We start from the raw sequence: 288,358 nt of genomic DNA, 5'->3' as shown, positions 1-288,358 counted from the left end.
AAACAAAACCATATTTCCAAAAATTTGCTCTCTTTATTAAAAGGACTGTGCTTGCAGTTTGAATCCACTTTCCTGTTAAAGTTTATTTTCAACCTTGTAACGTGTAGCCTCGTTACTTCCCAACAATTAATGTTGTAGAACAGCAATAGCATGTACTAATGCTACGGCACATACCAAATTTCATTGATATATCTACATTAAAGCATTTTTGAGATATTAATTAAAAACTTGGAAAATATTTTGAATATTTTAACCACAAAATTTCATAAGAAAAACTAACTTGCAATTTATAAATAAAAAATTATATTAATTATGTATATCAAAAATACTTCTTACTTCATTAAAACTGCAAGAATCATGTTAAATATTAAAATATACTTTAATAATAATCTTGTGTAAAAAGAAAATACGATCATTTTTGTCCAGAAAATCCAAAATAAATTCGAAGTACCTTAAGTGGTTAAGACATCACAAGCAGGTACATTATAAAAAAATGTAATGCTTTTGTTCATTGCTTTTTGGAGATCATAACAAGAAACATTTGGATGCAGTAGCAGCACAAGAAGATATGGCCATGGCTTCAACAAAAAAAATCAAATCTGCCCCCCATTGACAGCCAATTTACGGAAAAAGATCTCAACGGTGTCTTTACTTTTGAATTTGAAAAGCAAAGAAGAAATCGGCAACGTGCATGGTGGAAAAGGAAGTGAATGGCGAGCTCAAACCATGTATCTTCAAGACAAGTGAAGCAAGTGCCGTGAAATGTTTCAACCTTTGGCGGCATGTAAAACGTAACCATCCTGAAAACTATGCGGCTCTGGCTACAAAAAAGGACCAGGAAGATGAGGCAAAACAGAAAGCTGATGCGGCTAAATGATGTTCATCTGGCTCTTTGAAAACTCCCGAAGAAAAGATTTTTTGTGGAGCTTCATCTGAAAAGAAACCCAAAATTGAGCAAACAAAACTTGACTCATATTTGAAGTCCTCAAAGGTTACAGTCACCATGGATGCCAATACTTCCTGTGAAGGGCTGATGGAAATGGTTTGCTTGAGTTCAACACTGCTCACTACCTTCAGGCTAAAGAACAAAGGATTTCAAAAAATTGCAGGTGAAATGGGTCGGCAGCTTGGCGTTTCGACAGGGCATGATGCGGTTCGTCATTTAGTTGTCAGGACAGTTGAGTCTGGTTGCGAAGAGCTCAAGAAAGCTTTGGAGCAAAAATTGTGCTACCTGAAAATGGATGCGGCAACCCGTGGAAACAGGAATTTCCTTGCAATCAGTGCTCAGTACTACGAAGAAGGAAAAGATAAAGCTGTGGTAAAAACCTTGGACATAATCGACACTGAAGGGTGTCACAATTCTTCGTATGTGAAAAGTCAAGTAAAAGCTATTTTAGAAAAATTTGGGATCAGCGAAATGTAAGTGCTGAGCATTTGCATTGACAATCCAGCAAACATGACATGTGCTGTCAAAAATTTCAGCGAGGACAATGAAACCATTTCTACCTCTGAGAACGGGGATGTGGACAGAACTGAAGCTATTTTGCCTGATGAAGGAACTAAAGGAATGGATGAAATTGAACTCAACATGGATGCCACTGCTCAATGGGTTAATGACCCTAGCCTCATACTTCCAACATGGCTTCATGAGGACGACTCAAAAGTCCAGCTGATGAGGTGTGGTATTCACACCCTTCAGTTGGCAATCTGGGATGGACTCAACAAGAACATGCGAAGAAATTTCTGGCAAAAATTTGACAAGTCATTGTAAAACTACGAACCCCAAGTATTCGAAGTGTTCTGCTTGATCTACATGGGGTAACTCAATCATTGGATACTGTGACTCGCTGGGGTTCAACATTTGCTATGATTGATTGGCTTCTCATTTTTCAATCTTACTGTGAACAAGTGGCTGCTGCTGGAACAAGAGAACTCAAGTTAACAAAAGCTGAATGGGACGAAATGAAGAACCTGTGAGACCTCTTGGCAAAGGCAAAGCAAACAACCATGAATCTTCAAGCTGTCGATGTAACCCCAGGAGTTTTAATGAAGGAATGGTGAAAACTGTCAAAATTCTTGCAAGAAAATGGTGGACAAATTGCAGAAGGAATTCTATCCTCCATGCAGAAACACGAAGAGAAGCTTTTTGACAATATTCATTTCCTTGCTGGAGTTTACGTTGACCCATGGTATCGGGTTCTTCTTACCTCAAAGGAAATACCAATGGCAAAGGAAGGGCTCCTTGATATTGCTCGACGACTCGAAAAACAAAATCTATTGCTACATTTGAACTCAGCAAAACAGGTTGAAGAAAACAAACACAACAAAAGAAGTCATCAACAATCGAATTTGCGGTTTTGGAAAGTTCACATCCTTCAGAAATAGCAGGCTGTTCTCAAACTTCCATCTCCACTCTGAACTTGTTCGAGCCTCCATCCCCGAGACATCGTCAACCATCACAGGGAAATGGAGATAATTCAAGCACCAATTATTCAGAAGATGATGCCTTTGAAAAGGAATTGGAAAAACAAGAAAGACGTCTGCGAGCTTCTGTGATTCATAATTGTAATGAAGCATTATTCGAGAGAAACTTTCGGGAAGATTGTGAGGTGATGGAGTCTATTGGTAGGCTAAAAGTTAAGTCTGTTTTTGAGGCCATTCACACCTACCCACACCACATTCAGGCTGCCTGTAGAATTGCTTTGAGCATGCCAACAACTCAAAGTAGCGTAGAGCAACTGTTTTCTGCTTTAAAGTTCATTTTAAATGATTTTCGGCAGGCTATGAAAGATGACTTGATTGCTGCAATAATTTTTTACAGAATGAATTATGAATGATTCTAGTTTGTATCATTGTTGATGACATTTAAATTGTCTTAAAAGTCTGAATAAAAATAATGTTTTTTCAAAATTACAGTATGTACTTTTTTATTTAGTTAAAAATTCATTTGAGTTGGAGCGCAGAGTGGAGTCGGAGCAGAGCTGGAGCAGTCACTATTGGTGCCGGAGCGGAGCTGGAGTGGAGCAATTCAAAAATTTGATTGCTCCAAATCCCTGGAGGTAGGTCACACATCCAGTATCCAATATAACAGCAACAGTATCCCTGCTAGCATGGTCATCATAGTGACTACAAAAATTGATAGTCTGATGGATTTCTTTATTTCAAGTATTGGAACATAGAATGCTTTCTCTTCTTTAGACCCATCCATAAATATTTAGATATGGTAGCCTCTTTATCACATATATATCAATTTTCAGTGTTTAATACATTTACCTCTCCTTTCCCCCTTTTAATTTCATTATGTAGTTCCACTTTTATATGGGGGAGGAGGTGATTTTCCACCTATAATGCATTTTCCCCAAGGCTCATTTCTTTTAGGTATTTCTTTTCTCTTAGTTTCTTTGTCCACACTTTAAGCCTATTAACATGAAGCATTTTTGGTTTCCCTGCCCCATATTGTTCACTGAATTACCAGCATTCTTCATATATTTATTAATGTTTCCAGCTTCCCTGTTTCCTATGACTTTTGCCAAAAAAGTTAAGTCCAATCATTTCATTTTAACAGTCTCCAGCCACTTCACCAGCAGCTATCTGCATTACACACAAAGAGGTCATGATGAAGGCACCACAAGCAATGCATAATGCCTCGGCTTGGGTGGAGTCTAGCTTCTTTAGGTTTGTTTTTCATGCTGAACCAAATGCTTGGCATCCATCCTCAATGATTGGTCTTATTAATTCATTATAAAGTATTAGCATTGCTTTCTTATCAACACCCAAGGTGATTCCAGAAATCCTTGTAAGTAGATTGATTTATCAGGGTCCCAACAAGGGCAAAAAGCACCAAGGGTCAAAGCAGGGGCAAGCCTAAGGCTAGGAGTAGCAGAGACATTCATAGGTTCAGGTAGGGGTGCCAGGCGTCAGGTTTTCGACCGGAATGTCTGGTTGAAAAGGGCTAAGGCAGGCAGGCTCCCTGCGTGCCCTGGCTCTGCGTGGCTCCCAGAAGTGGCCGGCATGTTCCTGCGGCCCCTAGATGCAGGGGTGGCCAGGGAGGCTCCATGCACTGTCCCCGCCCTGAGCGCCGGCTCCACAGCTCCAATTGGCTGGGAACTGCGGCCAATAGGAGCTGTGGGGTTGGGGCCTGCAAGTGCGGGCAGCGTGTAGAGCTGCCTGGCCATACCTGTGCCTAGGGGCTGCAGGGACATGCCGGCTGCTTCCAGGAGCCGCCTAAGGTATGTGCTGCCTGGAGCCCGCATCCCCAACTCCCTCCTGCACCCCAATCTCCTGCTCCAGCGCTGACCCCCTCTCCTGTACCCTAACTCCCTCCCAGAGCCCACACCCCACACCCCCTCCTGTATTCCAAGCCCCTCATCCCCATCCCCCAGCCCGGAGCCCCCTCCTACACCCCAAACCCCGCATCCCTGGATCCACCGTATATCCCATACCCCCATCCAGAGCCCTTACCCCCTCCTGCACCCAATCCATGTCCCAGCCCTGAGTCCCCTCCTGCACCCAAATTCCCTCCTAGAGCCTGCGCCCCACACCACCTCCCATATCCCAACCCCCTACCCCAGTCCAGAACCCTTTCCTGCACCCCAAACCCGTCATCTCTGGCCCCATCCCAGAACCCATACCCCCAGCTGGAGCCTTCACCACCACCATCTGCACCCCAGCCCCCTGCCTCAGCCCCCTCCCATACTGAAACTCCCTCCCAGAGCCTGCACCCACCCCTGCACCCTAACCCCCATCCCAGCCCACAGCCCCCTCCTGCACTCCATAACTCTCACCCCCAGCCCCATCCCAGAGCCCACACCCTCTTCCACACTCCAACCCCCTTGCCCCAGCCTGGTTAAAATGAGAGACTGGGGGGAGAGCAAGGGAGGAAGGGGGGAATGGAGTGAGCAGGGGCAAGGCCTTGGAGAAGGGGCGGGGCCTCAGGACAGGGCAAGGGTGCTCCATTTTCTGCAATCAGAGCGTTGGTAACCCTAGGTTCAGGCCAGGGTCAATTCCACGGATCACAGTCCAACTGAGGTTCCAGGGTCTGAGTCGGAAGGCAAAGTCCAAATCAAGCCAAGAATTCAAGAGCAAGAAGCAGCAATGATCATGGCAGCTACAGAAGATCCGCACTATTACCTGGACACTTCCTAGAATGCCTATTGGGTTTATATAGTGTGGGGAGCCAACCAGGTGCCATAAGTCTGCCATCTGTCAAACTTTTGAGGTAGAATGTCCCATGGTCTGTGTCTAGAGTGGATCATGGGAAATGGAAGAGACTGTACTTACAGCTGCTGAATGGCAGCCTGGTGCTGTCAGGTGCCAAGTAGCTGTACAGATCTGGGTTTTAGACCTGTCTGATTTTACCTGCACATTTATCAACAATATTTCCATGTTAGCTTGCTATCAAATGGCACATCCAGACATTCATAGTTTTAACTACACCTATTTGCTGTCCTTATAGAGACAGCTTACAATCTTTTTTAATATTCCTTTTTAGTGAATATAATTCCTTTAGTTTTGAGACTTGAACATTAAAAGCCCCACATTGCTCTGTTCCACACTTTTCCCAAGTATTTCATTGATTTGCTTCTCAACTATTTCTGTTTTTACCCATATGGTGCAGAAATCTACAAACAAGGGAATGCTAATTCCTGCACTCATCCAGTTGGGGAGATTGTTTATCATTATGTTGAATAGGGTAGGGATGATGACACTCCCTTGTGGATTGCCATTTGTGATTGTATATTTGCCAGAGAAGCTTGCTTCACTCTAACCTGCATAGTTCTTTTACTTAAGAAATCCTTTATCCACTTACATATTCTTTTGTTTATGCCCAAGAGTGCTATTGATGCAATAAGCCCTCTCCATAATGTATTATATGCTGCTTTCATATCCAGGAAAGCTACCATCTTGTATTCTTTATTTCTCAAACATTTTTGTGCTTCTGTTTCTAATCTTACTATATGATCAACTGTACTCATTCCCCTCCTGAACCCACTTTGCACATTGCCTATAAATCCATTTCTCTCTAGATATGTTGTTAATCTTTCAGACACCATTTTCTCCATGGCTTTATCCATACATGATGTAAGGGCAATTGGCCTTATGCATCAGGTCTTGTTCGCAGTTTACCTGGTTTCCACACTGCAACTACAAACAAGTTTCCACTCCATTGGTAGCTCACCCTTTCCCCCATATACTGTTGTAGAGTTTTAGCAGTATTTTCAAATTCACTTCATCCAGATGTTTTAGCATTTCTTTGAATATGCCATCCTTGCCTGGTACAGAATTTTTGCTTTTAGTTATAGCTCTTTGAAGTTCCCTCATTTAATATTGTGTCCTCATCTTCCTGACACCTCCTCGAGTGCTCATGAGTCTCTTTAACGATTTTTTTTCCTCTCACATGGATTTGTATAACATGATTTTCACCACAACTATTGTTGTGGAATATTTCTGCCTAGGACTTCTGCTTTTTCTTCATCAGAGCTTTTTATCCCTTAGCCTTCTATAATGAGGCCTGTTATAGAATTGCTCTTACTTGGTATTCCATTCATTGTCTTAATCGGCCTATATACCTTTGAAGTTGTAGAATTGTTTTTTATTGATGTGAACACAGTGGCAAAATGATGACAGACACATGCATAGAATTAAGCGGCAGGCTGCAGCTTTTGTTAAACTTTAACACAGGGGAGAGGCACTACCTGACCATACTCTCCTATAGCATTTCATTTGTTCAAATGCAGGGGTTACAGGACTCATAGAATATCAGGCTTTGAAGGGATCTCAGGAGATCACCTAGTCCAACCACCTGCTCAAAGCAGGACCAATCCCGAATTTTTGGCCCAGATCCCTAAGTGGCCCCCTCAAGGATTGAGCACACAACCCTAGGCTTAGTAGGCCAATGCTCAAACCACTGAGCTATCCCTCCCCAATTCCTTACCATATAATCCATAACTCGGGGATAGGCTTTCCCCAGCCTACCCCCTCAGAACTCAGCTTTCTGTGAATCCTAGCACCCTCCCCCTCCCCTTTTACCTCTGGGAACATTCATTGTATTCTTTTAACCACACAGGAAACTGGCTACAAGTTGCGATGAATAAACAGCTCAACCCCAGTACCTCAATTAGGTACTAAGCACATTCCTACTTAACTTACTGTGGGGTAAGGTGCTATAAGGAAAGAAAAAACTCCCTGGTCTTCTGCCAATAGGCCCATGGGAGAAAAAAATGCTTCCTGACCCCCAAAACAGGTGATTGGCTAGACCTGCAGCATCTTTCTGGCTGGATTCCCATTCCTAGATCAGGTGGGGCTGCTGGAATGGAGCTGAAAGAGGCTTCACATGGCCCCTGCACAAGATTAAATCCTCAGAGCTGGGGAATGCTGGCCAATCAGCACCCTTCTCCCTCAGCTAGCCAATAGGTCCCAGAGACTCCTGGGGGGAGGAGTTACCTATTGTCTTTTGTGACTGTCTCCCTTTCACCACTGGCCCCATCAAGTTCCCCCAACTGTTGAGGCAGGTGAGTGGCATTTTTCTCACAGAACTCTTTCCAGCTTTCTTCCCCCCCCTCCTTTTTAATAACCCTTTGTGCACTTGCCTTGTTTCTTTTATATTTCATTAAGTCCACACAATTCCTTGTATGTTTCACTTTCTTATATGCCTTGTTCCTTTCTTTAGTTGCTTTTTACACTCCTCATTATCTTTGAAAAACCATATTCCAATATGTGGCTGCCTGCCAGCAATAGTTACTTTTGGTGATTGCTGTGTAACTGCAGAGTTCTACATTGTCCACAAAGGCACTCCTATCTTTGGCAGAGATTTATGGGCTGCTTTACATCTCAGGGTAGTTAATGGACGAATTTATCTTCCTCAGCAAAGTACTTTTGCGGTACGCACACTATTTCAGCTGGGACCCAACATCAGGTTGAGGAGAAACTCGGCTGTGCTTTTGGGTTTCTGCATGAAGTTAAAATGTGGAATAATGTGATGCCTGTATGACAGAAGTTACGGCGCTTACCATATTCAGTCAGGGAAGCTGTTTCAGAGGAACTTAGAAAACTTGTTCAAAAGGACATTATTGAAGAGATTGACTCCTCGGAATGGGTTTCACCTATAGTAGTGATGCAGAAGAAGGGTGGAGCCATTCGCCTTTGTGTGGACTGAAGGGAGCCAAATAAAGCTATTGTGATTGACAGCCATCCTCTTCCTCACATAGAAGTATTAGCAGAACTCCGTGGAGCAAAGATATTTTCTACTCTTGATTTGCAGACCGCATACTACCAGGTTATGTTGCATGAAGATAGCAGAGACCTCACAGCATTTATTACACATGAGGGACTATTTCGTTTTAACCGTGTTCCATACAGTCTCGCATCTGCCCCAAGTGCCTTCCAAAAAATGATGTCATTAATTCTGAAGAATCAACATGGAGTTCAGTGCTATCTGGATGATATTATCATGGTTGGAAATACTTCTGAGGAGCATGACAATAACCTGCAGTCTGTACTAAACTGCATCAGCACAGCAGGCCTCCAGCTCAATAGGTCCAAATGCAAATTTAGACAAACTAAACTCTCCTTTCTGGGGCATACAGTTTCACAGGCTGGACTAAAACCTGATCCAGATCATATCCTGGCAATTTCAAATGCTCCGCCTCCAACAGATATGCAAACCTTATGTTCTGTCTTGGGTCTTACCTCCTGGTATGCAAAATTCATTCCCAATTATGCTTCTGTCATTGAACCGTTATGCGGATTACTACAGAGAAGTTCAACCTTAGTGTGGACAACAGATGCACAAGCTAGTTTCGAAACGGTGAAAGACTTGATTGTACATAGTCCAGTACTTGCACTATTCACTCCTGCATTGCTCACAATTGTAACTACTGGTGCTTCTGATTATGGACTTGGGGCTGTCCTCACACAACTTCATGAGGACAACACAGAGAGGACTGTTGCATTTGCTTCAAGGACACTAAGTAATGCTGAAAGGAAATATTCTACAGTAGAAAAAGAAGCATTTGCTTGCGTCTGGGCTACTGAAAAATGGAGAACTTACCTGTGGGGCCGCACGTTCAAGTTGCACACAGACCACAGCTCTTTGATGACATTGCTCACCATGAAAGGACTGGGAAGAGCAGGATATTGTATTGCTAGATGGTCTGCAAGACTACTCTTTCAATTATGAACTGGAATATGAGCCTGGAAACCAAAATGTGGTAGCTGATTGCCTTTCTCTCCTGCCTTTGCCTTCACCAGATGGTCCACTAGAGGATGAGGATGTAGTAGTTGCGCTTATTACAAGCACTCTAACTGCAGTTACAAATGAACAATTTCAAGCTGCTTGTTTCGAGTGTCCAATTCAACAAAAACTATGGGAATTTCTGACATAGATGGCCCAGTAACCCTAAAAGCCTTGACCCAGTTTTGCTGCCTTATTTTAGAGTTCGGGATTAACTTACTTTGCTTGATGGCTGTGTGCTATGAGGTACACACTGGCTACTTGTGCCAGAAGAATTACAGTCAAAACTCATACACCTGGCACACGATACTCATCAAGGAATTGTCAGAACCAAACAACGACTACGGGATCTGTATTGGTGGCCAGGGATGGACTCTCAAACTGAAGCACTCATAAAATCCCGTGTCACTTGCCAAATGCATGATAAGACAGCAGTGACATGTACCCCTCCATTACAGCCAGTTCCTCTTCCTGAATCTGCATGGGAAAAAGTGGCAATTGACATTGTAAGACCCTTTGATACTGCTCCAATTGACTGCTGTTATACCATCACTTTAATAGACTATTTCAGTAAATGGCCTGAGGTGGCATTTACATCGCAAATCTCTTCTGCTACAGTAATTAAGTTCCTCTCCAGTTTTTAGCAGGGAAGGTAACCCCAAAGAACTGGTTTCAGATAATGGTAGTCAATTTACTTCCCTGGAGTTTGAAACTTTTCAAGCAGAGAGGAACATTTTACACAGAAGGTCATCCCTATATTACCCTCAAGCCAATGCGGAAATCGAACGACTTAACAGACGTTTGAAAGAGAGCTTGCAAACGGCTAAACTGGAAGGGCGATTGTGGATAACCTTTACTACCGATTTCTTGCAAGCATACCGGGCTACATGACATGCCACAACGCAAAGATCACCCGCAGAGTTACTGCATGGGAAACAGATGAATACTAAACTGAACATTGCTGGATTGTTAAAGGTACGACCTGATGCCCCAACTGAGGATGATATGAGAATAACAGTTGAACAGAACCAAGCAAAGTATAAGGCTTTCACAGACAAGCGGCAGGGTGCTAAGGAACCAAAGTTTGATTGTGGTTCCTTCGTTAGAATACGAAAACCTGGAATTTTACGCAAAGGAGACCATAAATTCACAGCTCCTCCTAAAATCATAGAGAAGAAGGGACCTTACACCTATCTTGGAGCATAGGCAGGTGCAAGATAAGAAGTGGGTATGGAATGCTTCTTATCTTCCACCTGCCTATGCACCAAGAGGAGATTATGCCAACACCCAGTCTGCACTGGATGACTTCACCGTAGTATCAACACAACAAGACATTACACTGGAACCAGGGCTTGAGAGACGGCCTGTCAGACCCAGACGACCACCTGTCTGGACTAGAGACTATGTTATGTAGTATCTACAGTGTTTTCAGTGTAATATTTTTGCCAACAGTATAGCGTCTTGTTTCATATTTGTTCCTGTGGTTAGAACAAAAATGTTTATTTTAATTGGGAGAGTTTCTTAAGAGAGGAGGGAATGTGGTGTTTAGATGCTGCTTGTAATTATCAGAACTGGGAGCACTGGCTGTTGGGAGTCTGAAAGGACAGGAAACAGGAAGGGGGGGGAAGTTGAGGAGGCGGAGTGAGAGCTACCGAGGGTGCAGCAGCTGCTTGGTAAAGAGGTTTCCACTTTAAAAATAAAGTCCTGTTTAAGTTTGTTAGTACCTTGTCTGGTTGCTACAACAAGTTGTTAAGCTTTAATTCTGACTTTTCCACACAATTGTTGTAGGAGTGCACCCCTCCACATTTACTGCATCTAATTTTCCCTTTACAAACATTTGCCATATGTCCAAACCTTTGGCATCTGTAGCATCTGACTGGGAGTGGGATATATGGATTTGTCCAAAAAATCTGATATCCTATCCAGGAGGGTTTCTCCTTTAAATGCAACTAGCACAGCTGTGGATGGCTTTCTTTCCCCTCCTAGCCCCTCAACTCATAGTATCTTATCATCCCCTATGCTTTGTTTTACTTCCTCTTCAGTCATTTTGATAGATATACAACTTCTCTTGTCTCTGTCAGATACTTAGGCAGTTGGCAGCTCACTTTCAGTTTCCCTAGCATTTTAATCTTTCCCACTTGTTCCTTGTTTTTGCATTTGATTAATAGGCCTCCTCTTGGCAGTTTTCTAGCTCTGTCTATGTCTCCAGCACTTTTTAAATCCACTCTGCCACTTTCAGAGGGTTTATATCCCCTATCTTCACATCCTTGACTAGTGATTTAATTATTGTAACAGATTTTTCTCTTTTTTCTTTTCTGTCTTTCTGCCTGCTGTTGCTTCTTCTAGCTCTGGCATGTCCACCCTTTTCTTTTTCCTAACCTGTGACCTGTCTTCCTCTCCACGATTTCCTGCATAATTTTCTAGGCTGGTTTCAGTATTCTCCATTATATCTTCCATCTCCCCTCGAAGTATAGCTCAGCTAGCACAGCCTCGCCATCCAGCCCCAGCCCAGCCCAGCCAATCCCCTAGCCCTACCCTATTCTGAGGCAGGAGGCAGCCTTTATGCTGCTCCTCTTCCCACAGTTATACCCAATTAGTTGGGGGAAGAGGTGAGCCTACCTTCACCTGCCCTGCCAGGCTCCTGGTCGCTGTATTTCTTCTAACTTCTTCTACTCCTTCCTAGGACCTCTTCCTCTCTATGTGTATCCCTCTTTAGGTCTTCATATATTTCTATTGGACATTTCAAATTCTTAAAAGGCCATACCAAGTGTCAGGGTGGGCTAACCACTAGGAACTACTGCCTTTAAGGTTAGACTACCCCCTCACAATAATCCACTCAACTATATCATTCTCAGGCCTTAACACGCTATCCCTCCAGATCAACAGACAATCCCACTTGAAACAGAGCGATGGCAAAATAATTAGCTCAAAAACTTAAAAAAAACCCCCAAATGTGCTAATCTCTGGGAAGAACAAATCAAAAATAAAAAGACAAATGGCTACAGATCTCTATACAGAGCCATCACGTTAGCAGTCTCTCTTCAAATACAAAGTGGGTGATTATAAACTGTTAGAAATTGAGAGACACAGAGTACAGTGCAAACTCAGAGAGTAACCAATGTGCAACCAATGTGGCAGAAAAGAGATTGAGATGGAGAGACACTTTCTACTCCAATGTCCCAAAGTGTGAGACAAGTATTTTGTCAAATTTCCAGAAATGATAAAAGATTTTCCATTAAAAAGTGATGAGGAGACAGTGCATAACCCTTCAAGGAGATATGACAGAGATATATGAGGCATTTTGTTCCCTGTTACACTTTGACAACACTCATGATACAAATAAAGCATGGGTTCTCAAACATTTTCATAGTGCAGACTACTAATCTTGATAGAGAGATTATATCATGATCATTTCCCCTCGCGTTCATGACTGGGTGGGTGGACTACCTCTCCTCCCATTTGCAATCTAATAACATCCCTGTGGCTTCTAATGGAAAAAAATATTAAGAATGTACTTAATGTAACTTCAGCTTCTTTAAATGTGATACAAAAGTTGGAAACAAGGAAGAGAGCCATCACTATGACCCAGATCCTCAAAGCTTGATTTAATTAGGAGTTAGGTGCCTAAATACTTTGGAGGATCTGGTCCTATGTGTCAAAACTGCTTTCTGTGGACCACCATTGACCACAGTTTCGGAACTACAGAAATATTTTGGATAGAAATCTCAGGTCTCTGCCAGAGGTAGATAAACTATATTAAGCATGTGCTTTGAATAGTGCTTCAGAATGCATTTGGGATTCATCCCCTATTTGTTATTGCTGTTTATTCCTGATCTGGGAGCAGGTTGCTATAGGCTGAAGCCTGTTATTTCTACCACTCTTTCCTCGCCCACAGGGTTATGCACAAGTTTTCTTTTTAATCAACATATACAAATGATTTTGCTTCTTCACTCTTTAATGGAAAGCCTTTCAGCATTTCTAACAATTTAAAGAAATATATTTCTTGGATTACTTCATATTTTCATCACTGGCATAGAATGAGTCTCTCCATGTCAATCTCTCCTCTGCCACATTGGGTTCACAACTGTTCTTTGCTGGGAACTGTAAAAGTTGCTTTCCCCAAGTTTTAATATTCTAAAACTGTATTAATGTAATCTAACTGGTTGTAGGGATGTTTTTATTTGTGTAGATAACACCTTGGCACTACAGAGGTGGGCACATGAGCAATGCAGATAGATACATATACAGACAAAGCTCATGATGCTATTAGGATAAGAAAGAGAAGTATATTTGGTTTGATATGTTCTTTACCTTTTATTTTTTCAGTGGAAGGTTTAAAGAAGTTACTGATTTGTGTGGACTCTCTCTTTTTACTTAACAATTTGAATGTTTATTTAACACAATAGTAAAAATTAAAAATTGTGGGCCAAATCATACCATCTATTTTAAGCTACATTCCCCACAAACTGTTTTCAAGGTTCCCTTCCAAAGAGCTTTTTTTATCTCCATGCAAGTAAATGGCAGAATTCTCCTTTAAATGGATGGCATGATGTAATCCCTGGGTAGGGGTATCTGGGCCATTATTTAATGCTGTGTCCACATGCACAATGAAGGAAGCTCAGCCAGTTTCATTGCTATAACGTATTACTTGTGACTGTTAATGTGTGGGAAGTGAAGCAACCCAGCAGCAGAAATAACAGCTATGTCAACAGAGTTATTTTTTCAGGGAGGAAAATCTTCTCAGGCAACCTGAGTAAATATAATAAACTACTGCTGACTTTATTTACCAAATTATCATCTTGATGTAAAAGCCAACATTGTGGGTTCTGTGAAAGAGCAGAAATAGCTACAACCTCTGCTTAATTTATCATTTGTTCAAGAATTTCAGTTTCCATTTAAGGATCAAACAGTCATGTGTTCGACAATTAGCTGAAACTGTGCACGTGTAAACTCCCAAGCCAGTACAGCCAGTGGGTAAAAGAGAAAAATCCATATTGAAAAATAAAATTAATCAGTAAAACTAAGAAGAAAATTGAGTTTGACAGCCTCTAACCTGATTTTTTTCCCCCCTCCCTGACCAGAAACCCTCTGTAAAAGGCAAATTGCTGTTCCTGTGAATAAGGTCCCATTGGCCAGGTGCACAAAGTTTCCAGAATGTATATATACAAATCCCAAGGGATTTCCTTCTGGTTTGAAGATTATAATAGTGCCTTCTGACACCACATTTTAAATTAATTTATATATGACAATAAGCAGTGTGTGTAGAGCCCCAGTAGCATAAAAGTACAGTGACACTGAAAGACAAAAAGTTCAATGAAATGTTATCATGAAGTTGTAGGAAAAGATGTCTCTGTTAGGGTCAAATACCTTGTCAGTCTCCTTCCATGGCTAGCATCTTTCTGTGTAATTGAGAGATCCATGATTTATAGTCATTTGAAGAAGTCATCATAAGGCAATAATATATCTTTATTAGCACGTTCAGACTTATCTCTCTGGTTCTCAAAGCATGGTCTGTGGACTAGGGGTGGACTGTGATGTGTAGCTAGGCACCTGGTGCTGACTGTCCTTATTGCTTCTAGCTGCTTATACAGCTGGTAGAAACTGGAGCCCTGTATAAGCAACTTTAAACAAGCTAACAAGAGGCATAGGAGAGAAGTGTCCAGAAAAAAAGAAAATCAGCTAGCCAGGCCAGGGCAGGGGGAGAAGAGGACTAGATGGCTGGCAGATCATGTTTGGGGCAGAGGAGGTCCAGACAAAAAAGCAATGTTCAGAGGAGAGAGGAATGGAACAGAAGGGAGGAGGAGATGAATTTAAAAGCAAAATCAGACAGTGTGATTAAACTTGTTTGACATTAAAGACAATTAAGAATACATAAATGCTGTTGCAGCAGTTGGCACTGTTTTACATAGTCACAAGTTTTTCTTCTCATGTCAGCAAATGTTCGGTCTTGGGAAGATGTGCTGCATTAGTTTTTGTTATGCAGGTTTTGTTGGAAGCAGTGGCTGCTGGAGAGGGTTCTGGGCAAGCAGCTGGGGTGTTTGTTTTCTGCCTTGGTCACAGGTTAGAGTCAATTCTTGAGGTAGCAGTGCTCTCTGGGAACCAGACATTGGTGTTGGGCTGAGATTCTGGGAAGAAGGGATTGACTGCATGGTGTTTGGCCACCTTTGTTTCAGGTATGATGTGAAAATAAAAAAGTCACACTTAGACTCTACCCTGACTTTATGTCGCTGATTTCTCCTCCACTGGAAAGCTGACCTGCAAAGCCTTGGATATCTACTAGTGCTCAGCAGAAAGGAGATGCTAGTGTCAGACTACACCACCACTGTTGGAAAAATGGGCAACAATACTTTCTTAATATTCCTTTTCCTTGTAATGCTGTAGTTGACACAGCGTTATTTGACCATGAATGGGAGTGGAGGAACCCACAAGACTTTCTCTTTGTTAACATGTAGTCCACATTATAAAAAAAGTTTGGGAACTTCTGACTTTCGCCTGCCTTCATCTTTAGTTCAGACCTTGGCAGCAACTACCATTGCATTGCTGAGTTAGCTATCTTTTTACTAACGGGTTGAATGTCATTATTTGCAAGATTTACCTATTGAAAAGAACTCTTGTTCATTACAATTAATTATTTTGAACCTGTGTGCGGTTTTGTTGAAAACATAGCTTAGATATAAAGAATTCATAATACCTCTGTCTCTTTTCAAAAGGTCTCCACTCTCTTCCCTTCCCTCAGATGTAGCTGAGTAAACATCCTCCATTAGGAGAGTTTCTTAAGTTGTTAATGATTTATCCCACTCCTCCAAAAGTCTCTGCTCTCTTGTCTGAATCTTCTGATAACACAGAAGTTCAAACACCAAATTAAATTGACTCAAACGTACATAGCAAACAGTTTATTCTGCACAGTCAAGGGCTGGATAGTGCTACTGTCAGTAACCTGCTAGTTCTATTTCCACTTGAAAGATCCGGAGAAAATATTATCAAGATCAGAGAATTTTCTACAAGCCCGCAGACATCAACAGGGACTGGAAAAGGCAGTGCTGAAGACAACTCTGGGCCAACATATATTTTCTGTGTCCTTCTGGTCAAGCTGGTTTCAGACATAGATACCACATAATAAATACTACACTGAGATCCATGGTAATGAAATCATTATAGAGATGGACAAAATTATGGAATCCATATTTTTTCTAATTCTGTATAAAGTATTTCTAAGGCACATCTCATCCTGGTATATAAGAGCTGAGTACAGTAATTCAGGTATACGAGTAATGTCCAAAAGTTTCTCTGGATATTAATACTGGTATAAAAAAAGGTAAATAACACATACTATATTATTACAAAGTCTGTCTCTCAAAAATACTTTAATCTTTTCATATGCAGGATATTTAATTGGGTATTTCTAAAGAATCTCTGGCCCTCCAAGTCTTGTCTCTTTTTACATTATTACAAATTTTCTACCCCACTTAAGTTTAAATGGTGGCATTGCTAGAAATAGGGGTGCAGAAAGCCATTACAATCTTTCCATCTCTATACACTTGTTTAATTAATCTGCTTGGAACAAAAATGTGTTTCAGATACAGTTTTGTTCCCATTCACGTCCTCTTGCTGCATCCTGTGACCACAAGATGATACAACACTACATATCTAGACAAGTGATGACAGCCACCAAAATGAGTGAGTTCCTCTTTTGTTTTGTTCCATGTTAAACACTACTGTCAACAGCCTTTCACATAATTGATTATGAGTCATTGACTTACAAGTGGGAGTTACAGTATGGACGCAACATGGTAGTTCCACTCTTTCCTCTGGAAGATGCCAAGGAGTGGTGTTGTAGCTACTTATCCTTGCAGCGAGCTCCCTACGGTATCCCATTTGTCACAATTAAGGCCAATAAGGGACATTGAGATGTTTTGGCCTATCACCAATATGCTGAGATAATACTCTACTTTATATCTTTTCCCACAGTTGTTCTGTTCCCCCATCCTTTGCCTCAGACTTAAAAATAGATGAGAGTTAACTGGCTGAGAAACAATCCAGACAAAACTTAAGACCTGTTGGCTGACAATGGGAAGCATCCAGGAAGGGGAAGTGATCAGTATTTACTTTCTGCAGTATTGGGCTAGTTCCCTCTTTAGAGTGTAAATCCTCACAGTCTTTAGAGCTTGCTGGATCTTTCTGTGCTCCAGGATCCTGAAGGGCAAATTTTGGGTCTTGACTCCCAATTCAGCAAAGCACTTAGTGTATATTTAAGTTCTTTGCTGAACAGGGATGGACTTAAGTACATGCTTAAACTTAAGCTCACATTTAAGTGTTTACCGAGTTGGGGCTTTTTAGCCATTTATCCAAGTACAGGATAGTGCAGATGTGTAGTTGAATACTCAGTGCAGAAGGCAGAACATGAATGTTGCATCATAGGATGGATCCCTGCAGTGCAGCTGGTCTACAGACCTGCCTCATCTCCTCACCCCAGTTGGAATACTATGCATCCCCAGACATGCATGCAGTGAACAGTCTCTGAACTCCTTTGAGCACATGGATTGCAATTGGTTAGCTCTTGCCCAGGCCTTACAAGGTAGTGAAAGAAGCTAGTGGCATTCTCCAGCTCCTGCATTCCAACTGGCTGGTCCACACATTGTTCAGAGCACCTTTTCCCAAGCCAGCCAGGAAACTGCAACCCTGCATCTAGCTTCAACATGTAAATGAGGAAGTCACTGCTGAAGCAGAGGTGACTTCCACAATTGTTTGATAAATGTTTCTGTGTACTGTAGCCTATAAGGAAGATAAAAGTGTAAGCCTCAAAGTAATTACTGGTTTCAGAGTAGCAGCTGTGTTAGTCTGTATCCGCAAAAAGAAAAGGAGGACTTATGGCACCTTAGAGACTAACAAATTTATTTGAGCATAAGCTTTCGTGAGCTACAGTTCACTTCATCCGACGCATTCAGTCTGTATTTTCCACTGAATGCATCCGATGAAGTGAGCTGTAGCTCACGAAAGCTTATGCTCAAATAAATTTGTTAGTCTCTAAGGTGCCACAAGTCCTCCTTTTCTTTTTAAAGTAATTACTGTACTCTACATTCCAGCATATCAGTGAATAGTGAATTTGGATGTTCTTGAGAAATACCCAGTGTTCCTAGGGGTTTTTCCCTTGCTCTAAATAAAATCACAGTGCTTTGTTTTGTATTCTAGTTTTCTTTAAAGACCAGAGGGGGGAAAAGTTGCAAAGTAACGTACACAAAGTGTTCAGTTACAAATAATGTCACCTTTAGGAAAAAAAAATCTCTGATTCGTTCAGCAAAATGACCCTAAATCACTTATGAATATATAACAGATAATAATTTCCAAATGGATTTTTCACTCAAGATAGCTCTATGTGCAAGCCTGTCAGCTCTTATACTTTAGTTTGACCTGCTTTGTAAAAGGATATTCTGAACTGCAAAATGTAATGTCAACTTGCATTAAATCTTTGACAAATGTAGGTGCTCATTATTCAAACAGTGTTTCCACTGGCATATTCTATTTATCCTCTGCTTCTTTGCTGAAGGTTTAGAATGTTCCAATTCCTTTGGAAGGCTATGCACTTTTGGGCCCTTTTTCTGTGTCAATGATCTTTGAAAAGGACTATCAACAGACTAATGTTGAGTGCTATCTGAACAAATATTCTAGCCTTTAAAAAGGTTTTTTAGGATGGCGTTATTATGGTCGTGTTGTGTCTCAGTAGATGCTGAATATTTTATGGAATTAACAAGTTTATTATAATAATTTAATACATTTCCAATGTTTATATTCTCCTACAGTATCCAAAATCTTGCTTATTGGGATGATCAAAAACAACACTGAATGAAATACTGCAGTTTAAATACATATGTTCACTTATTATTTGTATATGACAACACATTGTCACCATCGCTTATTTTTTAATCGAGAAAAGAAGAACTAAACAAAAAATGGTGCAAGAGTTTGTACGTTTTGATTGTGTCCAGAAATTGAGCAGTAATATTGTGTATGTTGAATAATGTTGAATATGGTCTACTAGCTGATCCATGGCAAAATACTCAATCAATAGGAAGAGTGTCCTTTCTAGAATTTCTTGATTAGGAAGGACTGTATTTCTATCTTCCATCAAAAGTTCTTCCAGAATAACACAGCTGGAGAAAAAATATTATCTACTCAGTTTGAATTTTAAAAAAATAATTTCTAAAGCCAATGTTCAAGAGCAACTTCAGTTTTGTTCAGAATGTGTCCATGTGGAACTAAGTAACTATTCCTTTGGGGACAAGGCTGTGACTTTGCCAAGACTACAGGGAAAGGGCAATGTGTAGCTGCACTGCCCCAGGAGCATACCAGGGAAAGAAAAGTGACCCTGAAAGAAGGGAAATAATTTGCTGTTGGCTCATACTAACAGCAGACTACTTCCCCCTTGCACCAGCTCAGTTCTGCTTGCGAGAGTGTGGAGAAGCTGAGTAATGACCGTTGATTCTTTACCCGCTTCCTGTCCACAAGCATTGGGAGGATGGGGGAGCATGTGTCCACAGGAGCCTGCTCTCCTCCCCCTGTGCTCAGAGCAGTGATGTGGGCAGTCCACTCAATGAATCAAGGGGCCATCTTAAATCCCCTTAATCCCCTGCATGGATGTATAGGGCAAATGAGAATCTCACCCTTAATGATTGGGAACCAGAGTAGTTTGACTCCTTTGTATTTCATGGTTGTAAGTCAAACCAATTGATATTGAGAATTTACTGTAACTGCCCTCTGGGTTTACATCTTGACACTCCCACCCTTTTTCTGAAGACGTGTTCTTGTTTGTTCGGTCAGAACCAGTGGTTCCTCTACAATAGTTGCTGAATAATTTTTTCCTAGCAGTTCAACTTCCAGCTTCTGTCCAACTTTGCTGAGTTCTGTGGGGACATATGCAAAAGCCAGACTCTGCTGGGTACTGTAGCTGTAATTTCCAGATGTGGTGTTGCCAACAACCTAGAAAAAAAATTATCCTTATTTCCAACACTCAGTGGGTTTTGTACCATACTAACTTCTACTTTTAAAAATACACCTTACACTATTTTGAATACTTTAAATATTTTTGTGTCCCTAACATCAACAGTCAAATATACACGGTCTCATTTGTGTCATACAGTTCATAGCATTCTCCATTTTTGGTTCTGTCAGGTAAGTTAGGAATTTCTTACTCCCAAAGAACCACTGGAAAAATTACCAGCAGGATGCTAAATTCCTATTATATTTGATTAAGATCTCACCTGAAACAAATGCTATTTACATTTTATATTCATGCTGAGTATTTTTATTAACTGTTAATGGCTGTTTCATCATCTACTCTGTACTTAGATGGCCTGGTGGCCTAAACTTTGGTTTGTGGTTTTGTTCTTTTCTTTTATGCAAATCATTTTGAAATATACTGTAAGTAGAATCCTGTACTTGCAAGAGGACAGAATAGGTGACCTAATACTGGAGGTTTTTCCATTTCTAATTTAGAGATTCTATATTTCAAAATCTTGTGTACAATTAGAACCTGCCATGGTACATGGAAATTCAAAAATTATATTATTGTACCAAACTGTCCTGTTCCAGTAAAAGTAACCTGAAACATAAAGTGGGATTCCAATGCTAGAGAATGAATTTTAGTTTCTTGTAAAGTGATGTATAGTACTTACTCTGCCATTATGCCACACACTTTCATTTCCCTCTGGATCAACGTCAGCTGTTTCCAAGGTGAGATACACCAGTCGCCGTTTAAGCCCCTTTTCTTTAATCTGCTTCAGTGCTTGCTTTCCTATGAAGTCTGCTGGCTGAAAAAGTGAAAGATAATGATGATGAATGATTATACAAGATCTGCGACAAGGTTATAGATGCAAGTATTTAAATGTGTCTTCACTTGTTTTCTTGTCAATTAAACATTATATAAAAATACAGATTAAATCAAACCTTTTGGCAAATATTATTTCTTGTCCACAAACATGAAACAATCAGATATTTTTTCCTCTTTTTTTGTCTAGATCTGAGACCTATAAGACCCAGTATTCCAATGACAGGAGAATTACATGTGCAATAAAATCCAGTATACTGCAGAAGTGGCTGTTTAAACTGGCCCCATCAGTAGTCTGAGCCAGAATGCCATTATTTCTCTCAGGATGCAATGAAATAATCTAGACCATTGGCACATCATTATACAGACCTCTGTGGCCCTGCCTCTCACTGGGATCCTGTATCCTGCTTGGACACAAAAGCCATCTGCAAGAGTGACAGTAGTTCACCACATTCCTCTTTGGTCCCTCTGCTCCAAGATGTGGAGGTGGCATTTTCCTCCCTACCCACTAAGGTGTTCTGTGTCAGGGTGTGTTCTCCTCCCCACAGGATCTAATACTTCATGGGATACCATAGCACCTCCACTGCCACATCCTACCCAGTATCATCTGAAGCCCTCTTCCTCAGCCTTGCTAAAGCGGAACAGCAGCTCCCCTGATTCTCACAAGTAGATCAGGGAAAATATCCTGTGGGAATGGAGGAGCCCTTCTGGCAGCTTCCTGGAGGAGGCAGTCTTCTGCTTGAGTGACAGACCAGCAGTACCACTCTGGCAATATATGTGTGAATGAAGCTAGGAAGAGAATGGAAGGGTCAATGTGAGAAAGAGAAGGTGCAGGTAAGCTGGTGCACAGACACACAACTGAGCCTTGAATATGACTGGGGGGACTTTCCCATGTTACTGGGTAAATTGGAGCAGTTAGAGATGATAACAAAAGAGATTCAGATTGAATCCCAGTTTCGAAGACCTCTGTAGAGAGGAGAGTCCTGCCCAGGGAAATAAGGAAACAAGAGGACAAATCAGGGTAAATGACTGTTTCAGTAGTATTGCAATAATTTCTGCGTAACTCCTCAAACAAGTGCCTGTATATTCAACCTACCCCTCCTTTCCATTCAGACTGCAACATATTTCATTTACATGTTCACAATGTTTTTATAATGAAAGAGGTTGGATAATATGGTGGGGTTTGTGTTTTATATAAGTTATTGTAGATAAAAGATGTCATGCTATATGGAATCACAGTCCCAATTACATGGGACACAGTTATTAAAGAAAATGGCTACAGCTCCGTAGCTAACACAAACCAACTAGTTTCAGTGCCAACTTTGTCTCCCTTGTTACCTGGGGCCACACTCTGACCAAAATCCTATATACCACACAGAAATATGTAGTGGCTGAATAAATAAACATAACTTTACAGAATCAAGCCTTTCCTGCCCATGCTGATGTATTATTGGATGTTCAGACTGAAAACTGACAAAGAAAAGTTCCACCTGTTCTATTAAAATAGATCAAAAATTCATATCTTTAGATCTCCATGTTATAAAATAATGACACAAAGATGGGAATCTGCCAGCACTAAACTATGTGAACACCAAATCACCCCCACTGCGACCATCTTCTTTGCTGAATCACCTTTAAATTTCCCATGAGAGAACTGTGACCCACAGTTTGGGGGAATACAGTATCTTTGGCTATCCCTCAATGTGGGGATGATGTCTGTTAAGGGGGCTCATTGGTGGGTTTTTAAGTGGCTGAGGAGCCCAATTCGTGTCCTGCAGATTTTCCCACAGAAGTGACAGGTGTAATCTTGGAGGAGACATAGCTGTTGGCTGGACTGTTGTTCCCTTTCTTTCCTCCTTTGTCACTTCTGTCTCATGAGCACAACTGTTCTCCTCAAAGTGAGCTGTATGGTGTGGTCCCACTGTGTTCTGTTCTGTGCTGCGTCCTCCCAGTTTGTTGGGTTAATGCCTCCCTTTTTAACATGTACTTTCCGTACGTGTGTGAAGCTCTTCCACTGCCCTCCGAGAGCCCTTCTTCCCTGACTTAACAGAGAGACGAATACTTCTTCAGGAGGCAAGTATCAGGTATATGTACACAGTGGCCAGACCAGTGGAATTAGTGTTTCATGACTTGTGCTTCTATACTGCTGATGTTGGCTGCAGAGAGAAGGCTGATGTTAGTGCGTCAGTCTTCACAGATGATCCTGAGAATCCTCCTGAGGTAGCTTGTTGAAACCACTCCAGCTGCTTGAGATGTCATCTATAGGTTATCCAGGTCTCACACCCATATAGAAGGGTGGGGATGACAACTGCCTTGTAAACCAAGATCTTGGTGCCTGTTTGCAGGTCCCTATCATGGAAGACCTCTTTGAGTAGTCTTCCAAAGGATGCGCTGGCACAGTGGATTCTGTATTCAATTTCTGTGTCAATGCTGGGTGTTCGGTAGAGGTAGATGTTGAGGTATGGCAAATGGTCCACATTTTCCAGGGGTTCCCCGCTGATGGCGATTTGTGGAGTATGAAGAGTAATTTGTGCATGTGAGGGCTGATAGAGTACCTTGGTTTTCCCAATGTTGAGAGAGAGACCCAGGCTGTGATAGGCATCAGCAAAAAGATTTAGGGTACTTTCCAGGTTGGCATCTGTGTGTGCAAGAATGACACAGTCATCTTCATACTGAAGGATCAGTGATGCCAATTCTCATGATCTTAGATTTTGTTTGGAAACATCGGAGATTCAGGAGTTGACCATCCATATGATACTCAGTCCCAATTCCATCAGAAAGGTAGTCACAGATGAGAATCAGGATCAGGGCAAGGTAAATGTAGAAGAGTGTTGGAGCAATGAAACAGCCCTTCTTGACACCAGTGCGAATGATGAATGGTTTGGTCTCTGAGCCGGTGCACAGAATGGTGGCAGTCATCCCATCATGGAGTAGTCTGATGATGGAAATGAATTTCTGTGGACAGCCAAACCTACACAGCACCTTCCATAGGGCATCATGATTGATAGAGTCAAAGGCCTTGGTTAGATCAATGAATGCCATGAACAGTTCCTAGTGTTGCTCTCCTACTCCTGGGGGAATTCTGCGCATATACAGAATTTATGTCCCCCCGCAGATTTCTTTGCTTTCCTACAGAAAAATGACTTTCTGACAGGGAAGCAAAGGGAAGCCACAAGAGTGGTCATGCAACCTTCCCCAGCAGTATGTTTCGGGTGCCCAGGGCAGCTGGCAGAGAGGTAAATCACCGTGGGGAAGGGAGTGGGACTGGGGAAGACCTGAATGGTGGTTCCTACCCTGCGCTGGGCTCAGCTGCTAGTCCTGGTTGGGCTGGGGAGGACGGGGCTTCCTCTTCCTCTGCATGGCATGACCACTGAGTCCGTGTCCCGGAGCGGGGAGCTGGACAGTGATCTCCCACCTCTGCGCAGCCAGTGGCCTGTGCTCCCCAGTGCCATGCTGGAGCCTCCACATTTATTTGATAAAAAAATTTGCAGAATTTTAAAATGTGCACAGAATTTTTAATTTTTTGGTGCAGAATGCCCTCAGGAGTACTCTCTGCACTTCTGAATCTGTCATGCCACAAAGATCATGTCAGTTGTGTCTTGGGATGGCCTGAAGCCACACTGTGATTTGGGGAGGAGTTCCTCGGCAAGGGGCAGAAGGTGGTTTCCTCCAACGGAAAGAAGGGCAATGCCTTTGTAGTTCCCGCACAAAGATTTGTCCCCTTTCTTGAATATTGTAACAATGTGGGTGTTCTTAAAGTCAGGTGGAATTTCTTCGCAGGTTCAGATTTTGTCAAGGAGTTGGCAAAGTTTGTAGTGGATCATTGTTCCACCAGCTTTAAAACCCTCAGCTGGGATGCCGTCTGGGCCTGGAGCCTTGTGATTTTTTGTCTAGGTGATGGCATACCGGACTTCCTCAGAAGATGGGGGATCAGCAAAGCATTCCATCGCTGAGCGTTGTGAAATAGACTGAATGGTATCTTCAGAGGCTCTCAAAGTGCTCCTTCCAGTGTTGCTTAATGGCCTCGCTGTCTTTGAGGTGGGTGGAACCATCCTGGGAACATAAGAGGGTTGGACCTTTGGAGCTTCGCCCATATATAGCTTTTGTTGCTCGGAAGAAGCTTCTCATGTCATCCTGGTCTATGAAACCCTGGATCTCAGAGACCTTCTCTTGCCACCACTTATTTTTGATGTCACATAGCCTCCTTTGGACTTCAGCTTTGAGCAGATGATAAGCCTCATGTTTTCATTGGTTAAAGGAATCATTTTGCCAGTTACAGAATGTAGTTCTTTTCTGTTGAATTAATGCTAGGATTTCCTTGTTGTTTTCGTACGAGTCTTGGTGCTAATGAGTGGAATATCCTATAGTTTAAGCACATACACTGTGAATGGTATTTTTAAGTTGATCCCAGTGTTCTTGAATGTCAATGATGTTATCAGGCAAGTCAGAGAGTTTCTCTGATAGATGTTGCTGTAACATCTCGCAGCTGGCTTGGTCTTGAAGTGCTTTCATGTTGTATTGCTTTCGCTTAGTCTTTGGGTGTTTGTGGTGTGGTGGAGCAAGCTGCAGATACAAGAGTGACCTTATTAATTGATGGCCTGTCCAACAGTGATCTGTACCTCTCATGGCTTATGTTATACAGACATCAGCGTAATCTCAGGCACTGACTATAACATAGTCAAGAAGGTGCCAGTGTTTGGACTGAAGATGTTTCCAGGTGGTGTCAAATTTGTTACTCTGCCTAAAGATGGTATTTATGATGAGCAGATCATGCTCCACACATTTGCTGATGAGGAGAATGCCATTGGGGTTTACATTTCCCACCCCTTCTTTGCCTAATGTGCTGCTCCAAAGTTGGAAGTCCGGTCCGACTCTGGCATTGAAATCTCCCAGGAGGATGGGTTTGTCTGCGAGGATTGCATCAAGAGTGCTATAAAACTGCTCCTTGTCGTTGTCGTCTTCCTCATCATCAAGTGTTGGGTGTATGCACTGATGACTGTGGCAGATTGGTTGTTGCTGAGCTTGAGTCAAAGAGTCATGAGATACTCACTGATCACCATGGGAAGCTCCAAAATCTGACTGACAATCTTATTTTTTATGGCAAAGCCAATCCCGTGAATCTGCATGTCTCTTCAGGTGACTTTCCTTTCCAAAAGAAGGTGTAGCCACCTCCATCCTCTTTTAATTGGCCCAGAGGGTCTCAATAACAGCTGCAATGTCAATGTTGAGTCTTGCCAGTTCTCTGGCAATTATGGCAGTTCTTCTTTCTGGGCATTCACTGTGCTGAGAGTCCATAAGGGTGTGGATATTCCAGGTGGCGAAATTCATTGCCTTATATCTCTTGTTTTGGCCACGGAATTGAGTGATCCCACTGGATGCGGCCATCCAGTCAGAAGAGTGTGGACAGCCTGTGTCAGGCACCTTTTCTAGCCCCCTCCCCATTAGGGGTGAGCAGAGGGGATCCTAAAAAGGCCTGCTCAGTCACAGACTAAAGATTCCCAGAAATCACTGCTCCTGTCTTCACTGCACTCATCCGTCGCCATAGGACTTTGTGTGGGCAGGTGCAAGCCCTTTGGCAGAGACCTGCGCGTGAAATCTTTTAACGTAGGGAAACTGGTGTGCAGGCAGTTGACAGGAGGAAAACCCTGACCCAGTAGTAAGGAGATCCAAGACAACCAGGGGCCTGCCTCCTGCTGAAGCCCTCATCCGCCTTCACAGCCACAGAGTACTAAAAGGTCCTCTGTATGCGCCTCATCCACTGTTCGGGTCTTGTGAAGTTTGGACTGCGGTTAGTCAGGAGCCCCGCCACAGATCTGCTTGCCAAGGGGGACCCTACCAGGAGTATGAAAGCTCCAGATGATGTAGCTCTGAGGGTCTTTAGCCCACGCAAGCCTCTCCACCATGACAAGGTTGCGGTCCATCAGAGAGGAATACAGTATCACATAGCACTGAAATGGTACCTATTGTGATGAACTCAACTCACATCATTTCACTCTTCTCTTTTCTGGAGTATTTATCATGGTGCTCCTATTACTCCCCTTCAGTTACTTGTAGGTAGAATAGGGATGAAGAAAGAAGAAACCCACTCATTTAAATATTTCTCATTTCCACAGTGCTTTCTACTCAAAATTACAGAGGAATCTACACTCCCAAAAATTAATCATTTATAAATGGAAAAACAGTTTGCATGAAGGTTAATGCAGTAAGCATAATCAGAGCCTTGAGTATGACCTGATAACAGATGTGCATTGTTTTAACGGGTCACTTCCAGATTAACTGTATAGATGACAGTTAACTCTACTGAGTATACAAATCACTGGCACACTAAGGATGACTGCTAAATTTTTTTGACTTCCACCTTTTAATTAATCAGTTTGAGAAATGTACGAAAACAATTAGAGCAGGCAGTTTGCAAGATATAAATTCTAGATGTTTCTAGCACATTCACTGTTATTTTCATTACACATATAAGGCTAAATCCTTCTCCCATTAATTTTAATGAGGTCAAGCTTAGACCTGCTTAAAAAAGGTACACTTCCAATTCTAAGTACCAAGGAGGACCTGGTTTTGGCATTTTCATATAATAGCGACATTCTGCACTGACATATCCTATGCAACTCCTCTGGAAATAACAGTCTGATGATCCCTGCTTCTTGCTATACTGTATGTTCTTGACTGGAAGAGTGGACAAGGAATGATCCACTCTAGGATTCCTGTACTCTGCTGAAAGAATACACTGTGATGCTTTTTAAAAACAAACAAACAACAAACTATATCTTAAGAAATTCTCACCAAAATGAATCCAGACTTGTGATTTCTAAAATAATTGGGTATGCAAATCACTTGTATCAGGGGTGGGCAAACTTTTTGGCTTGAGGGCCACACCTGGGTATAGAAATTGTATGGCGGGCCACAAATGCTTACGAAATTGGGGTTGGGGTATGAACACTGGCAGGGGGTGTGGGCTCGGGGATGGGGCCAGAAATGAGGAGTTCAGGATGTGGGTGTTCCAGGCTGGGGCGGGGTGGGGTGAAGGCTCCGGGGTGGGGCTGGGGATGAGGGGTTTGGGGTGTAGGAGGGGGCTCTGGGCTGGGACCAAGGGGTTCAGAGGGTGGGAGGGGGATCAGGGCTGGGGCAGGGGGTTGGGGCATGGGGGACTGGCTCAGGGGTGCAGGCTCTGGGCGGCGCTTACTTCAAGTGGCTCCTGGAAGCAGCAGCATGTTCCCCCGCTCCAGCTCCTACCCGGAGGTTCAGCTAGGCGGCTCTGCTGCGCTGACCCTGCAGCTCCCATTGGCCAATGGGAACTGCAGGGCTGGATTAAAATGGCCCCTGATATGTATGGTAAAAAACTTCCAGCATTTATGCACCTTTGGTTTGGTTTTAGATTTTGTCCACTAAAATAAAATTAAGATTTAGGAAACTGATTCAGTCTAACCATGTCTGGCTATACTTGGTAACTGCTTCCTATTCTTATTAGGAAAATTAGTCAGTATATTGCAACTATTCCATTTAGTTTGTCACTCTAAATGTATAATGTAACATAAAATTCCACTTAAAAGGTACATTATAACTCAATATAAGTGAATAAGAACAAAAACAGGAAAAATGGAATAAAGTTGAATTATATGTGGGGGAATGGTGATAAACAATTCTAAGGTCATGGTAAATTTAAACCTGGTTCTATCTTTTCTCAGTTTTAAAAGAATATTCACTCTAAGCTTTTCAGGTAATTGGCGTTGGAATTGGAAAAGATTATTTTCTAGGGAGCTTAATTATTTAGCCAGCATGAAGGTTTTAGCTGTGCAGAGTAAAGTGTGACCTGGTAAGCTTAGCTGAGGACACAGGAGCTGTTTAGCTCCGATGCTTATTCCCTCTGTGACCTTGAGCAAATACGTAACCTCTCTTTCTCAATGTCTCCATTAGTAAGATGGGATAATGACAGTCTGTACCTATAATCACAGGAGTATTGTAGTTTGGTTAGATCTAAAGTAGAAGATATGCTGCCCCAGCAGGAGCTTCCATAGACATTGCATGTGAGGTAGGCATAATGCTAACCAAACATCCTGACTTTAAGCTAACGACCAATCTAAAATCCTTTTAAAGAGCAAGATAAGCACAGTATTCACCTCATATTTATCGACTTATCCACTGACTTGACTATGGGTGCATCTTCATTAAAAGGTGTGCTCTTACCTAGTGTTAGCTAATACATGGCAACTAACACAAGGCAAAATCCTAGTGAAGACAAGGCAGTTGGAGTTTTCACATGTTCACAGGAAGGAACTTAGAGTTTAGACTGACCTGCTAACACAGATTGAAACTACAAACTGCCTTGTCTTCATAGGATTTTACCTTGTGTTAGTACCACATGTTAGATGACACAAGGTAAGAACACATCTTTTTTCCTAGTGAAGACAAGCCCTAAGAGTCAGGTGAGATTAATTCATTAAGTCATTTTAAACACAATAAAGATTATTGCAAATGTTGGTGAAAAAAGGCAGTAAAACTGCACCAAGGAATATCCTTAGTAGCATAGGCTTCTCTAATAGGCTCAGAGCCAGCTCTGTGCCATCCTTCTAGGAGCCTCCTCTGCAAAGGCAAGCCATTTACCTGCTCTTTGCCTCAGTTTCCTAAACTGTAAAATAGGAACATAAAGCTTCTGAGGAGAAATGTGGCTAAATTAACTTAAGTTTGTAAAGCATATTGGCCATGTCTGCACTGGGCAAAGCATCATGTCAGAAAGCTTGTTAAATAGCAACTTTTAAATAAGACAATATTAAACACATGTACACAAAGAGTCATACTTAATTATGTGTTAGCAGGTTGTAATTAACCCTAGATTACCCCTGAGGGTTAACCACAACCAGCTAACACATTGTTCAGTACAACTGTCCTTATCACACTAGGGGTAAATTTAACTTAAAACAACCAAGTTGTGATTTTGACGAATAGAAAAACCCCAGGGTTAAACATAATAGCTATCTTGTTAAACATGACTGTCCTTATTAACAATAAGGGCAAAATCATGATTAACACCATACTAGTTAAAACGTCTTAACAGGTTTTTCAATATGGTGCTTTTTTCTAGTATAGACAAGGTATAGAACCTTTAGGGATGGAAAGCAGTACATATAGTGTAAGCACAAAGTTTATTATTATTATTAATTTTTATTATCATCATTATCTATTAATACAAACTGCTGCTGCTGTTTTTTCAGGTTTTAGAATACTTGGGTGAGCAATTTGAAGAAACCAAAGGATTTGCATGAGATATCACCATTCTAAGTAATGTGTCCAAATGTTCTGCCAACTGAGCTACTATTCAATGAGCTTAAGATTCTAAGAGAGTTTATAATGGGCTGAATTTTTTAGTAACTGAAAGATGCACAAACTTTTTTTTTAATCATTCTTCTATGTAATTACTATGAATATTCATGGACCATTGTCATGGTATAGCATGGACGGGTGCCTTGCAGAGTCTAATTCACAGTGTATCTGCCAAGAATATGTTTGGTTTTTGTGGACAGTGCCATTTGTTTCTTACACTTTCTTTGGGCAGTTCCTAATCCCAACCTTTTCTAAGTATGCTTTCTTCTTTAAAGGAAGGAAAAAGGGAACAAATCATAAACTGAACTTTTCAAAGTTCGTATGTCTTCTTACAGTTCTGTAGTAAGAAGAAGAATCAGTAACTTAGTCTAATGAGAAAGTTTGGACTTCTAAAAACCAAAAATGGTATACCTCATTCAGCAAAGATAAATAGTTGGTAGCAGAAATATGCAAATACCTTTTAATAATGAAATGCTGTAATTGATTTGGTAGACTACTTAGGAATTTGGCACAAGGCCAAATTTTGTATACATAGCTGCCCAACTGAGCAAGGCAGCACCAACATCTGCTGCAATCTGCTATAACCATTGCATTACAGCACACTGGAGACAGAGTCCATGCAATATTTTGACATTAATTATTCTTAGTTGGATACTCTTGAATAATTTCAGGGCTACCCTCCAAATTATATCCCTCTTGCCAACAGGATGACTGAAGATCATATCTCCCTCTAGGCAGAATATTTGACAGATTTCCTTTCCTGCACCAAACTGAAGTTATAGTTACACTGGATAAGACAGTTATCTAAAGAGGACACAGTCAAGGCCAGTCAGTGTAAAACAAGACCTACTTAGCTGTGATTTGGACAGACTGCCCTGCTCCTTTGTTCTGCCTGCCAACTCCACTCCTAGGAACAAGCAGTCAGACTAACGATATGCATATGATAAAAACTGTCGTGACCAGTTACCCCACTGAAGCTCAGAATGCCCAGCCAAATGGGTAGTTTTAGTTCAGCCTAATGTGAATGTGACTCATGCATAAATTCTAGGCAGACAATAGTGTTTTGGAGTTATCCTGGGTTTTCTCAGGTGATTTGCAAGCAGTCTGTATCTAGAGACAAATTTTCTGCCACCACAACTCAATTGCCTTTAATAGTTACATCAATGGAGAATTTGGCCCCTAGATTTTAAGCTGGCCTGAAGCACGGGTGAATTATGGGAAAAGACCCAGTGGGCAAATAAATGGTAGGGGTGCCAATGGTAGTGCCAACTTTGGGAGCAGGGTGCGAAGGGGTGTAAGACCCAGAGGTTAATTTGAATACCAACAAAACAAAAAGGGACACCCCCACCAATTCAGAATCACTCTCACAGTCCTCTGACCCAAGACTCAATCTCTTCCCAACACCCTCGGCTTTCTTCCCCGCCCAATCTCACTCACCTGCACACCACACAACTACATCAGCTCTTCTCTAGTGCTGCCTCATGCCCTCCCTCCAGATTTTCATTCTATCGCTCTTGCTAGGAGAGAGGTGTCACAAGGAATCTGTCCACCCTACTCTAGGTCGGGGGCAGGTAGGGTGAGCACTGCCATCTTCCTTCTGAAGGGGCCAGCAAGGTGAAGAAGGGGAAAAGGAGCTACTGGAACTGCTCAGGGGGCCTGGGGACCTGATTAGTAAATGCCAACGATGCCACCCTTTAGGTCTGCCCCCTGTGTTGACATTGGTGGTAGGAAGGTGGACATTAATCATTTGCTATTGTTAAGCAAACACCTCCTCTACTATGAGGTCATGTTTCGTCTCACTAAACTAAGTCATCTAAGTACTAAAAAATGTAAACAAAGGGCCACAGCTACTTTTGCAGACAGGTTGTTCTGCAGCTTCTTCTCACCCCACCCTGACCCCATGTCTGTGAAACTGTTGAGCCTTTCCCAGTAAAAAAGGCTCTCTCAATGTGTCTTTGGTTCAAGGAGCAGCATGCTGTGAAGCTACTGCTCAACCCTGTTCCCTCTAAGCTGTGCGTGTGTGCGCGCGCACACAGATCTTAAACCCTGCACACACGGCGAAACACCGCGTGCACTCCGACTTCGGCAGCAGCTTTCTTTCTTTTTTTGCTTCAGCAGCGGCACAGAAGACTTTTTTTGAGCACACGGCCTGTTAAAAATTAGAGGGAACATTGCTGCTCAACCACTCTATGGGCTTGACTCTTCACTGCTGTAGCGCTTGTGTAGCCACTTATACCTGTCAAAAGTAAATGCAGAGTGAGTGTAAAATATACCACATCAGAACAGGAGAATTTTACACCCACTTTGCACAGCTGTAAATGACTACATATGATGTAAGGCACTAGAGAATCAGATCCTATGTTTGTTTTCTTTCCTGCCACATTTCATTACCTTCGGCACCTTGCAATGAGTAGTGTGTGTAGCCTTCTACGCTACGAAATTAGGTTGATTTTATAGAAGTCGATTTTTAGAAACTGATTTTATACAGTCGATTCTGTACGTCCACACTAAGCGCATTAAGTCGGCAGACTGCATCCTCACCACCGTGGCTAGCATCGACTTACAAAGTGGTGCACTGTGGGTAGCTATCCCACAGTTCCCACTGCCCACTGGAATTCTGGGTTAAGCTCCCAATGCCTGATGGGGCAAAAACATTGTCGCGGGTGGTTTTGGGTACATGTCATCAGGCAACGGCAGACAATCGTTTTGTGCCTTTTTTCCTGGGTTACCCATGCAAACGCCATACCACGGCAAGCATGGAGGCCGCTCAGCTCACCATCACTGTACGTCTCCTGGATGCTGCTGGCAGACGTGGTAATGCATTGCTACACATCAGCAGCTCCTTGCCTTTGCAGCAGATGGTGCAGTAGGACTCCCTCCATTGCTTGCTCTCCCACACCCTTGCTCAGTTGCTCATTTTCACCGGGCTGGGGCCAAGGGATTCAGAGTGCAGGAGGGGGTGCAGGCTCTGAGAGGGAGTTTAGGTGCAGAAGGAGGCTCAGGAATGGGGCAGGGGTTTGGGATGCGGGAGGGGGTTCAGGGTGTGGGCTCCGGGAAGGAATTTGGGTGCAGGAGGGGGCTCCGGCTGGGGGCTCGGACTAGAACTAGAGTCAAGAATGTGAAATCCTTATGTTTAGATTGGAAAATATTTGCAACCAATTGGATATAGCAGTTGTCTATGCAATAAATACATATCCTTGGCTTTCTCATCTAAAGAGTATCCAGGGTTACAAGAAATACAATATTTTTAACAATAGTGTGTTAGGGCGGGCCTTCATGGCTCTCTGCTTTCAAGCCACACTGTCAGCCTATCTGGATGGGAGTTATGCTGGCACAGACAGCAAATTGTTTTTGTCCATACTGGTCTGGCCAGGTTGAATTATTTACTTTCTTGCAGCTTAAATTGTTACCTGAGAAACAAATGGTTAACCCCATTCTTGGCTCAAATGCCTGTTATTGCATGGGATTGACAACTAGAATACTTACTATGTAATGAAAAAGTTTAATTAATACGGTGGTTGCCCTATTTGCCTGGTCAGCTGCAAAACCAAGAAAAAAGTATGTGAAAGAAAGGCTCTTCGTGACGTACATGAAATAATGTATTTCTAACCTTTATTATTTTATTTTTGCATATTGTTTTTATGGGGAGTGATTTTAAAAGTTTACTTGAACTTAGGAGAAGGGTTGATTTTGTGTTTTTAGTTTTTGTATTTTAAACATGCGTGTTTTACTGTAACGTGTTAATTTTTAAATATGTATTTATTTTTGTACACTATGGCCTAAGGCTAAGATGCTATATTAATAAACAATAATATTTATTCATAAATAATACTATGTCTGTGTTTATGTTCAGGGAACATATACATTCTTTGTAAATAAACAGGATTGCATCAAAGAAATACCTAACACCTTCATCAATTTCTCCTACTAACAGAAATAACCTGCAACACTTCAAATATTGGCTAACACGGGTCAAAAAGGTTGACAGTAGAAGCACAAAGTGTCTCATTATCTAGAATTATCTTCCCACAAACTAAACTACCCAGTTATCTGATGAAGTGAGCTGTAGCTCACGAAAGCTTATGCTCAAATAAATTGGTTAGTCTCTAAGGTGCCACAAGTCCTCCTTTTCTTTTTACCCAGTTATTGCAACTGGTGTCCAGATGATGGCACTGTTGTGTGTAGCTTAAAAGAAAAACTGAAAATTCAGTTCTGTAAGTAATTTTGTATCGTTGTATTCTTTTGACTAGTGGCAATATTGCATTCATCTTGCCATTGGGAAACATGGAAAATCTTTCTGAAGAAAGTTCATTTCTGAAAGCTATTTGAAGTAATGTGGAAGTTTTTCACTATAATTTGAGGCTGGTTGAGTGTTCCTAATGGTAAAAATGACCTGTGATTTTGCTTAGTGTTTCACAGATATAGTATCATTTTAATCTTTGAGTGTTTAACTGAAAACACTTTGCAAAGCTTCTCAATAATTATCCCATTAGAAAGACGTCTCTGTGATTTATATACAGGGGAAGAAGCAGCAGCCAGAGAAAGTTTCCCTTTCAAAATGATCTTTCCCCCGATTCTAAAAGTCCAATAACTTCCCAGCCAGGGAATGAATTTTTCATTCTTCTATTTTTTTTGTACACCGCATTTTTGCTAATTACAACACACTATGTACTTTGCTCTTTGCCCTTGAGACCTTTTGTGGGGCCTCATCCCTTTTAGAAATTTTACCAATAAGCACTGGTCCTCCTGCCACCTCCTCCCAATGTATCTTCTCTTAATCATGGCAAATGTAATGTCCATAAATGCTCAAAAATGGTTACTGAATATCGGCTCATTACAACCATAAATTATCGTTGAGAATGTTGTATTATTTTGTCATAATCAACCATTTTATATGAATGAGTGCTTTACAGTCCTGTATAATGCCTTCACATTTATAATATACAAGTACAATATTCAACAGGAATATAGAAATTTTATGTCTCTGCATACATAAGGCCCAATGTATTCTGTGATTCTAAGTCCTGAAATTTGCCTTGGAATTCCCCCCCTTGCCAAAGAATTATGCTTCACAATCTTAGCTTTTGTTTAAAAAAAATGTTTCTAGCCCTTACTGTTCCAAAGATAACCATGAAAATGTGAACCAAGTATAAACTGAAGTAGTGGTGTCTTCCTGGGCCTACAGACTGCCTTAAACAATACCTTTGAGAGATGGTAGTTGCCCAATTCATGGGAATGGGTTGTTAATTCTAAAATCTAAAGATGACAATACAAATAACAACATTGTTAACTATTTCACAACAGATCAGTTTAGGAGAAACACCCAGCTAATGTGCTTACTGTAAAATCTCAAAAAATCCAGTGGTCCTCACCCAGCTGCCAAAACCTCCAGCTTCCTTCTCTTCTTCAACGCTTAGCCAGACAGTTGGCCGTAGTGATCATTCGCCATTTGGTCTGTTCCTGCACAACCGCAAAGGTTTGATGGCCTGAGAGTCCAACATCGGAACAGACTTGATGAACCCACATAATAGGGGGTCTGCCTCTGGACGGCCTCCATCCTTCGGTTGGTGGAATTTTATCCTGGATGTTACAAGCCACCTGGAGAATGACGCTCGGTGGAACGTCTTGTGGCATCCTTGTGACATGTCTGAAAAGCGTAAGGCGCTGCCTGTGGACAATAGATCCAGTAGCCTGTAGACCCGACCGACCATAAACATCTGCATTACAGATTAAGTCATTCCACTTTATGCCCAGTATACGACGTTGACCTTTTGTGCGGAAAGCCTCCAGCTTTGTCCAGTCTCGCAGTGTAGTGTCCATGTTTTGCAGCCGTACAACAGTATGGGAAGGATACAGCTTGAATAAATCCTGAACTTGGTTGTCATACAACATAAGATGATGTTGATTCCATATCCCTTGTAAACGGCCCATGGCAGATGCTGCAGTGCCAATCTGATGGAGAACCTCCGTGTGAGAATTGGAGGAGCTCGTCAGTATAGAACCTAGATAGCAAAAGCTGGAAACTGATTCAACAGTTTCGCTGTTCAAAGAGATTGGAGTCGCAGGTGGACGTGGTCCTAGATTTTGCAGTTTCATCTTTGACCATGAAATGTGGAGACCAATCTTAGCTGACTCCTCTTCCATATGCTGGAGTGCCTCATGAAACTTGTCAGGGCTCTGTACTAAAAGAACAGCGTAGTCAAGGTCTGTGAGTGAGAGATCACCAATCTCAAAGCCTATGGACCTGACGGAATGCTGCATTATTAAATCCATTGCCTGACAAAAGTGTGCAGGGCCAGAACGCAACCCTGCCTAACACCAGATATTGATTTAAAAGGCACTGACATCCAGCTCCCCTGATGAACACGGGCAGTGGTTCCATTATGCAGCTCTCTAATCAAGTTCAGCAGAGTGGTAGGGACACCTACACCCTTTAAGGCCATCCATAACACAACATGGTCTACTGAATCAAATGCAGCCTTAAGATTAACCTACGCTTCATGCAGGGGCTTCCTGAACTCGCGCTGTATCTCCGACAACAAGCGAAGGGCCAAAATTGCATCTATTGTAGACATGTTCCTTGTAAAGCCTGACTGTTGGGGACAGTGCTTCCAGTGTAGCAAAGGCTCCAGGCGTGCCAGCAAAACATGCGCAAACACCTTCCCTGGAATGGAGAGCAAGGTGATGGGCCTGTAGCTCTTACTGTGACTGCCACATCATCCAGCTCTGAACATGCCGTTTGTAGTAACTACCTCTTGACCGCTGAGGTTGCGAATGGTGTGGAATGCTGGCTTCAAGTTGCCCCTGGCTAAGCCAAATTTGACATCATCCGCAACTTTGTTATAATATGCCTTGTGATATCGGAGTGTCAGGGTGTTACATTTTTGCTTCAGCTGATTATGAGTGCGCTTATCACCATGCGGCTTTCAATTTAATGATCTGGAAGGCCTCCTCCGATAGCCATGGTTGGCATGCTGAATGCCTGTAGCCAATCATCTGCTCAGCAGATTAGTTGAGGGTAGAAGTGAACAGGGACCAGGCAACCTCCACATCATCTGGCAGATTAGCTAGACCTGAGAATCTGTTGCTGACATCAATACAAAACCTGTTGGCTAAACCTGGCACACACAGTGTGTCGATGTCAAACTTCTTCATCATCGCAGAGGGCTTACCTGCTCGTTGGAGCATCAACACCATACAAGTGACCACTAGATGGTGATCTGTGTTCGCCGCGAATTCTGCACCAAGATATACTCTACAGGAGGCGAAGAGACACCTATCGCATGTAATGATGTGGTCCAATTCCTTCTGAGTGACGCCATCATGAGAGATCCATGACATCTGGTGTATGCGTCACTGCTTGAACTATGACCCAAGAATGGAAAAATTCTGGGAGGCACAGAATGTAAGCAAGTGACGAGAGTTATCATTGGGTGTGCCTGAATCATAATGACCTGTTCAAACCCAGTTCGCAGGGAGCCTGTAACTACATTTATGTTACCCAGGATCATGAGATTATCATGTGGAGCGACTGTGCATACTAGATGTTCCAATTGATCATAGAAATGATCTTTAACTGAGTCAACAGATTCCTCTGTCGGCGTGTAGACTGCTATGACAGTGAGGTAACCGTGCCAATGTTTAAGACATGCAGTAAGTAAACGAGGAGACATGGGTATCCAGGTTGTCAGGGAGGACTTGGCCTCACTTTGCAGTAGAAGTGCTACCCCATATAAATGTTGGGGCCACCAGAATACAGAAGTAAAGAATCTTCCACCTCATGATGTCCGTGATCTATCGGCCTTGCTTCTGTTAGTCCTGCGATTGATGTACCAAGACAGTCGCGTGAGATAGCAACATGATGACCACGCCTGTGAAGAGTTGCAACAATCCAAGTTGCAATTCATAGAATCATAGAATATCAGGGTTGGAAGGGACCTCAGGAGGTCATCTAGTCCAACCCCCTGCTCAAAAGCAGGACCAATCCCCAATTAAATCATCCCAGCCAGGGCTTTGTCAAGCCTGACCTTAAAAACTTCTAAGGAAGGAGATTCCACCACCTCCCTAGGTAACGCATTCCAGTGTTTCACCACCCTCCTAGTGAAAAAGTTTTTCCTAATATCCAACCTAATTTTGGTGGACTGTCAGAGATCACAGATACAATTGGATGCATTGTCACAAAGTACAGCAGACATGCCTGCCGACATCAGAGGATGCGCGTCCCCAGGGGGGCTTTGACACGAACCCATCATGTTTGCACCGAGGGGAGACAGCACCGACAAGACATTTACAGCTGAAAGTAAGGCAGGGGCTTTAACCCTGGTGCTGAGTATTAGGTTATTCTTGATACCATCTGTGAACTTGAATATTACACCCTGTGAAACTTGAGATATACTTTGTCATAAAATGGCTTTAAAACTCTGGATACAACTGGAACCTTCAGATGTCACTGTCATGCCCATTATATGCACTGCTAAATAAAGACAATGTTCTGTCACATTTATTTTTCTGTACAAACTGGACTTTATAATTTTATGGCTATCACTGAACCTTTCCTTTGGATAGCAACATTTGACCGTGGTGCTCTTTTAATGCACTGCCAATTCTGTGTTACTGCTTAAAAGAAAATTAACTATTACTTCAGAAATAGACTCTAATAATTATTAAACATCTTTGCATATATATTTCAGGCTCTTGGATGATCATTTGCATCAGTGTACATCTGGAGAAATTCTGTAGACTTCAATCAGATTGCAAAGGGTAACCCCAAGAAAAAAATTGATCTATTATCTATATAACTAGGGTAGATACAATGGGCAAGTTGTGCCAAATTCTGATTTCATTTGCACCAATTTAAAGCTGGAGTGACTCACATGATATAATTCAAAGCAGAGTCTAACCTATACTATTTTAATTGTTAGATAGTTTGAAAGGCCCATTAAAAGCAATAACTACATCTATTATTTTGAACATAAAGTTTGATGCAGTATAAAATTTGCCAATGAATTATCCCCAAACAATTATGTCAGTAAAGAGAAGTATAACTTGTGTTAATTCCTGTAGTTTATATTTAAATACAACCAATATTATGCCCTGAGCCCAGTCCCACTCCCTACGTTTCGAATTATGCAGCAATCCATTTTGCTGATGCCATCTCTTCAGTGGCTTTATAACTAAGTTTTACGCTAACACTGATTTAGCTTATTGTGTCTAATTCATCAAATTCGCATTGAGCAATTCTTTTGAAATATTTATTGCTCAGGCCAATATTTACTATACCAGAATAAATATCACATGAGATCAGAGAAAATACTGCTGCATTGAATAACTCATAAAATAATAGAAGGCAGATTGAAACATTTCCGGTTCGCTATAAAACAAATGTAGCAGTGCAATTAGTACATTAGTACATTAGTCTGCTTTAAAAATGATACTTGCCTTGAGGGTCTTTAAATATCCAATCTACTGAAAATGCTATTATTTTAATATGTTAAAAAGACGTACATACTCGTATTTGTACATATGTACATAGATGGTACATTTAAAACTGTCTGATCTAATATATAATTTTGGCAAAAACAAACGTGGAGAAAAATGTTAAACCTTTTTTGCAAAAAAGCTACTTATAATAAAGGCATTACTTTAGTGTAACACTAAGACTTTGCTTCACCCATTTACAAATATCTGTATTTGCATGCATAGAAAATTGCTTTTTCTTTTAAAACACTTATGGAAAGAACCTTCCAGATAACATAACTTTTAAAATAATACAGACATACCTTGTTTAACTTGATAAAATAGTCCAGTCCAGCTTCCAGAGGATTAGTGTCACAGTTCATCTGTTAGAAAAATAAATATTTAATCCATAAGTGATGGCCCCGCAGGTTCCCCCATTGTTTTCACTTCTTTTGTTTCTAGTTTTCCATTTAATCCTTTTTATTTTTTATGTATAGTGGGTTAAATTCTTCTGTTAGCCAGGTGCAATTCACCGAGAGCTGCATGTGTGTAATTTTAAGCAGAGTACCTAATGCTATCCAAATGAAGCATGTTTTAACATACACAATAAAACTATAACTCAATAAGAAATGAGACATCTTGTCAAAATAAAATGAAATCAACACAACCATGAACAACTGAGGTGCATCCAAAATAGATATTTCTCTGCCAGAAATTTAATGAGTATAGTAGTTATTTTTACGTGGGAAAGGCACAGTTCATCATAATAGTAGTTTCCCCTGACTAAAATAAAATCCGTCTGATTTCTCTCCATTGCAGATTGAGAAACCCAGAACAAAATGTAGCTCTTTCTATCTAGTTGTGACTAAAACCCATATTTAAAAAAAATTGAATTGTAAAAATAACTGTGTTTTCAAACCTCTGCCCCCCAGGCCCGGAAAGCTTTTTCCAGCCTTAAGGCATTCAGAGCATAAGTTCCAAAGTCATCGATTCCTTCTTCCTGGCCTGCTTCCATGATGGCATTGTATAGAGCTGCAGAATCTTCTTTTCTATGGTAGAGTTCCCAACCCAGTTCACCTGTTATAAAACAAAAGTTAACAGACTAATCAAATCTAGAATTAAATAATCCCAATATATTTAGTGCTAGCATTATTACTGCAGAGATAAATGTTATGAAAATTAGGGCCAAATTTCCCTATTACACAGAACTCATTAGTAAGGGAGTGCAGAAATTTCCCTTCCCCACAGGAAGCTCCTGAAAGAATTGTGCCTCAGTACATAAATAATGGCACTATAAGTGAGCTGTAGCTCACGAAAGCTCATGCTCAAATAAATTGGTTAGTCTCTAAGGTGCCACAAGTACTCCTTTTCTTTTTGCGAATACAGACTAACATGGCTGTTACTCTGAAACCTATAATTTAAACTGATGACCCAAACCTGGGAAATAAACGATTCAGTAAGAAGAGGACAGGAAAGAAGGCCAAAGTCAGAGATGATGTTTAAGGGACATATAAATTATCAATTGGTAAATTACTCAAGTCTAAGTCTACACTGGTATAATATATATACTGGAAGATGCCAGTTACACCAACATGGACTGCCTCAGACTGAGCTCTGAATTTGGCTCAGTATGGTAGAGATGGACATAGAGACAAATGAAAATAAAAAGTGACTGGCACAGAAAAAAGGGGAAATAATAAAAATTTAGCACTTATGCTTTCTGTTTTCAAGGCACTTTACAGATACTAATTTAGTAGTAATCCAAAATCATTCCTTAACACTGATTTCCCACCAAAGATTACAGTTTTCAAAACTGACCTTTAGTTCTGTAAAAAAAAAATTATATATATATACACTTTGGTGTATTTTTTTCTTTGAAAGATCTTGGAAATCCTTCTTAGTTCCTAACCAGAAAATGTTTGACAACCAATGTACCGTTTCTCTCTCATTTATGTCTATTTATAATTTGATTAATCTAATGCTTTCGAACACATCATCAGTTTCATTTCTCAACATAATTTTAGTCATACCAGTTATTTTCCTCGCTGCCCAATTATTTTGATAGTCTGTTTTCCCTACCTCTTACCTGTATAGGATATCCTAATAGCAGTAGCAGCAATATCAGAAAGTTTAATATGTCTGGACTGAAGAAATTTAAATGCAGAATCACTAAGATCCTCAGTGGTCAGTTTCTGGAGAACCTTTCGGGCAAATGGACCTGCTATGCCAAGTACTCCCATCTCATCTGTAATATTTTTAATCTCAACATTGTATCCACCCTTCAGTGCCTCCTCTTCTATCCATCTGCATGTGAAAGACAAGAGTTTTATTAACATTCTCAGTCAAGGTAACAATTTTAGCATTTGTTCCTGGGGCCATAGACCATAGATTTATTGTAACATTCAAAGTAAGTGTTCTGTACGATGATGATAATTAAAACTTGTGCACTTGTGGTAGAGCCTAGAGGCCCCAACCAAAGATCAGAGCTCTACTGTGCTTGGCGATGTACACACACACAAATAATGAAGAGCCCAAACAGATTGCCATATAAGTATTCAGCAGTGCTTGAAAAGACAAAACAATATGGAAATCATGGGTATGAGGCAGCCGCCAGACATATTGACCAAACTACCTGCTTTAACCCATTAATCTGGCAATTACTAATATTTATTTATTATTAATCATGATGGGCCAAATCCTAAGGCCTATTCCCAGGGAGGGGAGCTCCACACCAACCTGACTGAGCCTGAGGATAGTCAGGGCAGTGTGAAAGAGGGCATAGTGATCAGCCACACCACCATCATGACCTGTGGAGGCCCGAAAAAGAATAAAGTGTTCATGCAAATGAGGAGCTTCTGAAACTGCTACTGCCGCTGCTGTTGATTTGCAGACAAGAGCCTTCTGCTCTTGCTCCTGTTGCTTCCACTGCTATGATAATAGCTGGAGCAGTAAGGCTTGCAAGTGCTGCTATTACTCCCCAGCTTCAACAACTAAAAGGGGATTCTGGATCCTACTTCTTGTACCACATTTCACCAGATTCTCTCTTCCAGACCCAGTTCTTCTCTTCTGGGGCACAAACAGTCCCAAAATAATCAGAAAGCCTATTTGCTTTGAACAGCACAACCCACATTCTACTGTTTTTAGGGCAGTCTCTTCCCCAGTGTACTTCCCCCTTCTTCCCTTCCTTCCTTGGTATATGAAGCAGCTGGACCTGGCAGGCCCTCTACCCTTTCCTCCCTGATCCCCGAGTCTGCAGAAGAGCATGGGAAAGGGAGGGATTTATGAGTATGTTTCTTTCCAGGACCCCTGAACCCTCTTGAGACCCAACTGCAGTGTATACTTCATCACAAAGGCAGGTTAATAACTGGTGTAAAATAAGTTTTTTTAGATGTAGGATAAGTGCAATAGATAAGTGCAATAATTGAGGCAGTTTAGTACAGAGTTAGAGGAGAGGTTTTAAAAGGGGAAACAGCAGACCTAGAGTAGAGGGTCGAAAGGATCATAGGACTTAAAATGGATATGCCTTTAGATCCAAAATATGTATAACCACAAAGGCAACAAAGAAGAGCAAGCAGTAAACACAGTGAGCATAAGAAATCTCTTAAAACAGATACACATTCCTGACATAATCATACACTGTAGATTCCTCAGACTATTTAAATTGTTAGTGAAAAGTTCAGCTTTAACTCTTAACAACCAAGTCTCTCATAAAGTTCACAAAATAAATAAAGAAGGTAGTATTCAAAATCTTATAGTATATAGTCTGATAAGTTTTCTTAAGAAATCCGAAGGCATAGTTGGGGGACCAAACAAAACTGTTGAAGTTCTTTACAAATAAATACATTGAGCCAGTTCTGCCACTCTTATTCAAGTTTAGTACTTAAATATGCAAGTATTCCCATTGATTCCAATGGAACAAATCACAGAATAAGGCATCACTCACAGATGTATGTATCTGTATCTATCTGTGTACTGTATTTACCTATATACACGCTTACCTCAGATCATGGAGCTCTGACCCAGAACCAGTCACCAGCAAAAACTCCCCTGGAGACAGGTGAGACACGGTTAGCTCAGCATAGACTTGGCCTCTCGGTGTTAACATGTGACTTATATTTGTAGCACCCATCTACATAGTAGAACATATAATAATTTCATTTGCAAAATAAATCCTTTGAGCTCTTGCAGGTCCTTGGTGCAAAATGTGAAAACAAAATGCTTGTGTACATTAGTTATACAAAAATCTTTAACCATATCACTTATATTAGAAAGTATGACTCTCTCTCTCTTTCTTCTGTTTTTAACCTCATTAGTAGAAGATTAATGTCCTATTGCTCAGGATTATGATTTATAATGGAAATTTCACATTTTTCATATGAAAGAAATTAACAATCCGTTGCTTGAAATAAAGGTTTGGTCAAGGTCTTTATAAATATTTGTTATGTGTATGTTACAGAAGACTTTCTCAAGCCAAAACTGATTGAAGAATAGATTTCCAATGCAAATTCAGTCATAGATTCATAGATATTAAGGTCAGAAGGGACCATTATGATCATCTAGTCTGACCTCCTGCACAACGCAGGCCACAGAATCTCACCCACCCACTCCTGAGATAAACCTCTCACCTATGTCTGAGCTATTGAAGTCCTCAGATCATGGTTTAGAGACTTCAAGGTGCAGAGAATCCTCCAGCAAGTGACCCAAGCTACAGAGGAAGGCGAAAAACCTCCAGGGCCTCTTCCAATCTGCCCTGGAGGAAAATTCCTTCCCGATGCCAAATATGGCGATCAGCTGAACCCTGAGCATATGGGCAAGATTCACCAGCCAGATACCCAGGAAAGAATTCTCTGTAGTAACTCAGATCCCACCCCATCTAACATCCCAATTTTTTTTCTTAAGTTTGCTGTTCATCAAAGCCAAAAATTGTGCTTGCCTTATTCACACAATTGTTCCCCTTGAGTCATGTGAATAAGGCATGCAGGAATTGGTACCAAAAGGATGAGCATGCCACAAGCCTGCCAAAGGTGTCTAAGAGGTGTTTACAACTCTGAGTTAATCCAATACAATCTCTGCTGTGTATAGTCTTGATCTAGCAAAAAGTCTCATTTGACACAAAAGGATTTCCAGAGGATTCCTCTTTAGTGTTTTTTCTGTGAGATGAAATATAAAGATGATCACATTATTATGCCTCTGCTTCCCTGTCTCCCATTTCTGGAACTCTTCCAGCGTGACCTAAATTAGTTACATTATCATAGTTCTGTTTACCTTTGGAATGACATTTGCAAACAGGTGATCCAACAGTTTAACCGAATCATTCCCTTTGACAATAAACTTGCCAAATGGTGTCAGGTCAATCACACCAACTTTTTCCATAACCTGCTTATATTCACGACCCACAGGTTCAAACCAGTTCGTGCGCCAAAAACTGGGTCTGAAACAGAGTATTTACGCACATAAAAAACAGAATACACATCTGGTTATTACAGTCTAGCCATTTTGTGATCTATTCAGCAAAATATATTCCCAAAATTCTTCGTTTTGCAAGTCATTCAAAAGCATTAGAACCTAGTCTCTCTTATTTTAGGTAGTTTATCCATTATTTTCCTCAGTGTAACAATGGGTTAAATATTAATTCATTTAACATGAGAGTCAAAAACAAAATTGGCAACAATAAACTATGTAACAGTTTGAATTGTTAAAGTGTAAGAAAAAATTTCTACTTCTTCATTAATTAACTCTGGGTAAATTTACTGCTGAATTTGCTGAGTCCTTTATTATGGGTTAGATTGTTGAAGGCTTCACCCACCTAGCTGCACAGGGAAGAGTAGGGCTCTCCTTACTCCCCTGCTGAGCCTTGCACAAATTGTGACTACAGCTGAGGATGGGAAAACAGAGCTTCTTGCCTGATACCTCCCACTGGAAGCAAACAGGCAGGGAGCGGAGAGCAGAAAAAGGTGGGGAGGATCCTGGGCCCCGCCACCTTTACTCACCGGTTGCACAGAGGGAGTAAGTTAGTTCCATGAAAAGAGGTGAAATAATTTACTCCCTGCAGAACAAGTGGGAAGTAAGGGAGGAAATGTGACTTTATAGTTACAGTTTGCTCTCTAGTCTGCTCCCGGCCAGTGCAGCTGCATGCTGCGGTTAGTAAGGTTACAGTGTAATTCTATATCTGTGCTTTAGAATTTATGTATCTTGAGAATTAAATAGATTTTAAAATATAGATAACAAAATCAGACCAACCAAAAAAATAACAGAAGAGTTGCTTCTGAGACCTTCTTTGGCTAAACTGACTGAAAATCCTAATTCAATCCTAATTCAATCAACTCTTGCCTTCAGGACAATAGACCAATACAAAATTGGTAATCGTTCATTTACTTGTATCCAATCTCATCTCCAGGCTTGTAGAACCAATGAGGTTGCTCCCATCCTGCATGGAAACCCATTGAGCATTTAGATTTAAGCACTTCATAAAGCCCACTGACTCTCTCTGTAGGTCTCCCAGCAAACCTTTCTTCTTTAGGATAACCAACTAGAACGGAAAAAAGAAAAGAGGGACACTAGATATCGTACACCAAGAAAGCAAAACATGGTAAAAAAAAGTCAGCAACTGCATACCTAAAATAAATATTTCTAATATAGCTACAAAGCAAATTTCTAGAGCAGTGGTTCTCAAACTTTTTTTTCGCGGACCACTTGAAAATTGCTGAAGGTCTCGGCAGACCACTTAATGACCTTTCCAAATGTTGTGTGTACCATTAGCTAACTACTGTAAAGCGCTTTGGATAAAACCACTATATACAAAAAATCTTAATAATAGTTAACATTTTTTGTTCTACAAATAAAAGCACACAACTCATATTTTAATATCAGTAGTCTTACCTTTCTAATGTGATGGATATGCCCTCTCTCCCCTGCCGCAGCAGCCCCCAAGCTGGGGCTGGGAAGGAGGGCCATCTCTCCCTGGCAGCCGCAGCCCTGGAGCTGGGGAAAGTCACCTCTTTCTCTGGCCGCCACAGCCCTGCACATCCCAAATTCCCCCCACCCCCTCTTCTCACCCCACTGCCCCCTCGCACCTACCCTATATTCCCCCCAAGGCCACCACCTCACCTTACATGTGCGTCTTCTCCAGGGTCCAGGCACCTAATTAGTGGAGCCATGCCTGCGCAGCTCCAGTAATTAGGTGGGTGCCCCTTCATTCTCTTGTGTGTGGCTGTCCAGGTGTGCACCTTAGAGAGAACTATCTGTGGACCACCTGAATGGAGCTCGTGGACTGCTGGTGGTCCCTGGACCACAGTTTGAGAACCTCTGTAGAGGTATTTGGTATCATGCTACCAAATCAGAAGGGTAATGTTTTCTATTAATTTTCCATTCACTTTGCACAACTGCAAAGTCTGCATGAACAAAGGGAGTCAGGTGTTGCAATGCTGAATGTTACAGTGCCTAACTTTTAGGCACCTGAGTTAGGTGCCTAGCCTCCCTGTACAATGAATGGGGAGAGAGAGACAGCTTAGGGTATGTCTACACTGCAATTAAAAACCCACAGCTGTCCTATGCCAGCTGACTCAGGCTCACAGGACATGAGCTAAGGGGCTGTTTCATTGTGATGTAAACGTTCTGGCTTGGGCTGGAGCCTAGGCTATATGACCTGTAAAATGGGAGGGTTCGGTAGATGTGCTCACAGGGCTCCTACTGGATTGGGTCCCAGATATGACTTAGCCAGCCAAATGCCTATCTTCCCCTGCTTTGTGATGCATTCTGAGGCCCAGGCAGGAGAGATGCCTGGAGTGAGGCAGCAGTGAGCATGCCCAGAGGTAGACACTTAGGCACCCAGGAAACTTTTACCTGGAAAATTTAGGCGCCTACCGGGTTTGGCTGCAGTTTTGTGCATTGGAGTGGTTCCCATAGGACTTAGGCACTTAATTCCTTTTGCGCATCTAGGCCTAAGTGACTACACTAGTTGCAAGGCAGTGGGGCATCAGGCTTCATCTTTCTGTTAATCCACAACAAAAGAAAGGAGATGTTTTACACAAGTGCAAAGTCCTATATTTTAGGATATGAAAAATGCTTTATAAATTATCTTCTTACCAATGTTGTTAAATCCATAAGACTCTCTTGCTTTTGTTGCTGTATATTGGGTGGTGATCCATTTTCCATAGCGATTGGGATCTAATTCTATTAGGTCAAAAGGAGGCTCCCCACCTAGGATCCAATCACTGAGATACTTTCCTACACCTCCAGCATGGATAATGCCATATCTTTAAAACAGAAACAAATCCTCCAATATTGAGTCATTTGAAATAATTTTTCAACAAGGCATCAATTATTACAAATTCTCTTTGCACTGTTTGATAATGTTTTCTCTAGGAATTACTCAAAGCCACTGTTATTTCCATTTTCAGCAACCAAGTTAGCTGCCTCTAATAGATGGCACTCTGAGGTTACAGGAAGCAGATCTATTCTGATAGTTTTATTGCCCTCCCCAGAGACAGAGAAAAACCATCACCCTGTCCCCTTATCCCAGTGTTTTTGCACGGCCAGTGTCAGTTCTCCCCTGAAATCTCTGCTCCTTATCAGAGGTGTTTCCTCTCCACTCCCCTTCTCCCACCCCACTGGTTTCCAATCTTAGTCTGCTTCCCCAACCAGCTCCAGTCTCCTCTGTCTAGTGGTTCCCAGTCTCAGTCTCCTTGCCCAGCTTGTCCCATTTCTTCCCTCAACTCCCAGTTCCAATTTCCCTCTTCCCTCCCAGCCTCCAGTCTCAGTCCACATACCCCTAACCTCTCTTCCACAGACTCTTGTCTCAACCCACTCCCCCATCCAGCTCTTGTCACCTTTGAACTTGAATCAGGCAGTTTCCTCATCACACTGACTGGATAACAGTTGAAAACACAGGAGAGACAAGCTCCCTGCTCTCACTTCCAGCGCCTGGACTCAACCCTGCCCGCAGCCTCCCAAAACTGCAATTGCAGAGAGAGTCCACCTCAGCCTAAGGCTGGAGCATGCCTATATGGATGGAGTCTTCAGAGATTTCTGTAATGAAGGTCCGACAATTCTCTACTAAGCATATGCGATCAGTGATTTTTCTCAGGCTAATAACTTGGACAAGTTTAGATGGATTTTCATAGAGATGACAAAAGGCCGATCCCTGTCACAAAGGCCACCCCTCTGCCATATTTCAAGTCCCTATTTCAAAGCATGGAGACTCTAGATCTTTTCAAACAAAAGAGCATCAGAAGTTTTTTAACATGGGCCAAACAATATATTTTTCCTGAGCCTTATTCTCAGAAACAGATGAAATGTTTTAGCTGAAACTTATTCGGCCTAAGGCAGACACCCATCACAGAAAATTTCAAGGCTATCTGGTTAAAGTTTGGCAAAGTTATAAACAACTGAAAACTAGGTCTTATAATGGGAAGTGTCTGGCAACCTTAATAATATGTAGCAATACCAGTCCCACCCATAATAATTATTAACCTGTCTACACACTAAAGTGCGCAGCAAGCTGTTGGCGTCACACAAATAATAAATTATTACAAAAAAACCACACACACTCACTTAGACTTCAAACACAACGTTCTGACTGGGAACTCTAAGATAAAGACTACCAGTGTACACACAAAATTACAACATACATGGAAACATCTGCTTCTATAGCGTTCTGAGTGTAAATGACCCCTGAAATACAGATACCGCTGTCTCACCAATATCCCCATTAAACCTTGGGTCCCAACATTCAGAAGCTAAACAAATGTATACTTGTTTAAAAAAATTAAGTTTATAATAGGAATAAAACCCTCTATGCTGTCTTCAGTCAGTTCGATATGGACCTTAATCCTATTCCCACTGAAGTCACTTCAGTGGAAGGAGAAAAGGGCCCACAGGCAGTGCAATTAATGTAATAAAGCAGTCTTTTCTGGAACCCAGTGCTTTAGATAAGAATATTAAGTGTGTAGTTAAAAGGTGAAATTTTTAAAACCTCTTGAATTCAAATAGCAAGTGTACTTAATCATTCAATTCAAAATGATCAAACTATTTTATTTTGGGAGCCTGGGAAAGCATCTTAATCTTTTATATAATTTTATATATGAGGGTTTGTAAAGTGAAGAAAAAGTGGATAAGGCCTTACTGGATTCTGATCTGATGATTAGGCAATTATCCATTCATCTTGGAGCAATGATCAGCTGAGGTAACGGAATGTGGCAAGGAATTTAGGGTGAATACGTTGTAGACCATGATTAACGAAAATGTTAATATAAGAATATCACAATGAGACAGAATGAGCAGCACCTGATCTCCTCAAACAGTACCTTCCCCAGTATCTACCACCTACCTCTAACATCCAACAACACTCACCTACAGTATCCATCTTCTCAACCTCTGGCACCCCCAGTACTCTCATCTGGCACACCCCTTCCACAACAGCCAATACTCTCAATACCCTTTTAGTACCCTCTGCTTTGTACTTCTTCACCCCCCTCCACAAAACATACAACATTCCATTTAGCACCTCAAATGTTAAGCTTCCTTTGTTCTACTCATCCTTGCCACAACTGGAATTGCACAATCCTTTGCAGCTGCAAAATAGCCCATGGAGAAGACAATGGATACATCTACACTGGAATAAAAGAGCTGTGGCATGGCTGCAGCTGGCTTGGGTCAGCTGATTTGGGCTTATGGGGCTTGGGCTGCAGGGCTAAAAATTGCTGTGTAGATGTTTGGGATCAGGCTAGAGCTGGCTCTGGGACACTCCCCCCTCATGGGATCCCAGAGCTCAGGCTCCAGCCCAAGCCTGAATGTCTACATGACAATTTTACAGCCCCACAGCACAAGCCCCAGGAGGCCGAATCAGTTGACCCGAGTCGGCTGTGGGTGTTTAACTGTGTGGCCCAATATGGCCCAAAGTTATTTGCACAAATAAACTGAAAGATGTACTCTAAGAAACAGTGCTGACAAGATTCTATCTTGGTACACACAAAATTTTAAATACTACTGATTTCATGACACTGGCCTTGAGGTTAACTGTTCCATGCTGCCGAAGAAGAGGAGCAAGAACAGAAAAAGAGCTGGTGAGAAAGAGCCACAGGATGGGTGGGAGTAGTGACAAATATATGGCTGAATATAAGGAGATGCATATGATCAGATGGTTGAGGCCACTTGCAGGCTCAGGGTAGTGTGCAGTATACTTTAAAAAAACAAGGTCAGTGATGCTGAAATTGAATGCAATTGTAATTAGCTTTACTTTAATACATGACGGACAAAAGTTAATGGTGTGATGAATTTACTCACCCAAAGCCAATTGCTACCCAGTAATTCCTGACACCTTGATGCGGTCCCACCATAGGAAGAATGTCTGGAGAATATGTGATTGGACCAGCAACTGTGTTAATGATGTCTGCTTGTTTCAGGACTGGGACCATTGTCATTGCAGCCTCAATATGATCCATTATTCTGTCTAAATCAGACTCAAAAAGTTCCTTTCCAAAACCTGCACAAATATTTGATACATATTATATATTTGTAATAAACTGTAAATATTTGTTTTAAATATATGCATACTATATATTTAAATAAGCAATAGCAGTATGTAATTCATCAGTCTGTATATCCACACCTTTTCTATCTTTACCTCACAAAACCCCATTTCCCTATAAGAAGAGCACAAACTGAGGGCAACTGGATTTGAGTCAGCTTTCATTTTATTTCTCTTAATCTAAGGGGAAGCAGTGCGGCCTAGCAGCTCAGGCACTGCACTAGGACTCAGGAGACTTGGGGCTTGTCTTCAAGTACAGTGCTATAGCAGGGCAGCTTGCAGTTGTGCTGCTGTAGCAAAGACACTACTATGCTGACAGGAGAGCTTCTCCTGTTGGCGTAGTTAATCTACCTCTGTCAGAGCTTCTCCTGTTGACATAGCTCTGTCTGCCCCAGGGGTTAGGTCGGTATAACTATGTCTCTCAAGGGTGTGGATTTTTCATACCCCTGAGCGATGCAGACATACCAATATAGGTCTGTAGTGTAGACTTGGCCTTGGACTCTATTCTTGGCTCTGTCACTGACCATTTGGATGACCTTGGGCAAGTCATTTACTTATCTGAGTTTCAGTTTCCCCATCTGTGAAATGGGGATAATGATATTACCTGCAGTGGTAAAGCATTTTGAGATCTACTGATGAGAAGCACTATGTAAGAGCTAGGTATGATTATTATCATTAACGACACAAAGTCTCAACACTAAAGCAGGAAAGAGATTGACAGGCACAGGAGACTTCTCTAATGCTGGTCAAAGCCCTTTGTTTTTATGGATCTATTTCATTCATATATACAATAGTCTGCCTTCGTGTTCAGAGTGTTATTTCTGTTCAGTCTCTCACAGAGGCTGTAGTCATATTTTGAAAGATACGCAAAAAAAGTATATGTTGCAACTAAATTTTCAATAGCTTCCACTTCTCATCATACAAGGAAGTGTTATAAAGGGAAATATGCTGCTGTGCTTTATATTATTAAACTATTTTCTATAGTTTATCAAGCTTTGAAGATATATGTAATTTTTTTAAATTACCTGGTGGAACTCCATTTGTTACCCAGGACTCCTGTAGTTTCATTTTCTCCTGACTTTCATATGGACCAAATAAAAGCCCGTCCCTTTCCTGTCTTAGATAATATGATCCTTCTAAGTCACGGAGCACAGGCAATTCCGTTTTCAGGACTTTCACTTCAGGAATAGTTGATGTGACAACATACTGATGGTGAACAGGTATGAGGGGATGGTGCAGTCCAATCATTCTGCCTATTTCACGAGCCCAGAAGCCTAAGAAACACAATAAACAACTATGCTTATATGCAAACAATTTCAGTGAATGGATTTTGTCACTCGGGTAACCTTTATTTGCCATATAGCAATGCTATGCTGAGCTGATCAGACTCAAAATAAAGGTTAACCCTGCATATGCCCTGAAAGCCATTTTGAATTGACAGATTACTACAACTCTGTCACTCTTGGGATTTAGATCTGTGTGGATGTGTTTGCTTACTTTAATCTATAAATAACTCTCATTTCTTTTTCCTTGTTAATAAACCTTTAGATATTTTATTACAGGGATTGGCTACAGGCATTGTCTATGGTGTAAGATCTAGGGTACCAACTGATGTGGAGTAAGTGACTGGTCTCTTGGGATTGGAAGCAACCTGAATATTTTGTGGTTTTTGGTGTAGGTGACCATTTATCACTAAATCCAGCTTGCCTGGGTGGCAAGATAGACTGAAGAGTCTAAGGGGACTGTCTGTGACTCCATGGTAAGGCTGATATTAGGGATCCATTTCACATTTGTTACTGGCTTGGTGAAATCTAATTATAGAACATACCACTAGTTTGGGGTGTCTGCCCTGTTTTTGACAGTCCACCCTGAGATGGGCCCTCACAGTCATGAGCCACTCCGGACAGCATGACAGTAGACATGAGATAAAGAATAGGTCGAACATGGACAATGCATGGACAGAGCATGCTGTGCTGGGATTAGTTCCTGCAAAGGAACCATGCTGTGCTGGGATTTGGTTCCTGCAATCCAAAAATGTGTGATGTAATGTACAGTAAATTCAATGAGATGTGTAAATGTATGTAAAGAGAGAGGGTTTCTGTGTAACTTTGGAGCTGTGATGTACCCTTCATCCATCCCCTGCATTTGAGTCTGATCAACTCAGCATTACATTGCTGTATGCCAAATAAAGGAACCTGAGTGACAAAATGGGGAGTCGAACTGAGTGCTTTGGATCCTAGAGGGCTGGATGAAGTGTTCTCCCAGAACTGGACAAGATGTTCTGGATAAGCCTAGTGGAAAAGGTCTTGGAGGGAATCCCAACAATGTGCACCCCAAAATACTGCAAATATGCCTACAACCCAAGGGATTCATCAAAAGGTGGCTATGCCATCTTTATACTCCCTTGATTCTTAGGGTTTCTAGGGCCCTTGGTACAACTTAAAGCAGCCACAAGACTCCTTTCCCTTCTGATGGTTAGGGATCATTGGAGTTCAACATTTTTTATGTTTGTTAATACAGAAGACCATGCAGATCTTCCCAGTGGGCTGGAGAAGCTACATGGTATGTGGATGAGCAGCAGATTGACAGATGTAATTCATTGCTGACAAATGCAAGATAATGCACATTGGAAAGAATAATCTGTACTATTCATACAGTGTTCTAAATTAACTGTAACCACTTCAGAAAAAGGCCTGGGCACTTGTGAGGACAGCGCAATGAAAATCTTTGAACAGTGCACACAGAAAGTCAAAAGAGAAAGTAATGTTAGTATGCACAAGGATGTGATAGAAATTAATAAAGAGGATATTATACTGCCTTTATATAGACCAGTGGTACATCCTCACTTGGAATAATTTGTTCAATTCCACTCACCCTCTCTTTTTTAAAAATGTAAAGGGGGAAGAAAAGGCATCCAAAGACAAGTAGCAAAAGTGGTTAGAGGCATAGAATACTTTTGTGGAGAAAAGCTCGAAAAGACTACCACTGTTTAGAGAAGTCATAAATAAGAGAGGAAACAAAAAAGATATTCAGAATAAGGAATGGTACAAGAGATAAATCAGTTGTGCCTACTTATATCCTCTTTATAATACAAGAACAAGGCAACAAATTTACAATTCATGAATGGAAATATTTTCTTTACAGAATACATAAATAGACCTCTGCAACTCATTGCCACAAGATATAATTGAGCCCCGACCTTAATAGGAACCAAAAGAGGGTTAGACATTTATATGGGTAATGAAAACATACACAGTTATATGAGATATAACTGTCCTGATTTTTCACACTTGCTGTCTGGTCACCCTACACTACTGTGATAATCTTTGTACAAAATATGCCTTATGATGTATCATTTAAAAACTAATAATGTGCTGGTCAATAATACCATGGTGATATGTACGTAGCAGCATTACATATAAAGTTATGAAATCCTCCTGTATGATGTTATCACATATACAAAACCACACAACCCAGCCTAGGAAAAGGTTGTTAAATATATCTATCCTAAATAAAGAAATGTGTTTTACCTCAATTTAAATATAAGTAGTAAACAGGGTACTCAAGACAGCAGAGGGAGGAGACGGCAGGAGACCAAGCAAATTTGCATTTTAGCAAACACAGGTGGTAAGAAAGAGCATGGAGCCCCATTTACCACCAGACTCCATGTCACTTTCTTTACTGATTGAATAAACTTTGCTTTGAGGGATAATCTTCAGAAGAATCTATTTCAAGGGTACACTGGACTATAAATCGAAGGGGCAGAAAACTCCATGCTTTCTCTCTCTTTCACCTAAGAGGACAAAGGCACCAGCATCTTTGGGACTCTGGGAGTGATCCTGATGAAGGAAAAAGTCAGTCGTCATCTTCCTGGAAGACTGTAGGTCAGAAAGACTGTCTTAAACAAAGCCTTGAACCAACACTTGCTAAATTAAGTTTTAGACTTTTAGATGCGTTTTCACTTTTATTTGCTTGTAACCATTTCTAACTTTATCTCCTATACTTGAATTCACTTAAAATACTATCTCCTTTTGTTAATAAACTTTTTTTATTTTTTAATCTAAACCAACCCAGTGCTGCGTTTAAACTGAACTGTTTGGTAACTCCATGTAAGGTAGCAAACTGTTGAATATTGACTCTGTACAGGAGCAACAAACCTTAATATCGGAACTGTCCAGGAGAGGGTTGGTAAGTGCAGAACATGTTTTGGGAAAATTCAGGCCTGAGAGTGTTTTAGGGCATCCTGCACACAGTAACCAAGGCTGGTGGAAGCCAGAGTGTGGCTGGTGTGTTGCTGGAAGGCTGCTGGGGATCAGAGCTGCTGAACCAGGGCTGCTGCTATACAAAGACACTCAGGGTGTGATCTGCCTGCTGTCAGCTGTTTGTGAGCAGCCTAGTTTGGGAGCTACAATAGCATAGCATTGTGAAACACCCAAGCTTATGGGGAAAGTGGTGACATAGCCTCTCATTGGTCTGGCCTCACCCTGGAATAAGACATACTGATGTTCCAAGAACAGGACTATAATAATTTTTATTATTTTACTTGCTCACAAAAAAACAGAATAAGAAGGGCGAATGGATGGCACAACATGTATATCCTCCTCTGCAAACAAACAAAACTGGTAGATTTAATTTTAGGTTTACTAGTCTTAACTGTGTTCCTTTCAAAATGTGCACTATAAGATGCCATAAACAGCTTCTTAAAATTGAAGATATTTCCTAAAAATATATTACTATAGTGCAGCTGTCTGTATATGATCTCATGTTAGATTTTTGACGACAACCGATATGGAGTTAATCATAAGTAGAACCTCCAGTGTTATTCAACACCACTTTTTAAATCCACTTATCCAGGTATTGTACTTAACTATTTTTTATGTTGACTACAGGATTCAGTACTGCAGTATTGAATTGTTGCTTACTTAATTAGCTCAGGGCAACAGCTGGGATCCATCACTGGTTCTGTGCCTAAAAATTCTCAACTGTGTGCAAAAAAAAAAAAAGTCTTAAAGAAAGAGTGTGCTCTCCGAAAAAAAATTCTAACTGGAAGCAGATGGTAAACTCCCCCTCTCATGGGAGAGATAGCTAAAGCAAAAGCATAATTTATACCTTTAGAATTTTTCTACATCAAAGTGATTAAAAACATCTCAGAGCGAAATATTTAGCGTTAGTATTGTTTGGCAAATTTACAAGCAGGTAGTCTGGTAAGATATTGTAAAAGAAAAAATAACTCAATTAAAAAAAACTAAATGTTCCATTTCTAAGTACATTCCCAAACAGTTGTAAAATGGAACAACTGCTGTGAGGTCAAATATCTGTATATGCAGTATGCATATCTAAAATAAAATCACCATTTCTTCAGGTTTTATTAATAACTCTATTATAAATACACTGCTAGCCTCCTCAGCAAGTTCAACACCAGTTAGTTTATGTCAGGGATTATTCATTAGGGACCTGCTTATTTAAAAATAGAAAACTCACAAGTGGAACAGCTTCAAGTTGGTTTAAACTTGTTCATTCCAGTTCCACAGCAAATGTTGACTGTGCCCAAAAAAAGAGCAGATAGCTCTGTGATTAACCCTGCTGTGCTTTGAGTTAGCAACATGAGTCTAGCCATGGCCGGCATCAAAATTAACAGTAATGATTTGAAGGGCTGGGGTTGAAATGAAGAGTGAATGGTGGCTGAAAGAAAGTTAATAGCATACACCGGTCATAGTAGTGGTTGCATACTCTGACGTAGAATGTTAAGCAATATCAACTTTAAATGTTCAGCGTTTGGCTGAACACTTAGCTGTACATTAGAATTAGGCTTAGCCAAGCATATCTTTGGATTAATAAGTTATCAAAGCAAATGAAAAAGCCTAAGAGATTTCACAAGGCTGCAGATTGGCTTTACAAATAATGATAACCTCTGGAAAGCAGTTGTGAGGAAAGCTGTATATAATGACAATTGACAACACAACCAAAAGGATGCCAATCACACTATAAAATATAAGGAAAGTTATTAAATGTGCAAACTTCATCAATATGCTCTAATGCCAAGTTTTCAGAAAATGGGTGCCTGAAGTTTGACATGTAAGTGGTCTGATTACCAAAATGCTGAGCACCCAGCAGCTCCCACTGCCTTCAAAACTTCTGAGAATGATGACAAGGGAAGTCTGGAACTTGACAGCCAGGGGAAAAGATTCTGGAGCATATCAGAGATCCAAAGGTGCCAGGAAGAGCTGGTCAGAAGTTTTCCGATAAAACAGAGTTCTACTGGAAAATAACGATTTGTAGAACACCCAACAGGTTTCATGGAAACATCTCGGGTCCAGCGAACTTTTGGCAAATCAAAGGCAGGATTCCAGCAGAAGGGTTTCCTGCCACTTGCCTGGGCAATAATGACAATTTCCCAAGCATGACAGTCTTGCTCAGCAGCTGTTGGGGTCAGGGGAGCATATTTAGTTTCGGAAATACAATACTATGTCAGTGTTTCTGAAATGAATTTTTTGGGGAAGTTCCAGTTAGCAGGAAATTTTGATAAATTTGGTTTTAGCCCAATTCAGACCATATTCAAATTTTGAAATAGCAGTATTTCCCATAAACTGGAAATCCCATGTTTCATCCAGTTCTAGTGCCAGGCTGCATGTGTTTGATTAAGAAAGAGTAAAACCATTTTGAAGCAGAACTGGATGAGCTGGAAAAGCACAGAATGGAAGGGAAGAAAACATGGTATCCTCTAAGGAAGACAGTGAGAGATAAAGGGAGGAAGAACAGGATGACAGGGAGGGACAGAACTTGTCAGAGGCCTGAAAAACCCTTCATTCCCAGTGTTCTTGATACTTGACATAAGATAAAACATGTACAAGGTTATAAAGTTATGTGTGTTTACTTACTCATAGACGACTTTAAGGTCAGAAGGGACCATTGTGATCATCTAGTCTGACCTCCTGCACACTGCATGCCACAGAACCTCACCCACCCACTCCTGAAATAGACCCCTAACCTCTGGCTGAGTTACTGAAGTCCTCAAATCATGGTTTAAAGACTTCAAGTTACAGAGAATTCACCATTTATACTAGTTTAAACCTGCAAGTGATCCATGCCCCATGCTGCATAGCAAGGAAAAAAACCCTCAAGGTCTCTGCCAATCTGACTTGGGTGAAAATTTCTTCCCGACCCCAAATATGGTGATCAGTTAGACCACTTGTTCTCAACCAGGGGTACGTGTACCCCTGGGGGTACATAGAGGTCTTCCAGGGGGTACATCAACTTTTTTTTAAAATTTGCCTAGTTTTACAACAGGCTACATAAAAAACATTAGTGAAGTTAGTGCAAACTAAAATTTCATACAGACAAAATGAGAAAGTAAGCAATTTTTCAGTAATAATGTGCTGTGACACTTTTGTATTTTTATGTCTGATTTTGTAAGCAAGTAGTTTTTAAGTGAGGTGAAACTTGGGGGTATGCAAGGCAAATCCAACTCCTGTACAGTAGTCTGGAAGAGCTGAGAACCACTGAGTTAGACCCACCAGGCAGATACCTGGGAAAAAATTCGCTGACACTCAGAGCTCTCCTGACTTAGTGTTTCCATCTCTGGCCATTGGGGATTTTTGCTGCTATCAATTGCTGATGGGCCACATGCTGTTGTAGGCAGTCCCATCACTCCATACACAATTACACTGAAAACTATGTTAAAAGAACGTTATTATGGTTGCAAAGTCAAGTGCTCAAAAGATAGAAAATACCAGTATCAATGTTGTCTGTGGAACCTTAAATATGATACAGTCTCTAATTAAATGATCAGAAACTTTTTTTTTTACTGGTCCCATCTTATTCAGCACACAGTGTGCATAGACTAAGTCCTCCAGGAAGTGTAGAGATACCACAATTCCTGTACGCTGTAGATGTAGTCTTTGGTTTCCCATGTCACACCTCCTGCTGGGGCAGAAACAAAGCCTCCCAGGAAAGGAGAGTCATAGGCTGCAGCTATGCAGATCAGTAGGAAATTTGTTACCTCCTTGCTGTGCATAGTCCTGTTCATAATATAGCGTTTGCCTTGGCACTGGTGTGCTCATCAGTGAGATACTACACACAAGATGGATGGAGCTCTATTAATGAGCAGCTTCAATATTTTTTCTCATTGTTCAAAGTGTGGCCATTGGCTTTCTTTACTACATGAATTCAAACCCTGCTCTAAATACAGAATTAATTACCTCATTGGTTTTTCTGTTGTGGTCATCGTTATAGTATCTGAGTGCTTCACACACATTAATTAACCTATCTTCCCAACACCACTGTGAAGAGGAGGTATGGTATTATCTCCCTTTTACAGATGGAGATCTGATGCACAGTCTGACTAAGGCAAAAAAATTTACAATTTTGTGTCCAATCTGAGCTATCTAGGACCTGATTTTGCAGAATACTTGGCATTGTATAGAACTTCATATATTCAAGCACAGCTCCCATTTACTTCAGTGCAGATGTGGGAGCTCAGCACTTCTGCAAATCAAGCTCCAGGTTTTCAAGCTGGGCTACCAGAAAATGAGGAACATACAAATAGTGACCAGGTCTAAGAAGTTTGGCTTAAGTGACTTGCTCAGCATCACACAGGAATTCTATGGCAGAGGCAGGGATAGAATCCAGTTCCCCAGGACAGCACTAAGTGTTCTTATTTATGCGACTATCCTTTCTTTTCCTGCAATCCCCTGCTTCATTCATTTCAGTTTCCAACTTCTGCAACAAATGAGGCTGGAGTCCTACCAAAAACAGTCCCATTTACTATACAACTCTGATTCACCCCCAGAGCAGGTCCACAGTCCTCTACAGTATAGCAGGCAGTAATGGCATTAAAGATTATTACAGGTTTCAGAGTAACAGCCGTGTTAGTCTGTATTCGCAAAAAGAAAAGGAGGACTTGTGGCACCTTAGAGACTAACCAATTTATTAGAGCATAAGCTTTCGTGAGCTACAGCTCACTTCTTCAGATGCATATCGTGGAAACTGCAGCAGGCTTTATATATACACAGAGAATATGAAACAATACCTATTCCCACCCCACTGTCCTGCTGGTAATAGCTTATCTAAAGTGATTTCCAGCACAAATCCAGGTTTTCTCACCCTCCACCCCCCCACACAAATTCACTCTCCTGCTGGTGATAGCCCATCCAAAGTGATAACTCTTTACACAATGTGCATGACAATTAAGCTGGGCTATTTCCTGCATAAATCCAGGTTCTCACATCCCCCCCACCCCCATACACACACAAACTCACTCTCCTGCTGGTAATAGCTCATCCAAACTGACCACTCTTCAAGTTAAAATCCAAGTTAAACCAGAACATCTGGGGGGGGGGGTAGGAAAAAACAAGAGGAAACAGGCTACCTTGCATAATGACTTAGCCACTCCAAGTCTCTATTTAAGCCTAAATTAATAGTATCCAATTTGCAAATGAATTCCAATTCAGCAGTTTCTCGCTGGAGTCTGGATTTGAAGTTTTTTTGTTTTAAGATAGCGACCTTCATGTCTGTGATTGCGTGACCAGAGAGATTGAAGTGTTCTCCGACTGGTTTATGAATGTTATAATTCTTGACATCTGATTTGTGTCCATTTATTCTTTTACGTAGAGACTGTCCAGTTTGACCAATGTACATGGCAGAGGGGCATTGCTGGCACATGATGGCATAGATCACATTGGTGGATGTGCAGGTGAACGAGCCTCTGATAGTGTGGCTGATGTTATTAGGCCCTGTGATGGTGTCCCCTGAATAGATATGTGGGCACAGTTGGCAACGGGCTTTGTTGCAAGGATAAGTTCCTGGGTTAGTGGTTCTGTTGTGTGGTATGTGGTTGTTGGTGAGTATTTGCTTCAGGTTGCGGGGCTGTCTGTAGGCAAGGACTGGCCTGTCTCCCAAGATTTGTGAGAGTGTTGGGTCATCCTTTAGGATAGGTTGTAGATCCTTAATAATGCGTTGGAGGGGTTTTAGTTGGGGGCTGAAGGTGACGGCTAGTGGCGTTCTGTGCACAAGGGGGCCTAACAGCAGTTGGAAGAACCACCTTAATTCTGGCATATCCAAACTTTTGAGTGCTTGACTTTGCAACCTTAATAATGTTCTTTTAATGCAGTTTTCCTGTATATACTTGCATAGGACTTTTTAAAAATAGAAAAAACAGAAATTCCATCATGTGGCATCATATGACATCCACCTCAGCCATCAGCGGGGTTGGAACCTTTTAGATCCACCACACAAACCTCTGCTGCTTAAGCGAAGGGAGTAATTGATAGTAATATCAATAGTAGAGGGGGATGAAACATACACTTTACCACTGGTCTTCACAGATATTTGCTGACAGCAGAGGAATTTGCTGACAGCGGACTCAGGAATCTTGAATTCCATTCCAAGCTCTGTAGCGGACACAGACACTGCTGCCTATTTTCATCAAGCTTGACCCCTCCTGCCCCATCCCCTCTAACTTGTTCCTTGTCTCTTTCTCACCCTTGGCTCCTTCTCCCAGTTCCATTCTCCTTGCTCATTCAATCCCAATCTTCACTCCTCAGGCTTCTCATCTCAGTCAGTCTCCTTGCACAGCCAGTCCTACTTTTCCCCTCTGGGCTCATTGTCTGAGCCTCAATCTCCCTGCCACTCCCAGTCTCTCTCCACACCCTGTCCCTCTTCCTCCCTCCTGCCCCAACACCTTGTTCACAGTCTCCTTACCTAGTCAATGCCAACTCCCCTGTTCCTGGCTCCTCATCCTATCTGCCTCTCCCCCCACCTCCACTGACTTCCAGTCTTCCATCCCAAGTTTCTCATACAATCTCAGTCTCCAACTCCACCTTCTCCTTGTCCAGTGCCTTTGCCAAGCCAGTCCCAGTTCTTCATCCACACTCCATCTCCATGTCAGATCTGTCTCTCCTTCCCCCATCCCCTTTGCCCCCCATTGCCCCTAGTCCGTTTTCCTGTCCAGACAGTCCCAGTCTTCTCCCCCTCCCGCCTGCCCCATGCCACTTGCTCCTGCAATATCGGTGCTCCCCACAGCCAACTCACTGGCTTACACACCCAGTCAGCTGACTATATAGCACCCAGGCCCAGTCTCTTTGCTCAAAAAGCCCCAGCCTCCCCTTCCCACCCTCTGACTCCCAGTTGCAGCCTCCCTTCTTCCTCACCTTCAGCTCCCAGTCTCCATCTCCTTGCCCAACCAGTACCAGTCTCTCCTGTTCAGCTCCTCCTCAGTTTCTCCCTCACTGCAGTCCCAATCTCACCAGAGTCCTTATTCCCATTTACTTCTCTCCCTCCCTCTTGGTTCAGCTTTTGTCCCCTTCTGTATGTGAATCAGAGAGCTTCCTCCTTCACGTGGCCTGGGGGGTTGTGGGGACTCACTCCCTTCTCCCAGTGCTGATGCCTGGCCTAGGATGACCATATGTCACCGCACAGGGCTGGCCCAAGCACTGCCCCCCCCCGCCCGCACGGGGCTGGCATAAGCCCTCCCCCCCTGCACACTGCCGGACTGAGCACTTGCTTGAGGCCCATCCCCCGTTGGGCTGGGATTGCTAGTTGCTGAAACCCTACCTGCCCCGTGCTGGAGCCCTGCCTCCCCTCCCTGCAAGAGGCTGGCATCCCTGCTCACCTCCTCCAAACCACACCCCCCTTTTTTGGCAAAAGTGGGTATTTGTCTGTTTGCTCTTGTCAACTGATCACGTGGGCAAGAGCAAACAGGACGAATACCCACTTTTGCCAAAAGAGTTGGGACGGTCAGGACAGGGCTTAAAAAGGGGACTGTCCAGGCCAAAATGGGCATATGGTCACCCTAGCCTGGAGCAGCTGGAAGCAGTCCTTCTGAGTCCCCATAGCCTTAGGCTGATGCATATGCAGTCTGGTCAACACTAGGATCTGTGAGAGGTTCAGGCACACTCTGAGGATGAAATCTTTGGAGATTTTACCTGTTAAACTCTGCTGCGTCTCTTTTTCAAAGGCTTATAACTTGGCCAAATTTGGGTGGATTTTCACAGGCAAAAGGCACATCCCTGACACAGAGGCCACTCCCTGCCAAATTTAAAGTTTCTTCTCCAAAGCATGGGGGCACTAGAACTGTTCAAAGAAAAGGTCTCAAGAATTTAACATGGTCAAAACAATTTATTTTTTCCTAGCCTCGTTCTTTGAAATGGCTGAACAGTTTTGGCAGAAATTTAAAAAAAAAAAATCAACCTGAAACAGCCACCAGGCATGGAAAATTTCAGCCCAAAGATTAACGTTTGGCAAAGTTAGAAGCAACCGAACACAGGATCTTATAATGGCAAGTATAGGGCAATCATACTAAAAAATGCAGTGTTACTACCCACATATAATAAGGAGAGTTTTTTACATACTGCTTAATATTGAATAATTAATACTTAATACAGTGAAGGTTAGAAGTTACATACAGAGGAAAATAAATACAAATCATTTTAACTTAATATTTCTAGAGCATAAAAATATATTGTTAAAAAGGGGACATTTAACCTACCAGTCAAATAAACAGTAAAAATCCTCCCCTTCCAAGATATGGGAGTGCAATTTCACATCTGAGGGCAACACAGAGTAAGATAAAACTGAAAGGATCAGTATTATCTTATTTGCTGCACCCCTATAGGTCTCTGAGGAAAGATATAATGGAGAGCAGCCAGCCCTTCACTCCCTGCCACACCCCCATCTGATCATTCCAGCTTGTTTCCCAAGGAGCACCCATGTGGGGTTCCATAATTTTAAGGAGAGGGGACAATACTGCAGAGGTAGCATTTTATCCCTTCCACCCACCCCAACCCAGACCACCAGATTGTCTTGTAAAAGCTAATGGGATAGTCTGACCCGTAGTATTTTGTTGGAGACACACAGGAGAAAGAGAGAGAGAAGAAATGTTATTAATGTTTTTGTTCCATACAAATAATAAATAATAACAATGTCTAGTCAGGGATAATTGAAAGGTATTTCTTCCACTAAGCACTCAGTTTCCACAATGTTATTGAGAAGCAAGAGCCCATTAAAAAAAATCAGGACAGCCTGATACCAAATCATGGGTTTTATGGGTTCACCAGGAACTAGAGAGTTACTAGAAAACATATTGCACATGTTACTACAAGACAAATAGTAGAGTACTACTGCTTAGTCTGAGTTTCTTGATCTTATACCAGTTAGTTTTTAAACTTTAAAAGGTATCAAAGTATTTTTTAATTCTTACCTGCTGTATTCACAATTCTGTTTGTTCTAATTATTCCATTTGGAGTTTCAACTTCCCAGGTCCCGTCTGATCTAGGGCTCAGATTTGTCACTTGGACTGGGTAATTTAACAGGGCACCATATTTCCTGGCTCCTGCAGCCAAGGCCATAGTGAGAGAATAGGGATCAATATGACCATCTCCGGGGTTATACAGGCCAGCTAAAACCTAAGTGGACCACACAAGATTAATTCAAATTAAATTTGCTGCTTTCATTGCATCTCATATTAAACTGAATTTCTTGAGTCAACTGAAAAAATTTTTAAAAGCATATTATATTATCAAGACTTCAGCGGGCTAACTTAATTGTCCTATGGAAGTGTGATTCTCCAGCATCAGAATCTATCTGTGATCATAGAGATAGAGGCCAAGGGTGAAGATTTCAGAAAGAAACCCAAATGAACAGAATGTGTCAAATGTCTTCCAAAAATCTCATAAAGGGTTTCAGACAATTCAACATAAGTAGTAACATTCAGAAGGTTTAGATCATTTGCACATTTTAAAATGAGTATGATCATTTCTCATCCCATGAAAATCTATGATAGCTGTTAAAACATTTACCACATTTTAAAAATTAAAATAATGGCCCTGATAACCCCCTCTCATGGGAAAACCAGCGAGGAGGGAGTTAATGGGAGGAAATCTTCTCAAATCTCACCACATGGAGTTCCCTTGAATTGTTCCACTAGAAAAATGATTTTGCTTCTACAGAATGGGCTGCAGTTCTTGCTCACAAGTCCAGTGAATTCCTAGGATCTATGCAAATCCCAAGGTACCTGAAGGGAGCCATCCACACAGAAGCCCTATGCCTCCACTCTGGCTCTTGATCTCCAGTATCAATCTCATATCCTACTCCATGACAGCACTGCTTCATTATGAGTAGGCTTGGGAGGATTAGATTTTTTATCAGTAAATGTTAGTAAACACGGATTTCACCATACACATACAAACCAATGAAAAAATATTTCCACTTATGATAACAGAAACGTACAGATGGCAAAGAAAGAAAAGTGCTGCTTGAGAACTTATTAAAATTTGATTTAAGGATATTTACTTTGTATATCTTGACATGTGATGTTGACAATTTGTGTTTTCAGTTATAAAGCTGTCACTTTTTAAATCTCAGTGTCTGTTGTCAGCTACCCCTAACTGTCAGATGCCCCCAACTGTCTGATGCGTCCCAATTTCCTGCAACTGTGAAAATTTAAATTGATAAAAATAAAAATTGTTTAAAAATAAACATTTATATTACCCAGCAAAATTATAAAAAAGTAAAAATCAAATTCTGCCAAGCCTAATTCTGAGCTACTAAACAAGGGGGTTTAGAATAGAAACAATATGCCAACCTTAACCTTCATATTTGCCTTTGCTGAGCTTTCTCCTAGAATACCTGGATCTGAGTCTCGGCTCTGTGTCCTGAACAGGCTCTGTGTTTTTCTTTCTTCCCGAATTTACTCTCCCACGCAATAGAAACTCCCCCAGAGGATCCTGTTAATGTTGCCTTAATAGAATCACATGGGGAGGTGGCTCATTCTTGTTTATACTAAGTCCCTTTATACTGCTTGAGCCGAAAGCCTTTATACTAAGGGCCTTAGTGCACAAGAGAATCAGGCCCTGGATTTACAGTATGTCTTTGAAAGTCCAACATTTAACTGCAAGGAAAGTTGTTTTCACAAAATGTTATTCTTTACCTTCTCCATGTTCAATATGGGAAACAGCTCTTGTATTCTCTCAGGCCCAATAAGATACTGCTCTGTTGGATGCCAACCAGCTCGCGTCATTTGGTACTTGAATTCATCCACTCTAGTAGGGGTGGAAGCAATTCTGATGCTGCCTGGCTGATGAAACCCCACAGCCTAAAACACGGATAGCAAAAATAAATGAATGAGTTATCACTAGGACTTTGTCTCATCCCTGTCTAAATGCCTGATCCTACACCAGTGAAGTCAATGGGAGTTTTGCCATTGACTTTGGTGACCACAAGCCCTAAATCCCCTTGAAGGATCAGGCCCCAAATGTAGAACTGGGGGGAGTAAGGAACAATTTGTAACCACATAAAAGCCTAACTAAGCTGAGCGAGCATATTACTTAAATGTACACTACCTTCAAAATAAGCTGTAAAAAAAAAAAGAGTCTCTGTATCGTATTTCATTATTCTCTGTTAATTTTGAACCTCTAAGATTGGATTAATGAGCCAACTTTGTGGGCTTTATTCCACCTATTTATGCATTTTCAAAAATAGATCAGATAAATTTAAAAGTAAATGTTTAGTATCTTATAAACTGCAGGGGGCGGGCAGTAGGGTGTCTGTTTGTTTGCGACAGGGAAGCCTGGCTGTTTAAAAATAGCCAGAGCTTCGCGAACCAGCTGAGCAGCGGGGACAGCAGAGCAGCACACAGCAGGAGTTTGCCTGGGAGTTCGCCTGGAGGGAGCCCAGTGAGGCTTACGTCTTGCAAACTGCTCTGAGGAAGCTCATAGTAGGAAGGTGATATGGAAGGGGGGGGTTCAGCTGTTGTGACCTGCACTGGATGTGCCATGTTTGTCTTTCTTCCACAGGACAGAAGCGACTTTGTCTGTACAAAGTGCAAGCTGGTCTCCATATTGGAAGAGAAGATTGAAGGTCTGGAGCAACAGATAACAACCCTGCGTTGCATACGGGAAACTGAGGATTTCCTGGACGAAACTCAGGATAGGCTTCTAGGGGCACAAAGCTCTACAGATATAGAGCAGGTTGCACAGAGGAGCCAAGAGGCTAGTGAAGAAGCTTGGCAACATGTGACCTCCAGAAGAGGTAAGCGGAATGTCCGGGTTCCAGTAACACAGACACAGGTAACTAACCGCTTTCATGTTCTCTCCACAGGTATCGTTGCGGAGAGTGGACCAGATGATATGTCTGGGGCGAGAAAGCAGAAGGAGACTCTGCTGGTTGGAAGGCATGAGATGCGCTGTCCTGAGGTTGGGGGTTCCACGACCACCACCCCCAAGAGGAGAAGGCGGGTGGTGGTGGTCGGGGACTCTCTCCTCCGGGGGACTGAGTCATCTATCTGCCGCCCTGACCGGGAAAACCGAGAAGTCTGCTGCTTGCCAGGGGCTAAGATTCGTGATGTGACGGAGAGACTGCCGAGACTCATCAAGCCCTCGGATCGCTACCCCTTCCTGCTTCTCCACGTGGGCACCAATGATACTGCCAAGAATGACCTTGAGCGGATCACTGCGGACTATGTGGCTCTAGGAAGAAGAATAAAGGAGTTGGAGGCGCAAGTGGTGTTCTCGTCCATCCTCCCCGTGGAAGGAAAAGGCCTAGGTAGGGAGCGTCGAATCGTGGAAGTCAACGAATGGCTACGCAGATGGTGTCGGAGAGAAGGCTTTGGTTTCTTTGACCATGGGATGGTGTTCCATGAAGGAGGAGTGCTGGGTAGAGACGGGCTCCATCTTACGAAGAGAGGGAAGAGCATCTTTGCCAGCAGGCTGGCTAACCTAGTGAGGAGGGCTTTAAACTAGGTTCACCGGGGGAAGGAGACCAAAGCCCTGAGGTAAGTGGGAAAGCGGGATACCGGGAGGAAGCACAGGCAGGAATGTCTGTGAGGGGAGGGCTCCTGCCTCATACTGGCAATGAGGGGCGATCAACAGGTTATCTCAAGTGCTTATATACAAATGCACAAAGCCTTGGAAACAAGCAGGGAGAACTGGAGGTCCTGGTGATGTCAAGGAACTATGACATGATCGGAATAACAGAGACTTGGTGGGATAACTCATATGACTGGAGTACTGTCATGGATGGTTATAAACTGTTCAGGAAGGACAGGCAGGGCAGAAAAGGTGGGGGAGTAGCACTGTATGTAAGGGAGCAGTATGACTGCTCAGAGCTCCGGTACGAAACTGCAGAAAAACCTGAGTGTCTCTGGATTAAGTTTAGAAGTGTGTGCAACAAGAGTGATGTAGTGGTGGGAGTCTGCTATAGACCACCGGACCAGGGGGATGAGGTGGATGAGGCTTTCTTCCGGCAGCTCACGGAAGCTACTAGATCGCATGCCCTGATTCTCATGGGTGACTTTAATTTTCCTGATATCTGCTGGGAGAGCAATACAGCGGTGCATAGACAATCCAGGAAGTTTTTGGAAAGCGTAGGGGACAATTTCCTGGCGCAAGTGCTAGAGGAGCCAACTAGGGGGGGTGCTTTTCTTGACCTGCTGCTCACAAACCGGGTAGAATTAGTGGGGGAAGCAAAAGTGGATGGGAATCTGGGAGGCAGTGACCATGAGTTGGTTGAGTTCAGGATCCTGACGCAGGGAACAAAGGTAAGCAGCAGGATACGGACCCTGGACTTCAGGAAAGCAGACTTCGACTCCCTCAGGGAACGGATGGCCAGGATCCCCTGGGGGACTAACTTGAAGGGGAAAGGAGTCCAGGAGAGCTGGCTGTATTTCAAGGAATCCCTGTTGAGGTTACAGGGACAAACCATCCCGATGAGTCGAAAGAATAGTAAATATGGCAGGCGACCAACTTGGCTTAATGGTGAAATCCTAGCGGATCTTAAACATAAAAAAGAAGCTTACAAGAAGTGGAAGGTTGGACATATGACCAGGGAAGAGTATAAAAATATTGCTCGGGCATGTAGGAATGTTATCAGGAGGGCCAAATCGCACCTGGAGCTGCAGCTAGCCAGAGATGTCAAGAGTAACAAGAAGGGTTTCTTCAGGTATGTTGGCAACAAGAAGAAAGCCAAGGAATGTGTGGGCCCCTTACTGAATGAGGGAGGCAACCTAGTGACAGAGGATGTGGAAAAAGCTAATGTACTCAATGCTTTTTTTGCCTCTGTTTTCACTAACAAGGTCAGCTCCCAGACTGCTGCGCTGGGCATCACAAAATGCGGAAGAGATGGCCAGCCCTCTGTGGAGATAGAGGCGGTTAGGGACTATTTAGAAAAGCTGGACATGCACAAGTCCCTGGGGCCGGACGAGTTGCATCCGAGAGTGCTGAAGGAATTGACGGCTGTGATTGCAGAGCCACTGGCCATTATCTTTGAAAACTCGTGGCGAACCGGGGAAGTCCCGGATGACTGGAAAAAGGCTAATGTAGTGCCAATCTTTAAAAAAGGGAAGAAGGAAGATCCTGGGAACTACAGGCCAGTCAGCCTCACCTCAGTCCCTGGAAAAATCATGGAGCAGGTCCTCAAAGAATCAATCCTGAAGCACTTGCATGAGAGGAAAGTGATCAGGAACAGCCAGCATGGATTCACCAAGGGAAGGTCATGCCTGACTAATCTAATCGCCTTTTATGATGAGATTACTGGTTCTGTGGATGAAGGGAAAGCAGTGGATGTATTGTTTCTTGACTTTAGCAAAGCTTTTGACACGGTCTCCCATAGTATTCTTGTCAGCAAGTTAAGGAAGTATGGGCTGGATGAATGCACCATAAGGTGGGTAGAAAGCTGGCTAAATTGTCGGGCTCAACGGGTAGTGATCAATGGCTCCATGTCTAGTTGGCAGCCGGTATCAAGTGGAGTGCCCCAGGGGTCGGTCCTGGGGCCGGTTTTATTCAATATCTTCATAAATGATCTGGAGGATGGTGTGGATTGCACTCTCAGCAAATTTGCGGATGATACTAAACTGGGAGGAGTGGTAGATACGCTGGAGGGGAGGGATAGGATACAGAAGGACCTAGACCAATTGGAAGATTGGGCCAAAAGGAATCTGATGAGGTTCAATAAGGATAAGTGCAGGGTCCTGCACTTGGGACGGAAGAACCCAATGCACAGCTACAGACTAGGGACCGAATGGCTAGGCAGCAGTTCTGCAGAAAAGGACCTAGGGGTGACAGTGGACGAGAAGCTGGATATGAGTCAGCAGTGTGCCCTTGTTGCCAAGAAGGCCAATGGCATTTTGGGATGTATAAGTAGGGGCATAGCGAGCAGATCGAGGGACGTGATCGTTCCCCTCTATTCAACATTGGTGAGGCCTCATCTGGAGTACTGTGTCCAGTTTTGGGCCCCACACTTCAAGAAGGATGTGGATAAATTGGAGAGAGTCCAGCGAAGGGCAACAAAAATGATTAGGGGACTGGAACACATGAGTTATGAGGAGAGGCTGAGGGAGCTGGGATTGTTTAGCCTGCAGAAGAGAAGAATGAGGGGGGATTTGATAGCTGCTTTCAACTACCTGAAAGGGGGTTCCAAAGAGGATGGCTCTAGACTGTTCTCAATGGTAGCAGATGACAGAACGAGGAGTAATGGTCTCAAGTTGCAGTGGGGGAGGTTTAGATTGGATATTAGGAAAAACTTTTTCACTAAGAGGGTGGTGAAACACTGGAATGCGTTACCTAGGGAGGTGGTAGAATCTCCTTCCTTAGAGGTTTTTAAGGTCAGGCTTGACAAAGCCCTGGCTGGGATGATTTAACTGGGAATTGGTCCTGCTTTGAGCAGGGGGTTGGACTAGATGACCTTCTGGGGTCCCTTCCAACCCTGATATTCTATGATTCTATGATTCTATACAAATATAATCTCAGTATCAGTATTATGAGCTGGGTAAACTTTTCTGAAACCAGAGGATGTAACCACTGTCCTTCGTTTAAGATAGTTGTAGGAAACCATTAATCTCCTTTATGAAACAATTCACATCAAACAATTCACATGTCACCAGCCTAATTAAAGGCATGTGCAAGGCAAATGTGGGCAAAGGGGTTTCACTGGCTTCTGTTTTGTGAAGGTTTTCATGTCTCAGAGAGAAACTAGAAAAACCAGAGAAAATGAGAGAAAAGGCAGCAAGGAAGAACCAGAGACTGCTTGAATAAGCAATGGGAACATTGTGAAAAGCCCAGAAAGAGTTTTTGCACTGTGTGCTGGCTGAAGAGAGCTTGGCTAGAGCTGTGAGCAGAGAAACTGTCTCCTGCGGCTGATTCCTACAGTGTTCAAAGAAACAGGACTTTGATGCAGTCCTGTTTATTTGCTAACAGTGTACAAAGATACCTGACTCCATCATCAATTTCTCCTCCTAACAGAACCAATCCACAGGGCCCTAAATTTGGCTAACTAGTTGAGTCAAAAGGGATAAGAATCAGCATTTTAAACATTGACAATATTACAAAATAAACAATAAAAAGTTAACTGACCACACATCTTTACTGAAAAAATAAAGATATTTTAATGAATTAATTAAATCCAGTTAGAAAGTGCCTGTTCACATTACTGACTGTGGCCCGATCACCCCCACCCCACAAAGATTTCTTCTTCTAATTGTTCTGTTGGGAAATGGAGCTAACCCCCTTGCAAACAGGCTGAGCGACTACTGGGATGCCATGGCAATCCACATGGCGACTCTGTGACCCTGCAATAGTTATCCTCTCCATTCTGTTGCAGCAAGGCTCCATTGGAGCTGCACCACTAAAGATTACTGAGCTGGTGACTAACTGAGGAATCCTCCCACTCTAAGGGGTATCTCCACTGCATAGAAGGGGCTGCAGAAAGTTAATAAAACTTGGAGGATATTAGCTTTCATGAAGAATCTCTGAAGGACCAGTGGAGGCACAATGCATGTCTCTCCTGCCCCACACTCAACCTGCCCACTGCCCAGCTCCTCCATATATAGATGACTCCTGTATCAACTGAGTGCCTTCCACAGAATACAGGGCAAGGTGGGTGGGTGCTGTTGCAGAGGTGATTGACCCTTCTTTCTGTGCATGAGAGGTGTGATTCATGTGTGAAGGACCCTCACTTTGCACAGGTTATGGGTGCATGATAGGGCCTCGTAAGTGTAAAGGACTCACTGTCATTTACCAATTTCTGCAAAATTAGAGAATAACCAACGACACAGAAATAAAAAGGAAGTCTATTATACGACGGAACATGCTTTTGTCATTTATTTTGTCAAGTGTAGTTTAAACTAGGGCTGTCAATGATTAAAATAATTAATCGCACTGTTAATAATAGAATACTGTGTATTTAAATATTTTGGATGTTTTCTACATTTTAAAATATATTGATTTCAATTGCAACACAGAATACAAAGTGTACAGTGCTCACTTTATATTATTTTTATTACAAATATTTGCACTGTAAAAAAGAAAATAAATTGTTTTTTTCAATTCACCTAATACAAGTACTGTAATGCAATCTCTTTATCATGAAAGTTGAACTTACAAATGTAGAATTATGTACAAAAAAATAACTGCACTCCAAAAAAAAACAATGTAAAACTTTAGAGTCTACAAGTCTACTCTGTCCTACTTCTTGTTCAGCCAAACGCTCAGACAAACAAGTTTGTTTACATTTGCAGGAGATAATGCTGCCCGCTTCTTGTTTACAATGTCACCAGAGAGTGACAACAGGCATTCGCATGGCACTGTTGTAGCTGGCGTCGCAAGATATTTACGTGCCAGATGCGCTAAAGATTCAGAGGTCCCTTCATGCTTTAACCACCATTCCATAGGATGATGACGGGTTTTGCTCAATAACGATCCAAAGCAGTGAGGATCAATGCATGTGCATTTTCATCATCTGATTCAGATGCCACCAGCACAAGGTTGATTTCCTTTTTCGGGTGTTCGGGTTCTTTAGCTTCCGTATCGGAGTGTGGCTCTTTTAAGACTTCTGAAAGCATGCTCCACACCTCATCCCGCTCAGATTTTGGAAGGCACTTCAAATTCTTAAACCTTGGGTCAAGTGCTGTAGCTGTCTTTAGAAATCTCACATTGGTACCTTCTTTGTGTTTTGTTAAATCTGCAGTGAAAGTGTTCTTAAAATGAAGAACATTTGCTGTGTCCAAGACTGCTATAACGTGAGCTATATGGCAGAATGTGGGTAAAACAGAGCAGAAGACATACAATTCTTCCCTGAGGAGTTCAGTCACAAATTTAATTAACGCATTATGTTTTTAAGGAGTGTCATCAACAGGAAGCATGTCCTCTGGTGATAGTGATCGAAGCATGAAGGGGGATACAAATGTTTAGCATATTCGGCACATAAATACCTTGCAACACCAGCTACAAAAGGGCCTGTCCTCACTTTCAGGTGACATTGTAAACAAGAAGCAGACAGCATTACCTCCTATAAATATAAAAAAACTTGTTTGTCTGAGCAATTGGCTAAACAAGAAGAAGAAATGAGTGGACTCATAGATTCTAAAGTATTAAATTGTTTTATTTTTGAATGCAGTTATAGAACAAAAAAAACTCTACATTTCTAAGTTTCACTGTCATTATAAAGCTATTGCACTACAGTACTTGTATGAGGTGAATTGAAAAATACTATTTCTTTTATTTATCGTTTTTACAGTGCAAATATTTGTAATAAAAATAATAATATAAAGTGAGAACTGTACACTTTGTATTCTGTGTTGTAACTGAAATCAATATATTGGAAAATGTAGAAAAACATCCAAAAATATTTAATAAATGTCAATTGGTATTCTATTATTGTTTAATAGTGGATTAAAACTGTGATTCATCACCATTAATTTTTTAATCACAATTAATTTTTTTTAGTTAATGGCGTGAGTTAAGTATGATTAACTGACAGCCTTAGTTTAAACTATTTGTGCTTTAATACCTCCCGGTATATGAGTGCATGTACTACATTAGATCTAGTAATAGCAGAATTCACTCTGGCATTCTGATAACATCTTTAATCTTGCTGAAAAGTAGGGTAAGGCCACAGGGTTTTTTGTGAGAATTATCAAATTGGCAGATTAGCAAAGTGAGAGAGAATCACTGTGTTTGTTGCAGCGTCAAACATGAAGGAGGGAAAATGTTGGCTGGAGAAAATTATATAGTCACCAAAGCGAAGCACAGCTCTGAAATGGATACGATGAACTACAGCAATCTTCTCAATTACAGACAGCATTAAATCATTTAAATTAAAACCAGGAATGCCTAATTGTCAGATTGCTCATTCCTGAATGCTGTTTTAACTCAAATAGAAAGATGATACTGCAGTCTCTTTGCCTGCTTGGTTTCTCAGTTATAAGTGTTTTAATTTTGAAATCTGTTTTCTATTTAAGAGTTAGAAGGATTGTGGGGGAGCATCTACAGTACTCTGGAGTTAAATGCTAGAAAATGAATGTAGGATAGACATACAAATAGTAAACGACATTCAGATAAAGTGAGCCCTTGTGGTATGAGAGCTCCCTTTATACGCATGTGCGCACACACACGCACACACACACACAATGTATCCATTCTAAATCTCCCCATAGTTTTTTTAGCATGACTAATATTGATTTGAATTAACATTTTTGAAGTGTTTAATTCACCTGCCCAGTCTCCTCCTCCAATTTTTCATAGAGTTTGATGCTGTAGTAATGGATTTTCTTCAGATTTATTCCAGGATGAAAGTAAGTTGTTAACCCAGCCTTGAATAAGAAACAAAAAACAACATATGAGTATTTCTGGAAATGCATTGTTTTCTCTTCCCCTTTCTGGGCAGCTTTTTTTCCAGATGTTATTCAAAAGGAACTGTCAGGAAAAGCAACACATGGCTGTACAAAGAAAAGCAACACATGGCTGGAGCCAACAGTTCTTTTTATTTAATTAATTTATTTATAAAAAAATTGTTTCGTAGTTTACCAGCACTCTCCTTCCATGCACAGATGTTTTTCCAACTGTCTTCTCTCATCAGTCAAGTCACAATATTTCCGTGGTACTTGTTCTCTACTATAGTTTCATTCCTTGCTTAAACTATTCATTTTTCTACATAAATCTTTTGGATGAGACATAAAACTGAGTTCCCAACTAGCTGTGGTTTCTAAAACTCCTATAGTTCTTTCATATAGGCTACAGTACATGGGCCTTGCCAAAATATACTGCTGCTGGAGATGTGGGTCCCCCGGAGCCACACTGGCTCATATTTTGGGACAATCCCAAATCCTTTTGGTTAGAATAAGGCAAGAGGATTAATATAATAATGGATCCCTCCTGAAAAATTACTTCTCAGAACTGTGTTTTGGGATATATTCCATCATCTTAGAAACTTTCCAACTCACAGAAAGCTTGGTTCTGTAGAGCAGAGCTTGCAGCCAAATGACTTACACTGCTTACGTGGAAGAGCAGACTGCCTCCAGGAACAGAAGCTTGGCGCAAGAAGCTAGCTGACCTAGCAGCTAAAAAACAGCCAATGTTTAAGAGAAGAGGGACGTCAGACACATTTGATAAGATTTGATCTAACTTTTTAGAAACCTTTGATTAATGTCTGCTAGCTGGAAACTGAGATGTTGCTCTTCTTTCCTATCCCTACCACTTTTTGTCCTTTTTCTTGCTTCCCTTCCTTCACTTTTTTGTTCTTTTGTCTGTTCTCTTATTTTTGGAAGGAAAAAAATCAATAAAATATAAACAAATAATAAAAAAGATCATGGAGTTTTCAAGAGGAGGGATATAAACACTGGTATCCTGGCTGAATCCTAATACAGGTGATTACATCCTGTCTCCCTAAAAGTCCTCTTATAATTTTTTCAAGAATGCGGACAGTTTCACTTTACACTTTCCAAATAAGCACATACGTAAAACTACTTTTAGTTTTGACATTTTTCAGTTTGCCATCTCTAGTTACTTTGCATTGTATATTTTTCTTAAGCCTTTAAGTTTTCAAATCAATGGAACTCAAATGAATAAGGCTAGCAGGTTTGGTTTTATTTAAAAACATCTTTCTGTTTGTATTGAATTTAATTTTAATGTTATTCCTATAACAATTTATACTTTGCCATAAGAAGCATATATAGCATCACTAAGATCAAAAGTGGTAATAGTTCAACAATATCTTAGAAATGCTCTGTCCAGGGACTTTATTCTGCCCTTGCAGGGGGATAGATTCAATGACTTTGAAGGAACGGTAGTTTCCCAATTTTCATTACGAGGATTTTCTCTTTTTTGGTATTTTAAAACTTATACAACAGTATAAACCCTTATCCCCAAAAAGAGACCCGTGGAAAACAATCTAACCTATGAAAACCATCCACCTAAACATAAATATTACAGTGGTGGTTACTGTGAATTATTTTTGTTACTAAGGCTTGGATCCATAAGTATCTTCCATATTGTTCACAATCTGAAAGTCTTTGTTTTAATTGTTTTGAGCCGGAACCTACTGCAATTTTATTGCAGTTTTTGCAATGAATTTATGTCTTGATCACTTCTTAAAAATTAAGTCCTCAAGGTCTAATCTACTGTTTTGCTCAATAAAATGAAGAAATAAATAAATTATATCTTAACTCTTAAAACGCTCATTTTTCTCTAGCTATTTACATGTATTTCGCTTGCTCTCAATTCATATCATAATCTTTGTACTGTCTTCCTTTATTTGTACAAACATTGCCTGATCAGTCTTTTGTTCCTCCCCTGGATGTATTTAATAATCTTCTATATACAGTAAAATTCAGTTGTAGTGATCACTGTTGGTAATAATAATTTAGTTATATGGGCCACAAATTACTTTCTAAAACCATTTGCTAGTGGCTCTGATGTGTTCACCACACAATAATACCCATACCCATGGGCATTTAGTTACAAGGATCAAGTTGGAAGTAATATCTTTGACCTTTTTAAATGTAGGAAGGAATTTCACACTTTTTGGAGTGCTATTTGGCTGTAGATAAAGAATGTTATTGGTTTCAAGAGTGCTATTTAGAGCCAATTATAACCTGACCAACCTGCTTTAGGATTACAATTCCGAGAAGAGTTTGCTCTATCTTTGCCAGATGGAGATTGTTCCTTTATATATGTCTGATTTGAGAAGGTAACTGTCTTGCAGATCTAGATGTGGTGACCATTTGCATATAAAAATCAAAACAGATATTGTCAAAATCCATCCTTATAAAAATTACGGAAGAATCCTATTATATGTTTAGTTTCTTGTATTTTAGTTCTGTTCTATTCTGGATTTTATACTGCACCCATTATCACAGCAGCATTCTGATGAAAACTGGCATTATTTCTTTCATCACATATTCACACAATCTGTCCCCTTACAGATTTGACCAGAACTCCTTACTATGACTTTATTTTCTTTGTGCTGTGATCTATTAGGTATTCTGTAATAATTAAACAGCATACTACTTTGAATTTTGCATGGTAAGAATATTACATAAAGGGTTTTTTGGGATGATACATGGTAAGCACTGCTTTAGCAAACAACTGTTCAAATTAAAAACAAAGCGTCAGATTCTGTCTAGACTGACTTACTCCTTGTGCAGCCCTAATGACTTCGATGGGATTGCAGTGATTCAGGGCAGAATAGGGCTTGAAGAGATCTATGAACCTGTCAAAGGCTCAATTTTGCTCCCATTTCTACCCAGGCAACCACCACTTGTTTCAAAGGTGGTTAGATGGGTGTAAATATGAGCAGAATTTGGCCTGATAGTTGTGTCTCCTATTAATGTTAGAGTAAAATCCATGCTTTCTGTATTGTCTTTATTTAAATAAAATGAAAGTCAAGCAACTTTTTCACAGTACTGTGCGTAAAACAGCTAACACAATTTATATGAAATTTTGTAACACTGTTCCAGAGCTGAGAACTTGCAAGCTAAGTTTCAGCACTGAGAAACAACAGAAATACAATGGATTTAAACTGTGACCCTTAGTTCTAGCAATGCTGGCTGGACTATGAAAGAGAAAATCTGAAGCAGTATATTGTCTGAATTAAAATGTAAGCTCCTTGGGCTTACATAGCTCCATATATTGCTATATTGTCTGTAAAACTGTTATGAACATGTACCGCGCTAAATAAAATAAATAAATAAAAATATATTTTAAGTGCTGCCTAGTGTGGCATTACTACAGTCAAAACAGTTGTTATATGAGCCAGTATCTAGATGACATGAGCCATAACTACTGACAATAACTTTGATCCCTCTCTTTTTCAACTATGTCACTTTGAAGTTTTACATAATAGGCATTCCCTTTTGAACCTATATCACAACACGACGTTCTGAAGCAGACTATTTTATTGTCCTACTGTAATACCACCAAATTCTGTAGCAGCAAGAACTTTTGACTATATGACAATCACAATCTTCACAATATGACAAGAACTGCTGACTATATGACAATCACAATCTTCACAATATGACAATCATCCTGTTGTGGGAGCTTTTTCTTCCATTTTGTCTGCTCCCTTACTACAGAATTCTTCACCTTGAAACTCTACTACAACCCATCAAGACCAAAGTGCTGGCAAGTAGTGTAACTGTTGCACCTTTATTCATCATATACATTTTGACAAGTTTCCATGACCCTTTTTTCATTTATGTCCTGCCCTCCTGTCCCATTTTTGGACATGTACACTTTTGGCCCAGTAGCAATTTTGAAATTTTTAAGTATTTTTCTTTATTGGGTGCATTTGAACGATTTGTGAGTTTTTTCATGTGTTACAGTTGGAAGATATTCAGAAGAAAACAGGTTTTTTACACATTTTAAGTAAAGTTCAGTAGACAGAGAATAAGCCCTTTTAAAATAATTTACAAAATAAAGCAGATTTGAGAGAGAAAGGCCAACAGAAAGAAAGTTTTAAAATTGCAGAGAAAGGAAAAGAACAGAAATAATTTTAAAAGTGCAGGACAAAGAAACAAACAAAACTTGTTCTACTTGTAAACTGTAAAGAAAGCTTTAAAATTTGTATGGGTTTTACAATTAAAAAAAAATTTTTTTTAAAAGACAACAGCCATAGCTTTGTCATTGCATGAAGTTCACAGATAAGGCCATAGCCTCTAACATGGTAATCTGAAGAAACAGCTCCAAGCCCACTTCCTCGTCCTTTCCTGACTTTTCCCACCTTGATTTAAAACTGTCACGTTCTTTTGCTAAACACACAGTTTTTAATCTTATCAAATAAACTTTTAAAAGTTTACCATGAACTACAGACCAGAAGGATAAGAGAGCTGTTCTGGATTTCAAGGGAATAGTGATAACAGACACCTTTTTTGTGAAATAGTTTTGTAGGTAGCCATTCTTTGTTGGCTATCATGCTTTGGCATCAGCAAGCATTTGTCATACAGAAACTTTATGAGGCATTATTTTCCCCCATACAATGGACTATCAGAAACAATAAATAAAATAAAATTAACAAAAACATTTTGAGGGGCTACAGGCATGGAGATATTTTGTAGCAGCACCATCAAAGCAACAATTACATTGTTTTTGTTTTTGTTTATCATTACATTCAAAGGGCCGTAAAGAATTATTTTTATGTTTTCAGATAACACTTTACATTTTACTTTTATATAAGCTGTAACCCTAGATGTTTTACAGCATTAAATAGTGAGAAAATAGAGGTGTTATGACAACTAAAGCCCTATTGCAGAGTGCCTGGGGGAAATTAAAAGGCACAGCCAAAGTGGCAGAGGCCACAATTTAAGAAGGGTGCAGGGGCTACTTTGCGATGGCCCACATGAGCTACTGCCTATATTCCTAAACACACATGCACAAACACAAGGGGAACAGGACATCCATATGCCTTTTCTTGTTGACAAACTGTAACCTAACAACAGTATAATTCAATACTAAGGATGCAACCTACTTCCCTTTTCACAACCCCCTCACCGCAATATACTATGAAGTTTCTCCTCCACCTAAGAAGAGAGGCCAATGGTATTTTGAAGTATCAACCCTAGATTATTGGCTAAGAAAGTATTGCACAACCATTGCATAAAAGAGAATGAGCCATTTGAACAGATCTGTTGATTAAAGATGGAAGTGCCATTTTCACCCCTCAAGGAAATGAAGAGGCTGATTTTCAGATACTGCTAATTTATAATTATACACAAAAACTTATTCTACGAGAAAAGGAAACGGATTGCATGGACTTTAAAAAGTTGCATTGTTGATTATATGTAATCTCATAGTTCTGGTGGACTTGATGGTATTGATCACCCTTGGAAAAACAAATTTCACAACTGGGTGTACTTTTTTATTGGTAATTTGTGATTTGTTAACTGGAATAGTTTACAAAGTAAACATTCTTATGTCTGGAAAGAAAACTTTGAGCCTGTTCCATATGATGTGGTTTATTAGGGAAGGCAGTACGTTTGTAGCCCTAGGAGCTTCCACTTTTAGTTTGTTACCCATAGCCATTGAGAGGTATGATTAAAAGGAGGTCTTAAGATGCAAGTACAGGGTTTTTCCTACTTATTAGAACATGCTGGCTTATCTTGGTTTCTTTGGGTACCTTGCCAACCCTCCACTGGAATAATAACAATAACTCAGCAGACTGATCAACAATATTTGCTCTTCATTCCAAGAAACAGGTTGTATTTTGCATAAGTATCTTTATTACTGTTTTGGTGACAACCATCCTTTATGTGCATATTTAGACACTGGTAAAGTCCAGTAGTCGTAATGTCACTAAGCATAACAACTCAAAGAGATTGATAGTACTGTTTCGGACATTTGTGATTGTAGTCAGTGTATTCATTGTCTGATGGGCTCCATTGTTTATTCTGAAGGGTAGCCGTGTTGGAGTGCATCTGATGAAATGGGTTCTAGCCCACGAAAGCTTATGACCACAAGGACTCCTTGTTGTTTATAGTGCTGCTCATAGATGGAGAGTGCGCCATTTTATGCAAGGCTGATTGGTTCATTGCCTGGGCAGTCACTAATTCTGTGCTGCATCCCAGCATTTACACGATGGCTAGCAAGGAAATACAGAGGGTTTTCTTTTGCCTTGTTTATGGCTGTCTAGTGAATACCAGAGAGGCCAGATTTAGCCTGTTCAGCCCAAAGCAGATTACAGTCCAAGTAAGTCTATAGCTTTTTAGGATTTAATTAAAATTTTTTTTTCAATTTTCACACACTTAAATCATAGGAAAAAACATTAACCATTTTAAATTAGACTACCTATTTATCATATCACTTGTTTTGACTTGAGTTTTAAATTTTGTAAGAGAACTACCTCAGGAAAAATATAAAAGTAATACAAAGCTCAGGGTTCAATAGCCCGTGTCATCCTGTGCCCTTAAACAAAAATTCCTCCATGCTTAGGGAGACAGACCAATGGACTTTTGAAACATTAGTCCTAAACTATTGGCTAAAAGAGTATCACACAGTTGCAGCATAAAAAAGGATGAGCGGTTACAGACCTGTTGATTAAAGATGGAAGTGCCTAAAAGCCCCAGAACAAGCAGCTCATGAAGAGACATCATACAGGCGAGGTTATGGGAACTAAAGAAACAAGTATACTGTTGACACATAAGAATTTGAGACGTGTCTTGGGAGCAGGGCAACAGAGATTGCTGCTGTTGAATGTAATCACAAGGACAATGCGGAGGAGAAACACAAGGCCAAATCGTTGACCCAAGTTTTGTTTGAGACTCTGGACCCAGACTACAAGACAAACAATTCAAATGGAGGGTTGTACAAAGATGAGTCACAGGTACATTGTATGTAAAATATTTAGAAACTTGGAGGAGACCTGACAACGGTGGCTCAATTGGCTAGAGCAGGGGTTGGCAACCTTTCAAAGAAGAGCCTTTTTTTGTGTGCGTCTTTGATCAAAATATTTCGAGAGCTGCATCACATGTGAAGCTACTTGTAGAGTTAGAATTTATCAACTAATAATAATTGAACATATTAAAGTTATTACTACTCACCAATACTTTTAATGCAACTTCTGTTGTTGCACATCTTTAGAGAGTTGCTCAGTGTTTTGTGAATATGCTGTGATTTTCATTTTCAAGCAGGACTCAAGACAAACATCTTGCAGTTGGCTCCTCAGTTTGTTTTTGACAAAATTCAAGTGGGAAAACACTTGTTCACAGAAGTACGTTGAACCGAACACTGAGAGAAGCCCTTCAGCTGACTGTATGTATCCGGTAGACAATTCCAAACGTTGAATATAATCTGGTCTTGTTGTTTAAGGTCGCCCATTTCAGACCATTTGTGTTGTAGCCCCAGGGAGGATTTCTGCCTTTCTAGATTTTCAAGTTCAGTGACAAGATCTTTCAATTTTAATTCCATAAATCCCTGTCTTGCAAGTCTGCTAATTCAAGTTCAAATTGCATTCTATCGATTCCTGCATATGCTGAAAAATTTGGTGCAGAAGTGTCAGCTTCAAGCGGTTTCAACAGAAATGACAAAGTGGCCTTTTCCCTTCTGAACTCGTGAAATCAGTCAGCAAATGCAGCTTGCATTTTGATGACTGTTTCCGCAAGGAACCTAACATCAATGTGATAGTCATTTGTTTGTTTGTATTGCTTCAGTGTTGGGACATGCACTAACATGCCCATCTCAATGTCCCTAACAAACAAAGACAGCTTTCGTTCAAATGAAAGAACTTCTTCCAAAAGCAAAATTGCAGTATTTCCTTTTCCCTCTAGCTTCCGATTCAACACGTTTAAATGAGAAGTTAAATCCACCATGAAATTGAATTTCTGCAACCAGTGAGGATCCGTTAGCGCTGCATATTTAAGGCCCTTTTCTTGGAGGAACACCCTAATTCCCTCAAGACATGATGCAAACCTCACCAGGACTGCACCTCTGGAAAGCCATTTTACCTTGTTATAGAAGAGAATATCAGAATATTGGCTGTTGACTTCTCGAGGACGCTCACAAAACTGCCGATGATTGAGAGCGCTTGCCATTATTTTGTTAACAAGCTGCATGACCATGACCATTTCCATTACTTTTGAGATTTCCTCTGGAAACGATTGTGCACACATAATCCTGGTGGATTATGCAACAAAATGAAATTACATTGTGCTCCATACTTTTTCAAAGAAAAGAAAAGAAACCATTGTGTGCCCCCTTCATGCTCGGTGCTCCATCTGAAGCAACAGAAATTATTCTGTTGATGTCAATATCTTTTTGTTTCAGACTTTCAGTGACAGCAGATGCAATATCTTCACCCCGAGTTTGTTCTTTGAGTGGCAACAACGCAATCAACTCTTCTTGAGGACCTTGATCATTAACGTATCTGCCGAGTAAGGCAACCTGAGAAATGTCATCCACAATGCATGTCTCATTGCAGACAATAGAAAAACCTGGTGCTGATCTAATGTCACTAACCTGCTGGCTGGTTACGTTTCTGGCCATCTTAATAGTTCTGTCCTTTACTATCTTGCAGATAATGGCATTTCTCTAATTTTCTTAACTATTTCATCTTTGTTTTTAAAATTGCCGAAGAGGTCCTCAGATGTTTTAATGAAACATTCTTTCAAATATTCTCCATCTGTGAATGGCTTCCCTCATTTGACGATTTCTTGAGCTGCTACGAAACAAGCAGTAGTGGTTCCACCTGGCACCTTCATCCATTTAGCAAACGTAAATCTTGTTTGCTCTGCATTGTGTTGGAGCTCCTCTACTGCTTTTTTCCTCACATCACCAGCTGGATAGGTTATTTTGTTAGCCTCTAAAGTGCCACAAGTACTCCTTTTCTTTTTGCGAATACAGACTAACACGGCTGCTACTCTGAAAGGTTTAAAAATGTTTCTTTTCAAAATGTCTTTCTAGGTTTGATTTCTTATTGTTGGATAATTTCTCGTTGCAAATGAGGGACAATGGGAGTCCGGCTGAACTCACGATAAAAGCGTAACACTCAGTCCAATCATTTTTAAATTCTCAATGTTCATCTTCTATCTTTCTCTTTGCGGTTGTCATTTTATTGATTGAAGGTATTTATCGGATCTGTTTTATTTCTGACTTTAGACTTTTTCAAACTGTTGGAGGTTGGAACATACTAGTAAAGACAGACCACATCCACTTCCTTTTAACGAGAAATTCCAGGAGTTTTATTGGTAGACAACAGTTGCCTTGTTAATGAGCCATTTGAATTTGAATATAAACAGGAGGGGGCTCCGGGCTGGGGCAAGGGATTAGGGTGTAGGAGAGGATGCAGGGTCTGGGAGGGAGTTTGGGTGCAGGAGGGGGTTCTGACCTGGGTCAGGGGGTTGGGGTGCAGGAGGGGGTACAAGGTGCAGGCCCTGGCCAGGAGGTCCTTACCACAGGTGACTCCTGGAGGGCGGTGCAGAGGGCTCAGGCAGGCTGCCTGCCTGTGCTGGCCCCACGCAGATCCCAGAAGCAGTGGGCTGCTGACAGGTCTCTGCGTGCCCCTGGCAGGGAGGGAGGCGGCTCTGCATGCTGCCCCCACCCCCAGCACTGTCCTCAGAGCTCCCATTGGGGTTGGATCACAGAAACCCCCTTGAGGCTGCCAACTGATGTGCCAAGACTACTTCTGCCCCTGCTTTCTCTGCCAGCTTGGGACTCCAGCACCCTGTCTTGCGGAGCCAGACACGCCAGTCTACTCCAACACAGACCCAGGGTCTGAACCACATACCCCAAAGCTGCAGACTTAACTGAAAGCAACTTAAGAAGTGTTCCTCTCTTTAACACTCAGATGCCCAACTCCCAGTGGGGTCCAAACCCCAAATAAATCCGTTTTACCTCATATAAAGCTTATACAGGGTAAACTCATAAATTATTCGCCCTCTATATCACTGATAGAGAGATATGCACAGCTGTTTGCTCCCGCCCCCAGGTATTAATACATCCTCTTGGGTAATTAATAAGTAAAAAGTGATTTTATTAAATACAGAAAGTAGGATTTAAGTGGTTCCAAGTAGTAACAGATAGAACAACGTGAATTACTAAGCAAAATAAAATAGAACACGCAAGTCTATGTCTAAGAAAACTGAATACAGATAAAAACCTCACCCAGTAAGCTTCCTTTTACAGACTAGTCTCCTTCTAGTCTGGGTCCAGCAATCACTCACACTCCCTGTAGTTACTGTCCTTTGTTCCAGTTTTTTTCAGGTATCCCTGGGGGTGGAGAAGCTATCTCTTGAGTCAGCTGAAGACCAAATGGAGGGGTCTCCCACAGGCTTAAATAGACTCTCTCTTGTGGGTGGAGACCCCCTCCTCTCTCCTATGCAAAGTCCAGCTCCAAGATGGAGTTTTGGAGTCACATGGGCAAGTCACATGTCCATGCATGACTCAGAACTTACAGGTAGCAGCCATGGTTCACATGCTTCCTTAAACGTCCTCAGGTAGACTTCTTATGTGGATTGGAGCCTTACAAGATTCATTGTCCTTTAAGTGTTTCTTGATTGGGCACCTAATTTGCACATTCCTTTCTCAAGAAGCTGACCAAATGCTCTACTAAGGCTACTTAGAAATCAAGCCAGTACATAGCCAATATTCATAACTTCGAATACAACAATGATACATGCATACAAATGGGATTAATAGATTCAGTAGATCATAACCTTTACAGAGATATGTGACATGGCAGATGCAGCATAAAACATATTCCAGTTATGTCATATATACTCATAAGCCTATTTCCATAAAACATTATGGGGGGCACCGTCACACCCTCCCAGTGGCAATTTGGGAATATCAGCCAACCTAGGCTCCACAGACCAGGGTTCTACTGCCACGGAGCCTTACACCAATATTCTGCAATGGGTAGCAGGTCCTGAGGTAATATATGTAATTAATGTACTCCCCTTTCCCTGCACTTCAGCAGAGAAGTAGGCTAAAGTATAGGCCAGAGCTCAGTCCTCTCATGATTTCTTTTTATAAAAATATTATAAAAAGTTAAATCACGGAGAGAGGCCTAGTAACAGACTCACATCTTGCTTGCTGCTGGCCCCTAGTGGTCAGTCATGGCATTGTAGACACTCCATTTTAGTCCCTCCCTCTCTGGGACTAGCAATAAATTCAACATAGGCTTCATATTAGAGAACACCCCTTTATTCAATAAAGAGTCCACCAAGCAAGAAAAGAAACCCCTTCACTTAGGGCTCTGGTCCCACTCTCGTTTCCCGAGTTGACACTTTATTCTAAACAGTCTCTGAAACTTCCTTTAAAGTGAGGAACTCCCAGCTCTCTGTCAGGAGCTGTGATACAGCAGTCTTTTCATCAGCATTATGCAAAGAACCCCCACCCCACCCTCCTCCCTGAAGCTGGTACTCAGCTTTCACCAGTCTTCTATTATTCTTATACAAAGAAACCCCCCAGTTCTCCTCCCTGGAGCTAGGTTGAGAGGAACAGCCTTTACTCTCTACAGGGAGACCACCATTCTCAACTGATTCTCCTCCTTGGGAAAACCCTCATTGAGATCAAATAAGCTTTCCATGAAGCTAGGTACTCATTTAACAATTAAGATTTTGCACTGTGGCACCAAAAGTGTATGTGTGTCAGCTGGACTCCTCAGAGCTAGTTCTTCAACCATTTCCTCAGAATCAATTCAGCAACAACAGTCCGAAGAGCCCCATGGCCAGCAGTAATTGCAGTCCTGGTGTCCATAGTTGGTCATCTCCTCCGCTTTCAACAAGATAGAGAGTCTGGATCCAATGTGGCAGAGGCTCTGGGACCCAGCTCTCACAATAGACACATCTTAGTCCTGTACTGTTCATCCACTGAGTCCACAGAGCAGTCTCCAAATCCTCTTATTTATAACCTTTCCCTAGTGAGCTCTGACTGACTCAGCTTTCAGACACTGATTTGTATGGAATCTGTTAGACTTCTAGCCCTTAATGGAAACCCTCTGCATAGCTTCAGAGACCGCTTACTGAGCATGCCCAGTAACTACCACACATCCCACCCTGAGATACCTCTGGGCCCTTCTCTAAGGGCTTGTCTACACTTGAAATGATACAGCCCCTCCCTGAGAGGCAGTATCTAGGTCGATGAAAGCAGTCTTCTGTCGGCTTAGCACTGTCTACACAGGGGGTAAGGTTGGCTTAACTATGCCCCTCAGGGATTTTTCACACCTCCTGAGTGACACAGTTAAGCCTACTTAATTTTCTAATACAGACCAGGCCTCTGTGTCCTGCTTTGTTCTCTGCACATATACAGATACCAGAGACAGAGGATTCAAGAAGAAATCCATGTCACCTCCTCACTGCTTCTCTCCCCTCCCTAGGCTAAAAAAAAAAAATGTACAATAAAGTATTGCTACAGTACAAGCATATGTGTTATATTACCACTTGACAGAGGGCCAATGCTGGTGTCAGAATGGGACATTAGGTTTGGAAGGAAGGACAACAATATTTTTGTTCAACTTAAGAAAAAAAGCTGTTCTTCTAATTTATAGTGCTCTCTTGCATTGCTGTTTTAAGTATAACAAATCTCCTTTAGAAGTAAAAATTAAAGTTTAAAAACCCAAACTATAGCCACATTTCTATAATAAATTTTAACAATTATTTTCACTTCTGTGGCATCATCCCTCCAAGAATCTCATAAGAATATGCTGGATCAAACCAATGGTCCATCTAGCCCAGTATCCTGTCTTCTGACAGTGACCGGTACTGGATGCTTCAGAGCAAATAAATGGAATAGGGCAATTATGGAGCAATCCATCCCCTGCTGTCTAGTCCCAGCTTCTGGCAGTAAGAGACTTTGGGACACCCAGAGCAAGGAGTAACATCCATGACCATCTTGACTAATAGCTGTTGATAGACCTATCCTCCATGAACTTATCTAATTCTTTTTTGAATCCAGTTATACTTTCGGCTATAACATCCCTTGTCAATGAGTTCCACAAGTGGACTGTTCACTGAGTGAAGAAGTACTTTCTTATGTTTGTTTTAAATCTGCTGCCTATTAATTTCATTGGGTGATTCCCGGTTCTTGTGAGACAAGGTGGGCGAGGTAATATCTTTTATTGGTTCTTGTGTTATGTGAAGTGGTAAATAACTCTTCCTTAGTCACTTTCACCACTCCACTCACGATTTAATAGACTTTGATAATTTCCCCACTTAGTCATCTTTTTTCTAAACTGAACAGTCCCAGTCTTTTTAATCCAGGGACTGCATATGCAAGCTGCTCCATACCCCAATATATTTTGTTTTCCTTCTCTGTACTTTTTCCAAGTCTAATACATCGTTTTTGAAATGGGGCAACCAGAACTGCATGCAGTATTCAAGGTGTGGGCATATCCTGGATTTAAAACACTTTACCAACACTTATCCTACTTTACAGATAGGGAGCATGGGTAGTTTAAGGGTACGTCTACACTGCAATCACAGGATGCAATCACAGTCAACATACTCAAGAAAGCTTTAATCTAGCTATCTTGGGATCCAGAACAGTAAAGCCATGCCAGTACGAGCTTCAGCGCAGGCTGTAAAAATCCTCCCAGAACCCTCAGTTATTTCTCGCTGGGCTAGCCCACACAGAAGCTCACGCTACCAGAGCTGCACTGTTGCACTGCCCATCTAGCTTAATTAAAGGTAGCTCAAGTGTCTTGGCTCAAACTGCAATCACAGAAGTGACTGCAGTCTAGATATACCCTAATTGGCTCTTCAAAGGTCAGATAGTGAGTCTACCATAGATCTAGGAACAGAATCCAGTGCTATCCTTTGTATCTAGATAAATAATAGAGAAACTGATTTTCTGGAAGGCCATGAGGTGGGGGAAATAAAATCTTTGCTCTACTGTCAGGTTTTACAAGTCATCTGAAATCTCTTTTCGTATTTGAGATCTTAGTGATTAACAAGAGTTTTCTTACTGCATGCCAAGTAGATCCAGCCGTCAGTTCAGATTTTTCGAGCAGAATGACATCCTTCATGCCAGCCTTGGCCAGGTGGTAAGCAAGACTTACACCAATGCAACCACCTCCAATAATCACTGTCTCTGCTGTATCTTTCCATTTAGTTCCCAAGAAAGAAGATGGCTTTTCTTCCCTGGAAAAAGAAAGTCACAAACAGGACACAAAATTGATCTTTCATCTTCTCATCTAAGCTAGTAGTTAAAAGTTACCTTTAAAAATTGACCTTTATCTAGTCTCGTCTCCTGTATCTCACATGCCATTTAATTTCACCCAGTCACCCCTGTGTTGAGCCCAGTAAATTGGTTTAGACTAAGCATTGCAGTCCTCAGGAGACTAAACAGTTGTATGACACAGGCAGAGAACAGAAGAGACTGAGGTGTTACCAATGCCCAGTGCCCTTGCAATGGCAGGTAACTGATTAGGTTCGATATGCCAGATGATACCAGCTGGTAATCCATGCTCTATGATGCAGAGAAAGGTGAAAGAACCCTAAGGTCCCTGCCAATCTGAACTGGGGAAAAAATTCTTCCTGAATCCAGATCTGGAGATCAGTAAGACCCCGAGCATTTGAGCAAGACCACCAGCTAGGCATCTAAGGCAGAGGACCCTCTATACCAGTGGTGGGCAACCTGCAGCCCGCATGCGGCCAGACTGGGTAATTTGCTGGCAGGCTGCAAGACAGTTTGTTTACAATGACTGTCCTCAGGCACGGCCGCCTGCAGCTCCCAGTGGCTGCGATTTGCCGTACCCGGCCAATGGGAGCTGTGGGAAACAGCAACCAGCAAGTCCGTGCGGCCTGCGCCGCTTCCCACAGCTCCCATTGGCCTGGAACGGCAAACCGTGGCCACTGGGAGCTGCAGGCAGCCGTGCCTGCGGATGGTCAATGTAAACAAACTGACTCATGGTCCACCAGCGGATTACCCTGATGGGCAGTGGGGCGACCACAGGTTGCTCACCACTGCTCTTTACCATCTCATAACACTAGATGATCTGGTGGTCCTTTCTGGCCTCACACTCTATGTCTGTATGACACTGGTTCACTCTGTCCAGTGCCCCATCTACAACAGTGGCCACCCTCTGATGTTTCAGAGGAAGGCAAAAAACAAAACAAAACAAAAAACCCAGCTTCTGGATCATTTTTGTGGCCCTCCTTTGAACTTTCTTTAGTATTTCTACATCTTTCTTGAAATGCAGACATTAATACTGGGCACAGTATTAGTAACAGCGTTACCAAAGCTGTGTACAAAAGCAAAATCACTTCCCTACTTCTACCTGATATTCACCTTTTGTAGCTCATGAAAGCTTATGCTCAAATAAATTTGTTTAGTCTCTAAGGTGCCACAAGTACTTTTCTTTTTGCAGATACAGACTAACACGGCTGCTACTCTGAAACTTGTCACCTTTTTATGTATCCTAGGATTGCATTAGACCTTTTACCACAGCTTTGAAATGAGAGCTCATGTTGAGGTGGTTACCTATGATGACCCCTAAATCCTGTTCTGAGTCATTGCTTTCCAAAACCAAGTATCCCTGTAGGTATAACCTGAATTCTTTGTTCCCAGATGTATTACCTTTAATTCAGCTTTGTTAAATCCATTTTGTTGGATTGTGACCATCTAACCAAGTAATTCAAAGTACTCTGTAACAGTAGCCTGTCCTCCTTGTTATTTATTACCCCACCAATCTGCAAACTGTATCAGCAAAGATATATATATCATGGTCTACTCTAAATCATCGGTAAAAATATTCAATAATGTTGAATCAAGAATCAGTTCCTGGTGGACCCCTCTAGAAACATCTCTCCATTAACTAAACACGGGTCTCCCTCCCCAGTGGCCAGTCTCCTTAGTGGAGGGAGCCGGGTCCGCCCTGCACAGACCGGGAGGGGGTGAGAGCTGTTAGTGAGATCGTTTTTGTCCATCTAAGGTGTACCCTGATGGTTCCACTTAATGCAGTTTTAAAAATCAGAATGTCATTTGGTACTAAACCAAATGCCACAGAGAAATCCAGGTACACTAAATCAACATATTTCAGAGTGGCAGCCGTGTTAGTCTGCATTCGCAAAAAGAAAAGGAGGACTTGTGGCACCTTAGAGACTAACCAATTTATTATTTATTCATCCGATGAAGTGAGCTGTAGCTCACGAAAGCTCATGCTCAAATAAATTGGTTAGTCTCTAAGGTGCCACAAGTACTCCTTTTCTTTTTGTAAATCAACATAGTTGCTGTAATCTTGTTCTTTTAAAAAAGGTAGCTCTTGACAAGACCTACCTTCCATAAAAAAACATGCTAAACTGGCATTAATTATATTTTTAGCCTCTAATTCTAGAGTCCCAGATTAACCAGTCCATTATTTTGCCGACGATTGATCTCAGGCTAAAATGGTCTGTTATTCCCTTTCTAAGCATTGGAAATGCCCTAGCATTCCACCAATCCTTTGGAATTTCCTTAGGTTTCTAAGATTTGTTAAAAACTAAAAGTAAGTGGCTCAGAGAGCTCCTTGGTTAGCTCCTTTAAGACTCTGGGGTGTAAGTTATGCAGCGCTGCCAGGAATAGGTTTAATTTTAGCACTAGCTGCTAATATGGATTCCCCTCTTCACCTGTAATGAAGCCAAAACTGTCCGACGCCTTTTCACTAGTATTTTAAAGGCTTCCTCGCTGTCAAACCCCGCAGACTAGTGTGATTCGAGGGTGCCTCTTTTCTGACAACTGCAGCACTTAACTTGCTGTTCAGCTGTTAAAACCATGAAGGGAATGGCTCGGGCAGAGTTTAGGGATAGGGAAGACCTATATTCGGTCAGCTCGCCCGCCCTCGCCTCTGTCACTCGGGGTCATACAACAACTGCGGGGGGAATAGCGCCTGTGCACAGGGAAGCCCTCGCCTCGCGAAGTACTTCCATCCGCACCAACATTTTCCCTGCAGAAAAACCCGAGGAGAGCGCGCGTCGCGAACCACCCGCACCACAGGCTGTAGCCTGCAGGCAGGACTCACCGCCCCGCAGTGCAGGAGCCGCTGCTAAGGGGGCGCGCCCAGCGGGGTAAGGCGAGCTCTCGACCTCGCAGCTGGGGTGGGAGCAGCCTCCGGGCTCCTCGCAGCATGGCGCGTGTCGGACCCTCGCAGGCGCTGGGCTGGGCTGGCTCACTCGGCAGGGATGGAAACGGTCTCCCGCCCCAGGGGCCAGTCTCCTTAGTGGAGGGAGCCGGGTCCGCCCCGCACCGAGCGGGAGGGGGTGAGAGCTGCCTTGCGGCGGGGCGGCACAGAGCTACCCCCCAGCGAAGAACGTCCCTGCTGCCTTCCCTGTCGGCGAGTGTGAAGTTACATCACGTCGGAGGGGGAAAGGGGCCAAAGCGCCGCGCGCCCGGGGCTCACACGGCATTGGCAGCCCCGCGGTGGGGCTAGGGTGGGAGGGTGTTGCCTATTCCGCAATGGGTGTTGGGCGCAGCCCCGGCCACCCAGGACCCACCCCCCATTCCGCCTCTCTGCCGGGGCTATAAAGGGGCGGGCGGGACGAGGCGCCCTGAGAGTCTCGCAGCGCCGCCGGCAGTCAGGAGCTGGGTGCAAAGGCAGCGCTCCTAACGCCCCGGAAAGATGCAGGCGCCGCCTGGCGGAAAGAGCCCCCAGCACGCCAAGAACAAGGTAAAGGCCCCGGGACTCGCGCCGGCCTAGGAGCCGCTGCAAGCGCAGGAAGTCCCCAGTCTGTGCCACGTGCAGGCGCCCTGTAGGCGCTGGGGGGACTGGAGCGGTCGGCCCGGCAGCTCCCTTGGGGGTAGCAGCGTATGGCACCTCCAGCTGTCCCGTGATATGCCCCAAGGAGAAGAGGCCGCCAAAGCTCACGCTGCCGCTAAGGGTTTGAGCCCCCTCACTTGCAAAGTCTGGAGAGGCAGCAGTGTTAGAACGAACAAGATCGCTTCGCTGATCTACCATGGGCGGGCACCATCCCCTGCTCCCACTCGGGGCTGCTGCTAGTGCATGGCTGAGGGAGGGGGTGGGAAATAGAACCGTCATGCAACTGAGTGGGGCTAAATCCTGCTCTGAGGACAGCAGCACGAGTCACCGCTCTGACACCGCCACCTCCTTCCAGGCACAGACCCTTTCCTCCCGGGGTATGGGAGGAGAGCCCCAGAACTTGAGGCTGAGAAGCAGTTTCTATAGTTGGCAGGTTCAACAGGCATTGTCACCTTTAGTAACAAAATTTGCAGGCCTTCTCTTTCCGAGGACCGTGTTCTTCAACTTTTTTTCATTTGGAGACCTCTAAAAAATTTCAAACGTGGGTTGCACCCCTTTGGAAATCTTAGCAATGTCTGCAGACCCCCCACTCACAGTAGCATGGATAGGAAATTTAAAAAGCCTTAGTTTTCCATGATGATTTTGCTGGGTGAAAGCCCCACACAGAGATTGGGGAAAAAAATTTTTTTAAATAAAAATGTGGGTTTTGGGGGACTGGGGTTTGGACCTCTGCAATTGGCCTCAGGAAAAACTGCCTTGAATTCATTTTTAACAGAATAATGGCTTACAAGTTCACATTAAAGAGTATGATTTGATTTAACTTTTCACATTAAAACAAAGTGTCCATATTTCATATTAACATGTACATGGTAGTTTGTAGTAGCTCGTAATTAATGCATGAGGTGATACGTACATTCACTGTTTCCTCCCCTTTAAAGTTTCAGCCCGCTGCTTCTTCATTAAACTTTTGAAGTGAACTCCCCTGGTGAAAGCTTCCTTGGCAGACCATGGAAACAGAGACCCAGATTATGATCTTCTACATCAGGGGTGGGCAAAAAATGGGCCGCATCCTGCCCATCAGACCTTTTAATCCGGCCCTTGAGCTCCCGCTGGGAAGCGGAATTGGAGCGGGGTCAGGGGCTTGCCTTGCTCCACTCCGCAAGTGCAGCAGCTCCGCATGGCTCCCGGAAGCAGGAGCAGCCAGGGGGTTCCGCATGCTGCCCCCGCCTCAAGCACCAGCTCTGCAGCTCCCATTGGCCGGGAACCATGGCCAGTGGGACCTGCAGGGGTGGTGCCTGTGGGTAGGGCAGAGCAGCATGGCCCTGCCTCCAGAGTGGGAAGAGGCCACTGTTTCCAGGAGCTGCTTCAGGTAAGTTCTGCCTGGATCCTGCACCCCTGAGCCACCTCCCCCCCCCGTGCCCCAGCCCTGATTGCCCTCCAAATCTTTCATCCCAGCCCAGTGCACCCTCCTGCACGCCAAACCCCTCATCCCCAGCCCTACCCCAGAATCTGCACTCCCAGTCGGAGCCCTGCCCTTGTGCACCCCTTCCCCAGCCAAGAGCCCCCTCCATCCCAGCCCAGAGCACCCTCCTGCACCCCAAACCCCTCATCCCTAGCCCCACCTAAAGTCTGCACCCCCAGCTGGAGCCCTCATTCCCCCCTGTGTGCCCCCATGCTCCCCAATCCCCTGCCTCAGCTGGCCCTTTATACAATTTCCATACCGAGGTGTGGCCTTCAGTCCAAAAAGTTTGCCCACCCCTGTTCTACATGGCAGATTTACTCTTTGCTTGGCCAGGCCCATTCTAGGCACTCAGTTATTCATTTGCAAACAATAATCTTAACAAAGGCTCTGAACTTTCATAGTTACAACAGAAATTCACTAATGCACATTAATGACTGGGAAACACCTTCTGAGTTGCTGAATTTTGCAAGTTGAGGCATGTTCCTGCTCACATTGAAATCAATGTCAAAACTTCCATTGCTGATTTTAGCTGGAGCAGTATCGGGCTCACAGTGCAAAAGCAAATCTTTTTTTTTTTTTTTTTTTTAATAGCAGGGACGCTGGATTATTCAATTTACTTTGTTCATTTATTTGGAAAATGTCATTTTAGTCTGAAATATTTATGCTAATAGTATGTAAATCAATGTTCTTACAGTATAATTTGTAGAACAAAGTTAATGTGAGAGCTTACTCAGATCTCTGTCAAAGCTGTGCTGAGAAATAATTGGTCCTCTTCTTTGTACACTCAGTTTATGAGGTGTGTGGATTAGTGAAGTGCTAATTACAGAGGTTTTACTTTACACCTCTCAAAGAGAAAATCTATCGAAGGATGGAGACTAAAAAGTGGAAAAAGTCTTCTACCAAGGGCTTTCAAGCCACACACACCTGTACTTGCACAAAGCTTTCATTTTCCTCCTGAGCTCAGATACTACTGCATAAAACAACAAACTGTATTATGCCATCTGGAAAGGGTAGATATGGAGGGTAATGTGGCTAGTCTTAACACGCCCATGACTGTGTAGTCACTGTGAAAATGTCTGGGGACACCTGATTTTTTTTTTTTCAATAAAATACAAACAAATATGAGATCAAAGGCAGAATCTAATATGTAGGGATATTGTGCAATTGTGGTACACTTATTAGAAGTCTTTGGGTACATAAACCAATGAGAGGAATATGAGACATCTAATATTTTCAGATACAACCAATACAACATTATCTTGCTCCAATATTGTTCATATTATAAAAAGAAAACTATACACATTTTCTTTGCACTAGCTTACAATTCAAGACAAGAGGCAGGGCAAAACATGCAAAAGCTGCATTTTTTTGTAACCTGGCATCTTTTTTTAAACTTCTGGGCTATGCAAAATGGGCAAGATTCTCTTTGATTTTTACAAATGTGTGTGAACAAATCCAACCAAGTGAAAACAGCTTGCACAGAAAGCTAAAATAAGATTACATTTTAAGATGCCAGATATGTGTGTCAGTAAAATGTTACTTGCATGCATGCTTTTTTAACTGTGGCACGATACCTTCATTGTATCATTTTGTATCACAAGCGACTTGTGTTGTAGCATTTCCTAGGTGACCTTTTATCTCAGCTGAAGAGTAAATGAGTTACTAAAAAAGTCTGATGCACTAGTGTTTCTCTTCCAAAAGTTAACAAATCTTTTGGGAGCACTTAGGGCCTATAATGGGTGGGATTTTAACCATTTACTTTCACAGGAGCATGACAGGGCCCTTCACTTGTGATTTTTGGGAACAGTGCATTTTTCAGTTTTTAATAAAATTGTGATAATAGTCTGGAGCCTAAGTACTATATGTATGCTTATTATAATAAAATCCTACTTTTTTTGACAACTGACTTTCTGCCATTGTTTAAGCCTGAAAGATGCTTTAAAGAAACAGAATAATATGACGCTGCTGCTGTTTGCAGTAGCCCCCAAATTATGCTTGGCTGTTCCCAAAAAACAAAGAATGACCAAGTTCCTATCTTGAAAAGTGTGTAGCCTACAAAACTACAGTCCATCAACCTTTCCTCCTTTATTATTCAGGGTATTCTAGAACGTCTAGATGCTGGAGAAATTGTGATTGGAGATGGAGGATTTGTGATAGCTCTTGAAAAGAGAGGTTATGTAAAAGCTGGACCTTGGACCCCAGAAGCTACAGTAGAACACCCAGAAGCAGGTCAGTCTTCTGCCTCAAAGCATGAGGATTGAAAATTATAGCATAACAAGTGTAATGTAGATGCTATTTATGTACACAATCTTTTCTTAAAAACTTAATAGTCCTTATAACATCCTGTGGCAGCATGTTCCACAAGCCAGTTTACAATGGGTAGAAAAGTATTTCCTTTGAGACATTTAAAATGTGGTGTCCTTAAATTGAATACAGGAAATAGGAGTGCCAGAATAGCCTTCTTTATAACATTAGTTATTTTATAGACCTATTTCCTCACTCTAATCCTTCCAGTCTTCTTTGAGTCTTCCTTTGTATGGAAGCCTTCTCACAATGTCTTTTAACCAGGGCTTAAAACAATCTGACACTTGCTACTAATGTGCTGATAACCTATTTCTCATGTCTATAAGATGCTTATAACATTTATTAACACTTTATATGCTATCTATAAATATATTTTCTTGATATGAAGTGTGAACATTTCCTCTTCTGTGCAGTGTGGTGCCTCCTCTGCACTGTTGACTTTTGCTCCTCCACCCTACATGGTCATGTTACACAGAAAGTAGGTGTGGAAAATGGAGGAAGCAGCTGGCTGGGCCAGTTGGTATGAGAACTGCTACAGAGATATCAAATCCCTCCTACCTTGTAAGGAAAGCACATAAAAGATGGAGGCCCTGGACAGTGGGGAGGAAAGAAAAAAGAACTGAGGAAGAAAGTGGGAGCCTAGGAAGAAAAGGAGAAGATGAGGACTAAGAAAAGGAGAACATGGGAGGGAGGAGATAGGGAGGACAAGGTTTTATTTTATTTTTTGTAGGGGCGAGAAATGTTACCTGAGCAGAGATTAGAGAGTTCAGAAATGAGCCCTAAATGCCTAAATGAGATGTGTAAACAACTTAAAATGCTATCATGGTACTGAAACCCTTGCAAGATCTCGAATACTATTGCTTGGTCACATGTGTGAGGTCAGATTTTGTCCACCTGGTGGGTTGAAATGAAAAATTATTTGAATGAGTTCTATAATGACACACTTTAAAAATACAGCACATCTTTAGCTAATACATCTCAACTATGACTGCAAAGAACTTTTAAATTATTGTCAAAATTCCTGTAGTTGCTAGAGGCCTCAACCACGATGGGGTCTATTGTGCTAGTCACTGTACACCGAGGAAGAAACAATCACTGCCTTTAAAGAATTTACAATCTAAATAGACAAGACAGGCAAAGGAAGTAACATCCCACTTTTACAAAAAGATTTAAAAATGTACAGCGAGATTGTGACATGCCAGAAGTCACCTAGGAAGTCTGTAGCCCAGCTGGGAATTATTGGGTGAAATTTGTTGGCCTTTGTTATGCAGGAGGTCAGACTAAATGATCGTGATGGTCCTTTCTGGCCTTAAAATTGATTAATTAAACCCAGTTATTGTGAGGTTTCAGGCCAGTGTCTAAACCATAAGGCCATCCTTCCTCTCTAAATATTGACAAATTTAAGATCCTGCTTGGATCCTGGTTGTTTGGGATAGTCATCTAATTTGCATGTTTATGAATTTTTTTTTTTAGTTCACCTGCATCACCGATTCCTTGATTTTTTTTTTTTTTTTTTGTGAACTGTAGTCTGCTGGGGATGCCACAATCATAAGCAAAGAGCACTCGAAGCCTGTGGGGAGAGGTAGATAAAACAAGTCAAGCATTATTAAGGAGCTCTAAGAGAATGTGTGGTCTCTCTTATTGACCCAGACTCTTAGCAGAAGTTGGAACCCTTCAGGAAGATGCTATTTCAGCCTTGCTGACAGTCCATTGACCCATGGAGGATACAAAAGACATGGGAAAGGCTCCTGTGGTTAGCACAATCTAGGTTCTGGAGCTCATAGAATCCTAGAATATCAGGGTTGGAAGGGACCTCAGGAGGTCATCTAGTCCAACCCCCTGCTCAAAGCAGGACCGATCCCCAGTTAAATCATCCCAGCCACGGCTTTGTCAAGCCTGACCTTAAAAACTTCTAAGGAAGGAGATTCCACCACCTCCCTAGGTAACGCATTACAGTGTTTCACCACCCTCCTAGTGAAAAAGTTTTTCCTAATATCCAACCTAAATCTCCCCCACTGCAACTTGAGACCATTACTCCTTGTCCTGTCATCTGCTAGCACTGAGAATAGTCTAGATCCATCCTCTTTGGAACCCTCTTTCAGGTAGCTGAAAGCAGCTATCAAATCCCCCCTCATTCTTCTCTTCTGTAGACTAAACAATCCCAGTTCCCTCAGCCCCTCCTCATAAGTCATGTGTTCCAGTCCCCTAATCATTTTTGTTGGCCTCCGCTGGACTCTCTCCAATTTTTCCACATCCTTCTTGTAGTGTGGAGCCCAAAACTGGACACAGTACTCCAGCTGAGGCCTCACCAATGTCGAATAGAAGGGAATGATCACGTCCCTCGATCTGCTCGCAGTGGCCCTACTTATACATCCCAAAATGCTCAGCTGTACTAAGATAGCTGCAACTAAAGTTTCTAAGGCCAGAGAATGGTTGGCTGTATTCTTGTGATACTATTTTTTTTTTTTTAATAAAGTTAACACATATGTGCGCACGCTGACACACACAAACCCCTCAGAAGGTGGTGAGTCTTGAACATGTTTTGACTGTTTTAGAGTAGGGTACGATTTCCGCTGGCTCACAGGGGAACAGCACTAATTTTACCCTGTAACACAGGCACCAGCATACTATACTACAATGATGGGTATTACTGCACTAGAAGAGGGTGTGCTGTAGTGTCACACAGCAGAAACAGGATCCATAAGGAGAGCTAGCCAGAAATTGTTTAAAATTAGACAAAAATTGTGAAAATTGTAAAAAGCATTTTCAATTTTCTGACTAGCTGTATCAATGACCCTTTATGGAAAGCGTCTGATAGAAAAACAAACTAGTGGATCATAGAAGTTTTCTGAAGTAGCCCTTTGTTTGGAAAGAATGAATGACCTATTTTTAAAATTATAATTAAAAATAAATGCTGCTCACACCAGAGTTTTTGACTGCCTCTGTTCAAAGGATGTGAGATTGAAACTTGATACTGCTAGTTGATGCAGGATTTGAAGAACTTTTAGAACTCTGAAGCTGAGCAACAAGCTATGTTCCTGACTGGTTCTTGTGTAATAGCTGGTATAAGCGGTGTTCTGTTAGAGCAGCCTCCTGGGTTATTCCAGAGTATGAGTGCAGGATTTTGTTTTTAATAAGAGTGGTCTGGTTTTTGTGCTCAGCACTGTCCTCTACTGAGTGGAATCAAACTTGACCATGTACATAGATACTCTACTCTCCTGAGGGCAGGAGTGCTACCACTGTACAAATAATAAATAATACTAAGTTTGGATAGAAAAGGGGGAATAGCAATTGCTGACTGTAAGAGGATGGTGCTTGGCAGTACACTAACATTTTCACATAAAATATTGCTTTTGTGCTTTTTAATTTCCAAAATTGGTAGTTATTCCTGTGACAGGCTGGCTTGCCTGTGTGATGGAGAGTTTGGGGCTAAGCCAGCCCTGATTACAAGATGAGCCCCACCTGAGAGGAATCAGGTGATTCTGATATAAAAGCCAGCAGGGAGCTGTAGAGAAAGAGTGGTAGAGGCTGTTTCATGCAGGAAGCCTGTTGGTAAGCTGAGAAATGCTCAGGAAACAAAAACCAGAGAAGCTATAGTTGGCTTGAAGACGCATCTGTAGGGAGCAAGACTGGTACCTACAGAGACATTGAACTTGGACCCAGCTCTGGGAAAGAGGGCTAGGAAGCCCCCAACTAAGGAAAGAGACACTAAACTGGGCTTGGGACCTGGAGTGCCCGTATGTGCCTGGGGACTGAGTAAAGTGGACCACAGGTGGAGAATATTCTAATTTTTCTTTAGCCTGTGTGGAGTTTAAGGAGCCCTGTGAAAGAGGGAAAAGGGGCACTCAGGCAGCAATAAGTGGCCACAGTGCTACAACTACTATTTTGTTTTTCACAGGCTAGAGCAGTTCTCTTATCTTCAGTATTGACTAATTTCCTGGGCAGTTGCTGTGTTCCCTTTCTCACACCGATCTAAGGGCTGGTCTACACTAAAGCTGTAAGTCAATCTAAGTTACATTACTTAGGTCGACTTACAGTGGTGTCTACACAACACTGTGTTGATGGGAGACACTCTCCCGCCAACTTATCTTATGTTTCTCAAGGAGGTGGAGTACATAAGTCGATGGGAGAGCACTCTGCCATCAACTTGGTGTGTCTTCACCAGACCTACTAAATTGACACCACTGCATCAATCACAGCAGTGCTGATTTAGCCAGAAGTGTAGACATGCCCTTAGTCTGATCTCTTTCCGTACTTCCTCTTCCTTTTGCTGACATCTGCTTTCCTTTCCCATTCACTTTACTACCTTACAGCAATCCTGCTAAGTGACACTTTGTTACCCAGAATTTTCAGAACCCAAAGCAACGGTAACGTAACTGTTTCTCTCCAGGTGGTGTCAGGAATAAATCAATGGGGACACAGTTCCTCTGTCTGATATGATACAAACCAGAGTGCTTTTACCTAAAAGTACTTTTTTTTTATTAGATCTTAAGCACACACAAATATTGTCACAGTAGGTTCAGAGCATCTTTAAACTTTATATTTACAAAAGTTAAGATGGCCTTGAGGAATCAACAGCTAGGCTTCTGGGGGGCCCCTCCTTCTGTTTAGCTGCTGGAGAACTTAGTTATCAGATCCTTGCCCAAAGAAAACTTCCTCAGACTGCTCCAAAGCACACTTTCTAATTAAACTTTTTATAAATTTTCTCCAGACAAAGACTATATCTCAAAATAGTCCCTGGTAGGCTAACAATTTCCCTAGAAACAGCCAATAACAATTCATTATTCTCCTTATCAGAAAAGCATTTCTAATTAGAAAAACAATAAAACTTACATGTCAGAAGTGCCTAAAACTGAGGTTAGCTGTCCAAATATTCCTTCTGTTTTCAGGGAACCTTAACTTCCTGTCCCAAACTCCCATTCTGATGGCAAAACTGCAAACGTGCAGCTGCATGGCTTTGCCTCTCAGGGCCCTAAAACTATTTCTAGTTATGTGATGTTTGGGTTTCAGCTGCCAGTGGTTGAACATACAAAATGGCTGACTGCAGTGCTGTCAAGTGCTGGGGTACATGCAGAAATGTCAATTTAGGGGCTACAGATTGGGAGGTCTGCAGTACAGCAAAAGATAGGCAAGGTGCCAAAGATTCAGTGAGTGAGCTTACTGGCAGGGTAACTGTAGGGTAAAAGATCCTCAATGGTTGACTAGACAGATCACTGACCGTCTCAGCAGAGGCTGTTTGACTGGCTAAGGAGACTGAATTATCTGCTTTCCCCTATAAATTGTCCCTCCAGGTTTAGAGGTAAATCAACAGAGAAGGTGGCAGTGTTTGCTGCAGATGCTGTACTTGCTCCAAAACTAAGTAGATGTCTTTTTACAATACCATTAATTCAGAACCTTTCCTAAGTTAACATAACCTAACCAATAAACATGTAACTGTGCAAGCAGGTGCTAAAGTGGTGGCAACCATATCAAACTTTATTTTGCCTTTTTTAATATCTTGCAGTTCGTCAACTTCATCGGGAATTCCTCAGAGCTGGATCAAATGTTTTACAGACATTCACCTTTTATGCCAGTGAAGATAAATTAGAGAATAGGGGCAACTATGTAGCTGAGAAAATATCTGTGAGTAAAACACTGGTTTTAATGGTGATCTATGGAAAATGGATACTCTTCTCTGATTTGAACACAGGTTTCTTTTTACAGCTTGTCAGAGTTAATTTAGTGATATTCAAGGGCATGGAAATAAAAATTCAAATCAAATGGGGGGGGGTGGCTTGTGATTTCATAGTCTGAAGTGGTAGGAAGGACCTTCGGCTTACAATGGCAAAGGGAAAAAAATCAAAACATGGGTAGTAGTGAGAAGAGGGGGAAAGAATACTGAGTCATATTTTTATTCAACTTAAAGAACTTAGTTTATCTGGAATTATCTTACATGGGGTACATTAAGGACTGAATCCACAAACAGCAAGATAAGTGGTAACAGGGAATCCTTCAGCATCTGGAGAAAGGACCCAATCCTAGAAATTATGACGAATCCCAGAGAAAATATGTGGATAACAAATGAATGTGTGCTAAGAGCATATCCTCTACAACACAGCAATAACCAGTAGATCCAAAATATTGATTTTGGTCGTAAATCTAACCCCCTCTTTAGGTGAAGAGGGGCCCTAACAGCAGAACTACTGTGATTGTGCTGCACAAGGGAGGAGAAAGATATTGTGAGCCCCCTGGGTATAGGAGTGGGTGTGGACTCTAGCTCAGGGCTCTGCAAGAGCCCTGTATAGCAAGTCTTTTGGGAATGGAGAGTTTGCCACTGTGTGGTTCCTCTCATTCTTCTCCCTGTGAAGGGGGTCACATTGCCTGCTCAAGCCTTTGGTACATGGAAAGGATTCTATGAGGGGAACAAATTCCTCCCCTCATCCCTGTGGAGATCTCCATGCCCTGAGAAATTACTCAGGTTAGAATCATAGAATATCAGGGTTGGAAGGGACCTCAGGAGGTCATCTAGTCCAACACCCTGCTCAAAGCAGGACCAATCCCCAACTAAATCATCCCAGCCAGGGCTTGGTCAAGCCTGACCTTAAAAATATCTAAGGAAGGAGATTCCACCACCTGCCTAGGTAACACATTCCAGTGTTTCACCACCCTCCAAGTGAAAAAGTTTTTCCTAATATCCAACCTAAACCTCCCCCACTGCAACTTGAGACCATTACTCCTTGTTCTGTCATCTGCTACCATTGAGAACAGTCTAGATCCATCCTCTTTGGAACCCCCTTTCAGGTAGTTGAAAGCAGCTATCAAATCCTTCCTCATTCTTCTCTTCTGCAGACTAAACAATCCGGTTCCCTCAGCCTCTCCTCATAAGTCATGTGTTCCAGTCTCCTAATCATTTTTGTTGCCCTCCGCTGGACGTTTTCCAATTTTTCCACATCCTTCTTGTAGTGTGGGGCCCAAAACTGGAGACAGTACTCCAGATGAGGCCTCACCAATGTCGAATAGAGGGGAACAATCACGTCCCTCGATCTGCTGGCAATGCCCCTACTTATACATCCCAAAATGGCCTTCTTGGCAACAAGGGCACACTGTTGACTCATATGCAGCTTCTCGTCCACTGTAACCCCTAGGTCCTTTTCTGCAGAACTGCTGCCGAGCCATTTGGTCCCTAGTCTGTAGCGGTGCGTGGGATTCTTCTGTCCTAAGTGCAGGACTTTGCACTTGTTGAACCTCATCAGATTTCTTTTGGCCCAATCCTCGAATTTGTCTAGGTCCCTCTGTATCCTATCCCTACCCTCCAGCGTATCTACCTCTCCTCCCAGTTTAGTGTCCTCTGCAAACTTGCTGAGGGTGCAATCCACACCATCCTCCAGATCATTTATGAAGATATTGAACAAAACCGGCCCAAGGACTGACCCTTGGGGCACTCCGCTTGATACCGGCTGCCAACTAGACATGGAGCCATTGATTACTACCTGTTGAGCCTGACAATCTAGCCAACTTTCTATCCACTTTATAGTCCATACATCCAGCCCATACTTCTTTAACTTGCTGGCAAGAATACTGTGGGAGACCATGTCAAAAGCTTTGCTAAAGTCAAGGAACAATACGTTAACAACAGGTTAAGTGCTGGGGCAGCATTTGGGGCCTAATTAACAAATCAAGGTTATCCTAAAGCCTCTGCATGTATCAGAATGAGATACTTAGTTCTGCTCTTATACCACATCATCAGGTCTTGCCCACTTAGACTGTCATAACTTACATTCAGCCTGACTTCATACTTCCATCCAGTTAATGATAAATATGCTGAGCCTGATTCTACCCAGAAGATACAAATAATTTCCAGTGGGATGTAAAAGAGTTGCTTATATCCCAAAAGGGGGGGAGCATTGAGCCCTGAGTCATTACTCATGTTGTGGCACTGTGCATTGTTTTGACAAGAAGATCCCAATGTGGGAGTGTCTCAAAACAGATTTCAGAGTAGCAGCTTATGCTCAAATTTGGTTAGTCTCTAAGGTGCCACAAGTACTCCCTCTCAAAACAGAGTGGCTATACATTACTCTATGATCAGAATGCCTTCAAATGACTTTTTCTAACATTGCTATAAACATTTTTTCTTAAATTCTTCTGTCCCCATTAACATTGGACCCATATTTTCCTATGTTTTTATTAAGTCATTCAGATTGAAGTGATTGAGTTTGCATAAAGAGGATGAATGCTTTAGTCTATTTTTTTTTTTTAACTTAAATCCCTGTTTCTGTTGGTTGGACATGCTTCCATACCTATAAGGAGAACCTTGCTGTTTGTTCAATCAATCCCAGATCATGACTTTTTAAACAAATTGTTGTTTTTCTGCCCAGTTTAATCTGTTTTCACAAATTCTCTTTGCACTACTAACTTGGGTGTATGGGGTACTTGGCTTTCAGTCTACATTGATTAATCAATCATAAGTACTGATATCTGTTTTCTTTTATACACCTATTGTGATCGACCCAGGCCAGTTGGGTACAGCAGAGTAGTTGAAGGGAGATACAATGGCCACTGGATAAGCAGTTTTCTGTTCCCTGACTGACAGGAGCAGGGGCTGCTCCAGGCTAGGGTGGACACATGACTCCAATTAGCCTGCAAAGAGTCAGGTGAGGCTGTTAAACTAATGTGAACATCTGACTGTAAGGCCCCCTCTGATACTATAAAAGGGCTCACTCCAGTCTGGCTGAGGAGAGCCAGGGAGCAGAAGCGTGGTTGAAGGGCTGGGTAAAGAAGACATCCTCAAGCCATTGGAACAGGAGCCCTAAGGTAAAGGTGAAGAAGGCATTGAGAGGGAAACAGGAGAGCTGTGGGGAAGTGGCCTAGGGAAATGTAGCAACTCTGGCAGTGGAAGATCCGCTCCCAACAGCTGTTGCTATTCGGGTCCCTGAGCCGGAACCCGGAGTAGAGGGTGGGCCCAGGTTCCTCTCAACCTGCTACTACAGAAATGCCTCCTGGGAGGGGAAGACAGGCCCCTGTTAGGACAGGAGGCTAAACTGTTCTGGAATAAGCCCATAGGGACAACAGACTGTGCAAGTTATCTCACCAACCTCCTTGCTGGCTTATGATGAAAAGGGCTCAGTAGACTGTACCTGGCCCCAGAGAGAGATGGGCTACCTAGAGGGTCACAGTGAGCCTCTGAGGCTAGCATAAACCACCTGGAAGCGCAGGACCCACAGGGACAAGGTCAGAGCTCTGCCACACCTTATATTTAAATTTGTTGATTTATTATTTTTTACAATGGGATAATTAATGCTACACTAGTTAAAATTTATTTTGATTCTCACAGATGTATGTACAAGATCCAGCTTAGTAATTTGAGTTTCCAAATTATAATATACCAACCACAGACAAGCAACACTTCTCAATTTATAAAAATATATATAAACATATCCATATTAGGCTCTATAGGTGGTCTTTTGAACTGTAAAAAAGAATCTGTTTAAAACAGTTGCTTATAATAAGCATTATTTTAGAAGCAGAAAATTCATAGGAGGTTCTTTTATATGTGGCTATATAAAATATCTTGATGGAGGTGTTGTCTGCATACTAACTACGTTTAATTATGGCTTGACTATGAGGGATCCAAAACATCTTAGTATGATGAAAATCTATTGGAAATATGTTGTCTTTTTATATATAGTTAACTTACCAAAAAGCCCAACCAACCTTTAAATATCCCTACTGTGATGACTGGTGAGTAACCAGTCAGGTACTCAGTACAACAGGTTAACCAACAGACTTCTTAATGATCCATTGTGAGGTGTGAGAAACCAGATAGACTTGGTACTCTTTATTCTAGGGCCCTAAGCAGCTCCTCTGTGGGGGGGCCCCAGGCCTTTGTGGGGGGGCTGGCTTGGGCGGAAGGGGGGAACCACCCCCAAGCACTCACCTGCGGTGCGGCTGCGGCCAGGTCTCTGCACTTCCCACCATGGGTGACTGCAGCCCTGGCCCTTCTGCGGAGCTCAGGGGCCTGGGGGAGGAGCAGGGGCTGGAGCAGCATGCAGCTGCGTAGGTGCCCCAAATTTCCTGGTGCCCTATGCCACTGCGTACTTCGTGTATGGGTAAGGATGGCCCTGCATTAGTTGGTACTTTAAAATGTTTTAATGAAACAAAGTCTAAAATTTTAAATTAGTTTTAGAAATAAACATGAAACTAATTATGGTTCCCAAGACTCATTTTTCTTCTGAAATGCAGGCATTTCTGTAGTAAATCAGTACTGATGTAGTCTGTTCTCATATTTTAGGGCCAGACAGTGAATGAAGCTGCTTGTGACATTGCAAAGGAAGTGGCTAAAGAAGGAGATGCTTTGGTAGCTGGAGGAGTCAGTCAGACACCATCATACCTGAGTGGCAGAGATGAAGCTGAGGTTAAAGCAATTTTTCGACAGCAGCTGGATGTCTTTGCCAAAAAAAATGTGGACTTCTTAATTGCAGAGGTAAATCCAACTGTAAAGAAACAAAGTGCCTTCAATTGATGCAATTTACCAGCTGATCAAATTTCCTTAGAATTGAAGTCTAGTCAGTTTTTTGGGAATTCACATATATGTTGATGCCTCCTTTAAAATTTGCTACTGTGCTCTTATGCAAATAGTAGCAGATATATTTTTCCAAATACAATACTGGCAGACATTGTAGTGTAGAGTGCAACCGAGACCCTAACCCCAAATCTCTGTTCTGGTCTGGGCAGAAATGAAAGGGGAGGGTCATCCTTCTCTGGGGTGCTTTGTGCAGCCATTTACACAGAACAAATTGTACAAACATGATCTAAATCCCAGTAACGGAGGCGGAGGGTCTGATTCTATTAATCTTTACAGCAGTGTAAGCCAGGAGTAACTACTGGAGTCAATAGTTACGCTAATGTAAATGAGGAGACTCAGGCCCTGAAATCTACCTGGGTGGGAGGGGTAGAGATTAAGGAGTGTGTAACACTTAGGCTGGGTCCTCATGCATAAGAAAATAGATTAGATTTACTTTCTTTCAGTATTTTGAACATGTTGAAGAAGCTGCATGGGCTGTTGAAACCTTAAAAGAATCTGGGAAGCCAGTCGCAGCTACCTTGTGCATTGGTCCAGAGGGAGACTTGCATGGTGTACCACCTGGAGAATGTGCTGTCCAACTGGTAAAGGCTGGTAAGAAATTTCCTCCTCCTCCATATAATCCGTAAAAAAAAAATATTTTTTTAGGAGTACAGTAACATAAAGTTGCATTTTTCAGGCACATAATTACAATGTTAAGCGAATCTAATTTCCCCATAAGAATTAGTGTAAAGGGGAGGTTGGGGAGGGGGGGTTTCCAGGGAAAAAATTTTCACCGGACAAAAGACTAGATAAAAAGTCTTTTGTCCGGTGAAAATTTTTTCCCTGGAAAAGTAAGGGGTGTGTGTGTACTTCTACTGTGGGGGGCACCATGCAGGATCTTAAGAGATTCTCTATCTCCTGTCCTGCCACTTGATTTTGCTCTGATTGGCTTGTGGTCGTACTGGTAGTGTAGAGGTTGAATGCTTTACTTCCAAAGCACTCTGGCTATGAATTTTAATTGCTATTACATCATTGCCCAGTTCCTGGAAAGCCATGTAACTGGAAAGTTGTCTTCTTCACAGGTGCTTCTATTATTGGAGTGAACTGCCATTTTGATCCAGAGACTTGCCTGAGAACTGTGAAGCTCATGAAAGAGGGCTTGGAGGCTGCTAAACTGAAAGCACATCTGATGTCTCAGCCTCTTGCTTTCCATACCCCTGACTGTGGGAAGCAGGGCTTTATTGATCTTCCAGAATTTCCTTTTGGTAAGACCTAGTCCATTTAAAAAAATTTTTTTTTTAAATTAGTGATGTTTAGTAAAGAAAAAGCTGCAGTGGTATCCGTGCATGCAGTGGCATCAATCCATACACTATTGTGCAGAATTTCAAATTAAGGAAAGTCAGAGCAGTTGATATTAACCAAAATGAATTTTAGAATTATAGAACTGTTGGGCTGGAAGGGATCTCAAAGTCCTCAAATCCAGCGCCCTGTACTGAGGCAGGACCAAGTAATCCTAGACCATCCCTGGCAGACGTTTGTCCAACCTGTTCTTAACCTCCAATGATGAAGATTTCAGTCTCCTTTGGAAGCCTGTTTTAGAGCTTAACTGCCCTTTATAGTTAAAGTTTTTCCTAATGTCTAACCTAAATCTCCCTTGCTGCAGACTAACCCACTACTTTTTGTCCTACTTCTAGTGGACATGGAGAACAATTGATCAGAGTCCTCTTTTTTTTTTCTTTTTTTTTTCTTTTTTTTTTCTTTTTTTTTTCTTTTTTTTTTCTTTTTTTTTTCTTTTTTTTTTTCTTTTTTTTTTTCTTTTTTTTTTTCTTTTTTTTTTCTTTTTTTTTTCTATTTATAACAGCCCTTAACTTATTTGACCTATCAAGTCTCTTTCCTCTCCCCCCCCCCCCCCCCCCGGCCCATCTTCATTTTTAAGGTTTTCAAAATCTTTTCTCACTTTGCTGCTCTCCTCTGGACTCTCTCCAATTTGTCTACAGCCTTCCTAATCTGTGGTGCCCAGAATTGGACATACTACTCCAGTTGAGGCCGCACAAGTACTGAGTAGAGCGGGACAGTTACCTCCTGTGTCTTACATACAATATTTCTGTTAATACCCCCAAGAATATTAGCCTTTTTAGCCACTGCATCAAACTAACTCAAATTCAATTTGTGATCTACTATAACCCCCAGATCCTCTTTCACAGTACTGCCACCTAGTCACTTATTCCCCAATTTATAGCTGCACATCTAATATTTTCCTTCCTAAGAGAAATACTTTGCATTTATCTTTATTACATTTCATCTTCTTGAATTAAGACCAGTCTCTCCAATTTATCAAGGTCATCTTGAATTCTAATCCTGTCCTCCAAAGTGCTTGCAACCCCTCCCAGCTTAGTGTCATCTGCAAATTTTATAAACATACTCACTCAATTTATCAAAAATATTGAATAGTATCAGACGGAGGACTAACGCAATTGGAACCCATTAGATACATCCTCCCAGTTTGACAGCAAACCATTCGTAACAAGTCTTTGGGGACAGTTTTTCAACTTGTTGTGCACTCACCTTACAATAATCTCATCTAGACCACATTTCCCTAGTTTTCTTATGTCAAAACCCTTACCAAAATCAAGGTATCACATTCACTGCTTAACTCTATCCATTAGACCAGTAACTTTGCCAAAGAAGGAAATTAGGTAGGTTGTGTCAAGAAAAAAATTATGCCAGATCTTGCTGGCTATTCTTCCTAACCCTCTTATTTTCTAGGTTATTACAAGTTGGTTGATAATTTATTCCAGTATCTTTCCAGGCATTGAAGTTAGACTACCTGATAGATATATAATGCCCTGGGGTTCTCTTTGTTCCCCCTTTTAAAGATAGGTACTATGTTGGCCCTTCTCCAGGCCTCTGGGACCTCACCTGTCCTCCATGAATTCTCAAAGACCATCACTAATGGTTTCTAGATTGCTTCAGCTAGTTCCTAAAGGTTCCTAGGATGAATTTCATTAGGCCCTTCTGACTTGAATATCTAACACGCCTAAGTAGACTTTAATCTATTCTTTCCTTATCTTGGCTTGCGTTCCTTCCTCTTTATTAATACTAATTGTGTTGAGTACCTGGTCACCTTTTTAGTGAAGGCTGAAGCAGAATAGACATTAAACACTTCAGCCTTCTTGATGTCCTCAGCTATTAGCTCTCCTTCACTGCTAAGTAAAGGGACCTGCACTTTCCTGTCTCTCCTGCTCCTAAAGTATTAAAAGGTAATATGAAGAGATTCTTTTATGTCACTTGCTAGGTGTAACTCCTTTTGTGCCTCAGTCTTTCTGATTTTGTATCTACATGCTTGTGCTATTCTTTTGTATTCCCCATTACTAATTTATGCATGTTTCCACTTTTTGTAGGATTCCTTCTTGATTTTTTTTCAGACCATTAAAAAGCTCCTTAATGGCTTTTAACTAGTCGTTTTTTTCCCCCCCCTTTGTATAGCGATAGTTTGCAGTTGTGCCGTTTTAATATTGTCTCCTTGAGAAACTGCCAGCTCTCCTGAACTCCTGTTTCCTTTAGAATTCTTCCCATGGAGCCTTACCTGTCTTCTGAGTTGACAGTCTTTTTTTTTGTTTTTTTGTTTTTTTTGTTCATTGTCCTTATTCTGCTGCTCTCACTCCTTCCTTTTTTCTTAAAATCATTAAATCTAACATTTTCATGATTTTCATCCAATTTGCCTCCACCTTCAGATTCATTATCAATTCCTCCCTGTTGGACAGAATCAAGTCAAAAATAGCTGTGCCCCAGCTACTTTCTCCACTTCATGAAACAAAAAGTTGTCCCCAGTACATTCCAATCATGTATTGGAAATTTTTGTGTGTTTTTTGCTGTATTACTTTCCCAACAGATGCCTGGATAGTTAGTTTCTCCCCTGCCTCCCCCATTACTACAACGTCTTGTGTTTTTTGGATATTTGATGTTTGCTCTAGAAATGCCTCATCCACCTTCTCTTCCTGATTTGGTGGCCTATGGCTGACCCTTATCATGATATCACCCCTAATTATTATTATTATTATTTTTTTTTTTAACCCCCTTTGTATTTACCCAGAGTCTCTCAACTGGTCTGCCTCACACCTCCACCTGGATCTCAGAACAAGTGTATATATTCTTGATGTATAATGCAACACCTCGTCCCTTTTTATCCTGCCTGTCCTTCCTGAACAAGCTATGCCTCTCTATGCCAATATCCCAGTCATGAGATTTATCCCACCAAGTCATAATTTATCTTGTGTACTAATGCTTCAATGTAGGCACTACTTACACCGACGGGTAGGGTTCTCACATCAGCATAGGTAATCCACCTCCCCAAGAGGCAGTAGCTAGATCTACATTGGTTCAATGCAGCACTTCTGATCCCCTGCAAGTAACTTACGGTTTGGGGAGAAGGGAAGCATAGCTGTCTTCTCTTCGACTCCAGGCAGCAGCAGAGGGAACAAAGGGTAGGATAGAGGCCATTTGCCACGTGGTAGGTGGAATTGAATGTCTATTGAGCCTGGTATGTTACAGAGCAGCTGGCCACATCTGCTGTTCCCTAGCTCACACTCAAAAAGCAGGTGAGAAGTGCAAGGGGCTATTGGTGTGTTTCACCCAGTTGCAGGTGTTTAAAATTATTGAAGTCTGTTTCCCCAGGCACAAAGTGGTTGGGTGATTTTTTTTTTTTTTTTTTTTTTTTTTTTCCTGAAGTGCAGGCATTAACAATGGGTTTCTTAAAGCACTGAGATGCTATTACTCCACATACATAGAAGCGGAGTAGAGTTAAACACTCATACTATTTTAAGAGGTACTGGCATTTTTTAGTAAAGATCAATAAGAAATTAAATATGAATGAAGCCTGTATTTTAAGTGTGACCTGATTTACACTTAAATACCCACCTAGTAGCTGGCACTCGATTTAGGGCTTTGTCAGATTAGAATTTGGCAGGCTTTATCCCTCTGGAACAAGGAAACTTCTGGCAAGTATGCAACAGAGGAGCATTCCAACACCTAAAAGCTGAAATGTAATGAAATATTTCATCAGTAGCATCCAGACTGATTAACAGTGTTTAAATCTTTACTGCAATAGCCCAATTATGCCTGTGACATTGTACTTTGCACGTTTGCGAAATTAACTGTAGCTGAAAATGTAAAGCGATTTTACTAAATATCTGCTAAAACTAAGTATTACAGTTAAAGCTGACACATATCATTGTAGCTCTGGAGCCAAGAATTCTCACGAGATGGGATGTGCAAAAATATGCAAGAGAGGCCTATAACTTAGGGATTCGATACATTGGAGGCTGCTGTGGATTTGAGCCTTATCACATCAGAGCAATAGCTGAGGAACTGGCCACTGAAAGAGGATTTTTGCCACCGGCTTCTGAGAAACATGGTAGCTGGGGTAATAACTTGAGCATGCACACCAAACCCTGGGTCAGAGCAAGGTATGTATAATAACTATAGTACTTCGCTTAAATGGCACATTAAATATGCTCCCTTCAGGTGGCTTTAGCAGTCTTTCTTCTTGGGCAGACTGGCCATGGAGAGGAGGAGAAGTCCCATTTGCCTTCCTTCCCACCCTTAAATAGGATTTACATAAGGTGGGAATCCTTTGTTTCCCAAACGTGACCCACCCCCTTTCCCTTCCAGTGGAAAGTTTACAAGAAGTCCCAGATACTGTTTACTATCAGGTGAGAAGACCACCTGACTCAGTAGTATCACAGCATCCATGAGTCAGTGGCAGTATGGAGTGTCTGCAGGAAGGCCAAGTCTTTTCACAGTCCATTGTCCTTGCTGATGGACTATCCCCCTTGTCTGGCTTTTCAATTGTTGTACCTGAAATGTTAGCAGTGGGAGTCGTCGTCCCCCCCCCCCCGCCCATAGTAGCACAGTTGAAATACAGATACATAGTCAATATTCCTAACTTCAGATACAGAAATAATACAGGCATACACATTGGATAATCACATTCAGTAAATTGAAAAGGAGTACTTGTAGTACCTTAGACTAACAAATTTATTTGAGCATAAGCTTTCATGAGCTTTGTTTAGCTTCTAAGGTGCCACAAATACTCCTTTTCTTTTTGCGGATACAGACTAACATGGCTGCTACTCTGAAACCTGTCATTTCAGTAAATTATAACCTTTCCAATTATATCTTAAAAGACCCATCTTCCATAAAGTACATCTCAGTTATGTCATATTATAAGCATATTTTCATAAAGAATATGGTGTGAAATGTCACAAATGCCTTAGCATGTTAAAACAATTAACTTCTTACGCTTTAATTTGTTTGCCCAATGGGTCTTCTCAGACTACTTTGAGGATTGGTCTTGACATTTGTGCCCACTCCCCCCCCCATTTGTTGTTGGTTAATACAATTCAGTGCATCTGTATTGGTTTTGGGAACATATAACTAGAGGCCCCTTAAAATGAAAGAATTGTAATGTTTTGGTTTGGATTAACATGAAAGTTATTCATAGCAACTTCTAAGATATAGAATTAATATAGACTACCATGCTAATACCTATTTGGTAAGTGGCTTAAAATGTTGCTTTAAAAGAATAGAAAACACTTCTTTTAACACCACCAGTCTTCATAAATTTCTTCCTGTATCCAGACCTCACATTGAGCTAAAACTTATGCAAATGAATTAAATCCACTGACCATTTTGATCTAGTTGTTAAAATATTTTAGACTGTTGTAACATTTCCTCAGCCTCATTCATTAAAAATATTAAACATTTTTCTTTCTTTAGGGCAAGAAAAGAGTACTGGGAGAATCTGTTGCCTGCTTCAGGCAGGCCATACTGTCCTTCAATGTCAAAACCAGATAACTGGGGAGTGACTAAAGGCGCTGCAGAGCTGATGCAGCAGAAAGAAGCAACAACTGAACAACAGCTGAAGGAGCTCTTTAAGAAACAGACGTTCAAATCAAATATAGTAGCTTAAGTATGAGCCTGAAATATGTATGGAGAATTTCCAAATGTGCTTGCATCACATGAAATAACTTGTGAAGACAAATGTCCATGTATCCATTTACATGTAATGGAAGAAGCTAAATGCAGACAGAATTTGATCGCAAATGAGATCAAATCTTAATAAAACACATTTCTATAAGACTGTTAGTGCTTATTCCTTCACCTACTTACTTCCCTCGTCATTCTCACATGAACAGAGAGCAACAATACCTGAAGACCAAAGGTGCAAACTATTAAATGTTTATTGGAGTGAACTTCCAGCAAGCAATGATTCAAATTTTCTTCCTCAATGTCCCCCTTCCCAGCTCTAATGCCACAGAGCCTTGCCTGTGTCCCTGTCCCATTCCCCCCTGCTTAGCAAAACACAATTCCAATTCCACACCTGCATTTCCTGTTCCCATTTCCCCCCCTTACTTCCTGATTGACTACAGACTATATAGTAAAATTTGAGTTCTGCTTAGCCATACCTTAACCCAGTCTTAACCTATTGTAACACGATTATCTAACCAATTATCCTACCACCTTAATTGTTTCTGTCTGCTGTATAATTAATTTTGTTGGGTGTAAACCAATCACAACCAGACAGATTATACAGACAGACAATGGGGATTATAGTGATAGAACAACAAAGAAATAAGGATTTCATGCCCTAGCTATTGATAAGTGAGTTCTTGCCAGACAGGATGCCATCAAACTAAGTTTTCTTTAAATCTTGTAGGCTCTTCCCTTTCTCTAGAGGCGATAGATTGGATCATCTTTTTAACTGCCCGAAACGATCTTATTTCAGTGTGACTAGTTTGGAATGTAAGGATGTGACCATTTGCTTCCCAGTTTATGGCTGCCTCTGCTGCTTAGCTAAAGGCCTTAGCCTAAGAACAGGGCCTCAGACTGTCACAGTGAGAAAGGGTCCTACACAGGCAGACAGTGATTCTGATTCTTTAGAAATTCATTTAACACAAGGTAGGGAAGGCTGACGTATTAATAATTAAGCTACCATTAGGGTTTGTTTAGTGCTGTTATTTGGTAACATGATGGTTTAAAAGGAGTACAGTGCTAATTAAATGTTCAGAGAACAAAAATTATAAGTAAATTTTTTTTACTCCAGTTTCCAAAATAAAAATGTCAAAGTGCAATAGGCAGAAGTAGTAATGGTATTAACCCAGCATGCCTAAAACCATATGAACTAAGAGCTTTTAAAAAAAATTACTATGAAGGGATAATATACCTCCAGTAAACCATGATCCAGAATTATCTCCAGCTTGGTGGCACTCAAACTGAAGCTCCCCCTAGTAGATGACACTTCTGAAAATTGTCCTGTGTTTGGAGGGAGTAAAACACCTCCATGGAAAGTTTTCACAAAGTGACTCTCTCAAGTAGAGACACACTCTCTCCCCTCCCCCCTCCCCCCCAATAGAGAACTCAAGGGGCAGGAAAATTGGATAAACCTAGTTAGAAATTGGGTTCTGTAGTCCTCCAAAAAAATTAAATCAGATTTCTGTCTGGATTCCAAATACAAGCAGTATGGTTTTGGAAATGTGGGAGGAGCCTGTACAGCTGCTTTGAAACCCTCTATACCAAAACAAATGAGGTTGAAGCCAAAGCCTCTCCTCTGAATGAAATATGCCTTTAAATAACCTTTGAGCAACAGGCCCAGCAGATCATAGAAGGGAGAGTGGCAATCAGAGAGCTATTTAGAAATGGACTTCTTGGTCATGTAGCAAAGCTCTATGAGTTAATGTCAGAAGAAACAAAGCTCTGTGGAAACTTTAGACCATTCCAGATTTTTTAAAAAAACAAAAAAAAAAACCCAGACATTTTGATATTGAACTAGGGGAGAAGGGGCTCGTAGGGATGAGTGCATGCAAGCCCAGGAGAAATGTTGGCAAGATGATTGGCTCATTAGGACAAAGTTCATCATCACCTTCAAAAATAATTTCGGATGCAGCCCTCAGCACCAACTTATCCTTGTAAAACATGGTGACAGTTGAATGAGTCACTACAGCCTCATTAAGTGCATTCTGCAAACAATCACTACCACCAGGAAAACAGCACTTCACAAATGACACCTGAGTTTCCATGGAATGAGTAGTCCAAAAGAAGCTTTTCATCACGTTAGTCACAATCATATTACTAGACTACAACTCAGAGTACCTTTTTAGTAGAGAATTTCAGGTACTACTTTGAGCACCACATACACCTGGCAATAAGAGTCTGCAGAGAAACTGGTCTCCCTTCAGCATGTTTTTCAATAGGTTGAAATAGCTGCTGTACAAGGATTTTGTCTTTAAGACAACTTCAGACAGATGAAGAAAGTATCCAAACAGTTTTTATGCAGATTACTTAAAAGCCTACATTTAGATATATTTGCACCACACTGCAAACTTTCTCATCTTAAGTCCTGCTGAAAGGCTTTCTCCAGAAACCAGGACATAAGAACTTAGAAACAACATGGGCCATATCTTTGGCTACAGTTAAAGTGTACACAGCACAAGTTAGGTGCATGTGCTGTGGTGGCTTAAAGCAACTTTTATATTCTCTTGATCCATTTATAGGCTGTGTACAAGGTCCTTTTCCTGGTTGAAGTCAGAACTGTCTCAGAGGCACTTTGATTTAGAAAAGCTGCAAACTGGCCAGGGGACCGAAAAACACAGTCAGTTTGGTATGACATAAGGGAATCCTGGCAGCAACTACTCTACCAAGAGCTCCTCCCTGGGCTTTTTATGTTGTCCTTAGGGCCAATTTGGACTGGCAGTACTATGAAGCAATCATAGCAGAGAATCTTTGACCATGCCCCTGGAACTCTACCTGCTCAGGAGTCATACTGACTCAGAAAAATTCTTGGTGTTGGGTAAAGCAAGCCACAGCTTCATACAACTTGTCATTGCCAATTCCAACAAGGTTGAAATCTACATATGGGTCAAACGTATCCGAGTCCCTTTTGAATCTTGGGGAGATGACAGATTGGAGTGACATCTTTGCATCCCAGCCAGTAACGACTAATGATGGAGTATGCACTCCAAGGCATGACTCGTAGTTATCAGTCAAAGAAATAATCCAGCAGCGTTCACCACACATTCTTGCAGGATTGGGTGCTGCAGTTGGATCTGTGTGACCAAACTTTTGTGCCTGTGCAGAGCCCCATTGACTTCAGTGAGAATCTGCACAGGCAAAGTGTCTGCCAGCATGACTCAGTCTATAAAATCGGGTCTTAGTGGCAGGGACTGCCTTTTCTTATATGCATGGAAAGCATCAAAGACAATGTGGGTGCTACTGCAAAACAAATAATAAGAGAAGCTTTCTCTATATCCATGGCAAACACACAGTGAAGTTAGATTAAAAACATAAATACTCTTGCTAGAAGGTTGCAACATAACACTACTTTATTTATTAGAATTCAGAATAACACACAAGAACCCCAAAATAGAAACGAAAAAGTAGGCTGCTCCCTAAAAAACAGAGAGGTACAACTCATCCCACTTTACTTTAGGCTGGATGGCTGCAGACTGATTACATGCTTCCTACAAAGCCTTGAGTCTGCAAACATGACCAAGAAACACCCTCCCCCTCTCCTCCACCCCGAATTAAAGTGAGAGATCACAACTGTAACAGTGGTTTGAGCATTGGCTTACTAAACCCAGGGTTGTGAGTTCAATCCTTGAGGGGGCCATTTGGGATCTGAGGCAAAAATTCAGGATTGGTCCAACTGTAACACAGTTTTCAATAAACCACAATCTGTGCATGTGAAAGGTCAAGGAAGAAGAGCCTAGAGTTCAAACAAAGGAGGAAGCTGCAAACAGGAAAGACTTTAAACGTTGGGAGGCCAAAGCCTCAATGGAAATGTGTTGACTCATATGTATATGGGACCAAAGCTTCTGGCATTAATGATGCATCTCTCAGTGACTCAAAGTCAGGGTGGGAGAATCACACCTCAAGCCCAAGTAGGACTCAGTGAAGAGTGAATTCTTGACAATCCAGCTGACCTTGAAGAGGGTCAGTACACCACTCACATATACTGAACAATAGCGCTTTGAGGAATCACCCAAGAACATATTGAACATACTGACTGTGTTCAGTACATTGGCTGAAAAACAAACCAGGGGACTGGAATTTAAATACATTCTCCTCTTAAAAACAATACATACAACTAGGCTGCTAAATCCTAAATAGGCATCTAAATAAGTAGCCTGGTTTTCTAAAGGGCTCAGCAACCACAGGTTGCTACTGAAGTGAATGTGAGCTGCTGAGTGCGCTGCACATTTGAAAATCAGGCCACTTATGCAGGTGCTCAAATATCATTTTAAGTATCTAATCTTGGCCAGATTTTAATAGACACTAACCATAACAGGGAAGCCAGAAAACAATGCAAAGGACCTTTGAAGAGCAGGAACAATGAGGAGGATGTTGAGTCCCTGTGGGAATTCTGTCATCGACTGCTCCGAAAGGACCCAACCATGGTATGAAAAGGTGACCTGTGGACCTGGCAGTTGGTTTGTGCATGACACACGGCTACCAAAACCTAAAAAATATCAACAAAAAAACACCATTCAGAGCTTTGAGAGTTCTTGACTGGTCTCATACTGGAAGCTCAGATCCAGGAGAGGGAATCCAATGTCTTTGGTATCTACCGAATAATGCTTGCCTTGCAGAGTGTTGCGAAGTTCTTAGAGATTCTCAGATGCCATGGTATGTGCTATAACAGTGAATATATTCATTACAAATTATTGTTGTTAAAAGTCCATCCTGATCAAGATTAATCTAGAAATTTTGGACAACATAGCAATGTCATTTAGGCATGTGACTCCTCCACCCCTCAAGATTTCTATGATAGCAAAGCCCCTATGGCAAACATATAAAACTATAAAAGTGGCATAAAAGTGCTTTTGCTTGTATAGCTTATTTTGCTCACTGAGCTGCCAAACTCACTTATTTTGCTCACTTACCCTACACTAGGAGGGGTTTGGTGGTATAGTGATACTTGGATCGCTATACTGGCGAAACTTGTAAGTGTGGACTAGGCATAAATGACTAGTCCATGATTATTTGCAAAACCCAAATTTGTTTTCATTTTATGCAACTAGATATACTTATTATGATCCATACCAGAGTTTCTCAAATGCGGCCACTGTGGCCACATGCGACCACCAGAGGGTTTCCCTGCGGCCACAACAGCTTCCTGAGTGTTGATGGCGGGGGAGGGAGGCAAAGCATCCCTTCAGGTGTCAACACCCAGCTCTGGCTGCAGGGTTTCAGGCGCTCACCCGCAGCTCTGGCCATGCGGCTCTGGCCTTTGGCTATGGGGTTTCATTTCAGGGTCCAGCCCCTGCCCACGTGGCGGCAGGCTCCAATCCCCATCTCTGGCCATGCTGCGCCGGCCCCGGGCCCCGAACCCATTGGCAGCTGCTGGCCCCAGGCACCAACCCTCACCTGCGTGCTCCGACCCCGAGTCCTGGCTGCTGACCCCAGGCACCGACCTGTAGTCCCAGCCACACGGCACCAGCTCCAGGTGCCAATCCCAAACCCCTGGCATGCAGCAGCAGGTACTGGCCATGGATGCCGATCCCCAGCCCCGGGTGCGCAGCAGCAGGCGCTGATCCATGGTCCTGGGTGTGCGCCGATCCCCAGCCCTGGGTGTGCGGCAATGGGTGTTGGCTTTGGCCTCATGGCAGGGGGCACTGACCCCCCAGATCCAGGCACACAGGCCCAGGCTTCAGCACCCAGCTCTGGGCTCTGGCTGCATGGCGGGAGGCAGTGGCCCTGGGCTCCCAACTTCTTGCCCCAGCCACGCAGCTCCTGCTCTGATTGTGGGCACTGACCCCTGGCCGCACAGCAGGGCCACTGACCCCTGGGCGCCAACTCTTGGCTCCAGCTGCACAGCTGTGGGGCTCACCACCCACCCTCCTCTCTCTTGGCCCCACATCCGTGTACCCCTCCCCATCGCCCCTGGACCTCACCGCTTTCCTGGCCCCCCATCTCCCCTTCATCGCCCTGAGGCCCCACTGCCTCCCCCGGCGCACATCCAACCCACCATGTCCCCCACTGCTTCCACCTCCATTCCCCTGCCCCACCACACGTCCAGGGCTTCATACTGATATTAACAAACATGCAAGTATCACTTTTCACAGTCTTCCAGATAGCTACTAAGTGTCCTGTGAAAAGTGGTTGATATTAACAAACCTACAAATATTACTTTTCACAGTAATATTTTTACTATTGAGTCTGCAAAAAAAACCCTACATAAATAAATGACAATGATGTGGATGAGTATATGTGCTATTTAATTGTTTTTCCTAAAGTTAATCAAGTATTTTAGGGAAAAGTGTCAGTTCAGCCACCACCAAGTGTTGGTAGCCACACTTTGAGGGCACCAAAAAATTTGTTGTGAGAACTAGGGTTGCCAGGTGTCTGGTTTTCGACTGGAATGCTCTGTCAAAAAGGGACCCTGGCGGCTCCGGTCAGCATGACTGACCGGGCTGTTAAAAGTCTGGTCAGCAGTGCAGCGGAGCTCTGTGCAGCTCCTGGAAGCAGTGGCATGTCCCCACTATGGCTCCTACGCATAGGGGCAGCCAGGGAGCTCCGCATGCTGCCCCTGCCCCAAGCGCCAGCTCTGCAGCTCCCATTGGCCAGGAACTCTGGCCAATGGGAGCTGTGGGGGTTGCGGCTTGCAGACAAGCCTCATGGCAGGGGGCTCATGAGGCTCATGAGGCGGGGCAGCGTGCAGAGCCACCTGGCCGCACCTCTGTGTAGGAGCTGGAGGTAGGACATGCTGCTGCTCCCGGCAGGTGCCTCAGGTAAGCGCCACCTGGAGCCTGCATCCCTCACCCCTCCCATGCTCCAAGCCTCTGCCCCAGCCCTGATCCTCCTCCCATCCTCCGAACCTCTCGATCCCAGCCCAGAGCTCCCTCCTCTCCTGTACCCCAAACCCCTCATCCACAGCCCCATCCCGGAATCTGCACCCCCCAGTCAGAGCCCTCACACCCCCTGCACCCAAATCCCTCAGCCCCAGCCTGGAGCCCCCTCCTTAACTCCAAATCCCTCATCCTCAGCCCCACACCAGAGCCTGCACCCCCAGCCGGAGCCCTCATCCCCCTGCCCTCCAACCTCCTGCCCCAGCCCAGTGAAAACGAGCGAGTTAGTGAGGGTCAGGAAAGCGAGTGACAGGGGGGGGGGGGAATGGAGTGAATGGGGGCAGGGCCTCAGAGAAGGGACAGGGCAGGGCGGGGCCTTGGAGGAGGGGCAGGGCAAGTGTGTTCGGTTTTGTGCACGTAGATGGCAATCCTAGAGAGAACCCCGATCCAAACTGTCCAGTTTACTTTCATTTACCTGTGCAGTAATTAGTGCATTTCTAAAATATTAAAAAGCATTTCTTCAGAATTATCACTTGTGTATAACTTCCTGAAAGTCCACCCAAACAGATCACATGATTTCCACACAAACTGTTTTTTCCAATAAATTGAATACCATTATTCTTTTCATCCACAAGGTTTTTTAAAACATATCCAACACTGCCACCTTGAGTTTTTATATGGTTACAAAAGGGAAGAAAATGAATTTCAAACTGCTTTTCATGTTTGCATATGCAGGCAGAGAGACTAATGTTTTTTAATTGAAGAGGTTTCATTTGAAAACAGAATCACTTATGTATTTTTACTGTGCAAGGAAGCATTTTCTTTAAAAGACCTATCATAGGTAACTAAGTCCCAAACCATGAAGCCTGTGGTTGTTACTTTCTCCTTACTTTGCCTGCCTCAGAAAAACCACATGGTCAAGTCAGCACTTCTCAAAAAAAATAAAAAAAAATACCAAGACGTAATATGTCAATCAGACTCACTACAAAAATAGATTTTAATTATAAAGACGAGGACAATGGGGAAAACATGAAGTGAAAGATCTTTTAACAATAGGTAACTGGGTAACAAACTCTATTTACATAAATAAACAAAACAAAAACTACAATAAAATAACATTATTTAGGTTGCAAATGCAAGTACTTGGAAGTCAGTAGATGCAAGATTTAGGGGTTGCCCAAACAACCTCATTTTGTTCCCTTGTGAGTTCAGCCTGTGCACTGAGTCCTGTGGAAAAAATAATATGTGATCATACAATTAAACACTGTACCATACTGCATACACACAATGGGACAGAATTAAGGTGATGAGGTAAGAATGCAGTGATGTATGTTTTCTGTGGAGAGTCCTGAAACTGGAATTTCTCCCTAATCCCCTGGCTGCCCCTGGAACTACAGAGTGAATCAGGACCATTTTCTTTAAAGCTTCTTCTGTCTTTCTTAATGACTTTATGTATGTTAGGCTTCTAGTCTCAGACACACTATTATTGTTCTACCCTATTACTATTATTGTACTACATCTAAATATTTAGTATGACTGGTTCTGCTGGTTCCAGGGATATATGTGTTTGGAGTTATTCTCTAAACTGACTATGCTGTTGTCTGGGGGGATTGTACTGGGAGGTTTGTAATAATTGTACAGGCGGTGAATGAGAGGTATGTGTTCTGGTGAGAGGGTTGGTGTGTTTGGGTCTATTGTGTGTGCTGATTGTAGAGTGTGGATGGTTGTGTTGATTTGTGTCTAAGGGGATTGTGCTGGGACATCTGTGTTGATTTGTGTAGATGGCAGCTGGGCCCACAGGTGTGGCAGTTGGGCCAAGTAATCTACCATCTGTGCAGTGTTCTTCATATAACTAACGAACCTATTGCATTCAAATTAGCTGTACAGCGAGGGTGGTGATTGGGTGAGTTATCTGATATTACAATGGTCCAGGACTCTCTGCATGGCATAGATACATGCCTTGCTGTAGCTGTACACTGGATGGGTGTACTTTGTAAATCAAAATGGCTGAGAGCTTAAAAATTGGATGGTAACAAACTATGGAACCCAGTGATGATTCAACATGGTGATAGTCTGAACAAAAAAGCCCTCAACCATGCTTGCAGCTGTTTCCATTGCTTCACATTAACTCTAAAGACATAACAGGCTTCAGAGAGACACACATACAGAGTGACATTTCTGGAATATTATTATGTAGATTAATATTCAGATTGTTGACTGGAGAGACAATTAACTTTTGCTTGTTTGAGATGAATGGATTTGATCCATTCCCTTTGCATTGTTATGGCAGCACAGACGGGACAGAAAGGTAACTTAAAGAGTCAGCTAAGGATACTCCTTATATAAAGGAATCTCCATGTGGCACAAAACTGGCACAGCTGGCTCTATATTACCTGTTCCTCCCCATCTCTTGGCATAGGTGGTATTCCAAGAGTGTAAGAGTGTGGCCAGAACACCTTGCACTCCAATCATCTTGGGCTAGCAGAATGGCCCCTAGTAGGCTGTTACCAGCTCATGAAATTTAGAGCAGCCCTGAGGCAATGCTGAAAGGTTGTATCAGGAAGATGGTCACTGCTCTTTATAGGGAAAGAGAAGGCAGGTATGTGTCATAATGCCCAACACACCACTCCTTGGGTCCTGTGCGGAAAACAGGTTGGCCAGACAAGGATCTGGCCCATGTTTTTTTCACCTTCATGAATGAATCAAACAGAAAACCTCAGCTGTAGGGCAAAACTGATTAATTATTTTAATCTTGCAAATAAAAGTAAAAAATCATGGGTCTGATCCTCTGCTGTCTTGCATCTTATATAGTTATTTATTACTTAGTAAAGTGAATGTAAAATGCACATAAATCAGAATTCTCCACTCCTGTATGCCACGTCAGTCTACTTTTCACTGGTGTAAAAGACTATACAGATACAAGGCAGTGGAGAATCAGGATATATAGGTATAGCTAAATTAACTATAGCAGGAACATTAAGAACAGGGTACATTGGTGTTCCCTATTATGTACTTGTGTATGCATTCATTGTTCAGTTTAATAATCTATCTAGAACAATATCTGGTTTAATAAAATGACTCGTTAACAATCAATTATTTATTTAAAGCTTCAAGAAATGTGTGGGTAACTTCCTATTCCATTACACTTCTGGTTAGCTGCAGGTTAATAAATCATAGCTTTTCTTATTCTTGTCTCCTAATATCCTGGCTTCATTCCCAAATGTAATACCAAGCTGTGTGTTTGGGAGCTGATAAATTTACTCAGGTACTCTATCTTACCACACCTCTGGCCATTCAGGGGAGCTTTACACACACATCTCTTGAAAGATACTTCCAATTTATTTTTTACTTGTTTATAGAGTGTATACACATCAATGCTACTATAGAAATAGTAAAAACAATGTACATTTACTATGGAGTCTTCCTACAATGGCATATTTGTTATAAGCTTCTGTGAGCTAATGCACAAAATTCATTAAAACAATTAAGTCTGTCAGTCACAATTCAACATTTTCTTACTTATGAAAGTTGCAAATAATATTTTCTTCGTGAAAACCTGCTGCCCTTCAGTGGTTTCTGGAAGAAACAGCAGAATATTATCTATCAGCAAAATAATAACAATGCTCAACTCAGAGGCCCGGGCCAGTGGTCTTTTTTTAATAGATACATCAATTCTCAAATTATTTATTATGTCAAGGAACAAGCTCACAAGCATAGAGAACCAACAGTGTTATTAAATTAATTTGGTTATCTACTGTGCTTGGCACATACACCCCACAACTGGTGTCTGTCATCCCCTATTTTTGAGTGATGTTGAATTTAGGGCCAGATTGTGGTTTTAAGTTATGTCCTGTCTTGGAAATGGTGTGGGTGGGAGTGCACAGAAGAAATACAGGGCCTGATTTTTAGCAATGAGCAGCACTGATAACAACAGCTGAAGTCATTGAGAGCTGCAGGTATTCAGCACTTCTAAGAATCAGGCCATCTGACTCAGAATTCTTCCTAGAGCTTCTAGGATTCCATTCATGTCTGTGGACTGGCATGGAGGGAGGCAAGGTCATTAACTCACTTTACCTCACCCTTTTTTAGACAGGGAACAAAGCCAGTGCTCCACACCTGCATGGCACCCAGCCTCTGCACAGGGGGGTGAGAGATGAAGGAACACTTCTTACACTCTCCCCTCCACCTTGTAGAGTTACATAAGAATGGGCACAAGCAAGCCATTAGAATGAATTCTCCTGAGGAGAAGAACCATTTATCTGTAAAGCACCATGCACAATTTTGGTGATGTATAAATACATAAAATAATACTATTAATAAATAATAATTATACAGTATAATGCCATAAATATTATATACAGTATAATTAATACATCCCAAGGCCAGGAGGGGCCATTGTTGACCATCTAGTCTGACTTCCTGTATAGCACAGGCCACAGAAATCCCCCAAAATAATTCCTAGAACGGATCTGTTAGAAAAACATCCAATATTGATTAAAACAGTGTCAGTGATGGAGAATTCACCATGACCATTGGTCAATTGTTCCAATGGTTTATTACTCTCACCATTAAAATTCTACGCTTTATTTCCAGTCTGAATTTGTCTAGCTTCAACTTCCAGCCACGAGATCATGTTATACCTTTCTCTGCTAGATTGACAACCCCATTATTAAATATTTGTTCCCCATGTAGGTACTTCCAGACTGTGATCAAGTCATCCCTTAAACTTTTCTTTGTTAAGCTAAATAGATTGCGCTCCTGAGTCTATCGCTATAAGGCATGTTTTCTAATCCTTTAGAATCATAGAATATCAGGGTTGGAAGGGACCTCAGGAGGTCATCTAGTCCAACACCCTGCTCAAAGCAGGACTAATCATCCCAGCCAGGGCTTTGTCAAGCCTGACCTTAAAAACTTCTAAAGAAGAAGATTCCACCACCTCCCTAGGTAACACATTCCAGTGTTTCACCACCCAACTAGTAAAAAAGTTTTTCCTAATATCCAACCTAAACCTCCCCCACTGCAACTTGAGACCATTACTCCTTGTTCTATCATCAGCTACCACTGAGAACAGTCTAGATCCATCCTCTTTGGAACCCCCTTTCAGGTAGTTGAAAGCAGCTATCAAATCCTTCCTCATTCTTCTCTTCTGCAGACTAAACAATCCGGTTCCCTCAGCCTCTCCTCATAAGTCATGTGTTCCAGTCTCCTAATCATTTTTGTTGCCCTCCGCTGGACGTTTTCCAATTTTTCCACATCCTTCTTGTAGTGTGGGGCCCAAAACTGGAGACAGTACTCCAGATGAGGCCTCACCAATGTCGAATAGAGGGGAACAATCACGTCCCTCGATCTGCTGGCAATGCCCCTACTTATACATCCCAAAATGGCCTTCTTGGCAACAAGGGCACACTGTTGACTCATATGCAGCTTCTCGTCCACTGTAACCCCTAGGTCCTTTTCTGCAGAACTGCTGCCGAGCCATTTGGTCCCTAGTCTGTAGCGGTGCGTGGGATTCTTCTGTCCTAAGTGCAGGACTTTGCACTTGTCCTTGTTGAACCTCATCAGATTTCTTTTGGCCCAATCCTCGAATTTGTCTAGGTCCCTCTGTATCCTATCCCTACCCTCCAGTGTATCTACCTCTCCTCCCAGTTTAGGTCATCTGCAAACTTGATGAGGGTGCAATCCACACCATCCTCCAGATCATTTATGAAGATATTGAACAAAACTGGCCCAAGGACCGACCCTTGGGGCACTCCACTTGATATGGCTGCCAACTAGACATGGAGCCAGTAATCACTACCCATTGAGCCCGACAATCTAGCCAACTTTCTATCCACCTTATAGTCCATTCATCCAGCCCATACTTCTTTAACTTGCTGGCAAGAATACTGTGGGAGACCGTGTCAAAATGTTTGCTAAAGTCAAGGAACAACATGTCCACTGCTTTCCCCTCATCCACAGAGCCAGTTATTTCATCATAGAAGGCAATTAAATTAGTCAGGCATGACTTGCCCTTGGTAAATCCATGCTGACTGTTCCTGATCACTTTCCTCTCCTCTAAGTGCTTCAGAATTGATTCCTTGAGGACCTGCTCCATGATTTTTCCAGGGACTGAGGTGAGGCTGACTGGCCTATAGTTCCCAGGATCCTCCTCCTTCCCTTTTTTAAAGATGGGCACTACATTAGCTTTTTTCCAGTCGTCCGGGACTTCCCCCGATCGCCATGAGTTTTCAAAGATAATGGCCAATGGCTCTGCAATCACATCTGCCAACTCCTTTGGCACTCTCGGATGCAGTGCATCCGGCCCCATGGACCTGTGCTCGTCCAGCTTTTCTAAATAGTCCCGAACCACTTCTTTCTCCACAGAGGGCTGGTCACCTCCTCCCCATGCTGGGAGCTGACCTTGTTCGTGAAGACAGAGGCAAAAAAAAGCATTGAGTACATTAGCTTTTTCCACATCCTCTGTCACTAGGTTGCCTCCCTCATTCAGTAAGGGGCCCAACTTTCCTTGACTTTCTTCTTGTTGCTAACATATCTGAAGAAACCCTTCTTGTTACTCTTAACATCTCTTGCTAGCTGCAACTCCAGGTGTGATATGGCCTTCCTGATTTCACTCCTGCATGCCCGAGCAATATTTTTATACTCTTCCCTGGTCATTTGTCCAATCTTCCACTTTTTGTAAGCTTCTTTTTTGTGTTTAAGATCAGCAAGGATTTCGCTGTTAAGCCAAGCTGGTCGCCTGCCATATTTACTATTCTTTCTACACATTGGGATGGTTTGTCCCTGTAACCTCAATAAGGATTCTTTAAAATACAGCCAGCTCTCCTGGACTCCTTTCCCCCTCATGTTATTCCCTGAGGGAGTCAAAGTCTGCTTTTCTGAAGTCCAGGGTCCGTATTCTGCTACTCTCCTTTCTTCCCTGTGTCAGGATCCTGAACTCGACCATCTCATGGTCACTGCCTCCCAGGTTCCCATCCACTTTTGCATCCCCTACTAATTAATCATTCTTGCGGCTCTTCTCTGAACTCTCTACAAGTTATCAACATCTTTCTGGAATTGTGGACACCAGAACAATGCAATATTCCAGGAGCAATGTTAGGATATAGATATTCAGGCCTGTCTGCAAAGGCCTGTACTTTAAGAATTTAGGTGTATTCTTATCACTTGGCTAGTTATAGAGGTATAAAAGAAAGAATCAAAATCACTGTCTGCCAGTGTAAGGTCCTTCTCTTACTGTGACAGTCTGAGGCCCTGTTCTTAGGCTAAGGCCTTTGGCTAAGCAACAGAAGCAGCCATAAGCTGGGAAACAACCGGTCACATCCTCACATTCCAAACTAGTCATATTGAAATAAGGTGCTATTGGGCTATTAGGAATACAATCCTGTCCTGACAGTGTCTATCACCTCCAGAGAAAGGGAAGTGCCTAGAAAATATAAAAGGAAACTTAGTTTGATAGCATCCTGTCTGGCAAGAACTCACTTACCAGTAGCTGGGATGTGAAATCCTCACTTCTGTATTGTTTTGTCATTATAGTTCCCACTTTGCTATTGTTTGTCTGTATAATCTCTGTCTGGTTCTGTGATTGTTTCTGTCTGCTGTATAATTAATTTTGCTGGGTGTAAACTAAGGTGGTGGGATATAAGTGGTTACATAATCATGTTACAATATGTTAGAATTGGTTAGTTAAATTTCAGGAAAGTGAATGGTTAAGGTATAGCTAAGCAGAACTCAAATTTTACTATATAGTCTGCAGTCAATCAGGAAGTGGGGGTGTGTGTGTGTAGGGGGAAAATGGGAACGGGAATGGGGATGGGGGTGGGTGTGTATGTGGGGGAAATGGGAACAGAGAATGGCAGTAAGGAAATTGGAATCATGTTTTGCTAAAGGGGAAAATGGGAACAGGGAATGGGAGTAAGGAAATTGGAATCATGTTTGGCTAAGGGCAGGAATGGGAACAGGGACACAGGTGTAAGGCTCTGTGGTGTCAGAGCTGGGAAGGAGGATACTAAGGAAGGAAACTAGAATCATGCTTGCTGGAAGTTCACCCCAATAAACATCGAATTGTTTGCACCTTTGGACTTTGGGTATTGTTGCTCTCTGTTCATGCGAGAAGGACCAGGGAAGTAAGTGGGTGAAGGAATAAGCCCCCTAACAAGCAATTTCACCAGTGCCAAATATAGAGGTAAAATAATCTCTACTCCTCATTCCCCTGTTTAACCATCCCAGGATCACATTAGCTCTTTTGGCCACAATGGGAGCTCATGTTCAACTTATTATCCAGCACAACCCCCAAATCTTTTTCAGAGTCTCTGCTTCTCAAGATGGATTCTCCCATCGCATAAGTATAGCCTAGAGTCTTTGTTCAGTAGGCTCCATTACAGCAAGATCCTGGGGAGAGAAACTCCTATCTTTCTCAGCCCTGGTCTACACTACAGGGTTAAGTCGAATTTAGCCGCATTAGGTCGATTTTATAATGAATGCATCTACACAAGCAACCCCGTTCCATCGACCTAAAGGGCTCTTAAAATTGATTTCTGTACTCCTCCCTGGTGAGGGGAGTAGCGCTAAAATTGACCTTGCTGGGTTGAATTTGGGGTAGTGCAGACGCAATTTGATGTTATTGGCCTCCGGAAGCTATCCCAGAGTGCTCCAATGTGAGCGCTCTGGACGGCACTTTCATCTCCGATGCACTAGCCAGGTACACAGGAAAAGCCCTGGGAACTTTTGAATTTCATTTCCTGTTTGGTCAGCGTGGCGAGCTCAGCAGCACAGGTGACCATGCAGTCCACCCAGAATTGCAAAAGATCTCCAGCATGGAGCGAACGGGAGACACTGGATCTGATGGCTGTATGGGGAGAAGAATCTGTGCAGGCAGAACTCTGACCAAAAAGAAGAAATGCTAATATATATGCCAAAATTGCACAGGGCATTATGGACAGAGGTTACAACAGGGACACATAGCAGTGCCGCGTGAAATCAAGGAGCTCAGGCAAGCCTACCAAAAGACAAAGGAGGCAAACAGTTGCTCTGGGTCAGAGCCCCACACATGCTGCTTCTGTGATCAGCTGCATGGCATTCAAGGGGGGGACCCTACCACTACCCCACCACTGTCCATGGATACCTGCAAGGGGAGAGTCTCACGCAACTGGGAGGAGGATTTTGTGGATGAGGAAGAGGAGGAGGAGGAGAATGCGCAGCAGGCAAGTGGTGAATCCGTGCTCCCCAGCAGTCAGGACCTCTTCATCACCCTGGAGCCAATACCCTCCCAAGGTGGGATTCCCGACCCTGAAGGCGGAGAAGGCACCTCTGGTGAGTGCACATTTGTAACTACAGTACAAGGTTTAAAAGCAATAGTGTTAAATGTTTGATTTGCCCTGAAGACTTGGGATGCATTTGTAGCAGTACAGCTACTGGAAAAGTCTGTTAACGTGTCTGGGGATGGAGTGGGGATCCTCCAGGGGCATCTCCATGAAGCTCTCCTGGAGGTCCTCTGAAAGCCTTTGCAGAAGGTTTCTGGGGAGGGCTGCCTTATTTCGTCCTCCATGGTAGGACACTTTACAACACCAAGCCAGTAGCAAGTAGTCTGGAATCATTGCAGCACGAAGTCCTGGGTCCTGGGTTTTGGTCGCATTCAAGCAACATTCGGTCTTTATCTTTCTGTGTTAGCCTCAGGAGAGCGATATCAGTCATGGTCACCTGGTTGAAATAGGGGAATTTTTGTAAGGGAACAGTAAAAGGACCCGGTTCATGCTGGGCTGTTTGCGCTTGGCTAAAAGGGATCATCCCATAGCCATGCGGTGGGGTGGGGGGGAGGTGTGTGCTGTACATCCACCTGAAAACTGCAGTCCCTCCTTTTAAATAGCAAACCCAACCGGCATTGCTTGCTAAGGGAAAGGAGGACGCTGCAGTTTGAAAACATTCCCACATGTTATGAAGGCATTAGAAGCCAAACCTGCATACCCTTTGGCTTACCATGGCTGCCTGGAAACCGAATTCTGTTGCCCAGCTGTGTGTGATGTGTCACCATACCGGCAGGTGCTCGATATAAAAGGCAAAATGCGACCTTGTACCTAAAGCACATGTGCTGTCTGCTGTGAATTGCTTGATTCCTTTTCTTCTCAGAAATGTATCATCTTAAATTTTACTCTCCCTTTTTATCCCCCTGCAGGTGCAAATATTTCTATCCTCCCTCTATCATCTCTGTCCCTGAGGTTATCGCAGATTAGAAGGCGAAAAAAATGCACTCGTGATGACATGTTTTCTGAGCTCATGCAGTCCTCCTGCACTGATAGGGCACAGCTGAATGCATGGAGGCATTCAGTGGTAGAGTCCAGGAAAGCATTACATGAGCGCGATGAGAAGAGGCACGGGGGAACAAAAGGACATGCTCAGGCATCTGGTGGAGCTGCAGGAAAGCCAACAAGAGCACAGACCGCTGCTACATCCAGTGTACAACCGCCTGCCCTCCTCCCCAAGTTCCATATCCTCCTCACGCAGATGCCCAAGAACGCAGGGAGCGAGGCTCTGGGCACCCAGCCACTCCACTCCAGAGGATGGCCCAAGCAACAGAAGGCTATCATTCAAACAGTTTGATTTGTAGTGTGGCTACAATACACAATGTACCCTTGTCCTTCCCTCCTCCCATCCTACCCCACTCGGGCTACCTTGTCAGTTATCTCCTTTTTAACAAAAATTAATAAAGAAAGAATGCATAGTTTCAAAACAATAGTGATTTTATTTCCTTTGCCAGATGTAATCGAAGTGGGAAGGGTGGTTGGCTTACAGGGAATTAAAATCAATGAAGGGGGTTGCATCAAGGAGAAACACAATTGTCACGAAACTGGTTTTCAAAGCCTCTCTGATGCGCATCATGCCTACCTGTGCTCTTCTAATCGCCGTGGTGTCTGGCTGTTCAAAATTGGCATCCAGGCAATTTGCCTCACCTCCCACCCCACCATAAATGTCTCCCCCTTACTCTCACATATATTATCAAACACACAGCAAGCAGTAATAACAATGGGAATATTGGTTGCGCTGAGGTCTAACCTAGTCAGCAAACAGCACCAGCGAGCTTTTAAACGTTCAAAGGCACATTCTATCACCATTCTGCACTTGTTCAGCCTGTAGTTGAACTGCTCCTTACTACTGTCCAGGCTGCCTGTGTACGGCTTCATGAAACCTTGGGAGCAAGGGGTAGGCTGGGTCTCCAAGGATAACTATGGGCATTTCAACATCCCCAACAGTAATTTTCTGGTCTGGGAAGTAAGTCCCTTCTTGCAGCTGCTCAAACAGCCCGGAGTTCCTAAATATGCGAGTGTCATGTACCTTTCCTGGCCATCCCACGTTGATGTCGGTGAAACGTCCCTTGTGATCCACCAGTGCTTGCAGCACCATTGAGAAGTACCCCTTGCGGTTTATAAACTGGTTGGCAAGGTGGTCCGATGCCAAGATAGGGAAATGTGTTCCGTCTATTGCCTCACCACAGTTAGGGAAACCCATTGCAGCAAAGCCATCCACTATGACCTGCACATTTTCCAGAGTCACTACCCTTGATAGCAGAATGTCAGTGATTGCATTGGCTACTTGAAATCACAGCAGTTCCCACAGTAGATTTGCCCTCTCCAAATTGATTCCCGACTGACCAGTAGCAGTCAGACACTGCAAGCTTCCACAGGGCTATTGCCACTCGCTTCTCAACTGTCAGGGCAGCTCTCATCTTGGTATTCCTGCGCTTCAGGGCAGTGGAAAGCAACTCACAGAGTTCCATGAAAGTGGCCTTACGCATGCGAAAGTTTCGCAGCCACTGGGAATCATCCCATACCTGCAAGACTATGCGGTCCCACCAGTCTGTGCTTGTTTGCCGGGCCCAGAATCGACATTCCACTGTATCAACCAGCCCCACTGCAGCCAAGAGGTCCCAACTGCCACATCTCATGCTTTCAGGAATGTCTGTGTCATGTCCTCCTCACAATCGTCCTTGTGCTGCCGTCTCTTAGCCAGGTTCTGCACATACTGCAGTATAATGCGCGAGGTGTTTACAATGCTCACAACAGCAGCGGTGAGCTGAGCGGCCTCCATGCTTACCGTGCTATGGCGTCTGCATGGGTAACCCAGGAAAAAAGGTGCAAAATGATTGGCTGCAGTTCCTTTCATAGAGGGAGGGAGGGAGGGGAGACTGACGACATGTACCCGAAACCACCCGTGACAATGTTTTTGTCCCATTAGGCATTGGGAGCTTAACCCAGAATTCCAATGGGCAGCAGAGACTGCGGGAACTGTGGGATAGCTTCCCACAGTGCACCGCTCCATGAGTCGATGCTAGCCATGATAGTGAGGATGCACTCCACCGACTGAATGCGCTTAGTGGGGACATACACAATCGACTGTATAAAATCGATCTCTAAAAATTGACCTAATTTCATACTGTAGACATACCCTTAGGCACTTACCTACACCTATTACCACAGTACTGAGTACCCCACAATCTTTTAATGTATTTATCCTCAAAACATCCCTATCAGGTAAGCAAGTACTATTATCCCTATTTTACAGGTGGTAATTTGTGCCAATTTTGAACAGATCCCCATCTGCTGGTGGGGGCAGGTTGGGTTGGTGGTGGTGGATCAATGGCTCCATGTCTAGTTGGCAGCCGGTATCAAGTGGAGTGCCCCAAGGGTCGGTCCTGGGGCCGGTTTTATTCAATATCTTCATAAATGATCTGGAGGATGGTGTGGATTGCACTCTCAGCAAATTTGCGGATGATACTAAACTGGGAGGAGTGGTAGATACGCTGGAGGGGAGGGATAGGATACAGAAGGACCTAGACCAATTGGAAGATTGGGCCAAAAGGAATCTGATGAGGTTCAATAAGGATAAGTGCAGGGTCCTGCACTTAGGACGGAAGAACCCAATGCACAGCTACAGACTAGGGACCGAATGGCTAGGCAGCAGTTCTGCGGAAAAGGACCTAGGGGTGACAGTGGACGAGAAGCTGGATATGAGTCAGCAGTGTGCCCTTGTTGCCAAGAAGGCCAATGGCATTTTGGGATGTATAAGTAGGGGCATAGCGAGCAGATCGAGGGACATGATTGTTCCCCTCTATTCGACATTGGTGAGGCCTCATCTGGAGTACTGTGTCCAGTTTTGGGCCCCACACTTCAAGAAGGATGTGGATAAATTGGAGAGAGTCCAGCGAAGGGCAACAAAAATGATTAGGGGACTGGAACACATGACTTATGAGGAGAGGCTGAGGGAACAGGGATTGTTTAGCCTGCAGAAGAGAAGAATGAGGGGGGATTTGATAGCTGCTTTCAACTACCTGAAAGGGGGTTCCAAAGAGGATGGCTCTAGACTGTTCTCAATGGTAGCAGATGACAGAACGAGGAGTAATGGTCTCAAGTTGCAGTGGGGGAGGTTTAGATTGGATATTAGGAAAAACTTTTTCACTAAGAGGGTGGTGAAACACTGGAATGAGTTACCTAGGGAGGTGGTAGAATCTCCTTCCTTAGAGGTTTTTAAGGTCAGGCTTGACAAAGCCCTGGCTGGGATGATTTAACTGGGAATTGGTCCTGCTTTGAGCAGGGGGTTGGACTAGATGACCTTCTGGGGTCCCTTCCAAGCCTGATATTCTATGATTCTATGATTCTATGATTGTTAGAGAAGAAGTGGTCCTAGGAATAAGCAGTGTTTGGGAGGAAATCCTGATACTATTAATATAAGTGCCTGGGACTACAGCCTTGCAGAGTGAGCTGGGCAAGGCTCCTCTCTTTCTGCCATTTGGGATAAGCTTTAAAAAGGAGACCAGCACATCTTGCTGTCTCCTCCCCTATAGTAGAAGAAACACCAGCAGACAGCTTGCCTGTTGAATCATCTGAGGACTGTGATAAAGGGGCCAGCTGAAGGAGAGCTAGCTAAGGCCCTACAGCTGGTCTAAGTCACAAACCCCAGCTCTTCGGAGTAGAGCTAGGGGCCGTGCCTAAAGTGGGAATGGTGGGGCATCACAAGCGATTGTAGACATGGCCAAAATTTTTTTTAGCTGGGTAGTTGAGGGGTAGGCTTTAAGCACTATCTTATCAATGCTGCTGCACCCAAATTATGATAGATCTCCCATCCTCAGCCCCTCCCCCTATACTTTTTTTCAGACCACTGTAAGCACAGGCTGGTGATGGTTGCCTTAAGGGGAAAGACAATGAGACTATCTGAAATACAACCCCAGCTCCAGGAAGAGGACTGGGGAAGGCTCTTGTCTGAAGGAGGGAAACCAGAAGGACTATTTGAACTATAGCCCAGCTGGTGCCAGAGAGGCTGGAGGAGCAGCTTTGAGGAAGTTCCTCAGTAACTGGCTAGGAAGAAGCTGCAAGGAGCCACACATCCAGGGTGGAAATAGCAGAGTCTGCAGACCTGTGGAAGACACTGACAAGCAGGAAAAAGGTAGGAGCAGCCCAGGGAATTGGTGAGGGATTGACAGAACAGTCTTTAGCTGCCTAACAAAGGGTCCTGGGTGGGAACCCAGAGAAGAGATTGGGCCTGAGTTCTCCTACCTCTCTCCAAGTAATAGGGGAAGTACAGGCCTCTGGATTAAAAGACACCAAGAATGATGAGTCCCAGATGAGGGCCAAGGGCCTGGCACAAAGACCATTAGACTCTGGTTCTTTCTGTTTTGGACTTTTCTATTAACCCCAGAAGGAGACTGGACTGAGAGGTGACCTGGCGGAGGGCTAGTCTATGGAAGATGCAGACCACTGTGGAAACAGGTGGATGGACAAGGGGGGGGGGGAGGGCTAGATTGGAACAATCCCTACAGTGCAGTGTCCTGACATGAGTTATCAGTCCCCACACTGCACTGCTCGACACCTGCCTGAGGTTTGCAGTTTGGGGGGCAACACTACCGCGAAGTGCAGCCCCTGCTGGCACTGCTTCTCACCTTTGCAGTTTGGAGTGGGGGGAGGCAATGCTGCCATGAAGTGCAGCCCCTGCTGATACCACTCTGTGCCTACCCGACACTTGCAGTTTGGGGGGGCAACGCTGCCTCCTGCCTCCAAAACTATGCCCATGTTAAAAAGTGGGGGGCACGACCTAACCCCACCCCTGTAGTTCCAGCACCAATGCCCCCCTCACTTCTACAAAGGTTCCAGGACCCTTGCTAGCTGTTCCAAATATCCTATTGTATTATCAAGCCAGCTAGCTCAAAGCAGTAGTAGATTAGGGGTGCTCCCAACCAAGTCAAACACTGGGTCTTCATTGAACAAGAAAATTGTCTCGATGTAAACATCGCTAGGCTACCAAGGATTAATAAAAAGTCATGCCCTCCAGACATTCACACACATCCATTAGCAAAAGCTACTCTATGGGTTTGGGACAGAACCAGAGATAAAACCAGTTCTTTTCCCTCACCAAAGACACCCAATGTAAATAATCCAGATCTTAAACCAATTGTGAACCAGAAAGCTTAAAAGTTTAGGAGAACCATGGAATACCCATGGTTGGCCAGCTACTCAGTAAAGAAACTTTTCTAACTTATTTAGAGATCAAGATTAACTTTAACTGGCCCACTCTCCCCTGGTACCAGTACTTTCAAGTCAGGCATTATCTTTCTCAACTTTCTAGAAAACCTGTTTTATACAGAAAGCTATCTTAAATAGAAGCGATGGAGTCTGGTCAATTAGGAAACAAAAATGATAACAAATTTATATTAATTTTTGCAGACAGCTTTCCTAACAAAGAAGTTTCTATATATGACATGCTGGGGAAAAGATATGGATAGCAAATTACCCCAGAGGAATGTGGTTTGATTTGGAAAAGAGGACCAGCAACCTCAGACTGTAGCACAATAAAAGAAAATTTCTTTATGGTACTATTTAAATGGTACCTCACGCCAGTCAAGTTAATGTATATATCAGGGGTGGCCAACCTGAGCCTGAGAAGGAGCTAGAATTTACCATTGTATATTGCCAAAGAGCCACAGTAATATGTACTGTTTATATACATATATGTATATGTGTGTGTATATATATATATATATATATATATATGCACACACATAATTATTATATAAGTTGATAATGTATATTTATTATACATTTATAATGTATAGTTAACAATAATAATAATAATAATAACAACTTAATCTTTTACTTAGTGGGACTTCTGGCAATCTTTGCTTTCAACAATTCCCTTAAAGTTTGGTTTGTGTTCAGCTGTGCTCACACGCAGCAGTTCTCTTAAGTGGCTGTCTGTCAAAACGGATCAGTGCTTGTGTAACCCTTCTGCCCATCAGTGTTGGGAGCAACAAGGGCTGGGTTCAGTATCTAGGGGTTCTGTTTCAATAACACAATGCAAAACCGGCTCGAGCCCCCACCAGCAACCCAACAGTCACCCCACTCACAGTTTCTGTCCTTGGTCACTGCAGCCCCAGAGTGGTTCTTGAGTCCAGCAACCCAACAGTCACCGCTCCCACAGTTTCTGTCCTTGGTCAGTGCAGCCCCCAGAGTTCAGAAGTTCATCTGCAGAGTTTACCTCCCAGCCTGGGTAGAAGTGGAGGGAGGTATGGGGGCATCTTACATGCTCCGCTGCTTGGGTCGATGGCTGATTGCCACGCCTCTCCATGGGGTTCTGCTGCAGTCCTCACTGTCAGATGTGCCTTTCCGCCAGCCGTCCAGCTAGCCGCTCCCCAGTATGTCTTCAGGGCTCCCCCCCCCCCACTCAACACAGCACTCAGTGATTTCAGCTCTTAGTAACTTCAGCTCTTTAGTCTCCGACTCAAAGAATACTTTCAAGATAACACTGAACAGCACACTGATACACATGTAACCCTTCTGCCAGGCCAAGTTGATAGCAGCAAAGGCCAGGTTCAGTACACAGGGGTTCCCTCTCATCAAAGCAAATGCAAAACTGGCTTGAGCCCCCACCCAGTGTCCTGGGAAAATCTTACACACCCCCTGGGCACCTCAAAGAGACAATACTTCCCCTCTCGCAAGCACAGAGTCTCGGTGTAGCAGAGAATCTTTAATAACATGAGGTAAATGACATCAGTGTTAAATTGGGGAAACACCACAACTAGTGTTCATTAACCAAACCATGAGCAAAGACCCACCCCAGCAAATTGGGCCATATCCTTTCCCTCGGGTTCTTGAGTCCCAGAACCCAAACGTCTCTTGAGTCCAGCAATCCACAAATCACCCAAAGTCCAAAAAGTCCAGCCCCAGAGTTCAAAAGTTCATCTGCAGAGTGTTACTCCCCAGTCTGGCTAAAAATGTGCCTGTGTGTGGGGGAAAGAAGTAAGGGGCACCTTACGTGACCTGAAGCAGACTGCCCCACAGGGCTCCGCTCTGCACAGCTCGCTGCCTCACGAACGCTCCACTCCGCCGTCTCACAAACAGCTCAGCTCTGCTCTGCACAGCTCGCCTCACCGTCTCACAAACGCTCCGCTGTCTCACGAACGGCTCCACTCTGCACAGCTCGCCTCGCCGTCTCACGAACACTCCACCAGCCTATCCACGAACAGCACCACTGTACTCTAGATCTTCCGGCTCCCCGCTACTTGACACAGTGCTCAGTGATTTCAGCTCATAGTAGTAGGAGCCTTAGTGCTGGTGCACAATAAGGCCAAAGTGAATTCAGCACAGTACCTGTAGCAAGACTCTTAATAAACCCAAAATTAGCTCTGACATTCTACAGTGGAGAGAGACAGAAATGCAATTGGTGTTTCAGGCCCTCACAAGGGGGGGGGGGGCACACCATCAGGTACTAATACCTGTCTCAAGCCTCTCTCCATTCACAGAGTTTTGGAACCCATGTCCCTTGCCTAGCGAGTGCTACTTAGTTGATGGTGAGTCCCTCCATCATAACAAAAGGCCAAGTACGGTTCCAAGCACAGTTCCCATAATCAGGGTAATAACAATTTATTCTTCCTGCCCCAATAACAGAGACACTGGGGATCCCACAACAGCTAAAGTGACCATTTGGGCAGTTATGGCCTTATTCTAGATGGGGTGGGTGTGCCTATGCAAATGAGATCGGCCCCTGAAGTTCTTTTCCACAACTTGCCACACCTCACCACCAGATGTCAGGGTGGAGCTCATCCTGACTCTGCTTACACACAGATACCCTCCCACCAACAGCACAAGAAGAAGAACTCCACATGGACTCCTCCTGAGGGTTGAAATGACAGTCTGGACCTATACAAAGAACGCTTCCACCAACGTACACAGGCAGAAATTGTGGAAAAACAACATTGCTTGCCTCATAACCTAAGTTGTGCAGAATGCAATGCCATCCACAACCTCAGAAACAACCCTTACATTACAATCAAAGAGACTGATAAAGGAGGTGCTGTTGTCATCATGAACAGGTCTGACTACCAAAAGGAGGTTGCCAGACAACTCTCCAATACCAAATTCTACAGGTCACTTTCCTCAGATCCCACTGAGGAATACACTAAGAAACTGCACCATCTACTCAGGACACTCCCTAAACTAACACAGGAACAAATCAAGATACCCTTAGAGCCCCGACTGGGGTTATTCCATCTACTACCCAAGATCCACAAACCCGGAAATCCTGGACACCCCATCATCTCAAGCATTGGTACTCTCACTGAAGGACTGTCTGGATGTGTGGACTCTCTACTCAGACCCTACACCACCAGCACTCCCAGCTATCTCCGTGACACCACTGATTTCCTGAGAAAACTACAATGCATTGGTAATCTTCCAGAAAACACCATCCTAGCCTCCGTGGATGTAGAGGCTCTCTACACAAACATCCCACACACAGATGGAATACAAGCTGTCAGGAACAGTATCCCTGATTGATGCCACAGCACAACTAGTGCTGAGCTCTGTGACTTTATCCTCACGCACAATTATTTCAAATTTGGTGACAATATATACCTCCAGACCAGTGGCACCGCTGTGGGCACCCGCATGGCCCCACAATATGCCAACATTTTTATGGCTGACCTGGAATAACGTTTTCTCAGCTCTCGTCCACTCATGCCCCTTCTCTATCTACGCTACATTGATGACATCTTCATCATCTGGACCCATGGGAAGGAAACCCTGGAAGAATTCAACCACGATTTCAACAGCTTCTACCTCACCATCAACCTCAGCCTGGATCAATCTACATGGGAGGTCCACTTCCTCGACACCACGGTGCAAATAAGTGATGGTCACGTTAACACCACCCTATACCGAAAACCCACTGACCTCTATGCCTACCTTCATGACTCCAGCTTCCATCCCGGACACACCACACGATCCATTGTCTACAGCCAAGCGCTGAGGTACAACTGCATTTGCTCCAACCCCTCAGACAGAGACCAACACCTACAAGATCTTCACCAAGCATTCTCAAAACTACGATACCTGCATGAGGAAATAAGGAAACAGATCAACAGAGCCAGACGTGTACCCAGAAGCCTCCTGCTGCAAGACAAGCCCAAGAAAGAAACCAACAGAACTCCACTGGCCATCACATACAGTCCTCAGCTAAAACCTCTCCAACGCATCATCAGTGATCTACAACCCATCCTGGACAACGATCCCTCACTTTCACAGGCCTTGGGAGGCAGGCCAGTCCTCGCCCACAGACAACACGCCAACCTGAAGCATATTCTCACCAGCAACTACACACCACACCATAGTAACTCTAACTCAGGAACCAATCCATGCAACAAACCTCGATGCCAACTCTGCCCACATATCTACACCAGTGACACCATCACAGGACCTAACCAGATCAGCCACACCATCACCAGTTCATTCACCTGCATGTCCACCAATGTAATATACGCCATCATGTGCCAGCAATGCCCCTCTGCTATGTACATCGGCCAGACTGGACAGTCCCTACATAAAGGATAAATGGACACAAATCAGATATTAGGAATGGCAATATACAAAAACCTGTTGGAGAACACTTCGATCTCCCTGGACACACAATAGTAGATTTAAAGGTAGCCATCCTGCAGCAAAAAAACTTCAGGACCAGACTTCAAAGAGAAACTGCTGAGCTTCAGTGCATTTGCAAATTTGACACCATCAGCTCAGGATTAAACAAAGACTGTGAATGGCTAGCCAACTACAAAAGCAGTTTCCCCTCCCTTGGTGTTCACACCTCAACTGCTAGAAGAGGGCCTCATCCTCCCTGATTAAACTAACCTCATTATCCCTAGCCTGATTCTTGCTTGCATATTTATACCTGCCTCTGGAAATTTCCACTACATGCATTCGACAAAGTGGGTATTCACCCACAAAAGCTTATGCTCCAATACATCTGTTAGTCTATGAGGTGCCACAGGACTCTTTGCCGCTTTTACACATCCAGACTAACACAGTTACTCCTCTGATACTCTTTAGTGATTTCAACTGTTAGTAGGGGGGCCCCAGTGCTGGCACACTCAGAACCACTTGCCCAAGATAGGCCTAATGCTTAGACCTTGGTATCAGTGATTTCAACTCTGCAGCATGTAATAAGACTCCAAAGGGAGTCAAAATTAGCTCTGTTATTACACAGTGGAGGATGAATCAAAGTGGTGTTTAGTGCCCTCAGAAGGGGGCCTATACTATCAGGTACACATACCTGTCCCCAGCCTCTCTCAGTTCACTGGGCTTTGGAGCCCATGTCCCTTGCCTAGCGAGTGCTACTTAGTTGGGGATGAGTCCCTCCATCATAAAATGCCAACTACAGTTCTACTGTTCTTGATTCACATATCCAGGATAACAACACTTTATTACTCCTGCCCCAATAACAAAGAGACTGGGGATCCCACAGCAGTCAAAGTGACCATTTGGGCAAGCAGTCCCATCATGCTAAGCGGGGTGGGTGTGCCCATGCAAACGAGATCAGCCCCTGAAGTCCTTTTCCAAACTCACCACCAGATGTCAGGGTACAGCTCATTCTGACTCTGCTCACATCTGGATTTCACATATCTGAGTGTCGAGAAAACAGACTCACAAAGATAGGTTGAGGGAAACATCGAGATTAATTTTAGGGCTGCAGCTCTAATGCTGGGGTATTTATCCTTTGGTACAGATTTCCAGAAAGTAAGGGTCCCCTCTAGGGGAAAAATGTGTGAAAAATCGGGACAGGAGGTGGGGGGGTAATAGGAGCCTATATAAGAAAAAGCCCCAAATATTGGGACTGTCCCTATAAAATCGGGACATCTGGTCACCCTAGTCCCCTCTGTCTTCTGAACAGATTTCAATTTGTCATCTTCCAAAAATTCTATTATTTCCATCTGGGATGTTGCTTCGGCAGTGACTAAAGGCGGCTTCAGACAATCAGCTTCAGCACTAAAAGGGTCAATCAGAAATCTGATCTGAGGTCTTTTCTGCTGCAAATCTTGGAATCTTTCCTCAAAACTGTGCTTTAGATTTTTAATCACACTCGCATACTTAGTTGTGCTCCGTTTTAGGGGTTCTGCTGCATCTTCTTTTGATCTGGCTCAAAGCTGTGATATTGAGGGAAAGTGTGTCAGCTCTCCCTCAAGCATTTGTTTGGGAAACAACTGCAGTTTGTTCATGAACGCAAATACGCCTTGCACTAGATCAGACAGCAACCGGAATTTTCCTTGTAAGTCCACATTTAGTTTATCCAAATGCAGCAGCATGTCTGCAAGAAATGCCAAGTCTAGAACCCATCCAGGATCTGTAATCTTGGGGTGTATTCTGTGCTTCTCCTCCATAAACAATTTTACTGGTTCTCGGAGCTTGAAAAAACAGGAAATAACTTTACCTCTTGAGAGCTGTCGAACTGCGCAGTGAAATGGCAAATCGGCAGGGAAGTCGTCTTCATCCAGTTCTTCAATTACATTTTGAAATTGTCTGTGATTGAGTGCATTTGAGAGACTGAATTTTACAATATGCAAGACAGGTTTCATGACGTGATCAAATTTGAGATTTTTAGATACCAGTTGCTCCTGATGAATAATACAGTGAAATGTCCAAAATTTGGAAAAGCTCTCGTCAGACTTACAAAGCCCTACTAATCCATTCGCAGATCCCCACATGGACAGAGCCCCTTCTGTTGTAATGGCAGTGAGCTTCGGTAAAGGGAAGTGACTTTTCATAACTACCTACATCAACACTTCCTTTAGATCTCATCCGTGCGTTCTGTCCTTTAGAGACACAGTATCGAGGAGTTCTTCCCTTACAACTCAGTCGTCAGACACAGTGCGGACAAATACCAATAATAAGGTTTATCCTGTGCATGGCATGACTCATCCAAAGCGATGCTCAAATATTCACACTGCTGAAGTTGCAAGTGCAGTTGAGATTTGATGTCACTGTTCAGGTCAGAGATTCTGTGTTCTATTGTGTGGTGTGAAAGCTGCAGGCCAGAAATTTTCTTCTGTAGATTCTTGTTCTCTGGTGACAGGATTGAAATCACATCAGTGAGGCATGTTTTTATAAGCTCTCCTTCAGAGTAGGGCTTTTTTGCACGGGCTATGTGCCAGGCCACATAATAGGAGGCTAACATTACAGTCGGCGATTGGTGGCAAATCTGATGGAAAAACTGGGCTTTCACATCCGTTTGTTTTTTCAAAGTTTTCAGTTTTAAGGTGCAGAGTTCAGAACCTTGTGGGAATTCTTGATCCATATGTGCATGGCTCGAAGCGAAATGATGCTGCAAGTTTGAAGATTTGAACTTAGAGATACACATCTGGCAAAGAAGACACACGGCCTTACCATTATGTTCAATGAAAAAGTACTTATTCTCCCACTCCTGTTGGAAGCCTCAATTTTCATCTGTGTATTTTCTTTTCTGTTTGCACTTGCCTTCCATTGTTAAATGGCGTAAGAAAAATGTAGATTAAAAATTTCCACACCACCTAGTCACCATGAGCTTTATTCAAGGAGACACGGGTGCTGGCCAGGGGGTGCTGGATCCCTGGCTCTCTCCCAGGCCCCACCCCCACCCTGCCTCTTCCCATCCCGTCCCTTGAGTGAGCCGTGTCCTTGCTCCTCCTGCCCCCTGCCGTCACAAAGCAGCTGATCACGGCAGGCGGGAGGCACAGGGAGGGAAGGAGCGGAGGGAGGGGTGAGGCTGCACACCGCGTCCTCTTTTCTTCCCGCTCCTCCCCAGAGCCTCCTCAACGCCGCAGAACAGCTGATCGCTGCGGGCGGGAGGCACGGGAGAGAGAGGAGGAGGTGATGATTGGGGGGGCCACTGGCGAGCGGGAGATGCTGGGGGATGGAGGGAGGGGGCTAATAGGCCTGACAGTGGGTGCTGAGCACCCACCATTTTTTCCCAGAGTTGGTTCCTAGCAGGAGTTGCATATTATCTTCTGAAGAGCCACATGTGGCTCTGGAGCCACAGGTTGGCCACCCATGGTATATAAAGATAGATCAGCGGTTCTCAACCCATGGTCCGTGGGCCACATGCAGCCCAATTAGCACACAGCTGCAGCCCAGCTGAGTGCTAAAAAAAATTCAAATTTTGCCGCTCTGGGGCTGGCTGAGGGGGAGACAGCATCTGGCAGCCTGCAGGAGGGCTCCTGCCAGCAGGAGGCTGGTGGTGAGTGCAGCATGGGGGCAGGGGGCAGGGGGCAGGAGAGTGGGTCTCTGGGCAGGTTTGTTGGGGGAGGGGTTCTGAGCTGTGAGGGGGTGGGAGGTGCTGGGAATTAGGAGTTTGCGGGATGCCAGGTTTTAGGTGGGGCTCTGAGCCGAGGGTCTCGGCTGCCAGCCTGCGCCTGGCACTCCACTCCTGGCCCAGTGCAGGGGTCCCAGCTGCCCACCCCTTAGGGTGGGGGTCCGGAGCCCGGCTGCCCAGCCGTGCAGAGGGTTGTGGGGTCTGGCTGCCTGGCCCTGCACCGCAGGGTCGCGGGGTCCCGGTCCGGCTGCCTGGCTCAGTGCAGTGGGGTCTGGCTGCTGGCTGCCTGGCCGCGCACTGCAGGGTCCTGGGTTCCAGCTGCCCAGCCCTAGGCTGTGGGGTCCCAATCCGGCTCCCTGGGTCCCCACGGTGGGCTCTGGCAGCCAGCTGCCCTGCCCCATACCGTAGTAGTTTGCAAAGTTTATAGTAGTAGTTTCCTGGTCCGGCTGCCTGGCTCAGTGCAGTGGGGTCTGGCTGCTGGTTGCCTGGCCGCGCACTGCAGGGTCCTGGGTTCCAGCTGCCCAGCCCTAGGCTGTGGGGTCCCAGTCCGGCTCCCTGGGTCCCCACGGTGGGCTCTGGCAGCCAGCTGCCCTGCCCCATACCGTAGTAGTTTGCAAAGTTTATAGTACAAATACTTACAACTTATGTACGTTTACCACATTATTCAGGTGAAATCACTGTGCCTATTTGTGACATTTTGAACAAAATATGCAAGTTAAAAATCAGTGATACAGAATACTAATTAAGATTAAATAGACAGATGTAGTATAACCAAAATAAGATCATTTTAATGTCACTCATCTTGAATTTGATTTCTTGGCTGGGAATCTTAGAATGCAGTGTTCCTTGACTGATTAGACAGATCTAAAAGCTATATGCAGCACAGATAGATCTCAGTCAAGAAACACGCTTCACCTATCTTGGAACTTCTGGGTTTTATGCTATTTTTAATAGATGCCATTTGCCAAACTCAAAACGAGGCCTCCACACTATTAATTGCAGACAGCGTATCTACCTCTAATCAGATAACTGAGTCAATGATGGCTATTCTGCAATGTCCTTACTTCTCTGTAATGGATACAGTCAGAAATTTGTGCATCCAAATCCTTTTGTAATGACAATGTTGGTTGCATCTACAACAGGCTGTTATGCTCACCTCAGTCAATAAATGTAATGACACTGTCTGTGGAATCCTGCAGAGGCTAGATGGCATTATGAGTGGCTCATGTAGTATTAAAATGTACAGGAATTATGAGTGGCTCATCTAGTATTCAAAGCTTTTCTCCCTTATACCAAGAGAAAGACATCGTAGGCATTTACAGCCAATGCCAGGATCATGTATTAAATCAATACTGAAAGCAGCATTTAGTCTAGTGTTCTCTGCCAAAAGGCAGGCTGGCTGCGGAATTCATCACTGTAATACATATAGCTGCCTATCTTCTGAGCAAAGTCAGTATCTCAGCAGATTGTCTGAGCAGTAATTACAATGTCCAGCACAAATGGTACTTCAAGAACTTTATAGTTTAACTCCTTTTCTGCAAATATGGAATGGCTCAGATAGACCTGTTTGCAAATGTCAACAATTTTGTCTAAAGGAGGAAAAAAGTTATAGTTCTCTGACTGATGCCTTCTTCTTGAACTGGATGCAAGAAATTTCTGTTTTTGTTTGTCCCCATTATGTCTGCCCCAGAGAAATCTCTGAACAAAAAATTGTCCAAATGGCTCAAATTTGTATGTAGACCTGGTATAACTTTGCAGATACATCAGTTGTAGAACACATTCCATTAGTTCACAGTGTTAACAGCAGTCAGGATTTCAGGGCAAGCTGTTCCTTTGACCCCTCTCCAGACCCTCCAGGGGCATGCTTTTCAGGTGACAGACCCACCACCTGCACGTCTCTCAAAGTGGAATTCCATCCCATCTTTAGATTGGGTCCCCAGATTTCAGCACCCCTGTTTACCAACTCTCTCTCTTCAGCAGCTCCAACTGGGTTTGGCCCCTGCTACAGACTTCCTTCTGAGGGCTGTGAACAGGAGGTAAACACAGGGACTCCAAACAGATTCTTCAAAACACAGCATTACTGATTTATCCATATGAACATAACCAACAGAGAGGAAAAGGGTTAAAACAACAAAAAGGCCTATCTGCATATTATCGATCTTAAGCTTAGCATTTCCCTTAAGCCTTAGGTAGGCCTAACTGAGTCATGGTACTCCAATATCTGGGAGAGCAGGGTCACTGCCTCCTTCTGATTCTCTCAGATTGAGGAATGACGCTTTTAACCCCTCCCAATACCTTTGTTTCATTTTTCCCACTTGGAATCTGACCACCACACTGGGTTATCAAACGGGCTGTTGATCAGAGAATGGTAGGGATAAACCTTCAAAGGAGCTGACACCTATGTCATGGCCTGCTTTATCTACAGTCATTGCCTGACTTCCTGAAGATGAGTAAAACCACCAGGACTGAGTTAACTCTTTGCATCCATGTAGCAGACAGCATGATAGTAATTGGATAGCAGTACACATCATATTAATAAAAAATACAGGTATTTCCCACATTCTTCACAGAACTGAATGTAAAGAGTTGCACACAGGAAGCGATATGCAGTGTACAACAACTTACTGGTCCTCCAAAACCTAGAACAATGCTGCATATTCTGGAGCACCATCTATTGACACATTTTTCTATATACGTATATAGAACTATATTTCACTTGTAGAGCATTCTCTTAACGCACAATGGCCTTTACATCATATATATCTCTATTGCTGAGATCTGTAAGGCTGCTATCTGACACTCTTCGTACATTTACTCAGTTATTCCTGTGACTCAGCTTCTGGGTTTAATGCTTAATTCAGGAGAGTAGTTCTACAGTCTTTTATTTAACTAGCTGTTCAGACCCATCTCCTGTGAGTGTTGTTACTGCTAGTTAATCTTCCAAAAGTAGAGATTTATGCTACAATATTTGAAGAAGGAAAAGAAGAAATCGTGGTTCTTCCAGGGGTTGTCAGCATAGATCCATACTTCCTAACCTCTGTCTCCACTTTTTAAGAGTCTAAGATACAGATTCTTATTAGGTGGAAGGAACTGAAGAGGCTCAAGCCTGCAGCTCCTTATATTACCACATAACCAAATATTCAATAGAGGGTGAGAGCATGTGCATGGTTCTAAGTCACTACTTTATATGAGGTTCCAGTTTCAATGTAGAGGGTCCATACACACTTAAGAGTGAAGTTCTATGTAAATTAACAATATATTTGAATAATCAATCACTGGTAATTAACGTTTTTATTTTCAATATATGCAATTCTTCACCTCCCCAATCTTATTCCTCCTACCAATTGGAAGCAGGCATCTACATGAAGGGAAGTCTTCACGTTATAACCTTCTTCTCTCAGTAGGAAATGCATCCTCATTAGGACAGTGATGATGAGTGGTGATGGCAAGTCATATTGGTAGCAGGCACAACCATTCAGGAGACCATTGACATTATGAGTCTATGCCCTTGTGGGATACAGCCACTCCAGACAGATAACTAATTGCCTTCTATGACGAGATAACTGGCTCTGTGGATGAGGGGAAAGTGGTGGACGTGTTATTCCTTGACTTTAGCAAAGCTTTTGACACGGTCTCCCACAGTATTCTTGCCAGCAAGTTAAAGAAATATGGGCTGGATGAATGGACTATAAGGTGGATAGAAAGTTAGCTAGATTGTCGGGCTCAACGGGTAGTGATCAATGGCTCCATGTCTAGTTGGCAGCCAGTATCAAGTGGTGTGCCCCAAGGGTCGGTCCTTGGGCCAGTTTTGTTCAATATCTTCATAAATGATTTGGAGGATGGTATGGATTGCACCGTCAGCAAGTTTGCAGATGACACTAAGCTGGGAGGAGAGGTAGATACACTGGAGGGTAGGGATAGGATACAGAGGGCCCTAGATAAATTAGAGGATTGGGCCAAAAGAAATCTGATGAGGTTCAACAAGTCCTGCACTTAGGACGGAAGAATCCCACGCACTGCTATAGACTAGGGACCGAATGGCTCGGCAGGAGTTCTGCAGAAAAGGACCTCGGGGTTACAGTGGACGAGAAGCTGCATATGAGTCAACAGTGTGTCCTTGTTGCCAAGAAGGCCAATGGCATTTTGGGATGTATAAGTAGGGGCACTGCCAGCAGATCGAGGGACGTGATCGTTCCCCTCTATTCGACATTGATGAGGCCTCATCTGGAGTACTGTGTCCAGTTTTGGGCCCCACACTACAAGAAGGATGTGGAAAAATTGGAAAGAGTCCAGCGGAGGGCAACAAAAATGATTAGGGGACTGGAACACATGACTTATGAGGAGAGGCTGAGGGAACTGGGATTGTTTAGTCTGCGGAAGAGAAGAATGGGGGGGGGGGGGATTTAATAGCTGCTTTCAACTACCTGAAAGGGGGTTCCAAAGAGGATGGATCTAGACTGTTCTCAGTGGTAGCTTATGACAGGACAAGGAGTAATGGTCTCAAGTTGCAGTGGGGGAGGTTTAGGTTGGATATTAGGAAAAACTTTTTCACTAGGAGGGTGGTGAAACACTGGAATGCGTTACCTAGGCAGGTGGTGGAATCTCCTTCCTTAGATATTTTTAAGGTCAGGCTTGACCAAGCCCTGGCTGGGATGATTTAGTTGGGGATTGGTCCTGCTTTGAGCAGGGGGTTGGACTAGATGACCTCCTGAGGTCCCTTCCAACCCTGATATTCTATGATTCTATGGTAACAGCTTTATATCCATTCTCCCTTCTCTGAAAATGATTTTTAGCAGGAAGAGGAGATGGTTTGTAGCATTCAAGTATACATTTCATTTTATAGAATTTTAATGTAAACTTCTGCACAGCATTATAAAGCAATGCAGATCAGACTGTGGGTAGATTTTATTAGCCAGTATAGGAGCTATAATTTCAATTTTTTAAAATTCACGTGACTATTTTTGTGGTTTATATTTGAATTTTCTTTGTGATTTGTGGTTTTCCCTTTCTAGTAATAAATGTTCTTGACTGATTGTGTAGACTTATGGTTGTGGCTAACTGTATTGTTTCCTCTTTCTTGAATGTGTTCCTGTGCTCTAGTAAAATCTTGGTGTTACAGCATCGATAGACATACCATAGATAGAGACAGGTTTCAGAGTAACAGCCGTGTTAGTCTGTATTCGCAAAAAGAAAAGGAGTACTTGTGGCACCTTAGAGACTAACCAATTTATTTGAGCATGAGCTTTCGTGAGCTACAGCACATTTTCTTTACAATTTTGAGGAATCAAAATAATTTGGGGTGTAATTTCTCATTACTGTGGTCAAACCAAAAGTGAATTTCTGTGGGACTGTTTTGTAAAATTAGATTTGTCCAGTTACAAAGCATGTAACTAAGCATCTAAGCATGCTGTTCTCACTTTTTGCACTTGAAAAACTTATAATCAGCTACTTTTTAAAGCTTCAGACTTGCCATAGTCCTCAACGCCTAGTACCTTTGAGATGTCTGAAGGAATTCTGTTTACAAATAACTAAAGGCCAGATGGTGGCTGGCCTTTACATGGCCTCTCCCACCCCATGCACACCTAAGAATTGCAGTTGCTGTAATGGGTGAGTGAAAGAATTGATCTGTGAACCACCAAATGGAGGAGCAAGCACCATGATTCTTGACTCAACCAACCTACAAAGTCAGGAGAACACTGCTCATATGAAGGGATGTAGCAGAGGGTGCCTCCTGGAGACCTGAATCACTTTCAGTGTGAGGTGGTATCAGTTGTCTCTCTAATTACAATTTTGGTTTCAGTTATACTTCTTAGTATATATATCCTTATTGTATTAATTAAACTCAAATTATACCCTAATCTTTTCCCACTCCTGTGTTGTGTCTAAATTTAACAGATTTCATTTTCATATTTTTTCCAGCTTTCCAAAGAGGGATTCTCTAGCATCTTGAATGCTGCCAATATCAATTTCTTGCTTTAAGCCCATGCCATCTTTTATTAACCAAAAGTCTCTGCTTTCAGAAAACAGTTGTGGGCATGATAAAATAGGTACTTAAAGAGTCCTGGAATGCATTGATACAGCCCAAGTTGAAAGATGTGCCATAAGTGGTCACATCAAAGTGTAAAAATGTTGCTATCTACATGCACTAAACCATCACAAGGGCAAACAACCACTTCATGCAATCAAGTGCCCTGCCTCACTGTAGACGCACCTTTAGAAAAGTTGCTAAATTCTATAAAATATATTTACAAACAGTAGATTTAAGTTTGCATTTTATCTTACTTGCATTACAATTTGAACCACACTAGCAACACAACCTGTTCAAAATTGTTGTAAAACATAGATATGCCAGAACTTAACAATTCTTCAAAACAGAGGCAGTTTTAAAAACAATACCTTCACTGCTACAGTGCTTCATACCATTTGATTGACTAGCCCTCTAACTACAATAGCATAACTGGTAAACATAGGATGTGACAATGTGGACATAAATGACGGTACAACAGCATGGGAGACTGGAACTGTTTGAAAATTATTTAAATTCTCCCAGTATGCTAGGCTTCCTAGACAGTGATGGGACTTGGGTTTCTCAAAAAGACTTAGCATTAGAACTAGCTTATGCAAAGTTTTTAAACATTTGGATTCCATTCAAGAGGATGTAATTATGGTTAAGCCTTAAGCACTTTTCTTTCTGTAGGAGTCACAAATTAGGTGATAGGAATGTTTAAGCAAACATTTTAAAGAACATTTCTGCTGTTTAGGGCATTAATAGACAGACGATGATTTATCCAGGTGTGGGTGAGATCACTGTACTGTGGTTCACATTACTCATTTCAGGAAGGACCCTGAGGTTTGTGATAGGCAATTGTTATTCCTCTCTGAGGGCACTCACAGGTGGGGTTCCACAGGGTTTCATCCTGACACCTCTCCTATTCAACATTTACTGTATATGAGGCTGCTAGTGGAGATTATGAAAATGTTTTGAACCGTACTAACATTAGTATGATGATAATACTCAGCTTTGTGTCTCCTTCTCACTGAACCTGGATTCTGTAGTTTTCTTTTAGAGTAGCAGCCGTGTTAGTCTGTATCCGCAAAAAGAAAAGGAGTACTTGTGGCACCTTAGAGACTAACAAATTTATTTGAGCATAAGCTTTTGTGAGCCAATGCATGCATTTTCTTTTTGTAGTTTTCTTGTTTTCTTAGTGCCTGGCTGAATTAGGATCCTGTCTGAAAACTAGCTGGCACAGGCTCAATCTGGATAAGTTGTAGATGATACTGGTGGGCAGGAAAAAACATATTGAGGAATCTATGGAAGTTATCTCACCACTACATATTACAATGAGATAGCAAATCTAGCTTTTAACTGGCTTGCCAGCTCAGATTCTTTTTAGATATAGCACTGCTCATAGATTACCAGATGACAGCAGTGTCTCAAAGTTTTTTTTTTCATCTTTAGCTGGCCCTGGGATGATGATTATTAATTATTTGTATGATCATAGCACCTAGGTGTCCCAGTGATGGACCAGGACCCCACTGTGATATGTGCTTACAAATGCAGAACAGACAGTCCCTGCCCCCAAAAGTTTACAATCTAAGTATAAAACAGAAGACGAAAGATGGAAACAGACCGACCGATGGGGGCATAAAAGGAAAAAATGAGACAGTATTGGTCAGCATGACAAGCTGTAGTGTCAGGACATCGGCAGCCTAACTGTTGTCAAGGAGTTAAACCATTCCTTTTCTTAAGATACGATTTTGACTGAATTCCTACTGTTGGGTCAATCTTGAGTTTTTCCTTTTTATGGTGATACATCCCTCTCTGAGTAAGTCCTCAGCACTATGTCCATCAGGGATCACAAAGACCTGAGATACTGATTCCACAGTTTTATTGTCTCAAAAGAACTAATACTAGTAGGAAGATTGGATATATTTACTGGTATGTATTATGCATTGACATTTTTTCATTTGTGCATTATTAAAGACAACATCAGATTGATATTTACAGTCATCTCCTGAAGAGTTTCTTTCTGAATACCTGACAGAAACAGTCTATAGCTTTCCTCTCTGGACACAATTTCACATTGGAAGCTATGTTTGATTTATAATTGTTGACTTGCATTAGCATTTAACCTACATGATAGATAGAAGTTACCTTTTATTGGGGTATCTGTCTTTTCGAACCAGTTTTTCTCTGAGATGATGTTCTTCCCTCCTAGCTTTTATATTTGGTATAGTCATGTTTTCCACACCACTCTGCATGTGTCTGGTCCAATGGTTGAATGCAAAGGAATGCATTTCCTTCTGCATACCTGATTTGGAGTACAAAACTTATATCATCCTCAGCCTGACTGTCTCAGGCTGTTTGCTACTGAGTCAACATTTCCCTCACTTTTCCCACCAGCTCTAAGTTTTGGCATTCAAGAAGTCACCATAATTTTCCAGGGTCCATGAGATGGCTTTGTACAGTGTCTTTGGTCCTCCATGTTTGGAGAATGTTCGGGTTTGTAGAGGCTCTCCTCAAACTTTGTTGTTTCCAAATTTAGGACTTTTTTAGAGACTCCTAGGATTCCTGTCATTAGAGAAGGGATCATTTTAATTACTTATTCTGCTTCTCTGACAATTGTGAAAGTAGAATGAATTATATTGAAATTATAATTCATTAAAGAAATGCTGCTTGAAGAGTTTGTTGAAATATAGTTGTCAGGAAGAGAAACATTAAGGAGTGTGAGACAATGGGTCCTCAAACTAATTAACTTAGAGCTCCTACTGAGCTAGAAGATTGGTAAACGTTAGTATGCAAATAAGATATGTATGTATATGTCAGTTTCTGCTTCCTTTTGTCTCTTATGTTAAATTGGCTTTGGCTTAATTGTATAAATAAGTTAGCATGAGCCTCAGAGAGGGGCTCATATATCTGGGTGCATTGGCAAAGCGCTTTGCTAATAAACAGAGTGGTCTGATGAATTATGTGAGTCCTGAATCTGACTTTGACACAATCTTGTTTGAGAAGGGATTCTTACTCATGTACCACCTCCCATCAGATCTAAAAGGGTGGGGGTAACATTTTTCAATTACTTCATTAATTTTCTTAATGGTCTTGCCATATCATATAAATATTTTGGGGCCTCTATTATTGTTGTTACATTTAAATTTGAGGAGAATTCTGTTTCCCGCTCATCCAGGAAGTGAAATGGGACATTCTAAAGGGCACCATGACACTGGCAGTAGGTCTCAGAATGAGGGTGAATTCTCAGTGCCAAAAATCTTTGAAAGCTAGAGATTTCACCCAGTCTCATACTAAGGAACTGAGACTCAAAAAGCAGGAATCCAGTCAAATGATATCAAAGGAGAAGAAGAATTACAGGTGATTAGTTATTTCTTTTTTTGATGTGGTCCTTACAGTGCAATTGTCCAGTTTAGATATGGTATGTTGTGTATTTGGAATTACTTGAAGCTTCAACCAATGCAGAATAAAGTTGCCCACCTTTAAGTAGGGCAGGCAAACATGAGCACGTAATTGCTGTGCCTTGGTGCTTTCAGTTTACATCAAGATATCATCTATAAAACTACCCAAGACTTGGCTATTTCAAAGACTGCTTCCATCCCCAAGTCCTATCACAGAGGCTGCTATCTGCCATAGTGCTTTTGCTACCTATCCACGGACATGAGGCAGGATGGAGGTGAGCATTCTTGCTGGAGGTCCCTTGACTATGGAAATTATCCTTTTGAGGTATTCCAGCACCTCAGTTTGATGATTTTACGATGTCATGCAGGATGCATTTATTCAATTTCTAGTCAGGAGGAAGGGAGGGAGTACCAGCAACAGACTTTATTTGTCTCAGTCACTGGTAACAGGGGTTTGTTATTAACTTGTGTAATAGTTGCCCAAGAATCACAATGAGTAATTCAATATAAGGAAATAAGATAACCTACATAAAACACCAAACCCTTTCCCATTTCTCCAGGAAACACTGTATTTGGGGCATGTGAAGAGTACAAAAAATCCCAAGCCAACTCCACCCGCCATTAGTGAATGTGGCTTCATTATTGCAACATGGGATTTACATGTCCTTGAATGCCAATTAAATCCTTTCCTGGGCTGGGTGACTGAAATCGAAAAAATACATTTTAGGTGTGTCCTTTTTGAAAAAACAAGGGAAGGAATTTTGGAAATGAAAGGCTGTGTGAGAGCTAGGACAGTGGAGGAGAAAGTGAAAGGGCAGGATGGGTTAGTGATTAGTTGCTTGTCCCTTTGACTCCCCAATGAGGGGAGAATCCCCTGACATTGTTTTGGGATTACAGATTTGTGGCAAGGAAAAACAGGATGATGTGCCAAGAAATGGAAGAGAAGCTAAATCGTGTGACCCAGCGAGACAGTGGGTGTTAAAAGACAAAAAGAAGAGTGAAAGTCGAGCTGCCCCAGAACTGGCAGAGATGGAGGAATTGACCCTCCTCCTTTACTCCCCATTATCCCAGAGGTGGCCGCACCCCATAACACTTTCGCCCGGACATTCCATCCGCCAGAGCCAGTAGCTGTGGAGTCAGGCGAAGGGATTGACTTCGAATTACCCCTCGCTGCAGGAAAGGCGAGACTCGTTAAATCCCCCTGACAGAAGCGGTTAGGAGGGTAACGTGTCGATCAGGCCTCAGCCGGCACAGGCTCTTTTCTCCCGAACTGTTGCTCTTATTTTATTTCCCTCCAACTGCGCCTGCGCCTGCTCCCAGGACAAGCCGACCCCAGCTCCCCCTCCCCTTGGCCGTTGGGCCGTCGTGACTGTGAACGGCGCACGTGCGGCTCCTCGCGCCCCTCAGTTGAGCCTGACGTAGGCTACGGACCGGTGACAGCTGAGGAAGGGGAGCGGGAAGAGCATCCCCGTGGAGCAGGGGGAGCTCAGTCTGGCAGCGTGGGGGAGGGGAGGAGCGGGCGCCTGCGCCCCAAGCCGTTCACAGCAGAGGAGCCGGAGGAGGGGTGGGGACAGCAAGTAGCCAGGGGGCGGGACAGGGCCCTAGGGCGGGTTGTGATGCCGCAGCGGCCGCGTCGCTTGTAAACAGAGCTTGCTTCTGCCCACGTGATCGTGCGAAGTACCTGGACTGGGAGCTGTATTGTCCGCGGCGGCGCCCGCCCGGTGCAGGACGCTACCACGGCGGGAGGCGGGGCCGGCGCAGCCCGCGTCGCGCGCGCTGGGCAACGAGCCGCAGCAGGAGGCCGAGCTCGCGAGCGGCTGTTCCCCCCCCCCCCGGCCGGGCTCCGGCGCATCCTTCTCCCCCAAGATGGCTGAAGGCGGGCAGTGAGCCGGCGGTGGATGCGGATGCCTAGCGCGGGCGCGTAGCGGGACACCATGTCCGCCTTCGCTCTGGAGGAGACGCTGGAGGCGGACTGGGTGGCGGTGAGGCCCCACGCCTTCCTCGAGGGAGAGAAGCACAAGTTCGCGTTCATCGTGGCCTGGAACGAGATCGAGGGCAAGTTCGCCATCACCTGCCACAACCGGACTGCTCAGCGGCAGCGCAGCGGCTCGCGGGAGTTGCGCCGGGGCAGCCCCGGGGGGCCGGAGCGACGGGCCCTTGCCCAGGCCGGCGTCCCCGCGGCCCGCCGGACCCCGGCCTGCGGGGCGGACTCCAGCCCGGCCAGGAGCTCCTCGCATCCCCGAGCGGACTCGCTGCTCCGGAGCTCTGAGAAGGGCGCCGCGGCCGGGGCAGAGGCGATGCTGAAGAGCCCGCTGCGGACGAAGGCCAGTCCGGTCCGGAGGCCGCCGCGCAGCACGGAGGCGGCGGCGCCGAGCCCAGCAAGTGCGGCCGAGGAGATCGAGGTGCTGGAGCTGGTGAAGGATGAACCCGCGGCCCCTCTGCTCTTGCTGCCGGGACCCATCCAGCAAGGTACCGAGCCGGCCGCAGACGCGGACTCCCCGGGGGAGGAGTGCAGCTGGGCCGGCCTCTTCTCCTTCCAGGACTTGCGGGCCGTGCATCAGCAGCTGTGCTCGGTGAACTCGGAGCTAGAGCCCTGCCTGCCCGTCTTCCCTGAGGAGCCCTCGAGCATGTGGACTGTGTTGTTCGGGGCCCCGCAGCTGTCCGAGCAGGAGATGGACGCGCTGTGTTACCAGCTACAGGTTTACCTGGGCCATAGCTTAGACACCTGCGGGTGGAAGATCCTCTCCCAGGTGCTCTTCACCGAGACCGACGACCCTGAAGAGTACTACGAGAGCCTGAGCGAACTGCGGCAGAAGGGCTACGAAGAGGTGCTGCAACGTGCCCGCAAACGCATCCAGGAGGTGAGGCCCCAACACAGCTAGGACCCCTCTGCTTAGCCTCCACTTTGTGTCACTCCCTGTAACTCTGCTACCCTCCTCACCACCCGTACAATTGTACAAGTTAAGTAGAAAACCAGTGTAGAAAAGGAAAACTTCACTTTGGGTGCAGCTAAAAGGTAAAACTTCAGAGATGGAAAAACTGGGCTAGACCTTGCTGGAGCCAGAGCCATATTTGGATTGTTTCAAGTGCTCATTGTGTCAGGGGCCAGACTTCTGTGATGTCCTAGGAGCAGCTAGATTCTAAACAGTAGAATTTAGAGGTTTGTAGATAAAAATTTGCTGGATCTGGCAAGACCTTCATGCCAGATATATGTTTTTTGCATTGTTCTTGCATCAGGAAGTGTTGGAGTCTGGATTTTTCTGTTTGAGTGAGATTAGCAACATGTGTTGTCTAATTTGACAGTACAGTTTGGGAGCTTGAGGTAAAAACAATGTAGGCTCCAACAGATTTTGGGTACACATATGTGTCTTTGCAGTGCTAGTGAGCAGTGTGTCGATTTTTTTTCAGTAGAATTGGAGTTGCATTTCTCTTTAGCTAGAAGAATTTTGGGATTTAAAAAAGACCTGGTTCAAGAAGAATCTACTTTAGCGGGGAGGGATAGCTCAGTGGTTTGAGCATTGGCCTGCTAAACCCAGGGTTGTGAGTTCAATCCTTGAGGGGGCTGTTTAGGGATCTGGGGCAGAAATTGGGGATTGGTCCTGCTTTGAGCAAGGGGGTTGGACTAGATGACCTCCTGAGGTCCCTTCCAACCCTGATACTCTATGATTCTGTGATACTTTGTGTTGCTGTTGTGCCAGTTTGCAAAAGGGTCTACATTTTTAATTTATTTTTTTTATAGTCCACTGGGACCTGCTATTTTTGTTTTGTTTAGAGGGTAGAATTTGGGGGACTGGAGTTAAAAATACCAGGATCCAGGTACAAGATTTTGTTTCTCCAGTGCTATTGGGCTGAGATGCATCAGGATCCAGATTTTTCCAATGTTAGACTATTTTTTATTTAGGTTTGTACAGTGTTGGCCAAAAAGCTGCCAAGCTCCAGATGCCAGATCTAGGTTTTAGCTAACATCAAGTGCTGGCATGCAATGGGGTCTGAACTTTTAGTGCCAGAGGAGCAGCCATACTTCATTCATGTCATAGAATTTGGGTGATGGCCAAAATAGGATAGATCCTACAGGATCCAATTGCTGGATCTGGGTTTTTGTTGCAGTGATGCTCAGATTTGTGGAGGTCTGGATTTATTTTTGTGGAGGTAGCTAGATTTGTTCTCTTCTGACTGTACAGTTTAGGGTCTTGGGTCCATAAATAATCAGGATTCAGGGTAGATCCAGCTTTCACCCAGTGAATGGAGTCATGGAGATCCACAACATGTTCATTCTGAGGATCATGCCATGATGTTGAGTCATGACTTTCACTACAATGCAGCATTTTCATGCATTGACACCTCATTACAAGGCTGTCAGAATTCATAATTGTGATTTTTATGGCATTCTTACCACAAGGGCCAAATTCATCCTTGGTATTAACTTAATTGGTGATATGTCACTGATGAATTTGGCCCAATATTCCTTTTCTCATTTGACTTTCTTGTCTGCAAGAGAGGAATAAGAAGCAGCCTAGAGACTCTTGGCCATTTGCCTAGCACGCTTTTTGTATGGCACTGTGTAGTACAAAAGAGGTGCCTATGAGACCAGTGGCCTCTGAGAGCCATGTGTAAGGCCTTGAACCTTATTTGGTGATAGAGCCATTGGTTCAGTGTCGCTGCCCTACAGTTATCTGACTCCTGATGAGTCTCCATGTACGCTGCTTCTCCACCAGAATCATAGGCAGAAAAAAAGAAAAAATTAGGCAGCCGAATAAGCAGTCTTCTGTCAGATTCGGGTGCTATCAAGGTCTTGCATTCTTGATGAATGTGTATAATTTGTTGCAGACAAAATGGCATGGCAGCATGTGTGTATTTGACCACAGTACAATCTTTCCTTTCCATGGTAACTGAACTAATTGTATACCTAATGTCTGTACAGTTGTTTCTCTGTCAGTGCCTATTGTGTAAATCAATCCATCTTTAATTAAAAAGTGCTTCTTGTTTAAGAAAGGAGACCAACTGGTTGATCTGCTCTTTCACTTTTGGCTCTCAGGTTTCTGCATCTGTACCTGTTGAAGCAGCTTGCTTGGTAATAGCTTCATTTTAAACAAATAGTTTATATCATTTGGCTTTGTAATTTTAAGAAAAAAAAAGGAATAGATGATGGGGTATCCAATATTTGTTAATAGGTAATTCTGAAGATAGAAGTTTTCTATGCTTTGGAGACAGGCTTGGCTCTTCCTCTGAAATGTAAACCTGGAGGATCACCTTTCATATATTCTCTTTCAACTTGCCTTTTCCATCTGTACTTGAAATCTACTTATCATTGGATAGGAATATTAGATATCTGCAGTTTTGTATGGCTATAAGTGCTTTGAGGGGCAATGCTGAGTGTTCTCAGCATTGGGCGTGGTGTGTGTGTTATGAAACCTGGTAAATGTAAATGGTTTTGGTTAGTGTACAAAAGATTTCAAACAGTACTTAACATCTTAAAACATTTTTAAGCCTTACATTTTTTCATGTAACTTTTCATAAGATAAATTCCATTGTGCACTTTAAGATGCTATTTTATTATTTCTAAAATACTTGTAATATCCATAGGTGTAAAGTCTATTAATTTGAAGGGAGTATGGGGTGAAGCAGTCTGAGCAAAAACCATCCCCTTTGTCTTCATTGTTGTAGTGTCCCACTCTTTGCCATCTGTTGCTTTTCATAAGTGCCACAAGATCTAATTGATCTTTACAGCAGTTAATAATTGGTGCTGTTAGTACTAGGCATCTTTCTTTTCCTGAACTGTAAAGTTTTAATATACCATAAGCATTTCTCTCCACTTGCAGTGACTCTGTTGTGCAACAAAGATCCAAAATAAGGAAGACAAAAATAGTTGTACAGGAAAGATATAATCAGCATTGTAAGGATTTGATTTTTATCGGTTAATGTCAATAAATGTCAATTTCACATAAACTGCTGAAAAAATAATTTCCCTGGATGATCATTGAAATGTACAGTGAGACAAAATAAGAAACATGCTGCTTGAGAGCTTTAGAGTTCTAAGAATATTTCCTTTGTATATTTTGATGTGATAATTTGTTTTAAATTATAAAGCTTTTACTTCTTGAATCTCATTATGTCATTAAATAATTGTCTGACCTCCTCCCCCAATGTCCCACAACTGTGAACATTTAAATAAAAATCAGAAAAAAGGTTTAAATATGAACAATGATATTATTCATGGAAATTATATAAAAATCAAATTCTGCCAAGTCTATTTAAAATTATTTTAATAATTTGTTTTTCTTTTGGTGAAAAAATGCACTTAACTATAGAAGTAAGAGTGTTTTTGCTGGTATAAGCTGTATCTACACTAAGTGGGTTTGCTGTATAGCTATACCGGCAAACTTCTGGAGTAGACTAAGCCTTGCTTTACTCCCTCCTGCTTAGCCAGTTGTGAAGTGGAGGATCTGGAGAGATGCCTATACTACATGCATACTGCATCTTCTCTTTTATGGGGTCCTTCAGTGAATAGTATCTTTGCTTTTCTCTGCTGCTGCTCCTATCTCTTCTTAACTTCAGCAACATGAAACTGACTCTTGACAGTTGCACTGCTGCAGGCAAGGCTCTGAATTGTGTTTGAGAAACTGGCTAGAACTTGTTAATTTCATCCTGCTGCTGCTTGGTAAAATTACTAACAGCAGTTGAAGGGACATTGCAGTAGTCTACCTGCAGGTGCAGGAAGATCACTCTTCATTTGTTTACATTCTGTTTATATTTGGGTTATTTTCATGTCCTTAAGATCTAGGAACAATTTTAGTGAAAGCTTAAAGTCAGAAGGAGTTAATGATGTAATTCTCTTATCTGCTGTGGCTAGTTTACCATTGTTTTGGAGCTAATAGATTTTATTGTAATCTCTTCCCCAATTTAGTACATACGCAGAGCGCTTTACTGAGCAACTGGATAGTCTTATAAATCTTAATTTTTCAACTCTCGGTTTAATTTTGCTTTTGATTAAAAGTGGTAGACTTAAACAAATCTGTCAAGTCTTATGTACTATTGGTATAAATAACAAAGTTTGCTATCATTGAAAAAAATCCTCCCTATTTGCATACATCTTGTATTCGATAATAGTGCTTATTGTCAGTCATACTGTTTTCTTTGTAGAGTCAGTGAATTTCTGTTGTATGTGGCTGGCTTTTTACATGGCCATAGAGGAGAGAAACAAACAAAAAGTCAAGTCACAATATTGTCAGTGAATTATTTCACATTTTGCAGTTGATTAGATTTAACAGTGTTGCTTCAAAGGGATGCTGTCAATGTAGGAGTTAATTTGTCAACGTCGGTGTAAAACAATTCAAATAGTAGTTAACAACTTGTACGGATGCTGTCTCATGCACATTTTAATGTTTTTGCTTCTGCTAAAGGCAGCGTTCTACAGTGATAGCAGTATAGTGAGAAAGTGATGTATTTGCATGATAATTCCAGTAACTTAAAAACTAAACCATAGTTATTTGACTATCATGTAACGCCAATATTTAAGAAGGGCTCTATAGGTGATCATGGACACGTCCGTACCGGGCAAATTAGTTGAAACAATAGTAAAGAATAAAATTGTCAGACACACAGAAGAACATAAATTGTTGCACAAAAGTCAACATGGTTTCTGTAAAGGCAGATCGTGTTTTACTAATCTGTCAGAGTTCTTTGAGGGGGTCAACAAACATGTGGACAAGGGGGATCCAGTGGACACAGTGTACTTTAGATTTCCAGAAAACCTTTGATGAGTTCCCTCACCAAAGGCTCTTACGTAAATTAAGTAGTCATGGGATAAGAGGGAAGATCCTTTCATGGATTGAGAACTGGTTAAAAGGGAACAAAGGGTAGGAATAAATGGTAAATTTTCAGAATGGAGGGGGTAATTAGTGGTGTTCCCCAAGGGTCAGTCCTAGGACCAATCCTATTCAACCTATTCATAAATGATCTGGAGAAAGGGATAAACAGCGAGGTGGCCAATTTTGCAGATGATACTAAACTGCTTAGATCACTAGATCATTACCTGTTAGGTTCACTTCCTCTGGGGCACCTGGCATTGGCCACTGTCAGTAGACAGGATACTGAGCTGGATGGACCTTTGGTCTAACCCAGTATGACCATTCTTATGTTCTTATGACTGCTACTAACAATTTGGATTTAGCTTTGACATAAATGTATCTGTTATATATTTAGCCATTCACTCTGTCTCTTCTCATAATTCAGTGCCCTGCTGTTTAAAGTCGAACATTGCCTTTTTATATCCATTCTGGATTATCAAATAGTTTGTGTATAGAATCATTGTTGTGATTGAATACTGCAGAAGGTAAAGATAAATCCTGTCTAGGAACTGTAATGGTTAAATCTGAAAGATTTGCAAGACTTCTTGTAAGAGAAATAAAGCATACTTTTTATACTTCTCTTTGATTTGAAATTGATTTGAAATTCAGAGACTTCAAATCTTGGCTTCTTTATTCATTATTCTGAACCTTTTATATGCCTTTCTGTGGTGGTAGTCATCAGTTAATAGGGTGGTTTTTTTTTTTTTTCAGTTGAAATAAAAGGGAGCAGAATAAAGCCAGCATTGAGCACTTTGAAAATTGCAGATGTAGATGATTGACAATAGATCTCAAATACTTGTTGGTGATAGTTTTATTAGAAACCAATATTGTTGTTCTGCGGTCTTGATTCAACACTGAATATTTGAACAAATGAACGTGAAACCACTCAAGGTGAGTGTGATGGGTTGGATCACAGAAAACCCCTTGGGAACTGCCAACTAATGTGCTGAGACTACCTCTGAGCCCATCTTCCGTGGCAGCTTGGGACTTCAGAACCTTGCCTTGTTTGAGCCAGACATGCTAGCCTGCTACAAACACAGACCTAGGTCTGAACTACATTCCACAAACTGCAGGCTTAACTGAAAACAGCTTGAGAAGTGCTCCTGTCTCCAACACCCAGGTACCCAGCTTCCAATGGGGTCCAAACCCCAAATAAATCCGTTTTAAAACTGTATAAAGCTTATACAGGATAAACTCATAAATTGTTTGCCCTCTATAACACTGATAGAGATGCACAGCTGTTTGCCCTGCCAGGTAATAATACATACTCTGGGTTAATTAATAAGTAAAAAGTGATCTTATTAAATACAAAAAATAAGATTTAAGTGGTTCCAAGTAATAACAGACAGAACAAAGTGAATTACAAAGCAAAATAAAATAAAACATGCAAGTCTAACCCTAATACAGTAAGGAAGTGATTACTAATGAAATCTCACCCTCAGAAATGTTCCAGTAAGCTGCTTTTACAGACTAGCCTCCTTCTAGTCTGGATCCAGCAATCACTCACACCCCTCTGGTTACTGTCCTTTGTTCCAGTTTCTTTCAGGTATCCTGTGGGGTGGAGAGGCTTTCTCTTGAGCCAGCTGAAGACAAAATGGAGGGGTCTCCCACGGGCTTACATAAACTTTCTTTTGTGGGTGGAGACCTCCTCCTCTCTCCTATTCAGAATCCAGCTCCCAGATGAAGTTTTGGAGTCACATGGGCCGTCACATGTCCATGCATGACTCAGTTTCTTACCAGCCAGGCCACATTCCCATGAAAGCTCAGATGTGGATTGGCATCTCCCAGTTCATTGTTAGCTTAAGTGTTTCTTGTTTGGACACTTACTGAGAATAGTCTTTTCTCAGGAAGCTGACCAACTGCTTCACTGAGGCTACTTAAAATTAAACAAGTACATCACCAATATTCATAACTTCGAATACAAAAATGATACATGCATACAAATAGGATGAATATATCCAGTGGATAATAACCTTTTCAGAGAGATGTTACATGGCATATCTAGCATAAAACGTATTTAAGTTATGTCATATTTAATTTCATAAGCATATTTCCATAAAGCATTATGGGGTGAAACATCACAGTGAATAATGTATCTTAGTTAACATCTGCCAGTTTTTTGGTACAGTATTCTATATGGAATTAACCAGTGGCCTCATTCTGTTGTCCATATCATAATTAGGTTTGGCAGAATTTGATTTTTATTTTATATACATTTTGATGGATAATATCAATATTTATTTTTGAGCATTTTTTATTTATATCCATTTAAATTTTCACAGATGTGGGAAAGGAGTCATAAAATAATTTGACAGCTTGAGATTGAAAAAGTTAAAACTGTATAATTGTTAAAATACAAATTGTCAACATCATATGTCAAACATACAAAGTAAATATCCTTAAATTCTCAAGCAGCGTTTTCTTTAGCCATCTGTATATTTTGATTGTTGATTTATGTATATGATGAAATCAACATTTACCAAGAATCTAATCTTTCCAAGACCAATCATAATGTGCACTGATCAGTACCTAGTTGGGAGCCCTATCCAGAGAGGATTTTTTTCCAGAGTTGTCCTTACTCATCTGTCTTTTTCACGTAGGGCATGTTTTCACTAGCAACGTTAAAGCGCTGCTGCAGCAGTGCTTTAACATGGCTGTGTAGTCGCAGCACCAGCCCTGGGAGAGAGCTCTCCCAACACTATAAAAAAGCCACCTCCAGGAGGAGAGTAGCTACCAGCATTGGGAACACAGCTCCCTGCGCTGGTGCACTGTCTACACTGCCACGTTACAGTGCTGAAACTTGCAGCGCTCAGAGGGTGTTTTTTCACACCTCTGAGCGAGAAAGTTGCATCGCTGTAAAGTGGCAGTGTAGACAAGGCTTTAGTCTAAGTTAGAGTTGCTGTCTGCATACGGGCCCATTGGCATTTTTTTTCAGTTTATCATGGACTACTCAAAGCTTACAAGTGCCTTAGAGTCAAAACTCTTAAGATCTAGTTTTCCACCTGACTCATTCTGCAGCTGTGTAACACAGCATTGAAGGTACTGTGATGATATCATAGATAAATAGAAATCACAATGGAGTAACTTTCCCATCTTGCAAACTAAAAATGCAAATGCATCAACACTTCTTTCTTTTTCAAAATGAAGATCTCTGCACTTCTGAAATATCAAGTGTATTTTGTTTAAAGATTAATGTGTTATGTACAAGGTGTATGCATGTGCCTTAAAATGTTATCAATTAAACTAAAACATTTTAATGTTGAGAGTGAGATATTAACTTGAAGGCATGGAAACGTTTGACTGAGGAAGATATAGAGCTTACTCTAAGGGAACATTATAAAGAATTCTTGAGCTTTAAGTAAAACTTCTGAAGTTCTGCTGGAATTATTTTGTCCTTTTAAGTAGCAGTCTTTTGTTGTTTTTAAAAAAAAAAAAAAAAGTTTCACCATTTTGCCTTCCCTTCCTACATTTTGTTGTCTTTACATTTCACTTGTTTATATATTGCTCTTCTCTTTTACTTTTGTTTTGTGGGCAGAAACAAATTTGAAACAATTTTGGTCTTAGAAGCAGTAATATCCTATCTTTTCTCAGCGGTTAGGGTTATTGTAAATGTGATTTTGCTTTCCGCTGACAAAGTAGCGTGTTGGGGAAAACAACACAGGAATGAGCTTCTTTAAAAGTGTACAAAATTAATAGTTTTAGGCACTTCATTTGTAATAGATGAATACATCTTTGAAAGAGCACTTTCCCGGATTCAAACCTCTAAAATTGACTTATGCTTAGAAATCCTCGTGCTTTGGGAGGCTTGTGACCATAGGTTAATTGGAGTTCTGGCTTGCTGCTCTGAACTGTTGCTTTCTTGTTCCCAAACATTGTAGGGTACTTGGGCCAGGTCTACACTACAAACTTACATCAGTATAACTGTGTTGCTCAAGGGTATGAAAAATCCACACCCCTGAGCAATGTAGTTACACCGACCTAACCGCCGATGTGGACAGCAGTATGTCAATGGCAGAGCTTCTCCCGTCGACCTAGCTACCACCTCTCGTGGAGGCTGATTAACTACACTGACAGGAGAAGTTCTCCCATCAGCATAGCAGTGTCTTCGCTACAGCGGTGCAGCTGCGTCGCTGGAGCACTGTACGTGTAGATAAGCCCTTTTCTCTAACAAAGATTCATAGAAAACTGGACAATGTTGCATACATGTAAAAAATATTAAAAAATGTTTAACATTTATATATGGTGCTTCTGTGGATGGACTTTGAAAAAAAGAAATCCTTTATTTCTTTATTGCTTTTACTAAAGATAATCATGGGTACTATTTTAATCTAAAAAACAATAGAATGTGCGTAATACCATACGTATCCCAAAGGAAAAAAAGGGCTTTATACGTACACTGAAAAAAAGGGTACCTACTCAAAGACTCTGGGCTCCAATTTAAAAATCCCACATTAAAAGGAACACTAATGTAACAAAAATGCAGCAATACCATTCAGTATGGTCTGTAACTAGTGAGCCAGAAAGTTTTAAAAACCAAAATCACTTTCCTTCTTCAGTAATTCCCCCTCACTATTCTGGCCTCTTTTCAAATGCCTGGGGAAAAAGATGAGCTGCTTACACAGCAGTAATATACTATCAAAGCAGGTTATTTAACTGTGTAGACTGTGAGTGGGGAGCATCTTGATTTTTGTGCACTGGGGACTTTATTACTGACCTTAGATCAATTTTAATTATTTAGTATTCAGTGTCAAAGTTTGAGTTGTTCATGCTCCTAGGTTCTGGTCATAATAAATATGCTGAAGTTTTTTTATAGTGATACTAATCTAGGCACGTGCAGTTGGATCACCTTAGTGTGCCTGAATATAGAGGGGGTGGATGTATATGTAATATACACTTTTTTGGCTCAGGACCAGAATTAGGACACTCGCTATGTCTACACTGGCAGAGTTACATCGCCAGCAGCTACAGTGCCGCTCAGAAAGCACTGAAGGGAAACCGCTGTTGTGTGTTCACACCATCAGCTGCCTGAGCAATAGCGTGTTCAGGCTTGTGGCACTTGCAACGGTATTTGGAGTGGTGCACTCTGGGCAGCTATCCTGCAGAGCATCTCTTCCTCTTCTGCTGCTAAGAGTTGTGTGGAAAGGTGGAGGAGGTTGCAGGGCATCCTGGATTCTGTCCCAATGCCCTGTGATGCGTTGCTTTGCATCCCAGCAATCCCTGTGCTTCCATCCGCATTTGGTGCCATCTTTCAGTGGTTTGTGTACTGTATGCTCTGCCTCTGCGGTCTGCAGGAATGGATCCCGCGTTGCTGACCAATATGCTGCTTTCTCTCACTAGCACATCACGAGTGGCAGTGGAGTAATTCCTTAAACTACAAAGGCAAGAAGAGTTCGACATGGATCTCGCCAAGCATAGTAGCTATGACATGAGATTGCTTGTGGCATTCATGGAGGCGTTGACCACAGAGGAACGCCGCTTCTGGGCTCGGGAAACCAGCACGTTGTCATGCACGTCTGGGATGACGAGCAGTGACTGCAGAACTTTCAGATGAGGAAAACCACATTCATGGGACTGTGTGATGAGCTCGCCCCAGCCCTGCGGCGCAGGGACATGAGTATGAGAGCTGCCCTGTCACTGGAGTAGCGCATGGCAATTGCATTGTGGAAGCTGGCTACTCCAGACTGCTACCGATCGGTCGCTAACCAGTTCGGAGTGGGAAAGTTGACCATTGGAGTCGTGTTGATGGAAGTGTGCAGGGCCATTAATCTCATCCTGCTCTGAAAGACTGTGACTCTGAGCAACATGTGTGACATTGTGGATGGCTTTGCAAAAATGGGCTGCCCTAACTGCAGGGGGTGATAGATGGCACGTATATTCCAATTTTGGCACCACACCACCTAGCACATTAATCGGAAGGGGTGTTTCTCAATGGTTCTCCAGGTGCTTGTGGATCACAGTGTGCGTTTCACAGACATTAACGCAGGCTGGTCCAGAAAGGTGCATGACGCACGCATCTTTTGGAACATTGGCCTATTCAGGAAGCTGCAAGCAAGGACTTTCTTTCTGGACCAGAAGATAACCATAAGGGAAGTCAAAATGCCCTTTGTGATCCTGGGAGAGCTTGCCTACCCCTTAATGCTGTGGCTTATGAAGCCATACACAGGGCATCTTGACAGCAGCAAGAAGCGGGTTCAACAACAGGCTGAGCAAGTGCAGAATGACTGTTGAGTGTGCTGCTGTCCATTTAAAGGCTCGCTGGTACTGTCTATATGGGAGGCTGGACCTGGCCGATGACAATATTCCTTTGCTTATAGCCACATGCTGTACACTCCATAATATTTGTGAAGGGAAGGGTGGAAGCTTCACTCAGGGCTGTATTGCTGAGGCTCGGCGCCTGGAGGCTGAATTTGAACAGGCAGAAACCAGGGCTATTAGAGGGGTGCAGCGCAGGGCCATAAGGATCGGGGATGATTTGAGGCAGCAGTTTGAAGCTGAAAGCCACTAATATTTGTTGCTATGTTCGGGAGTGCAATGCTTGTAATGCTAGGAGGTGATTGTGATTGGTGCAGACGATGCAGTATGAAAGTTTAAGAAAATTGCCTGTTGCTTTGCAGGGCTCTGTTTGCTTTCAATTAATGGAATACAGATTGCTTTCAAACCAAAACAATTCTTTTATTAAAAAACAACAACCGGAGGAGAGAGACAAACAAAAACCACATCAGCACTGTGGGGGAAGGGAGGGTCCCAGGAGGAGGTGCAGTCCAGGATGGTTAGATTTGTGTATGTCCAGATATCCTATGCAACCTTGTCCTTTGGAGTACAGTGCAGCGGGTACTGAACTTCAGCAGGACTCAACTGTAGAGGGATGGGTGTCGAGTGCAGTGGGTACTGGGAGTCCACAGGGCTGGACTGTGATGGGGGAAGAGTGGAATGCAGTGGGTACAGACTGGAGCCAGGAGGTTGATAAGAGTTGGTTGGCAGTGTCTAGAAAGGGTTTTGCGACAGTGGCTGCAGGGAAGGGCGGGCATGGAGCTGCTTGGTTTGCAGTGCTAGTAGTGCTTGAAACGTGTCTGCTTGGCGCTCCATAACTTTTAAGAGCTGCTCCATGGCTTCGTTCTGGTGCACCACATCTTCTTTCAGTTCCTCTTCTCGGTGTCCTGCCACTGCTTTAGTTCTTGTTTTTTGGCTGCGGAGTGCACCATGACGTCACACAGAAAGTCCTCTTTAGTTCTTCGTGGCTGCTTTCTAATTTTGTGCAGCCGTTCAACCCAATAACAAAGAGGGTGGCTGGGCTTCCGAGGTGATAATCTGTGAAGCCAAAATGCAACATTTTACAGAAGCAGTATTTTTTGCAACACACAGACCACTGATTCAGTGATTTAGAACACAGCCACTATTTACATACCTGTCACTAACTGGCTGACCCTAGGCAAGCACACATGAGCCACAAGACCCCCAAAATGGTGAGTAACTGCAGGGGAAATCAGTGTTCCAGAACCATACTGTACACTGGGCACATTCCTCTTGGGGAGAGCCAGCACTTTAGGGGGGGCTTTATAATCATTCCTGTACCCACATTTTCCACAGGCTGTGTTCGTTATGGAAGGTATCTCACTGCTGAGGGTAAGCAGAGAATCAGGGGCGGGCCTTCTCCAAGGCTGCAGCTTCCACCCTGGCCCTTATGCAGCTCGCTTGTGTGCGACAATGGTCCCCTCCCCAGTGACGGCAGAATGGCAAGGGAAAGTTACCCTTAATGGGGCAAGAAACAAAGCAGCTCTGCCAAAGAACCTGCGGCAGCGGATTGCCCAGTATCTCTGAGAGTTCCACGGAGATCTCTGAGGCAGATTCCTGTGAAGTGAGGGAGTCCATCAATGTCCTGTTCTGCCACTCAGACTTGGCATATGGTGGTACGCGCATCATACAGATACAAGCCTGCTTTCTCCAACCATCCTGCCCCCAACAACTTGCTTCAGCGATTCCCAGAATCAAATCCACTTACCAGGGGCCGCCTCTCCTGTTTGCGCTTTGCCAAGCTCCGACAGCTGTGACTGGCTAGCCTCCTCCAGGGTAGAGAAGAGCATGCATCTCTGACCTCTGAGTTGTCCTCTGCCTCTGGGTCCCCCTTCCCCTTCACATCCTTGTCCAAGATTTCCTCCTCCTGACTTGGTCCATTCTTGACTGGCACGCGAGCCACCTAAGTATCCACAGAGGCCCTTGCAGTGGAGGTGGGGTTGCCACCGAGTATCGCGTCCAGCTCTTTGTAGAACCTGCAGCTCGTGGGCGCAGCCCCCGAGCGGTGGTTTGTCTCCCGTGCCCTGTGGTAGGCTTTCTGCAGCTCCTTCACTTTGACCCTGCACTGCAGTGTGTCCCAGTCGTGGCCCCTTTCTGTCGTGCATCGTGAAATCTGTCTGTAGGTATCATAATTCCTGTGACTGGAGTGCAGCTGGGACTGGACAGCCTCCTCTTCCCAAATTCTGATGAGATCCAGCAGCTCGGCATTGCTCCAAGCAGGGGATCACCTGGTGCATGGAGCAGGCATGGTTACCTGGAAAGATGCTTGGAGACCACTGCATGAGTCACCAAGCAAACAGGAAGGGGACTTTCAAAATTCCCAAGGAATTTAAGGGTGGGGCTGATGGTTGGACACCTGAGGACAGGGCAATAGAGTTCAAACCGATGACCAGAGAGGCGAGAAGAGGCATTGTGGGACACCTCCCGGAGGCCAGTCGCAGCACTGTAATCGGCCAGCGTGTCTACACTGGCACTGCAGCGCTGTAGCCCCGGCACACAAAGCTCTACACCTCTAGGGGTGGTTTTTTTACAGCGCTGCAACTGCACAGTTTCTGCTCACTAAATGGCTTGGCAATGTGTATGTTACACCAATAAAATAAAAACCAGCAGGATCTTATTAAAGGTAAAATACCACATTTATTGTGAATACAGAAAGAATCATAGTAAGCAGTTAGTTATAGCTATAACATTCCATTCGATCTCGTATTTATTCACACATTCATTCATACAAACACACACACACAGGTTCTGCAAGGTTGTTATCATAGTTACCAGCCTTAGAGTTGCTCATGCCAAGCCACTGGCCAGGTGGCCTGGACATGAGGAGGGAGCAGGGCTTTGTCAGATGCTCATCTGAGGCTCCTGGAAGTTGGTTTGCAGAATTGGACCCCAAAATTCTCACTTTCTAGAATCCATTTTTATAGGAATTTCTTCCTATGCCAGTCTGTGGGAATTGCTTCATCATGCTGTTGCTGAATCAATCAACAGATGGCACATCCCTGACGGCTCCGTGCTGCCATGTGTTATCTTGTTCTTTGGTTCTCCCATTCTTGAGGCTGTTGGGTGGATTCCAGTCTGCCCTCCGGGGGTCCTCTGGTTATTTCCACTTGACGTCTTCTTCAGCCGATGGACACTGGATTCATAGGCTGGCACCTCCCTGATCATTCAGTTATTATCCACATCAAGCGTCCATCCACATACATCCTCTATCTCTATTTTAATCACAATTGTTAATACAACAAAAGGGCGGGGAGTCTCTGGGTGCTGTTTCTGTTGTTACAGAGTATTGCTTTGAGTCTCTCTCTCTGTGAATTGTTTTGAGAACAGACTCTGTCTTAGAATGTACTAACGCAATTAGCAGCTTGGAAGTTTCACACATAGAGGGAGAGAAACAGTACCAAAACCCAAGAGACCTCTTAATTAGTAATACCCTCGAATTTAAACTATAGGGAATCAAACTCATTTGTGATTTTAATACAGAATTTCTTTAATATGATCCAACATGTACACTGCGGGAGTTACACTGCAGAAGCTGCTTTACTGTGCAGAAACTTGCCAGTGTAGACAAGGCCTCAGTTGCTTGGTGTTCCTTCTCTCTTTCCACCTATTGCTGTGTTGCTTCCTGTCCTCTGCTTTCTACTTTACTTCGTCTCTCCCTCTCTAGTTTCCTTCCCTTATTCCTAAATCATCTTTTTTCCCCTCTTTTATTAAATGTCCTGCAGGGCTTAGCTTTAAAGTCAGTCCTTTCTAAGTTGCTTACAAAATCCTGTTTTTGTTTTGTCGTCTTCACAGACTCCTATCTCTGAGATATTGCCACATAGGTAGGCTCTAAACTAGACAGCTGGTTCTTTCCAGTCATTGCATCTTTTTTTTAAACAGCCATTTCCCTTCATAGTGTGTCTATAGTATGCTACAAATGGCCAGCAGGGCTTAGCTGTTATATCTTTTTATAACTGTGATGTTGCTATAATAGAGATGGAAGAGCCACTGAAAAAGAGAATCTTGTAAATGGCTGGACCTGGCAGTTCTTCATAGGCCGCTGTGTAATCTTTGCCAGGACACATTTTGTACATCCTTTTCTCTAATCTAGTAGAATGGTCTCCAAAGTGGGGTGCATATACGACCATCCTTGGGACTGGGTGGCAGGAGGAGTGCTGCCGAAGGAGCACCGCCTGCACGGCGGCAGCAGTGCTCCTGGACCTTTGATTATTCGGTGGCATGCCAGCGGCAGCTCAGCTCTCCTCACTCTGTCTTTGTCGGCACCTCTTCTTCTTTTTTTTTGTTTTGTTTTGTTTCCCTGGAGCTGGCTCTGGGGGTGTGCCATTCAAAAAGTTTGGAGACCACTGATCTAGTACACTATTGTTGGTACAATTCCAGTCTGTTTAAAATAGCTGCTTTTAGGATAGAACATCTGCAAAAGTATAGGCTTGATCCAGTTAACTAATAATTTTGTGGAATTCTCTTGCTTTTCAGGTGACATTTATGACGAAAGAATATAATGTTGGGAGAGGAAAGGTTCATTCTGAATTTCTTCAGTCCCACCCAGATTATCCTCCAGATGTTTGGTATTTTTGTTCAGAGAGATTTTAGCCCCCATACTAAAAATAAATCTGCAAAAAGGAGGCTGTGGATAGATAGGATAGGTGGGGTGCCTTTGTTACGGAAATTTAACATAGGATGTATACTATATAAATGGCTTGAGCGCTTTGTTTAAAAGTCAGGCAACTCTTTTTAAACATGGCTCCACACCCAATAGCTTCTTACAATAAGAACAATTATTTTCCACAAAAGTAAGTCTGCATTTCAAGTCTTGGGACCTGCTAATTTTACTGTGTAACTTTTAGTGTCATAGAGCCACTACAAATGGCAAGAAAATAAATTCTTTTTGAATTTTGTGATTGTGATGTGTGTACAACATTTTATACAGTTTTGGGCAGCTCCAGTACTCAAGAGATGTCAATAATTTAATGTTTGAATGTTATTTTTTCTGTCTTTTTAGAGAAGAGCATCAAATGACTTAAGGGGGCAGCATCAACTTAAAAAAAAAGACAACCTTTAGGACTGTCACCATATAGTGGTTAAAGGAGAACTAGCAGATCTGTGGCCTTTCAAAAACATTTTGATAAAGTCCCTCACAAGAGGCTATTAAGGAAACCTAATAGATGGGGTAAGAGAGAAAATACCATATATTTAAAAACTGAGAAGGAAAACAGGGTTAGTCTGTCACTATTAACCTTTTGCCGTGTTGAAAATTGGGTGCACAAATGTTTGGTACCAGGACCAGTGTTCAGTGTATTAGTGATCTAGGAAAGAGGGTAAATCCACAGTTACAGATTTTGCAGAATTATTTAGGCTCATCAAGATGAGATGACTGAAACTGAGAAATCTTAACAAAGACAAGACACCTTGGAACAATGCACTTGAACTACTCTCGTACTTTGTAGGATACTAAAATTCACAGTACCAGTCAGAACAAAGATCTCAATGTCAGCATGTGTAGCTCAATGAAAGCCCTTCTCAGCTTGCAGTGCTATTTAAAAGCAAACAATATTATCATGTAAAGACTGGGATGGAAAATATTATACCACCATTATATAAATTGATGGAATGCCCTCCCAGAACTTTGGAAACTGAGATGTGTTGGTGTATAGGATAGTTTTCAAGGATAGCAGTAGAAGTGCTATTACTTGAATTACCTAAAACTAGGCTGTAAAAGGTACTGGAAGGAATAGTCCTCTACTAATTAGAGGGGTAGACTAGATGACCTAGTAGGTCTCTCCGAGCCATAACTGGTATGAATTAATGAGGGTAGGGCTCTTTTCTTGTTAAAGTATATTGTCTAAACTTGCAGAGCTACTGAAGTCGGAGGGTGGATCTAGACTCGGGAGCGTAGACTAGGGAAGTGTTTGACAATATTTTAAATGGTTAATTGAATTAAAACAAATAGGACGTAAATTCATCCTTGGTGTAAATGGGTGCATATCCACTGAGCACTGTGCAGCACTAACTTTTCCCTTTAATGTCCTTGCAAGCATCTCTGTGCTCATCTCTTGACTTTCATCCACACTCCTCCCTCCTCAGCATAGGTGATGGCTGTGGTAGGGTCATGTGTTTGGTGTTTCTTTTATTTTTGGGTAGCAAAACTTTTCAACTGGTGCAATTCCATTGGTAGTAGCAAGAGATCTGATGTGGACAAGGATCTGATGACAGCTGGTGTTTAACAGTGTTGCTTAAACCTGCTTTGAGAAGGTCTAAATGACATGGTGTTAAACGCTGGTGGCCAGATCTACACTAGGACTGTCAGTAAAATAGCTTACACGAATGTTGGCCGTGGTGGACATTTTTTTTGCAATCAAAATCCTACCATAGAGAAGACCAACATTTGTTTCTCCCCACATTCTGTTCATTCTTCTTTCCTTTGTCCTGTGCTGTTCCTTTGTCTGTTGTGTTGTCTTCACAGTGAAACTTACTGAAATTTAAGGGTTTTTTTGCAGTTCATGGCATAGGCAAACGCTGTCTGTGCTATAAAATAGAACTGTGACTGAAGTTGTGTTTCAGCAACAGGTTTCCCCTGAATGGATATTGAAAAATGGTACTAGTGTCATCTTGGCAGTATTGTTTGTTACCATTTCAGAAAGCATAACTGAGTCTCCATATTTTCCAAAATGGTACTGAAAAATGTCTTCTCCGCTCAACATGAGCATTTAACCAGGTTCTAGTACTGATTCCGGGGGCCTTCTGCTGACAACCGTTGTTGACCGTCTTAATCAGAATTTAATCAGAATTTCCTGGGGTTTTAAACTTTTTTTTTTTTTAATAATTGCAGCATCCCTGTAAATGGTTTTATCCCTAAATTGATGATCTATGCTCTTAATTTTTTGGCCTGGGATAGATATATAAGGTGCAATTGAAATGTTTTATTACCACTCATTTGGGATGACTTGTAGGTCATTGCTACAAGTCATCCTAAATGAATGCCAACAACATCTTTTGTGCCGTACCACTCAATGCTGTACCAACTGCATTCTATCCCTTTTGGCTTTAAAAAGTCACATACTACTGTTCACTACTGCTAGAAACAAATGCCTTGTAATAGTGAAAAGGCAGGTTTTCCAGTCTTTCAGAGATGTAGTATTTGATTCTAGCTCTGATGCATTACAAGACTGGACCTTTGTTCAATTGTTCAATGTGGATATCACCCCTGCCCCGGGTTTATTTTTCCATAACGTTCCCTCCCCCCCAACACCAAATAAGCAAAATCATAACCCTTGAAACTCTCCAAGTTTATTCTGTGGCACTTCATTCCTTTGGTACTAATTTAAATTGCTGCTATCAAGAAAGCTGTACTCTACAGAAGTGATTGCACAGATTGCTAATTATATGGAACTTGACTGTTTTGAGTGGGAGGAAAAATGTTGTGTGCAATATGGGACTTCCACAATTCCATGCACAAGTTTAGCCTTTTATTAATAATAATAGTTTCTAAATTTTGTCTTCTCTGAATGTTCATATGTAGATCATGTACTGTTTGGTTTATTTTTAATTCATAGAATCATAGGGTTAGAAGGGACCAAAAATGTCATGTAATCTAATAATTGGTTATTTGTGATATAACAATAGTTGCTGATAACTAAGAAGATTTCAGTTGGGAAACTTTTTCATAAATCTTTTAAAATTGGGTCACACTACTTTCTTCTTAGGGTAGTCATTTCATATTTCCTCTGTTTTGAATATGGTGTTGTGGAACCTTGGAACCATATAGGAAAGCTGTGACCATTTTGGGGTGGGCACACAAGGTCCCGCTTGTAGCGCTAAGCATTTGATGCTCAAGGCTTTAAAGTAGATGTGGTCCCTGTAACCAGCTTGGTTTCTCCTTCTCCATGGCTTTCAGAAGAGGAAACTCAGCTGTGCCCTGAGTCTGGCTTTGCCATACCCTTCTTGCCTTGCCCCCCCCCCCCAACTCTGTCTTAATTTAGTTTTAATAGATTTTTTTCTATCCCAGAGTTAAGGAAAATCTTATCAGTGTGGTGATGTGCATCTAGGGTTGCAGAGCAATTATGGTTTGGGGCTACTATTGTGGCTCCCATGAACTAACTGAAAAGTGGTGGAAGAGGTGCATTTCTTACCTTTCTGTTTTCTGAAAATCAGACGCCCAAATCTAATTTCTGATCTGTCTAACTAACTTCTGGACTTGTGTTTGTTGGGCCAGGCCTACATGCCCGGGACCTGCAAACAACAGACTTCATGTTGTCTTAATAAAAAAAGTCCTTGAGAGTGAAGTCCTTGGATGCACCTGAGGACAGAGGCCTTACTGTATATTTATCTGTAAATACAATTAAGTTTTGGCACTTGAGAATAGTATTGTCTTTTTTTCCCCCCTTGGCTTACATGAGATATCCTACACATAATGTCTTTAGGCCAGGAGTTAACATGCTTTATGTTACAGCATAGATTCCCCAATACTGAACTACTTCCATCTCTCAAATTCCTGGTCTTTTGGGACTTTTAGACCTGATTCTTGCAGGGCAAGTTCTTCTGGATTTATAAGGATCTGAGTAGAAAAGAGTCCTTTGCCAAACCCTTAGGATAAGATGTTACCTAGAAATTTTTTTGGTTCAAAGTGACTGTCTCCACTGATCATTGTTAAAAAACGTATTCATTAGTGACTTTATTTTTGTTGGCTTGTTTTCCAACTTTCCAAATGGAAGAATAGGAGATCTTGGATACTCTGTTTACGTTGAAATAGAGTGTACTCTTCCATCCCCTCTGTTTTTCTCATCAGAATACATAGTATTAATACATCCCAACACAAATAAATACCTGATCTGTCTTCATTGCGTTAGTAATAGAAAAAGTATGTGACTGTTCCCAAACAAGGACTAGTTACATGAGTGACCTGCATAACCTGTTTAGGGCTTCACCTTTCTGAGTAATGTGCTCAAACCAAGCAAATGGCAGGTTTTTATTGGTCCTTGTATGGTATGATAGTGTTAGTCAAGATTGGGACAGCTGCGTTATGAGGTGAGTTATGCAGGTTAGCCAATTACCATCTTAAAACAAAAATACTTGTACTATGCTGTCATGGATTTGCTTATTGGCCTTCAGAGAAGAAATTTGAGGTACATATTTTATTTATAAAAGATGCTTGGTTTTAACCTGACATTTTTTGCATTGCCTGTAAATTGCTGTAGTGACTGTAAATTATGATTGGAGTTAGCAACTTAACTAAATAGAATAGTTAACTGTGAACCCCATCTGGGGGCATGTTTTTGTGGTTTACTGCATCACAGTAGTATTTTTAATAGTAAATATTCTACTCTTTCAGCTTCTGTAGCCTCCTTGTCCAGCAGTTCGTTTTTTCCTTCTATGCTGTCTGCGGTGATTTGGCTATTACTGTATTTGTACTGTGATAGAGCGTAGGACTGAGCCCCCCCACGCCACATTATGCTAGGCAGTATACATACACATAATGAAAAGCACTATTCTTACCTCAAAAGCTGTCAGTCTTTAAGTATAAGACACCACAAAAGGTGAATACAACAGACACACACAGATCATTTTTATAAGTTTTTAAAGGGTATAATTTCTGAGGCTTATACAGCTGGACTCATGTATATGCCTTTTTAAAGGCAAAGGGTTAGAATTCAGTGCCAGTTTATTTTTTTAAAAAGCTCTCAAACATTTTTAAAACACTTTTTACAGTGTGTGGCAGAGTCAGTCAAAATTAGATACTAGCCAGCCCATTAGGCATTGATCTTTCAAACCGGTGGCTCAGAGTTCTCAAAATTTTTGTAGGCATCACAGCAAAGGAGGGATTTGAAGGAGAGTTCAGTGGCTTTGGGTGTTTACAAGGAGCTTATGCCATGTATATAGGGCTGCATGGGAGAAAGCATGAATGCTTGTGTGCATGGAAAAACTTTGCTTGCTACTTAGTATTTTCATTTATTTTTCGTAGTTTTAGTTATTCTAAATATTTGATAACGCTCCCAATTATTTGAATTATATATATATTTTTTTATTTTAATCAACTCATTCTTTGTACTAAATAGCATCTCATAAATACTAACCCCTGCCATATTGCTGTTCAAAGGCCAGGTGAAACAAGTGGACCCTGCAGCATACTCTAAAAGCTGACAAATCTGAGGTATTTTGGACCAGGGGAGGAAGGGTATTCTAGACTGTCCTGGCCCTTATGGAGAATACCCTGCAAGTCCCATCCCCGATTTCATGTCCGTGTCTTTGCTGATTGCAACGGTGGCAGTGTATCATGAGGAAAGAGACAGTCTCTCAGGTAGGCTGGTTTCAGGCTCTATTGGCCTTGTAGGTAAAAAACAACACCTTATAAAACCTGTCTGGAAGCTCCTAGGTAATAGTGCAGGTTCCATAGCACATGTATCATGTGCTAAAACTCACCATTTATCATGTGGATGGCCACCTTCTGCACCGACCTAGAGCTTCCAAATCAATTAAAGATGTATCCCACTGTAGAATATCTTGCAGTTGTCCAACCAGTTAGGCCACTGGTGTATTGAGACTACAGCCTGTCATGCTGAACAGTATTGTCTCATTGCTTCCTTGTACTCCTCTGTCTGACTCCGTCTTGTGTCTTGTAAATGTATTAGATTGTAGGCTCTTTGGAGCAGGAAATGTCTTTTGTGCAGGACCTGCCACTATGAGGTCCTGGTCCTTGACTGGGGCTCCTCGGTGCTATTGTAATTCAAAATAATAACCTTAAAGTTACAAACGCATCAGGGCCGGATTAACCCAGGGGCTTTAGGGGCTGCAGCCCAGTGCCTCGGGCTAAGGGCCCCTCCCTGCAAAAATAAATCCATAATTATATACAATTCAGTGGTCACCAACCTGTCGATCGCAATTGACTGGTCAATTCTAGAGCCTCTGCCAATCCATTGTGATCTCCAGACGATTAAAAGTCCAGCGGCACAGCAGGGCTCAGGCAGGCTGCCTGCATGCCATGGCCCCACGCCACTCCTGATAGCGGCCAGCTGCTGGCATATCTCTGCGGTCACCAGAAGCAGCTCCGCCTGCTGGGGTGGGAGGCAGCTCCGCGCGCTTCCCTCCCGCCCCCAGCACCGTCCCCGCAGCACTGGGGGCGGTGCTTGTGGACATGGGCAGCACATGGAGACACGCTGTCCTCCTCCCCCCAGGAGCGTGCAGAGACATGCCAGCAGCCTGCCTGAGCCCTGCTGTGCTGCTGGCCAGGAGCCACCTGTGGTAAGCGCCTCCTGGCTAGAGCCTGCACTTCACACCCCCTTCTGCACCCCAACCCCCTGCCCCAGGTTAGAATCCCCTCCTGCACCCAAACTTCCTCCCAGAGCCTGAACCCCTCACCCTCTCCTGCACCCCAACACTCTTACCCAACCTGGAGCCCCCTCCTGCACCCAAACTCCGTCCCAGAAAGAAACTAATATAACAGCTGTTCTAAGGTAAGAAGTAGGCTATTTTGAATTAACTTACATTTCAGTCTTAAAACATGTAGAATATAGTTAACTACAGGACAGCTTTGTTAATTAAAAGTCAAGTTTAGTATATCATTAATAGCCTCAATGCCATAATTGTGATCATTTTGTTGTAAATTAGGAAAAAGACTTGTATACAGGGCCCCCACAAAGTCTAATAGCCCCAGGCCCGCAGGACAGTTAATCCGGCCCTGAAAGGCATGGATGTTGATAGCAGAATCCCTATCTCCAAGTCTGGTGAGGCTTATGTAGTAAGAGTTTTTTGACCATCCCTGCTACTTCATCTTCTAAATGCAGTAGTTGATGGCCAGAATAGGGGACCCTGTGTGTGACGAAGGCAAAAGTAGTTTACCAGTAATCTTGATTCCATATAATTGAAGACTACTATTCTGGCCAAACCTATTCTGTACTGGCTGTGTGTGTGGCTTCTGTTGTTGTTGTTTTTCGGGGGGCAGGAGGGTGGATTAATGGGATGTCTTTTGGTGGGTGCAGAGGGTGAGGGAATACAAATAACTTTAAACATTAGAACATGCATACAGTTTCCAATCAAATTTTAATTGCTGCTAATATTGTATCTGAGGTTTATGTACCATTGGCTTTGGAAATGATCTCTGGGGCTTGTGTGTTCAGTAGTCCTGCTGATCTATAAGGACTTGGCAACAAAAGGAGAGAACTCTTTGAAGCTGCCACTGTTTGGAGAAAAGGGTAGGAGTATCTAGCAGTTGCTTTAGTTTGAGTAGTGCACTCCTGCTTTGTAAATTTAAAATGATAGATAAAGCTAGGCAGTAGTTCAATATGCCTCCATAATGAAAAAAAAACCTTTAAAATAACATCAGGGATTCTTCCTTCTTGAGAGGCAAATCCAAAATGATAGGCAGGATTATGAAGTTTCCGAGGACATTGCATTCACTCATATGGCACCACAGTACTCTTAAAGTGTTTGTGTTTTAAATAACAAGCATATATGAAATCATAAGTGACCTAAAGAGTTGTGTTTGTAACACTTTAGCATCTTAAGTAAAACATCTAAATCTATGTGGTAATGAAGACAATAACATTCAATATAGTGTAAAACAAAGGAGCAACGCTAAAGGCCCTGATCCAATATTCATGGAAAGCCTCCTTCTGACTTCCGTGGTTTTGGATCCGGCCCAAGATTAAGAACAGCACATACATGTTTGCACAGACCTCTGTAATTCAGTGCAGTGCTTTTAAAGCTTTAATGGCAAAGCATTTGATTTTTTTTAAATTAAAGATGGAAATAATCTGCTATATTTTCAAATGCATGGACTGTTCAGTTGAAGGCTTGGGTTTTTCTGCCAGACAGACCCTATCTGCATAATAGTTACCCAAGATGGAGATTCATTTAGTTGTGAACAGTGTAACACAATGTAACATCTGTAAAATCTATCCTTTGAATACTGCATTTATTTTTAAGAGTCAACTTCACTCAGGCCTGTAAATTCAGAGGTTACTCTTCCCCTCGCCACTTACTTCAATTAAAACAAATTTATGAATGGTTGCAAATTTTATACAGAAGTTAGGCTATTCACGCACTGCGGTAAATGGACAGCTAAAGTAACACTGATTTGCTTGTGTACAGTTAATTACAGGTGTGAGGGGGAAAATATACCAACATTGTGTGACACATTTTATGTTAACCCTCTTACAGCTGTGCACTTTTTATGCATTAAGTTTATTTTGGCAGTCACCGAACTCTTCCAAGGCCTACGTCTTATAGAAAAGTACTTATTGAATTTTATGTGCATACATAGTTTTTCTTCTTGATAGTGCCTGTGGGAAACTTTCAACATGTACAGTTAAACTGTCTGGTAGACTGTTTCCTATTGGTATTTAGAGGGTCTAAGTGGCCTTATACTATAAATGGATTCAGACATTAAAGAGAGACTGTGGGCTTGTCTACACTGGGAATTTTTGTCGTCAAAACTGCGATAGCGTACACACTGCAACACACGCTTTTTTTGGAAAAAACCTAGTTTTGGTGACAAGAAACTTCCACCCCTGTGAGAGACTTTTGTCTTTCCCCTCCCTTTATTGTCGACAAACAGCCATTATAGACACCACAGAGTTATTTTTTTTTAATTTTTATTGGCCTCCAGAAAGTATCTCACAGTTCCCCTGCTGCTGCTCTGGTCAGTGGTTTGAACTCTGCTGCCCTGCAGCCAACCCGCCACTCCCCCTTGCAAGCCCCGGGACTTTTAAATCTCATTTCCTGTTTGCTGGCTTTGGAGAGGAGCTTCCCAGGTGAGCATGGCTGGCTATCGCCCCAAACGCGCTCCTACTTGGGCCACCGTTGAGTTGTTGGATCTGATCAGTATATGGGGAAGGGAGTCTGTTCAGTCGCAGCTGCGAGTGACCCGTAGGCATCGGAACACATTGGCAAATTTCTCAAGGCTTGTGTGGAAAGGGCTATGATCGGGACACGCAGCAGTGCAGAGCGAAGATAAAGGAGCTGAGGCAGGCATACCATAAGGCCCGGGAGGCAAACAATCGCACTGGTGGTGCACCTAAGACCTGCTGCTTCTATAACGAGCTGAATGCTATCCTTGGTGGTGACCCCACCTCCATCGCTGATTGCCCTGAGAATTCTTTGCAGGCTGCTGAAAGAGGGGGTAACCCTGAGGCTGAAATTGTGGATGAAGAAGTCGAGCTAGAAAGAGGTGGGGTCGCCCGGTGGGGCATGCAGCCAGGAACTTTTCTCCACTCCAGAAGTGCTCAGTGGGGAGCAGGAAGCAGATGAGACTCCGAGTAAGTTGCTGTGGCTTGGGTAGGGAATCAGAAAGTGGGAGGCAGGTTAGTGTGTAGCTGATCTGCATGGCCAAGCATGGTGTCGATGGACATCGAGACCTGCAGGGAATCCTCCAGAGAGAGGTACTTGTTAATCCTCTGCCGCAGATTCCAAGGGATTGTAGCCTTGTTAGGTCCCCCATTGTAGGAAACTGTACCATGCCATCCAGCAATCACTGGAGCTGGGACCAAAGCGGCACATAGCTGAGCTGCATATAGACTGGGGTGAAAGCCTCAAGCATTCAAAAGCTGAGTCCGGGTTTCCCTAGTCACCCTCATCCGCTAGATGTCAGCCAGCAGGTTGGCTGCCTGTGAAAAATAGTGGGATAATTTTAGAATGAGTTCCCTGAAAAGCTGCCCTGCAAGCTGAGACCTTTTTGTCTGTATGCACAACCGTCTTCCCCCCACTCCTGGAACTCACCATGATTGGGATGCTTGTGGGGGTGTGTGCCTGCCTAGAGTCTCAGAGAGGAAGTGATTTCTATTAGCAAAATGCCGTTTTAGTAAAATGTTTCAATCATTTGCTGGAATGTAACAATCCCTCTCCTGTTCATCAAAGACCTTGAGGAACACACCACGCACCCCTGCCAACCGGCTGCGACAATAAGAAAAAATCCTAGGCGCAGCAAAGAGGAGATGTTCTGCGAGATGCTGTAGCGTGATGAGAGACAGAGCAGGACACGGAAAGAGTGTTGAGAAGCTGAAAGGTAGGAGAGGAAAGAGATTTGCTGCTTTTGCTAGGCAAGCGACAGAGAGGATGCTAAAAGTTATGGAGGATCAGACAGAGAGGCTCAAGTCCCTGATATAGCTGCAGACTGAGCAGATCCAAGTTCAAGTGCCTCTGCAGCAGATGCACAATTCTTTGCCAACCATATCCCCCTCTATGCCCACACATTCCTTTTCACTCCACAGCACTCCTGAGTTTCCCCATCACTCCACCCCCCTCACAGCTTTTTTAATGATAGCTGGAGCTACACACACTTTTGAGGTTTTACCCCTTTTAATAATAAATAAGGCTAAGGTATTTAATGGTACAGTGTTTTTATTCAGTGTTCTACAAAAGCGTATAGCAATCAATTCACTCTCGGACACAGGCTTCTAAGGCATTGTGTTGCACGGATCTTGGGCCCCAACATTGTACATGGATGCAACAGGGAAGCAACTCCAAAGCAGGTGTGTTAGTGCCCCCCCCCATTGTCAAAGTGGTTCCTCAAAGCCTCTCTGATGTTAATAGCAGCCCTCTGGGCTCCTCTGACAGTCCTAGCATCTGGCTGTTCAAACTGTGCAGCCAAGTGCTCTGCCTCAGTGCTGTACACCTGAGCAAACATTTGACCCTTAGATTCACACAGATTATGCAAAGTGCAGCATGTGGCTATGACAACGGGAATATTATCCTTGATAAGGTCTAGCCTGCCTTTAAACACCTCCAGCGAGCTTTCAGACGTCCAAAGGCACGTTCGACTACCATGTGGCACCTGCTCAGCCTGTTGTTAAAATGCTCCTTGCTGATGTCCAGGTGCCCTGTGTAAGGTTTCACGAGCCAGGGCTGTAAGGGGTAAGCGGGGTCTCCCAGGATTACTATGGGCATTTCCACATCCCCCACTGTGAACTTGTGGTCTGGAAAGAAAGCCCCTGCCTGCAGCTTTCTGTACAGGCCACTGTTCCTGAAGATGCATGTGTCATGCACCTTTCCAGACCAGCCTGCATTGATGTCCATGAAACGCCCCCGGTGATCCACAAGCACCTGCAACACCATGGAGAAATATCCCTTCCTATTGATGTATTCTGAGGCAAGATGGTCTGGCACTAAAATTAGAATTTGTGTGCCATCAATAGGCCCGCCACAGTTAGGGAAACCCATCTCTGCAAAGCCATCCACTCTGTCATTCACATTTCCCAGAGTCACGGGCATATGCAGCAGGATGCAGTTTATTGCCCTGCACTTGGAGTAATACAGCCCCAACAGTGGACTTTCCTACTCCAAATTGATTTGCAACTGACCGGTAGCAGTCTGGATTCGTCAGCTTCCACACACCAATTGCAACACCCTTCTCTACTGGATGGGCAGCTCTCAACCTGGTGTCCTTGTGTCGCAGGTCAGGGGCCAGCTCAGCACATAGCTCCATGAAGGTTGCTTTACTCATCCTAAAGTTCTGTACTCACTGGTTGTCATCCCACACCTGCATGACAATGCAATCTCCCCAATCAGCTCTTGTTTCCCTAGCCCAAAAGTGATGCTCTACCGTATTCAGCTGCTCTACGAATGCACAAAGCACTGATACGTTGCTGCCGTCCATATCACACTCGGGTGACTGCGATTCAGGCTCTGCTAACTTTGCGAGTAACTCTGTGAGTAACTGTGCTGCCATGCGCCATGTCCTCACGACAGCTAACAGCGCATAGGAGAGAAGTGCGGGATCCACCCTCTCACTGCAGATGCTGGCACGTACTACAAAAGAATGACAATTGGAAAAACGGCACGAAAGAAAGCCAGCGACCTTTGGAGGGGTGGGACACAGAGGTGCATGATGGTACATTTTGTATATCCCAGAATGTGCTGCATTCTGTTTCCGCATTCCCACAACATCTAGCGACGGATGGTGTTGCCAGGTACTGTGGGATACGTACCCACAGTCCATTGCTCTTGCTGTCAACAAAGGTGCCCTGAATGTGGACACGATCTGTCAACAGAGGGAGCAAATATAGACACGCTTCGGTAACTTTGCTTTTGTCGATTTTTCCCTTGTTGACATTAGTTTAATTGATAAAACTTCCCAGTGTAGACAAGCCTTGTAAATGGGAATGAAGGTAAGGTTTAGTTCTTCTTTGAGTGGTTGTCTACACACATTCAATTCTTGGTGTGCATGCACCTCATACACGAGACTATTCTTTTTGGTCAGCAGTGTCCATTGATCAGCCTGCGTCCTAGATGCCTCATGTCCCTCTACCCTAGACTACAGAGGGTGGAGCAGGCAACCTTCCCTTAGTTCAGAGGCAGGCAAACTTTTCGGCCTGAGGGCTGCATCAGGTTTCTGAAATTGTATGGAGGCCGGTTAGGGGAGGCTGTGTCTACCTAAAGAGCCAGGCATGACCCTGGTTCTCCCCGCCCCTCCTCCCCCCCGTTTCTCGCCCCCTAACGGCCCCCCGGGACTCCTGCCCCATCCACCACCCCCCGCTCTCGGTCCCCTGACTCTCCCTGGACGCCCTGCCACCCCATCTGAACCCCCTTCTTCTTCCTGACTGCCCCCCCTGGAACCACTGCCCCATCCTACCACCCCTTCTCCCTGACCACCCCTGGACTCCTCACCCCTAACTGCCCCCCTTTCCTGACTGCCCCCCCCTTAAGACCGGACCCCTGCCCCATCCACCCACCTGTCCCCTGGACGACCCCTGCCCCCATTCAACCCCCCTGTTGACCACCCCGACCCCTGTCCACGCCCCTGACCATCCCCTGAACTCCCCTGCCCTATTTTCAACCCACTCCCTGCCCCCTTACTGTGTTGCCTGGAGCACCGGTGGCTGACAGCACGGCTGCACCAGGACAGGCAGCTGTGCAACACAGAGCACCGGGTCAGACCGGGCTCTGCAGCCTCACTGCCCAGAGCATAGCGCCAGCGGCTCAGCGAGGTGAGGCTGTGGGGGGGCAGGGACAGCACGGCAGGGGCTGGGGGCTAGCCTCCTGGGCCAGAAGCTCAGGGACCAGGTGTGATGATCCCGCAGGCCGGATGTGGCCCGCAGGCTGTAGTTTGCCCACCTCTGCCTTAGTTCCTTCTTACCACCTTTATAGAACCCCTGCAGTGTCTACTTTTCTCTTTGAAAATAGCTAGTGTTAGTTGTTAGGTCTTATAGACAATAAAGGTTTTGAGATTGTGGTGTGTTGGGGTTTATTTTGGTTTAGATAAGTTTTTTTTGGTTAGGCTAGACATGACATCCCCTGTGCTCCCCACTTCTCTTCCATAGCTTCCTGCAGGGGTGCTACTAACATGACAGAAGCTAAATCTCTCTAGGATTTAAGACCTATCCCTCATGTGAAGCTTTGCTGGCTAATAACTGGCACTCCTGGTGCCTTCTCTGCTTAAGAGAGGGCCATATCCCCAAGCAATGTTCCATATGTTGCTCCCTGTTTGGGGGACATCTAGACTGTTTCTAGCCTTTTGTAGAGAGGGTTATGGATGTTTTTACATAGGTATTTACTACCTAGGGAGGTGGTAGAATCTCCTTCCTTAGAGGTTTTTAAGGTCAGGCTTGACAAAGCCCTGGCTGGGATGATTTAACTGGGAATTGGTCCTGCTTTGAGCAGGGGGTTGGACTAGATGACCTTCTGGGGTCCCTTCCAACCCTGATATTCTATGATTCTATGGTACGAGTTAGTCAAGTCAGATCCATCTATCCACACTAGAGCTCATTCCACTAGAGATCAGGCAGCCTCTACTGCCTGTTTGAAGAGCGTCCCTGTTTCTGAAATCCATAGGGCAGCTATGTGGAGCTTGGTTCACACCTTATAGGGTATTAGTCTTTGGTAGTGGCTTCCAGATTGGATACCTGTTTTCATAAGGCTGTCCTGCAGTCATTGTTTAATTAGAACCCCTAGTATCCATCTCCAAGCAAAGAGACAACTGGTTCTTAGTCATCGAGTGGAATCCATAGGGACAATCACTTGAAGAAAGAACAGTTACTTACTTTACAGTAACTGTAGTTCTTCAAGATGTGCTATCCACACCGATTCCATGACCTCTTCCCCTTCTCTGCTTCTACGAGTTCTGTTTCTGTGCGATTCTATATTGGTGAAGGAACTAAGGATTGTTTGGCCTGAAGCATCCTTTATGACCTTCGGGCTGGGTTTAAGGGGATCTAGGGTGCAGGTGCAGCCCCAACAAACACTGCAAGCCAAAGAGAATCTGATCTCATGCTTGTGGAGTGCATGCGCTCTAAGAGTGGAATCCACATGGACAGCACATCTCTAAGAATGACCATTACTGTAAGGTAAGTAATCCTTCATCATGGATTTTCGAGATACTTTATTTTATGCTATCGTTGTTTTTTTCCATTTATGGGTTTATATAGTAATATAAGCACTCTAACTTTGATTTCATATACAGCTATTATATACGTACCTATACTTTCAGCATTCAAAAAGAAAAGACAAATTTAAAGTTCTATAAATTTGAGTCTCAGCCCTTCACTTAGCATTTATCCACCAAAACTTCCTTCTGCAGGATTACTGTGTGCTTCCCAGAATATCACAGAGCACTTAGATATGCCTTGAAATAATAATAAACTACAGTATAGAATAATTAGTAAAAGTTACATTCATGCTGTTGAGTTCTTGATGTAAGACTGCTTATGATTCTTCCAGAAACAATGAAAGAATTAAAGTTACTCTTACTTCCTTCCTGTGGGATTGACATTCTAGAATCTTAAAAGGTGGAGACATTTAAAGTAGTGCCCAGCATAAGTACAACAAGAAATAAGGCTGCTTTCTTTAGTTCTCTGACAGAGGGAAGATTGCTGTGCCAAGATTATGGGAGGACTTTTTAAAAAAGTGGCAGGCAATAGAAAATTTGGGGCAAGTTAGAGGTGAAAGAATGGCATTGGCAGAACTGAGGAAATGAGTAAAGAATGAGACGGAAAGGAGTTGAGGGAGGGGGTGGCTTTTCTTTAGGGACTACACTGTCAGGAATGTCCATGCTGTTGGAGTTAAGACGTCACTTACTGGATCAGAGACATGGTAACAGTTCCTGACACCACAACTTGGTTTAAGGTATACTTGGCATGCTTATAGTTTGGGGGTTTCATTTTAAAACTATAAAAAAACAAAACAAAACTAGAAGATATGACTTAGTTTAAGGGGAAGTTAAAATAATTTTGTATGTATGGGTCAGAAAAAATGTAATGTGTGATATAAGCAGAGTATAAGCTTTTGAAGCAGTAACACAAAAATGAGCTTTGATTTTTTTTCTGTGGCTGATAATAAGGCTAATAGGATAATCTGCTTTTTGTGTAGATACTTGGAGACATCCCAGGTAAAGGGTAGGGGAATTGGTGTGGTTGGTTGGTTTTTGTTTATTTATTTATTTATTTTAATCATTAGCTTTAGCTAATCAGTAAGTGGCTTTCTAGATATGGGCAAATGAGTTAAGTTGTATGGCCTGACCTGCCAAGGCATGTACACGAAATGGTCTCAAAGCAGGCATATGAGATAAAAATTTAACGTAACAAATTTGTGAAAGTTTCTGTTTTATCTGACTGACTAGGATTATGTACAGACAGTATTTTAAGAGAAGATTGTACAAGTGGTCACTTTCTTGAGGAAACAGTTTTAGGTTGATTTAGGCCTCAAATTTAGGACTTGTACAAAGTTTACAATACATCCACAACTTTTTTTAATTCTAATGAAAACTGTTTGGGGATACCTTGGATTTTATTTCACCTTCCTCTGCAGCATGGAAGTGTAGGTCACTTGCCAGGATCTTCTGGGTATCTCTCAATCATTTCCCTGTCACTGAGGGGGAGTTGGGTGTTTGTGTATCTTGGTTCCCCCTGTTCTTTGCATATAGTAGTCTCATCTCCAATGGGCAGCAATACTTTGGTCTCATTTCAGTTGGGTTTAGCGTGTGTATGCTGAGTGGTGCGGGTGGCCTGTGATACACAGGTGTTTGGACTAGATGAGCTAGTGGTCCCTTCTGGCCTTAAACTCGTAAGACATTGTTTGCTTCATTTGTAACCTAGATAATAAAACGTGCTAAAGCACATGAACCAGAAAGTAAAATAGACTAGAAATGTAGGCCACTGTCCTGCAAGCTGCGCCACACAGGCAAACCCTTTCACCTGTGTGGAACTGCAGTGACTTCATCAGGGCTCTTTGGGCCCCGTATGTGGAGCAGCTCGAAAGGCCAGGACTTAGATTGTAAGTCCTTTGTGATAATGCACTTGTCTTGTGTTTTCTGTGATGCATCTCTCATCTTTGTGGTATTAAAAAATAACAACTAGAAAAATCAAAACCTGACTGCTCTCTTTTTTTTTTTTTTTTTTGTCTAAATGGAGTGAAATGCAATAAGTAAATGGCATAACTGGTGAAAAGTAAATCAGACTTCATCCTCCTAGCTCCACTTATGGCTATGTCTCCAGTGCCATTGTGTTTCAGGAAACTCTTGGAAAGCAGTGATAACCTCAACTCTGGATGTTCAGTAATCAAAGGGCTGTTCAGACTTGACTGGCTTAGTTCCTTCCTTAGTATGGTAAGCTGTGCCATGGAACTTTTCATGTCTAAGTGGATTTTTTTGGGAGGAGTCGGGGGGATCAAATTTGTTAGCAGGAAATTTTGAAGTAATATTTCTTTTCTCTTTTTATATAGCTGTTGGAAAAACACAAGAATACAGAAAGCATGGTAGAGCTGCTTGAACTATATCAAATGGAAGATGAAGCCTACAGTAGTCTTGCTGAAGCTACCACAGAACTGTACCAATATCTACTACAGCCATTCCGAGATATGAGGGAACTTGCAATGCTCAGAAGACAGCAGATCAAGGTACAAACGTTTATCAAGAGATAAGCTATGATTTCTATTTGTATATAAAATAGCAGTGTAGGTTGACACCACGCCTGTTACACCTGAATGTGGAATTTCATGTTTTAAAATCTGTTGTTGCTTGAGAACCTTCTGTCTGTATTAAAATATCTTTAGAGCAGTACATTTCTAGGTCTCCACTTCTTTCCCTCCCCCCACAACTTCTCCCACATCCACACATACTTATTACCTTTCAAGGTATTCCTACAAGCAGTAAAGAGAGGATGGGTAGGGAAAGATTTTTTTTTTCTCATTTGGGGGAGTGCTAAAACACTACAGTGAGTAGAGTCATAAAAAGTACCTAGACAGATAATTTTTTCCCTTGCAACCTGCACTGCAAGCTTTTCAACTAAACAGTACCAGTTTCTTCCTTTATGCTCAATCAGAATTGTGAGTACATTGAAGAGTAAGCTGTTGTTGTCTTAAGCCTGTACCTAATGCATGCAGCTAGTCATCATTTTGTTTAATTTTATGTGCTTGTGACCATTTTAATTCCACGTTTAAGTTCTTATTTAGTATGTGACGTTTACTGTGTTATGGCTTACTGGAAGTATTGACTAATGTGTAAAAAAGCTAAATGTGCTTTCTAAAATCTGTTACTGTTTAATTATTTAGTGAGATTATTTTGGAGAGTGACGACCCCCCCTCCCCTCCCAGTGACTACTGGATTGGAGAACTTGGGTGGTACATAGTTGAGTCTAATGAGGTGAATGTATGTATGTTAAGATCTTTTCCTAATTTGGAAAACTTTGAGTATGCAAGTTGGTCAGCTGGACTTGTGAGAGGGAAAGATGCCATCTCTTGTTTTACTTTCATTGGTAGAAAGAAAGCAGTACTTGTATCTGTGATGACAAATTGTGTTCATCTTGGTAGCTAGAGTAGAAGACTTGGTTTATAAATTAAACTTGTTGGCAACAAAGTTATTTATACTAACTCTCACAGCATATGGAGTTCTAGAAGGCTTAGAAGTGAAATAAAACTCCACTGGGTTGCTATAGCTTCTTGGAGCTCCTTCTCAGGCTCAGTAGAACACTCAACATCTGAATCCCAATAGGAGCTGTGGGCACACAGTACAAGTACTACAGCAGTTTGTCTAAAGAAAATGGATGAAAGAGGAAAACTAATAAAGTAAGCTTGCATGAAACCCAGCTTCTGCAGTCAAGCATGCCTACAGAATAGTTTTAAATAAATGTTAAAGTTTAAAACAATTTAAAAATCATATTTTTATCAGGATATCAGGTGTAACTACAGGTGGTACAGCTAGTGACACTGGCAATTATGGTTGCCCCACACTGTCCATTAAAAGACCCTGTTTTCAGTTGCTTATAGCTTTTTAAATTTAAACTATTCAGGCTGAATCCTTCTGTGTTGGGAGTTCTGCCTTGAGCTAAATTTATTTTAAAAAAAGTTTCAGATAAAACAGTTGAGCTCTTTCAGGGAATGAGACTAGGAAAAAAATGTTTTGCCTTTAATCTTTCAGATTTTGCATTGGGAAAATCTAGTGCCCCAATGCTTTGGAGCAAGGGGTTGAAATTTGGCTGGGAGGTTGCCCTAGTGTCAGGGATGTAAATTTTTCTGTTGGTGTGAAACTCTGGCGACATTTTAAGCCTTGGGAAAAATATTATTTCACACATGCTCAGTAGAAACTTTAGAGTTGTGCAGCTCAATTCTTTAGTGATTCCGTCTGCACTGGTCATGCTCCGTCTCTTCACAGCACCTATCTGGAATTGCTGGTGCATGTACCATCTCCACAGAGTGACTGAGCAAATTCTGCAGAGACTGAGCACAATTTTTCCTGCAACTGCTCATCCCACCAGAAAGTGAGAACAGACATTTGCATGGCACTTCTGTAGCCGGCATTGCAAGGTATTTACATGACAGATAAGCTAAATATTTCTATGCTGTCCCTTCATGCCATGGCCACATTCCAGAGGACATGCTTCCATGCTGAGGACGCTTGTTTAAAAAAAAAAAATACGTTAACTAAATTTGTGACTGAACTCCTTGGGGGAGAATTGTATGTCCCCTGTTCTGTTTTACCTGCATTCTGCCATATATTTCATGTTTATAGCAGTTTTGGATGATGACCCAGCACGTGTTCATTTTAAAAACACTTTCACTGCAGATTTGACAAAACACAAAGAAGGTACCAGTGTGAGATTTCTAAAGGTAGCTACAGCATTCGACCCAAGATTTAAGAATCTGAAGTCCCTTCCAAAATTTGAGAGGGACGAGGTGTGGAGCATGCTTTCAGAAGTTTTAAATGAGCAACACTCCGATGCAGAAACTACAGAACCCAAACCACCAAAAAGAAAATCAACCTTCTGTTTGTGGCATCTGACTCGGATAATGAAAATGAACATGTGTCAGTCCGCACTGCTTTGGATTGTTATTGAGCAGAGCCCATCATCAGCATGGACGCATATCCCCTGGAATGGTGGTTGAAACCTGAAGGGACATACGAATCTTTAGCGCATCTGGCATGTAAATATCTTGCGACACCAGTTACAAAAGTGCCATGCAAATGCCTGCTCTCATTTTCTGGTGACGTAAATAAGAAGAGGGCAGCATATCTCCTGTAAATGAAAACAAACTTATTTGTCTTAGCAATTGGCTGAACACGAAATAGGACTGAGTGGACTTGTAGACTCTAAAGTTTTACATTGTTTTGTTTTTGAGTGCAGTTATATAACAAAAAAATAAAATCTACATTTGTAAGTTGCCCTTTCACGACAGAGTTTGCACTACGGTACTGTTTCTTTTATTTATAATGTACACTTTGATTTCAATTACAACACAGAATACAATATATATGAAAATGTAGAAAAACACCCAAAATATTTAATAAATTTGAATTGGTAGTCTATTGTTTAGTAATGCAATTAAAACCGCAATTAATTACAATTTTTTTTAGTTGCAATTAATTTTTTTGAGTTAATCGTGTGAGTTAACTGTGATTAATTGACTGCCCTACTTTTTATATTCTTTTCTTTACCCGAAGGATCCTAAAATGCTTTACAAACGTAAATTTAGAGTTCATAAGCTTTTTGGGATGAAGGGATCTGCTGAGCTGGGATTTGAATGAAGAGAAGGTGGTGATATAAAGGACTGAGGCAATGAGGAATATAGGAAGATACAGCAAAACTCTGTTTATCTGATCTAATTGGGATGGGGCCAGATGGGATAATCAGAAATCCAGATAAACCAGAGAATGGGAAAGTGCAATGCTGCAGTGTCATCTAGTGGCCACAGGAGAGATCGCCCTCCTCAGTGTGCTGATAGTCTGGTTAACACACAGAGCTGGTTAATGGAGGGTCAGATAAACGGGGTTCTGCTGTATATAGAAAAAGGCACATTAAGTGAGAAGGAACATACAGAGAGGGGCACATTGTGTGACCAGGATAGAGTGAAGGGGCAAGGGAGGGATGAAAGGTGTTGGGCAGAGTTTGTGTTTGAAATAAAATTGTGCAGGGTATTGAGGACAAGGAAAAGTGACTTAAGCGTTAGGGAAAGATAAGGGGAAGCCAGAAAAGGGACAAAAGTTTTTGTTATGGTATTACAGGAATTTTGCAATCCAGAGTTTATCTGAATTTCTTGACTGAATGGAGTAAGTTGCTTTTATGCTTCTGTTGCTGCTATTTCTTCCACAGCAGCAGTGAGAAACTTACATGATGCTAGTCAGGGGCTTTTGCTATGGCAGTATCTGCAGAGGCTGCTCCCCTACTGCTGCTGTGGGGCACTGTGGTATGGGGTAGACTATGAAATGTTTGTCAAGTCTGGCTCCAAATTAATTACTTTTAATAAAAGGTCATATGTACCTGCTCTTTGTGACAGCTTTATTGATGAACTGTACTACGGTAATATACAATCACACTATTGTATGACCTTGTGCAAATCTTGTGTACATCATGCTTAATTCTGATTTTTGTTAACTCACATGAACTCTGCATGGAATATTGGAAATCAAAATTTGTCCTCCCGGATGGTGGTGTTGACAGATACTGTGCAGCAATTGCTTATTCAGTTCAAACTCACTTTGCACCAAAGACCATTTTCATCAGTTTAATTGTCTTCCCTTTATTAGGGCGTATTGTTTGAAATCTTTCTTTAGTAATCGGTGATTTAGAACAGATTCACAAGTGTAGATTACCAAGCAGCGGTCTTACATTCAAGAGACGGAAGAACAAACAATCTTATTCTTACACGCTCTATAAGAAACTGGCTGACCTTTACTGTAGTAAGTTGCTTGTGTATAAAACATTCCGGACAAAATTTGGACCGGGTATAAGCGGGTGAAACTCTTAAGTGGATATAGTTTTATCTCCTTATTCCATTTGGCCACAGGTAGTTGAATACTTGCTCTTCAGCCTATTGGCTGCTTTTGCTCATCTTTCCAGTTGTCTAATGCTATAAGTACCTGGTTCTTATGCTTTCTTGATGACCTATGCAAAAGTAAGCTCTCAAAATGGAATCCCAATTATTTGGGTTTTTTAATTGCCAGCCTTATTGGAATAAAATGTTGAAATGTTCTCTCTTATCTGTCTCAAGTATGTGTTCAAAATTGTGCGTATATGTATACGTCGAAATAAAACCTGTATGGGCAATGTAAACTGATGCTATTTAAATATTAACCCAGTCATTTTCATCTACAAAAGGCCCGTAGAGCATCATAAAGCACTCTGTCATCTTTAAACCCTTCCCTCCCCGTTTTCAAGATTCCGAATGACTAACAACTTATGTATAGAATTAAGTTGAAATACATTTTAAAGATGAAGTGAAAATTTTATCTGCTAATGCCTGAGTTCTGGGTTTTTCACGCAACAGTCAATGAAATTATAGTCATCCTGAGCAGCAGTTCTAGTGATTTGTCTTTTCCAGGAAAAATGCACAACTCTGAAGTAGGACCATGGAAGGTAAATAAGGGATGAACTGATGTTAACAGCTTCAACTTCCTGTGTGTTTATTTAGTTTCCCTATGTATTAAGGATTTTGAGGTCTTAATGTTTAAATGTGAGGGGGAGGAAAAAACAGGTCATTAAAGGTTTGTAATAAACACTACATTATTTTATAGGCCTGTGAGTACGCCTGGGTGGAGTGACATTATAATACCTAGGTTTCTTTGTCAGTACCTTTACAGTATATTTGTGTGTACTATTTAAATAATATATTTATGTAATTAAAGATGATATCAGATAGCAAATTAAGTCTGTGCAGGCAACCGTAAATCTTGAACTTCCTAATGTTTAAGTGTTTAGCTTTCTATCCTAAATAACATTCTCTTAACGAAGGGTTTTTTAATGAAGTTTCCTAGATTTCCTGAAGGCAGGAAAAAGTACACAATAGAACTTGTTTTTACAACTGTAACAACCCCTTATCATGCATCAACTTCAGGATTTGAACCCTGAACCTTCAGCGTTGACTTCTACCACTCAAGCTACAGGACAAACTGTTAGTTAGTAGTAAGAGAAGTCTGTCATCCCATAGTGGGGGAATGGGCTGTCAGGCACTATGTTCTAGGCTAGGGCTAAGGGATGGTTGGCAGGAAGATCTGATCTGTCTCTTGATTCTTCCCCCAATGCCTGGTGAGTTGAGTGGAGTTTCTGCTCCAGTGGGGGCAATGGGCTGCTGGATTCTGTAGGTGGTTGTGGGAAACCTGACCACACATGCTCTTGGATGTTGGGAGAAGCTCCAGCTGCATATGTTACCATGAGAGGGAGTGAGGGAATGAGCTGTTAGGGCTAGGTGGTGAGTTTGCAAGAACAGGGGAAGAGTGTTTATGGGGGCAGGGAGCCTAGCCTGGTTCCCTGAATGAAGCTGGCCTTGGGGCACTGGGATGATGTGCTGGGTTTTGGGGCAGGGGAACTAGCTGAATTCTTCTTCGAGTAGATGCAGATGTGTATGCCAAGTAGGTATGTGCATGCCCTGTGTGCTGGAGCTGGAGACTTTTGCTTAACAGTACCCATAGAGGGATGGTGCTCATGCCTGTAGCCCCTCATCTGGCTATATGAGGTAGTGCCGCCCTGATCCCCCTCAGTTCCTTCTCATCACCTATTGGCTGGAGTTGGAGTTCTGTGTGGTTTATCTTAGCATAGTTTTTTACTGTATATAGTTAATAGGTAGCTAGTTAGTAGCGTTATTTAAAAATTATAGGAAGTAGTATAGTGGTAGTGTTCCCCGGTGATGCCCTCACAGAGTTCAAGAATTGCCCTTTGTGTGGAGTGGCGATTCCTAACTGTGACCCCCCACATGTGGTGCTTGCTCTGTCTCAGCGAAGCCCACCTTAAGGAGCGCTGTTTGATCTGCAGATGATTCAAGAAGAAGACTCAGGTTGTGCAAGACTTTTGCTTTAAGTATTACCTGCTTGACCCAGGCCATGAGGCCTCACCCAGTACTGAAGCTCTCCTTGGATTGCATATCACCCTCCAGCTTGGAAGGCGCTGCTGCCTCCTATTCTGGGTCAGGGACCTCTCAGAAGAGGTGCAGGAGTTGTTTTCTCTCCTCAGCACCAAAGAAGAGATCATATAAGACCAATTAGGAGTCCTGCAGGTCGTGAAGCAACTCCCGCTTTCTCTAAGAAGAGCGCAGCCTGGCATGGTGCCAGCTCTGATGCGTGGGGTGGTGCGCGCGCCTCCCTCAGCATAGGTTGGGGATGGCAGACACCCTGTATTGTCGACCTCTGGTTCTGGTCACTGGGCATCTGTTGAGTCCAGTACCGATGGGAACAATGCCGGTACCGACGGTGTCAGTGGTGTCAGCGTATCAAGCGGTGGTGGACCTACTCTGCCTTTTGGTCCCATCCTCACCGCTGGTCTAAGACTTTGCAAGGCTGGCACCCGCAGTGGCTCCCCTGTTGGAGTGTGCCGCTGAAATCTTGTCACCACACCACAAAGTACCCCTACAAGGGTTGATATGAGCAGAGTACTAGGGACAGTACAGTGTTCTTTGGTACTGGGCCCTCCTTCGGCACTAACACAATCATTGCCACAGAGTCATTGCCGTGGAGTCTGTTGCTGCCCTCAACCTTGAGGCACACAGGCACTCCGGTATCATTGTTTGCACTGGGACTGACCTTGCTAGCGGCACTGACCTTTTTAGTACCATTGTTTCTGACTATGCCGGTGGCACCGATTCTGACCTCGTTCTGGGCTATGGATAAGTAGGATCGTCTGTTGGCTCCTTCTGAAGTCGCCCCTCTGATGTTTCCTAGATCCCAGGACTCCTATGCTTCAGAGTTGGGCTCCTTATCCTCTCGCTCCACTTCACCTGAGAGAGTCTGGAGGTCACCAGTGGACCAATACAGCTACCAAGGTTGGCTTGTGCCATGAGGTCAGGATGAAGGCCCCTGGCCCAGCACCTACTGGCTACCAATACCTTACACGTACTAATTGCCCTTTGGGCCCAGTGGGAATCCCCTCACTCCTGGAGGTCTTGCTTGTCATCAAATTCAAGAATGAGATCCTCTGCTAGTGCGGCATTGGTGGCTGCAGACCAGCTTCAAGTCCAGATGCCTGCAGTTCCCCCTTCCTGTGGAGCCACCAGTGTTTCCTCATGTGGAGCAGGATCTCCCTGTAGTCCTTGTCCTCATCCCTGAATGATGTGGTGTTGCCCGGTTCGTACTCCCCTTTCATCCCAGCGGACCTCAGGGCATACCAGGACCTGTTAGGTTTAGTGGCCTCGTCCCTAGGTATTCAGGAGGAGTTTTTTTGGGAGAATACCCATACACTTGTGGATATTCTCCAAACCTCTGACCCTGGGAGAGTGGCCCTCCGTTAATGAGGTGCTCCTTGAGCCTATGAGGGCTCTTTGGGTTACATTGGCCTCGATACCTCTGGTGGCCAAGTGCTTGGAGAAGCACTATTTTGTGCCAGTACAAGGATTCAAAGGGTTTTATTTCCATCGGGCCCCAAACTCCCTGGTGGTCATGGCGGTGAACGACAGGGGTCAGCAGGGCAGAGTGAAGTCCTCCCTCAAGGATAGAGACTTGAAACACCTAGATCATCTTCTTGGCAGGAAGATATCCACCTAATCATCACTGCAGATGAGGATCACGAACTAACAAGCCCTGCTGGCCAAATACTGCCTTCCTCAAGTGGTCAGCTATTGCCAAATTTGAGGAGCAGTTGTCCAAGGCTTCTTGAAATGAATTTTGGGTGTTTGTTCCTGCGGGCTGCTTGGTGACAAAAACATCTTTGCAATCCACTGTGGATATGATGGACACTTTGGCCAGGACTGTGGCCTTGGCAGTTATAAGGAGGGCTTTCTGGCTCCAAAACTTGGGGATTGCACTGGGTATCCAGCTAGCTATTGAGTACTTGCTGTTCGATGGCAGGACCTTGTTTTTGGAAAAGACTGATGGAACCTTGTGTTCCTTTAAGGATTCAAGGGCTACCATCAGATCTCTGGGGGTGTATACACTCTGTGTGAGTAGAAGCCATTACAGGGCACAGCAACAGCAGCCCTATAGGCTACATCACTTCTTTGTGCAGTCCTTCCCCCTTCTCCCCACTGAGATAATGAGACTACCCCAGGAAGAGATACAGGTCTCTCAAGAGGAAGCACTCGAGCTCTGGGCCCGGTTGCACTGCCCACCTTCTTTCGGTGCCTGCTAAGCACCCATTTTGATTCACTGATCTAGAGCACTGTTCCAGTTTTTTCCCCTCCTTTGTTGTCCCCCTGTTCCTTTGGAGACAGGCTGGCTCATTTTTATGATGCCTGGATCTCAATGATGACGTCTGGTGGCTGGGTTCTAGGTACTGTCAGATTTGGCTATGCCATCCAGTTCCTCTCAATGCCTCCTCCCCACCCTTCTCCCAGTCCTCCTTCAGGACCCCTCTCAGAAGATACTGCTCTTCTAGCATTGGGAGCAATGGAGGAGGTTCCACAAGAACACCACAGTTACAGGTTCTACTCCTGTTTTTTCCTGATGTCATCGAAATCCAAGGGTGGGATGAGACCCACCCTCGAACTCTGTGGACTCAACAAATTCATCTAATATGTGAGTTCAGCATGGTCACTCTTTCTGTTATCCTCCCTACTTTGTCTAAGAGTGACTGACTGGTTCATGGCTGGTCTCCAGGCACCAGGGGTGCTCAACTCCTGCTCCGCCCCAAGCCCCCCATGCTTCATCTCCATCCTGTCTCTTCCTGCCCAGTTCCGCCCTCTCCCCTGAGTGCGCCCCATCTCCACTCTCCTCCTCCCTCCCAGTGCCTCCGGCAAGCAGCGGAACAGCTGATTCACAGTGGGTGGGCAGTGCTGAGAGGGAGCGGGAGGAATTGATCAGTGGGGCTGCCAGCGGGTGGGAGGCTGCCGGTGAGTGCTCAGCATCCACTAATTTTTTTTCCCTGGGTGCTCCAGGAGTGGAGCAGCAATGGAGTCGGCACCTATGACTGATTCACTGCTCTGGACCTTCAAGATACCTACTTCCATGTGGCCATTCTGCCAAGTCACAGGAAGTATCTTTGCTTTGTGGTAGGAGTCTGCCACTTTGAGTACACGATTCTCCCATCCGGCCTCTCTCCTGCTTCCTGCTTCACCAGATGAATGGCAGTGGTCATGGCCTACCTCAAGAGGAAGGGGATCCATATCTTCCCTACCCCGACAACTGGTTTCTGAAGGGCAGCTCTAGGGAGGAGGTTCTCACCCATGTTGAAACCACACTATGATCACTTGACTGTTTGGGACTTGTTCTAAATACCGTGATGTTGACCTTGGCCCCCACTCAGCAAATAGAGTTCATTGGGACCCTGTTAGATTCCACAAAATTGAGGGCGTTCCTGCCGACTGACCACTTCCAGGCGCCTCTCAGCAGTTCGGAACATATCTGATGAGAGCACAGGCAATGTCAGTGGCATTCCTCAATGATATTTCCATATTGGATGTTTGTAGGTTGGCCACATGGTCGCCTGTGCATACATTTATGGACCATTTTCGATCACCGCTTCTTTTGGAATGGATGCTAATGTGGGAAGAGCAGTCCTGCAGTCTTTGCTCAGGTAGACTCCCAGTCCTGCCTCTGAATGGGGGTACTGCTTGCTAGTAACACAGCTTGGAATACATGTCTACATCTGCTAGAAGAAGAAACAATGGTTATGTCAGGGTTCTCTCCCCACTCCGAACTCTAGGGTATAAATGTGGGGACCCGTATGAAAGACCCCCTAAGCTTATCTCTACCAGCTTAGGTTAAAAACTTCCCCAAGGCACAAGCCACCACCAACTGAGTTAGACAAAGATTTCGGAAAAGGACCACTTGGAGTTCCTGTTTCCCAAAAATATCCCCCCAAGCCCCTGGGGAGGCTTGAGAGTAAACAAGGTGAGCACAGACCAGACTCTTGGGTTTTTGGGACACTGAAAACCCCAATCAGATTCTTAAAAGCAGAACTTTTATTATAAAGGGGAAAAAAAGTAAAATAAACACCTCTGTAAAATCAGGATGGAAGATAATTTTACAGGGTAATAGGATTTAAAACACAGACGATTCACCTCTAGGCAAAACTTTAAAATTACAAAAAAACAGGAATAAACCTTCCTCTTAGCATAGGGAAAATTCACAAGCTAAAACAAAAGATACTGTAACGCATTTCCTTGCTATTACTTACTATTTCTATACTTTTAGATGTATCATTCAGTAGGAGCTGGATTACTTGCTTGGTCTCTCTCTTTGTCTCCGGAGACAAACAAAAACCTAAGTCTCTTGTTTACAAAAACAAAGTATCTTCTTTCTCCATTGGTCCTTCTGGTCACTTGCCAACTAGGTTAATGGAACTGATTAACCCTTTACAGGTAAAGGAGGGATTTTATGCCTTAGCTTTATGTTTATGACAGGTTACTTACTGTAACTGTGGTTCTTCAATATATAATGCAGACGTATTCCATGACCCACCCTCCGTCCCCTCTGCATCAGAGGCTTTCCCTGGACGTTTGTTGTGAGGGAACTGAGGGAAGTCAGTGTAGCACCACCTCAAAAAGCCAGGAGAGGGGCTCTAGGCATGAGGTGTGAGCACTGCCTCTGTATGGGTACTGCTAGACAAAAGTCTCCAGCTCTTGAGCACACACACACCTACCTGAAATACATGTCTGTATCACATCTTGAAGAACCACAGGCACAGTAAGTAACCCTTTCCTTCTCTCATTCTCCCCACCGTCTCCCTAATGCTACAGCTTCTCTGGCGATGTCCAGGAGCTCCCAGATCAGTTGTGGGCTGCTTTGTTCTTTTCCCCCCATGTTAAAATAAAATCTTCCAATTGTCTCATTTAGAAGCTGTTAGCACCTCTATGGTTTGGTGTATGGACTTGAAATTGGGCAGGGAGTTGACCTGGTGTTAGAAATGTGCTTTTGCCTAAGTTATGAGCCTTTGAAAAATCTTGATTTACACCTGCTGAGTGAAGACTCAGTGTGACAGCCACATGCTGTAAGGAGCCTGCCTGCACTGAGTATGCTCCTGAAGAAGGTTGCAGGGGCTGCTCCCAGCAGAATGGAGAAGCATTTGCAGGGGAGACACTCTCTCTCCTATGCTCTCATTGCTCCCCTTGCTGTTGTCCAGGCAGCGTGGAGGAAGAGGAGGAAACATCTTGACTGGAAAGCAGAGGGGTGAGAAGTGTTGGTGGCAGAAGGAATGTGCAGACGTGAGATGGTGAGAAGTAGCAGAGGGTGTGTGTGACGTTCCCCTCTGGTGTTATCTGGACTGGTGATCTGCTAGGTCACTCCAATCCTTGACTCTGGGAGCCAGCCTTACCCTGCTCTGCTGTGAGACCCCCATTCCTGGGCTGTTCACGCACAGCCTCTGGCATGTAAGCTGCTCCCAGCTACTTGAAACCGAATGACACTAGCCAATATCTCCGGTCCCAGACATAACCCTAGGAACCTCCATCTTGCAGTGTCCAGTTATGCCTGCTGGACGCTGGAAGCTTATAGGAATTTGTCAATTTAACAAAGAAATTGATATGTACGAGGCTTGTTATCCTAAGGGGAGCCTCTGACATGCTTCAAACCAAATGCATTGCTTCTGGTAGAATAAACAAACAGATATATTGACTATAAAGATAGATTTTAAGTGATTATAAGTCAAAGCATAACAAGTTGGATTTGGTCAAATGAAATAAAAGCAAAACGCATTCTAAGCTGATCTTAACACTTTCAATGCCCTTACAAACTTAGATGCTTCTCACCACGGGCTGGCTGGTTGCCCTTCAGCCAGGCTCTCCTCTTTGATCAGTGCTTCAGTCGCTTGGTGGTGATGTCTGTAGATGGAGGTGGAAGAGAGAGGAAGAGCATGGCAAACGTCTATCCCTTTTATCATGTTCTTTCTTCCCTCTTGGCTCTGCCCCTTCCCCCCCTTCAGAGTCACGTGAGCATTACCTCATCGCAGTCGCAAACTGACCAAAGGAAGGAGGTTGACTCACTCGAGAGTCCAACAGATCCTTTTGTTGCTGCCTAGGCCAGGTCCTTTGTTCCTGTGAGGCTGGGCTGGGTTTGTCCCATACATGTCCTGATGAGGTGTGATCTGCCTCTCTGCTCTTGGAGAGTTTTTGCCTGGGCTTATTTTAAGCCATGAAGACACATTTTCAGCCTCATAAGTGTATACATGGAATTATAACCTATAACTTTACTACAACATTACTGTAACAACAATTACTATAAAATCACTAGAACAACAATGCTTAGTGCATCATGAGCCTTCCGAAGACACCCGACATGACAAACTTTACATTGGATACCACACAATCATTTTATAAGGATGAATATGGGTGTGTAGGGTGTTCCCATGAGGTACAGAATATCACACTGTGGTTGGCCAGGAACCATGGGATGGGGTCAACAGATAGGAAGAAGTGACTGAAACTGGTTTTGGGGCAGGGTAGGGGTGGGTGGGAAGGGCGGTTGTAAAAGAAGCAAGGAGGCAGGAGCTGGGTTGGAATAAATAGAAGAGCTGTTGGACAAAGACAGGCTATGGGGCACACGGGCTTAATGGTCTAACCACCAGAGTACACTCTTCAGAATCTGAAATGTTGCTGATGGAACCTTAATTTGGCCTGTGTGTGTGCGCATTATGATGATCTTTTATTGTATGATCTATTTCCCCATCCCTCCTCTCCCCTGCACCCCAAACCCTTGCCTTATTCAGTGCACAGGATGAGAACCAATCAGGGTTGTGTAGTGAATGAGACTGTCTGTAGGAATCCTGCTTCATTTGTTGCAGAAGTTGGAAGGTGTGTAGTGAATGAGATGGGATTGTAGGAAGAAAGGATGGTCTACTGATTAAGGAAATTAAGTGCCACCCTGAAGAATTAGATTCTATCCTTGCTTCTGCCACAGAGTTCCTGTGTGATGTTGGGTAAGTCACTTAAACCAAACTTTTCACAGACCGTCATTAATTGAGTTCCTCATTTCATGGGTGCCCAGTGTGAGACACGTGTGACCAGATTTGCAGAAGTCCTAAGCCCTTGCAACTGGAACTGGAGTCTTACGTGGCACTTTTCCTCAGTAGATCTCAAAGTACTTTACGAAGGAATTCGGCATCGTGGGGATACCACCACCTGTTCTCACAGGGATGTTGTGGAGATAAATTCATTAAGGTTTGTGAAACACTTGGTGAGAGCATGATAGAAATGCCCAGCAGGAAACTAACAATTTTGTATTCAGCACAGGGTTTGGATGGTATATGTTAAATAAGATTGGGGGGCATGCTTTGAATCAGTAGGATAAAAAGGAATATTGATTAACTGCACATTCACTGAATGAATCAGTTGCAAAAATAGTATATGATCATGTCACTAAAGACAGAGACTGCTGCATCATAATTCATAAACACAAGGGGACAGAATTAAGTTGCATGGACAGCGTTAATTCTGGCAGTTCCTAATCTATGGGCACTTGACTTTGCAAGTTTAACTTTCTTAATGTAGTGTTTTGAATATAATTTTATATACAGTTTTATGTTCTTTCTTCTTCATCTCCATTTCCAAGATAAACAGTCCTAATCTTCTCACTTTTCATGAGAGCTCTTTCATACCCTAATCATTCTCCCCTTTCTCTGATTCCCCTTCACTTAATTCCGCAACAACACGTTTTTGAGATGGTGACCACTACTGCATACAGAGTCCATATGATGGTGCAACATTTAATTATACAGTAGAGTTATAATATCTTCTGTGTGAGTCTACACTTCCATTTGTTCATCCTAATATCTTGTTAGCTGTATCAAGTCAGGAAAGGGATCTGAGCATTATTGTGGACTGTAGTGAAGATGTGGACTCTGTGTGCTTGTAAAAAAAAACCAACCAAACAAAACAACCCAAACAAATTTAGAGCTCCATAAGGTATGAGAAGTTAAAGGGAAAAATTTGATTTATTAATGTTCAGTTCCATCTTAGCATTCAAGAAGTTAAAGCGTAAAAGCCCAAGTTCGTTTCAAAGTTTAGATAACTTATTTAGACTGGATAGGGAGTGTGTAAATACATTTTTGGAAATATCTTTGGGAGTATAGTTATGTTACAGCTGGTTCTACAGGTTTTTAATAATAGTCTTTGGAGGGAGGATGGAGCTGAAATACAGTCTCACTTGCTGATATATCAACCAAGCCAATGTCAGGTCTGAATGGTGTTCTGGTTGCAGGAATGCACTGAAGTAGCTTTGATAACTTTTGGTCCAAAACACCCCCTACATATTAAACTATATATTTTTTTCTTCAGTATACTGCCGTGTATCATAGATATACTCTGCTCCCTCAACTTGCTTTCATTCTTTCGTATTACCTTAACAGCTGTTGGCACATCTTATTTATCCTTTTCTACCCTCTAGTCCTGGGTAACTCGTGGTAATGCTGGTGGAGGGAAGATGAGCAGGACAGCAAATTCCCACTTCAGGCAGTAGTGTGGCCTGGCCAGAGTCTATTTCCTGTCACAATTTTGCCCTTATTGCATTGACTGGTTGTGCAAAGAAGCTGGAAAAGTTCAAAAACCAAGGGAAGGGAGGGGGAAGATTCCTAGCTGAGGGAGATGTATATAGTATGAGATTTCAGGAAAAAGCCACGGTTGCAGGTCCCATTTCTGAAATCATGGTGCCCATAGCACACCCACTTTCTCTTCCCTCCTCAGCACACCTTAAAAACAAAAACAAACTGTGAGGACTTTCCTGGGGAAGTAATGACATACTTTTCAGTGCAAGGGCCCTGTCTTCCTTGTTCAATCCCATCTGGCCCTAGGAGGGAATAGGAACCTGCTGTTACAGACTGACAATATCCTGAACAGACCTTATGGAATTAAATAAAGTTAAATAAAGTTAAATCTTATTGAATTAGAATTAATACCTTTTGGGGGTACTTTTGATCAAAAATGCAATTGTTTATGTGTTGTTGTGGCATTGTAGAAGATAGAAAATGCAGCTTTTTTTCCTCTGGTGTTGATTCTCACTTTGCAAGCATAGGAAAGAAGAAATAAGGTGGGGAAGGAAAAAGGGGCGTGTGTGTGTGTGTGTGTGAGAGAGAGACACAGTCTCACATTCCTGGTGGTGGTCAGGATTTAGCTGAATCTGATAGAGGTGGCAATATCATCTGGGTCCCTCTTGGCCTGCTCTGGTCAGGACATCTCTTGGGATCAGGAAGACAAAGGCCCAGCGATGTTAATCCCAAGAGACAGCGGGAGGTAGTAGCATGATGGTGAAGCTCATTTCTTCACCTTCTTTCAGTCAGCATTTGTCCCCCTTTGCTGCTGCTCTGCCAATTTCCCTTTTTCTTTTTGATGACCACAAAAGAGAGCAATGGGCATAGTAGTTCATTCTAGCATTATTTTGTCTACCAGTAGGCCTGATTTCCAACACATCAATTATGGTTTATTGACTCTCACTTTTTGTATTTGCCAGGCATGATCTTAATACAGTCCTTGAGTTATGTCAATAGGCCTTTTTGTTTGGAATAATTCAGTCTCACTTTTGCACCTTTTCCGATCAACATTTTTTGTTGATAGGTTATTGTGACATTTTATACACTTTATTTCACTTTTCACTCTTGAGCTCACAATTAGGATAAATTTGTAGGGTAATTATTTCAGTTCCACTCTACTGATACATTAGGCTGTCAGAGGCAGCAAGCTGTTTGGTGACTCACTTGAAAAAATTGATTGAGCCAGGAAGCATAGGTTCTCAATAAGTTGCAACTTCCTTAAAAGGGAAAGACACCATCAATCAAATCTGTCACTCCAGAGTGTTAACATTCAGTAATAAGTGCCTTGCTGACTTGTTTCTTCTCTGGGATTAATTCTCCAACTTTTAGAATAAAATGTTAATCTCAGACCCCTTCCAGAAAAATCAGGTTTAATGTAAAATGCCTTTTTAATATGAAAAGAGGCTATGCGAAATTGGCATGATATTACTCCATATATTCTGCTCCCAGGGTATATTCAGAATTGATGTGCAAAATTTGTTTTGCTTTTTACTCCTCATAGCACTTCAGAGCCAGAATGTTTGAGGAAGAGTAAATGTATTCCATTCTTGTACATGAACAGAATTGTTTACAAGCCCACTGAGTGCAATGGCAGCAATATAAAGGCAAACTTGTGTAAATAAAGACTTTATTTGTCCTGTAGAAACTCATAGATTCATAGATACTAAGGTCCGAAGGGACCATTATGATCATCTAGTCTGACCTCCTGCACAACGCAGGCCACAGAATCTCACCCACCCACTCATGTGAAAAACCTCACCTATGTCTGAGCTATTGAAGTCCTCAAATTGTGGTTTAAAGACTTCAAGGAGCAGAGAATCCTCCAGCAAGTTATCCATGCCCCATGCTACAGAGGAAGGCGAAAAACCTCTAGGGCCTCTTCCAATCTGCCCTGGAGGAAAATTCCTTCTTGACCCCAAATATGGCGATCAGCTAAACCCTGAGCATATGGGCAAGATTAACCAGCCAGATACTACAGAAAATTCTTTCCTGGGTAACTCAGATCCCACCCCATCTAACATCCCATCACAGGCCATTAGGCCTATTTACCATGAATATTTAAAGATCAGTTAATTACCAAAACCATGTTATCCCATCATACCATCTCCTCCATAAACTTATCAAGTTTAATCTTAAAGCCAGATAGATCTTTTGCCCCCACAGCTTCCCTTGGAAGGCTATTCCAAAACTTCACTCCTCTGACGGTTAGAAACCTTTGTCTAATTTCAAGTCTAAACTTCCTGGTGGCCAGTTTATATCCATTTGTTCTTGTGTCCACATTGGTACTGAGCTTAAATAATTCCTCTTCCTCTCTGATATTTATCTCTCTGATATATTTATAGAGAGCAATCATATCTCCTCTCAACCTTCTTTTAGTTAGGCTAAACAAGCCAAGCTCCTTGAGTCTCCTTTCATAAGACAAGTTTTCCATTCCTCGGATCATCCTAGTAGCCCTTCTCTGTACCTGTTCCAGTTTGAACTTGCTACTGGTGGAAGAGTCAGCTAGGGAGGAAGAATAGTTAATGTATAGAGTACTGGACTGCGAAATTGGATTTAATTTCTGGCTTGGCCAAAGACTTTGGGAGCTTGGCAAGTCAATTAACCTATTCTTTGTGTCAGGCATAAGGGGGGAATTGAACCCACATCCTAGAGTACTTTAATCAGTGAGCTAAAGGTTATAAGCTAGGCCTCCTCCCCCTCAAAACCCCTCCTTCAAAGCATTTTTTAAAATAGTTCTCCTTGGCTTTTGTCAAAATGCAAAAAATCTAAACAAAATTGTCTTGAAATGGGTTGAAACAGAATGTTTTGTTTCAACATTTACTAAAATGTCTTTTTTTTCCTTTTCTTCCTTTTTCTTTTTCTTTTGGTTTGGTAGACACTTTTGTGAACTCTACACACATTTTCTAACCGTTCAGGATCAACGGAAGCTGCAATTTTTGACAAATAAGTAATTTGCTGAAAAATTGTGCCTAGTTCTACCTCAGAGTACAACTTGCATTGACTTCAGACTGCAAACCTTCATTGGTTGAAGCATTTAAGCTATTTTGACTTGTCGAAGGTGGCTTTGGTTGCAACGTAGTATGGGCTATTCGTTTACTAATTTGTTGTTTTGAGTTTCTGTTCTCACAGTAAGAATGTTAGTGAGGCCCTAGACTTGTTCTTTTTCAGCATAAATGAGCATTTAAAGTTTTTTTTTTCCCCATTTAAAAAAAAATCATTTCTATTCACCCAGGTTGACTGCAACTAGCTGCCATTGACAGAATTTAATTTGTTGATGTTAATGATGGACTGATTTATTTTCAGATCTCCATAGAGAATGATTACCTAGGTCCCAGGAGAATTGAGAGCCTACAAAAAGAAGATGCAGATTGGCAGCGGAAAGCCCACATGGCTGTCCTTTCTATTCAGGATCTTACTGTTAAGTACTTCGAAATAACAGCCAAAGCACAGAAAGGTAACCATTTTCCACTGTCTTATTTTTTTCACATAAAGGTTATTTGAAATCGAAGTTGAATTTTAATAGTTCACTTTTCCCCCCTCTTTTAAAAAAAGTATCTGAGAAACTACAGGCCTCTTAGTTTGACCCTAGTTATATGCAAGGTCTTGGAACAAATTTTGAAAGAGAAAGTAGTTAAAGGCATAGATGTTAATGGTAATTGGGATAAAATGCAACATGGTTTTACAAAAGGTAGATTGTGCAAGACCAACCTGCTCTCCTTCTTTTAGAAGATAACTGATTTTTTAGACAATAGCAATGAAGTAGTTCTAATCTACCTGGATTTCACTAAGGCATTTGATAAGGTTCCACATGGGAAATTTTTTATTATATTGGAGTAGTTGGGGATTAGTATGAAAATTGAAAGGTGGATAAGAAACTGGTTAAAGGGAGACTACAATGGGCCATACTGAAAGGTGAATTGTCAGGCTGGAGGGAGGTTACTAGTGGAGTACCTCAGGGATCAGTCTTAGGACCAATCTTATTTAACATTTTTATTATGGTACTTGGCACAGAAAGTGGAAATGTGCTAATAAAATGTGCAGATGACACAAGTGGGGAGGTATTGCCAATATAGAGGAGGACTGGAATATCATACAAGAAGATCTGGATTCCCTTATAAACTGGAGTAATAGAAATGGGATAAAATTTAATAGAGCGAAGTGCAAGGTCATGCATGTAGGGACTAACAAGAAGCATTTTTGCTATAAGCTGGGTATGTATCAGTTGGGACTGACAGAGGAGGAGAAAGATCTGGGTGTATTGGTTGATCACAGGATGACTATGACCCGCCAATGTGATGCAGCTGTGGAAAAGGCTAATGCAGTCCTAGGATGCATCAGGCGAGGCATTTTCAGTAGAGACAGGGAAATGTTAGTACCACTGTGCAAGGTACTGGTGTGACCTCATCTGGAATACTGTGTGAAATTCTGGTTTAAGAAAGATGAATTCAAACTGGAACAGGTGCAGAGAAGGGCTCCAAGATTATCCCAGTAATGGAAAAACCTACCTTATGAGAGGAGACTCAAAGAGGTGGGCTTGTTTAGCTTAACCGAAAGAAGGCTGTGGGGAGATATGATTGCTCTTTATAAATACATCAGAGGGATAAATACCAGGGTATTTATTTCCAGGGTGGAAAAGGAGTTTTTTAAGTTAAGCACCAATGCAGACACAAGAACAAATGGATATAAACTGGCCATCAACAAATTTAGGCTTGAAATTGGATGAATATTTCTAACAATCAGAGGAGTGAAGTTCTGGAACAGCCTTCCAAACAGAGCAATGGGGGCAAAAAACCTAACTGACTTCAAGACTGCGCTTGATAAGTTTGTGGAGGGATGTTATGATGAGACTGCCCTCAATGGCATGTAGCTGATCTGTGACTGATAGCAACGTCACCAACGGCCAGTAATGGGACAGTAGATGGAGAGGGCTCTGAGTTACTACAGGCAAATCTTTCCCAGGTTTCTGGCTTGTAGGTGTTGTCGACATGCTCTGGGTCTAACTAATTACCATATTTGGGGTCTAATTCACTGGGTTAGATTGGCAGAGACCCTGGGGGGTTTTCATCTTCTTCCGCAGCATGGGGCATGGGTCACTTGCAGGTTTAAACTAGAATAAATGGTGGATTCTCTGTAACTTGAAGTCTTTTTAAATCATGATTGAGGATTCAGTAACTCAGCCAGAGGTTATGGGTCTATTAAAGGGTAGGTGAGGTTCTTTGGACTGCAACGTGCAGGAGGTCAGACTAGAATTGATGATCACAATGGTCCCTTCTGACCTTAAAGTCTGTGATGTTGTGCTTTTCTTTCCCTTAGAGGAAACTAGAGCTTTTTTTCCCCCCGCGTTCATCCTGTTTCTGCCTGTCCATCTCTCTCTTTAATCAGTCCTCCTTCTTGAACAACCACAATAGCAAACAAAAATGCCCCCTCAATGCAATCGTGTTTGTGCTCCTGCACAGCAGCACTTTTTGTGATTAGGCAACCCCCATGCAGACGAGAATTCCTGCAGGATATTCTTCTTTTTCAGGCAGGTGGCAACCATAATATCAATTTTGTCTCACTCTTTCATCTGACTCAGCTTTTCTTGTTCCTTTCTCTCATCAGTTAGACCTTACAGAACTGTAAGAATCTTGTAAACCTATGTTATCTTGCTACACTACTGAGAGGATACTTTACCCAGGTTCATCTGCAAAAGGTATCTGCTGGTTGGAAGTCTGGCAACTAAGGCCTTTTCTATATTAGAAAATGCACCAGTTTAACTAAATCAATTTAAAAGTTACTCTAGTTAAACCCTAAAGTAGACATGCTTAAATTGGTCTGACTCTTCCTTGTATTGATTTAGCTTAAGTCAGTATCTTACCAGTGCAAGCTACACTGATTTAAGCAAGGGTTAAACTTGTTTAACTACAGTGAATTTTTAAAGACCTCATTTAGTTAAATAAGTGCACTGTGTAGTATACACAAGACTTTAAGTCAGAAAGCATGTTAACTGATAAAGAAAAATGTTTTCCTGTGACTTACTTGCCATCAACGAAGGTGAAGTAGTTAGAATGGTCCCTTGAAAAAATGTGTTAATTACTTAACGTTAAACAATCTGTTCCACCTTGTATTTAGTTGTGACATTCTGAATAGGTTTCCCAGACCTGAAGAAGAGCTCTGTGTAAGCTCAAAAGCTTGTCTCTCTCACCAACAGAAGGTGGTCCAATAAAAGATGTTACCTCACCCACCTTGTCTCCAATATCCTGGGACTGACATTGCTACAGCACTGCATCCATCCATCCCTCTGTTGTCTCTTGGCTTATATTTAGATTGTCAGGTCTTTTGGGCAGCTCTTTTTGTTCATATTTGTACAGTGCCTGCCACAATGGGGCCCTCATCTATGATTAGGGCTCCTAGGCTCTATGGTAATTCTAAGAATAATAAAAATAAGGACAGATTTTGTTACTGAGTGAGGAAGCAAGGTGTGAGTAACCATGTTACTAGCTTACCACTCAACAGCTATCCCTTATTGAGGGTACCACTGCTTTAAACACCTGGGCCCGGTTTTAGGCCTAAATTTCTTTGAGGATCTGGGGCCTGGAGACTGATTGCTTCATCTGTGAAATCCTGAATTTCAGCCAGTTTTGCTTAGCAGAAGTGTTCAAGTAATGTCATGTAATTGCCCTGCATAGTTTAAATCAGTGAATGGTTTTCTGTCTCAGCCCAAGTAGTGGTTGATGCTCAAAATAAATGAGTCCTAATCTTGATCAGGCAAGGGACTTTTGCTATCCTGGAAGGTTCCTGAAGAAGTTCTGTTTCATCTGGTTATGACCAGGTCTTCCTGTACTCTGTATGGTTAACTTGAACCTAATTCTGTAGCAAGGAGCCTGGATTTTCCAACAGCTTCAAATTTTAAAATAAAATATTTTTGTTACGTTAAATACACAGTCTACAATATTCACTATGGTGTTCAATTTAATATTAAAGTGTAATTTTGTTGCCCCATAATTCTTAATTTTCTTAGTGTTGCAGATTTGTATTGAACACACAACTGCACTGTAGAAGTTAAGGGTAGCTGGAGGCTTTGGTAGGTAGAAAATGACATTTGGGATTCTTAGCAGTTGGGAACATATGGGAGGAGTTTAGAATTTTAGGCTAAACACATCAGCTGGATATTTCTGTTAAATCAGGGGCCTCAACCTGGAGGTCATAAATAAATATTGGGGAGTCGCAGTTATGTTGCCCCTCACTTATTGCTATTTGGGGGCAGATGGTGGTTCCTTCTGGAGATAGTTTGTACCATTGTGCTAAAATGATTAGTAGTGAAATAATATCGGCATTTAGATTGCCATTATAAGGGCTCAAAGATAACACTCAATAGGTAGGTTTCAGAGTAACAGCCGTGTTAGTCTGTATTCGCAAAAAGAAAAGGAGTACTTGTGGCACCTTAGAGACTAACCAATTTATTTGAGCATAAGCTTTCGTGAGCTACAGCTCACTTCATCGGATGCATTCAGTGGAAAATACAGTGGGGAGATTTATATACATAGAGAACATGAAACAATGAGTGTTAACATACCTTAAGTGATCACTCTCTTTACAGTGTGTATGTTAACACTCATTGTTTCATGTTCTCTATGTATATAAATCTCCCCACTGTATTTTCCACTGAATGCATCCGATGAAGTGAGCTGTAGCTCACGAAAGCTTATGCTCAAATAAATTGGTTAGTCTCTAAGGTGCCACAAGTACTCCTTTTCTTTTTACTCAATAGGTAAATGTGGAAGCTTACATTTATTTTAAAGATATTATTCAGGCTGTTTGCAGACTTGGGTCTCTATCATTCATTTGGAAAGTTTTCTTTACAACCAGTAAAGCTAAAATGTAGGGCCCTGGAAGTATCATAGAATCATAGCCCTGGTCTGCACTGGTGGTGGTGTGTGTGTGTGTGTGGGGGGGGGGGTCGATCTCAGTTACACAACTTCAGCTATGTGAATAACAGAGCTGAAGTCGATGTGCTTAGATCGACTTACTGTGGTGTCTTCACTGTGGTGAGTCTGCTGCTGCTCCCCTGTCGACTCCACCTGCGCCTCTCGCAGAGCTGGAATCGATGGGAGAGCGCTTGGGGGTCGATTTGTCGCGTTTAGACTAGATGCGATAAATCGATCCCCGCTGATTCGATCGCTGCCCACCAATTCAGCTGGGAGTGTAGACATACCCTTAGATATGTAGGATTGGAAGGGACCTTGTAGGTCATCTAGTCCGGTCCCCTGCACTGAATCAGGACAGAGAATTATTTAGATCAGAGGTTTCTAGACTTTTCTTATTTTATACCCACTTCCAGATCAACCAGCTGCTTGCGTACCCCCAGTGATGCTGTGAATATAAGAAAGGTGACCATTTGTATCACTGTTGTTACCACTGTTACACAATTTCCATAAATTTGGTACAAAGTATGGCATATAAGGCATCAATGGAAAAGTTATGATTTGCTAAGTATGATTATCTTCTTTATATGCATGTCATCTTTGTATCTGAAGTTATAAATTTTGGCTATGTACTTGTATCTTAAACATGTATTGTATTCGTGGGTGACTTTCCCAGATAGCTGTCTTGCCCTAATGTAAACCTATGTCAGAGGTTATCAAACTGCCACTTGCGAGCTGCATGTGGCTCTTTCTACAGTTAAAATGCGGCCGCCCCTCCTCCCCCTTTCTCTTCGTACCAGACTGGGGCAGGGAGCTCAGGGTTTCAGCCCCATGAGAGATGCCTTCCCGGGGTTGGGTCTTCAGCAGGAGTGGGGCAGAAGCCCCGAGCCCCAGCAGGCACCTCCCATGTGTCTGAAGCCCTAAGGCACTCCCCCCACCCTTGTCCCACCACAGGGCTGAAGCCCCAAGACCCCTGCCACAGGACAGAAGCCCCGAGCCCCAGCAGGTGCGCTTGGTTCTCAAACTTTTGAAGATTATTGTGTGTGGCTCGGAGGGTCAGTAAGTTTGGCCACCCCTGGGCTATGTATTGATGGCCCATTAAGATCACTCCACTCTCTCATATGGCCCATTGAAGAAACTCATCCCGCTCAGCAGGTCTTCTTGTGGATGCCTCAGACAGTGAGGAGCCAATGGCCACCCCTTGTGATTCAGCAAAACATATACGGACATGTGATATGTTCATGTGACCCCGGACTCATTCTTGGGCTAGTAACTTTCCATACACAGGCTGTGGGCTTTCTTTGGGACAGTAAATTTCCATGCACATGGCAAAGAATAGAAAAGACACATGAGACAACTCCATTTTGCTTCTTTCCTGCTCTAATTCTCTGTGCTGTGGATTTACAACTAAAAGGAGCATCTTGAACTATGGACTGAGGATCTTCCAATCTTTTGGAAGTTACCAGAGACTTTTGCAAGCCAGCAGTCTATTCCATCACTGCTACAAACCTGATATAAGGATTTTCTAATAATTTTTGTATGTATATGATCTGTTAACCATTTATAACTCTCTTCTTTTATTAATATATCTTCGATTAGTTTACTAAGGATTGGCTGACAGCATGATATTTTAGTAAGATCTGAAATACATATTGACCTGTCAATAAGTGTCTGATCCTTTGGGATTAATAAGAACCTCACATATGGTGAAATGGGTTTTCAGTAATTTCTCAATATATTAGACTTTGGCTGTCTGGATGGAAGCCAAGGGCTGGAATGCCTAAAGGGGACTGTGTATTGGCTTCTGGTTAACCAGTGTGGTACTTCGGAAGCTGTTTTATTACCAGCTTGGTGAATCTAATTATAGAATATACCACCAGCTTTGGGGATTGCCTGCTCTATTTCTTGCAGTCTTCCCTGAGTGTGGCATTCTCAGTGTGGTCCATCCCAGGTACCCTGTCGTACACACTTGCAGATCTACCAGCTGCCCATGTCCCCTACCCTTCTCCGCACTGATAGTGTGTGTTTTCTTCTTAACACTACCTGTTTTTAGCCATTTGTCCATATTTCACTGTTACGTAGAGATATAGTTATAGTGCGAAGTAGGCAACTGAAAAAAAGCCCCTGACAAAGTTCTGAGCTCAGTTAGATTGGACAGTTTCTGGGCAACTGAACACAGGCTGTTTGATTATTGGAGGTGATGGCTCTTTACATCAGCATCTCTGTATATCTGTGTTCTCATTGTAAACTACCATATTTTATATAACAAATTCCCACAGAGTTTTAAAGCTTTGTCTGGTTAGCCTATTAGGAAAATGCAGTAAATAAAATAATAAATCCACCATTACGTAATTTCTCCCACATACCCCACAGAGATGTCTGAGGGAGGAGGTGTTCCAGGAGGTTTGCATATTCTTGTTGTTTATTTTAAAGCCTTAGATTCTCTGTCAGTGGGTGGCTTTTGTGGCTGGAGTATGATGATAAACCTGGAAACTTAACATGGCGAGTGCCTCAAACAAAGTAAACAGAAATTTGAAACAAACTAGGATTCTAAAATTTTACTAAATTTCAAACTGTCTGCAGTGGTCAGGAGCAGAAGTACATTGGAGACTGACAGTTCTGGGGAGATTATGTAGTTGCAGAAATCGTGCATCATGTTTAAGCTCCTGGAAACTTATTTTCATAATAGCTATTACTATTGCAGATTACTATATTACTATTGTTGATGTGTTTATAGGAATTGTGATAGCGTTAACAAATTGTATATGAAATTTGACAGCACATCAAATTTTGTGTATTTTATCTGTATTAACGGAGCTCTGTTTTTCTTTTACAGCTGTGTATGATCGAATGCGAGCAGATCAGAAAAAGTTTGGTAAGGCAGCATGGGCGGCAGCAGTAGAACGTATGGAAAAGCTGCAGTATGCAGTTTCTAAGGAAACACTGCAGCTGATGAGAGCTAAGGAAATCTGTTTGGAGCAAAAGAAACATGCACTGAAAGAAGAGGTAATTTCTCATACAAATCTATTTAAAATTAAAAATATTGGGATTTGTTGTGAATTAATTCTGAGTTTAGTTTTCTTAAAGATTTTTATGTAAACATTTATAAGGCTATTTACAAAAAAATCTCTAATTTTTTACCATTGCAGAGGGAGATGCTGTCATCAGTCTTGTTGGGCAGATGGCAGCAAGTTGCAATGTAGATATTGTATTGTACCATTTTCCTTCCATATTTTCTGGTACCCTGTGTTGTCTCCTTCCTTGTACTGTTTAATAAGCAGTCTAGAAACTCTTTGAGAAGACACGTTTTAGTAATCTTAAAATTACTGACAATCTTAGTGGAGCAAATAGAATGGGAGTGTGGAGGGGAGGAGTAGGATCAGAAATCTCCTAGTGTATAATCTCAGCACATCATTGTTCCAAAGAGCTCTTGGAGGCCTGAGAGCAGCATTGGATCTACAGTGGCTCAATGTACATCAACATCTGAGATCCAGAAAAAGGTGACAGTCTCCCCCCTCCCCCCAACAAAAACAAACCTCCAAAAATCACTGTCTATAGGGAGTGGGGGTGGGGGGAAATGGTAGCATACTTGGTGAAAGCTGCAGAAGCAAGAAGCTTTGTTTTAGGTTTTCATTGTCTATGTGGAAAATTTTTGCTCCTTCAACTTTCATGAAAGACGTTACTCACTTTGTTTTGATGATGATTGTGTGTTTTACTATAAATGACTAGAATTCTACTGAATTTCCAATTTGCTTCAACCATGGATATGTAAACCTGCCTCTTTCTCTCTCAAGAAGTATTTAAGCCTGTTTCACTAGCCAAAATGATTCCAGAATCATTGAATCATATAAATGATTAATATGTGCACAAACAGAATCTTCTAACTTTGATTTCAACACAGAATTTTCCATGTGAACAAATCTCTATATTGTAAAATCATATCACTTTTATCACAAATTAGCGCATTAAAAAGATAAATACAAAGTAGCATTGTTTGGATGCTGTTTCTATGTTGGAAAGTGCAACAAACCGCTCCTTGGACTTAAACACTTATGCCTGATTTATTTTTGGCAAATTCAAATTTTTCTCCTCAGTTTTTGAATCCTTGCATCTATACGGGCTTCTTATTGTGTGCTTTATCCACAAAACTTATGATGGTCTCTGAAGTCCCATAGTGTAATCATGGCGTTATTACATGGTTGGCCAGGACCAGTCTGCTGCTCCTTTACTGTGGTAAAAACAGTCATACAGTATATCTATAGTCTGTCTCTCTATATGCATATGAGCTAGGGAATAGGTGGAGTAATCAATATAGCCCTTATATGCAACTTCTAAAGTTTTATTTATTTGTAACTGTCTGTTGTATTCAGGGAATAGTAGGATAGCTGGCATGTAGCTGACTAATTCCTGAAATCTCTATGGATAACTAAAAAAGGTTGCTTAAGGGATTGTGTCTTAACATTTTAGAAGTTGTGACTGGAAATCCTGTTAAGGGTGTTGTCCTTAAAATATTTCTATCAACTTTTTCATCGTAATGATACATTCTTTTCACTCTTCTTAAATAAACTAAATTAAAACAAAACTGTATATTGCCTTTTCCTATATACAAGTTGGAAAAAGAGCACTCCAATTCCACAAAGATATCTGTTGAAAAAGCCATTTTAGAAAAGGTGATAGCTGTTTAAATTGACCACGCTCAAATAAGCCACTGTTGAATGTAATGCAGTCTCTGCTTTTAAAGCCTTGCCTAAAATAGCATCATCAGTGCAGGGAGCTGGACTAGATGACCTCGAGACAGCCTTTCCTGCCCTACATTTCTGTGATTAGGGCCATAATACACCACTGATGCAGCTCCACTGGTATTAGCCTTGGTGGAAGCTGTACTGTGGTAAGGGTTCATGGATTTTTACCACCATCTATACCTCTGCTTCCATTTTTGCTACATTGGTGGAACCTTACCAGTATCGAATTGTGAATACTTATTTGCCAGTGTATCCACAGTCTTGGAATTTATGAATCAACACCTGGGGCCTCTGAATTGGAGACAAAGGGACAAGCTAGTCTTGTTTTTTTCTTTGTTTTCACCTCATAGTTAAAGCGTAACCCTTTTCTGTTGTGGTCTGTAAGAACAGCCACATCTTTACATAACTAAATTTCTGTTTCTGCATTGTACCTCCTAAATTCCATCTGTGATTGCTGTGCTCATGCGTTGTTTGAGAGGAACTATGTAAAGAGTCATCAGAGGTAGACCAGATTCCATTTTATGGACTGGTTGCCAAGTCTTGTCATCATGATGGCAAACAGAAATGTATTAAATCACAGTGAGCGCTCCCTTTCTCTATACATACGTAAAATTGTTTGGATACATGGAAGTGTGTTATTGGTCAATGCATTTCCACCAGTGTCTCATTGCAGACTTTTTACTTATTGCTGAATTCCATAGACTTGACCTGCTCTGTAAATAGTTTGTTTATAAATCTGTTACAAGATTATTTATAAATAGAGAACATTGCATCAGATTATTATAAGATCCCTCACCAAAGACTCCTAAGCAAAGTAAGCTGTCATGGGATAAGAGGAAAGGTCCTCTCCTAGATTAGTAACTGGTTAAAAGATAGGAAACAAAGGTAGGAATAAATGGTCAGTTTTCAGAACGGAGAGAGGTAAATAGTGGTATGTCCCCCAGGGTCTGTATTGGGACCAGTATAATTCAACATGTTCATAAATGATCTGGAAAAAGGGGTAAACAGGGAGGTGGCAAAATTTGTAGATGATACAAAATTACTCAAGATAGTCAAGTCCAAAGCAGATTGTAAAGAATTACAAAGGGATTTCACAAAACTGGATGACTGGGCAAGAAAATGGCAGATGAAATTCAGTGTTGATGAATGCAAACCAATGCACATTAGAAAACATAATCCTAACTATATATATAAAATGATGGGTTCGAAATTAGCTGTTAACGCTCAAGAAAGAGAGCTTGCAGTCATTGTGAATAGTTCTCTGAAAACATCCACTCTATGAGCACTGACAGTCAAACCGAACAGAATGTTGGGAATCATTAAGTAAGGGGTAGATAATAAAGCAGAAAATATCATATTGTCTCTCTATAAATCCATTTTGAATACTGTGTGCAGATGTGGTCGCCCCATCTTAAAAAAGATATATTGGAATGGGAAAAGGTATAGAAAAGGGCAACAAAAATTATTAAGGGTATGGAACAGCTTCCATATGAGGAGAGATTAATAAGACTGAGGCTTTTCAGCTTGGAAAAGAGATGACGAAGGGGAGATGTGATAGAGGTCTATAAAATCATGATTGGTATGGAGAAAGTAAATAAGGAAGTTACTCCTTCTCATAACACAAGAACTAGGGCAACCAAATGAAATCAATAGGCAGCAGGTTTAAAACAAACAAAATGAAGGATTTTTTTCACACAACACAGTCAACCAGTGGAACTACTTGCCAGAAGATGTTGTGAAGGCTAAGACTATAACAGGATTCAAAAAAGAACTAGATAAATTCATGGAGAATAGGTCCATCAATGGCTATTAGCCAGAATGGGCAGAGATGCAAAACAATGCTTTGAAGTGTCCCTAGCCTCTGTTGTCAGAAGCTGGGAATGGGTGACAGGATGGATTACTTGATGAGTCTCTATTCTTCTCATTCCTTCTGAAGCACCTGGCATTAGCCACTGTCGGAAGACAGGATACTGGGCTAAAGGGACCATTGGTCTTGACCCAGTATGGTTATTCTTATGTCCATCCAAAAATGTACAAATCAGCAAAGCAAAAGGTGAAAGCAACAGATATCTTTTTAAAAACCTTGTAAGATATATACTCTGTAGATTATTGACACATTACATGAAAGCAAAATCATTTCCTTCTTTTCTTTCATCCTGGCTGATGGGGAATGCTGTTTGTCTTTTCATGCCCATTAAGATGTTGGATGGGAGGGGGAACTCTACTTATTTGTGGGAGACTGGTCTTTTCAGTCACCTTCTAGATTTTTATTTTTTTAAAACCATTTTTAAGTTCCCTACTGCATAAAACTGTTACCAGAGATCTCCAAAGGCTAGTGATATGCTCCTGGTCTTTTGGCTCACCCAGTGCCCTGGCTGACCACAGCATACATCTTTTGAGGATGACCCTTCAAGACTGCATCTTTGACCAAGGGCTCAGGCTCTCATCACATTTTCCTCTGTGGTCTGAGTTTTATTTTCCTTCTTTCTGGAAGGTCCTGATTGTGACTGTCCCCAAAAACAGTCATTGATCGAATTATGTTAACACGGTGATTATTTGATGTAGAAAGTCAGAATCTAAATCAAAATAAACCATGACAACAGCCTAGGGAAAGCCTATTTAGCAGGAAAAAGATCATTATTGTGTATTACTTAATCAGGATAAGTCTTGCATCCCAGCAACACTTGTGTGGCTTTGTGTTCAGTGGCCTTACCACCAGATAGCCTTGTCTTTCTCTTAAGTGTGCAATCCATCATTAGCAGCAACAATGTGAGCACTTTGTCCATATACAGGCAATATTTCTCAGTTACAGCACTGTAAAGAAAGTTTATTCTCTCTTGCATATGCTTAACTTTAAGTTCCTGTTCACTGCTTTGATGAATAGAGGTGAGATTACTCAAGTGCTTAAAGTTAAGCATGTGCTTAATGGCTTTATTGAATTGGAGCCAGAGAGATTAAGTGATTGCGTAAATTGATGCCGGACATTGGTGACAGAGCAGAACCCAGGTTGCTGGAGTTCCAGTCCAGTTTTAAGACTTTTCTTACTCCAGAAAGTTTTTCCTGTTTCTTTTCACTGTGTTAGCCAGCTTGAGATTCTACACACACATTACCATTCCTACCATGAATGTCATCAATTCAGCAAATATTCCAAATTGGAGGGCAGATCAGAGAACTGCCAAATTACTCTTTAGTTGCTAACACTATGTAATTTTTAACAATGCTGATTTTCTTTCTTAAATTGATGGACGTTATTAGCACTAATTTTATCACTTCAGATAGTTAATGAATGGCTTGTGTAAACTTTTAACGTAAACAGTTTAAAGGAAAAATATACTGTGGATACATGTCTAGGCAAGTTCCCTTCTCAGGTAGTGACACAGTATAAGTTCCCTGGTATACTAGAAATTTGGATGATAAAGAGTAGGTTTGGTGCAATTGTGACACTTCTGATACAGCGCTTTCCTTTTACAATGAGAAATAATTTCTAAATGCCAAATACCAGGCTACACTGTCTGACATAAGAACACGATTTCTGTGTTCTATACCTCTCCCCCTCTTTTTAGGGGAAGAATCAAGCCTGTTATCCTGTTTCAGAGTATTTTACAAGCTATTAATTGTTTGAATGTGCCATCAATGTCCCACTTGTTCTGTTGGCCACAGTCAGGAACTTAATGTGGATGCCCAGTAATAGACTGAAATAATGTGTCTTGGTGTTACTGTGGTATGCGAATTACAAACTATGTTTTCATAGTTTAGTGTCTGGTCAGGCTATGCCTGCTATTGTAATGAGAGTAGACGGTACTACTTGCAGCTCATCAAATCCACTGCCTTGTGAGGTGAATTTGGGAGGACGTAAGGCTAAGGGAGCAAACCATGACAGAAAAGCCCCACGGCCTTGTGGGTGAATTTGGGAGAATGTAAGACTATGAGAGTAAACTCAGTCAGAAAATCTATAGTGGAGACCCAAAGGCAGTCAGCTACTAATATCTTAGTATCTTTCTGCCAACTCCTGCAGTGGATCAGGTACCAGATGTATTGGTTCTTCCTCTCTTCTGGATTTCACCAGTGATGCTGAGAGGGGTGTCCTGATGCATAGGCAACTCAGGGCCTCCATGTCATCTGCCCAGGCTTACGACCTACAGAAGTACTCCAGCTTCACCTCGAGCATCGACACAACACAGGAGGCAGCAGTTCTAAGCTCGTACTCAATTGCTGTAGAGTTGAGCACCTGGGGCTGTCTCAGACAGTGGGAGAGATCATCGTATCTCACTGGACAACTACTGCCTGCCATAAAACTGGGCAGCTCCCAGACAATAGGGTGGTGTTCCTCCACAGTCTGCCTGCTTCAGTGGGTGCTTGGAGCTTAGAGTTTTATAACATGACAAGTGAACTGTAACCAACACACCAGGCAAATCAAGTAAAAGAAAGAAAACATCCTTAAAAATAGGGTACTGGAACGTTCGCACCATAACAACCAGATTATCTGAGGACCTTCAAGAAATCAATGATGCACGTAAAACTGCTGTAATAATGAGCTGAAACGACTCAGTGTGGATATTGCATCACTCCAAGAAACACTAGCATTAAGTGGCTAGCATTAAGTGGCTCTCTCAGGGAAAAAAACTACACATTTTTCTGGTAGGGGAACAGCGTTGAAGAAACGCGAGAGCACGGAGTGGGATTTGACATCAAGAATTCACTTCTGGGGATGGTTGAGCCACCTATAAATGGATCAGAGAGAATTTTTGGCACTATGCTTGTTCACATCTGAGGGCCCAGTCAACCTTGTGATTGTGTATGCCCCAACACTCTCCTCGTCTTCTGACATCAAGGACCAGTTCTGTGACCAGCTGAACACCACCATCAGCAAGATTCCGAAACATGAATATGTTTTCCTGCTAGGGAACTTCAATGGAAGGGTGGGAGCTGATCATGAAGCATGGACCAACTGTCTTGGTCAACATGGAACTAGTAAGATGAATGGAAATGGTCAGAGACTGCTAGAATTTTGTTCCCATTACAACCTCTGTGTAACAAACGCATTCTTCCAGACAAAGCCACAACACAGAGTGTCTTGGAAACATCCCAGATCTGGCAACTGGCACCATTTGGATCTTATCACAAGGCGTACCAATCTTAACGCTGTCCTCATTACCCATAGCTACCAAAATGCTGATTGCAACACAGACCACTCTCTGGTATGCAGCAAGGTTAGACTTAAACCAAAGAAAATACACAGATCTAAAGTAAAAGGATGTCCTTATATTAACATCAGTGCCATTGTGGACCAAGAAAAGTCACAGCAATACAAAAACATACTCCCAGAATCCCTTGACTCCAGTGATTGTGCCACAAGTGCCCAGCTGAAATGGGAGCAACTGAAGAATACAATCTACGATCAGCCCTGTCTGTCTTTGGGAAGAAGAAAAATAAGACTAACGAATGGTTTGACACATATCCCAGCGCGTTGACACCAGTCATAGAGGCCAGATGCACAGCCCAAACCAACTACAAGAGAGACCAAATTAAAACACCTTACAAGCATTGAGAGTGGCAAGAACCAAGGTAAAAAAAACTGCTTGACGCTGCACCAATGACTATTGGCTGCACTTATGCGAAAGCATCCAAGTAGCAGCTGATGCAGGGAATGTTAGTTAATGTTAAGATGAGCTATTAGCAGCAGGAGAAAAAAAACGTTTGTAGTGATAATCAGGATGGCCCATTTAGACAGTTGAAGAAGGGGTAAGGATACTTAACTTAGGGAAATAGATTCAATATGTGTAATGACCCAGCCACTCCCAGTCTCTATTCAAACCCAAGTTAATGGTATCTAGTTTTTATATAAATTCAAGCTCAGCAGTTTCTTGTTGGAGTCTGTTTTTGAAGCTCTTCTGTTGCAAAATTGCCACCCTTAAATCTTTTACTGAGTGGCCAGAGAGTTTGAAGTGTTCTCCTACCAGTTTTTGAATGTTACGATTCCTGATGTCAGATTTGTGTCCATTTATTCTTTTGCATAGAATCTATCCTGAATCATAGTGCAGCTTCAGAGCTTAAAGGTCTACTAACAACATGATCTTCTCACTGAGACAACTACGAGAGAAATGCAGAGAACGAAAAAAGCCCCTTTACATAGCCTTCGTTGATCTCACAAAGGCGTTTGACCTTGTCAGTAGAAGTGGATTATTTGTGCTTCTGGAAAAGATTGGCTGTCCCCTCAAGCTCTTAAGCATGAGTTGATCTTTCCATGAAAACATGTATAGCACAGTTCAATACAGCGGCTCAGTCTCTCTGCCATTCCAGATTTGTAGCAGAGTTAAGCAAGACTGTGTACTTGACCCAGCTCTGTTTGGGATCATCTTCTCCTTGCTACTAAAATAAGCTTTTGGTTCTTCAACTGAGGGAATCTACTTGCACACAAGATCTGATAGATAGCTGTTCAATCTTACAAGACTCAGATCTAAAACCAAGACTCTGGAAGCCCTTATCCAAAACCACCTCTTTGCTGAGGACAGAGCACCATCTCTAAAACTTTATGGACCGTTTTTTCCAAAGCCTGCCAATAAGCCTAAAAAAGACTAACATAATGTGCCAAGGAGTTGAGGAAGCACCCTCTATCAAGATCAACAACTATGAACTTGAAGTAGTGAACAAGTTCACATACCTGGGCTCCACTATCACAGTCAAACTTTCACTTGAAATGGAACTCAACATCTGCATCGGAAAAGCCACCACAACAATGTCTAGACTGAGCAAGTGGGTATGGCAAAACAACAAACTGACAGAACACACAACGCACGATAAACACAGATCTTTATCAGCACACTTTTGTATGGAAGCAAGATATGGACCTTATACTCTCATCAGGAAAAGAGGCTCAACAGCTTTTATATGCATTGCCTTTGTTGAATCTTTGGCATCTCTTGGAGGAAGAATCACCAACACTGAGGTGCTCAAGCTGGGCCAGCATACCCAGCATTCAAACACTCCTCAAACAGAGATGCCTCTGCTGGCTTGGGCATGTGTGCTGAATGAATGATGGCCGCATCCCAAAGGACATCCTCAACAGTGAATTGCCATCTGGAAAAAGACCCAAAGGGCAACCAAAATTGCATTTCAAGGATATGTGCAAGTGAGACCTCAAGAAATGGACATGGATGTGGACAACTGGGAAGATCATACTCAAGACCGCAGCCTTCGGAGACAAGAGCTAAACAAAAGTCTCTGGAGTTACGCAAGGAAGTAGTCCATCTTAGGAGAGGAGAAAAGAGCTCACAAAAGGCAGAGCCCAAAGGGTTGAAATATCTTTAAATGTTGCAGATATGGCAGTGATTGTGTCTCTCTCGAGTGGGTCTCTTCAGCCACAGCTGCAGCTGCCATAAAACTGACTAAATTCTTTACCTCTCAGGGCTGTATACCCGTGGTCTCTCGAGACTGAAAGATGCCTACTAATTCTCAGTTGCAGTGTTTCACTACAATATAAATGTGTAGAACCTAATTTCTCTGTAAGAGATGCTCCAGTCATATCAGGCTGCTAATTATATATACAGAAATTTATTCAGTAAAATACAGTAAAAATGTTTGAAATTTCATAATGTTTAATAATATTCTGAATACTTGATTAGCAGTGAAATGTTTTTACAGGTAAATAAGATTACAAGGTCAGAAGGGACCACTGTGCTTATCTGGTCTGACCTCCTGCATAACACAGACCATAGAATTGCCCCAAATTAATTTCTGTTTGAACTGGAGCATATCTTTCAGAAAAACATCCAGTCTTGATTTACAAATCTCCAGTAATGGAGAATTCACCTCAACCCTTAAATTGCTATATGATTGATTATCCTCACTATTTAAAATGTGCACCTTATTTCTAGTCTGAATTTGTCTAACTTCAGCTTTCAGTCATTGGATCTTATTATACCTTTGTCTGCTTGATTGAAGAGCCCATTGTCAAAGTTGTGCTTCCCATGTAGGTACTTAGACTCTGATCAAGTCATCTCTTACCCTTTTGTTAAACTAAACAGGCTGAGCTCCTTGTATCGACTGATACAAGACATATTTTCAAGTCCTTTAATCTTCCTCGTGGAGCCCACTCCATTTTATCAATACCCTTCTTGAATTGACACAGTATTCCAATAGCAGTCACACGAGTGCCAGATAGAGGTAGTATACAACTGCCCTACTACTGCTCAAGATTCCTTGTTTCCCCAAGGATCATAAGTCCCCACAGCATTGTATTGGAGACTTATGTTCACCTGATTATTCACCATGGCCCCCAGGACCTTTTCAGAATCATTTCATCCTGGGATAATGCCCGTCAACATGGGGGACTCTAATCATATCACCTTCCTTTAATTCTTCATTGAGTACCATATCAGCTGTTCCATTATTTTCCTGGAATCAGTGTCAGTCTGACAGGCGCGGTCATCCCACTTATCATTTTTAAATACTGGGAGAATATTAGGTTTTTTTCTCTAGTGTTCTAAGAGGTATTGAAAATCAGCATTAATGTTTTTAAACTGGGGGATGCAAATAATGTAAACCTGCTGATTTTAAAAATATCTAATTTTAGTAGCTGTTTTTAATATCCCCCTGAACTACTATTGGAGTAGAAAGTATTTCATCCTCATATATGGCTACGTCTGGCTTTTTTTTCAAATTCAGAACAGATATTTATTGAACACTTTTTTTGCCTTTTCTACATTATTTTTCTTAGATGCAGGTGTGTATTTCATGTAGGTGCGCATATGCACCCAGCACCCTGAAGCCAGAGAATTTTGCCTAGCAGTACCCATAGGGCTTGTGCCAGTGCACTGTGGCCCTAGCTCCTCCCTGGCCATATGAGGGCAGCACTGCCTCGAACCTCTTCACGGCTGGAGGTGAAACTTGGTATAGTGTTTTCACCTCACATTTTTAGTCTGTTTTCTGAGGGTTTTTTCCTCTAGATCAATGGCTCTCAATCCACGGCTTATGTGACATCCTCAGGGCCATACAGGTAGTATATATATTTTATGGGTGCGGTCCACATGGGACAGAGAGAGCTGCATACGCGGCCCACAGTGTTAAATAAGTTGAGAACCACTGCTCTAGATAATAGTAGTACCTTAGGTTTAGTTTAGTGTTATCATAGTGTTGTTTATAGTAGCTGGGTGCCATATGTGTTGCCTTTACCAGGGTTCAAGCATTGTCTACCATGAGGGTGCGGGGGAAATGGGACCATCCCCAATACTGATCCCCACGTGAGGTGCTTTTGTCTTGGTAATGGACACGTTAAAGAATGGTGTGCCATTTATAATTCGTTCAAAAGACCGCATATTCCAGTTACATTACATTCACATTCATTAGCATATTTTCATAAAATCATATGGAGTGCAATGTCACATACTCTTTGCTGCGCGGTACAGAGGATAGAGTTTTTAGGGGTTGTGTTTGTCTCTTCCTAGGCCAGAGCATTTCTCCCAGAATCTGAATTCCAATTTATTCAATCTCTAATGACAGACCTCAAGTTTCATCTAATCACAACAGCCCAAAACAGCACAAGGCTCCTAGGGCACATGGCCTCTTACACTTATGTAGTACAACGTGCAGGGCTGCACCTCAGGCCCCTCCAGATGTGGCAGGATTCAGTGTACATGCTAAGCCATCTTCATTGGGGGCCTGTGATCACGATACTATTTAGTTCTGATTTTGCTGAATTGTGACTGGATCCTCATCATTTGTGTAGGCGTTCTCTTTCTCAACCCTCAGTGACTCTGGTGTCAGATGAGTCTGCTCTAGGGTGGAGAGCCCACCTGGGGCCCCTCCAGATTCTGGGTCTTTGGTCCTTGCGGGAACTCTCTTTTCATATCAGTGTCAGAGAACTCAGGGCTATGCATCTTGCCTGTCAGGTTTTTCTACCTCATAACAGAGGGGGAAACTCATTTGTTCTTATAGACAACACCACAGCTATGTTTTACCTCAAAAGGCAGGAAGGAGCTCACTCATCCGTCCTTTGTTGAAGCAGTTGACCTGTAGGAATTTTTGAATAGCCCATTCAATCAACCTTGAGGTCTCTTACTTTCCACAGATGCAGAATGAGCTAGCAGACGACCTGAGCAGGTCATTTTTTAGTCACCACAAATAGTCTCTTTGCCTGGATGAATTTTCCAGCGGTGGGTGACTCCCCAGATTGACCTATTTGCAAACAACTTTCTGCTCCCTGCAAGGCCACAGTCCAGGCTCAATCACAGATACCTTTCTGCTACCCTGGACAGAAAAGCTATGCTTTCCTCCCGATCCCACTCCTACAGAGTGCTACTAAAGATTAAGTAGGACCATGCCTGGTTTATATTAATAGCCCCAGCATGGTCCTGCCAGCACTGGTTCCTCCACTCTACTTGACCTCTCAGTGACATCTCCAATTTCATTCCTGTTGCACCTAGATCTGATCTCCCAAGATTGTGGTCGTCTACTCCACCTGAACCTGCAGTCCCTTCACCGAATGGCCTGGAAGCTCCATCGCTAAATTCCAGAGAACAGTCTTGCTCAGAGCAAGTTTTTCAGGTCTTACTAAAAAGTAGAAACCCCTCCAACAGGACACCTCCTTGTCAAAATGGAAGCAGTTCTCTATCTGGGCTTGTCAAATCAGCATCTTGTCAATGCATTTGTCCATCCAACATATACTTGACTGTCTGCTGCACCTAAAATACCAAGGCTTAGCAGTTTTCTCTGTCAAGGTTCATCTGGCAGCTGTATCAGCTTTCCACCTTCACATGGATAACCGGTCTGTTTTTTCTAATGGTATGACAATCAGATTCCTTACAGGTCTGTAAAGGTTTTACCTTCAATTAATGGAGCCCGTTCCTCCATGGGACTTGAACTTGGTCTAGTCTGGATTTATGAGACCACCATTTGAGCCTTTAGTAACGTGCTCCTTACTACACCTTTCCTGGAAGGTGGTTTTCACTTCTGCCAGAAGAGTCTCTGAACTGCATGCCCTCACTTCTGAACCATCATCTACAGTCTTTTTTAAAGATAAGGTGTACTTACACCATCATCTGAGTTTTTCCTCTAAAGTAGTTTCAAATTTTAAACAATCAGTTTACTTACCCTTTTTTTTAAACGCAAACCACACACAAATAGGGACAAGCAGCGGCTACACACTTTGGATGTTAGACAAGCACTGGAGTTCTACTGAGACAGGATCCATCCAACTGTTCATGGCTATAGTGGACAGAATGAAAAGCCTTCCAATCTCCTCACGGAGAATTTAGTCATAAATGACTTTCTGTATCAGCGCTTGTTATGAGCTGGCAAATGTTTCACCAACAGACAAGCTGACTACTCACTCCACAAGATCTCACACATCCTCAACAGCATTCCTAGCGCAGATCCCTTTCCAGGACATTTGTGAAGCAGCAACCTGGTCATCGGTGAGCACTTTGTTCTTCTATTACACCACTACCCAGTAATCTAGAGACGATGCCAAATTTGGTGGAGCTGTACTACAATCCGTAGACTCCAGTCCCTCCTCCTATATTATTTCTTGGGAATCACCAAGAGTGGAATGTACATGTGCAAAGAAAGAATAGTTGTTAATCTTTCACAACTGTTTGAGATGTGTTGCACATGTCCATTCCACAACTTGCCCTCCTCTACATTGAGTTTCCAGGATGATTCTACAAAAAAAATGATTCTGAAAAAATTGTAGTCTTAATAATGAACCATTTTTTGTTGACGTTTCCACTATTTTCATCTATAATGGACCAGTACCATTGCTAGGATTCTCCTGTTCCTAATTAACTTCTTTTCATTGTCCTTTTCTGTGTTGGCCATAGACTTCCCCTTGTGTCCCATAGACTTCTTGTATCAATTCCTATGTTCAGTACTATCAACTTCTGTGTGTGTGTTTTGATAGTTGCCTTTGCTTCCTCTTTAAGCCAGGTTGATTTTTTTTTTTCTGTAAACTTTTTCTTTAGCCTTCTTTCTGAATTGTGATTTTTGGTCATTTAGTACAAACGGTCTTAAACAATTTCCAATTATCATTCATATTTTTTGGTTTAAATTCTTTCTCCCAGCTACTTGAATCATAATTGTTTTCAGCTTTGTGAAATTGGCCTTTTTAAAGCACCAAATATATCTATTATTAGTTTGGTCTTGATTATTTTTGCACGTAACTAATGTGATCAAGTCATGATCGCTCGTACCTATGTTACACTAATTTTTAATTCTGATATCAATCAAGATGATGTCTAATATAGAATTCCCCTGTGTTGGATGCAACACTTTTTGAGTTAGGAAAGTATAATCTGTAATAATTAGAAATTCCAAGGATGTTTTGTACTGGCAGCATGAGATTTGTTTTATATGTTGCTCAGATTGAAGTCCCCCATGATAAGTGGTTAAGGAACCAGTCTTCCTATTCTCTAGTGCAGTGTTTCCTAAGCAGTGTCCTTCAGCACGCTGGTGTGCCATCAGGCATAAACAGGTGTGCTGTGGAATTTTGGAAAAGTCACTTGTGGGGGTGAGGCGGGGGGAATTCTAATTATTTTAGTTAGTGTCAAAACCAGATTAAAATTTGTGATGTTGCTCTTTGGGTGTACGTGCGTGAGGCAGACACATCACACTATGCTCAAATTACCTTGCTGTTTGCATAGTATCACGTGGGAGCCATGTTTTCTTTTCAACGGTTAAGTTATCGTGGTGAATTTTGAATTGAAGACTCTAAAACAGACACATATTTGAAGAAAAGAGATTCTGGCGCCTCCATATCTACTTTCAGTGATGAAGCTGAATGTGAACTGAAAAGCAAAGTGGTGAGCCAACACTACTCTTAAGAGCTATTTGCAATTTGGATTTTTGTGTACAGGTGAGCCATCTTTTCCTCTTCTGCAATGTCTTGTGTGTGAAGAGAAACTTTCAAACCATGCAATGGTGCTAAGTAAGTTAAAAAGACACCTTATAAACAAACATCTGTCCCTTGCCAACAAAGACAAATTATTTTTTTGAGCATTTAAAGGATCAGAATGAAAAACAAGTGCAAATGATGAAAGATTGTGTAACTGTTTCTGATACAGTTTTGGAAACAAGCTGCTTGGTTTCTGAGCTTGTAGTGAAGACAGATAAACTACACACAATTGCAGAAACATACATTTTATCAGTATGCAAAGAAATGGTGAGAGTTATGTTAAGTGCAAATTCAGTCAATGAAATTGCAAAAGTTCGCCTTTCAGATTATGCGATATGTCGCCACATTGATGACATGTTGGCTGATACTGAGACTGCATCCACAAATGTGGACTTGTTAGCCAACAGTTGAGCATGACCATTGATATCTGTTGATCCATCACTCTGCAATGCAAATTTTCCCCTTGATTTGATTTTTTGTTAGAGCAGTCTCAGCCAACAATTTGCCAAATTTGCAAAGGATGGACTGCACTTTATTTTAAAGTTTGGTGACATGTCTTTGGACTCCTTCTGGTTGATGGTGGCAGATCAGTACCCAGTAATGTTACACCGTGCTATCTCCATTCTGTTGCTGTTTTCAGCAATGCACCCGCTTAAGTTTTTTAAGCCCAATTTGCATCAAAAACAAAGAGAGTGCCTGAGATTGGTGGAGCAAGAGCTCCAAGTTGCATTGTCCACATTTCCTGCCAGGATTCAATGATTCTGCGCACAAGGCAAGCTCAAATTTCTCATTAAATGTAAGTTTTCGTTTAATAATTTTAGCATGCCACGTACATTTTATTGAAGTCAGCGTACCTTAGACTGGAAAAGGTTGGGAAACACTGCTCTAGTGTGATCTGGTGGTCTAGAGCAGACACCAACTAATACCCCATCTTCTGCTTTATCTGTTAAGATATCAATCCTTAACTGTTTATGATCATTTTCTTCTAAGTTGCCAATGACTTGGAAACAGATAATGCCTTTTTGGACAGAGTGCCAGTCCATGTTTGTCCACTCTATGTTTCAGTCTTGTGTGGAAACATGCTTTTCTAGATTAATTCAGAAAACTCTTTAAAGATAATTTCAAATCAGTAAAAACTGGGAAGCCAATTTATGGCTGACTATTGATTAGAGTGAGGTTTTAATCCTTGAAGATGCTACCATAACTTAAATCTACTGGGAAGTAAAATTTTGTTATTTTTAATTAAAAAAAAAAAGCAAAACAAAAAAAACCTTTCACTTTGTTTTGCACTTTCTCACGAGATGGCCCCACTTCCTGGTTGAGGATTTATAATATAGAAGCTGGATTCTCTTTCCTCAGGAAAAGAGGATGGGCAGACTAGAAAAATGCATCCAACTGAAGCCAAAATGTCTTTCTCTCCTGCCTCAGCTAGGAGGGGATCCAAACTCCGTAGACGCTGGCAGGGATTCATTTTGTTAGGAAGTTGGGTTTGGCTTTGGCAGTGACTGGTAGGTGGGAAGGAGAACCAGAGAAATCCAGAGCCTAGATTCTCCTATAAAATGTAGCAACAGATGAGAGATTCCTTTCGATATCAGCTGACTATGCAGTTCTGAACTCCTACCCCCACTTTCCAGCCAAACAGGATCTGGCTGCTATGCATACTTGCCTACAGTGGAAAATGGAAAAGCTTGGAATTTTCATTTTGGCTGTTTCCTGAAACCTCGTCTTACGTGTTCCTTTCTGATATATGACCGGAAAAATTGACATAATTGTTTTAAACCTGGAAAATTCTCTATTCTCTTACTTTACCTCCAAAACAATTAGGCTCAAGAATGATCAACTTTTCTACCTGACTAAAAAGGATCCAGTGTCCTCTTCTTCTCTCTTCTGTTCATTGCTGCAGCACTGGGTGTCCTGAGATTTTGAAGGGAGGCCTGAGAAATGGCACAAAAGCCTGTGGTTAGGCAGGTATGCTGCTTTATGTCAGCATCTAGGAAGGTTACCCACAAAGTGTGTGAGAGTGGAAAACATGGAGTAAAATATTTATATTTTATTTGCTGGAAGATTCCTCAGTTGTTGTCCCATTGAGAGAGAGAGAGATACATCTAGTCATTTTTTTAGTTCACCATGACCTAGACTGTCAATCTTAACTTCAGTTTTCTAGGTTTTGTTGGTATAACAGCCTCTAACAATTTTAAAACATTTTTGCATCTAAGCTAACACAGTACCGAATGGTTACATTAGACCTCTATTGCTCTATTTACAAAAACAAACAAACAAAAACATGAAATACAGAAACAGAAGAAACAGGAAGTTGGGGGTGTACCTCTCTCATCCTGAAAGAATGGACAGTCATAAACTGTAAGCTGATGTAATAGACCTCCTAGTGCTATACTGAAAATATGTTGACTATTACATCTGAAGTGAGAGTAGTCAAAACTTCTCCTACAGCATTGACAGTATTCAGTTCAACCATATTTACGATAATCTGAACTCTCTTAAAACTAGTTTTTGGCATGTTTTAATTTTTTTAAACATAAAGATGAATATCTCGGGCTTGGTTTTACTAGGATCCTGTAGTCATGTATCGTTCACTTTTTCTTTTTTTTTCCTTCCTCCATTCAGATGCAGAGTTTGCAAGGTGGTACAGAAGCCATGGCCCATTTGGACCAGTTGGAAGCTGATTATTATGATCTACAGCTTCAGTTGTATGAAGTGCAGTTTGAGATTTTGAAGTATGAAGAGCTGCTGCTGACAGCACAACTTGAAAGCATCAAAAGACTAGTATCAGGTACAGTACACATTTTATGGGCATAATCTGTGTTACCTAAGACAGTACTAATACTGAACTGTAAAACTTAGAATCAACCATTTTAGCATTCTTTAAATAAGTAAAGATTTAGGACTTTGAACATAAGTACAATTAAAATCAGTTGAAATCTGCATCGAGGAGAAGGAGGTAAATTTTTAAATCTTTATGTATTGCTTTGTCTCCTTAACTTCAGTTGGAATCACATACCTAATGTCTTATGCAATATTGGGAAAAATTAGGGCTGGAAAAGAAGGAATTATTTTCTAAGTGTTCTTGTGTACTGCAGGTTTGGCTAACTTACAGGAGTTGTTGCTCTCAAAATTTCTGAAATAAGTGTTTAAGTGTAGCATGTGGCTGTCAAGGAGGTGTCAGGCAAATCAGAATCCTCTAGGTGAGCTTTTGACACATTATGAAGCATTTATGTTGCCATTGTAACAGAGTTTAGATCAGGGACACACAAGCTGTGGTCCCTAGACCTGATGTAGCTCACAAATCATTTAAAACCAACTCATAGAGATGGTGCAGGGAAATTTAGTGTGTGTGTGTCCAGCCTGGTCTTCTGAGTTTTCTTATGCTTATACTTTTACTCAGATGTTAGCTTTCTATGCTGGCTCAGTGCTAAAGGACTTGTGGAGGAAGTGTTCATCAGAAAAGTCACTGTAGAGCAGAAATTTTCAAATGTGCTCATATTGTGAGTTACATCTTGAGATACAGCACCTCATGGCACCTTTTCTCCCATTCACAGTAGTGTGGACTGCTTCTTCTCACATGTGTGATCCTATAACATCCTTATGGCAATTACTGTAATTGAGCCCATAGCGAAAGAGAGCTTAATACATTTTTAGCTGTCTTTTAATGAAATTTTGCAGTCAGCCTAGCCAGCTCTCTGCGGGCTGTGAGTAAGTGCTCAATAGACAATTCTTTGTTCACAGACTGCGTTACGATATGATTCTAGTTTTGATCCTGATGTTACTGCACAGTTTACTTTCATGCAGCTAATAGGGAACCTATCTAGTAAGAGAGACAAAGGAGGAAGAAATAGTTAAATCAATGTTCTTTGAATTAGTATTAGCAAAACTATAATGTTATGTTGACTTTTATATCTGGAAGGTTCACTGAGTAATTTGAAGGACCTTTGAGTTGAGGTACATTGTCACCGGTACTTGGATTCAGTTTGGATATTGAGATTATTCCACTATTACCAACTTTTCCACCAAAAGAACAGTGGACCTGCTGTAAAAGTAGTATACATCACTTTTTGCTCATGGTACACATAGGCAGATGATTACTGAATCCAAAAAATTCTTCATAGCTCACTGCTTAAGTTACCCCCAATTTTTTTAAGTTCTAAAAATATTCTTATTTCTCAATATTACACTTTTATATTAAGCCTTTATCCAAAAAAGCATAAAGGGTTTGGCTGACTTTATTGAATGCAACAGTCTGTGTTAGGAGCTAGCATTTTTAAATAATGTACAGCAACACTACACACAAGTTAGGACAGAATACTGAAAGAATACTGGTCCTGTTGAAATTATGGGGAAGTTTTAGTTAGGCAGAATGAAACTATCTATTTGTAATTTATCCAGCAGAACTAGTGCAGTTACTCTTGTGAAAAATACCATAGGATTTTTAGATAGTCACATGTGGTCAAGACCATCCTGCATCTCCTCTGCAACGTGGCATCTCTCAAAGTACAGTGGCCTCTAGCACACACGATTTACTACTGACTCAGAGAGAAAAATGCTATTTATTGGATCATCAATCCTACTTTCTTTATGGTTACGGTCAGAAAAGTAGCAGCCTTCTTATAGAACAGATCTATGTGATGCACATGTTAATTACCATTGTAAGCTGGAACTACTTTTTACTCCTGGTAGCTACATTCACTCTGTAGTGCTCTGAGAATGCAGTTGGATTCTGTTCTGATTTCTGAATCATCAGCAGAATTGAGTAAATTCTGGCTGACAATCTTTTATTGGTAATGCTAGAGCCAGAAAAAACACAACTTTACTTCAAAATCCTAGCTTGAATGTCCAGGTTGGTAGTTAGGGAGGGGAAGAAACACTGTTTTATTTGTAAATGGAATACAGTTGCTCTGGTAGCTATTGAGACAGTAAATGGGATGGTGGTTTTTAGAGTTACCAACAGAAGATCTGTACTTGAATTCACAATCTGTAAATTAAGGCTTTTAAAGGGACAACATACCCAAACAGGCCAGCTTCATCTCTGCTGAAGGATTTGTGGTGGATGGAATGTCATCAATAGATAATGTGATAGTTGGCTGCTGGCTTAGTATTTTAATTTATCTGGCAAGTCTGAATGTTGTGGGACTAAACAAAAAAGGAATTATTTTAATTTGCATATTTTTCACGTTCTAGTTATAAGAGAGGTTCAGTACTTACCAACCTCATGTTTTAAAGGCCAAAAAGAATAGTTTGTTTTTCTGATGAAAGACACAATAGAATTGCAAGAGTTTTCTTTAAAATATTTGTACGTTTGCAGGTCCCCTTTCATGTCCCAGTTTTAACATTGAAATGCTTGTTAAAGATATAATTGAGTAGGGTAGATTTGATTTAAATCAAATTGATTTAAATCCTGATTTAAATAACTAGTCAGGAAGACTCGATTTAATCATAGATTTTTACATAAAAGTGCATTCTTGTTGGTTGTTATAACCTTAATACCTATTCTTCACAACTCAGAGATAGACATAGGTTTCATTTTTAGAAAGTACACACTATACATGTTTAAGAGATTTATTTTGAAAACTTTTCAGATTAGTTTTACAGCTATATCAGAAAATGAATGATTGTTTGGGTATTTCATTTACCAAAGGTAATTGAAACAGATATTTCTGAAGTCATTGGGAGGTGAACTATCTCCAGTTCAACAGGTTAATCATTAATATTTGGAGGATTTTCTTGCCATGCTGTATTAGGAGGAGAACATCACCAGACAGACAGTTAAATTGTTTTATTTAACTAAAACAGCAACATTATGTATTCTGGATTTTTTTCTTGAACAGCAAACATATAATAAATATTTTAACAAAACAAGCATATGAATTTCTGAATTTAGTTTAACATTCAAGTTTTTTAAAATCAGGTTTGTTTTTGTTAAAATTGTTTTTAAGTGAAATAGTTAAATGAAATATTTAAAAAAAATAAAAAATCAACTGTCAGCCAGGTCAACATGAGAAACCTAAAATATTGGCTTCTGCAGCTAACTGTCGTCTTCACCTTCATTTTCCTGTTCATAATCTGGAAAAGAAAAACAAGCTTTCCTGCTTTTTCAGATCCCAAATGGTTTCTTAATTTGGAATGAATTAGTCCAAAGGAAGAAAATATTCTTTCTACACTAGCAGAAGAAGCTATTGCTGTTAAAAGTGAGATTATCACTTCAATAGTCTCTGAATCCAAGCACTTAAGTGACTTCCACCAGTTCACTTGTGTGACTTTCTTTAGAAGATCATCAGCAAATATATATTTCTTGAATGGTTCACCCTTAGCTCTGAAGTTTGTTATAGTTGGTATTATGGAGGGATGATTGCTGGATGTCCATGTCATAGCCAACTCTTCTTCTTCAGTAGTTAAGGTTTGACCCTGGTACTGAGAATTGAGAATATTTGCAAGACAATGAGCTGGAGATAGCGCTTGTCCCATTCATTTTTTTAATGCTTGTAATTTAACTCTGTCATTTCATATTTCTCTTTTTAAGATCTCACTCAGTTCCTTCCAAATTTCAACAGCGTCAGCAATAAAACAAAACCTGCATTTTGTTCATGGCTATAGAAATAGGCTTCAGGGTACACAGCATGTGTTCTACACTTCTCTTAAACCCAATGTTGAGAACTTTGGCTGTGACAGTGCCATCTATTTTTTCTTGATTTTGTTCACAAATTTTCATCAGATTAGACCAGTTCTTGATATAGTGCTCAAAACAGTCCACTACTGAGTTCCATCGCACGTCTTGTGGGAGAGTTAGCTTGGTTCCTCCCACTTTTTTCAGAGCAGCTGCAAAGTGGTTGTTACAGAAGTATTTTGCAATTTCAACAACATTAGCCTTTATTTCTGAAGTCTTTGGCTAGGAGGTGCATCAAACGAGCACGGCAACCCTATGATATTAGCTTGGGACTCTCTTCTAAATAATTTCTTCTCATCTTGGATACATTTGCAGCATTGTCTGTGACCAAACTGCATACTAGACATTTGAATTATTTTTCAGTTTTTTTATAGCTTTTATTGCTACTTCTTATAAGCATTCTGTTGTGTGTGCATTTCCTGATGTATCAATTGTTTCTGTAAGGAAGACATTCCCTTCTTCTGTTGTCACACAAGCACATACAACAGGATCATTGTGGACATCGCTCCACCCATCAAGACTCAGGTTAACAATTCTACCCTCTAGACCTTTTGCACACTGCTCAATTTCTCTTTCATACACTTTATCCAGCAATTTGCCTGCGACATCTGCTCTGTTGGGTGGACTGTATCCTGGTCTTAATGACTGAACCATGTTAATGAAGTGTGGGTTCTCAATCGTACGGAAAGGAGAGAGTTTGTTGCATAAACAAACCGGACAATTTTTTCATCCATTACCTCTTTTTGTAATCTGCTGGTTCTTATCACAAACTTATCTATGGTTGTTTCTCTTTTTGCTACAGGTGATATACTGTGGCTATGTGACATACATCATGTGACTGAAACACTATCATTGGCAGATAACTCTGAAACTATAGAAAATTATGGTGATCTTGAAGGTGGATAATCTTCAGAATCCTGTATGTTGAGGATGGTTTCTCCTAAACAAAATAAGTCAATGCAGTTATTTAATTATCATACTGCTCATTTAGTATTACTCATTGCATTCACTGAAACTCAGTACTACTTTAAAGGTGAAATTGTAAAAGGAAGATCTGCCTATTTCAGCTATTTATTTTTATCACAACTGCATCTAACATGATAGTACCATAGAGTAACAACTAAATTGTTTGCTCAAACATGAGAATTCAAGAATAGTCCAGAAGGAAGAGAGGCAGTCCATGAACTATTGGAACTCATTTACAAAACTTTTCTTAAACATTACATGAATATATTGTCTTTTATACTATAGAATTAGAATTTATAATCCCTATTCCATGATGAGATATCTTTGAGCTATAATGTATCTTTAGATAGGTTTTTTTCCTCAAAAAGCATTTTATCAAAAAAATCTGATTTTTTTTTATTTTTATTGTTTAAATAATTGATTTTTATCCATCCTGTAATTGAGTCTGTCAGTTAATTTGTAAAATCCTATTTTACGACTCGGCCTCATTTAAAATGAAACCTGCACACAGAATTCTCTCTTTGATAGCTGCTTAAGAAAATACAGTTTTAGGTGAATCAGACATAAAATTTTGCAGGCTGATGTTTCATGAAGTGGTCCAGTGACTAGTGTTGGGTTTTGTTGTACATTGTTTTGATTTTAGAGTTATGAAGTTCTGTCCTTACTTGCTAGAATCACTGTCTTCTTCTGAGTTGCTGTTTGTTAGAGGGGGGATATAGTCAGCACCAGGGGACAGAAGATGCTACATGCAGATAACACAGTAAGTGGCTGCTGCTTTTAAGATGGGTAGCCTCAGAGAAGGGAGGAGGGAAGCCCTTGCCCCAGAAGAATCCTTCAGCTGGGTAAGAGAAAGTTAGTTATATGCAACCAGAGTAGCAGCTTTCCTGAGAGGTGGCTGACTGCAGGAGAAATAAGAAGAGAGTGTTTCTAGGTCAGGGACAGGCAAACTTTTTGGCCTGAGGGCCGCATCAGGTTTCAGAAATTGTATGGAGGGCCGGTTAGGGGAGGCTGTGCCTCCGCAAACAGCCAGGCATGGCTGGGCTCCCGCCGCCACCTCCCTGCCCTCCTCCCACGGGACCCCTGCCCCATCCAACCACCCCTTCTCGCTGTCCCCTGACTGCCCCCCGCTGCCCCATGCAATCCTTCCTGACTCCCGCCCCCATTCAACCCCCCTGTTCCCCGCCCTCTGACTGCCCCGAACTCCTCTGCCCTCTATCCAACACTGCCACTCTCTGCCCCCTTACCACACTGCCTGGAGCACCCGTGGCTGGCGGCGCTACAGTTGTGCCGCTCGGCTGGAGCCAGCCACACACGCGTAGCACAGAGCACCAGGTCAGGCTGGGCTCTGCAGCGGCGCTGCTCCAAGAGCTCGCGGCCCCACCGCCCAGAGCATTGCACCAGCAGCGCAGTGAGCTGAGGCTGTGGGGGAGGGGGAACAGCAGGAGAAGGGCCAGGGGCTAGCCTCCCAAGAGCTCAGGGGCCGGGCAGGAGGGTCCTGCAGGCCGTAGTTTGCCCACCTCTGTCTAGGTGCTCAGGGCTGGGCAAATGGCAATAAGGTCAGCACTAAAAGTGTTCACTGTCCTTCTTGTTTGAGCCACCTGCACTGAACTCCCCTCCTGGTAGCATCCTTTGACCTGCCTGCAGCAGAGGATATAGAGGGGTTTAGAAGGCCTTTGTGTCTCCCTTACCCAGGCATTCACAGTGAAGGATTCATCACCTTTATTCTTTTTTTTTTTTTTTCTTGATAAGAGATTAGAGGTCAAATGTTCACAATGACACTCATTACAGCATTTGAATTCATTAGTGCTCCACTGTAGGCAAGAGAGACTATAGTGTGAAATACAAATTTAAAAATGATAGGTTGTGATAAAACCTTTGATAATGTCATTGTCCTCCTAAGTGTGGTGTCTTCAAGGTAAGCCTAACAGAGGTACTCACCCTGCCTCCAATGAGCAGAAGCTGTGTGACTACAAGCCCAGAAACCTCCTGATGGGAGGAATCTTGGGATCATCATGTTGTCTAATTTCTTTTTCATGGTATATATATGAGATATCTGAAGAAGAGTCACACAACGAAAACCTTAGGAAGTGGCGATACAGCTTGAACTTTGCAGTGGAGATCACAGGGGATGACTGTGCAGCATAAACTCTCCCCTCATGTTAGTTAAGTTCAAACGCTGTCAGGGGCGTAGTGTTGAGGTGACATGGGGTTATGTTTCCTTCACAAATTCCTGCTGACAGTTATTGTTAGTGGTATGTGAGCCAATAAAAATAACAGGAGGTACATAATTGATGTGGATTTTTATGTTTTAGCTAAACTGTAGAGCCTTAGGAGGTGGTGCCACTTTAACACCTTGGCACTCAACTGTCATTTTTGTCAAGACCAGCTCTTCCTGTGCATTGTCTAATGCAGGGTTTAATGTTAGAAAACAAAACAAACAAAACCCACCAACTTAGTGGTTTATGTCAATCACATATACTGATTTGACTTCTTTTATTGCTGACATTTTATAAACAGAGAAGAGAGATGAAGTGGTGTATTACGATACTTATGAAAGTATGGAAGCCATGCTTGAAAAAGAAGATATGGCAACATCTATACACTTACAAAGAGAAGAGCTGCAGAAGTTGCAACAGAAAATCCGCCAGCTGGAAGCAAGGCGTGGACGTATTTCAGCCAAGAAAGCCTACCTCAGAAATAAAAAGGTAATATTAAATTGTACAATTCTTCTCTAACAGAGACTTCCCTTTTTAGTAAAACCACAGAGGCATCCAATCTTGGATGGGAGCCCACACAGGGAGACTCAACACCCAATAAACTGGGTTTCTTCAGGAACAGTAGCTGCACATAAGTATTCTGGGATAAGGGATATAAGATTCCAAGTTTTTAATGCTGCTTAAAATTATGGAGGTATCCGTTATAGTTCCACAGTGAAGGCTGAGGAGTTTTGCAACAGTTCAACCTCGTTCTGTAACCCACAATTACAACACTTATTCTTTGAGCGCACATTTCATTTTTAGATAATTTATAAATCAGTCTGTTAAAAATGGGTCCTTTAATAATTGTTTTAGTCTCTAGTAATTTAATAATGGAAAAACACTCTTCAGACTTCCAATATAATCAAAATGTCCTGAAACCTTTTTTTTGAAGAAGTTTTTGTTAGAGTTAAAATATTTATTTCTTAGTGAGTTTGTTTATTTTGGTAGCTGCTGCCATTCTTCACAACTGCAAGTTTCTCTTTTAGTAGAGGTTAATGTTCTTCTGCAGAGGATTCCACCAAGAATTGTCCTCTTAAAATAGCTTTGTTCACTATTCAGTGGAACATAGTCATCCCACAGTTAAGATGCCCTTCTCAAAATGGCTTCCATCTCTGGTTGTTCTCAGTGGATGGGGACCACAGGCTGTCCTTAGCAAAGATGGTCACTGTCTTCATTCACCTGCTGCTCAGTCATCCTCTCTTCTTTGTAACAGGATAGGGGCCACCATCTTTCCTTTGGGCAGCTTGCTTTCAGTCCCATTATAAGTGTGGAAATGCACAATTTAGAGCACTGAAATAACTTTAACTCTGCCCTATAGTGACACCATGTAATGTTACCATTAGGGCATTTCAGGATTTGGGTTCCCAGATTAGATTAAATTGACTTTTAAAGAAAAATTAGGTTTTTTCCCGCCAATTCAAAACAAGTCAGAAGACTTAAGTAGAGAAGCAACAGTTTTTCATGGAACTTTAATTTATAATCAATATGTGAAGAGATTTAAGTTACAGTATGGATTATCTCTTTAATATTGATGATCTATCTTGAAAGATTAACAATTGTGATTCATGCGCAGAATTGTTGCAAATATGGATTATGTTTTCAAGTCATGTTAGATTTCGTTTCTCTGAATGACTTGTTTGTAGTTCCCTTAAAGCCCAGGCAATTTTATGAACATGCATTATTTGAGTGAATATATTAATGAAAATAAAACATCACAGAACTAGATAGTCCTGAGTTTTTTTCATCCATTGCTGTGTACTAAATTTGAAAAACAGCTGAAGAGTTAATACAGTCACCAAGCAGTTATCTTTATACTAGCTAACTTTATACTTTTTTTTTTTTTTTTTTTTTGTACTGACTGCTTTTCGGTCACCATTGTCTCACCTATCTCACTCACTATTGCATGGGAAAGAACACAAACAGAAAAATAATGTACAGAAATTTTCCCTTGTTACTTACTCATGGGAAATAGTTCAGTCACCGAGTTCACTTGTTTGGAATCTTGTTTTGGTGCCTTTTTAATGTGCCTTACTCCTCAGCCAGTAAAGAAAACACATGCAGAATAATATGTATTTAAATTGGCAGGGTTGACCAAAGATTCTATTTTTATGCAGAAAGGACAGGGGATGTCAGTAATCCTGTGCCATTAGGCAGCAAGTTTTAGGGGAAAAAGATACTTAGGCAGTTCAGGATGAGTATCTAGGTCAAAGCATTGTTTACTGTAGTTGCTCAAGCTAATTTTAAATTCCATTACTGACCTCATCTCTGATTCCATGCCCTGTCAAACCTCCTAGTAATTATTTGAAGGAGAAAACATCCTGTGGCTTTGACTCTCACGTTAAGTAAGCACTATCAGTCTCGGAGTACCATTGAGCTATTCTTGCCAGTGGTGGTATTAACTTTTGCCTGTAGTTCCATAGTTGTACAGAGTACACAAGTATGTAAGAAGATAAGGTCTCCATGCTGAGAAGTTAGTCTAAATTAAACTTACAGAACAATACTACAGGATGTGTGGTGACAGTAGAATCAGATGGTCTGAGGTGAGAACATTAGTGATTGAAGGCTAAATGAAAAAAGTGAATTTTGAGGAGGGATTTGGAGGATACTTGGTTGATCTCTCCATTCTTGAGTCTCTCCTTTAAATTTATCATGGAGTTCCAGGGAGAATAGGCTGTCACTTTTCAAAATACATTCCCATTCATTAAGAGCTTAATTTAGCAAAGCATTTAAGTTTCTTTCCTCACTTGAGGCCTTAGAACTTATGCAGTTGCTGCCACCTCCTCCCCCTTCCCGCCCCAAACCACAGAAAACAAGCTGAATGTTAGATGGCATATGCCACAAGGTTCTGCTGTAGCAGGAACTTCAGAGCAGTCTAATATCTCTTGTTACGGTATAGATTTTTGGGTATTAGGGTTCTCTGTAGCCAGCTCCCTCTTTCAGGCTAAAATCCTGAATAGGAGAAGACTAGGATTGCATCTCTCTCACTAGCTCCTGCTTCCGTTTTTTTTTACAGGAGATATAGCTAATCTAATCATCCAAGAAAGTGAAAACCTCTCTCGGAAAAGTTAAAATATAGTGATGTAATATAAATCCTTTTTATTCATAAAGTTCTGACATCAAAAATACAGAAACATAAAATGAAGTGTAATGTACAATTGATAATGCACATTGTACCTGACAATTGGTAATAGTGTAAGATCTTTCTCAGAACTTATACTTTATGTTCTTCTTCCTGTTTTGTTAACAATGTCAAATCATAGCACCATTGTAACAAACCTTATAAAGTAAGAAACTGTTACAATTTAAAATCAATAAGGAAACACCTTATCTTTCATTAATAGTGGAGCTGCTACACAGTACATGGAGCATGTGTTTTGAGACACTTTTTAGATGCCACTGATGCAGAATTGCTTAGAGTAGGGTGAAAAAGTAACTAAAACATTATAGCTTGATAAAAGCCTCATATCTTAAGTTGACTACACCATCTTATCCTTGTAAAACTTAAATTAGTTTCACAGGTGGTCTTTTTTCTCCATAGTCAGTCATTTTTCCAATGCTGTTACTTCTCCCTTCTCTCAATCCAGGTGAGGTGGTTCTTCATAAACTAGTTCTTAATAGATAATGTAGTGTAAAAGGAGTTGTCTGTTTTCCATTTTTCTTTAACATCCAGCTCTGGATTCTGCCTGCAAATGTAGCTGTATTGTTATCCCACTGCTCTGACCCTAACCCTAACCCCTTGAGGAATTCCACCATGATTTCAACAATTTCCATCCCACCATCAACCTCAGCCTAGACCAGTCCACACAAGTGGTCCATTTCCTGGACACTACCGTACTAATAAATGATGGTCACATAAACACCATCCCATACCAGAAACCTACTAATCGCTCTACTTACCTACATGCCTCCAGCTTCCATCCAGGACACACCACACGCTCCATTGTCCACAGCCAAGCTCTAAGATACAACCGCATTTGCTCCAGTCCCACAGACAGAGGTGTTGTAGGAGTTTGTCTCTGTCAAGCATTCTTAAAACTACAATACCCACCTGCTGAAGTGAAAAAACAGATCCAGAAGAGTACCCAGAAGTCACCTACCAAAGGACAGGCCCAACAAAGAAAATAACAGAACGCCACTAGCTGTCACCTTCATACCCCAACTAAAACCTCTCCAGCGCATCATCAAAGATTTACAACCTGTCCTGAAAAATGATCCCTCGCTCTCACAGATCTTAGGAGACAGACCAGTCCTTGCTTACAGACAGCCCCCCATCCTGAAGCAAATACTCTCCACACACCACACAAGAAAAACACTAACCCAGGAACCTATCCTTGCAACAAAACCTGATGCCAGCTCTGTCCACATATTTATTCAAGTGACACCATCCTAGGACCTAATCACATTAGTCACGCCATCAGGGGCTCGTTCACCTGCAAATCTACCAATGTCATATATGCCATCGTATGCCAACAGTGCCCCCCTGCCATGTACATTGGCCAAACCGGACAGTCTCTACGCAAAAGAATAAATGGACACAAATCTGACATGTGGAATCATAACATTCAAAAACCGGTAGGAGAACACTTCAGTCTCTCTGGCCACTCAGTAAAAGATTTAAGGATGGCAATTTTGCAACAGAAAAGCTTCAAAAACAGACTACAGCGAGAAACTGCTGAGCTTGAATTTATATAAAAACAAATACCATTAACTTGGGTTTGAATAGAGACTGGGAGTGGTTGGGTCATTACACATATTGAATCTATTTCCCTAAAGTTAAGTATCCTCACACCTTCTTGTCAACTGTCTAAATGGGCCATCTTGATTATCACTTCAAAAGTTTTTTTTTTTCCTCCTGCTGATAATAGCTCATCTTAACTAATTAGCCTCTCACAGTTTGTATGGCAACTTCCACCTTCTCTGTATGTATATATATTTCGTCTTACTATATGTTACATTCTATGCATCCGATGAAGTGAGCTGTAGCCCATGAAGGCTTATACTCTAATAAATTTGTTAGTCTCTAAGGTTCCACAAGTACTCCTGTTCTTTTGTTAGTATAGGATTAGTTATTCTTCGATTAGTGTCCATATGGCTGTTCCACATCAGGTGCGCATTTGCCTGTTGAGCCCTTAATTGGAGATTTTCAGTTAGCAGTGTATGTTTGGCCTGTGCATGCTCCTTGTGCATCTTCGTGCTGGGTATCAAGGCTATATTAGGTGTGCATGGGCAAACTGCCCCCTGTTCCTTCTCAACCATCTTGGTCTGAGACGGAGCCGTAGCGTGTCTGCCTTGAGTGTGCTTTGGCTTTTTTTCTAATATTAGTTTTTATAGTTAGTTGTTTGTTTTACTCCTCTTTCCCCTCAGGGAGATTGATCTCCCCCCACCCCCGGCAGGGCATCCCTGGCTCTCCAGGTTTCAAATGTTGCTTCTTCTGCCAAGAGGAAAAACAAGAAGATTAAACTCAGAAGACTGCTAACGATGGCCAGCTTCTGAGTCAAGTCAGGAGACCCCCCCTACCCCATACCTGTTCCAGACGGATCCAGCACTACTTCTACCTCAGCACAGGCTTCCCCTAAGAAAGGGAAGACTTCCAAAACGAGGAGTGCAGACTCTCACCTGAAGGAGACAGCTCTGAAAAGGTCTAGGTCCCCAGGGAGAGCTGTGGTCTCTGAAACCTCAACCTTTCAACTCAACCCCATGCGGTTGAACTGAAGGACTCCTCCTCCCGTACTGGTCGGGCTGTAAAGTCCCAGAGCACGAAGTAGAGAGACATCTCCAACAGGGCCTTGGTACTCTCTACCAGCAAGGAGAGCAAGCATAGACACTAGGGGCTGGTGATATTGAGTTCACAGAGCTGTCAGTACCTGTGTGTTCAGCCCAGCCATTGGTACCCATGCATGCAGCACTCTTGGCACCAAGCAAGCAGTGGTGCCACCCACCATTGGCTTTGGCTACTATGTCAGTACCAATGCCCTACTTGATAGCACAGGAGTTAAGATCTACTAAGGACCTCTCAATAACAGCCAAAGTCCCCACTCCTCATGGGTACTGATCATCTCTTGGTACTGAGACCCTGATCTACAGACTACTGTTCTCCAGTACTGCAGGATTCTCCACCATTTTTGGTGGGTGCTCTCTCTTTGGATCAGATAGAGGAGGATAAAAGAGACTTCCAGTTGGTCTCCGCTATTTCTGTTCAGACGTATCAAACATATCCCTTCAACGACCCCTTCTCTGAAAGATATAGGGAAGATCGAGATCATTATCAAGGGTGGTGGTCCCTCATGCCACTCCCACTTCTGTATGCCCCCAATGTCCATACTTGGACCTCTGAACTGCCTATCAACAATTTGTCAGACCACAGGTGTTGCATAGGAAGGCCAGAGTTGTACAGCCCTCTCCTCCCCAGCCAGCCCTCCCATAGCAGATGTTTGAGGTTCAGGAAGCTAGGGTAGATAAGGAGGTCACCCCTCAAACATCTGGTTATGCCTTTGTCACTATCCATGGCTGATGATTTTTGACAATATCAAGACCTCATAAAGAAGATAGCTGACACTCTTCAAATTCCTCTTGAAGAGGTCAATGATTCACAGCACAAACTGTTGGATATCTTGTAGTCAGTAACCCCTCCAGGGTGGCGTTACCCATCAATAAGGCACTTGTAAATCTGGCTAAGCTTGGTGGCAGACAGTTGCCACTGTTCCAGCCATGTGGAAATAGGCAAATAAGAAGTATTATGTTCTGCTTATGGATTCTTATTTCTTGCTCTCCCACCCTCCACCTAACTCCCAGATGGTGGAAGTGGTAAAAAAAAAAAAAAGGGGTACGGAGCACTTCTCTAAGTCTACCCCATATGATAAGGACCAGAAAAGGCAGGATCTCTTTGGGTGAAAGGCCTCTTTGTCAGCAACCCTGCATTTCAGGATTGCGAATTGTCAGGTGGCCAAATATAATTTTACACATTATAACAGATTCACAGTTTTTATTGAATTTCTGCCACAAGAACATAGGGAGCAATTCCAGTCCATCATCTGAGGGCCACTTTGTGGCCAGACCTGCCTGTCAAGCATGCTGGTGTGCTGCAGACACTGCTGCCAGTCCATCTCCACAGCGGTGTTTATGACCAGGGCATCATGGCTCCATATAATAGGGTTTCTGAAAGAAGTACAGATTGCTGTGGAGGATCTCGCCTTCGGTTGTAAACTGTTCTTGGAAACCATGGGTGAGTCCTTGTGCACTCTAAAGGACTCTAGGGCTGCTTTATGATCCCTGGGTATACATACACCTACAAATAAGAAAAAGTTTAGTAGATCACAAACTTCCCAGAGATCACATCCCATTCAGTGCTCAAGGTGCCATAGATTCACTAAACCCCCTGCTAGAAAGAGACCTAGATTTCAGAGAAAGACCAGAGAAAGCCATTTTGAAGCAACAGTTTTAAGGGATTGGTTGATGGTTCAAATCCTCCTGCACCCCTGGATTTACAGCTGCACCCATGAGCCCACCTTCCCCGTTTTGGATATCACCTTGCCTATTTCCAACATGCTTGGAGGTGGATCACTACAGACAAGTGAGTCATAGAGGTCATAACATTGAGTTATACCACTCCATCCCCCTTCCCTATCATTCAGAGACCCCTCTCATGACTTTTTATTGAGACAAGAAGTGAACTCTCTCCTTCGATTAGGAGCAACATAGCTCGTTCCTCCTCCTAACAAGGGCAACAATGTTCCCTCTAATTTTTCCCATCCATGTGCGGAATGAATTTTGTTATGTGCACCAAATTATTGAGGTAATGTGTGGATGTGTGCCACCAGTAGAAACAAAAATCATAGATATAATATACATTTAAAAAAAGTTACCATAGGGATAATTACTTCAGCCAGGACAGGTTAGGCATTTTAGAACTCACTGCTCAGAGTTAAATTTAATCGTAAGAGAGAGATAAAAGTTATGAAATGCATAGACCAGTCAAAAAACTCGAATAACAGCACGTTGAAAGAATAAAATTACAGAGAATATATGTGCATTGCAGGAAGTGTCAAGAAGTAACAATAATAATACAAGTTTGTGTAGGGAGGTGAATGTGAAAGACAGAGATGCACATTGTGAGAGACAGACGCATTGCCCCTTTAAGTATGTTGCCCTTTTAAGTAGATCGGCACTCAAAGCAACCACAGCAGCAGCCACCAGCACACCTGTGAGGTCATGTAATTTTAAAGCTGGGGAACTGAGGCATGAAGAATAAGGACAAAATTGACCATTGCCCACTAATTTTAGGTGCTCAGTTTGAGACATCTAGGACCTGATTTTTTTTCAGAGTATTTGGCATCATATAGGGATTTTATATGCTTGAAGCAGAGTGCCCATTGACCTCAATTGCAGTTAAGTGCTTAACACTTCTGCAAATCAAGCCCTAGAGGTTCTCCCCTCTCTCCCAACCTCTTGCCCTCTTCTTCCTCAGGTTGTTTCCTTCTCCTCCATATTGCCTGGATTCCAGCAAGTGGAATGTTTGAGATCAAAGAAGACACAGCCGCCATATTCTGTTCTAGTGTCCAGTGGCCCCTGGCAGTTAGGAGGAACAATTGCAGGAAAGGCCTTGCTCAGTATGGCTGACACAGAGCTCTTTGGGGGAGGAGCATGCTCAGTGGAGGTGAAATATTTAAAGAGTTTTGTAAATGCCCCATAACCTCTACTGAGCTCCTACAAAAGGTGATGTTCAGAGAATTGTAACTTGGCCAGATTTGGGGTGTATTTTCATGATGACAGGCAAAGAGCTCTCTGTTCCCAGATGATTTCTCCCCTCCCGCCAGATAAATATGAAGTCCCAGCTCCAATGTGTGAGTGCTCTAGATCAAGGTCTCACAAGAAATTTTTTGGTGGTCTTGGAGTGCGACCACCAATTCTTTGTGGTGGCCACTCTTACAATTTTTCCTAAAATACTTGGTTAACTTCAAGAAAAACAAATAAATATGCACACATAAATGTCCAAATTTTAATTTACATATGTAGCTTTTTATTGTAGACTCAATAATAAAAATAATGTTCGGTTGTCTTTATTCTTTACTGGACCTAAACAGAATAGAAACAAATAATGTACTTTGCATGTTCTTGTGTTTTTTGTTGTTTGTTTTTTTTTTGGTTGCTTTTATTAAGACTTGCTAGCTAGTAAGTCTGTTTCTATGAAAAGTGATATTTATTATATGTTTGTTAACACTGCTTTGTCCCCCCCCAATCACTGCTCAGGAAGCTGTGGCTGCACAAAAAACCATGGTGGCTGCATTTGAGAAATACTCCTCTACATGTTCTAAATGAAACTAGTTGTAAGGTTCATTGTTTTGCCAGTTTTGCATGCTTTTCCCTAACCTCATTCTTGACAATGGCTGAACCATTTTTGCTGAAATTTTCCCAGAACTTCAGGTAGACACCTGGCATTGAAAATTTCAACCTGAATGATTAAATTCATAGACTCCAAAGACAGAAGGGACCATTGTGATAATCTACTCTGACTTCCCGTGTAACACAGGCAATAGAACTTCCCCAGAATAATTTATTTTGAGCTAGAGCATGTCTTAAAAAAAAAATCTAGTCTTGATTTAAAAATGTCCAGTGATGTAGCATTTACCACAGCTCTTGATTAAATTGGTTAATTACACTCACTGTTAAAATTTGGCAAAGTTATAAGCAACTGAAAACTGGATCTTTTAATGGAAAGTGTTAGGCAAACTTAATATAGGTAGTGTGGCCATCTCTACCTATAACAACATTGTTATGGAGTACAAACCCATGCAAGACAATTTTTTTAATGCATTGTATTTAAATATGAATGCAAAGTACAATGGAAGTTACAAAATCAACATATGTGTTCATTTCTGCTAATATTAATCAAATAGTTTTATCAAGTGACAAAGGTTGAAAGGGTTGACCAGATTTTTGTTAGAAAAAGTGAAGATAATTTGTAAACTTGAGGGTTTTCTGTTTTCTTTGTTTTGTTTTTGTTTTTAAGAAATAGAAGCACAATTTGATATCACTGTAGAAATTAGCCCACTGATTTAAAGAGAGAGAACCTGTTACTATAGAATCCATAAAAAAGCCTGCTCTTTGCAGCTATTCCCATATGTTTTCTGAAACGAAGCCATAAAATGCAAATAGCATACATCTTTAGCTAAGTCTCCATGATCTATGAATGTCTAATTTCTAAATTAAAGAGCATCGGAACAAGACTTTGATTTCTTACATTGATACCATCCTTTATTTTCGCATCTTAACTTTAAGATTTCCTATTTTAATTAGCATATAATCAGCACTTCTTACAACCAAAGAAAGGGCAACTGTACTAAAAATAAAAGTTAAACATTTAGTCATCTTTTCATGTTTGTGTCTCTTATCTTAGACCTTGAATTTCTCTCTCTCTCTCTCTCTCTCTCTCTCTCTTTTTTTTTCTCAAGGCTTTATTTAAATTTAATAACTTTTAAAATTGCGGTAAAGGGAAGTGGATAATTTGTAAATTCAGTCCTGCTCAAGTAACATCAGAGCAACATTCTAATGAGATCTCAAATTTTAAAGGTCTTATTTTAATAGTTCCAAATCAGAGTTTTTATTTAGATATAAAAAATAAAAGAAATAGAGACCTAAAATATTAGAATGGGTCATTTCTTGATTACTAGAAAGTGAGCTCACTATAGGTTTTGTGCTAATTGTTTACTTGCCTGACTCATTAGAAACATCTTCATTTTTGTTGTTTCAAATTTTTCTTTATTGTCAACTCTTAAGTGAAACTCCTTTTTTGGTACATTTGTCTGAGGAATTATCTGTAAGTATAGTAACCTTTGTCATTTTCTTTCTCTAATTTCTCTTTTCTCCCCACCATACTAGTCACAATTTAAAACATATTAGCTTAGAAATGCAGTACCTTGCCCAAAACGTTACAATAATCTTTTAACCAAGGTAATAGGTTAGAGAGCGAACAAAACAGAGATAAACTAACATTAAAAAAGTCTCAGCTTTTATCACATTCTAAATTTATTATTGTAGTCTGCAAAGTTTAGTTTATAGGAAGCTTTTGCTGCCTAATGCCTTTATTATCAGGCAGTTCGTGACCAATTAAATGATTAAAAAATGAAAGTGTTAGTATTTACCAATAGCAATTGCTATAGCTAAAGTTGAGAAGGGTATTCCATTATAAACCTACATTCTTCTTTGAGTATTTCCTGCATGCATTTCCATGTGGGTGTCTGCTCTTTGAAATTTTCCAGATAACATTGCCAGTTGAGGCTGGATACAAACTCTGCCCACCTCTGTGCCCAGCACTATCCCCACTGGTCCTCTTTGAGGAGAATGTAGCATTTTCCCTTTATTTCTGTTGTAAAGGATTTCCCTTTCTTCTTAAAGTTCAAGAGTTACTGTTAAGCTTCTGTCATATTTTTGGTCTCCATTAGACATTTTGATTTCTTTGTTTTCTTGACTTAATTGAGCCTTCCTTTCACCACTGTAGGTGTCTGTTGATTTATGGCTTAGGTCAAATCAAGTGTCTTTGATGATGCTTGCAATGGTGCCTTGTCTGTAATGGATAAGCATACCCAGTGCCCCTTCCCTCTTAGGGAGGGGCATGCTTGTAATCAGTGCTCCATATGGAGCATAATCCAACTGAAGTTTGGCCAAGTTTACAATATTGTGAGAACTTCCTGTAACTAATGTGAGATAAATGTGTGTGTGTAATGTAACGCAGTAAGTGTAATGGCTAAAGAGCCAGTTTTCATCAGTTCTTTAAATTAGACATGTCAGAAATGACTCTTAGAAAATAAGGTGCAAGTGCAGAAATGTAGATACAATAGCATCCATGTTCTGTGTGCAGTCACCAATTGCACATTGAAATTAGGAATTTGCACTTGCGAGTTGCCAGTTGTCTAGCTGAATACATAATTATCTAATTTTGCTTGAATGTTAGCAGTCATTGCTCATGTAAATTAAAATGGAGTTGCCTGAGCAGTTGTGCACTCTCAACTCTGAAAAAATCAGTGAGTTGTGCTACATCTGTAATGGTGTTAGATTTGGCTAGTGGCTGCTACCTATATATGCTCTGGGGGTAGCCAACACAGTTGTTTAGGTTTTGTGTTTTTATTCAAAAGTTAAATTAGATTGTTTAAGCAGTCATCATATAATTTACTTTTTAATGCTTAGTGCTGTTTATAAAAGATTACAGTAAGTAATTATAAGTTGATATTTCGAATGTATGCTTTATAGGTAATATTTTGTCTCTACAGGAGATCTGTATCGCAAAGCATAATGAAAAGTTCCAGCAGCGCCATCAGAGTGAAGAGAAATACAGAATGCATCATACTGTGCAGCTAGTGAGTTTGTGCTCTTACTGAAATTAGCTTTTGATTCATTTTTTATATCCATCACCATGCATTAATTAGAGCAGTGTTTTCAGATGGATTACTATTTTGAACAGTTGGCACATAACCTGGAAACTTTGGACAAAGATGAGTAAGTAGAAGTTGATGATAAGATATCTTCTATTTTTGAAAGTAAAACTTATGCTGTTTAACCCCCAATATTGTGTGGGAGTCATTAGCTTTTTATTTTCTTTTACTATAAGTCTTTGGACTTGTTTTTTATTGTGATATCTTTAAAGAAATATTTTGATATATAGTTAGAACACTGAAATGTGTTATGTGGTAAAAAGGGGGTTCATCTAAATTGTTGGATGTCAAGTAAGTTTATTTTAAAAATTATAAAAATATTTAGTTTAGAGAAATAAGAAATGGTAAGTCAGCTCTTACTAAATTTTTTTCTTATTGCCAATTCTGGGGTGTGACTCTATTATTTTAGTCAGAGGGGTTCTTTTACATATCTTAGGGGATATCATGATTGTGTCCAACCACAATAATCATAATTATTAACCATAGTTCTAAAGAAAGGAAAAGAAAACATTTAAACAAAACAACACATGACAGAACATAAATGATAAACTGCTTACTTCGTTATACTCTCTTCTGTATGTGTCTGTGTGGAGAGCTTTTAAAAGAAATTACACCCTTGAGAGTAAACCACCTCTGGGGAGCATTTTTCTCTTAAATTAAGACTAAATTATATTGTTTCCCAAAATTATTGTAAATTCACTCTTTGTATCTTATTAGATACTTAAACTGTTTATATATGAGCAAAACAATTTGTTTAAGGGCAGGTGGAACGTGTCCAGTTATTAATAAATACCAGTCAGTTTTATAGATGGCCACACTAAACAATCTTAGTTAAATCCTAGGAAATCAGATTAGCTATTTAGAAGAAGCCATGTGAGCTGTCTTGAAACAGGCGAGTTACAAATATCAACAATCTTAAATCCCACTGTTCTTCTGTTTACCAGTGTTTAGCCTCTGTCTCCTCTCTGAGAATACATGGTCTAACCATCTGGTGATTAACAGGAAAAACTGTTAATATTTTAAGTTACAGCAACATTTTTACATCCCAATAAAATCATTAAGTATTTTAAATCTGATCCCTTGACAATGTTTTAGTTAATGTTCTCTCACCAAACCATGCTGAAATCTTGGTGAGGTTTTCATGGGGTTGTTTCTTCTTGTGTTCTCTTTCATAGCTGTCTGTGGTAGCTTGCTTGTAGAGATGGACAGGATGAGCTATACTGAGTACCATGTTTGAGCAGGGTAGCAGAGGGTGTGTTTTATAGCCTCCTTCCTATTTTCATAAAATTACAGGAAAACATACCTCTTTCAGATTTATTTAGATTCAAAGTTGGTTGCTGTCACCTCTTCACTGTTAGATTACTTCCATTGGTTTTCCTTAGAGGCTTCTTCATCTTATGAATATGTAGTTTGTTAATGTATTGGAGTTCAGCAGGAAATGAAATTGTTTTCATATATATATAAATTGTTTTTATAGAAAAGTTTTTTTGTTTTTTGTTTTGTTCTCAAAACAAAGTCTTTGGCTTAAACAGTTATTAAAGAAGTTGTTGATTCTATGTGACAGTTTTTAGAAAGATGATTCGTCTTGAGTTGGGTGCGAGAATTCCTTGAGTATTGCCATTAATTAATTTTTACCCATGAATATAAATAGCCTATACTTTAATAGCGTCTTACATTAGTAATTAGTTAGCAAGGTCCATCTTGATACAAAAAGCATTTTACCATTTACGCAGGAATGATATTAGGAGTTTAGCATTTGGTTAACGTATTTGCAAGTATGCATCTCACAAACTTTTAAAAAATAAAAAAAAGTTTTAAAATATTTCCAACTACAAATGTTTTTCCTGGTGTTTTAAAGAGTAGCAGAGGTTTTTTCATAGTATAAACTCTTAAGGGTAATAAACATGGGTTTATGGTCAAGGAGGTGTTATCTTCCTGGCATTTGCTTGTCTTTGGGAGACCAACAGAAATCTCATGGAATTTCTTTGTAGCCTGAACATTTTGTGACTTATTAGGTTTAGCTAGTTATGTATTGTTGTTTTCAAGTATTGTGGCTACAATCTACTTGTAGCTATGTCTTCTTATTCAGTAAAGATGCAGACAAGTTTGTAATGACCTATCATCAAAAAATGTATAATTTAATATCATTTTCCATCAATAGTGAGGTCTCTCTGGTACAGTATCCTAAATAAATGGCAAGAAACAATTGCAAAGAAACAAGAAATGTCATTTTTCTTCCAGTTAGGCAAGACTGGCAAATTGTGGTGGTCTATGAATATGAGGTAGTATCCCTGCCATTAACTGCTGAAAGGTTGTTTTGCAAGAAGCAGTGAAATAATATAACTTGGAAAAGTGTAGGAAGGATTTCTTGGCATATTTAAACAGCCAGTGAATCTTGTCTTGTAGTTACATTAGGGTTTGCAGCTGTATTTAAGTTGGGCACAAAATATAGTTAGTCAAAGGCTGTTTATAATACTATCCATCCGTGATACTTGTCATTCAGAAACCCATCTAGAATTGGCAGTGGGTGGTGCTATCTGAACAGTAGCTTTCCACCATGTTAATTACAGCCATGCCAAACAACTGAACCTGATGTGGGTTGGTGAATCCACTTGCTTACAGACTTTGGCAAAATTATATTTCAGTCACATTGGCATGTCCACAGTTACCATCCCCCATAGCAGTGTGTAACTGGACATTGAGAATCCTGGGTAACTGTCTCATACTGCGTCAGCAACAGATGTTAGGGATGAAATTATAGTCACTTTCCAAAAAGTTACTTTTTACCTAGTATTAAATAAAACAATATGTAGTCCCAGAATCTCTCAGCCGTATACTTCATGGCATTGTTTCCCCTCACCCCCCCCCCCCCCATCACAGAGGCTGTATTAGCTGTTTAAATTGTCATATTTCTCTCACAGTTCCTGTTAGATGTGGTGGTTTTTCAAAATTCCTTATGGGTCTTGGACACTTGTTTATATTTAAATATTTATATTTAGTTACAATATTTGGGACAGAGATGCACCACAATCCAAATAGTCTCTTCGCTGTCAAACATTGATTAAAGTAGTAAAAGTAGACACACTTTATATCATACATGTATGATAAACTTGTCCTGAGATCATGTAACATAATTTGCATCATGAAAGGGCTGCATGTGAAATATCACATATGAATTTATATATTGTTTCAAGAAATTGCAAAAATATCAAATTCTCTCTGACGGTGAAAATTGATAGTTTAGTTCAGCTTTTACTATAAAGAAAAGGACTATAAAGAAAAGGTATGTCAAGAAAATTAATTTACTGTTTTATTAGTCATATTCTGACATACTGAAATCAGTTTTCCTTGTTTCTGTTGAACACTAAAATAAGCTTTAAAGAGCTTAACAGTGTTGCCATCTCACATGATTTTATCACAAGTTTCTCACTACTTGCTGTTTTTTTCCCATAAATCCCAAGCTTCTGGAGTCAGTGATTATGTGAGAATCTCTGCATTCACATCACAATTCATCTGGTCCACAAACACTATCTGAGGTTGATGGGAGGAAACCATTATTGACAATACAGGGTTCTATCATTTGGGCTATCAGCAGCTCCCAGGGTATTCACAAAGTGCCTAACTGTTGTAGCTGCCTACCTCAGAAAAATGTGTACCCAAGTATTCCCGTACTTGGATAACTGGGTAAATTTGGGGGACATCACAAAAAGTGGAGGAAAACGGTCAACATATCCTTCAATTATCTGTCATCTGAGCCTATTAATAAACAAAGAAAAGTCTGTATTGATCTTCTCTCAGAGAATAGAATTCACCGGAACTGTATTAGACTCCATCACAGCTAGCTCCAGAAACGTTCCAAATAATGCTCCAGTTATATAATCGACCTCCCCACCAATCCCCAAGCCTACCAACTGATCTCTGTCAGAATTTGCATCAAGTGGCTAGGCTTCATGGCATCATGCATCTTTGTCTCTCAACATATGAGATTTCATCTGAGAAATGTGCAGGGCTGATTGGGATCAGTATACTGACGAAGCAAACATCACCTGCATGTGTTAGTATACATCCCAACCAAGGTCCTCTAGTCACTGAATTGGTGGGTGGACCTCACAGCTACTTGTAAGGGAGTCTCCTTTGCCACAGCTCCTCCATCAAAGATTCTTGTAACAGATGGTTCTGCACTGGACTGGGGAGCCCACATAGGCAGGTTAACAGTTGAGTGAGCTTGGTCCGCTTCGGACAAGTCCCTCCACATAAACATACAAGAGTTAAGTGCCATCTACAAACCTCTGAGGTTTTCTTCAAGAAATAAAAGGCCTTACTATTCAAGTAACAATGGACAACACAACCACTGTATTTTTTATAAATATAAACAAGGAGCAAGATCCTTCCTCCTTATGCAGAGAGGCGGTAAGATTGTGGAAATTCTCTATCCTCCATGGCATTATCTTGACCGCTATGCACTTCCCTGGGATCCACAGTGTGCTAGCAGACACTAAGCAGATGATTTGTAAATCGTCACAAGAGTTCCTTAAAACATGAAGACATTCACACCATCCCCTCAGAAGGGGTTTCACTTGTATGATCCTGTTCACAACAAAGACAAAAAGTATCATCATTTCTGTTCAAGGGAAGGATAAAAAGCCCAGGAGCCAAATAAGATGCATTTTTAGTCACGGATCTTAGGCCTATTCTGCGCATACCCCCGCTTCCTCTCCTGCCAAGAATAATAAAGCAGATCAAGCAAGAAGCAGCCAGATTACTTATGATAACCCCAGCACACCCCAGGCAGAGCCTCTTGATGTGACCACCCATAACCTTACCTCTAATTTTGGATCTGTTCTCTCAGAATCTTGCGTGGCTTCATCTGGCGGCATGGATGCTGAATGGTTAACTTCCTCAGAGAGGGGGTGTGTGTGTGTGGTGTGTGTATTCTCCTCTGACGTGCAGAACTAATACACAGTAGAAAGGAGTCTACCAGGTCTACATTCCCAGTAAAATCAAAGAGATTTTGCAAATCGGCGCTACAACATCTGTCACCATCAAAATCTCAGATTCTTATTATTCATGACTACTTATTACACCTTAACAAATTGGGGCTTTGATTAAGGTCTCTGCAAATACTCTTAGCAGCCATCTCATCCCCCTATACTTGGATCCGCAGTGTTCTCTCACCCAGTGATGAAGAGATTTATGAAAGGTTTAACAAAAGTTTTTCCTCCAGTAAAAGACTGTTATGGTGTAAAGGAGCGGACTCACCCCTGCAGCGCCTTCTGCTAGTTATTGGGGAATTAGCTCTTTCCAGTGCGGAGCGCCCTCTGCAGGCCGGTGATCCGCTACAGCTCTGACCCCCGTGTCCCTCACAGACCCCCGGCAGCACCCCCACACTCTACCTCTGGGTCTCCCCTTCCTGGGGAACCCCCAACCCACTATCCCCAACTTGCCTCAGTCTGGGCTACTGCCAGTCATCACCAAGCCCCTACCCTGGGGCAGACTGCAGTGTAAAGGCCACTCATTGTAGGCAAGGGGGTTTGGACCTGTTGCCTTCCTCTGCCTCCCAGTACCTCTGTGGGCCTTGGCCCAGGCCCTACAGCCTGGGGAGTTGCCAGCCTGGAGCGCCCCACTCAGCCTGCTCCTTCCCCAGCACTGCATCACCCTCAGTACCCTGTCAGGCAGGCAGCCAGGCCCTGTTCTCTCCCAGCCTGGAGAGAGACTCCTTGGGCCTCTGCCTCACAGCCTTTTTATACAGGCCATTCAGCCATCCCAGCAACAGCCCTCTCCGGGGCTGCTTTTAACCCCTTCTATTTTAGGAGCAGGGTAGCCACCTCGCTATACACAGTTTGGGATTTAAATCTAGTTCTGTTAGGGCTTGTGTGCTCATGCTTCAAACCCTGGCTCACATGCTCTTTTCCATCTTGCATTTAGGCAACTTTCCTGGTGACAAGAACATCAGATAGGGGAGTTGCATTGGTGGCAGGCCTGCAAACACACTTTTCCACAAGAACAAGGTTTCCATAAAATCATGCCCCAAGTTTCTATCTAAAGTGGCTTCAGAGTTTTATTTAAACCAGGTAATTGATTTTTTTCCAAAGCCACATTCTGATAAAGGGTAACAGGGGTTACATTAATTAGAAAGTACTCTAACCACATTTATTTTGACAGAATTAAAGACTTCAGAAAGTCTCCTAGATTGGTTGTAGTTTATGGAGAAAGTCACACAAAGAATCTCCAGTTGGATCTCCACATGTATGAGACTTTATCAGCTGGTTAGTAAACCCCCACCTGATAAAATACTTACTCATTCAGTAAGAGCTCAATTCACTCTGGTGTTCTCTCCCAGGAACCTACTGATTTGAGACACCTGTGAAGCAGCAATGTGGTCTTCTGTCCACACATTCACTCAGCACTATGTCATTTCACAGGCTTGCAGAGATGATGCCATCTTTGGTAGAACTGTGCTTCATTTTCTGTTTAACAGATCATTGCTTGGGAGTCACCAACAGTTGAACATACATACATATAATATATCAAACAATCACTCGAAGAACCTGTTACATGTATACTAACTGTGGTTACTTTTGAGATGTATAGTCCATACATATATTCCATAACCAGCCATCCATCCCCACTAGTGTGGAGTCTTTCATCACTGATTCTGCTGGTGGTGAGACAATTGTGTGGTTGGGATGACCCTTTCCTTTATGCCCTTGATTTGGAAGCACAATGACATGCAGGGCGCATGTACTACCCCAGTCTCTGGCTCAAGCACATTGGGTGTGCACCCATCAGCAGTGGACTATATATGTATATGTGAAAAATACATCTTGAAGAACCACAGGTTCTGTGCAGGTATGTATGTGTTTGTTTTTCCTCCTCGGCTTTTCTATGATGCTCATGACTCTAGTATGAATGTTTCACAAACATTAATGAATGTGTCTTAATATCACCCCCTCATCTCGCAGGGGTGTTGTGATCTCCATTTTCTGATGGGGAAATGGAGGCACAGAGGGATTAAAATGAAAAGTGTTCTCTGAGTTTAAAAGGTGCTCAATTTGAGGTGCTTAGCACCTGATTCTTAGTGTACGTAGCATTATATAGCACTTCAAGCACAGTTCCTAATGACTGCAGTTGCAATTATGAGTGCTTAGCACGTCTGCAAATCACACCTCAGCATATCAAGTTTGACACCCAGAAAATAAGGAATACACAATCTGGGTATGTCTGCACAGCAATTAGATACCCATGGCTGGCCTGTGCCAGCTGACTCGGGTTCGCAGGGCTCGGACTACAGGGCTGTTTCATTGCAGTGCAGATTTCCGGGCTCAGGCTGCAGCCCAAACTGTAGGACCCTGTGAGGTGGAAGAGTCCCAAAACTTGGGCTGCAGCCTGAGCCTGGAAGTCTACACTGCAATGAAACAGCACCGGGAGGCCAAGTCAGCAGGCAAAGGCCACCTGTGGGTTTTTCTTCACAGTGTAGACCTATCTTAGTGACCACCTGTGAAAAATCTGGTTTATGTGACTTGTCTAGCATCACACAGGAACTCTGTGACAGAGGCAGGGATAGAATCCAGGTCAGCATTCAGCTGCCTTAACCATGAGACTGTTTTTCCTCTTCCTGCAATTCCCTGCCTCAGCTTCCCTCTTCATCTACAAGTGAGGCAAGGGATCCTGTCAATAGTCTCCTTCACTATATAACCCTGCGCATGTCCATCCTGTGCAATGAACAAGGCAGGGACCTGTGGAAAAAACAGTATGTGATCTGTATCATATTGCCTAAGTAAAAGGGGGCTGAATCTTAATTTTGGCATATCTTAACTTTTGACTGTTTGACTTTTCAGCTTTAATGCTCTGTTAATGTAGTTTTTATATGTAATTTCCTCTGTGTTTAAAAAAGCAAACCAAAAAAAAATCAAATGCCATTATGTGGCTTATATTGATGTCCACGTGGGTTGTCAGCAGAGTTGGAACCTCTAGATCCATCACACAGATCTCTGCCATTTGAGCTTATGGAATAACTAAGAGCAATAGTAGGTTGTCGTCTCCTATGTGGACACACAGGAGAGGGATGAGAGACACTCTGCCAGGGGGTTTCCCAGATGTTGCTGACAGCAGAGGAATGGTGAAACTCATGAATCTTGGGTTCTATTCCAGGCTTTGGGAGGAGTATTTTCTTGTGGGCACAGACACTTCTTTCTCTTTCACCTCACCTCTCCTCATCCCACCCCAAACTTGATGCTTTCTGTTGTGGTCCCTCCAACCTGTCCCAGTCCTGTCTCTTTCCTGCCTGGGGCTCCTTGTCCTTGTCCCCTACACCTTGCTGTCCCAGTCTGTCTCCACTCCTCAGGGTTTTCATCCCATTTTCAATCTCCCTGCCCAGCCAGTCCCAGTTCTCCCCTGCACCCTAGCTCGGCTGATCTCAGTGTCCTCTCCATCCCTGGACAATTGGCTCCCAACTCCTCATCCTCATTTCCACCATTGGCTCCCAGACTCCTTCCTCCCACCAAATCCCAGTGACAGTTTCTATTCCTCTCACTTCCTCCCTCTCTCCTCCATTCCAAATTGATCCTTTGTATTTCTTCCTCTCCCCCACCTCCAGTCTGGCTCTTGTACCCTGTGCATTCAAGTCAGGTGGATTCCTCCTCCATGCTGTGTGGGTACCAGACGAGGAGCATTATTGAGAGTACAGAAGAGAGAAGCCCCTGGTTGTCATTTCTGCTGCCCAACTCCACTCCAGCTGAGAATAGCAGCAGTTGCAAGGAAGGTCCAGCTCTGCCCCTGTAGTTCTGGTGGATTATGCTCTGTGCAGATGGTGGACAGTCTGGTCAGGACTAAGAGCTGAGAGGCTCGAGCATGCTTGGTGAGGATGGAATATTCGGGGAGTTTAGCGACTAAAACCTAAATCTCTAGAATTTTTTTTGTACAGTTTATTTTCATAGACTTATAACTTGGCCAAATTTAGGTGGCAAAAGGCATATCCCTCGCACAAAGGACAATCCCTGCCAAATTTCAGGTACCTGCTTCAAAGCCTGGCACAACCACTTTTTATCGACAAAGTGGCTAGAATCTTTTAACATGGGCAAAATAACATTTTTTCCTTGCCGAGTTCTCAGAAATGACTAAACTGTTCTGACTTTAAAACTCCAAAAAAAAAATTCAGCACGAGGTAGATACTTAGTATGGAAAACTTCAGCAGAAATGGTAAAACTTTGGCAAAGTTATAAATAACTGAAAACAAGGTCTTATAATGGGAAGTGTTGGCCAACCTTCAAAAAGGCAGAGCCACCAGTTCCACCTGTAATATTTTTATGAATTAATTGGTATTTCTGTTTGTACTTGCATTGTCTTTTGGCAGTCACATATTGAGGAATAGCATACTGGGGTTGGGATTGAGGGAGTTGAACTGCTTCCCCTCATACAAAATTTTGCAATATGCATCTTCACATTTGCCAGTGCAAATACTTTTATCTGGGGGAGGGGGAACCAAACCTTCAGTCCTCTGTGGAGAAAGAAGTGGTTCAGGACTATTTAGAAAAGCTGGACGAGCAGAAGTCCATGGGGCTGGATGCACTGCATCCAAGGGTGCTAAAGGAGTTGGCGGATGTCATTGCAGAGCCATTGGCCATTATCTTTGAAAACTCATGGCGATCGGGCAAGGTTCCGGATGACTGTAAAAAGGCTAATGTAGTGCCCATCTTTTAAAAAGGGAAGGAGGAGGATCTGGGGAACTACAGGCCAGTCTGCCTCACCTCAGTCCCTGGAAAAAATCATGGGTGATCAGGAACAGTCAGCATGGATTCACAAAGGGCAAGTCATGCCTGACTAACCTAATTGCCTTCTATGATGAGATAACTGGCTCTGTGGATAAGGGGAAAGCAGTGGACGTGTTATTCCTTGACTTTAGCAAAGCTTTTGATATGGTCTCCCACAGTATTCTTGCCAGCAAGTTAAAGAAGTATGGGCTGGATGAATGGACTATAAGGTGGATAGAAAGCTGGCTAGATTGTCAGGCTCAGTGGGTAGTGATCAATGGCTCCATGTCTAGTTGGCAGCCAGTATCAAGACGAGTTCCCCAAGGGTCGGTCCTAGGGCTGGTTTTGTTCAGTATCTTCATTAATGATCTGGAGGATGGTGTGATTTGCACCCTCAGCAGGTTTGCAGATGACACTAAACTGGGAGGAGAGGTAGATACGCTGGAGGGTAGGGATAGCATACAGAGGGACCTAAACAAATTAGAGGATTGGGCCAAGGAAATCTGATGAGGCTCAACAAGGATAAATGCAGAGTCCTGCACTTAGGAAGGAAGAATCCCATGCACTGCTACAGTCTAGGGATTGAGTGGTTAGGTAGCAGTTCTGCAGAAAAGGGGTTACAGCTGAGGAGAAGCTGGATATGAGTCAACAGTGTGCTCTTGTTGCCAAGAAGGCTAAACGGCATTTTGGGCTGTATAAGTAGGGGCATTGCCAGCAGATCGAGGGACGTGATCATTCCCCTCTATTTGGCATTGGTGAGGCCTCATCTAGAGTACTGTGTCCCGTTTGGGCCCCAAACCACAAGAAGGAAAAATTGGACAGAGTCCAGCAGAAAGCAACAAAAATGATTAGGGGGCTGGAACATGTGACTTACAAGGAGAGGCTGAGGGAACTGGGCTTATTTAGTCTGCAGAAGAGAAGAGTGAGAGGGGATTTGATAGCAGCCTTCAACTACCTGAAGCGGGGTTCCAAAGAGGATGGAGCTAGGCTGTTCTCTGTGGTGGCAGATGACAGAACAAGAAGCAATGGCCTCGAGCTGTAGTGGGGGAGGTTTAGGTTGGATTTTAGGAAAAACTTTTTCACTAGGAGGGTGATGAAGCACTGGCATGGGTTACCGAGGGAGGTGGTGGAATCTCCTTCCTTAGAGGCTTTTAAGGTCAGGCTTGACAAAGCCCTGGCTGGGATGATTTAGTTGAGGATTAGGTCCTGCTTTGAGCAGGGGGTGGACTAGATGACCTCCTGAGGTCTCTTACAACCCTGATATTCTATGATTCTATGAAACCTACTTTATCCCTAATTTGACTGCAAATGGGTTTTAAAAGAATTCTTTTACACCAGAAAAAGTGAACCATTAAATGGATTCACTTTTCACAAGTGTATAGACTGGCATTTTAATGTTTAGACTGGACATGTATCAATGTAACTAATAGTCTTCTGTTTGCTCATCATTTTTCTTAATCACCTAAATTCAGTTCTAAACATATGAAAGTAGGAGACCAATAGTACCAGTCTGAGCCAAGAATGACATTGGCAATGCTGTGCAATCTTTCCCATACTTTTGTTAATGTATTTCAGCCAGCATTTGCACTCCTGCTTTTCTAGTGGTGGACATCTAGAGCCAAAGAATATGTTTTGATGAATTTTGTGGGCAAATTAAGATTATTTATTTTTAGATCAGTTTTGTAGCAGCATAAATTGAGAAAAAATTTGAAACCTGAGGTCTCATTAGGGAGCCTTTAAATCCATTTAATCTTCCAACTGCATTAATTCCTTACAGGCAACCTGTTTCGTAGTCAGACCGTGAATGCCAAAGCACACTTGTTTTTTAAACAATTACTTTTTCAGTTTAGTTTTATTTACTTAATAACATATGATCTTCCACACTGGATCAAACAGTGGCCCATTGAGTCCTATATGTTATCTCCAACAGTAGCTAGTCTTGGCTGCTTCAGAGAGACAAAATCTGCAGTAGGCAGTTATGGGATAACTAGTCCCCAGGGCATTATACTTCTGGCTCCCAAAAGTTAAAGTTTGGTTTATGCCCTGAAGTTCGAGTGTTTATATACCTTTCAAAATTCTTGTTTACTTTAGTTTTGTAACTTAGGATATTCTTGTTATTCATATACATATCTAATCTTGATAAGAGTAGAATCCTGATAAGCTCTTGGCCTCAACAATACCTTGAATTTGAATTCTTATGATGTACGTTGTTCTGTACATAGTAACTGATGTGGTTTTGATGTCCTTTCTTAGAAGCAAGATCAGCTGCAAGATGAAGAGGAACAAAAGAGCTCCTGGGTTAGTCAGGAGCGACAGAAAACACTGGACAGACTTCGCACGTTTAAACAGGTAACAAGTAATGACCACTCTTCTTCTTCGTGTAGCATTTATTTTTTAAAATATGCTTCAGTTATATTCTGGTAATATCCTGAGAGAGATCTGTTCTTCTTTAAATACTTAAAGCATTCATTTTGGGAATAGGTGTTAAAATTCCCGTAGTCTAAGATTTAAGCGGAAATAAGGTACAGCATTAGATAAAATTCTTTGGATGTTTTGCAGCATAGTTCTGTGCTTAACCTCCATCTTCTCAGTTTCTCTCCTGTTAATATTTACAGGAAAATAATCAGGAACTGAAGCAGGGTCTTTCCTTTCCTTATATAGATATGATCCAGGTGCTGTTTGCACATGTATTGGATCATGTGACCTGTTGTTTGCAATACCATAGTACCTAAAAGTCCCTGTCTCAAAGAGCTTACAACCTAATACCAGACAAGAGATAACAGATGGGTGCAGACGGGAGTACAAGAGAATGACACAATATTAACTCCTTTTAATGGTTCCTGGCCTATGCATCTAAGACTGAACAAGTAATAAAATTGGAGAATTTCTATTAGCAAGAAATCTTGTTTAGTAGTGATATAAAAAATGAGTCTTTCCACCCGAATTGCTTGCAAGGCTGCTAGAAACTTACAGCTTCTATACACTAGTAAATTCACAAACTGAAACAATAGGATATTAATCAAGTAATTAATGGTTACATTATGTATAGTATATCCATATGGATAGGATCTATGTAGCTTTGTAAAAATGTTATGTTTTAAGTCATTTGTGGTAATTTAAAAAAAAAAATACACATTTGGCCCAGTTTTCAAAAGCAGCCTTTAATTTCACCTTCAGCAGTTTGTATGCACAGTTGCAATTTGAAAGGACACAAACTGGGGGGGAAGGAGGGGCAAATACAATAGCAAAAAAAAGAACAAAAATAGCAAAATAAAGAACAAAAAAAAGTGAGTTTCCTTGTCACAAAGGCAAAATCACCTGATCACATGTTCTTTAGTTTCTAGTATAGTATATTGCATACACTGATCTAATTTTAAATAACTGTTTCCTTTTAGCGGTACCCTGGGCAAGTAATACTTAAATCAACCAGACTGCGACTGGCACATGCAAGAAGTAGTAGTACACCCAGCTCAGTGCCCTATGTAGATCAACCTCAATCTCTGCCAGTAACCACACAGATCCAAAAGAAAACTGAGGACGTGGAACTGGGAAAAGTAATCCAGCCTTTACAAACCCAGGAGCCCAGAAGCTTAGAACAACCTGAAGATAGTTCGTTACCACCCAATGGCATTACCTCTGAACTGTCTCATCATACTACTCCTCCACTTCTTGCCAGTAATGAGCTTCAGCCAGATACTGTTACTGTAGTTCCACTTCCGCCTCCTTTGCCGCCACCGCCACCACCGCCTCTGCCTATCAAGGAAGATTCTACTGAATCCTTAGAGAAAAGTGACAGCCCTGTTAAACAGGAGAGTGAGGATAAGGGAGTCCCGCAGTCTACCACTGTCCCATCAGCACATCTTTTTGATAGCAGTCAGTTAGTCAGTGCCAAGAAGAAACTTAAGAAGACCGATCTAGAGGGTTTACAAAGGAGGAGAGGTAATATTTTTGTTTATATTTATTTAAACATAATTAACTCCTAAGGAATGTACTTGTAGTCATTTTGTTTCCCCCTTTTTTGATTGCTGTGTAGAAAAGGTTATGTTGGATTTTATATATAATTATCAATACAACACTTGTTTTAATGCCCTTGACTGAAAAGTTTGGTGAAATCAAGTGGTGGGAATTTGTACTGTAGTGTATGCTGTTGATTCAGTTATATCTAACTCCACATAAACTGCAAATTGTACTTGAGGATGCAGTCTGTTTTTCAGTTGACAGACATTACATAACAGACGTCTTTAGATCAGACCTGGGTGCAAAAACTTCTGCAGTATACAAAAATTAAATTAATTGTAGTACTTACCTTATCTGTCTCACTCTGCCACCTTTGTGTATCCTTTCTCTTCCCACCAAACGAGTTAGTGTGGGCAGCCTTGAATAAACCCCCACAGATTGCTAGTTAGAAATTAAATAAACATTGAGACATAGGTGATGAATTTTAAAATTTTAGTACTTAATTTTCATTGTTTCCTCTGGGAAGCATGGGAAAACAGTCTTTCCTTACTAACTTGGGTTGGAATCCTTGCTCCAAGAAGTCGATAGGAGTCTTCCCATTGACTTAAATAGAGCCAGGATTTCACACTTCGTACTTTTCATTTAGCAAACTTAGTTTTCTAAAATACCTACCCTTCTGGCTCTGTGCCAGTACTGTGATTTAATTAACCTTAACTAAAAGTGTGCTGAGAAGTAGTCAGACATAAGTGAAGCTCCTTTTGTGCCTCATGCACAGAGCTATGGTAGTGACTCGATGGAGCCTTTATTTGTACCCCTTATTGTTAATCACCTAACTCCTTCAAAAAGGTGATGCTTTTAACTTCTCCTACCACAAAAGAATTCTCTACTATTGTAAGCGCACAAAAGCCCTGATCCTGCAAGGATGTCTATGTGTGGAGACCCATGCACCTGTGCAGCTTTCTATTGAAGTCATCTATGCCCCAGAGCTCTGGCTGCATGAAACTCCATGTCTAATATACCCATGTGTTTGTAGGTGGGATGATCCTTACTCTCTAGAATTCTGTTTTACATCGATTTTAGGGATTGCAAAATCTGTGCGAAATAAATTTGTTTAGTATTAATATGGAATCTCACTAATGCCTCAGCGGTTAATTCTGTAACTTTGTCTGTTTTTAACTCCCTTTTTGGCTTTTTCCAAAAACTTCTTTTGGACTGAAATTCTTAGTGGTCGGTCTGAAGCTAGAAAGGAAACTTTTGGGACAATTGAAGTATATTAGTCAAGCTTAAAGCTTAAAACATTTTTCAATGTTTGGAAAATGTCCTCAAAATTTTGCAAAAAGAAAAGGGGTACTTGTGGCACCTTATTTGAGCATAAGCTTTCGTGAGCTACAGCTCACTTCATCGGATGCATACTGCATACCAAGTACCGAGTTCACCCAGAGCTCTAGACTTGCCAATGACTTCCTGCCACATACCGCCCTTTCTGTCATCTGAGTCAAAAAGTGAGCAAGAGGACCTGGCTTCCCGCCTCTCTTCTCACTTGCCATACAGAGCCCAGTTCTGCTATGGACATTGGGCACACTGCCCCTCTGACCCACAGCCTTCCTGGTTTGGGCAACTGTGGTACCAACCACTGGGCCCCTTCCCATCACAATAGCCATACAGGGACCCTTGGGGGCCTGATGCCTTTGGGCCTGCCATTACCTCTAGTGTGGCCTTCCAGCAGCCAAGGAAGTACCCTCCTTCAGCTGCTGCCTCAAGGGCCTGTGAACCCCCCGAGCATCCAAGGGAGGAACTAGAGGCCAAAGTTGAGGAGGAAGTCACTCCTCAAGCCCACTTCTTGTCATTGTCACCAGACAAGACAGCGATGTCCCCCTGCCATCAATGGTGGATGACTTTAAACTGTACCAAGACTTGGCACGGAGGGTGGCAGAGGCACTACAAGTACCACTATAAGAGGTGACTGGATGAATAACACCACAAGCTGGTGGACATTGTACATTCCTCCACTTCTTCCAGAGTGGCCATCCTATTAATGATGCTCTGCTGGACCCCCCCAAGGAGATATGGCAGACCCCTGCATCCACTCCACCAACTTGCGAGCGGGTGGACAAGAAATATTACATGCCACCAAAAGACACAGAATTTCTGTTCTCACACCTACCTCCCAATTCGATCATTGTGGATGCAGTTAATTCTAAGGGCTGCCAACACCCAGTTTAAGTCCACCCCTTATGACTGGGACTGGAAGTGCCTAGACCTTTTTGGCAGGAAGGCTTACTCCTTGGCCAGCCTCCAGTTCAGAGTGGCAAACTATCAGAGCTATGCAAAGCTTAATTATTTTATTGAACAGCTCCCCAATTCTCATAAGCAGCAATTTAAGGCCTTAGTCAATGAGGGCCAACTGGTGGCTAAAACATCTCTCCAGTCTGCACTCAATGCAGCTGACAGGGCAGCTCATTCTACCTCAATTGCCATTGTGATGAGATGGGCCTCATGGCTTCACCTATCCCTCTTCCCAAAGGTGGTCCAACTGACTGTGGAGGACCTCCCTTTTGAAGGGATGAAATTATTTGTCGATGAGACTGATGCCTCCCTCCAGACATAAAAAATTCAAGGTCCACTCTTCGATCCCTCATGATCTGTACACCTGGGTACAAAAGAAAGTACAGCACTCAGCCAGCATTCAAGCCTCTCTCATCGCAATACTCATCTCAATATTCATTTAAATATTCACAGAGATCTTGTGAACCCCAGAGGAAGAAGCCCAGGTTCCCAAATAGAAGGCGTCGGGATCTCAGCAAATTTCCTCTCAACCCTCTCACCTCGAAGAGACAGTTTTGAAGGGTTGGTCGAGGTGCCCGTAGAACACTCTCCTCACTGCTGCATCACACTGGAAAACCCCACCCATCCCTTTGGCGACCATCTCTCTCTATTCCTCAGCACCTGGGAACAGATAATCTCTGACAACCAGGTGCTGGAGATCATCTGGGATGGATACTCCATCCATTTCTCCTCCTTCCTTCCTCCATGATGGTTTGTGGACAACTCTACTGGAAAAGGCCTAACAGAACTGTTTATGAACGTTTTGAATGAGAATAAAATAAAGCTTCAGGATGCTGCGGCCAAGGCTACAGCAGTGGCGTGAACCTGAGGGGAAGAAACGGTGTCCAGGCAAGGATCCTTGCGCTGAGTTCAAAACCCTTTTTGTGTGCCTTGTGGCTGCCATTCCCTCAACTTGGTTGTGTTAGATACAGTGTCATCATCTTTAGAATCAGTATCTTTCTTCAGAGTACTGCAAAGGATATGTCTTGTTTTCAGCATCAGCTGTCAAGTGGAAGATCCTCATGGACAATGTTACAAATCTAACTGTGAAGCGGCTAAGTGACGCTTGCTGGGAGAGCCACATTGACAGCATAAGGCCAGTGATGTACCAAATGACTGAGGTTTACAACGCCTTAATGGAACTGGTGCAGTTGAGTAAAGCTGAGGCCAGGATCTGACATAAGGCACAAAGCCTGACAAACCAGATCATTGATTTCAAATTTCTGGTCTCAGTTGTCATTTGGCACGATATCCTGTTCCAAGTAAATGTAAGCAAGGCATTACAAACTCAGTCCATGGACATCGTGACAGCTACTACTTTGATAAGAAGCTGCCTTGCTTTCGTTGTGGTCTACAGAGACAACGGATTCCAAGGAAATGTGGAAAACTTAGGAGTTGAGCCTGTCTTCAAGGAAACTCATATTTATCAGAAGAAAAGACAATTTGGTTACAAGGGCAGAGATAAGGTGATGGTAAGCTTGGAAGAAAGATTAAAGAGGGAGTTTTTTACTCACTCGTTGAAACTGCTTGAATGTCCATCGAAGAAAAGTTTGGACAAGTGAAGCCTCACAAAAAGACCTGGGTCTTTTTGTATGACCTCAATAAGCTGCTGGCAGACAAGAAAACACACTTGAACAATTTATATGGACCTTCACCAGACCCTGACACATGGGGAATGTTTGGATGTCAATGATAAAGACCTCTGTCAAACTGGACAACATCTGCCACATTTTGCAACACAGGAAGCACTCTCCACTTCAAGTTCTCCAATTCATTTATGATGCAGAGCTGAAAGAGACTTTTCCTAATGTCTGGATAGCTTTAAGGAGTCTTCTTACGCTGCTGGTCATAGTCGCAGGTCGTGAGCACTGTTCCCTGTAAGCTGTGCGCATGAGTGCGCGCCCAGACCCTAAACCCTGCGCACACAGTGAAACACCGCTTGCACAAAAATTTGCACAGAAGCAAAACAATTTGCACAGAAGAAATTTTTTTGCACACATGGCCTATCAAAAATTAGAGGGAACATTGGTGGTGAGTGCAGTTTTTCGAAGCTCAGGCTCATTAAAACATATCTTGTATCGACAGTGGCTGATGAGAAACTGACATCACTTGCTGTTTTGTCGCTTGAAAATGCCAGTGGCCAGTCTTTGGATCTCTCTGACTACTGTGCTTCAGTTTGCGAGGGCAAAGGTGGAAAAAAGCGACCTTTTGAACTAAAGGACTAGGGTTAACATTCTAAGGCTGTCACTTACTGTAACACTATTTAATACTGATCCACACAATATTGGTGCACAGTTCAATTTTTTATGTTAATACATTTCAGTTATTCCTAAAATTTAAAAGTTTCTATAAGCTTAGAGGAAATGAATTTTTTTTATTTTCCTGTATGTGGCATGAATAAATTCAGATTTATGGATCCTAGCATGCAAATGTATTGTCTTTTATATGACAGGGATAAATCATGCACTTAAATCGTGCATCAAAGCCATGAAATGGGCTACAAATGCAATAAAAAATAAGGTATTGAAAAGTTTAACAAGTGGAGGGGAGGGTGCTGAAGATAATCCTCACCTGGGGTGCCATTTGGTCTAGGCCGGCCCTGAAGACACTTACAGATGTTGTCATCTGGTGAAAAATGAGAGTTGATAGAGCTTGTAACCGCTGTCAGCTCTTCACTAAGAGAAGTGCAGCAGTTACAATATATGCACCATAGGACTCATTAGTTATAAATTCTGCTTCTAGCCCTCTCTTGGTGAACTCAGTTGCCGAGTACTGTGCACCGGTGTGGACAAGAAGCTGCCATACTCAATTTATGGATAGGCAGCTGAATAAGACCATGCAAATGATCATGGGAACTTTAACATCAGCACCTCTACCGTAGCTTTCAGTATTAGCAAACATCGAACCTTCAGCCACTGAGAGAGAGCTACAGCACAAGAACTTAACTGTGCCAAAGACTATCCAGAACTTCCCATCCAGCCAGGTTAACATACGTATGGATAACATACCCCAACAATACCTGAAATCGCAAAAACCACTATGGATCACATATGACTATCTCATTTCTCTGGATCCAGCCAGGGAATGGCAAAGTGTCTGGGTCTCATTTACCATTCCAAACAAGCACATTATTACTGACTCAACAAGCCGCCCTCCCGTTTCAACCCTCTACACAGACTTTAGATCACACTGAACTGCACCTGAACAAACCATGAAAGGTGCAGCTATCCTTGATACATAAGTGGAAAACCAAAGACTCCCCTTTTTGTGACTGCAGAGAGACCATCCAAACCATTGAACACCTCATAAGCAGATCAGACAAGCTTAGAATGTACCCTAATGTATTTTTCTTTACAAAAATCTGAGCTAGCTTGACCAGATTTGGGCAGATTTTCACAGAGGAGGGACTTCAAAAGGCATATCTCTGACAGCCCAAGTCCCTGCTCCAAAGCATAGCAATGCTAGACCTTTCTTACGAAAAGCTCACTAGGTTTTGTTTTTTGCATAGACAAACAACATTTTTCCTCAGTCTTGTTCTCAGAAGCAGCTAAACAATTTTGGGTGAAATTTGCCAAAGAAGTTGAGCTTGAGGCAGAACCTGATATGGAAATTATCAACCCAAATGGTTGGTTTCACAGTTTATAAGCAACTGAAAACAGAACTTAATAATAGGGGCTACCAGTCCCATCTCTAATTGTATGTGTAATTTGATATCCAGTTATATATAAATTAGGGCTGTCCGTCACGATTAACTCAAAACAAATGTTAAAAAATAAATCATGATTAATCACACTGTTAAACAATAAATAGAATATCAATTTAAATTATAAATATTTTGGATGTTTTTCTATATTTTCAAATATATTGATTTCAGTTACAACACAGAATAAGTGTACAGTGCTCACTTTATAGTATTATTTTTTATTACAAATATTTGCCCTATAAAAAGATAAACCAAAGAAATAGTATTTTTCAGTTCACCTCATACAACTACTATAGTGCAATCTCTTTATCATGAAAATGCAACTTAGTTTTTTTTTACGTAACCACACTAAAAAACAAACCTATGTAAAACTTTAGAGCTTACAAGTCCACTCAGTCCTACTTCTTGCTCAGCCAGTCTCTAAGACAAATGAGTTTGTTTACATTTATGGAAGATAATGCTGTTGTAGCTGGCATTGCAAGGTATTTATGTGCCAGATATGCTAAACATTCATATGTCCCTTCGTGCTTCGGCTACCATTTCAGAGGACATGCTTCTATGCCGATGATGCTTGTTTAAAAAAAATGCAATAATTCAATTTGTGACTGAATTCCTTGGGGGAGAATTGTATGTCTTCTGCTCCATGGTTTTACCCGCATTCTGCTATATATTTCATGTTATGGTAGTCTCAGATGATGACCCAGCATATGTTGTTCAAGTTAAGAACATTTTCATTGCAGATCTGACAAAAGATAAAGAAGGTACCAATGTGAGATTTCTAAAGATAGCTATAGAACCTGACCCAAGGTTTAAGAAACTGAAGTGCATTCCGAAATCTGAGCGGGATGAGGCATGGAACATGCTATCGGAAGTCTTAAAAGAGCACACTTCAATTTGGAAACTACAGAACATGAGCCACCAAAAAAAGAAAATGTTCTGTTGGTGGCATCTGACTCAGATGATGAAAATAAATGTGCGTTGATCCACACTGCTTTGGATCGTTATTGAGCAGAAGCTGTCATCAGCATGGAAGCATGTCCTCTGGAATAGTGGTCGAAGCGTGAAGGGGCATACAAATGTTTAGCATACCTAACAAGTAAATACCTTGCAATGCTGGCTACAACAGTGCCATGGCAATGTCTGTTTTCACTTTCACGTATCATTGTAAATAACAAGCCGGCAGCATTATCTTCTTTAAATGTAAACAAACTTGTTTATCTTAGCGATTGGCTGAACAAGAAGGAGGACTGAGCGGACTTGTAGGCTCTAAAGTTTTACATTGTTTTATTTTTGAGTGAAATTATGTAACAAAAATTCTACATTTGTAAGTTGCACTTTCACGACAGAGATTGCACTACAGTAGCTGTATGAGATGAATTGAAAACTGTTTGATTTCTCTCTTTGACAATGCAATTATTTGTAATCAAAAATAATATAAAGTGAGCACTGTACACTTTGCATTGTGTTGTAATTTAAATCAATATATTTGAAAATGTAGAAAAATCCAAAAATATTTAAATAAATTGTATTCTGTTTAATAGTGTGATTAAAACTGGGATTAATCGTGATTATTTTTTAATCTTGCAATAAATCAGAATTTTTCAATTGTTTGACAGCCCTAATATAAATAAAAACATAAAAAGAAATTGCACACATTATATTGTGTAATAATATAAAAATTATAAATCTACCCTCTCCTCCCCAAGAGTATCTTTGACTTCTGCATCTGCACTCTCCCCACTAATTCATCTCCCATTGGATTTGTTTAACATTCTGAACTTCTACGTAGCTTCTGAAAGCTGAGTCTTTATAACGTTGATTTGCCAGAGAAACTTCACCCCTCACTCCCAAATGTGGGGCCCCATCACGGCAAATATATAAATAAATAAAAATGCTTGTCCAAAGCTCAGGATTGTTGAAATCCAGAAATGGATAACAAAGGATATCCTGATAATGTATTCCACAACACACTTGGGAGAATTGGAGAGAGTTTTTCAGCTATAGATAAATGTTTCACTTTGGATATGATATGCTGGTACATAGCTAGTTCCCATTGTTGTATTGAAAATACTATGCTGTTTTGTTTTTGTTTTTTGTCGACGCACTTAATCCTGGCCTCTATGTAATCTGGAGACCTGCAAAGCCAGAATCCAGTTGAAATACTAAGTTTGTTTCACAGGGGAGTAAAGCTACAGGACTATAAAGGGCCCTCACTCTGTGCCTTAACATAGCTAAATTGCTGCACTGCTTGCTTTAATTGCTGGGGAGGGGAGCATTTGAGAAGGCTGGGATTAGTACTGTGCAAATCCACCGGCCAAAACCTCCACATTTCAGATTGGAGGAGAAGGAAATATATGCTGTTGCAGCTGACCACATCTGCTACTCCTGATGGCTTGTAGTAGAAGTCATGCAGTGGATACAAACCAGCTACCTCAGGCATGTGAGAATTCAGTTTCTCCTCTGGTGCTTGCATTACACAGAGTATGCAGCCCAGTCAGTTAAATTATGTGCTCACTATCAGAGTTTCAGCCATGGGAAATAGACATCACAATGTATTTTGATTTTGTAACTCATTGTTTTACAGGCAGGAAAATTTACCTGCCAAAGTAGCCATACTGTATACCATATGCTGATGATGCTTGGTTTTCAGAAGTCATATTAAGGTGTTCACGGTACAAATATAATTTCTTCTTGACAGTAGAGAAAAATACAATTGGAGATAAAAACACCATTAGAAAGTTAGCACTTACCAACAGTTATATGGCGGTATCTAAAATACTACTGTTTTCCCTCTATTTAGGATGCAAAATTGCTGTGGTAACTACCCTTTGTCATATAGGAAATAAAAATGAAGATGCTGAAATGTGTAAATATCTTAAACTTAATACTAACTCAGTCTTTTGATTTGTTGCAGTGAGTTCCCCAATGGATGAGGTGCTGGCTTCCTTGAAGCGTGGTAGTTTTCACCTAAGAAAGGTTGAGCAGAGAAATCTCCCTCCTTTCCCCGATGAAGATGACGGCAATAACATCTTGGCACAGATAAGGAAAGGGGTGAAACTGAAGAAGGTGCAGAAAGATGTTCTGAGAGAGTCGTTTACAATTCTGCCTGACACTGACCCTTTAACACGTAGCATCCATGAAGCACTGCGAAGAATTAAGGAGGCATCACCTGAATCAGAAGATGAAGAGGAGAGTTTGACTTGCACAGACTGGGAAAATTAACCTGTAAATTTCTTACATTTTTAAAAATTAAATTTTATTTTGTTGACACTTATTTAGGAATACCTCCTAAGCTTGGGCTAGAAAGTCTAGGAGACTTAGGAGTGTGCCTAAATCATCCAATATATATAAACTGGTAAAAATGTGAATATCTAATCTGAACCACTGGTATTTGAAAGGGAGTTAATTAAACTTCTTATAAGGGAAATATATTTCTGGGCTGTTGCCAGAAATTTTTTTTGTGAACATTTTTTGCTAAACCAGTGACAAAAATTGTCCTCACAAAAAACCTACACCTCAGTATATTGATGGGACTGTACCTTATAAGATTGAAAAGGGCTTTCAGAAGTAATAATGCAACAAAATCACTCTTGAATATACCCCTACATTTACTAATGTCAAATGTTTTCTAATTGCTTCTGATGGGTAAAAATCCAGTGTATTTCCCGCTTGAAGCTAAATAATTACAAGTCAAAGAAGATTAGATTTGACTACTAAGCATATTGAAATCTTGTTGACTACCCTGTCTGTCTCTGTCTTTTTGGTGGCTGGCTTTTTGATAGCTTTCTTTCAGATCTGTGAACGGTCTGATTAGATTTCTAAACCATAAACAGTAAATATGCGAGTATAATTTACACCTCTGCTATGCATAAAATACCCCACAAATTTCCAGGCGTTATAGTTAGATGTGATACAAGAACAGAACTTAGACTTAAGATAGCTAGTTTTAATGAGTTCAGAACAATGTAGAAATAGCCAAGGAATTTTAGTTTTCAAGATTGTGGTGGTAGTCAAAAGACACAGATTCTTCTGTGCTACTCCTATGAACTGGACTGACAGAGTGCTATATTTCTGGAGCAAATCTGCTGATAGAACATGGCCATATTTAAATATAAATATAAATAAAAGGTTCAAATAAATGTATTTGTAAGTAAATAAAAATGTAAATCTAGATCAAGGAGAAAGGCACAAGTATCTCTAAAGAACTTATTTCAAAAACTTTCTAAGAAATGGACTCTCACAAGGTGTATAGTGAGTTAAAGGGAATAAATAATACATATTGCATTCAAATTACATATAGTGGTAGCAAAAGACACCCCATTTGTATGTTAATAATTAAGCAGTAATGCATTCCAGGGATTGAGAGCTTTTGGGACACTGCCACAGCTGGGAAATGACATTTAGTGCAAGTACCACAAGTATTAAAAAGGGATGGTAGCCCAGCAAAACAACCAACCTGTAGTATTTTACTGTGATGACAAATCTTTATTAAATTAAAGCCAATTTAATTTCCTATTCTAAATTTTAAAAAAGGAAAATAGTTACCTGACACCTGCCTCAAAACTATTATTAACTTCACAATGATTGCAGGTTTGGGTCCCTCATGATTTCCTATGGCCATTGTTATAATCAAAGATGATGATGTGGGCTGAATTGCTTTTTTAGTGTGTTTATTCTTCTGTCACTCTTCTTAGACATTTGGTTTTATGTAATTGTTTTGTAAGCCTAATTGTGTCTCTTTGAATCTTGTTTTCCTCTTGGGAAGAATACCCTTTAATACCTCAGGATATTGTAAACTTTTTGCTTTCCTCAGAATCCTTCCCTTTTTTTTAATCTGAGGTATTGATAGGGCACCAGTTGCCATCATCTTTTGTAAGCTAACGTTACCTTAACCTTAAATACTCTCACCATGAGAGTATACTTTTATGGTCCTTTCCCTTGTTAAGGACACAATCCTGCCAAATGCTGAGTTTTCAACTTCTACTGAAATCAGTAAGTTGAAGGTGCTTAGAATTTTATGGAATTTGGACTCTAAGTTCTGTAGAGATTTATACACACATTTGGCATTTGCATTCTACCCCCCTCCAAACTCTGTTATCATAAAAATACTTCAGTGGGGTGTAATTGTTTAACTGACAGTTTTTTGATAGATTTGTAATGGTTTGTGTTTAAAAACAAACTAACTTACAAAAACTAGGCTATGCTGAGGAATTGTATGAACTAATCTAGTTTCACGAGCAATAGACTGAAACATATGTAACACTATTCTCCTGAATTACTGTTGTTTTCACAGACATGACCCTACTTGATTGAATGTATAAATTGATTTAACAGAATTAATTACATAGTACTTCAAATAATGGTCTACTGCAGAAATTTCAGAGCATGTTTTGTAGTACAAGGAAATCAGTTTAATGCCAGGACCTGTTAAAAGGATGACATTGTTGATTAAAATTACATCTCTGGGGCAAAATACGTTACAAGAAGGTATTTTATACTGCAAATGGGCATACATTGTGTACTGGCAGATATTATAAAAAATCATCTTTACTTAAATCTGTATAAGCTAAATTTTATACTGTAATATAGTACAAATAATACAGTAAAAAATAAGCTTTAAGGCTAAATCTGAGCCCTGGTCTACATGGGGGGGGGGCCGGGAATCGATGTAACGTATGCAGCTTCAGCTACGAGAATAGCGTAACTGAAGTTGATGTACCTAGATCGACTTACCTCGGTGTGTTCATGCCAGTGAATCGACTGCTGCCACTCCCCTGTCGACTCCGCTTGTGCCTCTTGCGGCACTGGAGTTCCGAAGTCGACGGGAGAGAGCTCGGGGATCGATTTATCACATCTAGACTAGACACAATAAATCAACCCCCAATACATCAATCGCTATCTGCCGATCCGGTGGGTAGTGTAGACCTACCCTGATACTTTCTCTATTTCAAACATATAAACTAAATTAATACAGTACATGGTAAAGAAAAGAATTAACTAAAAGGGAAAATAAGCAATGAATGAATGACTAACAGTTTAAGGGATTTCCCTTTATAACTGCAGTCTGAGGATAAAACAATTTTAAAAGAATCACCCTCACTAAAAAAAAAATTCAGTCTGTGTAAATTGAAATAAAATCTGAGCTGACTTGTTAGAAAGGTGTCCCTTTGGTTGATCTTGGGTATGTCTCTTCCTCATAATATAAGGAAGATGGTAAAATTGTTTGTGAATGCTTTGTTTTCTCGAATACGGATTACTTAGTTATAACTCCAAATAGCAGTAAAGATTTGGGGCGAAAAAAGTATAGTGGATGTGTAACAATTAGAACTGTAGATTTAATCACAGTTAACTCAAAAAAATTAATCGCAATTAAAAAAAATTAGTTGCAATTAATCGCACTGTTAAACAATAGAATACCAATTGAAATTTATTAAATATTTTTCTACATTTTCAAATATATTGATTTCAGTTACACCACAGAATACAAAGTGTACAATGCCCACTTTATATTATTTTTTATTACAAATACTTGCATTGTAAAAATGAAACAAAAGAAATAGTATTTTTCAGTTCACCTCATACAAGTACTGTAGTGCGATCTCTTTATCATAAAAGTGCAACTTACAAATGTAGGGGGTTTTGTTACATAACTGCATCCAGAAACAAAACAATGTAAAACTCTAGAGCCTACAAGTCCACCTAGTCCCACTTCTTGTTCAGCCAATTGCTAAGAGAAAAAAGTTTGTTTACATTTATGGGAGATAATGCTGCCCACTTCTTAATTACAGTGTTACCTGAAAGTGAGAACACGCATTCGCATGGTACTGTTATAGCTGGCATCGCAAGATATTTACATGCCAGATGCGCTAAAGATTCATATGCCTCTTCATGCTCTGGCTGTCGTTCCAGAGGACATGCTTCCATGTTGATGATGCTTGTTTTTAAAAAAAAAAAAAAAAGTGTTAATTAAATTTGTGACTGAACTCCTTGGAGGAGAATTGTATGTCTCCTGCTCCATGGTTTTACCCACATTCTGCCATATATTTCATGTTATATCAGTCTCGGATGATGACCCAGCACACGTTCTTCATTTTAAGAACACTTTCACTGCAAATTTGACAAAATGCAAAGAAGATACCAATGTGAAATTTCTAAATATAGCTACAGCGCTTGACCCAAGATTTAAGAATCTGAAGTGCCTTCCAAAATCTGAGAGGAACGAGGTGTGGAGCATGCTTTCAGAAGTCTTAAGAGCCACACTGATGCGGAACTACAGAATCCAAACCACCAAAAAAGAAAATCAACCTTCTGCTGGTTGCATCTGACTTAGATTGTGAAAATGAACATGCGGCGGTCCACACTGCTTTGGATTGTTATCATGCAGAACCCGTCATCAGCATGGACGCATGTCCTCTGGAATAATGGTTGAAGCATCAAGGGACATATGAATCTTTGGCGCATCTGGCATGTAAATACCTTACAATGCTGGCCAAAACAGTGCCATGCAAACACTTGTTCTTACTTGCAGGTGACATTGTAAACAAGAAGCAGGCAGCATTATCTTCTGCAAATTTAAATGAAGTTGTTTGTCTGAGTGATTGCCTGAACAAGTAGGACTGATTGGACTTGTAGGATGTAAGTTCAACTTTCATCATAAAGAGATTGCACTACAGTACTTGTATTAGGTGAATTGAAAAATACTATTTTTTGTTTTTTATGGTGCAGATATTTGTAATAAAATACATATAAATTTAGCACTGTACACTTTGTATTCTGTGTTGTAATTAAAATCAATATATTTGTAAATGTCAAAAACATTCACAAATATTTAAATAAATGGTATTCTGTTATTAACAGTGTGATTAATCATGATTAATTTTTTTAATTGCTTGACAGCCCTAGTAACAATGTTTTATAAGTACTTCATAGGGTGCTCTGTGTAATATATATTGATCCTAATTTATTACTCATATAGAGTCTTAAAAATGCATGTGTTTTCAAACAAAGACTAAGTCCTTATCCCAAGGAGCTTATAAAATAGGGTATGATAAAAAAATAAGGGTGACTTATTTGGGAGCTGTGGAGAGGGTGGCGTGAAAGGAGTATTCCTTTTTTCTTGAATTTTGAGGGAAAAATAGCATTTATACAAGTTTTAAAAGAGGAAGCATGTGAAGTGTAAAACTGAGAATTTAAAGTGGAATGTTCGGTTTCTCTGCCAGTTTTAAAATGTAGTGTTCATCTCAGACTAACTCACTAAGAGGGGAGTTGAAACTTCCATTTCTTATTCATATTTTCTTTGTCTTTGTCTTCAAATAATTACCTGTTTCTAAGACCTTAAATCACACAAACTGTCCCTTTAAAAAAAAAAGTCCCCCTTGCACTTTCTGAAGCACTTAATTTATACTTCCTTGCATAGAGTATAATCCTCTGTTAATTGTATGCTTATGCCATAATGAAAGGCAAAAGTGGAATATTGATGCACTATTTTAAGCATTTTAGCAACCCTTGTATACTTTCACAAGAACTTATTTTAGAAGTTCTATAGATGAGATTGTAATTTGAAAAATAGTTATAAATATACAGAATGAAACAACACATGAAAGATTAAATCTGGTCTGTCAGAGGTTCCAACTACGTTATGTGAATTAGCTTCTGAAACTAAATTTTTTCCATTGATGTCTTCCCTATAATTTCTAAATCTCACAAGACAATACATGAGTCAGCTGCATTCATTTGAATCACTACCAGAAGATGCAGTGACACACAGAAAATTGTTGATGCTCAGAAAATAGCCAGTTGGAAGTTTTAGATCCTTTATACTTTTAAGATTGCATAGTCTCTGTCAAAGAAGTTTGTTTTGACTTCAGTCATCAATCAAATGCTGTAATGACGTAAGAGCCCAGATTCTCAACTGAGACCAAGGAATGCCCAGAGCAACTCAGGGAAGAGGTGACTTTAAGATTTTTCTAGATACTTTGATTTTGGGCCAGCTATGTGACAGTGCAGTCCCCTGTAGCAATTTAGAGCAACCTGAGAGTGCTCTAACTTGTATTGGCTGCCAATAACCCCAAGAGGGCATAGTGAAGGCCTGGTTGTGCCCCATACACTGGTTGCTGGGATTGGTAGGAGCCACTCTGATGGCTCTAAAACACTGGAATTAGTGAGAATCTAAGGGTTTAGAAATGCTGCTTAATGTATTTAATGGAGGGGATTTGTACAGTTGAGATTAAATTATGTTTTTCAGTTATTTTTTGTTATGTTTTTTTACACAGGTGACTAGCAGCCACTGAAGCAAGTTAAAAAAAACAACAACAAAAGAATAGCCCACAGCTGGAGATCAATCTTCCTCTTCATTTCAGAAAATTAAAAGCCAGCAATTTTGACCATCAGCTGCATAGTAGAAAAAAGGCTTCCTTTGGCAAATGATGTGAAAAAACGTGAAACACTGATTTTTTTCAGATTATTTTTTATTCATTCCACAAGTGCAAGGTTGGACAAAAAGCTAAGTTGTTTAATTATGCATTTTATATAACTGTAATGAGAAAAGGGTCTTCAGGATGTTCTCAATTCTTTAAGCACTTTTTACATTTGTGTTAGTATATATGGCCAGTTAAGTGAGGGAACATTTTAAGTGGGAAGAATGCTGCATTGATAAAGCTACCAGGGGATGCAGTTAAAACATCAGGACAGCTATGAAACCTACTTTTCAGTGCACTGAAAATATCATCTGCTTGAAAAACAAATTTAATAGCTGTTCCACAATAGCTAAAATTCAGATAGAGATGCAAGTAAGATCTCTTTAGTTATTCTTCTCACTGCAAAGAAATGTGTTAGTATGAAAAATAAGAACAAATGACTGTACAGTCTAATAAGTACCATAACAGTGGAATACATGTATTTAAGAATGTATGTGTTTACAATATGGTACACTTAACATGGCATATTACAGCACCTTTTTAGAAGGTCAGATATAATCTTACACCCTACATTTTAAAAGTAGATTTTCCATGCTCTTTTAAACAGTAATATTTAGGTGAGATGAACTGAGTTAATAGTTATACCATACATACAAACTTGTTATAAGAAGCAATATTTTGTAATTTGATACTTAAAATTATTTTTCTGTTAGCTTGACTTGTTCTTGTTTGATTACTGTAAGTAACCTTCTTTACTTTAAGGAGAATGCAGGACTTAAACATATTAACACCAGTTATGAAAGTTATGCTTCTCTGTTAATTGTTAGTATTTCCTTTAGTAGCTACAAAAAATTGTACATCATACCTAACAGCCTGTTTTGCTGAAAACTACACTTATTGCTCACTGTATGTGTCTCTAAAGGAGGGGAGAGTACAATTTTCAATACGGTGAGAACTTAAAAAGAAATAATCCTAAACTGCATGACTAATAGCTGCGGGCAGCTAGTTTTATAATGCCAGAGTACTTAAAAGTACATCTTATACAGAGTTATAAGTAATCTTGTACCATGTTGAAGGCTCCATGTAATGTTTGTTAGTTGAGAAATGCTCAAATTCTATGACAGTCTTGACCAGCATTTTATTTTCATTAAAATTTTATGTACTGTTTGAGAGACACGCCACCCCTTTCCTTTTACAAAATTATTTTTGTGTTCAGTATTCATTTTATGAAGGACAAATTACTGTACTCCATTTTCATTTAGAAGCAGATTCATGAATTGCTATTGTTGTGTAATGGAGTACATATTCCTCTTAAACTTTTATAACAGTTCTTCTTAAAATAGTTGTGGGAGCAAGAATATTTACCTTGGCAATAGGTTATATAACCAAAATGAACCTCAGATCTTGGAACGTTTAGGCTGTTTTACAATGATTGTCCTGAATAATAAAGATCTGTCATGTTTTGAAAGATAATTTGCCACTCTATACTTGGCATTGATAGGCATTTTTCTTGATTTTTTTTTTGCCTTATTTATAATGTTTAGTGAAACATTTTCATTTTCAAAAGGAATGCTTATGAGCAGCATTTTTCAGAAATGATACCAGTTTTGCTCCAGGTATCAGCTTTTGGGGCAGCATCTTTCTTGGACAGAGCATCAGTTCTATGACACATCCATCATTAGCTTGTCAAGGACCTGACAACCTAAGTTCTTCCCAGTTTATTTCTATGGTTTTACATCTAACTAATAATTTCAAAATGTATCATGTGTAATCATTTAGCATAGATCATAAATGTAAGTAGTTTGTGTGCCTGTGGTGTACAGGCATCCATATTCCAGATTATATTACACTATAAACTGGGTCCAGTGCATGAATTTTTAGCTGTAGCACAAAACAGAAGTATCTGCAAATTACGATAATATAGTGTATGTCAGTGGTTCTCAAACTAGGGCCGTCGCTTGTTCAGGGAAAGTCCCTGGTGGGCCGAGCCGGTTTGTTTACCTGCTGCGTCCGCAGGTTCAGCTGATCGTGGCTCCCACTCTCCACTCTAGCTGAGTGCTAGACCAACAGCAATGGTGGGACATCAAGTATGTCTAGTTTTTCTTGCTGCAAGAAACCAAACTGCAGATTGGACAGTGTGCATAAAACACTGGCAAAACTTTTGAGTTGGGGGGGTGAATAGTGTAATTTGAAAAACAGGAATAATGTTCCTTCCCCTTGACTAAATTTATTATCCACAAATTTATCACTGTACAGGGAGATGTTTAAATAGCTCTGTACTGTGTTGTACTACAGAGTTCTCAGGTTTATCTACATATGATTTGTCAACTTTGCATTGAAAACTTGTTCATGATTAAGAATAAACCTGTCCTTGATACATATATATTTAGTTAAAATATTAGATTCCTGACTGAGTCTGTATACACTGCTTATTCATAGAAATATCATATTTTATGCACATACACACAAAAGATAGCTGCTGTGCTGAGAATAACAGTTTATATCAAATTCAAACTGCAACTTTAAAAGGGAAAGATGGGGTGTGTTATCTACAGCATATTAAAAATCAGATTTTAATCTAAAGTAGTTACTGGATGTCACAGTTTCAAACAGTTATTCAATTTAATAGCCATTTACAATTCCATGCATAAAAATACTCCTAGTGCTTTTAGATAATGATATATACTGGTATTGCAAAAGAAGTTATATGGGGAAAGTCCAATTACTTTCACAAGAATTAGAGAAATTATGACAATCCTTGCTAGTCTGGCACATCTGTGACTGACAGTAAGTTTATTGAATAGCTCTGCACTTGAGATACCATGGCAAACATCACTATGGGGATAGCATTAATACTTACATGTGTACAAGAGGAAAAAAAGTTTTCACATAAAAAGATCACTAGAGATTTTCAGTATTTGCTCTTCATGGATGCACTACATCATTTCGCTGCATTGTTCTTTTTCTAGCCACTGATCTCCAACAATTTCTCATCTTTTGCGCATTCTACATTCCAGGAAAACTTGCTTGTTTATTCAAAATAGAGCAGTTTGGTAGTGAAATGGGTTCACTGAGGTAAGGAATTGGAATTTCCCAATCTGAAATACATATAAATTCAGGAAGCATGAGTATATACTGTACTGTGGGGACTGAGAATTTATCAGTGAGAAAAAAGAATTAAAACAGTTTATTTCTATTAGAGCAACCAAAAATGAAAAGTAAACAATAGTCTTTTGATCAGGAATTTCTGTACCTCCCTCACTGTGGTCCCAAAATCCATTAAAAATGACTAACATTCTTATTTTATTCACTTTTGCATATTATGTTTGCATATTTTGAGTGGGATTTAGTTTTTAAGCATAGATGAAAGTTTTGTTTCTCTTTTAAATGTTACTTTTAAGATTTCTTTCAAAAGTTTAGCAGCCTGTATTCTACAACATGTAGCTGTAAAATAAGTAAACTTGATCCGATATTGTGGTGTTCAATGGCTGCATCAGGGACTTTGGGTTCAATAGACTTCATCAGATTCTTTGTAAAGAATCACTTTGCCTTTCAGCATTATGTTCTCTAAAGTCAAAAATCTTCAAACTATGAGCGGTTCTTTATTGAAATGCAACCAATTGAGACGAGGAAGCAGAAACTTCCATTAGTTAATGTTCTCTTTTATTCCCTTCGTTGCACTGAATTTAAAGACTGTAACTGTAAATTAAGGTTTAAGCAGCTGTTTTCATTGTAATACTTATGTACTTACTTTACCTGTGTTATTTCTGGTAATGATCCCGTAAGCATGAAGCAAGATACTGTGTATAATGTTAGAGAATCGATATGCTACAGCCAAGCAAGGCTTATTGTAAAGAGAAGCAGTAAGAGCTGGAAGTATCTTACTGAGAGAGCATGTTGCATTTGCTGAATGCTATTGGAGTATATAGGAAAGTAGGTTCATTCTAAAAAGTGCTCTTTGGTATAGTGAAGCACATTGACCTGTCTTGCTGGCTAATGCTGTGTAAAATACAGCAGTGGCTGTTTTTATCCTATAAATATACTGTAATTTAAAATTTTCCTACAAAATGCATTTATATTTAATTGCTGCCTAAAACATCATGTATTAAAGGTTAGAATTTTTAGGAGGGGGCTGGGTATGCCAGTGTATTTTGGGAAGAGGGGGGTGTTGTTGTGTATATTATTCTTTGCACTGCCCATTCAGTTACGACTTCGTCCAAAATTCCTGGCTTTGACCATGGTGAATCTGCAACTTGGGATTTACATAACTTTAGTGTAATTCATATCTTCTAAAACCTGTGTCCTTGGGCCTTATAATATTACCAAAATGGTCTTCCTTCCCTTCCCCTCTGTGGATTCTCAGATATCTTTAAATATGGACCATGACCAATTTGTGACTTTATTGGACCTATAATTATGTGAATGAGGAAAGACCGCCTACAGCTGATAGAAAAGATCACGCTGGGGGTGTCTGTTAAAAGAAAAACCTTGACTGGGCACATATTGCTCGTTTATTATCTCAGCGGGTAGGGTCCCAACTAATATGAAGCACAGCATCAAGTTTTTAAATAATTCATCATGGCTTTTATTCAGGTTGTGCTTGGTAATTCAAAGGTTCCACAGTAATTAATTAACCGGTAGAGTTGCTTGATTTTCAAGTCTTCACATCCATTGGAAGATACTTTTCACCCTCATGAATTGTGGAGAGGTATGTGATTAGAGACAGACTCACTGTGACCTCTCCATACATGTTTCTGTGGTTGCTGCCTACTTTACAAGTTATCTTATGTATTTTTAAGTGCAGAGCCACAAAGTTAGTGACATGCAGAAAGCTGCAGATTTGTATGAATAAAGGGTTAATAAAACTGACACTTTCTAACTTTGGTTGAATAAATCAGAAATAATCAAATGGAAAACTGATTCACCATCCACTAGCTTTGTGCAATATTATGAATAGAATCAAACACTAGCACATTGTGCTTGGCTTTAAGAAAGTCTTTAACACAATTATATTTAAATGAACATTTTAAATGCACATTGTATTATAAAACTACTCCTGCAAATTTACAGTACCTAAGAATGCTCAATGTTCTAAAGTATTAAGCAACAAGTGTAAAAAATAAAAACTAAGTGAGCATTTCTAGCAATACCTGAAAACTAAAAAGAAAAAAAATATTGGTTTGACTGTTTGCCTTTTGCTCTCTTTCTTTAGTACAGCTTTTCTGTAATTATTATTATTCTGTGTATTTCATGTTTTTACTATCATGACTTCAAAGTTAAACCTGTACACAAAGTACCAAATCACCTTTTTCTTGTACATGCGATGTAACAACATACTCACAGTTTTGGTGCTTAAAAATGATTTTTTTCTTTAATAAAGGATATTTATTTGAACACTTGTTTGATCTGAGATTGTATCTCCTCCACTTTTTAAAACAATCAACACCATTTAGTTCCCAAGATGATACTTATTTTTATGAAACATTATCCTTCCATTTCTATAGCATTCTTAACTGCTGATGGCAAAATTTAACACTTAGAAGTGCCTAACTTCAGCACAGGTGTATGTCAGGCTGCTGAAATGCTAAATTCCTGAGTGTTTGTATTATCACTACACTGTTGCATCAGTGGATAATTATTAATGGTTGGTAAAGAGACACTGAAAAATTTTGCATTTATTTATGCATCCCTTTATGGAACTAAGTAGCATCTACATCTTATTGCGGAATCAGAACAAGCCTCCAACTGCAATTTAAAAAGTTTAAAAAGACCTGAGTTAGAATTAAAATAGACTCAAATACAAAAATGAGTTTTTAGGATTTCTATACAGTTTGCCTTTGCTTATTGGAATATGTACAATATAATCTTCCAGAAACAACTAAGAGACCAGATAAGTCTGTATTATATGAGTATGGACTGCCTACCTATCTCTGTCTTTGCTATTCCCTTATATTATTACAAAAAATAAATCTGCATTAAAAGGGTGTTATACAGATTGCAAGGTCAAGCACTCAAATGTTAGGAAATTCCCATTCAGCCTTCTTTTGTGTATATGTTTGGATTGTCTGATCATATTTCATCCATAGTATCCATGCCTAATTTCCAGTGATTGTTGATGTGTGGACCTGTGCTTACATTAGAATGAAATTTGTGGTTTTGGCATGATTCAAAATGTTGCTGACAATGCAAGTGCCAGATGGAAAAGGTGATGGCTAACAGTTTGTGTCACCCAAACCTGAACAGAATTCCATGGGACAAAGAAAAGGCCGAAGGATCTTCTCCCTGCCCAATTTTGCAAGCAACAGTAGTATGAGTACTTAGGTATCGTATAATGGCAAGTGTCAGGCAGCCTAAATATAAGGCTGGTTACCAGCTGCTATAGTACTGTATGTACAAAATGCTTTTATAGTTGTTTTGAAAAGATTCACCCATTTGTTTTCTGGGGGCAAGGCAGGAGGGGAAGCAGTTTAGCTAGGAACCAGAAATAG

At 41.8% G+C, this 288,358-nt stretch overlaps 3 protein-coding genes and 1 pseudogene across 7 annotated transcripts; 3 read left to right on the top strand and 1 right to left on the bottom strand.

Annotated features, from left to right (window-relative positions):
• Positions 1–18,240: 18,240 nt before the first annotated feature.
• On the bottom strand, positions 18,241–93,802 carry DMGDH (dimethylglycine dehydrogenase). Of its 4 annotated transcripts, none has more exons than XM_073344137.2 (16): positions 93,701–93,802; positions 89,020–89,194; positions 74,840–74,938; positions 66,287–66,451; positions 64,559–64,763; positions 52,389–52,637; positions 51,120–51,318; positions 47,922–48,091; positions 46,212–46,365; positions 45,102–45,267; positions 43,835–43,965; positions 41,923–42,140; positions 40,756–40,913; positions 40,160–40,219; positions 20,902–21,036; positions 18,241–20,206 (listed from the first exon to the last, which is right to left on the bottom strand). In XM_073344137.2, coding segments are annotated over exons 1-16 (2,502 nt in total). In that variant the 5' UTR covers positions 93,703–93,802; the 3' UTR covers positions 18,241–19,990. The 4 variants fall into 4 exon arrangements, with proteins under 4 accessions (XP_073200238.1, XP_073200237.1, XP_073200239.1 ...); XM_073344136.2 differs by lacking the exon at positions 93,701–93,802 and adding an exon at positions 92,053–92,458; XM_073344138.2 differs by lacking the exon at positions 93,701–93,802 and adding an exon at positions 91,661–91,853.
• Positions 77,679–82,501, top strand: LOC140911707 (sphingosine 1-phosphate receptor 3-like; annotated as a pseudogene).
• Positions 92,471–114,231, top strand: LOC140911333 (betaine--homocysteine S-methyltransferase 1). Its single transcript, XM_073344145.2, has 8 exons — positions 92,471–92,697; positions 96,346–96,478; positions 102,057–102,175; positions 106,821–107,012; positions 107,558–107,705; positions 108,176–108,358; positions 112,330–112,558; positions 113,871–114,231. The coding sequence occupies exons 1-8, from the start codon at positions 92,650–92,652 to the stop codon at positions 114,061–114,063; spliced, it is 1,245 nt and encodes a 414-aa protein (XP_073200246.1). The 5' UTR covers positions 92,471–92,649; the 3' UTR covers positions 114,064–114,231.
• A 41,290-nt stretch (positions 114,232–155,521) lies between these two features.
• JMY (junction mediating and regulatory protein, p53 cofactor) lies at positions 155,522–287,264 on the top strand. 2 transcript variants are annotated; one of them, XM_073344133.2, is made up of 11 exons: positions 155,523–156,798; positions 189,715–189,888; positions 208,167–208,317; positions 215,604–215,773; positions 233,021–233,186; positions 240,555–240,742; positions 252,559–252,645; positions 264,723–264,818; positions 265,865–266,408; positions 275,369–275,679; positions 281,727–287,264. In XM_073344133.2, the coding sequence occupies exons 1-10, from the start codon at positions 155,872–155,874 to the stop codon at positions 275,674–275,676; spliced, it is 2,811 nt and encodes a 936-aa protein (XP_073200234.1). In that variant the 5' UTR covers positions 155,523–155,871; the 3' UTR covers positions 275,677–275,679; positions 281,727–287,264. The 2 variants fall into 2 exon arrangements, with proteins under 2 accessions (XP_073200236.1, XP_073200234.1); XM_073344135.2 differs by lacking the exon at positions 252,559–252,645 and having other exon boundaries at positions 155,522–156,798.
• The last annotated feature ends 1,094 nt before the right edge of the window (positions 287,265–288,358 follow it).

The sequence above is a fragment of the Lepidochelys kempii genome, chromosome 5 (genome assembly GCF_965140285.1).
Source record: "Lepidochelys kempii isolate rLepKem1 chromosome 5, rLepKem1.hap1, whole genome shotgun sequence".
NCBI classification, from domain to species: domain Eukaryota; kingdom Metazoa; phylum Chordata; order Testudines; family Cheloniidae; genus Lepidochelys; species Lepidochelys kempii.
The sequence above is the reverse complement of the archived record's forward strand: the minus strand, read 5'-3'. Positions and strand labels throughout refer to the sequence as shown.

What these genes read in the sequence shown, in the direction of transcription:
- JMY (XM_073344133.2), top strand. Translation starts at nt 155,872, where the DNA reads ATGTCCGCCTTCGCTCTGGAGGAGACGCTGGAGGCGGACTGGGTGGCG. An exon ending in AACAGCCAAAGCACAGAAAG is followed by an intron (nt 208,318 to 215,603) that starts GTAACCATTTTC and finishes TTTCTTTTACAG; the next exon opens with CTGTGTATGATCGAATGCGA. An exon ending in AACATGCACTGAAAGAAGAG is followed by an intron (nt 215,774 to 233,020) that starts GTAATTTCTCAT and finishes TCCTCCATTCAG; the next exon opens with ATGCAGAGTTTGCAAGGTGG.
- DMGDH (XM_073344136.2), bottom strand. Translation starts at nt 92,159, where the DNA reads ATGCTGCGAGGAGCCCGGAGGCTGCTCCCACCCCAGCTGCGAGGTCGA. An exon ending in GGCTCCTGCACTGCGGGGCG is followed by an intron (nt 89,195 to 92,052) that starts GTGAGTCCTGCC and finishes TTCTTTTTCCAG; the next exon opens with GGAAGAAAAGCCATCTTCTT. An exon ending in GGAGATGAGATTGGATACAA is followed by an intron (nt 45,268 to 46,211) that starts GTAAATGAACGA and finishes ACTCTGTTTCAG; the next exon opens with ACCCAGTTTTTGGCGCACGA.
- LOC140911333 (XM_073344145.2), top strand. Translation starts at nt 92,650, where the DNA reads ATGCAGGCGCCGCCTGGCGGAAAGAGCCCCCAGCACGCCAAGAACAAG. An exon ending in AGTAGAACACCCAGAAGCAG is followed by an intron (nt 96,479 to 102,056) that starts GTCAGTCTTCTG and finishes AATATCTTGCAG; the next exon opens with TTCGTCAACTTCATCGGGAA. An exon ending in TCTTCCAGAATTTCCTTTTG is followed by an intron (nt 108,359 to 112,329) that starts GTAAGACCTAGT and finishes ATATCATTGTAG; the next exon opens with CTCTGGAGCCAAGAATTCTC.